Here is a 241,368-nt window from a genome sequence, read left to right on the forward strand (position 1 = left end):
ATTTGAATAAGCTCCTGTACAGGACGCCCGTCACGCCAGCGCCCCCTTCCGAGGGATTCCTGGTGTCACAGACTCTTCGCGTATGTGCTGGCTGTAGATGGCGGCATCGGAACGGATACTGTTTAAGAAAAACTACTCAGTGACACTTGTGAAGGCACAGGAAGGAAGACTTTATTGAGGACCATCAAGATAGGTATGGGGGCCACCGCAATGGGATTTGCAGTAGGAGAGACTGGGCTCAACTTCAATTACAGCATGGGAAAGTGGGAATTTACAGCCAAGTCACAGGGTGGTGGGGGTCAGTGGATGGGAAATTATTAAGAGGAAACCTCCAGGGGGAGGGGGTTCTGGCTAAACGGATCTAATAGGATTCTCGGATCTAATAGGATTCTCTCTGAAACAGGCCAGGGTGACCGCCTGAGGGATGATGGGGGATAAGGAACCTGATCAGATGTCAAGGGGGTTCGTGCTAAACTGACCCAGCAAGGCTCTTGCGAGAACTAGATCTTGCAAGGAAGGGCACAGGTGGGCCTAGGAGGAGATTCAGGAGCTTGACTGAAGTTTGGTCAAGCAAAGCGTCTTTGTCAGCAGCTGGGTGTGGACTTCTACTTGCTTCACAATCTCCATTCTCAGCTTTTACTTTGAGGAAGACCCTCACTTCATATTAGCTGGGTGGCAATGGGCTCAGCTAAAGTAGAACAGTTCCCAACCTCCTTGCAGGTAAGTGTGGCCAAGTGACTATGTTCTGGCCAGCGAGATGTAAGTGGAATTCTTGTGTGGTGCTTCTGAGAAGCTGCTTCAAAAGAAAAGGGGTGGCCGGGTGCGGTGGCTCATGCCTGTAATCCTAGCACTCTGGGAGGCTGAGGCGGGAGGAGCGCTCAAAATCAGGAATTTGAAACCAGCCTGAGCAAAATCGAGACCCCGTCTCTACTAAAAATAGAAACAAATTAATTGGCCAACTAAAAATATGTAGAAAAAATTAGCTGGGCATGGTGGTACATGCCTGTAGTCCCAGCCATTCGGGAGGCTGAGGCAGGAGGATCGCTTGAGCCCAGGAGTTTGAGGTTGTTGTGAGCTAGGCTGACACCATGGCACTCTAGCCTGGGCAACAAAGTGAGACTCTCTGAAAAAAAAAAGAAAAAAGAGAAAGGGGTGTGTCTTTTGACATCCTGCCTCGGTGGTACCACTTACAGCGTGAGCAGGATTGCCAGGCTCCCTGCTAGCCTGGATTGCCCGTGCCCTCCACGCTTCCTTATCTGAAAGAGAAGGAAATGTCTATCCTGTTTAAGCCACTATTTGTCAAGTCTCCGTTATTTGCTGCAAAACCTGGTCTTACCTGGTCTGTCTCTGGACACGCAGGTAGCCAGAGGCCTGGGAGGCGTCTGACATAAGGGCTGCCACGGACAGCGCTCTTTCCTGAACAGTCAGTGCTCACCCAAAGAGGTCCTCTCTCCTGGAGAGTTTGGAAGACAGAGTCAGAGGTGGCAGGATGGGTAGGGAGGGACCTGAAGGGAAGTCACCAGGCAGCAGAAGTCACTAAGCTAAGGACCAGAGAAGGTTGGCTGGTAGCAACAGGAATACCGGAAGCAAAGCAGAAGAGCTGAGTCCCCATAAAGGCAGAGCCCTGAAACGCGGAGCAGCCCGGCCTGAGGAGAACCCTGGTAACCTGGTCACTGGAGTCAGCGGTATATCCTGGGGGACATTCCCGTTCTCAGGGTGGTCCTTGCTTTCAAGTGTGTTCTTATTACAATGAATCTCTGCACTCATGTGAGTGGGAGTCTGTCTTGCAGCATCTGAAAGAACCTCATCCGTGCATTTGTTGGACTTTGATCTGACGACAGGCACCACCCAACAGGAGTGAGCACCTTTGGAGGATATTGACTCAGGGGATTCAGGCCTGTCCCGGAAATGGCCTCCACACAGGGGCACACGGCCTGACCTAGCTCACTCTTGGTGCAGCTTCGTCCCTCCTGAGAAGCAGGGACATGTCTCTAGCCAAGGAGATCATAACACACTGCACCACCTCCGAGCTGAGCTGCTGCCTAGGGCAGGGATGGAGTGGCAGGAGGAACAGGCACCTTGGATGCACATGCACTTCGATTTTCATTCAGACGCCACCCGTTTCCCAGCTGTGTGAGCTTAGCGAAATTTCACTCAAGTTCAAGTGTCAAAATGGGAAGGAGTAACAGCATTGCACAAGTCTGTTGTGAGGATGGAAATTAAGAAGCAGCCCAGTGCCTGGCGCATAGTAGGTACTCAATAATAGCTTGCATAGTGTTCCTTCCTGCTGGGACAAGTAGGGGCTGGCTAGGAAGGGACATCTGTATCTCCATCTTTCCTGAGCTGGCGGGTGGGAGGGCTGGTCACACAGACTCCAAGATGAAACCTTCTGCAGCTTCTCAGAACAGCAACGGGGCACAACAGGGGATTACAATCAGCCTGTTTCTAAAACACCATCATCTGGATTTACTTTCACATTCTTTTAAATATATGTATATGATTTATAAACTTTCGCCGAGCAGTTTTACATAGATAACAGGCTCTGCATTCTATTACAGGGTTTCTTAAATATGGTTGTCAACTTACATTAGGATTTTAGGCTGTCATGACAAATGCAGCCCTCCTACGTAAAAACCCATTCTCCAACTGCTAGAATATTTGCTTAATGAAAAGACTCTTACAGGCTCTCCAGACACCCAACTGATCTTTATTCTGGTCCTTAATTTAGAGAAAAGGAGAGCAAATGTTTTACACGAAAACCTCCTCACTTTTTCCACAAGAACTCTGGTGTGGTCTGGCTGGAGTATATGAGCATTCGTACATGCACGTGTGCACACATGCACACACACACTCACACACACACACACACACACACACATGCCTGAAGCAGGCTTATGAGAAAAATCTGGAGTGTCTTGGAATTTTTTTCTTCAATTACAGCCCAATAAAAATGTCCTCATAAAAGTCCTAGGTAAGCAATTGCTTTGCCAACAGGATGGGGCTACCCACATCCCAGGGAAGCCTGCCTGGTGTGATTGGGGGAGGAAGGGCAGGAAGCCAAAGCTGATTCCTTCATCACCCACCCCTCCCCCCTTCACACACAACAGACACAATGGGCTCCTCTAAGGAACTGGGAGCAGCCCATGCTAGGGAGGAAGGGGGGCTGCCTCCTTCTTTCTAAGTCTGTCCAGCCAAGAAGCCAGAAGGGGGTAAGCCCTGTATCAAACATAATATTTTGAAAATACTAAATGGCTGTGTTTTTCATTCCTCTCCTCCACAATCAAGTTCCCTAGAAGTAGGGTTGCCAGATAAAATACAAGACACTCAGTTATTAAGTCATTAAATATGAAATGTCCGATTTCAAATCAGAAGTGTAGTTTGTTATATTTCAAACAAGAAGCAGCACAATTAATCGATGTATGCACCTAAGCTATCGACACAGTTTTGCCATCTTAACCATAGCTTGTTTATGCCAGCAGCGAAGAACCCTGGAGAGCAAGTGGCAATAAAATCGTAAAAGGCGTTCTCCACAGCTTGTTGAGAATTGAATATGTTTCCTTGCAAGAAGTCGTCCAAAGCCAGGCAGAAGTGGTAGTCAGTTGGTGCAAGGTCGGGTGAATAACAGTGGATGGCAGAGTTTCCAAGTCCAGCTTCAGTAGTTTGAGTAGCATTGTTTGTGCAACATGCGGTCGAGTGTTGTCTTGCAAGAGGATTGGTCTGTCTCTATTGCGACTATCTCCACTGCTTAATTGCAAGCATCCTCATCATTTCGTCCAGTAGGTTGCAGTAGATATCCACTGCAATTGAGTGACCAGGTTTCATGACGCTGTAGTGGATACAGCCAGTGATGGACCACCAGACATCATTAGCTTTTTTGGATGAATATTCAGTTTCAGTCTGTGTTTCAGCACTTCATCTTTATCTAACCATTGTGCCAAATGCTTGCAATTGTCAAAAAAGAATCCATTTCTCATCAAATGTAAACATATGGTATAGAAATGTTTCGCCTTTATGTCATGACAGCAAAGAAAGGCAAGCTTCGAGACGATTTCTCATCTGACACTTGTTTAATTCATGTGGAACCCATCTATCCAGCTTCTTTACCTTCCAGATTTGTTTCAAATGGTCCAATATTGTTGGAATAGTAATGTCAAACCTTGCTGCTAATTCACGCATAGGTTGAGATGGATTCGCTTCCACTACGGTAAGCTCATCATTATCCACCTTGGTCCAGGTCGCTCATGTGGCCCATTTTCAAGATGAAAATCACCAGAATGGAACTTCTCAAACCACCAATGTACTGTGCGATCATTAGCCACATCCTTCCCAAAGACTTTGTTGATATTTTGAGCTGTCTGCGCTGCACTAGTTCCATGACAGAACTCATATTTGAAAATAACACACATTTTTTTTCTTTTTTTGCTGTATAACACACATTTTTGACTTATCCATGGCTTCACAAGAATTGCTCTAAAAAAAATGTGAAGGATAATCACAAGCCAAAATATGTGTTTGAAAGACTGAGGATGTACCTTCACAATAAAAATAAAACACGAAGCATTAAAGTGAAATGTCAGAGATATCAACTTAGTACTTAAGGAAATCAGACATTTACTACTTAATAACCTAATTCATTTGAGTTTCAGATAAGGAACAAGTAATTTTTTAACACAAATATGTCCTAAATACTGCATGGGACATACTTATACTAAAAATTTATTTGTGAATCTTTCAACCCTACCTGCAAGTCATTTCGCCATATGGTCCCAGAGAAACAGGAAAGGGAGGCCAACTTCAGTAGGAGGAGGCCAGGAGGGTGTTCTGCTAAGAAAGGAAAAGAAAGTGGATGGTAGAAGAAGAAGAGATTGGAGGAGGGGCAGCTGGCAGAGAAGCTTGTGGGTGGTGACCTCTCTTCTCTAAGACAATGTCCCAGATACAAGTGGGGTGCCATGTAGACTGAGGGAAAACTGAAAGAGGGGGTGTTTTGCTATTTACCCATTTAGTCTTCTGGAAGGAGACCATTTCACACCAACATAGATGAGCAGCAGCCGGGCTCAAGGGGCCCATGGCATCAAGGCACCCTCCCACCTTGCCTCTTGCAGTAAACCATGATGTACATCCATGATCCATCTTGGGCAAGAGAAGGGAATTCTTAGAACTTGAACTTTTACCTGGGAAGAGACTATGGAATTATTAGTTGGCAATCAATTCCCAGCGGGGGGGGGGGGGCCGTGGAGTGAAGCATCTGGGAAGGGTTGGAAGAGCTAAAGAGAAATAAAGACGCCTCACTTTCTTTGCACATCCCAGTGCAAAGAAGAGCAGCAACAGGAGGGCAGTGGCATAGTATGTCTTATTGATACTTTTCCCTCAGTTTCTAGAACACTTCTTAGCTCATAGGTGCTTGGTGATTATTTGCTGTATAGAGGTGGGCAGAGCAGTGAATTTTTTTTACCAGTTCTAAGCCCAATTGACTACAGCAATGAAGATCTCTTGGTATCCTGGGATGTGCCCACTGACATTCCTCCCTTCTAAGACTGGTCTCAGGGACAGTCCAAGACCATGTCCACAGACACCAAAGTAGTGAGTTGCTTTCCTAATCCAAGCCATCAGTGTCTTGTGATGGTCAGAAAGCCTTTATTAAAACAATGATAGTTATGTGCTAGGGCCCATGTTAAGCATTTTGTATTATATCATTTATTCCTAAACATAAAAATTTGCCAAAGTCAAATTCATCAGATAATCCTTATAATCCACCATCAAAACATATCCAGAGGCCGGGTGCGGTGGCTCACGCCTGTAATCCTAGCTCTCTGGGAGGCCGAGGCGGGCGGATTGCTCGAGGTCGGGAGTTCAAAACCAGCCTGAGCAAGAGCGAGACCCCGTCTCTACTATAAATAGAAAGAAACTAATTGGCCAACTAATATATATAGAAAAAATTAGCCGGGCATGGTGGCGTATGCCTGTAGTCCCAGCTACTTGGGAGGCTGAGACAGAAGGATTGCTTGAGCCCAGGAGTCTGAGGTTGCTGTGAGCTAGGCTGACGCCACGGCACTCACTCTAGCCTAGGCAACAAAGTAAGACTCTGTCTCAAAAAAAAAAAAAAAAAAAAAACATATCCAGAATCTGACCCACTTCTTGCGACCTCTGCTGCTACCACCCTTGACCAAGGCAACCAGCATGTCTTGCCTGAATATAGAGAATAGCCTCCCCACTGCTCTCATAGCTTCTACTTTTGTTTGTTGTATTCCATTGTCCACACACTGGTCAGAGAGTTCTTTTTCAAATGCAAATCAGATTGAGCAACCATCCTCCCTAGAATAAAATCCAAACTCTTTACCTTGGCCTCACATCCACTATGCAGAGGTAAGTGGGCAGTCTAGACAGGCAAGGTGATTTGGCTCCACAAGGTCATGCAGGGATCCAGGTTCCTTCCACCTTGTTGCTCTGTTGTCCCTGAAAGTCTTCATCTGCTGCATTGAAGCTGGACCACAGCTACCTCTGTATCCCATGGCTTTCCACTGTTGCTACTTCCTGCAGGTTCCCTAACCCTGCTCACTCTCTATACGTAGTCCCTTCATTCACATCTTATCGTTTAAACTATCCCTGGTAAATTATGTTCCTTGCTGGTTCCTGACCAATATAGGATCCGCTGCACAATGCAGCAAAGCCAACCCCTTCCTAAAATTGAGCTCAGTCCAGCCTATATATTGCATTTTTCCCCTCTCAGACAAAGACCTGAAATTTAACTGAGATGGGGTAAAGTTACCTGTCATGACCAAACTATCATGGGTTGGCTAATGCCTATCCTTGAACTAAAATGTCCATGGCAGATTGGAATAATGACACTCTCTGTGCAACAAGTACTTGTTGAGTACCTACTGGGCTCACGGATGGCCATTATCACATGACACTCCCAGCTAGTGCCAAATTGACTTCTTCCAAGCAGTCTTTACTGAGCCTCCTAGCTTCTCCGCACAACATTTCTGCACCCCCAGCACAACCCCCACCCACTGGGCTGCCAGCTGTGCCCAGAGGTCCATTTCCTCACTGGACAGTGGGTCACCCAAGGCAGTCCCTGATTTCTGCCTCCTTTCCTGATGCCTGCTTTCAGAACAAGGCCTGGACACAGAATAAACCCTCACCTCGGTCAAGGTCTGCTGAACCCACAGGGAGATTTAAGCCCCCAATCATTTGTTGATTTAATACTCTTTAGGCATTTGTTATTCTGCCCAATGGGAGCTAAGACAATTAACCAGAGTTGTGGGAAAGTGAGGCAAAGAAGAGCAATGACTAGCATGTATTAGTTGCTTAGTACAAGCCAAGAGCTCTCCATCCGTTATTGTGAGGATTAAATACCCTTAGGTGGATCCTGTTACTATTCCTTTTATTTCCAACATACAGATGAGGAGACATACAGATGAGGAGATCAGAGATAAGTGGCAGAGGCAGGATTTGAACCCAATTCCTTATGTTTTAAAACCACATGTTTGTCATTTCTCTGCTCTCCTGCTTGCCCCATGCAAGCAATCGCCCTGTCAAGCCTAATCAATGTCACTTTGATGCACTAACAGGCCGTGAAGAGGAAACAGCCATCTATCTGTAAAATAAACAAGTCCTGGCGTGCAGACAGAGGTGCTAATAGAGACACAATTGACCGATTTGCTGAGATCAGTGACAGGCTTGAGCAGGGCTCAAAAGGTATTTGTCCCTTGGGAAAAGGGGGAGTTTGGGGAGGATCCTTGCCTGTAGCCCATGCCTTGGGTCTTCCGGGCTCCAGAGACCCCCAGCAGAAGGCTGGCAGCAGGAATCCCAGTGTTTTGACAGCCAGGGAGATAAACAGAGGTACAGACTTCAGAGAAACACCCTTGGCCCCTTAGGCGCTCTCTCCAAACACAATGTCCTGGCATAGCTCAGCCATCAGAGGCAAGAGTGACAGCTCTACAGGAGACATGACCCGGCCAGCCACTGAAACCTAGTGAGCCACTGAAACCTCTAGAGGCACCAACTAAAGCTCCTAAGCTTTAGAAGCTGGGGACAATCCAGGCTGGGGAGGAGGGAAATGAAAATAACAAAGAAACGAAAATTATTTCCATGTAGAGGCGCTCAGCTCTAGAAAGTGCGGAGAGAGACCATGCATGGTGAGAAAGGAAGGCTGAGACAGTCAGTCGTGTAGGGAGGAGACGCACAAACACAGCAGGGACAGGGAGAGAAGTCTCTGGAGGGAGAAATTCTCCAGGGATGGAGTCCAATCAATAATGTCCATAGAATAAGGCGGTTGGACAGTCATCCTACCTGTACCTCTCCCAGGGGGAAAACAATCCTCAGAGATGTTTATATATATTTTTTGTTTGTTTGTTGGGTTTTTTGAGACAGAGTCTCTCTCTGTTGCCCTGGCTAGAGTGCTGTGGTGTCAGCCTAGCTCACAGCAACCTCAAGCTCCTGGGCTCAGCCTCCCGAGCCTCCTACTGCCTCAGCCTCCCAAGTAGCCGGGACTACAGGCATGTGCCACCATGCCCGGCTAATTTTTTCTACATATTTTTAGCTGTCCAAGTAATTTCTTTCTATTTTTAGTAGAGACAGAGTCTCGCTCTTGCTCAGGCTGGTCTTGGACTCCTGAGCTCAAACGATCCACCCACCTCGGCCTCCTGGAGTGCTAGGATTACAGGCATGAGCCACCACGCCAGGCCCCTCCAAGATGTTGGAGAGGGCTCTGGGCTTCCTGCAGAGCATGGACCTCAGTTTCTTTTCCTTCACTTTGCTTTCTTAATACAAAGGAGGAGAGAGCTCTCTGGAAGAGCTGAGGGCTTACAGCCACTGGACTCTGGGCTTGGTGGGCACGGAGGTTCTCCCCTGGGCCCCACTTCCATGCATTTTCAGGTGTCCATAGGGCACTAGAAGCCTCTGGATTTTTTGGACCCAGGAAAGTCTGAGTTCAGGATGGCGAACTTCAACAACCTCCCACATTCTTCTCTTGGCTTTATTTACATCCTTCTAGATGGTGTGAAACATGCTCTTTCTCTCATCTATCCATCCATCATCTAGCTAGCTCAGATGTCTTTAGATATTTGATTTTTGCCCCCTGCTGAACCTACATCTTCAGTGGTCCCTCTTGCCTTCTCTGCCCTTGACTTGGGCTGAGGCTGGGGCTGTCCCCTCAGACTCCCAGCTAGGAGGAAATCTTTCTCTAGTCTTTGTCAATTCCGGCATCTCTGAGTCTCTTAGTTCTTGGGGTAATTGCAGAAGGGCTTGTTGACCCTGCTGCTTTGACTCCAGCGTTTGACAGAAGGGATGTTTGGACTCTGACATTTTGACCTCGTTGTATACTCTGATTCGGTGCTTTTGCCTTGTGAATATTCTTTGCACCAAGAAATCGATAAAAGCTAAGTCACTCAGCAGTTTTACAATGAATAGTACTATTAGAAATCATCACTATGAATAAAACTGACAGTACCTAGCCCTGCAAATTGTGAGGAAGATCTTTGGTTTGCTGAATAAAGTTGCAGAGGACAATATAATGACCCCAACGCAAGAAGACTGTGTTAAGTGAAGGATGTGGGGAGACTGGGACTCCTCTCCCCACTTCCCCCAATTCTTCACACACTAAAGTAAGCCCCAAAGGGGGTGACAACCTGAGTAGCAATGGAAAACCATGTCATTCATTATAAAAAAACTGTAGTGACCAGGCTTGGTGGCTCACACCTTTAATCCTAGCACTATGAGAGTCCAAGATGGGAGGATCGCTTGAGATCAGGAGTTCAAGACCAGCCTGGAGCAAGAGCAAGACCCTGTCTCAACTAAAAAAAAAAAATTGAAAAATTAGCTGGGCATGGTCGCATGAACCTGTAATCCCAGGGATGCAGGAGGCTGAGGCAGGAGGATGGCTTGAGCCCAGCTGCTTGAGGTTGCTGTGAGCTAGGCTGACACCACTGCACTCTAGCCTGAGTGACAGCAAGACCCTGTCTCAACAAAACAAAACTGTAGCAAGCCCTAGGAAGATATTCCTAAAAAATCAGAGGAGACTGGGTAGGACTGTGGCCCTCAGCATTAAAAAGGGGGCCTTGGTGGGGGACCCCAGAGCACAGAAGGCTGGAGCCAATAAGGTGAAGTTGAGAGAAAGGAAGAGCCAAAGAGAGAGACTGGAACTACTGAATTGGGGATATTTTGGGGGCACTAAATCCCATCCAGCATTTTTGGCCACGTGCCAGGCACTGTGCCAAGTGCTTCCCACCCTTTATCTCGGTCACAGCTCTTAGCAACACGAGAGGATGATGGTTTTATGATCATTATCCCCATTGAAGCCCAGAAGGGCTGGGTGCTTGCTGCAGGTCTCACAGGAAGTGGCACAATGCAAACTGTCCCCGAGCTTAGAGTCCTTCTCAGAGTCTCACTGATCACCCTGTGTGATGTGGCATCTACTCAATCTCCCAGAGATGGCTGCACAGACTCTCAGAAAAGACTGGAACAGAGAGCTCCCCTCCCTGCTGGCCGCCCCAGCCCTCCCCGGGCTCTGTGCCAGTGGGCAAACCTCCCCTCTTCTAGCCGTTCCGGGACACCTGGCCTCGTCCATCCCAAGAAAACAAAGCCGGACAATTCCCGTCTGTCCCTGCCCTGGTGGCCACATGTCCTGCCTCTGTGGCTGGGCCAGGGACAAGCACGTGGGCTCCAGGTACAGGACTTCCTATGTCAAGAGTTTCAGGTCACACTGGTGAATCATTTTGCAAGCAGATGCCTCGGGTCTCCTCTCAGACTGGACAGCATGCAAGGTCAGCGTCAGCAGATCTGACCCTAAAAATAGGCTCTCTGATGCCAGTCAGGGTGGCTGGGTGAGCGGCCACACATACCCCACGGACCAGCACCTCCTGACCCGGCCAGGCCCCGGCGTACCCAGGTAAGGCCCGTGTGTGGGGAGGATGGCCCCTCTTGGGTTCAGCCAAGTGTTCTTTGGGGGCCTGGGTGTGGGGGTAAACGTCCCCCTTTTCCCCGTTTCTGGAGCTGTGGAGAAGAGCCGACATCCTTTTAGTGTGAAGGCTTCTTGCTCTCCCGTCCTTTTCTAGAGACGCCATGGCATTTTCTCCACTTCCCTCCCTCTAAACCTGAGCTTCCAGCCCAGTGACCATTTCTACCGGGTAACAGGGCGGATTACAGTTCATCGGGCCCCTGTGAAGCATTGGATGTGCTGTATCATATTTCTCACTCCAACAAGGTTCTACATGTGTCCATTTAGCCAATAGAGAGGGAAAAATCTCGGGGGGCAGGACAGATAGAGGCCCGGAGTGGCTCGGGTCATGTCGTAGGGCAGCACGAACCACAATTATGTACTTACACCCCCAGGGGTGAGAATTCTCCCCATGTCCCGGGTAACGTGAGGCAACATTTGGACAGAGTGACTATTTTCGAAGCATTTCCCAGTCCTGGTGGGAGGGTAGGGTTGCGGATGGCGGTGCCCTGGCAGAGACGGGGAGGCCGGGTCGCGGGCGCCAGAGCCGCTCCACCAAGACAGCGCGGCGTGGAGGCTGGAAGCGGGAAGCCATCCTGCATCTCGGGCCGGGGCTCTCCCATTAGACCCTGGTGTCCTTGTGCTGTGGCCCCAGCGGTCCTCATGGGCCTGGAACCCAAGAGTGGTGGGGCCTGGGGAGCTCTGGCTGTTCGTGAAAGCTGAAGGCACCTCAAGGGAAACGCCCCCCCCAGTAAGAGAGGAGGGGGCACGAGGGGTATGTCGGTCCGGGGAGCACCCGGGGGCCTCTGGTACTTGCCCAACATTTTCCTCGGGGTCTCTCCTTGTTCTCTTCAAGAGAAAGTCATTTTGGTCCCACCAACAAATCTGAGGACTCTGACGTTTACAAACAGCACTCAAAAGGCTTCTGAGCTGAGTCCTGTACGAGGAAAGAGCCCTGGGTTTGGGAGCGGGGTAGGGCGTGGGAGGGGTCTGGGGACAGCTGGGGAGGTCGCCGGCCCTGGAGGCTCTGTGGGGGCGAAGGCAGATCTGGGCTGAGGGTGAGAGGGGAGGCGGTGTCCTCTGTCGTCTGATAAGCTGGAGCCCTCGCTGGTGACACCTGAGTGGGGTGGGAGTCTGGGTCCTGTCTGAGGGTGGTGCTCCCGTGACCGCTGTCAGTCCCCACCAGATGAGGGGCAGAGGGCAGGCACTGAGGCCAGAGGCTGAGCTGTTCGCATTTTCAGGCAACCCTACTGAGGCCCCGCTGAGCCCACCCGGGGAGGGGGCCGGCTGCCCTCACGGTCACAGAGCCAAGGTTGGCCTTTCCCCGGACACCGCTGCCTCGGGAATTGGGAGCGTTTCCTGGTGCTGTGTGCCCAGCGCTGCTGCCAGAGCTTTCCTGATAAGTGTTCACTCATTGACTCCTCACAACTGCAACGGCTCTGTGAGGCCATCATCAACTCAGCCCCATTTGCAGATGAGGAAACTGAGATACAAAGAACTGAGTGGGGGCGTGGGGGCTCACACCTGTAGTCCCAGCTACTCGGGAGGCTGAGGTGGGAGGATGGCTTGAGCCCAGCAGTTGGAGGCTGCAGTGAGCTGTGATCACATCACTGCATTCCAGCCTGGGCAACCCAGTGAGTGCCTGTCTCAAAAAAAAAGAAAGAAAGAAAGAAAGAACTAAGTGGTCACAGCCTGGACAGCAAGAGAGGCTGGACCCCAGTGTGCCTCAGGGTCTGCCAGCGTAGCCATCTGCCCTGGTGCCCCTCAGTGGGGTGGGGGCCCCTCCCCCAGGGTGCTTGGGAACAGCCAAGGCAGGCACTGGGGCCAGGGGTCATAGCTCTGCTTGTCCGCTTCAGCCTGACTCCAGGCAGGTGGTATTTTTCTGCCTTCGGCGACCCCTGAAGGTTCTGGGCCCACCACTTCCACAGTAAAGAGGGAGTCACGTCTCACAGCAGCCACCAGACACCATCTAGCTGGAGACGGTCCTTTCCCCTACTCCTAAGAGCCTTGCTTGACTTCACACAGCAGAAAGTGGTCTCCTTTCTGTTCAGGCTCCTTTATGTCCCGTCTCCTCCACCACGGCTTCCCTACAGAGACCCCCTGCCCCGGCCCACCTGCTCCACTCACTCTTTCCTATTCTTGGGGCAGCTGGGAATTCTCTACCCCTTCCCTGCTGCCTCGTCCCTGCTCCTGGAAACACTCTGTGAGCCCACGCTGATGTGCCCAGGGCTCAGCCCACCTCATTTAATCCAACAAGCAGTGGGGTGGACAGTATCCCCATTTGACAGACGAGGGAGCTGAAGTCCAGGCACGTGAGGCTCCACGGCCAGTAGGAGCTCTCGCTGCGACTTCACGCAACTCAGTGCCGCGCTCCGGGGAGGAGGGCACACAAGACTGAAAGGCCCAGCCTGCCCTCCGGAGCTGAGCCCTTGTGACCAAGAATCTAGCCCAGTATCCGTCCACATGGGTTGGGCTGCTGGGGCCAAGTCCCAGTTGCTCCACGTACTAGCTTGGTGTCGAGTTTCTTAACGGGCCTTCATTTGTCCATCTGTGAAATGGAGGCAGTTATTCTCTATCTAGGAGGTCTGGGACTAGACGACCACTGGGCACACAGTAAATGTAACCAAGTGTATGATTGTTTTCCCGGGTCCGACCAGGGCCTCGATTTCTCGAAGGGCTTTTGTGGCAGCTTTAAGAGGTGGCTGCCCCTCACCCCCTTTCCCAAGGCCCAGAGCACCCCCTGTGCAGCGTCAGAGAGACAGGCCTCGTGAGAACAGTGGCCCAGACTGGGATGTGGAGGGGCGGCAGGCCCACGATGAGGGCTGCACCCCACGCAGGCTGAGACCCCCTTTGCCCTTCCCCGAACAAAGAAGGCATGTCCTGCGGTGATGCACAGTGGGCAATGGTTCTCGAAAGAATGCCTGGGCTGCCAAACTGCCTGCAGGGTTTCCACACGTCTTCAGAGAAGGCAAAGGCCCAGCCACTTAGGAGTCGGGAACCACAACTGGCCTGGCCGGACGTCCCCCCTGCCCCTCTCCGCCCGGGGAAGCCCATCCCGCTGGCTCCCTGTGTGAGAGGGGAGCCGAGTGTGGGCCTCCAGCCTCCTCCGGGTTTCCGGGAGGCCCGCCTCTGCCAAACCAAGATTGGGGAAATCAATTAGAAGTTCATAAATTACCACCCCGGAGCGCTTTGAAACCATTTGAAGAGTTAATCAAACAAGTTCATGACATCAACACCATCGTAGAAGGAATATTAAATTACTTTTTAAATGAAGGCTTTTCTGTTTTTTTAATAAAAGGATTTTATATTAATTCACATAATTGCCTCCTGTTAACATACTTGCCAGAATCCAAAAGGGGAAAAAAAAAATCTGTTAAACTTGGAATATGTCTGATACATTAGGAATTAAATTAGAGGCGACAAAAAATTCCTGGGTTTTCTCGTCCAAGTTTTAATTTTTTAAAAATCCACAACTTTTATTTCTTAGTTGGGATCATTTTTGTAGATTTAAAATGCATAAAGACAAGCACTGACTTGTAGTAAATTAAAAATGTGTATGTATTTATATATAGACACTGCTGCCCAATTCCACCCCTTCCCACATACCTCAGCAGTAGGTATTGCTCTCCTAACAGAGCAATATACACAGCCGCAACCATGTTTTTACTCTACCCCCTCTTTCAAAGCACATTCCAGGCCCATCTTGGGTGGTGTCATGCAGTAAATGTGCTACGTGTGCACTTAAACACAGAGTAACTTTCCGCGTGATTCTCGCGCGTTAGGAACATAAATATGCAATGTGTGTACAGGGATGCATAGATACAGAATGCCTTCAAAGGGAGAGGAGAATTTTTAAAGGATTAGACTATGAACGGTTCTACTGGACCAAAAACCTCAAGAAGGCAGAAAACCCTCTCTGGCCCAGCCCCAGCCTATACAGGACACCATAGTACAGCTCTGTAGGCAGGGCCAGGCCTAACTTCTGAGGTAAAGTCAGGGAGGAAATAAAGCCCCTCACTTCCTATTCCCACCTGTGACCCCACTGATATCAGCTGACTTAGACTAAACTGAGACCAGCGTAAGCAAAGTCAAGGACACTGGCTCTGACACTGTGGGAGTGTGGGGTTGGGGTGAGGGAAGGGGTGCTGCCCTCTTCATCTGAAGTCAGAGGGGGAGGAAGTTTCCCTCAGAGATCATTTTTTTTTTTTTTTTTTGGTTTTTGATTTTTAGTTTTTTAGAGACTAGAGTCTTGCTGTGTCACCCAGGCTGGAGTGCAGTGGCATCATAGCTCACTACAGCCTCGAACTCCTGGAATCAAGCAATCCTCCTGGCTCAGCACCCACCCATCCCCCTCCCCCCGCCGAGTAGCTGGGACTACAAGCACAAGCCACCATGCCTGGCTGATTTTTCTATTAATAATTTTTGTAGAGACTGGGGATCTCACTATGTTGCTCAGGTTGGTCTTGAACTCCTGGCCTCAAGCCATCCTCCCTTTTCAGCCTCCCAGAGTGCTGGGATTACAGGCGTGAGCCACCAGTGGTGCCCAGCCTTCGGGGGTGAATTTACCCAAAAGCTTCAGAACCCCACATTTGCACGGACCTCTTCCAAGGCTCTGTGTCTATTTGGTTTTCTTTTTTTTAAAGAAATTGTAACCCTGGGAGGCCAAGACAGGAGGATCGCTTGAGCCCGGGAGTTTGAGGTTGCAGTGAGCTAGGATGATGCCACTGGTTTCCCAGGAATCACAGGGGACTAGAATGACCTTCTGACACAACCTAGGCCTGGCTGCTGGGAGACCCCAGGGAGGACGCACCTGCCTTTGGGGGACTCTTCCTTAACAGGAGGGTGCTCAGTGTCCTGGAGAGGATGTGAGGAACATGGGCGGACCGTGTCCTCGGGGTGTGTCAGCCCACAGTGTAGCGTGAGCGCCTGCCATGGCGAGCGTCCCCTAACACTGGACTTCCCCCGGGTTTGGGCTTTTCCCCCTCGTATGCTCAAGTAATACACGTCTGTCACAGAAAATTTTAAAAAGCTAGCTACTTCTAAAAAAAAGAAGACAAAAGTCACGTATAATTTCATCACCCTACAACGAGCATACAGCCGGTGTTAATACTTTGGTGACATGCGTGTTTGTAAAAGGACGGGATCATTCTGTATACGCTATTTCGTAAACTTCTGGTCTCTTCTCTCCAGTGGTGGAAGCTTCTCTTCCTTTGATTTCTTGAAATCACCACAAACATGGCTGTTGTGTGTGACAGTTTCGCCGAAGGTTTAGGGTCACGCAAGGGCTGACGTGGCTGTGGGGCCCCGCGACACTGAACGCTGGGAACCCCTGTCTCAACGGTCCTGCGGCTGTTTCTCCCCTGGAAGCTCCCCATTCGGTGGTCTCGGGGCCCCAAGCCCTCCTCTCCCCCGTCCCACCACGGGGCCCCCTCCTGGAATGTTCTAGGAAACTCAAAACTCTCTTGCTTTATTGCACACAACAATTTAGCGCTCTTTGTTTCACTCCACCACTCTCAGGACCTATCTTTTCCCCATCAAAAGGATCCTCAAAGGGTGTTTGTTTTTTGTTAAGCAAGAGGCCTCTACCGTGGGGTCTTCGAAGAGACGGACTTCCCCGCCACGCTTTCATTACCAGCCTGGCTCCCCGGCCACGCTCTGCGGGCTCAAGGGCTCCACTTGGAGGTTTAATTTTTCCCTGAAATGAATTATGCATCTCTCCATGCCGGGTCCCCCATCTGCTGCCTTAGAAAGCGAAAGAGTTCAGCTTGGGGCTTTTTGTTTGTCTGTTTTAGAAAAGCATCTTTACCTCTCTAGTTATAGCTCCATTTTATCAAACAAGACACCGAAACTCAGGGGAGGATGAGAGGTGTAGGTCTGAGGGTCCCCAGTGGTTGCAAGTTAGACCAGGAATCGCAAATTTGAAGACACCAGCAGCTTCTTGCCCAGACTGTCCTGTGTGGCCAGCACAGTTAAAAAATATAGACATGGTTATTTATTATAAAATATGGTTATTTATTAAAAGAATCCCAAAATAGAAAACAGAAAAAAAAATCTCCTTGAGTCCTGTCACTCACCCATAGTAACTGACATTTTGATGTATTTTTTTCTAGTTTAAAAAACAAGAAAACTATCTGAAGTTTTTTGTTTAAATTTTTTTTTTTTTTTTTTGCATAAAGTAAATTCATGGGCCGGGCGCGGTGGCTCACGCCTGTAGTCCTAGCATTCTGGGAGGCTGAGGCGGGAGGATTGCTTGAGGTCAGGAGTTGGAAACCAGCCTGAGCGAGACCCCGTCTCTACTAAAAATAGAAAGAAATTAATTGACCAACTAAAAATATATATACAAAAAATTAGCCAGGCATGGTGGCACATGCCTGTAGTCCCAGCTACTCGGGAGGCTGAGGCAGGAGGAGGCTCGGGAGGCTGAGCCCAGGAGCTTGAGGCTGCTGTGAGCTAGGCTGACGCCATGGCACTCACTCTAGCCAGGGCAACAGAGTGAGACTCTTGTCTCAAAAAAAAAAGTAAATTCATGGAGTCAAAATTACAGTTTTGAACTCAGATGAAAATCATTCCTCCTTGGGGACAGGAAACCTTTAACCAAACGCAAGCTGTGCCATGGAGAAATCTGAAATGGAGTCTGAGTTGACAAGGGGTCCTGTGCCGACAGCTCTTCAAAGGCAAGGCCACTATTTCACTGGAGGAAGTGGCACTCCAGGCCTGAGGGTCAAGTGCTGCTTGGCCTCTTGTATCCTCTGTTTTCACAGTATCTTTGTTTTTTCTTTTTTTAATTTAAATTTTTGTTTTTAATTGACAAATAATAATTGTATATGTTTATGCAGTACAATGTGATGTTTTGACATATGTATGCCACAGTATCTTTAAATGTTGTAAAATTAGCAGTATCTTGGTTTGGTTTCCCTCAAAAGCCGGCCTTGTGACCAGGGTTTGGGTGCACGCGGTGTATTTTCCAGGTGCTCCGGGGAGTGTGGTGTGGGGTGCAGAGCGCCTGGGAGGGAGGGAGCCGGTGACGGGTGTGCTAGCGGGCCCGGCACACTGGGGAGACTGCGCAGGACATACTTTAAAATGGGCCCACTCAGGGTTGAAGAAGCTGGGGTGTTCATCCCCCAACCCCTGTCCCTCTTGGGGATAACTTCCGCAGGTGTTAACTCCCCACACTTCGGGCCCGGCCAGCACAAAGACCAGAAAATTCCCTCAAGCGGGGAAACCCAAGTGCCAGGGCTGGGAAGCCTTTTGTGTAGAAAGGAACCGTCCACTTCTGTGGCAGAGACTTGACCTGAGGAACAAGACAGGCAAGGATAGCATCTCCTACTGCCGCCTACCTTTTTTTTTTTTTCCATTTTTTTTTTATTTCGGCATATGATGGGGGTACAAATTTTAAGGTTTCAATAAATGCCCTTTCCCCCCTCCCCCCACAAGTCTGAGTCTCCAGCATGACCATCCCCCAGATGGTGCACATCTCACTCATTATGTATGTATATACCCGCCCCCCTCCCCCCTCCCACCTGCCCAATACCCTGTTACTGTAGTGCCTATGTGTCCACTTAGGTGCTGCTCAGTTAATACCAGTTTGCTGGTGAGCACATGTGGTGCTTGTTTTTCCATTCTTGGGATACTTCACTTAGTAGTATGGGTTCCAGTTCTAACCAGGAAAATATAAGATGTGCTATATCATCGTTGTTTCTTAGAGCTGAATACTACTCCATGGTATACATATACCACATTTTATTAATCCATTCTTGGATTGATGGGCACTTGGGCTGTTTCCACAGCCTTGCAATTATGAATTGTGCTGCTATAAACATTCGAGTGCAGGTGTCTTTTTTTATAGAGTGTCATCGGATCTTTTGGGTAGATGCCCAGCAATGGGATTGCTGGATCAAATGGGCATACCTTTAAAATTCAGTAGATTTCTCACAAAAATCTATATGAATCACAAAAACAATTAATATCAGAAAATCTGGGCTTAACATTCCCACGTGGAATGGCAAGCTGCTGGCCCCCTTCAGAGGAGGCATTTGCTCTCTGGTGTGCCACACTCTCCACCGCTCCCTAATGTCTCATGCCTCAGGTCAACAGGGTTTTGTTTGTTTGACTGATTTTTTTAATACCCAACACACTTGCTGCCTCTGTGTTACCAGCCTGCCCCTCCACCAAGGAGCCTGGGTTTGCCACCCTCTAAGGGGGAGGCAGGCTGATGCTACACACAGGCCAAGTCGCCTTCAGAGACAACATTTGATTTCCCAGGACCAAATCTTTAAATATGAAGCTGTAACAGGAACCTGGAGGCCTCTCTTGACAGCCTGCCCAGCTCTCATTATGACATTTAGCCCGTGATTGATATTGTGTGTGTCATTGAGACCTTGGCAGTTAATCTCTGGGTCGAATCTATGGAAACCAAACACAGCAGATTTGTCTTCCCCTTCCACTTTGGCTGTGATCTGGGAAACAGACGCTCCCGGCCTCTCGGAGAACTGGAGAAGTGGGAGCCGTGCGGAGAGCGATGCACACAGGCCGCCTTCAGGATTTGGAAAGATTACAGGTCTGTGGTTTCTGGACGGCTCCGCGCTTTGTTCTCTTTCCCCATCAAATCTGCACGCCGGAGGATAATAGATCCCAGAGCTCCCTCTGCGTGCCAAGCTGCTCTGGGCAGACCGCACCACTTCCTCTTCTGTCTGGAAATCCAGCCGGGCTTTCGGCAGCGGCAGCGCAGAGATGAGGACGGGGATGGTTCCCTCCGCCGCCGTGTAATGAGGGAGGGGCGGCCCCACCGAGGGTGAGGTCAGTCTCAGTGATCAAAGGAGGCAGATGGGGGTTTCAGAAATGGAATTTGCTCCAGCGTCTCCCTAAAATCACCTCTTCTGAAGCCCCCGCTAGTAGCAGGCAGGGTTCGAGATGGCCTGAACTACACGTTTAGGTACACGGTGCCCACACATTTAGGTGTATGGTGCCCCCAGCTTCTACTCACTTCGAGCAAGAAGAGTGGGTGCCATGGATGGGCAGAGCTTCGGACCTCTCAAAGTCAAGGGCCCCTGTGGGCCGGAAGCCAGGAGAGCGAGCGCCATGCTCTTAGGAGAGGAGGGGGCTGTGCTGGTTCCTGCAAGAGAGGAGTTTGGCTGCTCCTTGAAATAATTTCTCCGCCTGGCCTGGACTCACCGAGAGGCAGGCCCCGGAGTGCAGTGTGGCCCTGACAACCACCCCATACTCTGCGCCTTCCTCCCCTGCACCCTCCTCCAAAGCAGCCCAGAGGCGCGGCCATGCCTCACGGCCCTCAATGGTTCATTCACCCCTCAGTCATTCCCTGCCTCCTTCCACTCCTTCACGAGTGCCTTTACCACCTTTCTCTCAACTCCACAGCTCCGCGGCCACCTCCCGGGCAATCGTCGTCAAACCTCAGTGAGCATCTCACGCACTTGGGAGCTAGGTAGAATACCGATGGGTAGGCCCCCCGCCCTGGTCCAGCGGACAGCCCAGGAATCTGTATTTGCAGCCAATGCCAGGGACTGCCAGAGGTGGTCCTCAGACTACCCTTTGAGAGCCTCCAAAGAAGGGCCCCTCGGAGCCCCTTGTTTCCACCTCCGTCGCAGGAAGTGGGGTGTTGCAGGAGGAAGTCACAAGTCCCGGCTGCCCACCACCCCACAGGCGCACACTCTAGCCGGGGATCCTTCAAGTCATCTACTATGGACTTGGGAGAATCAAATTCCCCAAAGCAGTGGTTTCAGCCCTTTCCTTTTCTTTTTAAATTTTTGTCATGGAGAATTCCAAACACACCCCAAACCAGTCACTACCTTGTAACCATCACCTGACCCCAACCATCCTCACTCCCATCCAACCCTGCCTCACTCTCCGTCAACACCCCTCCCCCCAGCACTGGAGTATCATGTTCTCCCAATGATATTATTTTGGAAGCAAATCCCAGACATTATATCATTTCATCTGCAAATATTTCAGTATATAGTTCTAAAACATAAGGCCCTGTGGTATAATTTAACTGTCCTCTGAGTCTTCTGCAAAGACTGCTAGATCTAGACTCTGAGGACTCTGATAAGACTCAGGTTTTTCTGGGTGAGACTTGCCTGGCCATGGTGGCGTGTTCTCCTGTCAGAGGGTGCCAATCGGCAATTCTTACTTTACGTTTTGAGCACTCAGTACTCAGTCCCTGCCGCAGCAGCTCCTTGGGTGGTGTAAAATGGTGCTTCCTTATTTCTTTTCTGGAATATTTCTCTAAAAGAGAAAATTTCCCTCACGTACCCAGTAGTAGTTTGTACAATAAAGGAACAGTAAATGCTAGCTTCTTTCCCTTTATTTATCCATCTTCAATATAAGGAGCTGCTTCCCTAAAATCCTCCAACAGCAAATAATTGTTTTAAGTATCATTATGATTTAAGTGTTTGATGTGTTTCAATCCACTGAAGTTATTTTTATTATTTACATCCAAATTGTCCCATTTTTCTCCAAGTTATGTTCTGAGTCCCTTGGAAATGATCCCAGTGGCCTTTGAGGCTACCAACCCTTGTTTATGTTCTTCGTGCCCCTGTCCTTTCCCTTCTCACACTGTCCCCCCCCAGCCCCTCCAAATCGGAAGGATAAGACCTTATGCTACAAACATCCTCCATTTACAGTTTTCCTCAGCTGTAAAATGGGGATGATAATAGGGCATTATGATAATCCTACCTCACAGAGTTGTTAACGAGTTTATAACTGTAAAGCACTCAGAACAGTGTCTGCCACAAAGTAAGCGCTCTGTAAGTATTCATCAAATAAATAACATCCCCTACCTGCCACTCACCTCCACGTTTCTCAGTCATCCCACCCTTGTCTCCCTTCCTCCAGTCTCCAAGCACGATTACAGTTTCTCTTCCCAAATTGTTTGACCATCGATGTATCATTTACTCAGTTCAGGGAACAAGCATTGCCCAATTCCACAGTGGATTCATTTCTTGGGGAAAATGGAAACTCTTCTCTTGCAATCCACTTGCAGAGCTGGGCAAGCTCCAATACACGTTTCAGCCTGCAGGCACAGCTTTCTAGCTGGGAACATCTCTCTCTTCTGACCCCCTGGTAAGTTAGCGCAGTGACCGCTGGCCTCCTCGCGTGAGAGCTGTACACACTGACTTCAACTGTCCTAACGAGTTGGCTGAACCCTCCTGCGGCCAAGTTTTCTCCCCACCTCCAGGCTTCTGAAGTTCTGCTTAGGCACGTAGCTGCCGAGACCCAAGACCAAGCAGGCTCTGGACTCCGTGCTCTTCCCTCTGGCCAGCTGCTCCCTGCATAGGTCGAGAGTGCTGCAGGCCTGGAATGTCACGGACCTTCTGGGACTTTCTGTTAGGGTCCAAAATGACTTAAACTAGCAGTTTCCCGTCAGATAGAGAAAAAGTAGGTGCCAAAGAAGGGGTAAATTCTAAAAGAAAGGTAGGAAGGGACCGGCTGTCTGCAGGATTTCTTAGGCCCAAAGCCGGCCTTGGCCTGCACCGGAGCCCCCAGCACCCTGGCCCTGGCAAGGCTGGAATGCTGGGGAGGTGTCGTTTAACTGCCATCATGGCCTTCCTTGTGGACCTGCATGGCCTCAGAGTAGGGAGCGGGTGCATAGCAGGCCAGGGAAGCGCCTGCCAAATTTTAAGATGGGCTTATCCCACCGCTATTTGTAGAGCTCAGTCCCTACCTCGGTGTGCCCTGGTGACCCCCATTCTCGCCCTCTCTCCTGACCAGCTGCAGAAAGGAAAGAAAATCCCTTGGCTCCAAAATGAAATCCGGAGAACCGAAGACAAGCCTAAAGAAAGCCTACCCGTCATCTGCCAAGAGGCTGTCGCTGAAGGCAGAGGAGGAGGAGGAGGAGGAGGAGGACTACTGTACCCCCGGGGCCTTCGAGCTGGAGCGGCTCTTCTGGAAGGGCAGTCCCCAGTACACCCACGTCAACGAGGTCTGGCCCAAGCTCTATGTCGGTGACGAGTAAGTGCCCAGGCCTGGCCTCCCTGTGGCCTCTCCCAAGCCCCCACCCTGAGCCACCTCCTAGCCATGAGCTTAGGATCTTTAGGTTAGCTGTTCTGCGAGAACTCAGTTAGGGCTGGGCTTATCTTCCTATTACAGAAAACCCAGACAAAGCACTTAAGCAAGACAGAGGTTTATTTCTCTCTCGCTGTATGTCTGGAGGAAGACGGGCTGGTGCTGGCATGGCGATCGCAGGGCCATGAGGGACTCAGGCGCCTGTGTTTCTGCTCCACCGTCCTGGGGACATGGCTTCCTGCCTCAAGGGTCCCAGATTGCTGGTGGGGCTCCAGGCATTAGCTGTAGGATCCAGATGGCAGGAAGGTGGAGGGAAAGGAAGAGCAAAGGGGGATCTTTCCAAAGGGATGTCCTACCTAAGACTTCCCTTGCTCCTAGCTGCAAGGGAGGCTGGGAAATGTAGTTTTTTATTTAAGATGGGTATAAATAACACCATCAAGAATAAAATCAATTCTCAGGTTGATGGCACAGGAGTACATCAACCTATGTGTCCGAAAGGATGGTACGCCTAAATTGAGGTTGCTGTCACCTCCTTTAGATTTTTATAGCCACCATTTCCCACTCCCTTAAACAATTGAGTTGTGCCTACTGTAAATAATGTTAATAATGATAATGCCTATCATTTATGGAACACTATATGTCACGCACTGTGCTAAGCATCTTGCACGCATGATCTCACTTTATTCTCCTGATAACTCAATGAAAGAGTTTATCTAATTACTTTCATTTTAAGATTCAGGAAACCAAAGCATTGAGCAGTTAAGTAACCGGCCCAAGGTCCCACAGCTCAGTAGGTAGCAGACAGCTGAGATTCAAATGTAGCTCTGCCTGACACAGAAGGCTTGTTTTTAACTTCCACGGCTGTTCCTCCCTCCATCCTCCGGGAACCAGCTCAAGTGCCATCTCTCCAAGGAGCAGGTGGTGCAGGACCTCTGCAGGGGTGATTTTAATACCCATCTTGCTGCTTAACCTGGAGGTAGCTGTCCAGCCACGGGAAGATCAGGGGCATCATCCTTTGTCTTTTTATTTTTCTTAATTTTTTCAAATTTAAAAAGTTACAAGCATTACATATCTTTTTATACTAGATTAAACTAAATAGAGGTTATAAAAACAAACCGCATAATCTCCCTTTGTGCCCTCTTAATCCTCCCACTGACTAACCAGTATTGAGTTTACTTGCATATTTCTACCACTTTATATAGGCTATTGCAAACATAAGGAAACATATACACACATATAAAGAGTTTCCATTTCTTTTAAACAATAAAAAAAATGAATCATACCATATATACTGTCATGTACTTTTACTATGCCACAGTGCCACAATTTAGCCAATCATTTCCCAGTTTTGAGCATTAGAAGAATGTAGGAGAAGGGTACACACTACTTTCTGAACCATTTTCATTTTTAAATTCATCTTTATTGAGATATAATTCACATATCATAAGATTCACCCTTTCAAAGTATTCAATTCAGTGTTTTTGTTGTGTTTACGTAGTTGTGCAACCATCACCCCTATCTAATTTCAGAACATTTTTGTCACCTCAAAAGGAAATCCTGACCCATTAAACAGTCATTCCGATTTCCTGTCTTTCCCACAGGGCCTCACAACTGCCAAGCTACTTTCTGTTTTTATAGACTTACCTATGCCAGATATTTTATCTAACTGGAATCATATAATATGTGGCCTTTTGTGACTAGATTTGTTTTACTTTGCATAATGTTTTCAAGGCTCATCCAAGTTGTAGAATGTATCAGTATTTTGTGCCTTTTTACTGACAATATTTGTACTATTTTTGCAACTTTCCTGTGAATCTAAAACTAGTTCAAAATAAAAAAGGTACACACACATACATTTTGACCCAAAATACCACTTCGAGAAGTGTAAGTCACAGAAATAAGAGTATCAATACATAAGAAATATGTAAAACCATGCTTATTATAATGCTGTTTGAAGCAGCAAAAAGGGGGGGAGAGGATCTGCATCTCTTATCTTTTGATAATAAAATATCAAATAAATGTAATATATATTTCCTTTATAAAAGTAATACATGCCCACTGTATAAATAGAGAAATCTTAGTTTCCCTATTTGTGATAGGATAATAAGAAAACCTCCTAGGGTTATATGGGTTAAGTGAGATAAAGTATGTGAAATAGTGCAGGGCCTAGCACGCAGTCAGCACTCAGTAAAGGTTAGCTATGATAATAAAATAGTGACTAATGGCCGGGCATGGTGGCTCATGCCTGTAATCCTAGCACTCTGGGAGGCTAAGGCAGTCAGATTGCTCAAGGTCAGGAGTTCGAGGCCAGCCTGAGCAAGAGTGAGACCTTGTCTCTACTATAAATAGAAAGAATTAATTGGCCAACTAAAGATATATATATTAGCCGGACATGGTGGTGCATGCCTGTAGTCCCAGCTACTCTGGAGGCTGAGGCAGGAGGATTGCTTGAACCCAGGAGTTTGAAGTTGCTGTGAGCTAGCACTCTAGCCCGGGCACCAGAGTGAGACTGTCTCAAAAAAAAAAAATAGTGATTAATGTCAGAAAGAAAAATTTTCAGTCTCCCAAAGCAATCACCAAAGCCCATCTTCACTCCAAAGACACTACTATTAATATTTAAGTACATTTCCTCCCAGCCTTTCTGTGTATTATTTTTGATTTTGAAATTTGTTTTTATATAGTTGTACTAATATTAATAATTCATTTAATCTTATTTTTTCACATAGCATCATCTGTAAACATTTCCCCTTATTAAACGTATATCTCTTATACATTTAATTATAACAGATATATTATAATTAATGTTCTTACTTTTATAAACAATGTTGCAGTGGACATCTTTATGCAGAATTTTATTTTTCTATATTTAGGATTATTTCCTTGGGTCTGAACCTGGGAATGTACACCTGGGGGAAGAGGAATTAAGATTTTAAGATTTACACTGTCTCTGTGTCATTATCCATGCTGTTCCCTTTGCCTAACATGTCTTTCCCAGCCTGAGCAAGAGCAAGACCTTGTCTCTACCAAAAACAGAAAGAATTAGCCGGGCATGGTGGCACATGCCTGTAGTCCCAGCTACTGGGGAGGCTGAGGCAGGAGGATCGCTTGAGCCCAGGAGTTTGAGGTTGCAGTGAGCTATGCTGACGCCACGGCACTCTAGCCAGGGCAACAGAGTGAAACTCTGTCTCAAAAAAGAAAAAAAAAGTCTTTCCCTTTACCCCATCTCTGTGTCCAGGTCCTATGCATGCTTCAAAGTCCACTCAAGGTACTTCTGCCATGAGGCTACTTTCCTCCTATCCCTATATCGAGAAGCAAGTTTTTTCTCTCTGTATGTTACATACTATATTTGACTTTCCTCTAATAATACTACCTAAGTTGTATTGAATTCTTTTTTTTTTTTTTTTTTTTTTTGACACAGAGTCTCACTCTGTTTCTCCAGCTAGAGTGAGAGCTGTGGCATCAGCCTAGCTCACACCAACCTCAAACTCCTGGGCTCAAGTGATCCTCCTGCCTCAGCCTCCCGAGTAGCTGGGACTACAGGCACGTGCCATGAATTCTTATGTCTTGCGCCTTTGCTCGGCATCCTTTAAACTCCAACCCTACGAAGGAGAAACTATTATCGCTCCCATTTTACAGATGGGAAAGCCAAGGCTCAGAGAGTTCATTCATTCAGTCAGTAAGCATTCACTGGGCACCTTGCGAGGAGCTGTGGCAGACACAAAGAAGAAACTTAGGCTCTAAGAAATTAAGAGACCAGCCCAAAGTCCCATCACTAGTAAGTGGAAGAATTTACACTCAAACCCAGATCAAAATAAATAAATAAATAAACCATGTCAGTTAGGTAAAGACAGAGTTGAGGAGAAGAGATGTGTAGGAGTCTAACAGGGAACAGAAAGAGAAGTAGGTGGCGGCACCCCTACTCGAGCCTGGGGTATGCGTCTTGGCTCTGCCAATTACCAGTTGTGTGACCTTGGACAAGTTATTTCTACCTCCCTTCACCTTATAGGCAACAATAACAGAGCATATCTCAGGGGGTGAAGATTAAATACAAGAACGAGTGCTAGACTTGTATCTGGCACACAGTAAACGCTTGGTAAGTGCCTGGTGTGGTCGCGGATCTGAGAAAGGTCACAGAAGAGGTGGATCCCAAGCTTGACTTTGGAAGATGGGCAGGATTTCAAAGAAATTCCAGGCAGAGGGAGCAGGGCGAGAAAAGCTGTGGAGGTGAGACCAAACAGGGCGATTTATCTGGAATTAACAGGCTGGATGCGGTGCACTTTCAGAAGGTCTGAGATTAAGCCGAATTCGACCACTGGGTGGTCAGTTTAGGTTAGCTGCACTAATCTAACGGGTCACCCCGACATCTCGGTAGCCTGCCACAGCGATGGTTTGTTTCTCACTCATGCTGCAGATGACGATGGGCTGGCTCTGGCAGGGTGCCACGGCCACTTTACTCCGGGACTCGGGCTGATGGAGCAGCCCCTATTTGAGATCTTGCCGGGCTTGTAGCAGAGAGAATAGAGAGACTTGGCAAACATAAACTGGCTTAGAGGTGACACATGCCATTTTTGTCCATATGTCACTGGCCAAAGCAAGTCCATGTCAAAGCCTCCCATCAACGGGGCAGGAGAGTATAACCTACACCCAAGGAGGGGCAGGAAATATTCTAAACAGTCACACAATCAATCTGCCATAGCCACTTGGTAGTGCAGTGGGTTTGGGCAGGTCCTTTTTTACCTTTCGAGGCCTAACTCTAAAAATGGTTACTGAGAATCTTCAAAGAAATAAGGAATGTAAAAGCATTTCATAAATTATAAAGTAATAGACAGATACAAATGTTATTCTTATTATTGTCACTTAGTGGAAAAGAAGTCTGGAAAGGTAGGTCAGGGCCACCTTGTGGGAGGCTGAATGCCAGCCAAGGGACTTAATGCAGGAAGCCATTGAGAGTGAGCAGAACTGAAGTGTTCTGATAAGACATGCTTGCCTCCTTGACGTGCGACCATGACCTTGCTTCTCTCAACCAGAAAATGTCACTGCCCTTTCAATTGGATCCAACTCTGCCTAATCGAGCCCCAAAACAAGCACACACATGCACAGTCCCAGCAGGCTCCAGGGTCAAGTGCGTGAGACCCTGCACGCCCAGCCGGGGGAGGGAGCGTAAAGTCAGCACTGCATGGGGCTTGTGGCTGATCTCAGCCCTGAGCTTAGGGCTCCCTTCTGTGACACTCACTTAACAAGGTCAACAAGACTCACAGGCGCTTATTGAAAGAGCGATTTATTCCATGCCAGTGCAACCACGCAAAGGTTGCAAACTGGGCTGTGAACAGGCAAGGCCGCCTGTGTTCCTTGGTCTCTTTTTAGGTGTTGCCCAAAGCAAGGGGGGCTCAGAGCTGGTTCTTCTGGCACAAAGTCTCAGTTTTAATATTTGTATTTCAGTTGAGTTTTTCCTAAGCACCTGAGTTTTTTTTTTTTTTTTTTTTTTTTTTTTTGAGACAGAGTCTTGCTGTCACCCTGGCTAGAGTGCAGTAGCGTCATCATAGCTCACTGCAACCTCAGACTTCTGGGCTCAAGCGATCCTCTTGCCTCAGCCTCCTGAGTAACTGGGACTACAGGTGTGTACCACCACACCTGGCTAATTTTTTCTATTTTTTGTAGAGATGGTCAGGCTGGTCTTGAACTCCTGACCTCAAGTGATCTGCCCACCTCAGCCTCCCAAAGTGCTAGGATTACAGGCATGAGCCACCACGCCCAGCCCACCTAAGATTTTTGAGAGATGAGTACCAAGGCTCTGGAAGTGAGGGAGGTCAGGACCCAGGAGTGAGGATGGCTGTCCCAGGGCAGCCTAAGCCACCATCTGTTCCTAAAGCCTAGCCCACTGGGGCCACACTTACCCCTAAGAGGAAGCTCACTCTCCCTGACCCTACCCCTCCAACCTCCCCACTGCCACCCACTGCCAAGCACCTCCTCCAGAGCCACAAAGTCTGGGCCAAACACTGTTTCTGTGTGGCCCTGGGCAAGTCACTCAGGCTTTCTGAGCTTCAATTTCTTCACCTGTAAAATGTGGATTCGATGAGTGAACAGGCAGAAACATAAAACACAGTGTGCAAGGAAAATCAAGCACGGTCACTATGCTTTGCTGGTGAGAGTCCCTCTGTGCTAAGGGCAGCCTAGGGACAGAAAACAGCCCTGGGTCAAACTTCTCCTGTGACATCAGGAACCCAAAGTCGAGTTGGGAGGGAGGCCCTTCCTCCTAGGCCTGCTCCAACTCCTTTTCCGCCTCCCCCCACAGACGCTGTCCTGGCCTTCCAGGGACCTGGGTGACCTAAGGCCTAAGAAGGCAGTGGCACATCAAAGCCCCAGGGACCTGTGGGTTTCGAAATTTCTAAAGCATTTTCTCATTCCCAGGCTACCCCAGAGGGATTCACCGGGTGGGTGCCCCGGTGACTCCAAGCCCCCAGAGCTCACCAGCCCAGGAGACAGGAGAGGTGGCCCTGCCACTGCAGCCTGGTGGGATAGGCCACACACAAACAGGAGGGGGAACGTGAGGGGTCGGGCCTGCCCTCCTGTAGATGTTACTGTGGGGAAGTCTTCTTCCCTCAAGGTGGAGCCACCCCTTGCCACTTAGAGCCATCCCCTCTACACTTGCTTCCTACGACATGGTAGGGGGTCTGCATCTGCCACCAGTGGGAACTGTGGGCTCAGCATGGAATGCAGCTCTCAGGCCTGACTCAAGGCACAGAGTTCAAGTCCCCATCGCTTGTGGCCACTAACTGCGTGTGGCCTTTGGCAAAACATTTTATTGTTCTGGGACCGCAGTTTCTTTATTTGTAAAACAAAGGATGATTTCAAAGGTCCCTTCCAGCTCTAAAATTCTTTCAAAAATGTCCTATTAAATAAATTAGGCTTTATTAGGTTCAAGCACATACTTGTTTTATTACTTTTAAGTCATTCAAATTAGATTCAAATTAGGTTAACCAAGTGTTGCCCTCCAGAGAGCCAGGGACTGGCAGTCAATGATGAGATAAGAATAATTCATCGCCTCTTATCAATCAGCAGTCCCTAAATGGGTGCTTCAAAAATGCTTGAGTATGCTTGAAAGCACTAAGTTTCTGTAATTTAAATATTCTCACTTTAATCTCGTTCACATCTTTCATTTGCTTAGCAAAATCTTTTTTCAGTCCTTTTTTTCCCCTATAGTCAGCAGGAGGGAAATATCCCGGCTACTGTCAAAGTGATTGCAAATTCCTAGGCAGGGCAGCCTCCAGTGATAAGGCCTGCCTGAAACAGGGTAATTGAGAAATAATCGCTCTTCTTTCCACAACTGGGCCTCCCGGTGAGTCAGCGCCAGGGCGCCGTTAAGCTCTTCCGCTGCTTGCATGGCGGGGGGCCCTCAGCAGCTCCCCATTTCTTGTTAAATCTACAGTTGCCCCCAAGATCTGGCTTTTGGGGTCTGATTCCTCCCAAGGCCTGTGGCCAGCCCCGCCCAGCCTGAGCTGGCTTTCCAGAGACTCTCTGTCTTATTCTTTCTGCCTTTCGGCTCCCAATAGGTCCAAAATGCTTATCGGACGTGGGACCAGGGCAGGGAAGAAAAAGAGCAAAAGAAAAAAAAAAAAAAGGCCCCAAATTCTCAGAAACCAAGGCCTCTCCAGGGCTGGCCTGCATGCAGCTGGGAGGCTGGGAAGTGAGGTGAAGCTGGATCAATCAGCTGAGATGGCTCCTTCTCCCCCAAAATGAAGAAACCAATTCAGCCTTCAGGCACCAGGCAGAGCTCAGGCTGACCTGCTCCTCCAGGGTGCGGCATGGGCAGGTTAGGATGCAGTAAAAGCACAGCCAAGGTTGCCAATGGAATGTGCTGGTTGTTCCCTTTAAGAACTAGAAAACCTGGACTCTGAACCTCCTACTGCTGAAGCCAACTGAGGCACAACTGGGCAGCGGTCATGGGCAAGGTGGCTGCAGAGAGAGATGCCCGAGGCCCTGGCCTGGCCAGGCCTTCTCGTTGCTGGAAGGCGGCTTCGCAGTCAAGGCCTCAAGCAACGTCATCCATCTCCTTGCACGGTTAGCCAGGTGGCAGGTCCGGTCACTAATACTTCTCCAAACCAGGCCTCCTGTGTGTTCTCTTTCCTTGGAGGACTAGAGTTTGGGGGAGTGGGGCATCAAGAAAAAATCATGGTATACATTTACATAGTAAATGAATATATGACATGGTCATTACTGGAAATTTACAAAACACAGACAAAAAGGAGAAAATTAAAATTCTCTATAATCCCATTACTACATTTTGTAATGGGATAGCCACATTTTGACATACATTTTTCTCCTGCTTTTTTCCCCTGAAGTTATTTTTTAATCTTTCAAAGAAGCTTGACTGTTGCATCATTCAACTTCACAAGAATCTGTAAGAAAAATACTGCCAGAGTAATTGGTTCTATTCAGCAAGTAAAGAAAGCGAGACTCCCAGAGGCTCCATTGTTTTAGTTCATGCCGCAGTTTAAGCTGTTAGCCCTGTGTTTTCCGAGGGGCCTCAACACAGAAGAGCTTCAGCAGCAGCAGCAGCAGCAAGTGACAAGGACACCCAAGAAACTAGAAGGCCAGTGAGTTTCACTTTCACATCAGGTGAATTAACCAAGATCAGAAGCTAGAAATGCACCCGCTGTTTTAAAGTCCACCTGCAAAGAGTGGCCACAATCAAGACTCCGCTGGAGAAGGGCACCATCAGAGCCACACCCATGAAGTGACATATGACCACCAGTGTCACACCCAGCAGAATAAATAAGGTGGCAGATTGCAGGAGACAGCCCCTCATGAACAGGAGTGCACGATCAGGTGTGGGAAACGAATGGATCCTCCGCAGACGTGAGGGTGCGGAGATCCACCCCATCACGATGGCATGTTCCTCAAGGCCCAGCGTGTAGAATCCTGGCAACGTGGAAGCAGCCCCGCTTGAAGGAAGCTGTTGGAGGGTTTGTACAGATGTATTTATTCAGGGCCTGTGCCTCCTCCCCTGTGTGCAAGGGCATACATACATCTAGGAAAATGGGCTTGCAGGCAGAGGCTGAAGTGTTGCGGCTGAGATTGGGAAGGCGCTGAAGGTCTTAGCAAGGGGAGGGGCAGGAGAACTGCCCAGGCCCGCCTTGTGGAGAGTGCGCGCCTCTGCCATCCCTCCAGGAAGGGGCTTGAAGCCAGCTCTGGAGAGCAACTCCAGAGGGGCTGGCAGGGGGCTGGAGAAGGAGGAAGGGAGGGAAGGGCTCTGCTGAGGGAATGGGGCCATTGAGAAGGAAGCCGCTTCCTCAGCCCCCCAGTCTGGAGTCAGGCTCCAGAGCGAGGCTGGAGGTTCACGGGAACAGAGAAGAGCTGAGGAGAATTGGGCCAAAAACCAGAGATACGATGTTCTTCAAAAGCAAACTGCATGAGTCCCACAAACGTATGACAAAATGTCCAATCTCGTTGCTTAATACAAATCAGTGAAAATGAAACACCATTTTTTTATGCTTATGAAATTCACAAAGAATAAAAATCACAATCAAATGTGAGCAAGTTTTCTATAAGGCAATTTAGTAAAAAGTATCAAGTGTATTAAAAAATGTCCACATCTTTTGACCCAGCAATTTCACTTTAGAAAAATCTCTCCTAAAGACATAATCAGAGATGTGCCCAAAGAAATACAGTGAAGTTCTTTGGTAAGGCAAAATTGAGATTTACCTATATAATGAAATAACATGCAGCTATTGAAGTATTATATGTTGCCATAGGAAGATGTTTATAATATATCAGCATGTTAAAGTTTTGTTTTTTTTTTGAGACAGAGTCTCACTTTGTTGCCCAGGCTAGAGTGAGTGCCGTGGCGTCAGCCTAGCTCACAGCAACCTCAATCTCTGGGGCTCGAGTGATCCTACTGCCTCAGCCTCCCGAGTAGCTGGGACTACAGGCATGCGCCACCATGCCCGGCTAATTTTTTTTTTTTTTTGTATATATATTTTTAGTTGGTCAATTAATTTATTTCTATTTTTGGTAGAGACGGGGTCTCGCTCAGGCTGGTTTCGAACTCCTGACCTTGAGCAATCCGCCCGCCTCGGCCTCCCAAAGTGCTAGGATTACAGACGTGAGCCACCACGCCCAGCCTAAAGTTTTTGAAACTGTATATATAGTATTGCACCAAAAAAACTTTTCAAAAATATACAAATCTATGCATAGAAACCCAAGTGGCAGATTCTTCCATCAAATAGCTAATAATAGTCTTTATCTTTGGTAGAAATACAGGTGATTTTTTTTTTTTTTTGGTCGGGGGAGTATGTTTTCCACATTTTGCATTTGAGCATGTTATTTTTATCATGAGATGACATATTATTTAAAAAAATGAACAGATTGATTACATCTAGGATTTTTCTTAAACAACCAGAAACTAAGGCATCATCTAGGTTCTGGAAGTTAATTCCTAAATCTGTTTTTCTTTCTAAAGTCTTTTCTCCAGCTGGTCTCGGTGGCTCACACCTGTAATCCTAGCACTCTGGGAGGCCGAGGAGGGTGGATTGCTCAAGGTCAGGAGTTCAAAACCAGCCTGAGCAAGAGCGAGACCCGTCTCTACTATAAATAGAAAGAAATTAATTGGCCAACTAATATATATAGAAAAAATTAGCCGAGCATGGTGGCGCATGCCTGTAGTCCCAGCTACTCGGGAGGCTGAGGCAGCAGGATTGCTTGAGCCCAGGAGTTTGAGGTTGCTGTGAGCTAGGCTGACGCCATGGTACTCACTCTAGCCTGGGCAACAAAGTGAGACTCTGTCTCAAAATAAATAAATAAAGTCTTTTCTCCTTTGGCAGAGGCACTCACGTGGGTCTAGGAGAGGGGCACATGGCCTTTCCTCTCTGCCATCAAAATGCCCCTGTATTTCTTAGTCTCTTTCCAACAGAACACATGAGCAGAGAATGTATCTGGCCCTTGAAATTTAAGAAACCAAATCACTGTAGTGCCAGACACCACCTTCCGACCCCACCCACTCCCAATAACTGCCAAGCTGGGTGTCTGGCCTGGCTGGGGACCGGACGATGGGTGTCTGTGACGATGGCACTGCCTCCATCATGGCGCCTGTGCACGAGGCACTCGGTTTATTTGCAGATTCCCGTTCTGCTGTGGATGCTCTTTCCAGCCCTCAACTGAACTCTGAGTAAAACAAGCTGGGGACACTCCTCAGAGTGACATATGAGGTCACCACCTCCCTTTCCTGGCCCAGGTAGCCAAAGAGCTCTGAAAACCTGCAGCAGACCTCAGATACCCACCGGGGCTAATCGTCCTCAGAGCCCTTTTCTCTCCCTTACACACAGCCAAAGCCAGCCCTAGGATGTGGAGGTGTCATGCAACGAGCCGCGTTGCACATCTACCCAGATCCCTGATCCCAAAGGCAGGAAAGTGCAAACTGTTATTTATTCAAACTGCCATTTGATTACACTGAAACCCAGTGACTAAACCCAAAGAGAACAGTCTTTATGGTGGGTAGGAGCTTCCGGTCAAGGAGAGTTAATTTTAATTTTTCCACTGAGCTCAACCTCAAAGCAAGGTTGATTGCCACTCAGCAAGATGGACTGCATTAGTGGAGGCTTTAATTGAGCGCAGACATGAGTCCCGAAAGCATAATGTTTGTTGTATACATACTTTGGGGCAAGAAGAAAAATGAAAAACAGACCTTTCTGAGGAAAACTTGAAGCAGAATGTGTTCCATAGTTGGGATGGCCGCACCAAGAGCCAGCTGGGGCGAGGGGTGGGAGGAGGAGGGTGTCAGTGGGACTCCCCACCTCCCCATGCCAAGGTTTCAATGGCTGTTTGCAAATGTTTCTAAATGCTCAGTGCCTGCCCAAACACTGGACACCGCTGTGGTTCTTCTTAGGGCAAACAGAAAGCTCCAGGGAACCGTCAGTAGACGAGGGTGCCCTTGCCCGAGGGGCCCAGGTATGTGTTTCTGGCGCAGGGCTCCTCTTGGCCAAGGGTGTCAGTCCATGCTGGCATCCAGCATGGTCACTTCTGTCCACATCCTTTTACCTTTATTCCTTTGGCCATGAGATGAGCCCTCAGCTGGAGCATAGTGGCACTTTTATCCTCTTACTGTTATAGTTCCTGACCCTTGTCACCTCTTCCTTGAACCAAAGTACTGGTCTTTGTGCTGTTGAGGGATATGTCTTCTTAAAGCCCAGACTGGATCACCCTTCCTCAAACACTGTCTAATGCTCTCTTTGACCTTGGCATCCAAACACTCCCATGATCCAATCCCACAATCTTTGTGTGGATTCAATCCCCAATCTTTTTCTACAGACCGTTCTCTCCTCTTCACTCACATCCTATGCTTTGGCCAAACCAGTCCTTCCCCTTATGCCTGTTCCCAATCTATCAGCAAGTCCTGCTGTGACATCACCTAGTCTAAGCACCTTCCTCTCTTGGCTATACAACTGCAACAGCCTCCAACAGACCTCCCTGTTTATATCATTTTGCCCTCTCCAATCCATCTCCACACATAAGCCAGAATGATCTTCAAAAGCAAAGTGCTTGCCTGTTCCTTAAAACCCTCTAGCGGCACTCCACACTTTCAATAAAATCCAAACGCTTCCCTGTGGCCTACAGGGCCCACCATGATCCAGCCCCTGCCTACCTTTCCAAACTCCTACACCATTGTCCTCCCTGCTGCTTCAGCCATATTGGTTTCCTTTCTGTTCTTAGTATCTGCTGTTCCCTCCACCTCGATGAAACACTTTTCTTCCAACTCTTGCTCAGCCTCACTCCTTTTCATCCCTGTGTCTTAGCTTAAATGCCACTTCCCTGCAGAGGCCTTTCTTGACCACCTTGCCTAAAGCAGGACACAGTCATTCTGTATCACATCATGTGGTCTCAGTTCCCTTGCAGCTCTTACTGCCATCTGAAATCATCTTTATTCATTTGTTGTTTATTTGCTATCCCCGCTAGAATCTGAGCTTCCTAAGGGACCGTGACTAACCTGCTCACTTCTTTGCCATCAGCACCCAGGACAGTGCCTGGCACACAACAGATTCTAAAGCACCATTTGGGGACACATGATTGATTATGGGAAATAATGAATGTTTCCTGAAAGGCCTTTGTTACTAATATCTCCAGCTTGCACACATTAGGTCGTATATTTCCTTGGCCTGGCCTGTCCTTGCCTTGCTGTTCCCCTCCATCACCGACTGTTGACAGGTAGTGCCCCTGTCCCATAAAGAACCCCTCCCCCCAGGCAGAAAGAGTTCCTGCTTTCTGGCAGCCCGCCTCTGTCCCGGCCCTCGCCATGCTGCTTTTTACTCCAGTCATGTTCCAAGGCCACCTACCTCAACACGAGGCAGGTGTTCCTGGACATTCTTGCCTAGAAAGATAAGGCTGTAACCCATTAATAACTTCATTGCTGGCTTCAGGAACTCCCCAGAAATCAACTCAAACAAACATCAGACTGCTCAAAAAGCTCTCCTTTTCAGAAAAATGTTTTGCTCAACTAGGCAAACAACTCACTCACCAAAGCAACGGTTTCACATTCATGTCGTGCCCGCCAATCCTGCCAACATCAATTCAAGAACTTTGCCCAATCCCAATCCTCTCGTGGAAAGTCTGGCCTTAAGCCATTCATACAAGCCTCTACCTCCAAACCCCATCAACACTGAGAAGGTTCGGAGAAGAGGCCCACCTTAAAGGTCCTCTGAGGCTCCATGAAGGGCCACCCTGATGAACAGGTTATTCTGGCCATCTTTGGGGGGATTTGGCAGGTCCGGTTCTGTGACCACTATGGTGTCCAGCTTCAGGCTCCCCTGTATTTGGAGAATGATGACAGAACGAATGCACGAATGAATAGCTCCCCTCCTCTCCCCTCCCCTTTTCCCAACCCTCTCCCTTTTTCCAACAGCCGAGCTAGGAACAGGAAATGGTGCCAGCGGCGTAGGGGACCAGGGAGGAGCAGAGCTTTGGGACTTCATTTGTGACGGCTGGTGCTTATTCTGGGAACCCGAATCCTTGGCAGAAAGCCGCGGGCGCCCGCCGTAGCGCAGGCGCGGGCCCGGCCGACCTCTGTCGCTTGCTCGCAGGGCGACGGCGCTGGACCGCTACGGGCTGCAGAAGGCGGGCTTCACGCACGTGCTGAACGCGGCGCACGGCCGCTGGAACGTGGACACCGGCCCCGACTACTACCGCGATATGGACATCGAGTACCACGGCGTCGAGGCCGAAGATCTGCCCACCTTCGACCTCAGCGTCTTCTTCTACTCGGCGGCCGCCTTCATCCACACGGCGCTGCGCGACGACCGCAGTAAGAGCCCTGCGGCCAACCCGAGGCCCCGCCCCGCCCTGCACAGGCCCCGCCCCGCCCTGCAAGGCCCCGCCCCGGCCCTGCATAGGCCCCGCCCCGGCCCTGCACAGGCCCCGCCCTCCACCCCGGCCGGAAGCGCAGTCTGTGCCCGGCTCAAAGCCAGACCGTAGGGGGTTGCTTGTGGTTTAGCCAGAAAAGTCTGGATCCCTGGAGGTTGTGAAGGTTTGAGCACCTGCCCCACCGAGCGTGCTGCTGCTGGGGTTCAGGCTTAGATGGCCGCCCGGGAATTTACAGGAAGGGCCTTTCGGTCTGAGTCTCTCTACCCTAAGGAACATTCAAAAGGCAGGGCTGGCTGGGTGCCCTCAAAGCTGGAGTTGCGACATTAATCGTGCCTGGGCCTAAACCCAAGTAGTAGTCAAGGGCTTCTGTGCCAGAAAATCCTCAGGGAGCTGACTTGAGTGGAAATCCTTGGGGAGACTTTAATTCTCCGCCAACCAATCAAGTCCACAGGCAGACCCCCGCTCCCATCCCCCAGTCACACGCACTAGTGAGGCCTCCCATACAAGGCCGACCACCTGGGCTTTACTATGGCAAACTATGTTTGAGAATCTGGGTTTTGCACCTGCCAAGTCCAAGTTTCCCAACGTTAATTATCCATCTTTTCAATCACAGTGCTAGTCCTTGTGCTTAAAATGCACTTTTAGCTGCCCTAATCCAGCAGAGGCTACAAGGCTATTTTGGAGAGAAGGGCATGGCTTAGGTATGCATCAGGGGTAAGACAATATGCAGTTATTGCTGCAGGGTGTACTTTGCTGGCATTCCATAAAGTCCAAAGGGACTTCAGCTCCCTAATCTGTTTTCTGACTTCAGCCTACTGTGTCACACGCCCTTTGTGGGGCCATGATAAATGGTATGCTACACATTCAGGGTATCTAGTTACTGAAAGCCTTTCTTGCTACGAGAGGTAGTGATTGTAAGACTCACTGACCGAATGGCCTGCTTCAGGAATCTGGAGCCTGGGGCTGGGCCTAGGCTAGATCTGCTGGACAGTCTCACATCTTAATGGCCATCCCAAGATGGCCTTGGCATCAACAGCCTGCCATAGCCACCAACAATTTGTCATCATTTTGCTTCAGAAAGCAATGTCACAAGGAAAAAACCCACAAAGCTAATGTGCTTGTATTAGAAAATGCCTCGTTTCTAAATTGTCCTTTTATGAGTCTATTTATGAACCATCTTTTGTGCTCTGTTACATTCTGGGATCCAAGCAGGATCAAAAAGCAACTGGAGGCTGGTGCGGTGGCTCACGGCTATAATTCTGGTACTCTGGGAGGCTGAGGCAGGAGGATGGCTTGAGCTCAGGAGTTTGAGACCAGCCTGAGCAAAAGCAAGACCCCATCTCTACAAAAAATAGAAAAATAAGCCTGGTGTGGTGGTGTGTGCCTGTAGTCCCAGCTATTTGGGAGGCTGAGGCCAGAGGATTGCTTGAGCCCAGGAGTTTGAGGTTGCTGTGAGCTATGATGGTGCCACTGCACTCTAGCCTGGTGACAGACCAAGATCCTTTCTTAAGAAAAAATAAAAGCAACTGGACTGAGTCATCACCATGAGGTAAAATTAGCCTCATAGTATTTGAAGTTAACTGAAAACATATTTGACATGAAGAAACAAAAGACTGCAACAACCCAATCCTTCAGTTTCTGTTTAATGCACTCTCTTGCCATTACTGTATCTTAGACCTGAGCCTTAATGGAAGGGGACTGGCAGGCTGGAGAAGACAGGGATGGGTTCAACTTCCTGTCACACAGCTTACTAACGACGTGATGTCTCTGGGCCTTGGTTTCTCCATCTGGTGATGAAAATGTTTACCTTGAAAGGTCATAATGAGAATCAGCAGTGACACACTTAAGGCACTGAGCACAGAACCTGGTGCACAGCAGGCTCTCGGATGTGTTTGATAAAGAGAGGTCGTGTACTGTGAAGCATATGACCACACTAGCACGTGCACATCATCATCATAAAGTTTCCAGACTCAAAAGAAAAAAAAGAAAGACATTCCAACTTTGAACTGGTAAGATATACTCACATGAAAGCTTGTTTTAGGTTGCTGGCACGTCATTTTAGAGTCTGCCCCCACTGCTAAATCAGGAAAGAATCAGGCTCTCAAGTCAGATGTTTAGGCCTGGGCAGATCACAGAGCAGCTCCAGGGGGTGTCAGGCTGATGTGGATCGTGACCAGTTGGTCAAAAGCACCTAGCGAAGAAAGGGTTGAGGGGGAAGAGCGTAGACACAGTGCCAGGGCTAGAGTGGATGGGCAGGGATGTGGGGACTAGGCCAGTGGGCTGGGGACAGGGAGCAGCGTGTGACCCCACTGCCAGGTGGGAGGCTGGGCTCTATTCTCAGTGACCTTCACACTTGCATATCTGAAGACTTCTTCAAATCAGGGGCTCACACACCAACCCTTCAGAACCCAGGAGAAACTTTGAATCTGCCGTGGGTGTGGGGTACTGTAGGTAAGCAAAGAACCCTGTACCCGGTTCCAAGGGGCAGCTGTCACTCAGCCCCAGCCAAAAGTTTGTCTTATGAGAATCAGTGCAAATGTGGTAAATTTCTGACTTTTCAGGGAAAGTCTCCAATCTGGATTTTATTATAAAATCACTCAATTTTTAAGTGTTGGCAACAAATTAAAATTTCTTAAAATGCTGCAAAGGGCAAGCTAAACAACCCGAGGGTCATCAGTTTGTAGCCTGTGCCCTGAGTGGTCAGAGTGACAAAATGCTCGTCAGCGCAGCAACAGCATCACCATACTCCACACAAAGCAGATGGCGGGTACTCGGCCACCTGCCACAGGCAGTGGGTGGTCAGGTTTTATCTAACCACGTACTGGAACCCCAAGGGACACTGCTGTGGCATTTTAGTGCCAGACCCCTAGTACATTTCTTTCTTTCTTTTTTTTTATTGAGACAGAGTCTCACTCTGTTGCCTGGGCTAGCGTGCTGTGGTGTCATCATAGCTCACAGCAACCTCAAACTCCTGGGCTCAAGCCATCCTTCTGCCTCAGCCTCCCAAGTAGTTGGGACTATAGACATGTGCCACCATGCCTGGCTAATTTTTTATATATATTTTTAGTTGTCCAGCTAATATCTTTCTACTGTCTTAGTAGAGATGGGGTCTCGCTCTTGCTCAGGCTGGTCTCGAACTCCTGAGCTCAAACAATCCGCCCACCTCAGCCTCCCAGAGTGCTAGGATTACAGGCGTGAGCGTTGGTACATTATTGTGCTCTTGATGTAAGAGGTGTTGATGGACAGTCTGGCCAAGAAGCGAGGCGTATCTCTCTCTTGCTTGCCCTTGTCTTTCACGTTCTTTGTTGGCTAGTTTCAGCCAAGTGTACCGTTTCCCCACTGCCTGGCCCTCACAGCCTCATTCTTTTTGAAAAGCATTCCTTGTGGGGCTGCGGGGCTGTAATGGTGGCCCGCAATCAGCCCCTGGGGCCCACTCCTCCTCTCCCCTCCCTTGATTTGACCTTTCTGAAAGAACTCCCCAGGCAGCCTCAGTCACTCTGGAAAAATCTCAGAGATAATCCAGTCCACGGTCCTGCCCTGACAGCTGGAAAAACAGAGGCCCAGGGAAGCCAAGTGACATGCCTAGGGTCACAGAGCTAATCAGAGGTGGCACCGTCAGGACACCTGCTTGCCAGCGAGGACTCCTCCTGTCACTGAGGCCTCACAGAAGAGACCTTTCCCCTTATTTTGAGCACCTGGTGACATTACTGTACAAGAGGTCACCGAATATCATGGAAGGCGAGGCGTGCCAGCTGGTTATAGGATCTGACACAACTGAACTTGTCATTCTTCATCAGAAAAAGAAGTATTCATGGAATACTGCCACACGAACCCCATCTGGACTGCCCTAGCTGCTCTCGACACAGCGCCCTCAGAGGAGAATTAGTGTGGTTTTAATTTAATGAGACTTTCTAAGAAACTCCAGGGCAGATGTCATGAGGCTCTAAAGATCAGATTTTTAGTATCACCACTCTCCTTTCGTTTGTTCTTTCTTTTTCTTAAATAGTCCAAAGCCCGCTTTTGAAGCCATCTTAAAATCTATTATGGATAAGGTAGGTATGAATAAATAAATGAAGTCTGCTTCCGAGCAGGAGCTGATTTCCCTGGTGCTTCTAAGCTGTAACCGGCTTGTCCCCGAGTGTTTGAAGGGTCTCCTGCCCTAATATCGCACACATGCCCATCTCCCCTCAACCCTGGCAGTTCATAACACACCGTGCACCCTTTTCTCAGGACTTCCACACACCCAGAACTGTTGGGGAAGAAGGAGGAACTCTACCAGGGTTTCTCTGCATGTTGTTGAGAAAGGCAGGTTCCAAGATAGTGAGTGGGGGACAAGGAAAGGGCACTCCTAAAACCAAGGCAGGGGGTTGCATGTGAGGTGCACACCTGGCTGGGACAGGGGCCGGGGCTGGGGCAGGGGCTGGGGCAGGGGCAAGGGCTGGGGCAGGGGCCAGGGCTGGGGCAGGGGCAGAGGGAGGGGCTGGGGCTGGGGCAGGGGCCAGGGCTGGGGCAGGGGCCAGGGCTGGGGCAGGGGCTGGGGCAGGGGTAGGGGCTGGGGCTGAGGCAGGGGCAAGGGCTGGGCCAGGGGCCAGGGCTGGGGCAGGGGCTGGGGCAGGGGTAGGAGCTGGGGCTGGGGCTGGGGCAGGGGTAGGGGCTGGAGCTGGGGCAGGGGCAAGGGCTGGGCCAGGGGCCAGGGCTGGGGCAGGGGCTGGGGCAGGGGTAGGGGCTGTGGCTGGGGCAGGGGTAGGGGCTGGGGCTGGGGCTAGGGCTGGGACAGGGGCAGGGGCTGGGGCAGGGGCTGGGGCTGGGGCAGGGGCAAGGGCTGGGGCAGGGGCAGAGGCAGGGGCTGGGGCTGGGGCAGGGGAGGGGCTGGGGCAGGGGCGGGGGCAGGGGGTAACAGCCTCGGCCTGGAGGTCTGATTTGAGTGACAGAGGCCTCCTTTTCACTCATGCAGTTGAGGAGCAGTTCAGATCCTATGGGGTATCCCAAAAGTCTCCATACAAAGGAAAAGTTTTGTAAAAATTTGTGATAACTATTTTGTAAATAAAGGTAGGTTAGCTACAGTTTCCCATTTTTCCCTATGTGTGGTGACTTTTGGGACACCCTGCAGATTTGGGTTTTCTTTGTAAGATTGTGGAAATTCACCTTTTGGTAAAGGCCAAAGGGGAGCTAGTTAATTGAAACCAGCATTTCTCAAACATATAGACTGAGACCTATTGTAGCGGTCCCCAAACTTTTTGGCACCAGGGACCGTTTTCATGGAAGACAGTTTACACATGAGCCAGGGGCTGGGGCAGGGGAGGATGGTTTCGGGATGAGTCAAGTGCATTACATTTATTGTGCGCTTTATATTATTATTACATTGTAATATATAACGAAATAATTATACAACTCACCATAGGTTGGGGACCCCTGTATGAGAGGGTCACAAAATTAAATTGGTGGGTGTGACTAGCATTTCTTTTAAAAAACTGAATGGATTAGAAAAGAATGGAAAACACCAGCATGCACTGCACGTAGTAAGGGTGCATATTATCTGTGAAACTTCTGTCTGATAGACACACACCTGCAGCACTGCATAGTATTTAGAAGCACCGAGCCTGGTGTCAGGCTGCCTGGGTTCAAATCATCAGCTACTTCCTAGCTGTGCGACTTGCACTTCTCTGCACTTCAGCTAGCTCATCTGTAAAATGGGGATAATAATTTTACTTATTTCATTGAGTTGTTGTAAGAATTGACTATGGGGCCAGGGGCGGTGGTTCATGCCTGTAATCCTAGCACACTGGGAGGCCCAGGCAGGAGGATCACTCAAGGTCAGGAGTTCGAAACCAGCCTGAGCAAAAGTGAGACCCCGTTTCTATCAAAATTAGTAAGAAGTTAATTGGACAGCTAAAAATATATAGAAAAAATCAGCTGGGCATGGTGGCCCATGCCTGCAGTCCCAGCTACTCGGGAGGCTGAGGCATGAGGATTGCTTGAGCCCAGGAGTTTGAGGTTGCTGTGAGCTAGGCTGACACCATGGCACTCACTCTAGCCAGGGCAACAAAGTGAGACTCTGCCTCAGAAAAAAAAAAAAAAAAGAATTGACTATGAGAAAATACATGAAGCGCTTGGAAGAGTATGCAGGTGGAGTGAGGCATAAATGTGTCACCTGTGAATTTTGTCCTGCTCTGTTCACTGGGCTCACACAGAAAAGTTTGAAAGTCACTGCTAGAAAATTCCAGCACTGACAGTGTCACCCTTGCTCAGGGCCCTCGCCCTGGCTGCTGTCCAGCTCAGCCTCCTGGTTCTCTGGCGTGGCCCGTGCTGGGAATAGGCTACGTGCAGCTGCCCCGCCTGTCTCCTCCCAACTCAGTCCTAAGAGCAGTTTCCCACCTCCATGCTGGGCCCTAAAGGGTGGTGCTTGGCAAAGCCACAGAGCAGAGAGGGAGCAGTGCCCTGAGGGTTGGGGACAGGCCCCAGAAGAAAGCAGTTGGGCCCAATCAGAAGCTAAGGCCTCCAGAGAAGAGCAGGCCCTTTACCCCAGGGAGACCTACCTACCGAGTTTGGGTGGCCCGATGGCATTCGCCCCACGGTCTTGAAAACAAAGCTCAGCTCCAGGATCTCCTGCCACAGCTGTGTCCTCTCTCTCCTCTCCCCCTTCCCTCCCACCCCTGCGTCCCCCCTCCCCTCCTCCCGCCTAACAAACTTCAGGCCCCCAAAAGGCTTAATGAACTGCAGCTTTCGACTGTTTCAAGTATTTAGTCACGACAGAAAGAATTACCCTTTTTGCCAGGAGAGGAAGAAACGCTTTAGTTATCAGCAGAGCTGGCCAGGGGCCAGGCAGCCTCTGGAACAGTCTGTGGGGATTAGAACAGCCTGGAACGGAGGTAGACGCTCCCCGGCCGGACACGTCCACACTGGAGCGCAGCGCTGCCTGCCGGGTGGGAAGCTGGGGCCGGCCCCAGCCGCGACACTGCGACCAGGAAGCGGGCCCTGCCTCCTGCCCTCCTTTCTGGCCACGGTGAACAGGGGAGCTCGGCGACATGGAGGCTGGGACTCGAGGGCTGCCTGATGGGCTTGTGGAGAACTGTGATAAAATAGTTATTCAGAGAGTTATTTAGCGCCACAGCAGCCCCGTGAAGAAGATGCTGATGGCGCCCCCATTCTACAGATGGGGAAGCTGCGGCGCACAGCCACCGGGTGACCCGCCGGGCCGTGGGCCGGAGAGCGAGAGAGCCAGGGTGTGAGAGGGCGTCGCCTGAGTCCCACGCGGGTGCCCGCCGCGCCCCCCGCCCCTCACGTGGCTCTTCTCCCCGCCCGCCTGCAGGTAAGATCCTGGTCCACTGCGCCATGGGCCGCAGCCGGTCGGCGACCCTGGTCCTGGCCTACCTGATGATCCACAGGCACATGACCCTGGTGGACGCCATCCAACAAGTGGCCAAGAACCGCTGCGTCCTGCCCAACCGGGGCTTTCTGAAGCAGCTCCGGGAACTGGACAAGCAGCTGGTGCAGCAGCGGCGACAGGCGCAGCGCGGGGGCGGAGAGGAGGACCCCGAGAAGGAGCCCTAGGGCCCCGCGCCCGGCGGCGGCGACGCTTGGGGACGCAGAGGAACGGGCCGAAAATAGCGCTGGCCTGTGGCTCCGTTTGCCACGGAGGAGGGACAGTGAATCCAAAGCTTGACTTCTTCCAAACAATCTTACTGACCTTCCCCGGGGCTGCGCTGGGAACCGGGAGGACCGAGAGCCACCTCCCCGCAGGTCCCGGCTTCACAGCAACGCGGGGCAGAGTGTGCACACACAATTCTGCACAAAGTCTCCTGCGCTATTTTTTTGTTTTGTTTTTTGTTGTTTTTTGGTATAAGATGAAAGCGGAAAAGGATTTAAAAATGTGTAGGCATTGTGCTGTGATTAAACGTTTGGCTTTGTCTGAAAGTCATATTCTTATAAAAAATAATTTAAAAATATAAGTTGATTTTCTAACCCCGGAGAAGAACCGGGTGAGCTGCGTTGCGCAGGGCCGTCGCCTGCTTCCGGTTTTGTCTTTACAGTAAAATGTCCCGGCTCGAGACACCATCGACACTGGCAGGGGTGGGGACTGGGGTCCTGAGCCCTTGCACGACGCCCGGCTTCAGGTGTCCCTGCCGTCCTCAGGGAACGAGGGCTCCTCAGAATCGCAGCCAGAGCTGCCACTCCTCAGAACAATTCAGTGAACTGTGGTACATTTGGACAAGTAACAGTTTGACTGTATAATTTTGGAAAAAAAGAGCAAGGAGACAACTCTTTAGGGAACCAGAGCTCCGGGAAGCTCCTAGTCAAAGCTGATGCTAGTCAAAGCGACATGGGCTGGCTTGCGGTGACCCCGGAGTGCCTGCCAGGTGTGGTTAGCCGTGGAGGAATGGGAGGACAGGGCCGCCTGGTGCGCTCAGGGGTGGTTTGTCTCCCTGAGAGCTAGGCCGGTCGCTGTGACTCTGTGATTTTCATTCTTGAGGAGAAAACAGCGGCGGGTACCAAGCAGGCAGTGAGAGCTTCTGGAACCAGGAGCCCTAACCAGACAGAGCCCAAGAGAGAGGCAGCGGATGGAGACGCCAGCCACCAGGGCCCAGAAAGGGAAACTGCCTAGAGAAAGGGACAAGAGTGTGATCAGGGCCTGCGGGGGTATAGGAACAGGGGCCCAGGTCTCCAGTTTGGTTGTGGTTTTCCGCAGAGCGAGAGGAAGTGCTTGATGGAGAAGAGTCCAGGGGGCTTGGCAGGTGTGTAAAGCCAACTGAGAGTCATGCTGTGGCCTTTGGGGAGCTGTTCTTTTGTGTCACAGGGGAGGACTTGTGCTCAGCCTGGACCCTCGTGGCTGGGCCTGGCTTCCTGGGACTGCCCAGAGCTTGCTCTGAGAGTCACCTTGGCCCAGGAGGAATCTGGGCCCTCGTATTGACACACACACAGCGGACATTCCCGACACTCCCTCCCAGCAGAATATTGGTCTTCCAATAAATTTTACAACCAGAGCATTGCAAAGGGATTGCAAAGCAAAAAGGCACAGATGAAATGGAAATATGAATGTGGTACGTCTTGGTGCCAAGATTGAAAAGGTGGATATTTTCATTCAGTCAACAAGTATTCATTGAGAACCTAACCACATGCCAACAACTAGGCTAGGAGGCCAAAAGTCAAACTAAAAATGCAGGTTGTGATAAAGTGAGATGAGGGAAATGGGTACTGAGGGGGAGAAAAGTGGGGAAGAAACCCACTTTACACCAGGTGGAAGAGGAACAGGGTCAGCTTCAAGTTGAAGGAGTGTACCTTCCAAATGGGGAGGGAATATTCTAGGCTGAGGAACTCTGCCCAGTCAGTGAGGCTGGAGCCCGTGGGTGGGAGGGGAGTGGAGGGAGAAGGGCAGAGAGACTAGATTTGATTTCAAGTGCAAACAGAAGCCACCGAAGGGTTTTGAGCAGGGGAATGGTATGATCTGTTTGAAGACCACTCTGGAAAGAAAAAATCAGGAGGCTGCTGGAATGGTTGACAGGAAACGGGGAGGTAGCCTGGACTAACAGCGCCAGGTGATCAGTATTCAAGATTATTCTGCAATTATCCTGGGAAAATGGACAGGCCTCGCCAAGAGGGGAGGGAGAAATGAAGAACACGGACTTGGCTCCTTGGCGGTGCCTTCATACTGAGATGGGGATGGCCAGGGCCGGAAGTGGGAGGGGCCGGAAATCATCAGTTGAGTCGTGTCATGTTCACAGGACGTGCAAAATGTGTCCCAGGTCATTTGACCTGGAGCTCAGCGGAATGTTCGTGACTGGAGATATAATTCTTGGTGTTATCTGTAGAGAGGTGGAATTTGAAATCATAGTAAATGAGAATGCGAGAGAAAAGAGGACGCCCCAGGGCTGAGTGTCCTCAATGCATAGAGTTAGGCCTTGATGGAGGAGGAAGATGCAGGAAAGGGAACAGGAAGGTAGGAGGAATTATGGGAGCCTGGGTATAAAGAACTGAAGGTACGGCTTCATAATAACAGTACTCGACTTTGAGTATCTAAGACTGATTGCAGACCAAGGCTTGCTTGCAACAACAAAGAAACCTGTATTTATGTAGCACTTAACAGTTTTTACAGCATCACGTATTCATTAGCTAAGCCTTTAAGTCAGAGAGGTGCCAAGTTAGGGCTTTTCACAGAGTAACAGTGTTCTAGGAAAAAAGCTGGGATTTGGAGAGGCCCAGGTTTGTTTCAGCTTACAAATTTTGGCTGGGTGTAATGGAGCAATTAAGTGAGCTTCCCTGAGCCTCAAGCTCCTGATCTGTAAATTGGAAACAACTGCCCTCCTGTACTGGGTGGGTGTGTGGATCACGTGGGAAGACTGTGAAAACTCTTTGTGACAATATTGTGAGTCCTTAGTTCTAGAACAGAATGTTGGTGAGGAAGACTGAAGGCTTCATACCTCGGTAGGTACCACTTGAGCTATTAAAAAGAGGGGATGGGATTGGTGTGGTGGCTCATGTCTATAATCCTAGCACTTTGGGAGGCCTAGGAGGGAGGGATCACTTGAGGCCAGGAGTTTGAGACCAGCCTCCCATCTCTAAAATAAATAAATGAATTAGCTGGGTGTGGTGGTGTGCTTCTATAGTCCCAGCTACTTAGGAGGCTGAAGTGAGAGGATCACTTGAGCCCAGGAGTTTGAGGTTGCAGTGACTTATGATCACGCCACTGCACTCCAGCCTGGGCAACAGAGTGAGACCCCGTCTCTAAAAAAAAAAAAAAGTGAGGCTGACAACTGACAACCACTTGTTACAACTCTTATAAAGTAAACAAAAGAACACATTAATGGTTTTAAAAGATGTGGTCTGTTAGTGAATCCCGACCTAATGTTGACTACATTTCAGTTCTGATGATTCCAAGTTCGTCCTTGGTGTCACATGCAGGGCTGCACTGGTTTCCCCAGGGAGAGTGGGTAATGAGGAGTGCCAGTGTTCTGAGGCCGTATCAGACCAGCAGTGTCTCTCCTATGCTGAGCCTTTCTGTTCCATCAAGCAACGCTGCCACTTGGGGCCGGCAGAAGGGCTCCCAAACCTAGTTTTGCTGCAGTCCTCAGGGAGCCTGTGATGCACAGGGTGTCCCCAGCAATGTTCTTATATTCTGGCCTGCCAGGTCTGGGGCATTCACTGGGACTTAGGGTGTGGGGCCAATGGGATCCAGATATGACACAAATCAGAGGGGGTGACTGGCAAGCTACTGCCAGAGAGACACAGAGGGAAATCTCAGCTCCCAAGGAATCTTAACACAAGAGGAAAGAGACTAAATGAGAGACAGTTTCAAGGTGGGGCCTGTGGGAGGCGCTGTGCTGTGTGTGGCTTCCCCATCGGATCATTACCAGGCCCAGCCCGGGCAGCCTCCTGCCTGATGTGTGGCCCACTGAGCTGCCCAGTCCTTGGCCAGTCCTGAGCTGACGCGCTGGATCCGTGCAAGCAGCACTTCACGCTCTGCGGCCGACGACAGGGATGACAGGCCCCCTTTCCTACCTGCTCAGCACCTTAAAGGTTCCCTTCTCCCTTTGTGCCAACAGCCCTTGCATCCCCTTGGAAGCCCTTCCTCAGCTACTACAGATGTTACCCCATGGACTTTGCAGTCATGCAAGGAAGGGACTAAAAGATAAAATCTTGATACTACACCCAATATTATTTTGTAACTCAGAGAGCAAATAATGAGAGTATGAGGCAAAAAACTCCACTGGGCTCCTCCGTCTACACAGGGCCTTTCACCTGGTGTGTGCATGTTATCCTGCCTTTTCAGTCTGAGCCCACTTTAAGGTTTGTGTCTGTGATCTGTACAGCACCTGCCTACTTCACATCAAACCAGAAGCGCAAAAGCAACTTTTTTTCTTCCAAGGGGTGTGAAAGTAGTGGCTTGCCTGACAAGAGAGCTGTGAGCACCCAAGTTCAGACACTGGAGAGTTTATCGGGCCAGTTTCACATGGGCACCAAGTCAAGCACTCAGAATCAAATGTTTTCACACTCAGAACTTTCTCCAAACACCATAAAATAGTGTTCGTGAATAATTCCCATTTTGGGGAGGGGTCGCAACTTTAGATTCTTAAAAAAAAAAAACAAACCATACAATCAATCATTCGTAACAAAGCAAAACTTTCACACTTTTTAAAAGAAAATGATCTTTCAAACATACAATCCCAAATTGGGTGTTTTCTGTGCATTAATCTTTATAAAAATGAAGTTTGCTACCACACTGCTGGGCTCTAAGGGGTGTTTACACAGAGTGTGCAAATGAGGCAACTGGATCTCTTTGCAAATGAAGATCAAAGTCAAAAAGAAAAAAACAATTTCACTTTATTTTAAAGACAATGATTGGCATACAGAAGGTATGCACTAGCATAAAATAAACTTTCATGAAAAGCATTAAAATCCATTATAAATTAATTTATTAAATAGGTATTTGGTATATGTGATGGTTTTATTAGATATTACTCTTATTTATTGCCAACCCCTCCCCCAAAGTCAAAACAAATCAGAAAATCTCATAACTCCAATTTACACTAAATAATTTATTTTCCCAAAATGTGTATGTGTTCTGAGATGTGACACATGATACAGTTCAATTGGTCATTCTCTATCAATCATAATATGACAGGACACAAGAGGCTAAAAATGGCTCATCATAATTTATTTTATGTTAAAATGTACAGCTTTTTTTTGTTTTTTTTTTTTTTGTTTGTTTTGTTTTTTTGAAGTGACTGACTAAAAAGTGAACAGATAAATACAAGAGTGTCGCTGGCTCCTATTTTATACAAGGATTACGCCTCTCCTGCTTGGCCCTTACTGTCACCCTGTACAGGTACAAAGGCTACAAAAAAGGAAGCAATATAAACAGACACAAATAACTTTTTTGCTTTTTTACATGCGATTTGTAAGCTTAGTTTGAGCTATTCACAAGCTACTTTTCTATTTTTCCTTAAAAAATAACTCCAATATTTTATAAAGATAGAAAAATCTACAGATGGAATGAAAATGTAAAGTTAGAGGCATTTCCATAAAATAGCAACTTTACACCAAATTCACTATTTTTTTTTAAATCCTGCCAAGTATTTGGACATATATGAAATGTTTCAAAACCTGACAGATAAACACTGAGATATGCTTCATTCAATAAACAGAAGTCTGCATTTATAAAACAGAAAGCTGCCTTTTTTCCCCAAAGAAATCTGTCACCAAAATGGAAAAGGGTCTCAACTTTACACCAAACATTTAGCAATAAAACCCTTTTGACTAACCAAATGGGAATAGCTTTTATAGCTCTTTACAGTTTTATAATTAACAAAAATATAGTATTTTTTTTAAACCCTCAAATTAGGGCACCCTAATCAAGGCAAAAAACTTAAGAAATGGCTTACTGTTAGCACAACACTTGTACAGTACTACAAAATGCACTGTCACTAACAAAGACATTAGCGGCATGCTGAAGTGTCACCTTAAACAAAATATACAATAACTGAAATGCTAAAGGCATTTACATGGAGTGGACAAGGAAGGAAAAAAAAAGCTAGGTTCAATATTATAACAGATAATTTGGGGGGGGGCTTGATATCCACATTGTTTAATGGAAGCAGGCACCATAAGTGGCTGCCTCCAAAGTGTAGTCCAAAGAGAGGCCTTCCTTTGCAGAGAATTTTATATAAAAGTAACAGAAACAAAGGTACCAAAAAAGAAAAAGGAAAAAAGAAAAACAACTTGTATAAGGCTTTCTGCTGCATACAGCTTTTTTTTTTTTTTTTTTTTTTTTTAAATAAATGGTGCCAACAAATGTTTTTGCATTCACACCAATTGCTGGTTTTGAAATCGTACTCTTCAAAGGTATTTGTGCAGATCAATCCAATAGTGATGCCCGGTAGGTTTTGTGGACTGCCCACACTGTCTACCTTCTCATGTAGGACCCATTGAGAGACTGTTTGGACATGCCTGTGTTCATGTAGCCGTGATGTCCGGGGGCCGTGTACATCATGTTACCATGGGGCGGGGTCTGCATTGGCTGCTGGGCATATGGCTGGGTTCCCATCATGCCCATCTGCATCTGCATAGGGTATTGGGCTGTTTGATTCATGTAGCCATGATTGCTGTGGTAGCCACTGTTCATCATCGGCTGGGACATGCTGTACCCATTCATGGCATTGAGAGTGTTCATGTTCATGTTCACGGAGTTGACGTTGTAGGCTGGGGCTGGCATCAGGTTCACACTCATGTTCATGCCTCTTTGCATTGTTAAAGTCCGTGCGGGACCCTGCATGGCTACAGTCTGGGAGCGCCCATAGATTTGTGACTGATGGGTGGCAGCGGCTGGTGACAAGGAAGCCGACTTGGTTCTCATGGAGACGTGCCCCTTGCTGGCAATCTGGGTTTGCAGTCTTTGGCTGTGGGAGATGCCAATATTTGATGCAGCCATGTTCCGTTGCAAAAGAGGCGGTGGCAGATTCATCGGAGGAGGAGTCAGGTTGGGGGGTGGGGTCATTGTAGCTTGTGCTTGGGGTCCCCCAGGGACGGAGTGTGGAGACTGAGAAAGCTGAACAAGCCCTGTGTTACTTAGTGGTGTGGACAAAGAGGCACTGTTTGCATAGGAAGTCACAGCAGCGGAATGGCTGTAAGGCAATGAATGATCAATAAGTGTATTAGTTAACTGCTGTAGTTTGGCAAGGCTGAAGGTGGCTGACGGCTGTGGGTAATGCCCAGCCCCAAAATCACTCTGACCCATCCGCTCGTATAAGCCAATGTTGGCATTGCCCGCCTCGGGGATCTCGGCCAGCTGCATGGGCGGGGTGAAGTTAGCAGCCATGCTGCACGGGGCCAGCTGCTGGCTGCTGCTCGGCGGCCGCTCCACCACGCAGCCTTGAGGAGACTTGACGCTGCAGGTCGGGGGAGAACTGATGCTGGTTTGCTGCAGCATGCTGCAGCTCCCGCTGATGTTGGACATCTGCTGGGTGACAGCGCAGCTGCTCTGTGTCAGATTGCTGGAGGTGAGGTTGCTATAGGAGCAGCTGTTCTGTGAAGAGCCATTTCCACAAATGCTGCCACCCATAGTAGAATCATAGCTGCTTGGGTTTTCGTAGTTCTCAGTTGTGCTCTCGATACTGCCCAGGTCACTAAATCCGCTGTCTACGACTTGCTGTGAATGGTCGGAAACTGATGGAACATCCATCATTGGACTGGTTTCCATGTTCTGCAAAGATGGCACTGAGATGGCACTTTGATCTGGGCTGATTTGGGCATAGCTGTTTTCCAGGGCAGGGACACTCGGGCTGTTGACAGAACGTACTGACTGGCCAGGATGGGAATGGACGGACGAAACTGGGCTGCTGTGGTCTGACTGTTGGCAATCGTCCAGCGTGGCGGCAATCTGTGGACTTTGGTCTGCATGGGTGTAGTTCTGGAGGCTTCTACAGGCCTCTTGAGTCTCAGCACAATCCTGAAAGGTGTCGTCCTGCTCACTGTTCTCCTGGGTCAAAGACTGAACTGCCTGGACGGTCTCAGAGTCGATTTCCATGTTTGCCGTGTTTCCCTCTTTGAACTCGGAGTCCACTTCTTTGCTGCTCTTTTGGTCCCGCTTCTGTGCCTGTTCTTCTGGGGGCTCCTCATCAGATTCAGGAGCAGCTTCGGCATCCCCAGCAAGCTCCTTAGGCTCACGGTTACAAGAAGCTGCGAGGTCTACACCACAGTCCATCAAGACCTCTGGGTTCGAACGACTAGGCTGAACACTAACGTCTAAAAAAGCCTCCTGGTTTTCCAGTACTTCTTTGAAGGCTTCTCTTGGGAGTTCTTCCTTTTCCGTCTCGGCAGACTCCATGTGACTGTCGTCTTCATCGTCCGCATCGTGATCCTCATTGTGAGATGGCTCTTCGTCCTCTTCCTCCTCCTCCTCGTGATCATCCAAATGCACGGGGTCTTCTTTCTCCATGGAGATTTCTGGTTCCTCTTTTTCCTGACGTTTAGCAACATCTGGGTCTTTTTCTACATTTCCTTCTTCTTCTTCCTCCTCTTCCTCTTCCTCCTCCTCTTCTTCCTCCTCCTCTTCCTCCTCAGGTTTGATTAGATCGTCTTCTGGCTTTTCACCTGGTGATGTGTTTGGACTCACAGGTGCACACGCTTCCTCCCTTCTGTTTTCATCCCGGGGCAGCAGGGCTTCCACGGTTTCCTTGACCTCCTCCTCAATCCCGATGGGAGTGGGGCTGGTTTTGCCTTCTGAAGTCTCCTTCTGTTCTTCCACTGTTACCTGCTCATCAGGTTCCATGGGCGTTTCTGGTGGGGTGTACAGATTCAGTTTAAATCCAGTCTTCCTCTCTTTGTTTTGCCTCCACTTAGACAGACCACGCTTTGTTCCTTTTGGCCACGCTTGTTTGCACTTTAGAGGTTCAGGATTGTCTTTACTGCCTTCTTTCAAGTTATTTGCATCATCATCCATATTGTCTTAGTGAAGAGACAGGGGAAGGAAGAAAAACAAAGTCTTAGAAAGCATAACTATAACTTGAATTCACTCCTTTAAATTAATTAGCAAACACTGCTTTCAATTTAGCATTTTAAGAGCCGATGGTAAAGACATAATCAAGACTAATGTAGAATAATATTGTGGTATAAACCCAGTAAATAACTTAGGCCTGGGAAAAGAACATATTGGGAACACATGGGTACAGGCAACTATAATAAACTTATTTGAGTTTCACAAACAAGACACTCTCAGATGCAAAACCTGGAGTTTCACAGTGTAAAAAAATCAATTTGAACATTTACAAATTAGGAAATACAGAGGAAAATGATTAATGTTAGCTTATATCCAAATCATCATTATATTGGAAAAATGACTAGAAGCCTAACTCGCATATCCTACCCTGAGAAAGTAAACTTCTGTTTGTGGACATTTACTGGATTTAAATGATCTCAGATGGCACTATTTACTTTGATTTGAATGTTCTCACTGGGATAAAAATCAACTATGTATCTCTGAAACAAATAACTAAATATCCAAAACAAATGCATCTGTAATCATCATCATTTTTAGGATCATTATTTTTGCACGACACAAACTGCAATGTAATTACTATCAAATTATTCAACATTTAAAATACAGGTATTCTTTTTTATCACTAATTCTGTCCACACTGAATTTTGGACCAGTATGCTGCTCAAATGTAAGGTTTGAATATTAAAGACAATTAGAAACAAACCATAATCATGAAGTTCATTTCAGTTCAGCTTACTTTATTTTTCCTGTACCTATATGAACATGTGAATATAAATATGTATACATTTACATAAATATAAGCAAATAAGTGTGCACATAAATATACGTATAAAACACCCAAGTATTCTTAAGACCTCTAGAAAATTAAAGGGCATGCTAACCTCCTAGAATCAGTGGTCAATTTAAGAGAAAAGCTTTATAAAGAACAATAGCCTTATTAGAAATACTATTTGGGAAAATAAAAATAAGATCTAACAGTCAACATGGAACAGATATCCTTTTTGCCAGAATGCAGTGATCTCTAATTCCATCAGCACACAGCAGGGTAAGCTGTAGCTCCTTTAGGTAATGAAAGGATTACAGGTAAACTTACCTGCAAGCACCACATTCAAACTGACTAGCTGAAACGCATATGCAACGTAGAATGGTTCCTGCAGGAGTTACAAGAACTATGCCTGAGTTAACAGTCATCTTAGGACATTTCTATTCACAATGGCAGGTAAGAGCCATGCCAATGCCCCTAAATACCACATTCTCATTCCACATGTTACTGGACCTACCAGCTTTCACAGGAACACCTCCCTAAATCACAAGATGGGTTTTCTGATAATTATTTTTAAGAAAGAAGACCCTGAAAGGAATCAGGTACAATATGGCCATCTAGAATTTTTAAAGGTAAATATAAGGTAAATGACACAAAGTGGAGAATGAAGGCGGTGATAATTCACTGATAGGCTCCTTAGAAGACAGCCAAACAGTGGAAATTAGGCTCAATTTCCACCAAAACCAAAAAAACCTCTCACTGCACTGTAGTTCATTATATGCTCATTTGTTGAAAAAAAAAAAACCAAAGAATAAGCAAGGCTTGGTGTCTCTATACCTAGGGTAAGATGTCATTCCCTCAGCAAAATTATGCATGCAGCAAGAGTGTTCTTGCTAATTAAGAAAGTTAAGAAGATGCTTACTTATGTTCTGAAAACTGTGGCTTTTCAAAAGCTAAGTGATACCTGTGGTTGCCAGGAAAATGAGATGGCCTGTTCACCAGACTGGAATTAAGTTTTGAATAGTCTTTTCAGCTGTAGAGTGACCGTCCCATAAATCCTCATGATACAGCTGGGGACACAAGTTCCCAACCTGACAGGCGTGGGATGGTTGCTTCTAAATGCAGTATTTTTTTAGAGGAGGAGGTAGGGATGTCCTTGCCAACTTAAAAGGAAGGATGGTTTCCTGACTTCAGTGTTATTCTGTATCACCAAAGCTAATACTGATGGTGTGGGTAAGTTCAGACGACTCTTGATAGCAGTAAATACTAAGATACTACTGATTATAAGGTAGATCATTAATTTACTAATATTTGTTTTCCAGGAAAAAAGAAATCATCACATTCAATGCTCACATTGATAATAATATATATCTTGATTTCAGGAATACTAAATGTGGAATAAAATACATATCAGAATCAAGGAAATGCAATGTGTCTCTCACTGACAGACTGCAAATTTTGGGGATGAGCTAATTTCTGGAAAGTAAGATGGACCCATCTAGAGGAGCGCTCTGGCCTTAGAAGTTGTTTAACATAAAATACAATTGCAGGAAGAAGGGCTAGGCGCTTTTATGGATGAGAAAGGACAGAGGAGCACTGACTCCGGTGCATGAGTGCCACCTCACAGGAGCCTGCTCGTCGGCAGCAGGTCACACACAGACATTCACAGGGGTAAGGTTTTTATAATCGCTCTACTTACTTCTACAAGGGTCAGCATTCTTAAAGCAATGATTGTCTCTTCCTTCCTCTTCGTCTGTTTGTCTTTTCTTCCCAGGTTGATGTTGGAATGCTTTTCTCAGGACTGGCTTCCTGCCATCTTCCTCCACTTCAATCTCACAGGTAGGCTCCAGCTGTGGCATTGGCCTCTCTTCATCTGAGTTGTCGAAGGGCTCATTCAGTACTTCTGTCGTCTCAGAAATGGTCTCTGTTGTTACACTGCTGTTGATCCGCCTGCGTTTACGACCCCTTTTCTTCTTTAGTACAAAAGGCCTCTGAAATTAATTCCAAACATAATACATAAGAGCTCATGAGAAATTAAATGGTTGAGTTGATATGCAGCAAACATGTACTTGAACGCGTGTCTGAGAATCTTACACGTAGAGACTTCTGTAATGCCTTTGTACTTAACCTTCCATTTGATGTTTAACATCCCTCTCGGGCTCCAACTACACAGGCAAGTGTTTTCCAAATAAAACAGTTGTTTACTCAAGCAGATGCTTTGAGAGGGAACATCCTAGCAGCTTGACTGGAGATTTTAAAAGCTCAGCTTTGCTTTCCTAGCATATATTTTCCAAGTGGTACTTGCTGGCTTCAATATCCTGCACGTCATAGACATCATGGTCATCACAGATTCCACTGTTTCTATAAATGGTGCCGTATTAACCAGCCATCAGCTTATTCATTTAATATTTAGTAACTGTTCAAAGAGTGCCCACTACATGCACAGCATTATGGGAAATATGATACAAGACTAGCCTCCTTGTTCCCAGTTCACAGGACTTCAGGAACTACAAAAAGGAAAGGGTACTTGAAGAAAGCATCACTCTACTGCTAAAATGTCAACAGAGTTATGTGTTGGTAGCTGCTCAGATGTGAGCAACTGATAATTTTGCAAAATATTTTAACCTAGAAGGCATCTAAAAAACTTAAAAGACGCGCAAGATGTCTTATTTATAGAAGAAATATCTTTCTTTTTTTTTTTTTTTTTTTTTGAGACAGAGTCTCGCTTTCTGGCCTAGGCTAGAGTCAGTGCCGTGGCATCAGCCTAGCTCACAGCAACCTCAAACTCCTGGGCTCAAGCGATCCTCCTGCCTCAGCCTCCCGAGTAGCTGGGACTACAGGCACGAGCCACCATGCCCGGCTGATTTTTATATTATATATATATTAGTTGGCCAATTAATTTCTTTCTATTTTTTTTATGGTAGAGACGGGGTCTCGCTCAGGCTGGTTTTGAACTCCTGACCTTGAGCAATCCGCCCGCCTCGGCCTCCCAGAGTGCTAGGATTACAGGCGTGAGCCACCGCGCCCGGCCTCATTTTTTAAATTAAATTAAATTTTTTTTTTGGAGACAGGGTCCAGCTCTGTCACCCAGGCTAGAGTGTGGTGTTGCAATCATAGCTCACTGTAGTCTCAAACTCCTGGGCTAAGAAATATTTTTGTACATTTTGCACTTAAGGTTGCTAACAAATGACTCTCCATAATTGCAGTTAGAAAATATTTTCCCAAGCAAAACAGTATCTAACGATATAAAATCCAAATAGAGGAATAACAGGTAGATTTGCTGCTAAAATGTAATCTGTCAATAATTGTTGCCCGCCCCCCCAAATGTTGAAAGTACACTGCAAAGAAGGTTCCATATGCTCGGTCAAATGCCAACCTCCAGGTAAACTGTATCTAAGAATTAATTATTGTGTCTTTTTTAACACCCTGAATGTTCACTGAAAAACACATATAAGCCTGGTAATCATATTCTGTAATTTAACATTTATAATTATTAATCCTTCCAGCCTACCTGCCCTCCCCAATCCACTAGAATCTTCCCAAATATGAGTGTAGCCAATGTAAAGAACTGATTTTCTTTAGGTCGAGTCCATTTATGTGGCAGTAGCCCACATCGTGCCTTGGATGATTCTGGTTTTTGATGTTTTTAGAACAAGTTTCTTTCGTTATATGCATAATACATGAATATATTCTCCTTGTAAGGAATTAAAACAGTATTCATAAGCCTGCAGTCCATTTTATGGGATGTTCTTTCCTGCTACCTCCCCACAGATAGCCTCCACGAGGAGACTGCCAAGCTTAGAAGAAAGAACAGTGAGCGGGAAGTTAGAACAGCAAGTTCCCTGCCCAGACGCTGTGCTGGATGGCCTTAGGCTCAGCCTTAACTCTTACAGTGCTATCTATCGATCTTGGCTATATTAATAGTATTTAGCCCCTCTCTATGTCCCAGATACTGAGGACAAAGAGATCATATCTGGGTGAGCAATTACCTAAAGACAAAGTCGATTCTTCTCTTTCTGTGCCACGGGAGATGATAAGGTAGGTCTAGAGAAACCACCACGCTACTATGACATGAGAAATTTCAATAATGGGTAGTTGGCCACCAATGCAAACCATCACTGCCAAAATCAAGGGTCTAAAACACGTTGTAGCCATTCTATGCCAAAAACAAGACAAAGAAATGGCATCAGGAGCAGTGGACTTGGCATCCTGAGTGCTCACGTGGTTCTGGTTCGGTCTTTAATGAGTCAGGTTACCTTGGACAAGTCTCCTGGCCTCTCTAGGTCTTGAAGGGTGGTTTTAAATGCTCTCTGGGGCCCCTTTCTGTTCCTGTAACCTGACTTACTCTACTCCTGCAGGCCAGCAGGTGGCAGTGACTACTAGACTAGGAAGCTGGCCTGTCCCTGGTTTCCTGTCATAGCACTAACAAACCTCAAAAAGTAAACACAATCATGACGGTAAGATAAACGATTATGATATACGATCAGTGGGACTGGGTACACATAAACTACATCCAAAGAACAGAGAGTGAAACAGATACTAATAGATAGAATGTTTGCAATGACAAATAGGATTTGATTGAAAGAGAGACTGAAAATCTAAACAGACACATACCTTTCTCTTTATGGCAACTGACTGTGGTTTAGTCAATCGTGGGGGAGAGCTCTGAATATTTTCTTCTTCCTCTTCCTCTTCTTCCTCCTCTTCATCCTCTTCTTCTTCTTCCTCCTCCTCCTCCTCCTCCTCCTCTTCATCTTCTTCCTCCTCTTCCTCTTCTTCACTGCTCTCTTTAGACAGCTCCATCAGCTGTCCTCGCTCCCCTGCCACTGGCCGGCTCTCCGGGGAATGCAAATATTTATTTTTCGATTGTACTTTTGCAGGTGATTGCCTACTGTTAGCTCTAGATGACAGGATCTCTTGTTCCTCCTTTTCCCAGCAGCTAGCTTGTTCCATCAGCCGCTCAGCCTACAGGGGAGGGTAAAAATGGAGGCTGGTGAGAGGGTAGTTATGCAGCCAGAGCCTCTAGAGATCAATGGCAAAGGGGCCCTGAGTTAGTTCTGATCAGGACAGTCAGCCAGCCACGCAAATTCCAGCTGCATCATCTCAGGACCCTTTCGTATCAGTTAGGATAACAAATCAAAGAAGATTGGGTTTCATGGGATATTTAGCAGTATTAATGATGCAGCGAATTGATTTGAGTCCTTTATCACTACATTACATGCTCACTGGCATGGAGCACTTTAAGCAAGTTCATAAACACAAAGAATCGATTGACATTGCAGCCTTGGAGCTCAACATCAAATCTGATCTGATTACATGCTCTCAGTAGTGAAAAATGCTGCTTTGTGATCAATGATAAATGTTTCATTTTTCATACTCAATTCAATAAAATTATCATGTCTTACCATGCAACCTCAGTTAGAATAAATTAGTGCCATATCATTTCACAAGCTAGCTCTACATAACCAAGCTTTTGACAATGATGTTAATGACTTTCTTAGCTTAAGAATGCTACAAGATTGAAGTTACACAACTTAGAATAATAAAGACAATCAATACCTCTTTCTCAGCTTCTCGCTCTTCTTCAGAAACTGCAGCATTAGAAATTAAAATTGGGGTCCACCTCAGACTTTCTGGATCAAGTTCATTGGCTCGGGAACAGGTTTTCAGCTTTTCCATGTGGCCCAATATCAACTTTTCCCTTCTAATGATGACAAATCTGTAATGTGATGAGGCAGAATAAAGTGCAATTAAAAGCTGAAATTTCATTTCACCTTCACGTACTGACTTATGCTCACACTAATATTACCTGTGTTTGGAAAAATCAGAAAGCACATTAAGGAATGGGTACAGCAAATTGAAATACAACCTGCAAAAGGTGTCATTTCATGTTTTCTTTTAAGGAGAAAAGTTTTAATAATACTGTTAGGGGACCTCTTATCTTTAACTAGAATGAATGGTCCCTAACCTCCAGGGACCCTGTCTGGTGTAGGATGCTTGAAAGGTAGCCCAGGGTCCCAGTGCTCACCTGCCATCTCTCTTATCAATCATGTGGAGGTGCTGCAGAGTGGTGGCAATGTCGTGTGGGCACATGCCCGTAGCTCTGCTAATCGCCTTGATGCTGATGTGCCGCTCATGGTGGTGGTAGAGATATTCTAAGATGACACTCTTCCAATAGGCCAGGTAGGAGAGACGACCCAGATCAGAGAGTGGCTTTTCAGGAGACCCTGCTTGGCCTTCTCTTCTAGAAAGCAAATAGCCTAAGGCAGAAAAAAAGTAAAAGTCCACCTCACTGTGGTGTTCCCAGAGTGTGGACCAGGAGCCACTAGAAATAATATGAGTAGCAACAAGGTAAAAACATCACACCAGAGAAGCACATTCATTTTATGTCTGCAGACTCTGCCCAGTTACGGCGATTTGATCTCCATGAAGTTTATGCTTCTGATTCTTTTACAGTGACACTGTAAGACAATTCACAAAGCGAGCGGCAGCATTCCAAACAAACATGGTGGCATATTTAACAAAGACTAAAAGCTAAGGTTGAAGACATTACTTCTGGTAAGTCTCAACATCCAAGTCTCCCACCAGCTTCAGATTCTTTCAAAAACGAAACATCAGGCACTTGCTCAGAAATCCTGTTGAGGGACCACCCCAAACATTAATGGGCAAGTTGTTTTCCACAGGAAGGACCTAATGACCCTTTGACAGCTGGGTCTTAATAAAAGAGAAGGGCCTCTGTTGACTCAGAGTCTATATTGCTTGTTACATTTAACTAGCGGGTTGATCTGAAGCTTTGTTTTAGGACTAATAAAAGAATGTCTTTCAAGTCAACTGCTGCAACTCACACATCAGTTCCACTAGCGTTATTTTCACCTCTTTCATGGAAATTAATTTATAATCCAACCCCACAATGTTGCTCCTACAAATTAAAACAAAACAAAACAAAAACTCCTTAGAACAACCTATGTCATGTATGCTCAGAAAAGTCCTCAAGCATGTTAAGCTTTGAACGCATTCTACAGCATTACTGTGAAGGTTCCTTGGCAAAGGAACTTTAAAATGGAAAAAAAAAAACCTTTAAATCCACTTGAAGGTAATGAATGAAAGCTGGCGGCTGTCTCGGTAATTAAGAGCCACTTATGGGGTAGAGAAGAAATGCTATAAACTAATGATGTCTACCTTGCTCTAATTATCTATTTCAACAGCCTCACCTTCACGAACTTCCTAAATTTAAACAAACATCAACCACATACAGTAGGTGGCAGCAATTACAAAATCATGCTGCTCTGTAAACCACCCAAATCTCCAGCATTTTTCTTCTTTATCTACATTTCCAAAATGGCTGCATTCTTAAGAATTTTCTCAATTTTAGTTTTTTTGTGAAAGAAGAAATCAATGCCTCTGATGCGTTTTCCTGCCTTTCAGAATCACTGCAAATACAGTGATGTAGAAATATAGAACAAGAAATCCAACCTGAACCCTAGAGGGGTATAATCACAGCATTTTGCATTTTGATGGCCTTAATCTGAATGCCATTATAAACAATAGGCATAAATTTAACTTTAGGTTTTGCTGAAGTCTTTTGACTTATTTGTCTCTTTAACTCATGTTTAAGTGCAAAGTATTTGACTGAATGCAAACAAGCACCACAACATTTTACAGTCTAACCATTGTCGACACGTAATTCGGCTGCAGGCTGAGGCTTTCAATAGCAGTGTGTCAGGAATGCTAACATCGATGGCCACCGTGCCAAAGCCAGCCCATATTGTGTCCTGTCAACATAGAGAAGAGCTCTCTCTGTTGCTAGAGTACGAAGCGAGCCCAGACCTCAGAATACAGATAATTGGCACATCCGTCACCTGCCTCCTAAGTGCTTGGCACATGCTGAGAAATGTGCTCAGTCAGCTGGGGGTCCCAGCCCTGTATTCCTGGGGGGACAGAACCATAGAACCATCGATATGGAACTATCCCCTTTTGTCCATGAGATCCCACAATTAAAAGTCCCCTGCAGTGACTGCTGAAGTCCCCAGGCCCTCACTGGTACTTCCTTGAACACCACAGCTGGGGACAGACCCCCCACCCTCAGTCTAGCAGAAAGATTTCTGTACAGGCAAAGTGTCGGAAGGTGGAAAGGGCCTTCGCTACCTCACGTCCCCCACTACAGTGGGCTACCTTACCCGGGAAGCACGTGTGTTTCTTTGTTCTGTCTTCCCTTCCCACAATCCCTACTATGGAAAGAGGAAGCAGCCAGAATCTCGAAAAACCGTACTTTACACAGCTGTTCAAGTTTTCATGCCCTGAAGTAGTACGGATACACCTTATCAGGAGCCTTAATGGGTTAGGCCACTCAAACCAGCAGGCAGTTTGTGGTCTGTGGAGAGCACCTGCTACTCCTCCCACATTAAGTGGCCTCTCCTGGGACACAGGCTGCAGTCTGTGACTGATAACTGCCTGGAAGAGTCCTGAGGCCCAAGGAGAACAGGAGAGGGGGCAGCAGGGTGAGGAGCCCTGACGAGCTTGGGTCCACTGAGCCCACTGTTCTGTCCCAGCAAACGCTCTTGGACTGCGCTAGGAAAGGCTGGAAGCAGGGATGTTGCAATACCTGCCAGGAGGTGAGGTTTTCCTGGGTGCTAGGGAGGAAGCAGGGAGGACGGAATGCAAAGCCAGGCTCCCACCAGAACACAGCAGGCGGGCTTTCAGGAATGGCATGCACCAACACTGCAGGCCACACAAGGCCACCACCTGGCAGGGAGTTCTTCCTTCTCCTCTCCAGAGAGTTGCCTTTGTAGACAGATGATCCATTAGGATAAAGAAGGAACGTACAACGTGGAAGGAACTAACATTTACACCAAGAGCCATTTTTAAGTCCACAAAGTCTGCTCCTGAAGGAGAAAGTTTGGAGTCTAAACAGAATCCATCAGAACAATCAAAATGAGCAAGATGTCTGGTTCCTTACCAGTTAAGTGAAATCACTCGTAATATGTTAAACCATACAACTTAGGAGAAAAGTGTTCATCATGTCTACTCTATTTGTGCACTAGGTTGATTGAGGACTGAATTCCAATTTTACCTGTAGTAGGTACTTCCCCTCAAAGAAACTGCAGCTGGTGGCACTTCACTACTCTGACCTTCATAGCATGGGATGTTTTGTTTCTGCCTACTTTTTCCAGGCTCTTCAAAGCATAATTATGATATAGCCCATTAAAAGAATAATTTTGGTAAGAACATTTTACTTATTAGCAAGTAATTATAGAGATGTGGTGGTTTAAGTTACAGCTCTTAAATTTAACTTACCAAAAAGATTCCAAATAATTGATCTAAGATGCAGGGAAATAAAAAGCACTTATCTTGGAAGCCGGTGTATTATCCTGAAGCATCTGAAACAAGTACAACACACCCCTGGTGAATAGATTCCCATGATGCTCTAACACTTCTCCTTAACTCAGGATACTTTCAATCAGAAAAATCTCAACTATCCCTGGGGAAACCTGGCTGTTTCAGATGGAAAACAAAGTGATGTTTGGAGGACAAATCCCAGTAGCTGCAGTATAATTAATCGCTGGTGAAATTATTCCCTTGAACTTGTCTGTGAGCCAGGTGCTGGCGCACAGCACTTACTGTGAGTGGGAGCCTTGTAATTGAAAACTGAGAGGCCCATAAACCCCTTACCCACATCAACTATCCTGATCCTAGCGAGAGCAGGCTTCCTCTTCTGCTTCACTGGAACTATTTATCCTGGGGACAGGGAGCTTGGAGTTGCAGTGTGTGGGCCACAGACTTAATTCAAAAGATTACCAAGGTGTTTGCTTAAAAGGACAGGAAGAATAACGTGATGTCTACAAAAAGTAAGCATTTCTAAGCTGTACTGCATGGAGCCCAAATGTACCTCATCTCTGTGAAAGCTGACCTACTTGTAGTAAGAGAATTCCCTGGAGTTCAAAGCGGTTAACTCCCTCCCAGGGGGAGGAAAAAAAGTGGTAGAGATTTGCCTTCATGTAGACAGATCCATTAGGATAAGGAACTATCCAGACAAGGTCAAGATTTGTTTTTGCAGGCCCAAATTCCCAAATTAAATTTAACTCCCAGCATAATAACTGCAAGGTTAACCCTCATTTAATATGAAAATTGCTTCCTTTTAAACTAGTGGTATTCAAGAGAATAGATGGACCGGAAGTGGAATAATGTTCCCAGGCAACGGTGTATGTGGATAAGGACATCCCCCGACAAGGGCAGCCACCCTCACCCTTGCACACCTCCATCTTCTACACCTGGAACCAAACCATACGAACCTCCTCAATACAAAAGTGTAAACTTTGGCAAGCTACTCACTCCCAACTCCCATCTGTCTGGATTATGTGAGTTCAGGGTCACCGGCTGCTTTTAGGGGACGATAATCTTTGAGGATTACACACTTTTCATCAGACACCTGTTTAGCTCAGCAAATCCTGCTGAAAGGTCTGTATCAGTCGACAGCACTGGTTTTGCAAGCCTGGGAACAGACACCAGGCCAGGGATTTATGGCAGTTTTTGAGCAGAGGAAATCTGATGACTCTAACCACATTATCTTGTGCTTGGAGATGGCAATTCACTGGTCTAGGCTCATCTGTTACTGGTTTCTGGGTGGAGGCAGCACTGTGACCAAGTGGATGAATGGCAGGTTATCAGTTTAAATAGTGATAAATGAACATGACAAGCTATTTAGGTCTTCTCGTTTAAATTTTGTGGTGATTTTGCAATTAGTGCAGAAGGACAGCCTTAGCATCATTTTAAGAGAACAACAATGTCCCAAATGACCTGTGACCTGCCTGAAATCTTACTGTTTTCCATTTATTAAAAGATACAGATATCTCCCTGGCAAAAGTAGAAATTTTTAACTTTTCAGATATTTTTGTTTTAAGAGATTCAGTTAGAAACTGTGGAAGTTTAAGGCATCTCTTCCATAGGTTCCATGGGCCTGACATGATTATATAACAATTTGAATAAATATTGCCTGGCAATATCCCAAAGTGTGGTTCCCCAGAGCTGCAGCATCAACATCACCCGGGAACTTGCTAGAACTATAAATTCTCAGACCCTACAAGCCCCCAGGTGACTCTGATGGACACAGGTTTGAGGACCACTGCTATAAACCCTGCTCTGGGGCTGTTGGCTTTGATGAGGATGTGAAAATCTCTTTGTGAAGAAGGGAGAGCCACTTAAGAGACAGGACTGAAGAATCTAAAATAGGTGAGCCCTCACCCAGCTTCTTGGTGGTGAACTGGAGAATGGAATCTCCAAAGACCCACCAGACTGAAATTTAGCTAGAGGTCGTTGACTTGCCAAATTACTTTGTTCCATATGTTCTATGCCTGTGCTTCTCAACTTTCATTGTGCAAACAAACCACCTCTTACTAACAATATGATGTAGTATGTCGAGTGGGGCCTGAGAGTCTTCATTCTATAATAACAACTTCCAGTGCCACACTTGAATAGCAATGGTTTATACATTAAATTGGTGGTTCTCAAACATTTTGGTCTCAGGACCTGAAGAGCTTTTGCTTATAAGGGCTTATTTATTGATTTGACTGTCAAATTTTTATTAATTCATTTAAAAAACAATAAGCCCATTATATATTTACGTAATTTTTAAGGAAAAAACCCCTACATTTTCTGAAATATAAACAAGATAGTGAAAAGAGTGGCATTGTTTTACATGCTTGCAAATCTCTTCAACTTCTGGCTTAAGAGAAGACAACTAGATTTTCATATCTACTTTGGCATTATTCAATGTGTTGTGATATTATAGGTCACAAAATTTCTGGAAAACTCCACTGTACACTCATGAGAGAATGAAAGTAAAAAGAAAAAATAGTACCTTAGTATTATTTTGAAAATAGTTATGAGAACTCACGGGACCATACTTTGAGACCATGTGCATTAAATAAGAGAGAAGAATATTTAAAAGTTGGGCAAAGAGGCCACAGGTATTCTAAAACAATGTCATATATTGAATACAGGATGACAGATCAAAAGAGGCGCTAGAGATTGGTTAATACTCTGGAGCCAGACTGCCTGGAATGGAATCTGGGATCCACCATGTAACCAGCTGTGTGACTTCATTTAACCTCTCTGTGCCTCAGATCTCTCATCCATAAAATATGAATAATAATCATACTTATCTCTTACAGTTGTTGTAAGAACGAATACAAAGCACGTAGAACAGTGCTTGGCATATTACAGTAACTCAATATAAGTGTTAGCTATTATTATTTAACATAATGAATAAAATCTCAAAGTGATCATTCAAGTGACTAAATATCCTTAATGTAGGGAAAAGAAATAAAATTTGGGCAGAAGGAAGGAGACAGACTGATCTACAGAGTGGGACTGAGAAGAACTAACTTCCTTTTCCTACTTTGCCTGAGGCACCTGAAAACCATTCCATTGACTCAGACAGAAGTTTGAGTCATCCAGCCTCCCTTCCTCCCCCACCACAGCTTACCACCCAAATATAAATTTAATTAAAGAAAAGCTATGAAAAAAACTGGCGACTGAAAATTCCCAGCAAGCACAGTTATGTGCCCGCAAATTCCCTTTGGTCCTTAAGTCAACTTCAAAGACTACCCTTAGGAAACAGCAAGCCCACCAAACCACGAAAACAATGACTGCTTAGGGCTGCAGCAGATGAAAGAAAGACCCAAATGTTCGAGAAGACTCAACTGTGTGTCTCTGGGAAAATGGCCTGAGCCACTGAGTGGAGACAGCAGGTCTTCAGGGAAGGAAGCCTGGCCACCCTGGGTCACATAACAGTCTGATTTTCTAAGCCTCTCTCTTGGATCTCTCTTCTCAAAGATCCCACAAGTTCCTAGCAGACTACTCCAGTGCCAAGCTCTTCCTCCATTATATGGAGTAGGCCACTGGTCTTTCTTACTGAATTTCCCCCCAGCCACCTAGCCCAGTCCAGACAGGAAGGGTCATCCTTCAACAACTTGCAGTGGAAGGAGTATGGCATGATTCCCTGGTGCTGTGTGGTACGTGAGTGTGCTGGGATTTATCAGATGGTTTCCATGGTTCTGTGGGTAGGTGTGGACTCCCTTGAAGGGGGTGGTCGTTCTGTGTGTCAGTCACCCCAGGAAAAGGTAGAAGCTTAGATAGGAAATGAATTCACAAGTAGGGCATCAGGCTGCAGGAAAGGGGACTCTCCCCGCCCCCACCACGATGCCCTTGCATTGAGGAACGTGAACATCCATGAATGTGCTCCTGAGTTGGCAGGGGTGGCCAGGGTGGCACCTGCTGCATGGAGGCGGGCTGAGGGCCAGAGACGAAGCCCTGTGAGACAGCCACAGTTCAGAGATGAGTCAGCGGTATCTTTATAACTGACAATGGAATTTGGTGAAAATGCCTCTCTTCATTGTTCCCTTTCCTATGCTCTAGTTCTCAGCCCTGGCTGTGCAGTAGAATCTCTTGGGGGCTTTCAAAAACTACAGATGTCTGTGTCCCACCCAACCTCAGCTCTTGCCTATCTCAGGCCAGTCTGGTTTCAGATATATTATGGGTTACATTAAGGAAAGGGCTACACTTGGGCCAGAACATGAAAGGGGGCGCAGCACCAATCCCATTTCTCCATTTTCGCCACCCCAAAGTACTGTGGTGGTAGCAGTGGTGCCTCATGAGAGATCCGAGCAGAAGGTAAATACTGGAGGAATGGACACACTACAAAGTGAGGCTAGGGAGAAGGATGGCACTTGGAAAGAGAACTCTGTGATATAATTCACAGAGGGTTCATTTAGTTAAACACTCAACTGAGGCATATTTGTTAGTGTAGGGTGTGTCACCACAAGGAAGGTCCTGGTCTAGTGTATTCGAATAATAAAATTTTTCTAAGAAGATGACTAACTACGAAATAGATTCAGTCTATCAATTTCTTTTTTAGGAAAACGAGGCACCAGTGACACACCAGAAAATGATCAGATCATGGAATAAGAGATGTTCTACCCTGGCAATATCCCTTATGCCCAAACCAAAATCATTTGGGGAAGGCAAGAATTTTTAAAAATATGTTTGCTTAAATATATTGGGAAGTAACCAAACTGCTCATGAATTCCATTATCTATTACAAATCTAAGTAAACCTCTGATTCATCATGCAGAGGCATTTTCATTAGGTAATGGTAAAATACCAGCACCATGGCCTTGACACGACAGAAATTAGAAAGAGATGCAGAGTGAGGCCTTCCTCTTTGACCTTTTAAAATTTTTCACAGTTCAAATCACTTTTAAATTCTGGGATATTTTAGGAAAAACAAATTTGTTTTAAAAAATTTTAAGATGAAGTAATTTGGCATTTTAAAATTACTTCCTCTTATAAACAAGCAAAAGTCCACATTAGAGATTCAATCTGAAAAACTATTTCAGAAAATAATTTAATTCTTCAGTTCACACCTGCAAAAAAGCATCTTAAATATCTGCCCCTCGGGTTTGCTCCCCGAGTTGAAACCTGGATTAAAATGTTCACACTTAAGTTACAAAATCCAAGTAATAAGAATTTACCATTGAAAAGTCGTAAGATTTCAAACTCTCTATTAAGCACATACACACTTCAAATAAAGCATCTGTTCCAAGCTAATGACTGCATGTACTTCAAATGCTTTACCCGTAAGACCATTCTCTTGTTGCTAAAACATTGCAATTGAATATTTCCTTAAATAAACTACTATAAGCAAAACCTGAGGTTTTTTCCACTCACTTTTATAGGGCTGAGGTTCTACTGGGGCAGCTGAGATAGTTCATTCTAGTACCCAGTCATCTGGTCTAATTCTACCCCACAGAATGATGGTGCAAGGCGGGAGGGGCACATTTACATCATCATAGACACCACCACTGATTTCAGAACCAGGCTTGGGAGACAGGACCGTTGGAAGAGCAACCTGCCTTTCCATTTGCTCTCCCACAAGCCTCCTAAAATACTGTGTGTGTGTGTGTGTGTGTGTGTGTGTGTGTGTGTGTGTGTACCAGCTGTAATTTTCAAAAATAGGACAAAGTATGTTGTAATTCCAATTCTGGATGATGAGCTTTCACACAGCAAACACAAATATACAGCAAGACTGAAGAAAAGAAAAAGTGGGAATACAAATCTCTTTAAAATTTTTCTTTGTTTTCAAACAAAGTACATTTCAAAAGGGACTCTGTCAGTCTTTGAGATAAGTTTCTAAAATCAAAGCACAGCCCATCACCTAATCTGACTGATCAACTGCTGTTGGAAATGTAAGATAGAGAAACTCTCTCTAGTTGTCCTGGGGTTATCTAGACAAACAATCCCACTCCACTGGGCTATTTTTCTTTTCACCTAATTTTTATTTATCTCCTAAATGCTTTCACACTGGATTTGAGTTAAAAAGCCTCTGGCAATAAATGGTTGTGTCCCCCCAGGGTTACTGCGAGCCCACTCTGAAGGTGTGCGGCCTGCGGGGTGTCTGAGAGGGATTTGGTATCATGTAACCTTTAATCTTACAGGAATCTTAAAGTCCAACTTGGCTATGGTAGATGTTAGTTATCAGAAAAACAAAACCATATGCAATATCATCACTAGCAGTATTAAAGACATCAATTGCTACCCAATTACTACTCCTTCAATTAGTAGGTGACCCATTTCTCTAAGCCCCTGGAATGAATTGCTATCCACTGTTAAGCTTGACTCGCTAATACTAGCAATAGCTACAGCTGAGACTTAAGTAACAATATATTAATATTAGCAGAGCTTTACCACTATATTACTAATGTTATCCCCATGATCCCCTATATTGTATAGCCATTATTAATCAAAGAATCTCTATTCATCTTTCAAAAGGATTGGAAGGGTTCAGTAGTGTGTTCAACAGTCAAATGCCTACTATGTGCTAGGGCAGCTAGGCATTTTTCTAGTTAAGTTGTATAGAGACATCGCATTTTCCAAATTTAATGAGAAAAAATGCTCTGGGAGTTTAATTTGTTATCTGGTATGCAACTGCTGCACACAAGAACCACAAACGACGTAAATAACAGGAACTCAAATAGACATGTTAACAGCTAAAGTTCATTTTAAAAAAATCAATTCAATATGCTACATTGCAAAGAATCAATCACACTGCAATCATCATTTACAAATCAAAGTACAACACACATACTCACGGGGGTATATACAACTAGGTGGAAGTGTGTGATTATGGACAAGTAGATTGACACTGTAAATTATGTAACTGTCTCTTGTAATTACCCTGCTTGAGAACTGAAACAAACTTCCTGTATAATTTTGCAGGAGAATGGAGATCGCGATACAAAATCGCATTTTAGTTGGTTTTAACCCTTCAACAGCTATTTAATTATGTGTGATGAGGTCAAAGAAAGTTTATGCTTAATTTATGAAAAGTTGGCGGGGAGGTATTTCAAAGTAAATCCTCTGAAAAGCTCCGGATTATTAATGAAATCTGGTGATTTCTCTAACTTTAAGAAAGATTTATCTAGATTATTTGGTAAAATAAACAATGTTTAAAACAAAGTCACAGGCATCATTCATTTTAGTTCCTTCAAAAACATTTATTATGGTCTGCAAGTTTGTAACTGGATGCAACTGAAAAGCTGCTGGGGTGAAAGGCTGTCGGAATCCTCAGGCACACCTTCCGCTTTGGTGGTGAAAAATCTATGAAAGTCCTCAAGTTCATGGAGAAAAAGCTCTCACACTGGGCAAACCACAGGGCAGGACTTCTAATCTACAAACAGAGAATCATCTTCTCCTTGAGAAGGAAGCCCGTTTTTGCAATAAATAATCAGTAAAGCCTCATTTCGGGAATTTTAAGACATTGTAGCCTTTTTCTTCCCTTTCTCAAGACCTAACTTTTAACATCTTTTCTCTTCTCTGAGCCCTGTGTCTAGTGCCTAAAGATCTGCCCCAAATTTTAGAACTTTTCAGCATTCTAGTAGGGGGGAAGGGCAATTTCCTACACATAGTTACAGTGGTGCTTTTCCTTCACAAAAAAAAAAAAAAAAAAAGAAAAAGAAAAGAAAAGAGAAGAAAAGAAAAGAAATGTAAATCGGAAAAACAGAAAATGAACAAAAACTTTCTCATTCTATTATGTCTCTTCTTTATCTCTTTGGCCTCACGGTTATTTATTTTCCCTTCACTCCACCCTTATTCTGCACTGCTATTTCTTGTCTGAATCCTCCATTTCATCACTGTTCATACAACCCTTCAATTATGTTTCTCTAAGTTTAAGGGTAGAAGCAAAATTTATAAGAATGCTGTTCTCTAATGGACTAGACTCAACGCTGGGAGGATATGATTCTAGTAAATTTCAGTACATTTCCTCCACCTAAAAAGGACTCTGCAAAGGCTGAACGGAGTTGATGCTCATATACTGAAGACTTGTGTACTCACATTTTTGTCTTAAAGCAGTAAAGGTGAAAAACTGTACCGCTCTTTAAAATATCACTAATATGATGCCACCAATAAATCAAAAAAGTTGCTTAGTTTTAAGAGTTACAAAAACCCAAGCTTTAAGATACCATAGGGTGTGACCTCTCATTTTAAGAGGATCACTTTCTGTAAGAAACAACAACAAAAAAGGAAATAAAACAGACACAGAAAACCGCACTAAACAAATACATACCTTAATGGATTATTGTAAGGCCCTTATAACTATCATCCAGCATCAAGAAATCGAAGCTTGCCAGCTATCCCAGAAAACGTTCCATATGTCCCAGCCAGTCCCCTCTTCTTACTTCCTTATAAGTAAACACTATTCTGACTTACACTATAATCCCTTGCATTTCTTTATACTTTTATCACGAAAACATCCCAGGCACTAGTAGAGGCTTGTCTATTAAAGAAAACCAGAAAAATGTCTTTTAAGTTTCTCTTAATCCATGGGTTTCCCCTCCACCCCTTTTCCTTACAATTTATCTGTGGATGAACTGGGGCCATTTGACATAAAGAGTCTCTACAGTCTGGGTTTTGCTGATCACATACTTGTACTTCAACTCAGTATGTTTCTCTTTACTCTGTATTTCCTGTGGCACCACAGGGCTGGGATGAATCCTCTGTGCGTCTGATCCCCAACTACCCTGTGGGCATGCACTAAAATCACTTATCCTTATGTCCTCATCACCTAGGCCATGCCAGGCACAATCTATGTAAAGTATGTTTGTTGAAGGAGGGCACAAAGGGATAAATAAGTGAAGAAAACAACGACTGTATGGCAGCTAGTTCTAGTGGCTTAATCAGACTTAGGTAATATCCTTTGAGAAGACTACAAATCTCCTTGATCAGGAGGTAGATAATTTCTGATTGTCCTTCTTTTTGCAATGTTTGCAGATGTTGATGTTCAATGTCTAGATCCACTACTTCAATAGGACAGGGACTGAAAAACGGTTATATTTTAATTCTATCATTCTAATTTCATTTGTTAATTGGAATATATTTACAAAAAGATGTTCCCCCTCATTTAATACTTGGTTACCCAGTAGCACAGTTTATATAGGAAAGGCAGGACAAATGCTTTATTAACCAATTTTCAAGATAATGAACTGGTTTCTATCATCCTCTAAATCAGTTTGTTTTTTAATATCACTATGAACTTATAAATTTAAGCATTTGCTATGTTTCAATCAATTGCAATTGCTATCTTTATTATTATATTTATTGCTCATTGGGAGCTTCTTCAAGTTGACTCCTGAGTCCTTTTGACATGACCCTAATAATTTTTGCTTCCTTGCTATTCAGTATGACAAGAAGGAACACTCGTTTTACATAAAGAACTCCTCTTCATTTAAAATAATGACTGGATTTGCCCCCAAAAGGACCTATCAAATTTATTATATAGCGTGAGGTCCACCTGTACTACATTTTCTCATGATTTCAACACTTTTTTCATACCTTCTGCTATGTCATTGTACTGCATATTATTTTCAATGTGGACAAATGGTTACATGCATAACTGCTTTTAATCCACTCAACCATTTTTATGCACTTTAGAAACATTAATTTAAAACAATTTTGTTGAAAAAAAGAGTTCCTCTATGATGTTAGCCCAAAGCAGGACTCAATATAAATAATTACAAAACAGAGGTTTTTATATTGGTAAACATGAAAACGTAGCATGAATATTAAGAGTAAAAATGTTAAGCAGACCATAAATCTATTGGGGAGAAATAAAAGTCAGATTCCTAACACAATTCTAAACAAGTTAAGGAAAACCTTTGTTTTACGCAAAACGATATTAAGGAAAAAAAAAAAAAACACCACAACATTAAAAAGCCAATCAACCAAGCAAGGAAACAAAAAACTACCTTTCAACTAGCTGAAGTTATAAATGTGTTGTTTAGAAATACCGTCATGAGGGTGGTTAGCAAAGTCTTCATCTTAGAATATTCTATCGCAAACATAACATCTCTACTACAAGTTGGAAAACATGTTCAAGGGGAAGAGTTCCCTTTAACCCAAACCAGGTATAGCACTAATTTCATACAAATAGAACAAAACCTTTCTTAATCTTGTTTTAATAACAGAAAAATGCTTCCCTTGCACATATCTTAACTGGGAAAATGGAAAAGAGAGTTGGAAGCATTTTCTCCTTTGCACTGCCAGCGCCAATATGTCCCTCTCACATTCGGCACCACAGGGCCGGGATGAATCCTCTGTGAGTCTGACCCTCAACTACCCTGTGGGCACACACTAAATCATTCATCATTATGTCCTCATCACCCAGGCCACCCCTGGCACAGTCTATGTAAAGCATGTTTGCTGAAGGAAGGGACAAAGGGATAAATAAGTGAAAAAAACAAAGAATGAGAGGAGATCTGAGTTCAAGCATAAATTCTTTTTCTATTTTTTTTTTTTTTTTAGTAGAGAGGGGCTCTTGCTCTTGCTCAGGCTGGTGTCGAACTCCTGACCTCAAGCGATCCTACCATCACAGCCTCCCAGAGTGTTAGGATTACAGGCGTGAGCTACTGCGCCCAGCCTCAAGCACAAATTCTGTTAGAAGCTAGCTAGGTGCATTTGGTAGGTGTTGACATTGATACAAAGAGGATTAACTAGATTCAGGAATTTTTTTATTCATTTATTCCCTCAAGAATCCTTTTTTGTGCACCCACTATGTGCTAGGCACTGTTCTTGTGGCCCTCTGGATAGTGTTGCTAAGGTTCCATTTACTTTACAAGATTAGGTTATTTTCATACTAATTATCTGAATGGAATCTGTCCAGTAGTGGGTTTCAAAATGACTCACTGCAAATGCCAGTCAATGTTAGAAATCCAAACAGACAAAAAGATTTTGGGGAAAAAAATCCACCTGCATGCCAAAACTTGAAAAAAATTCTGAGCTATGTAAGGCAAAACAGTAGCTTTCAGAAAAAATGAGAGAGACTGCAGACCGTATGTTTCATATTTACAATGTTTTCATTGAAGCAATGAATACAAACTATTCTATAAGAGCTATTTATTTGCTCTTATTTATGACAAGCTTAGCTTAAAAAAAGATACACAAATAAATCGTTAGCTGTACTGTCTCATGCAACTCATTTCAATGCATTCAGTAACAGTCAACCTCTGAATAAATCACAGAGAGCTCAATTTTCAACCTTGATGTTATCTTTAGCATATTAAAATATATTGTACTTCAGCCCAATGCAATAAAATAGTAATGGCAAAGGCTTTTAGTGTAACATATTATAATGAGAAAATAAGGAAAAATAGCCATTTTCCTTATTATATTGCAGACTAGAATCCTATTAAAATATATGTCATCATTATACTTGATTACACAGGTCAAAACATGTCTTCCAAAACCCAGCAAAAGCCCGAGGATACAATTGCTGGTCCAGGATTTTCCAACAAGTGTCATGGGGGTGGCAGTGGGGAAACTCCCTACATTAAAAAAGGCTATGAAGGACTTGAATGCCATTTCAAAGGCATAACTTATCATTATTCTTTAATGATTGCCTTGAGTGCGCTCGCATAGGGAGCACAGCTGCTGGAAAGGCTAAGCAAAGAGATTTCTTGACAGCTTCTTATGACTAAAGTTGGAATTTTCCTTCCCAAGTAAATGCGTCAAGAAATGAATTCTCTGATAAGAGAAAAGTAAGGAAAAGATAAGTGTCACTTCAAGCAGCTGAGTATAAAATGTGAATTATGTCACAGCTCCCCTTTCTCTGCCCAAGGTTCAGAGTAGATATCGACAATCTTCTTTCTGATGCAACTAAAATGATCTTAAGATAGAGACTGTACTTCAACAAAAATACCAGACCTCCAAAGGTTGCAGGGCACACCTGGTATCATTTGGAAGTAAGTAAACCACTGCGGACTGATTATGGTCTAATAAAATAAAGTTCTTTCTAAGAATCACACATGAGAAGAGAAAACACATTAACAAAGTTCTTCCTGGGGTAATTTATTTAACATTTGTTCAACAAATAATAAGGACCTACAAAGTGCCAGGTTCTTCCAGGAGATGAGAAAGCAGCAGAAAACGATGTCCACACTCACGAACCTTACTTTTGGTGAAGGACATGGGTAATCAACAATAAATACAGTCATGCACCACATAATGACGTTTTGGTCAAAGACGGACGACATATATGACAGTCGTTCCGTAAGATTACGAGATGCTGTATTTTTACTGTACCTTTTCTATGTTTAGATGCACAAATACTTACCACTGTGTTACAACCGCCCCCAGTACACAGCACAGTAACAAGCCGTACAGGTTTGTAGCGTAGGAGCAAGAGGCTACGCCCACGTCCTAGGTGTGCAGTAGGCTGTACCATCTAGGTCTGTGTACATGCACTCTATGATGTTCACACAATGACGAAATTGCCTAAGGACACATTTCTCAGAACCTGTCTCCGTAGTTAAGTGATACATGACTCTATATAGAAAGACCTACGCAACTTTCTAAATGACTTTGCACTCACTTAGCCTAGAGTGTTTTTTTTTTAATGGTTCGTTAAAAAAAAAAGAGATAGAAAACTATCAAATAAAAATCGCATGAATAGGTAAATACCATATATCAAATTTATAGTTCATTCATTCAATTTGCTTAACTCCTCACAGACAGCGTGTTTCCAGTCATAACACACGTTCCTAAGAGACGCTGTTTTGAAACATACCTTTGATGCTTGGTTTGTGAGGCCCATAAATGGGGGGAAGTGAACTATTCACCCTGTGGCCTATCCAAGACAGATATTATGTCCCAAGTGAGTGCTACGTGACCTCTCCTCCCTCACGGATATGACAGAATTCACATGTCTTCTCAGGGTGAACAGATGAGGCTGCCTGGGATGAGGTTACAGGCACTGGAGTCCTGGCCCCTCTGGGGCTGCAGAGAGCAGTAGCTCTGCCTACCTGTCCCAGTGCTGGGGTGGCCTGTTGGGAAGTGCAGCCCTCGGTTGGCCACGCAGTGCAGAGGTGCCCAGAGACTCACCAGGACCTATCAGGGCCACAGTGCAGCGCCCGAGGAGCATTTGCTTGCCCTGATGTCGTGCTCTCCTTGCCCTCTGTGCAGCCCTGGTTCCATCGGGCTCACCAACAGTCAGGTAAAATGGCTTCCTGGAACCCAACCAGATCCATTCCTAAATGGAAACTCCTACTTTCCAGGAGAGAGAGGCCGGTCAGTACCAAAAATGTATTCTAAAAAAGCAATTTTCAGGTAGATGAAACCACTCTAAGTCTCTGCTTAAAAGCACTCTAAAGTTTTACTAAAATTATGTTTCAGAAAGTCTGTTACGTAGAAGCTCTTTTAAACAAATTAGTCTAACTGAAGCAGACTGTTAAAACCGGAAGTTAATAGCTGGCAACCTGAACTACTATGAAATGCATTGCTGTATTTAGATAGCAGATCATATCTTTAAGCCAGTAGCTAGCATCTAAGATTCTGGGGAAGAAGCTGTTTTCCCTTTCAGAGAGTGGACATGATTAGCCTCCTGACATCATACCCTTCTAGGTAGAGATGAAGTATGTGGCTTTATTTCTAATTCTGCTTTACAGATTTAGGACAGAGAAGCAGGGAGCAGTAAACAAGAGACAAGATGCTTTTCTTCTCTTCAAAAGTGCTTCCTCAAGACATCAGCCAAGAACTACTAGGAAGGTAAAGGAAATATAAGCCCAGAAGTTTCCATGGTTGCGGTACCTAAGCAAGAAATCTTTGTCATTAGAACCAGAGGGGGAAAGAAGGGAGGGGTGTAGAAAATGACATCAGACAACAATCAAGTGTGAAAGGAACTAAAGTACCAAACTGCACCCCAAAGACTCTTTCCTTAAAAGTTCACTGTATTTTCTATTTTTCTTAAATCGGGTTGGGTGTGTATATGCGTGTAGCAGGTATCATTTTTAAGAAAAGAGAACAAGTGGAAAGACACTGCAAACCACCCTTAAGACATTAGCCAAGTTCATATCTCGGAGGAACAAAACTGTGTCATCTACACCCATCTTCTAGCAGCACAAACTAAATACAGACTCAGTTTTTAAATAGCACACAGACCTCACAAAAGCCCGGGTGAAATCCTCAACATATAGGATTCACAGACAATGCCAGCAAAGGGCATTTCCTAAAGTGAATGCCGAATGCATTCACTCAGTCTTACTTCCTGTGGCTACAGTCTTGTTCCATGAAGGACAACCCTGCATGGTATTTTGATATTGAATAAAGAAAGCCAAGAATTGAACCTGTGGATGAGCTTTTATGATTATTCTACAAATAAACAGATACTAATTTTAAAAACACCTGAATGTACAGTTAACTGATATTTTACTTAACTGAAAAATCTGCCATTAATTGACACTTAATTGATAAACGAGTAAAAGACAAAGTTGTTAGTCTCAAAAAACTACAGAAAGAAGTTTGTAGACTTTTGGACCCAATTGTCATTTACTCTGTATAGCTTTAGTTACATATCTCTCAGCCCCTAAGATTAAGCCAAGGTGGAAACAAAGAAGAAAAAGTTAACATAAGATTTAGAATCCTGATAATCCTTTCTCCATCAGCAATGCCCTCCCTCTCTCCTTCCCATCAATATATGCACAATACAAATGCGCCAAGCTCTCTAGCTTACAGACAAAACCAGCCAGGTTCTTGTGACTTCAGCCTTTGACGGTCGAGCTTATTGAATCCACTTCTTTTAATTCCACTTAAAACATAGTCCTCTAAAGAATAATTTTTACACCTTTTTGTTTAGGGCACCAAACACTGGCTGGGGGATGACCTTAGACAAGTTTCTTAGTGTATCTGTGCCCCCAAAGACTACAGGATAGGTTATAGTAACCTATCTCATAGGGCCTTTGTGAGGATTGACTTTGTGTAATTCAGGTGACAGTGCCTGACACATAGCAAGTGCTCTAGAAATGTCAGCTAGGATTATGATTACTATTATGGTTGTGTTGACATGCTGATCTCTAACACCCTTCTCTCCTGATTTTCTTCCATTTCCTCGAGGAGCTCCTCATTCTCATTAGCCCCTTAGATGGTGGACTCCAAGCACGCTGTACTCAGCCCTGTTTCCCTACACACTTTCCCCTCAGTGTCCCACATCTATGGTTTCAGCTGCCACCGCATGCCTGCGACTCCTAGTCACTCCCTCCAACACGGACCCCCTGCTGAGCTCTGAACTCCATGGAGAGCTGCATGTGGACGTCCAGATCCACAGCGAAGGCAAGGAGAACAAAGCTGTGCTCACTGCCTTTCTGAGCTCAGTGGATGCATTAACCTCTATGTACTGAGCACCGATCTGTGCCAGGCGTGTTCTAACTGCTGCAGAGCAACAGGAAAATGCCTGCCTTGTCTCCATGCATCCTCATTGTCACTCCCTGAGGTCAGGCCTTCACTGCCTCTGGCTTCTTAATTTTCTTTTTAGTTACAGCAAAAAGTATAAGTAAGAAAATAAAGATAGTCTGTAATTCTAATTCCAGAGATAATCTAGAAATATATTCCATTCTGTTCTTTGCATACATTTTCTACAAAATTGAGAACACATTATGTATATATAATTTTGAAAGCCACTTAAATATTATAAGTACTTTTCTATTTTATTAAAAATTCTTTAGGATATGATTCTTAATGGCTAATAATATTCCATTTTATGAATATCCCATAATTTTCTCACAGGAATGGTGGTTCTCTCTTATCTCTGAATATCAAGGCTGTTTCAGTTTTTTTCTTGTTGTAAATAATGACACTATGAAGGACAAATGTACTGAAAAACATTAACTCTTTGAGTGACAGGATTGTGAGGGATTTCGTTTTCTTCTGGTATTATAACTATATTTTTCTAACTTTCTACTATGAGTTCATATTGCTATAATGGGGGAGCAAAAGATGAAGCCCCCATTTACAATATAATAATGTAAAATAATGTTGCTACCTTAAGTATGAAATTAATATATGTTGATTAAAATGTTTATTTCCTTAGAATAAATTCCTTTAAAAAATAACTGTCAGATGTTTTTGATACATATTGTCAAAGTTCCAGAAAAATGTCTACAAATATATACTTTCTTTTTTTTTTTTGAGACAGAGTCTCACTTTGTTGTCCAGGCTAGAGTGAGTGCCGTGGCGTCAGCCTAGCTCACAGCAACCTCAAACTCCTGGGCTTGAGTGATCCTTCTGCCTCAGCCTCCCGAGTAGCTGGGACTACAGGCATGCGCCACCATGCCCGGCTAATTTTTTTATATATATATCAGTTGGCCAATTAATTTCTTTCTATTTATAGTAGAGACGGGGTCTCACTCTTGCTCAGGCTGGTTTTGAACTCCTGACCTTGAGCAATCCGCCCGCCTCGGCCTCCCAAGAGCTAGGATTACAGGCGTGAGCCACAGCGCCCGGCCAATATATACTTTCTTTAGTGTAAATATAACAGTGTCCATTTTACACCGGCTTAGTTAGATCTGCAAGGTCTTTGCTAACTTGGTGGGCAAAAAATGGCAGTTATTTGAATTTGCATTTTAAAATCACCAACATTTTTTGTTTTCATATTTGAATTAATTGTTTGTACTTAAAAGACTTTGGAGTGTAGTGGCTAAGAGTTAAAGTGCTTGGGTTCAAATTACAGTTGTGCTACTTATTATTTGTGTAACTGTATCTCAGTTTCATCATCCATAGAATGGAGTTAAAGCATGCTGTTACTTACAATCCTCACACTGTTGTGAGGATTGAATGAGTCAATATTGCAGGACTCTTAGGCAAGTGGCTGGCACATATTAGTCACTCAGTAAATGTCAGCAATGTTGTTACTACCTATTATTTTCCTTTTCTGCACATTTTGTGTTCGTGCCCTCTGCCCATTTTTCTATTAGGGTTTATGTTTTTTTTCTTTTTTTTTTTTTGAGACAGAGTCTCGCTTTCTTGCCTAGGCTAGCGTGAGTGCCGTGGCGTCAGCCTAGCTCACAGCAACCTCAAACTCCTGGGCTCAAGCGATCCTCCTGCCTCAGCCTCCCGAGTAGCTGGGACTACAGGCACGAGCCACCATCCCCGGCTAATTTATATATATATATATATATTAGTTGGTCAATTAATTTCTTTCTATTTTTTTATAGTAGAGACGGGGTCTTGCTCAGGCTGGTTTTGAACTCCTGACCTTGAGCAATCCTCCCACCTCGGCCTCCCAGAGTGCTAGGATTACAAGCGTGAGCCACTGCGCCTGGCCAGGGTTTATGTTTTAATTGCCATCAAATCTTCCTTTTATAATTGTTTAAACACTACAGCTCTATCAAACCTTTGCCTGGCATATATGTTGCAAACATCTTTCCTGTTATGTTTGCTTATTTTTTTTTCCTTTTTAGAGACAGGGTCTTGCTGTGTTGCCCAGGCTGGAATGCAGGCTAGTCACAGGTGCAATCCCACTACTGATCAGCACGGAGGAGTTCTGACCTGCTCCATTTCTGACCTGGGCCAGTTCCCCCCTCCTTAGGCATCCTGCTGGTTCCCCTGCACGCAGGAGGTCACCATATTGATATCAAACAGTGCAGACACCTGATCAGCATGCTGCACTACAACCCAGAACTCTAGGACTCAAGTGATCCTCCCACCCCAGCCTCCCTAGTAACTGAGACTATGAGTGCATGCCACTGCACCCACCCATGACATTTACTTCTAAATATTAATACTTTTTACTAGCTAGAAGTTTTACATTCTTATATAGTCAAGACCATCTGCATATTTTTCATGATTTCTTTCAATGATTTAATGCTTAAGGTGTCCCTGACAATTCCAAAGATCAGAGAGATAATTATACATTCTTTCTTCTAGCTTTTTAATCTTTTTGCATGTTTGTTTTTTATTGATCATTGAAGTCTTTAATGTACCTGGAATTTCTTTTGTAGTTACCTGACCATCTAACATGCTTCCTCATGTGGTCATGCTTGTAAATATGTGGTTCCCTCAGCCTGGGATGTTTCCACTTCAACTTCTTGTGAGCTCTCAAAGCATATTGAACAAAATACTGCAAAGCAACTTTTGACTCGTCAGTGAACTTGACCACCCAGCAAGAGCTATGACTTCTTCATTACTTTTGTCACTAGTGTTTAGCAGAGTGTAGACTGGGGGAACCCAATCAACAGAGGTTGAATGAAAGAGGTAAAAAATGATAGAAGTGACTCTTCTCATCCTTCTCCCTCCTCCAGTTTGGAGTCAGATAAATTCGTACACACAAACACACAAGTGAGTGATGACGCCAACCTCTAACCACCATCTGGCATTCTGTTCTCCCACCTCCTGCCGAATCAGCTGGTTTTCCCTGGGTCTCCTGAGTCAGAGCTGAGGAGGACAGGTTTTGTATCGTGCTCGTCAGCCAGGGTTCTGGCTCTGCAGGCCTCAATTCATTATCTGCTCACCCATCACCCAGCTATGCACAGTCTTAAACAACTGAAAGAATATATAACATCCTATATATAAGTCAAAATATGCCCAAGATTGCTTACTACAGTACTTTTAAAATTGCAAGAGTATTTAGAAACAACCCATACATCCATCAGAGCACAGTAGGTGAATAAATTTATGTATATCCACACAATGGAGCACAATGCAGGCATGAAACAGAATAAGAAATCTCTATGGAGTGATTTCCAGGATGTATTGGAAAAGACAGAATGCAAAAGGCTATAGTATGCTATCTTTTGTGTAAGAAAGAAGGAAAAATTAGAAAATACACACCTATCTGCTCATTTGCATAACAAGAGTCACAGGAAGGACAAACTGGAAACGAACGGGATAGTTACATACAGGAATGGATCGGGGTATGGGTGGAGAGGACAAGGCGGGAAGTGACACTTCTCTGAGGATACCCTTTATTATAGTTGCAACTTTCAACATCATGTATTTTGTTTTGAAATGGGGGTCTTATTCTGTTGCCCAGGCTAGAGTGCAGTGGCGTTGTCATAGCTCACTGCAACCTCAAACTCCTGGGCTCAAGCCATCCTCCTGTCTCAGCCAACTGAGAAGCTGGAACTACAGGTGTGCACTAATTTATCTATTTTTTGTAGAGATGGGGGTCTCGCTCTTGCTCATCTCAAACTCCTGGCCTCAAGCAGTCCTCCCACCTCAGCCTCTCAAAGTGCTAGGAATACAGCTTTGAGCCACCGTACCCAGCCTTAAAAATCATGTTAATATTTTACATTCTAATTTTTAAAAAGTTAATAATGATGGAGAAAAACTAAAATGGAAAACAAAAGAAACAAATAAGTGTAAATGTATTTCAATGAATAATATAACCACGCTGAAGGGAAAAAAGATGAAAAAGAACTAACTCAACATTTAAACACAGTATTTTGACTAAATACACTCAGGGTTAAAGCCAAAAAGAAGTGTATATAAATATTGACCTCTAGTTAGGAGGTTTGTTTTTCATAGTGGCATGAGTCAGCAATTCAGAAACTACTTAATGTGTATTCTAGGGCATAGTACATGAGTAAATATATAGTGGTTAATGGAAGTCAGGGGTTCTCACTGTCAAAGAGAATCGCAAACATGGAAAGGGAGAAGACAGAATAAAACCTGTGCTAGTATTTATCTGGAATGGTATGAACTTATGGTAGAGGTGTATGTGTGTGTATGCATTACACACCTGTGTGTACATGTATGTGTATACATACATACCTATACACACACACACAAATATTCCTTCTTTTCTAGCTCTGTCATAAGAGACAGCCTAGAAGCAGTGACACCCCAGTAGCAATACGCACACCTAAGTGCCCAGATCATGGTTTCTAAATATTGTTCTCCACTATAAGGAACCAAGGCTCTTAGAAGAAATGATGATTCCAGGGCTAGGTTAGGAAAAGAATAAATCTGGAACATCATGTTGTACCAGAAAGTAAGAAAGTGTTCAAAGGATGGGAACCGGTCAAAGGGCACAACAGCTAGCTTGAAGCAGTTGGTACTAAATAAATCTGGGACAATTTGATGTTTTGGGAATGTCAAAATCAATAATGGTGGCAACAAGTTATAATCTATACAATAAAAACCCATGACTCCATAATTATATAAATAAATAATTAAATGTGGAAGAAGAGAAAGCTCTTCCTTATAGAATGCCAACTAATAAGGAGACAAAACAATGGAATTAGAAAATTACTATTTGGTAACTACCATAGTAATAATTATTTTAGACAAGAATCATAAATGCATGCTAAAACTAGTAGGTGAAAACTAGATGAGAAACAAGATATTTACATACTCCCAAAGTATCTTCTCACCAGAGACTCATTGATACAAAGGCAAAAGCGGTAAATTCACAGTGAAGAAACTCAGCAGGTACCACCTTAACCCAGTCATGGGACAAATACATTAATCATGTGACCCTGATAAGATGCACCGAGGCGGACATATGATCACTTCTATAGTTCCTGCCCAAAAATGTATTACCTGAATTTAACCACGAGGAAGCATCCAATCAGCCTGAATTGAGGGACACAGTGTAAAATAAGTGGCCTGCACACCTCAAAAACGTCAAAGTCATGAAAAATAAAGCCAAACAAAACAATGACTAGGTACTATCCAGATTAAAGGAGGTTCAAGAGACATAATAACTAAATACAATACGTGATCCTGGACTAGGAGGATTCCCCCCGCTTGGAAAGGACGTTGGTGTAAACGGGCAAAACTTGAAATTTGAACAAGGTGCATGCATAGATTAGATAATAATGCTGAATCAACACTAATTTCTTGATTTTGATAATTTATATTGTGGCTATGTATGACAGAATCTTTGTAGAAAACACAGGGCAGTATTTAGGGGTAAAGGTGCAACATGTCTATAATTTACTCTCAAATGATTCAGAAAAAAATGAGAGTGAGAAAGGAGTAAGAGAGAGAGAGAGAAAGGGAGAGAGGAGGAGAGAGAGGGAGGGAAAATGGGAGAGAGCAAGACAGAGCAATAAAGCAGAAAGCTGAGTGATAAAATGTTAAACACCTGGAGAAGCTGGGTGGAGACTGTATTGGAATTCCTGCCACTATTTCTTTTAACTTTTCTCTAAGTCTGAAATTATTTCAAAATTAAAGGAGAAAAATGTAGTGACGTGGATAAGGCACTTCTGGGCATGGAGAGGGTGTGGGTGGGTGGGTGGGTGGGTGTGTGGGTGTGTGTGGGTGTGTGTGGTGTGGTGTGGTGTGTGTCTACAGAGACAGAAATGAGGAAGACTAAGATTTTCTCTCTGAGGAAGAGAGGAATCTCAGAATTTAGGAGAAAGAAATGTGACATCAACCAACCAATGACAGTTACTCCATTCTCCACCCTCTTAAGTTTTGGGCGAAGAGTCACAAAATTCACGAGGTGGTTTATGAGCAGGATGGGAGTTGGTGCGCTTTAGTCATGTTGGCCAAACTCTGCAAATGACCTCCCCGGGAACCTCGCTCTGACAAATCCCAGACAAGCTGTCCTAGGAAGCCACAGACAAGCTTCTTAATCCCAGGGCAGCCCCTGGTCCTGTGGGTGACCACCCCGCCTCTCCCAACTGTCCTGGAGAACAGGGTTTGAAGCCCTATATTTGCAGTTCTTTTGACAGGCAATCCCCGACTTATAATGGTTTCAACTTTATAATGGTGTAAAAAAAAGCAATAACAGTCAGTAGAAATTGTACTTTGGATTTTGAAATTTGATCTTTTCCTGGGCTAGTGGTACGATACCCTTACATGAGATATTCAACACTTAATTATAAAATAGGCTTTGTGTTAGATGATTTTGTCCAACTCTAGGCTAATGTAAGTGTTCTGAGCATGTTTAAGGTAGGGTAGGCCAAGCCACGATGTTCAGTAGGTTGTATATTAAATGCATTTTTGACTTACAGTATTTTCAATTTATGATGGGTTTATCAGGAAGTAACCCCACCATAAGTCGAGGAGCACCTGTATACACACAATGTATTATATTTCACTCATATCTGTGATCGAGTGAGCAAATGGGAGCTATAGCTTTCTCCCTGCTGGTATCTTGTTTCAGTTTGCTAAATTAGGAATTTTTATAGATAACATAAAGATTTTTCTTGCTTCACAACTTTGACTTACTGAAAATGCATCCCTGACCAAAAGACCACAGGCTCATGTAGAAAATAGAAATACTATAAATCTAACCAGTAAAAGTTTTCTTAAAAAAAACAGATTTTAGAAAACCTGCAACCTGAGTTAGTTTTCTTGCCCTAAGCTCTGAATTATGAAGTAAAAAATGATCTTGACAAGTCATGTGACTCACACCCTCTCTCTGCAAAAGACTGGATTGCTGTTATTTTGGAAGGATATTTATGTTATTTTTTATTTTTTTGAGACAGAGTCTCACTCTGTTGCCTGGGCTAGAGTCCTGTGGTGTCAGCCTAGCTCACAGCAACCTCAAACTCCTGGGCTGAAGTAATCCTTCTGCCTCAGCCTCCTGAGTAGCTGGGACTACAGGCATGCACCACAATAACCGACTAATTTTTTTTTATATATATATTTTTAGTTGGCCAATCAATTTCTTTCTATTTTATTAGTGGAGACGGGGTCTTGCTTTTGCTTAGGCTGGTTTCAAACTCTTGACCTTGAGCTATCCACCTGCCTCGGCCTCCCAGAGTGCTGGGATTACAGGCGTGAGCCACCACACCCGGCCTATATTATTTTAAGTAACTTCCAAGAAGGAGATGCTACCCATTTTTTTCAGCAGGCTATTATATCTTCTTTAAAATTTTGTAGTCAAGAAATTCTTTTGGTTTTAGGTTGCATTTGTACTAGTTCCCATTTTCTTTGAGTTATAAATTTCTTCCCCTACTCTCCTCTTCTCTGAAGGAATAACACCAATCCCATTTCAACTTTATTCAAAACCTCCTCCACACTCCTAAACTTCCTCCAGTGTAAGGGCAATGCCAAGGTACAGGAAAGAGAAAATCTAAAACCCTCAAACACCACACTGTCTGGTCATATCCTAATGGGCAGCACTCATCATGATGGCCCTGAGCCATCCAGAAAACGTTTCAATGTGTTTTGTACTTCATGTTTAAAAGTACAAAATAGACTCTAACACAGTTTTCACCTAAATGATTAAAATAAAGACAGCATTTGAAAAGAATGTCTTTGTTACCTGGGTTGTTATCTTATATAGAAGGCCTTAGTGCCAGACCATGCTGTACAAGTGAGATGCGACTGAATTTAGAGCTTGAGTTTTTACATAGTAAGTACCAGTCCTTTTTAAATTTTAGGTAGAAAATTATCGTGGGCAGTAACCACGTCACTTTCAGGATCCAATTCACGTCAACAAAAATACATCTAATACAGATTATTATATAGGGATAATACCAGATACAAAGAAGAAAGTATCCAAAGAGGTTAGGGTAAGTTGGTAGTATGAACTTACATCAATAATTACCACAAAAGGGTGAATAGAGTCTAAGTGTAATATTATAGAACACAGAACCAAAAGAGTACAAGATAAAACTCCAGGAGGTGGGATCAAAAAGCAGAGGCTCCTGGCTGGCTCTTAGCAATGGGTAGGATTTTGAACAGACAGAAGCTGGAAAATGAGGAAGTGGTCATTTTAAGGAAGGGAGTGCAAAGACAAAAAAAAAAAATGGAAGTATGCTCAGAATATTTGAGGAAAAGGAGATTAGTAGATGAAAAAGCATAAAAGATAAGTTGGAACTAGGTATTGGAAGATCTTCAATATTGAGCAAAGGAGTTGAGCAAATAAGTTTACAGCCTTATTCTGTAGCATATAGATACAATCATAATTTAAGACTTGCACGGCTGCTACACATACCAGAAACTGTAATATTTATGAACAACCCATGAATGGTGGCCACAAAAAAACTCCAGAACAAGACAAATGGTTTTGCCCTTGAACTGATTACAGCTGGGACTCTATAAAATAAAAACGGTAAATTCCTTGTAAGATGGCCCTCCTTGGGATAACTTGTTTCCTGGATAACTAGGTCAGGAAAGAATATATAAGACTGGGGTAATGAATTAATAACTGAAAATGTTATCTAAAAATAGAAAAATAATAAATTAAAATACTTCTTTAAAAAGAATTATATCCTTCAATGTCAATAAATTAAATATATCTGTCTAAAATTGCTATGCAGTTATTTTATAATCAGAATTCAATCTTTCAGTACCTTACAATATAGATTTAGATTCAAAATATTTCTTCATAGTTTTCTGTGAGCAAATTTACATTGTGTTTTTTGCATTTGATATACTTTGTGAAGATTATGCAATGTCCTAAATTTTCCTTCTTTCAGTTAATAATCTGACAAACTGCAACCTGGTAATCAAGAAGCACCCAGTTCCTAGAGACAGATTTCTATAAGACCAGAAATGACTACTATCATGGGACATCTGGTTGTCATGTTATCTGGATATTTTGAATCAATTCTCCAAATGTAGCCTTAACACTACATTTACACATCCAATATAATATAAATGAGGAAAAAAACCACTGATTTTTTAAAAAAACATTATCCTGTGTATCCTTTTATATATTATTCTGGTTTTAACTGAGGAGGCACAGAAGATACAAGTTCACATAAAACACATATTTCTTGGGAAATCCCTAGATACGAACAATAATTTCCATAATAGAAAAGGGAAATTAACAAAACAAGAGTAATTTCTACTAGAGGCTCAGGATAGGCTACCTAAAGAATTGTTTTTCTAAATGGAAATATACCTTTTCTGCTCTGTACTGTACAGATTAGAGGCAGAATTTTAGAAAGCTGAAAATCTTTTTAAATAACACTTCCTTTAGCTTTAATCGCAAATAATTGCCTCTTTTGGTGCTAATGAGCATGAGCACCATGAAATGGAATGTAATTCTGCCGGTTCATTCAGGGTAATGGCTTTGCAAGCTAGTGACACTGCCGAGAGATCTAGTCTCAATTTCCTAGAGTACAATAACTGAGCAGCAGTAAATTTTTCACTTGAGGAAGATTTTCTAACCTATGTAAATATAAATAGAAAACCCATTATCTATTGATAAAAACAATAAAGAAGGTTAAATAAAGTTTTATGTGTTACTGTTTCCTGTAACAGCCATCAGCTCCCTGGATCACGAAAGTAAATAAAGCACTTCACTTACTGAAATCAATGAGAAACCGTCCAAATCCTTGCCTTTGGTGCTGGGGCATGATCATTATGCAGGAGACATTATACTTCTGCTGGCAAAGCTTTTCCTGAGGGAAGGAGAAACAGATCAAGTATGTCAGAGCTCTGCTGAAGTGGGCAATTCCCTGCACCTGCCACTGTCCTTGTAAAACAGTCCACTAAGGTGAGCCGATGGGTGAGGTCAGGCTCAAGCAGAAAAATCCTACTGTGTTAATCAATCAAACTATCAACTAACAACAAACCATCAACTCTGGGCATATCTCTCAATTGCATCTTTATTGTGAAAGTCAGTATCATAGAATACAAATAAAGAATCCAAAGAAATAATGAACCAAATGAAGCAAAATACAGACAGGATGGAAGAAATGCTTTCCTTGCTCAAATAACTTGAGAGATGGAGAAAATAACATCACCCAGCACAGTAAGTTAGGATTTAGCCAGCTACCTTGTCAAATAATAATCTACAACTCTGCAACAGCAATCTGTCTTCTGCCTTTGAGCAAATGCCCCAGTGAAACTAAAATAGTATACACGTGGGTAGATGTGCAAATATATTTCTCCTATGAATAAAAAGTCAAAGTAAAAAGCTAGAGAAATAACTAATATGCATTTCAAACCAGTCAAACAAAACAAAACAAAAAAGGCAACAACAAGAAACCCCAAGGCCTCAAAACAAAAGTGAGACCAAAATATTACCAACAGTCTGAAACCAGAAGGAAGATTGGGTAGAATATGGTAAGAAACAGATCTTACACTTAAAGAAGAATTTGCAATTTTCATGGGATGTGGCATCAGAGCAGCAATATTTTATTCAGAGAACACAGAAGCTGCCAAAACCTACACAGAGACGATCTGGAAAAGGCTTTTGAGGTTGTGAATGCTCTAGCCAAATATAAACCACAAATAAGACTGACCACAAATGGTACCGACCACATCCAAGAATTACTTCAGAACACCCAGATCTTTAATGAACCTATTTGAAAGAACATAGGAAATGGTTGTGGAAAAAACCCTACAGGGCAGAATTAAAGATTTCTTTGTGAAAAAGATGCGCTCCCAACTTTTGCACATTTGTCTATGGAGCCTCTGAAAAATGAAGAGGAAGCAACAGTGTGTTTTCCTAAGAAGATGGACTGTCCATCACTGGATGTGCACGTCAATGGCAAATGTTCAAATAATTAGTCTACTGTGAAAGTTAGACAAATGGGTCACTCTATCTAAAAAGAGATGTACTCTGGGTTAAAAGAATTCATCCTTGATACAATGCCTTTCTTTGTGCAGAACTATTCTCACCTTTAGGAGTTTTTTTTTAAATCCAATACAGCAGTGATACTTTTCACCCCCTTAACACATGTTACTACAGCTAAATTCTAATCTATGGATAAAATAACTGCTCCTTCGTTTAGAGCCATCTCTTTACGTGCCTGGAAAGTCATATGCATGTAACAATTTGCACTGAACCTTTCTAGGTCAGCTTGGCCCTTCTCTGACTATCCTTGAGTTGCTGTTCTAATAACCTCTAGGATTTACTTTAAGAATAACCCCAAAGGACCAGAATCTTCCACATTCTAATTGACACATTAGAATACGGTTTAATTTCATCTAGTTTTTTAACATGGTTATTTTTAAGACTTTGCTTCACTATACTGCCAAACGATATTAGTATTCTGAAATAGTAAGAAATGACAGCAGCTGCTGCCATACTATAGAAGATAATGTGACAAAATGAGCAAAGTTGAGCTTGTTCTGGGTAAAACGTTGGGCATCCTGGGAGGAAGAAAGGCAGAGATTCAAACTGCAAGAGTCACCACCAGCTGTATACATGGCACTACACAGAGGCCAGTACGAGACTCAGGGACAGGACAGGACAGCATAAGCAGGCAGGCACCACTAAGCCCTATGTTTAAACTCACAGACATTTCAAGAAACACCATTTTCTAACAGGAAGGACGATCGTAACCACTATTATTTTTGATTTTTTGCAGAAAAAGATCTTTACAAATCTACAAAAAAGGTAAGGTGTTTTATAAATTATATAAGTATACTGATTGTTTTATTCTGTGCTAATGCTGTCATCTTTTGAATCTATAATGTACAAATTAGTTTTCTTTTTCATTTTAAAGCTTTACCAAATATGTGGCTTAAAACATTAAGGCAGGTTCCCATGAATGCAGTTATTTATTCTTATTAATATTTTTCTTTATGATCTTTGGGTTGATTCTTAAGTTTATAAGTTTGGGCTGATTCTACAGTTTACAAGTACTTTCATATATAGTCTATTTTTTGATCCTCCATAAAAATGGCACTTCTCTCAAGTATTCCATTTATATTGCTCAAGAGCAGATTCAATAAATTTATTTATTCCCTAATATGAAAAAATATACCATAAAATAAATAAAATACAGAGTTTGGATAATTTACTTTCTGCTGAGAAGTCTCATGATTATTGTCTCAATTTATATACAATCCTGGTACATTTAACTATTTCCTAGGTACCTAAGAAAAGTTAAAGTCATTATAGAACAGACAGCTCCAAATCTAGTTTTCCTTTACTGCATATGAGTTACTGTTTCTCAGAAGCCTTTGAGCAGAAGAATGCAAGAGAATTGCTCTGAACCAGTGAAAAAGACAAGCTATTTCCCCTCAATATGTCAAAGTTTCCCTATGCTAACAGCTGGAGATACTTAGGCTTTCTAAAGGTGAGATTGTTTTAGAACTTAAAACAATAGCACAGAGAGTAAGAGATGAAAGTGTAAAATCAGTCATTATATCAGCTTGACAGCCCAAATGCCAATGTTCCAACTCAATGAGATATTGTTGATCACAGAGGGAAGGCAATGAGGAGAAAGAAGAAGTACCTCTTAAATGCTACATTACACTGAAAGCTGCATGTTGACACCACTTACAGGGAAAAGGCAAATAAGCTTAACACTGAGAAAATCAAAGATGCTAAGTGGCCTGCAAGGCAGCAATTATAACGTCATGTGGATGGTGACAGTCAACACAGCACACAGTGCTGAGGTCCTTTACACACTTCCTAGGCACAATGTTTTTGTTTTTGTCTTTTAAAATGAGCTCTGAACCTGAGCTTTTCAAAAACATGTGTCACTTATTCAAATTATAATCATAAAAAAGCCCTATTCAAAGAATTGAGCTCTACCAAAAACATTTTGGAAAAGAAAATGAAGGTCATGCTGGCTCTTGTTTTACCTTAGAGAAGTATCCAACCAGATGACAGCCCTTTTCATCATTTTTTGTAAGGACATAAAAAAGGAATGGCTCGACATCATAATACAACGTTTTGTGGTCCAGGAAGAGCTTGGCTAACAAGCAAAGGTTTTGGCAATAAATTTTGCTCATATTCCCATCAACCTAGCAAAAAGAAACAGACAACATTATTTAACACAAAAATACTGCTCAATATAAAATTGTCTCTTCTATATGATATTTTAGAAAGTATATAGTTTTATTTCCAAATCCTAAATTGAGAGATTAAAACACTTCATTCAATAAATATAGTTAACCAGAAAATAGCTGTCACTGCCAAATCAGAATTCCACCTTTTCTCTTAAATTAGGATAAATTTAAGGTAGATTAAGTTTCTCTTTATGCTACCCAGAGAAGGGCCAAACCACTAGCAAAGGAATAATTTTTACTTGTAATTTATGATGAGTTAAAAATGATCAGTCATGTTCTCTCTTTATTTGAACCAACTAAATCCGTATTAAAGAAATATAAACAGATCAAAATATTTCTCAAATAAGTTAAACTTTATGTTGTTCTCAAAAGGGCTTCACATAAAAATGAAATAAATGAACTGTATTATTCTGATTCCCCAGAAGTGTGGATTAGCAAAGAGGCTTCTATTTTGGTTTTATCCCAAGCATCATTTTAAATATAATTGGAAAAGATAAAATTTCTATGTTGGGAATACTTACAGAGAAAGTGATATGAATTTCAACCTACAATAAGTACCATGATTACAGTTTACTTCTCTTCAAAATAAAAGAATCAAGCTGTGATACTGATGACTATAGACAGGAGGCTAGGCACAGATGCCAATTTCTTTGATCCAATGTAGTTACTTGTCGAAAACAGAAAACACAGCATATTCAAGAAGAATGTCCCTAGCACTTTTCTTAGGGGAAACGGATATTTGCTAACCAGAGCTCTTTAACAACGAACTTGACCATTCTCAGGTCTCCTGTGGACCATATGGGTTCTCATATTGCACAAATTATTTTTAGACTTCATATAACTATTTCCCTTGGATGTAACCTAGGTCCCACACATAGCAACATAATCAAATATGGGCAATGGACACAGAGGATACAATTCTCTCTTTAATTAAAGGAAGTTTTTATGTATTTGGGAGTATGGTCCTTTTGGAAATGGTAGTATTTTACAAAAAGGAAAGATGGAGATGTATATATATCTGTGAACCAGAAAAAAAAAGAGAGACGACAATGCCAAAGCAAAATTCTCGATCAGTTGTGAAAAGTCTAATATAAGAGGAATAAAGAGAAGATAGGAAAATAGTAATCTATGACTATTCTTTATTTATTTCTAAAGTTACTTAGGAAACTGCTAATGAAGAGTTCCCCACATGCTGTACTCTTAAATATTAACCCAGATTCTAGTATAGGGACCTTGATACTTATCAAATTCAAGTCCTTCTTTGTATAAATAAATTTTATAAACCTCCTTCTGATGTTTCCCCTCTCATCTCTGGAGAGTCCCAAAGCACCTGCCTTGCAAGAGCAGACCGTTTTTTACCAGCCTAACAAGACGGATTCTCTTGGCTCTGAGAAGATTTTCCATGGATTTGTGAGAGTTTCAACCTCAATGCTGACTCATGCTGACTTATTTAATAATTACTTAAGGCCAATAACGTGTTTTATTTCCTTTGGGAAACAATGAAACAGTGATTTCTATTTTATTTTGGTTAGAAGAAAAGATCCAAGGCATCAAGGAAGGAGCTAATAGGAAGGTTGAACTTGTGACATTAGTGAAGCCTCAACAGAGAGCAGCTCTGTCATCTCAACTGGTTGGGGCTGGCTGGGCAGCATCCCAACACTAACAACAACAGGAAGGTCAGGCAACAAGTATTCAGCTTTCCTTCTAGCCAGTAGTTCTCGCTGGGGGGTGATTCTGCCCCCTCAGGGGACATTTGGCTAGGTCTAGAGACATTTTTGGTTGTCACAATTCAAGGAGGTGGTTGTGCTACTGGTTGTCCTACTGGCATCTAATAGGCAGAGGCCAAGGATGTTGCCAAACATCCCACAATGTACAGCACAGCCCCTACAACAAGAAGTGATCCAGCTTGAAATATCAATGGGGCCCAGGTTGAGAAACCCCACGCCCAGCCTTTAGTAAGAACTACCATATCACCTAAGCTTCCCACTAAGAATTGCCTTCCTCCTTCAAGCTTGCCAAAACAGCCTGGTACAACCAGGAGGAGGGGCTTTAAAAAATCATAAGACACAGCTGGAGTTTCCTGTGTTCTCTGATCAGTCTTGGGGAAAAACTAGTAGGCCCCGTCTGAGAGAGGGAGCCTGGTCTATGTGAGAAATCTATAACCTTCCCTTTATTAAACATGATGGCAAGACATTGCAGGCCACAAATAAAGATAGCTGTGGGGCAGAATAATAAATTTCAGTCTGAACAATTCAGAAAAGGAGAGAATCCTAAAGTAAAATATTGCAGAGAAAGAAGATATCATGTCTGCTCTACAAGGAAGGTTTGTTCTGAGCAGCCAGGAATGAAAAACAATGCACACCAAGATGGTCACAGTGTAGAATACGAAGCAGGGTGACAGAAGTGTGCAACTACAGGGAAGAGCGTAAAAGGAGAGAATTAAGAAGCCCTGTAAATAGACAGTAATGTGAAGAAAGGCATGGTCTCCTCAAGGTACAATTGACTCAGCTAAACTGGATCCTTGAAACTGACAACAGAAACATAATTAAACAATGAAACTATATAGAGGCAAAGACCTTCCGCTACTAAATCAATTCTGGAAATACAAAATGTCTTCAAGAAACCCACAATGACAGACATATGGCCACAAGGGGTTCCTGTGAACAGCAGAGTTCTCCAGGGGTGGCCATCCACCCAGATGGGTGGGTGGTGGGGGAGTCCCAACATCTGCTGGGGTCTCACCGAAAGGATTATCCACCCTGCCAAGAACTGGATGGAAACACAGGTGGTTGTGTATTGAGGAGATATGTACAGCTGCTCAATTCCCTGGAAGAGTGAGCACCTGCCAGACATTGGCTGGAGCTGCTGAACAAAGCTAATTTCTCCTGCCAAAGAAAGTTGAATTTAAAAAGAGCTGCGGAGATCATAAATTCACTGGTGAATATATCTGGTGTAGACAGGGATTTGGGGGAAGACAAAAATGTTAATGTGATGAAGTAGGGATTCTTCATCAATCTAAATGGTTGCTTATTATGGTTAGATAAACATTCCAAAAACATGGAGATATTTTAAAGGGCAGTTGAATTTCAATGCCAGAATTAAATATACCTTGTACCTTCTGGTCACAAATCAGAACATGGTCAACAATTAGGAGTACTAGGTTTCAAAAAGCTGAATTTTTTATTTACACATCCTTACCTCAAATACTGAAAGGTCTTTCCTTCGGTAAATCTCATTTGCTGGAGGATGAAACCATCCACACTTCTTTGAGTGTCTTAGCAAAATATTTTTACTTTTCATATATTTAAGACAGAATTCACACAGGTAAAGCTTTGGTAATCTGTTGAAGTTTAAAAATCAAAGAATCTATCAGATTGATTATACTGTTTAGGGGGAGAAATTAAATACTGTTCAATTTTCTCTAAGTCATAAAGGGCTGTATAATAAGATTTGAAATAGTTTCAGAAAGAAAGAAAAAGAAAAGAAAAAGGAAAAGAAAGCCAACAGTAAAGAGAATAAGAACAACCTTACACTACTTTTCAATATAATCCATAATATGTGCTGCCTTTACTTTGTGAACAAATCGTATCTTTCCTTAAAAACATTCTACGGAAACAAAGGTCAGACTTGGAAACACCACCCTAAAATTTGACAATAAGGATGCCATCCCATCAGGTGACCATGCAAATTTTTCAAACTTGAAACTGAATTTATTATTTTTAAAACTATCTGCATATTTATGAGGCAGAGAGAAGTCCCAGAACTTAGTTGTTTCTACTTCTGGATGAGGTAATTTTAAGTGGTTATCATAGACTTATATATGGTCTAAAGCAGTAAATGCAGGGCAGACAGTGTCAAAGGTCTAATTTGTTTTCTACCAAATCCACTGTCTCTTTTAGAAACAAATAGCTTTCTCTCCCCTGCTGACTTTTCCCCCACCTTATAAATAGGAAAACTTTTTTTTTTTTTTTTGAGACAGAGTCTCGCTTTGTTGCCCAGGCTAGAGTGAGTGCCGTGGCGTCAGCCTAGCTCACAGCAACCTCAAACTCCTGGGCTCGAGTGATCCTTCTGCCTCAGCCTCCCGGGTAGCTGGGACTACAGGCATGCGCCACCATGCCCGGCTAATTTTATATATATATATCAGTTGGCCAATTAATTTCTTTCTATTTATAGTAGAGATGGGGTCTCGCTCTTGCTCGGGCTGGTTTTGAACTCCTGACCTTGAGCAATCCGCCCGCCTCGGCCTCCCAAGAGCTAGGATTACAGGCGTGAGCCACAGCGCCCGGCCATAGGAAAACTTTTTATTTGTACCCTTTCCATGTTTAAATAAGCACTGCTAGTACAATGAATAAGAAAATGTTTAGAAGCACTTGCAAGGTCTTTGGGGTACAAGAAAGGGGAAAAGGTTTTGGAGAGAGGTAACAGAAACAGTTAATTTCAAATCTTGCACTTATGTGCCTATTTTATTCAAAGTTCTCAGAGCACATGACTTACAATTAGCTATACAAATTAAAGATTACCCATTTAAAAAATTGTTCAAGAACACATAGCCCAGGGGTATAAGCTGGGGAGAGAAATCAAAACTCTTGACTTTTAGTTTGCCACTTCTAGAATTTTTAGAACACCCTTCTCATTTTTTTCCAGTTACATGATTGGCCAGACCACGTGGTAAAGAAAAAGATCTATTCTAGAAGAAAATCAAATTTATATTTACTGAGAACTTTGCAGACTAAAATATTTGAGAAGTTAACTAATAAAATGTACCCGATGTAGCTGATAGAAGTAATCTATTCTTAATATACCCATCTGGGGATATATTAGTTCAAGACAATCTCACAGCAATCTTAGTTCAAGACAAATGAAAACACTGATACCATTATGTTTTCTCTTCATTGTTAATAGGTTTGTCACAAATGGCTCTAAAATCAAAGCTTTCAGGAAGGCTATGCACTACCACCTACTTTATCCTGTTTTTCCTTCTTTTGCTAAATTTCTGTAAAAACCTTAGAAATAAAATGCCAGAAATCAGAGATAAAACAGGTCAAATTAAGAAAACGAAAAAGGCTATGGGAGAAGAAACTTTACCAAATATTTTATAATAGCTACACTTTTTGTTCCTGATTTGGTTTCATATGAAACCAACATTCAGCCAATTAATCAAGGAGAGGAAGCTAAATGGCAAAATTTACAATGCCTGTGTGACTAAGGAGCATAAGAATTTACATAGAGCAAGAAATAAAAGGTGCTGGCAAAAGCAATAGTTTTAGAAGCACTTAGGTTGGCTACCAAAATGTATTTCCTAAAATCATTGAATTTCTGCTTTAGAACAAAGAATCTTCCTCTCTCATGTATATGATGTTAAAGTTATATACCTGCCAGGCTTATTCCATTACCTTGCATATTCCTGTGGGTAAGGCGAGGAATACCAGGTTTGGATTTCATATTTCCCAAATTCTATCACGGAAGGGTACCGGCCACAGTCTTCCACCCCACTTTCACACTCTATTTTCTGTCAGAGAGAAAGAAAAAAAATAAAATATAAGTATGAGAAGAGGCCATAAGTCACTTACATTTTGGTTCTTTCACCAGTGATTGTCAAAACTCATTAAGACCAGAACACTAATGATAAAGAAAATGGATTTTCATGTTGTTAAAAAAACACTATAAGCCCTTGTGAAATTATAATCACCTTTGTAAAAGAGTCATAGATAACAAACTAATACCCTAAGAAACAATATATCAAAGATGGGAAATAAGTGTGATACAAATAAATACATATAAATATCTACTGAACTGGATTTAACAATCTGTTGCGATGTATTAAAACCAAGGCTGGGTGCGGTGGCTCATGCCTGTAATTTTAGCACTTTGGGAGGCCAATGTAGGAGGACTACTTGAGGCTAGGAGTTCGAGACCAGCCCAAATGACATGGTGAGCCTGTCTCTACAAAAAAAAGAGAAAAATTAGCTGGGCGTGGTGGTGCACGCCTGTAGTCTAAGCTACTTGGGAGGCTGAGGTAGGAGGATTCCTTGAGCCCAGGAATTTGGGGTTACAGTGAGCTATGGTCAGGCCCATGCTTTTTAACATGGGCAGTATAGCAAGACCCTGTCTCAAAAGAAACCCAAAAACTGAGATTATAAAATGATGAGGCTATTATATACTTTTATATTTCCCTGTTCCTAAGTAATATCTATCCCAACTGTAACTAACTAATTGTGAACTTTGCAGTTTACTATCTATCTCCTCTTATTTCTTTTACTCCCATGAAGTAAGCTACATGAGGTTAAGAATTCTGCCTGCCTGTTCACTGTACCAATTTCTAGTAAAGCACCTGACATGGAAAAAGAAATATTTCTTGAATAAAAAAGGCAGTGTTACCATTTGGAATAAAAGAGCTTTAGATTTAAGCATTATCTTTCAGATGATGTGGCCTGTTGTCTGTTATGTTTATACATGAATGCCAGAAATAGGCAAAAAAAAAAAAAAAAAAAAAAGATACTATTTAAGGACTTGAAGTCTTAATGACTGGGGGAAATTTGACATTTATCTTAGCCAAAGGAAAACTAATACAAAGCATCTTGATAGGGACAGAATGAGAAATAGAAATATCCAATAACTCCTAAGGCAGAAACCATCAGAAGTATTTATTTAGCCCAACTGGCTGCTACTAAAAATAAAGCTTAAGAGCCTATGGACAAGCCCTCCTCACAAAAAAGGAAATGGGATGTGGATGAGATTCTGATTCTACCTGACAATACTGGCCATAAAAACTGAATGTACTCTATTGACACAAAAAATTCTCAATTCATAAAATTTATCTTTGAGAAGTCCAATAGCCTCACTTTTCAATGTTTGGATGGCAATAACTTAAGTAGAGTTAATATTTTCAGTGGAACCACTTAAAGAAATTACTGGACAAGAAAATCAAAAGTGACTACAACTGATCATGAAACACAATATTGCTTTCAGCAATGCCAAAGAGTTAAAAATAGGAGACATTTTTCATATGGTTGGCCATCTGTGTTGGAAGCAGCATTGGTAAATTTAAAAGTGATGTTCTTCTTCTTGTTAATGATTTTAAATTATTATTTTCTAAATTTAGGGAAGAACAATCAGAAATCTATTCCTTCACCCTTAGAAGCATTTTTTGAAAACTAGTGCTACTCTGGTCTATTTTATGAGACCAACTGATCCCTTACCTACATTTAAGAGTGGAGACAATTCTACAAAGTCATTGCTTTTACTGTACAGTCAACAAAAATGACATCATAACAAAGAATCACAATGGATTCTGAGGGGCGTCCACTATAAAAATCAACACAGAAATTTCATATTAATAGTTAGAAGTCATATATTAGACTTGTTACTATAATGTAGTATCCTGGTCTTACCTCCCAAGAAAGTTCCTGGGCCTGCTTAAAAACATCCAAATCCTCTTCAGTAACGACATCCTTGTTTCCAATCACATTTACATCTGTACTTTCTTGTTTGATGCTTATTTTTATTTCAGTATCTGTCATTTAAAACCAGCAGAAAGTGTATTCACTGACTTGAATCATGAGTAACCACCATATATTACCAAAATGGCACCAAATTAGCATAGTGGGCAAATAGGGATCTTTTTGTTTGAGCTTTATAAGCTTTTACGTCTAAGCACTGCTCATAGATCCAGCAGTACCCTTTCCCTGTTATACCCAAATTTTTATTTGAATTTATCACTGTTGTCTTTTTACAGCTTTAAAAATACATGAGGGAAAGTAAGAGCAATACAAAGCAAAATCATAGCTTTCACCAAGATTAGAAGTTACATCAACGTCTAGTCATAGCATTCCCATTCTTAGTTTGGAGACAGTAAATACTACCACTTTGTCCAAATGACACATTTTTGTTTTTTGTTTTATAAAGGGTTTCCAATGTAACGGGCCAATTTGTTCAATGAAATTATGAGATCAGTTTTCTCCCTAAGGTGGATACACACACAGACACACCCACATCCAAAAGCACACTTCACAGAGTCACAGATCAGGCTTTGTTGAGAAGACGAAAGCAGGATGAACTTTGTCATGAGAAAGCAATGGAGCAGAGGGCAATGAGGAGCTGGAATACCCCTGCTGGAAGCACTGCCAGCGCACGACCAGATAGCGCTGTGGCTGCAGAGGCGGCATGGGAGAGAACATGGCAGAAGCATGACAGTGGCTACTCATGCGGGACTACAAAGCCATAAGCAACGCTATGAAGGCATCTGGGGGTCCTAAGTGTTACTACGAATGGAAATAAATAATAAAAGGTGGGAGAGTATTAGTTGGAAAAACAACATTTTGGAGGTTTAGTCAGCATTAGAAAAAGGTCAAAGTTTTACTGCTTCTGTATGAAAGTGAAGTGAGAACAAGAGAAATAGCTAAGACCTATGTGACAAATAGGAATTGACTGGTTTATTTTTTGGGGGGTTGGGGAGAAAGGGACGGGACGCAGGTTTGGTTGGAGCTTTGACCTTTTGCTTACCATCATCCTGATCAGGTTTAATCCTTCCGTCTGTCAAGCTCCCCTTCCCTGGTGAGGGGGTTCCCATCTGAGGGGTCACTTTATATTTTAATCTGCCTAGCATCCTGTGCTTTTTAAGGAAAGTTGTTCGCTTGAAGTGAGCAATTGCTTTAAAAATACGTCCTCTAGCCATCCCCCAGCTAGAGGAGGAGGAGTGAGAAATAAACCTACTTCTAATATCTCTCTTGCCAAAGAAATGGGCTCTAGATTTTGCCGTGGAAGATAATTCAGTTTTACGACGCATACGTTTGGGTGGTGCATAACTTGGGTGTCCCTTTTTGCGAGACTGGCCCTGAGTGGTATAGATATGAGAAAGCCCATCAAAGAGTGCCTTCAGCTGGCTGTTAGTGGTAAGGCTGCTCAGGGAGGGCACACTGCACTGGCTGGAAGAGCTCTGGGGCGAGGGAGAAGAAGTGGACGTGCTGGACTTTTGTGAACTGGGGCTCTGACCAGAGATGGGGGTTGGGGGTGGAAGTGAAGAAGGTGGAGGTTTTAGCTTTTGTGTGGTACCTGTAGCCAACACATGAGAAGTGCATGACTGTTTCTGAGAGACCTTTTTCCTTGGACGATAGTGCTTTGAAAAGTCTATTATTTCACCTCGTGATCTGCGACCATCAGGTGATGGTGTAAAAAACTTAGTAAGGCCATCAATGAGCCCTTTGGTTTTCTTGTTAACTTTAAGTGTAGAGGCAGAGATGTAGGTGGGGGTGGTGGTGACTTTGGTGGTGGCACCAGGCCGGGTGGGGTCTGTGACAGCCAATCTGCTGCTTGAGTCCTTCCCAGATGCAGCATGACCAGATGAAGGTGTGGTACAGACTTTAGTCTTTTGACCCCTACCAGGTGACCCCCTTCCTGTGAATGCATTCATGGATCCTTCATCACTGGTTACAGACCTAGGCAGAAATTTAGAGAATAGTATCAGCATTTAATAGTAGAATTATAAAGGTATCTAAAACAGATTTATAGCAACCAGATGCATTCAATGTGCTTAAACTTAAGAACTGGCTTTTTCTGTGTGTGTGCCACCACCTAGGTGTTTCTCTGTTGAAAAGGTAGCAGCAAGTACATTTGCATGTCATGGTTCTCCCAGGCCTGAAGGCAATATAAACAAGACAAATTTTGAAGAGACTAAAAGAACACCCAATGCTTTAACTATAATTAAATGAAAGTAAGTTGTCCCTTGTGTGGTCACAAGTAGTTATGATTTCCTGAAATGTCTTTTGTAAAGTATTAGAGGATATAAGTTATATGTGTTATCCAGAAGCAAAAGAATAAGCTTATCTAATCTCTAGTTAAGAGCCATTTTTAACTCAATTTGAAAATTTATATAAATAGAATTTGGGTATGTCTATAAATTTGTACTTTTTCTTAGAAAACAATAAAACATACCCTCTTCCTCTCAGCAGTTTATGCTTAGGATGATAAGATAACCAATAATACTCTCTTAGGAGAGAAGACAATTAACTACAGCATAAAATATTGCTGAAAAAAGGACAACAATAGCAAAAAACTGAAGAAATGATTAAAGGAAAGCTACAGCGGGTCAGACATGACATGGAAAGTCTGGTGAAGAAGCAGCACATTTACCATGGTCATTATCAGACACTGGGCGTCAGGATCTTTGTACCCTGGTTCTGACTGGTATTTCATGTCATCTGATGCTGGGTTCTGCCCATACTACCGTGTGGTCAACGGGGACTAGAGGTCACTCCACTAACACAGCTGGTTACATGAAAAGCAGCTGAGTGCCTTCGCCGTAGCTAGGGCTGGGGAGGCTGGCCATTTTGTAGCAGGATTTTACACAATAGAGAAGCATATGCATGTGAATTATGAAAATGCTTGGGCCCAAGAATGGACTTTCAAAATCATCAATTTAGCTCAAAGTTAATAATGAAGAAATGGAAGCCTAAAAATGATATGATGTTGGAGTATAAAAACATCTTAATTACAGATAGAAGAGTACATTTTAGTGGTTATCTTGTTACACAAAGATTTCACGAACAAATTTGAGCAGTCAGCTGAAGGGGAGGTTGGTGCAGCTACTAGGCTCATCTGAGGTGGCTCAACTGCCAGGAGCTTTGCCTGACGCCACCAATTCAGCCAAATCAGGTTAACGCTGGAGATCTCCAGTGTCCCTAGAAGACGCAGCGAGGGTTACCAGCAAACCAACTCATCCAGGCTAGAATGTTTTACATCAGAACGCTGCATTTGGACTGTATCTGGAATCGATTGCCCAGAAAGGATAATATGCTTATAAAGCATGTAAAAGGAAAACTCCCTAGACTGTCTTAAAAATTCCTAAGCTCAAAGGACAATTTTGGACAAACAAAAAGTTAGGATTGGTGCCAGATGCAATTTTCAGCTGTGTCCTTTGTTTAGAAAGTTTATATCCTAATTTGGTTTTTTTAATTGGGCCCTGAGGACACAGTCCCATTTCGAGAACAATGCTTACACAGGATGAATGCAAAAACATAATTTCTACTTCAAATGATACTAATAGGAAAGATTTTATTCATAAATATGTTTCATGTTTGCCTCTGGAAATTAAGAAAAAAATCCATTTTAAAATGTCTATGGTTAAAGGGTTTTCACAAAGTTTCACAGAAAACTCTAGAAAGGGGTCTGCATTCTCTATTTCTCCTTACGGAGGTAAAGATACAGACAGACAGATACTGTTCTTCTGAGAGCAGGTAGTATGGTGAACTGCTTCAGATAAAAGTTGGGGGAAAAAAGAGTAAGCAAGTGAGTAAGGTTCTTGGTGTTTGTTCAAGGTGTGTGCGGAGCACATATTCATTTCTAAATGACAACGACCCTTTCACTAACCCTACAGAGATGCAGCAGTCTACTGGTAGAACTGCTATAGATACGCAAGTCTATTGATTTCATTTGTAAACACCTTAACACTGATAGTCAAATCTATACTCTATACAGGTTAAAATATATTCATCTCACCTCGTATCTTTTCTATACTTTTCCAACTAACTCCTCCTAAATGCTCTACTGGGCTTTATTGGCAATTACATGGCAATAGGACAGTGGAAATGGTTATCACAGTATATCTGCAGGCCACTGTAAATATATTATTTAAAGGTATGTCTACACATGCATGCAACTTGCCAAATGGTCCTGTCTAACTCTTTTAGGGCAAATAGTAATCTGCAGGTTTCTCAGAAGCTCCCATTTTGTAAAAAGGGATCTTAAAAAGCAGTAATACTACATTACCATCAGAAGATAGAGGTATTTTCTCTAAAATGTTATCTGGACTGACAAAAGATTCACCACAGACGTGTACAAATCCATATCTTGTTTTAAAATTCCTATGAAAATATTTACATAATTAAGCTCTTCTAATGCTCAGCCAGCAATAAAGTAGGCTGAACAATTATTTTCAATTCTTATGTTCTGCTTCCATCCTGCTGCTTGAAAAATGTCACTTAGTATCATAGCTACTGCCAACAGAAGACCCCAAAACGCCAATAGTAATTAAAAATGTTATTTCCAAAAAATTTCCACAGCTTATGGGAAAATAAATATTTTTTATCCCTTGAATATGAAAAAGATGATGCTTAGAAAGTCTAACAGATCTAAGGGTGTTACAATCACCTATATTTTAAAGCACAACATGAAAAATTTCTTTTGATAAGATCTCAACCTACAACAATCGTTGCTTTAATTTATTTTTCGGTCGTCCAATGGGTTTTGCATATCGTCGTTTTATTTGTGCAGCTTTCTCATGAAGTAGTTTTCTTCCCTTTTTCTTTGGTCTGCAGACTTGGCAAATCCACATCCCTGAATTAATATATATATGAGAAAAATGTTTTAATGTTTCATTTTAGGAGAAGTTATTAAATATAAATTGCTGCTGTAATAAGCTGCCCAAGGATGCTTGTATGCAGAACTCTATTCCAAAAGTGGGTCATTCCCTTTTGTCATTCTCCTCAGGAAGCCATGACTAAAGGTCAATTTCCCCAGAGTCAAGATGGTGAGAGCAGGGGCTGCCCCTATCTCAGAAGCCTTCCATAAAGCTGTTCCCAACGTGTCACTAAGCCTCTCACCACCACATAAACACACCTGAAAACTCGCCCCTGTCAGATACTATACATCTTTTGATTTGAGAGAGACATTTTCAAGTCAGTCGGTTTTTGGAACTTCTAGGAAAAAAAAGTATTTGTTTTATCATTTCTTTCTGCAAATTTCCAAAGCTAAAAAAATTACCAGTATAAAATATCATTTTAAAATTAAATCTTAAAAATTTTAAGTACTGTGGAGCTACAATAATTAAAACTACATATCCAGCATAGGTAATAGGTCAATGGAAAAGCACTGAAAGACCAAAACAACCGAAGCCTATAGAAAAGTTTTAGCACATCAAAAAGGCCATATTTCAAATCAGTGGGGAAAGGATGAAACAACTCAATAAGTGGTGATGGAACAAATAGCTATCTGTCTGGAAGGAAAAGAATTATTTCATATCCTTTACAAAAATAAACTCTAGACAGATGAATATTATAATATGAAAAATAAAATGTTACAAGTACTAGGAAAAATATGTGGATATTTATACAATCTAAGCATGACTGACATTTAAAACTGAAGCCATAAATAAAGATACACGAATTTGACTACCAAAGAGAGAGAGAGAGAGAGAATGCTTCTGTAAATCAGGAAGAAAAAAGGTAAAAACCCCAACAGAAAAATGACTAGTGGATAAAAACAGGTACTTTACAAATGATGATATACAAATAGCCAAGAATCAAACACAAAAAATGTTCAATTTCACTACTTAAAGAAAAAATTATCAGACATCCTTTTTCTGTTATCAGATTGGTAAAAATTTTTTAATAACACTATATTTCATCAAATCTAAGATACTCTGGACATAGACTATAAGATGCACCTGATTTCAAAGATGTTGACATGTTAAAAAAAAAAGTGTCTTAGACTCAGTGAAGTATAGTAATGGGGAGTGTTGGTCCTAATACAGACAAACAGGTATCCTAAAATGCTGGTGGTTGGTCAGAAAACTATCTGATATAGTCTTTCATGTAGATAGTTTTTAATCTAGAAATTCTTCCCCTAGGAATTTATTTTAAGAAAATAATTGTGGATGGAAAAAATTGGAAACATTTATAATATCCACCATAGATTGGCTAAATAAATTATGGCTCTTTTACACAAGGGGTTGGAAAATCAAATACCTTCAGGAAGCACCTAGATTTTATAATATATGTGAAGTTGGAAAATAAGACAACACAGAGTAGTGAGATTGTGGCAAACTGGAGCATGCATGCCCTACCTAGAGATTTGCCCTACCTTAAAATTTGAAATTTTAAAAATAATGTGCCAACAAAGCTTATCTAAGGCCCACAGTCACCAGGTTTATAACCCCTGCTCTACTCTATGGAGTTCTACACACTCATTAAAAACTATGTTTTAGAGAACATTTCATGATGTAGGAATGCTTACAATTTGTTATTAAGGGGGTGGGGGAGTAAGGTTACAAAAACATGTACAGAATGTTCCATTTCTCTTTAAAGTGTATGTGGAGGAAGGGAAGGAAGTTCCAATTGATTTTTCTTTTTATTTCTTTTTTGTCTACCTGTATTTTCTAAATCTCCCACAATGTAAATGTATCAATTTTATAATATAAAGGCAAAGTTGTTTTTAGATGTTTCACATAATACACTGCAAAATGAGGGGGGAAAGGCTGAACTAGGCTGACTAACACAATAAACACAGAAGAAAATCCACACTCCATCAGACACAGTCAGCTCGAGGATAGGTCAGATGATCATATTCAAAATATCAAGTATTGGCCGAGAAAATGGCGATGGCTTCCTATCATAGGACTTTGGAGTCATCGTTATCACTGAAAATACAAAATTTCTTAACTCTAAACACTGTACTGAATAATATAGAGAGTGTTGTAAACTTCTGACCTACAAAATCCAAAGTTATTCTAATAAGGGAGTAGGGTTTGGGGAGAGGGACAGTCTTTTTTCATCCCTGGGTCTGAATCAGAGTCTTTATTGTATAAATAAAACCCCCAAACTAAATGCTTTTATATTCCCCTCTTCATAACCTGTGCCAAATCCATAGTATAGGGAAGGTAGAAAGGATGAAAAAAATGCTTAAGGAACCCTGTATATCAGACATCAGGACAAGGCTAACCAGTATGTAATAAAACATGTTTTTAATATGGTTTGAAAGTTCACCTTTTGGCATTCTGGAAAGTGGTGGGTCACAGCACTCCATATGGAATCCTCTATCACAGGAGTCACAAAAAAGCATATTATCCTGTAATATAACATATTAGAGACTAATTGAGACTGAAACCAACTGCAAAAGGCCAAAAATTCTTATGTTACTAGATTAACAATAATACAATATAATGAAGGTGCACCAAGATCCCAGTTGCAGCCTGACATCACATGTATCTGAAACTTTAAAAAGAAAATAGCAACATTCTATAAAAAAGAAAAATCTTAGCACTGAAAAATTAACAATTTACCTGGAGATGGACTATTAAAAGCCATACTTACTGCATTTTTGCCTTGGATTCTACATGCACTGCATGTCTTGCATTCGATGCACTGCCACCTTAAGGCCTTTACATTTGTTGTTAATTCAGGACAAAATTTCAAACAGGATGGGTGTCCTATGAGAATAAAAAGCAAATTGCTTGATGGGAAGGGTGCCTTAGATATTTTTAAAACTCCCATTCCCTAATATTTAATAGATAGCTGATGGCGTTAGCCAATGAACATTAGGAACTTGACAATATAAGATCAGAGAATATGAATTATGGATTTTCCTTTCTGTGTTTTTTTCCCCTGACTTCTTTCCCTGTTTGTAACAGAATGACTGTATAAACAAATGTTCTACCTAAGAGAACTTTGGAAATTTATACCTACTCCAATTGCAAGCCTCTGAGAATCTGACGATTACCCATGGTTGGATGGTGTTCTCACTCCCATACCTTCTGTTAAAACTCTTGTACTTGCCACCTTCATCAATCACCATCTACCCAGAGTGTCCTGGTTTGCTAGACTGTGAGGGGGCCACTGAAGTTCAAACAATTCCTACTCTGTGTGTGATGAAATCATAATACTTAAAATGGGCTGCTTAACAGAATACAACTACAAATGCTCCACCCCCTAATCCAATAGTATACAAAGAACACTCGATTGCTGAGATAGACAAGAAATACCCCATTGCCATCTGGCCTCTGGTCCCTGAATTTAAATTCTGGAAGTAGGAGAAGACTGAATTTGAGAGAGAGTTAAGAAGTTGAAAGATCCAGGTCAAATGGAATACGCCAAGAAGCTCACTCTCAGCAGATTTCCCCCATTTTCCCAAGTGTTGAGCTTTTCCTACACCATTTTGGACACACTTTTTACCTAGCAGCGCTCCACACACCATGTCTTACTGCTTACTTCACAGAGGAAAACTGGAGACCCTGAGGGGCAATGCCATTCAAAGGAGCCAGCCAGGAGCCAATGAGTAATAGATTCCCCCACAAGGTGTGGGGAGAGTGAGCCTAGACTCTTTGGAGGGCAGTGCAGTTTAAAATCTAATGGTCTTTTATCACATAAACCCAGAGATCTCCAAACTTGATTTTATTTTTCTAAATCTGGTCTTTAAATAGTAAGAACATTAGTAAATCCCATGCGAAAGAACTTATAACCAAACTGCAAAAGAAACCTGAGGGGTAATAAAAAAAGCAGATTCTGCAATTTCAAAACTGTTTTATAATTTCCTGACTTTGGCAGGCTCATTGTTTAAATATGTATTTTGGGTTGCTGCCAAAAAGGTCCTCCTCCCTAAAGCTTAACAGGTGCTTCATAAAATTCCACCCACCAGGAGATTTGGCTTTTTGAAGTAAAAACATTCAAAATCAATCATCAATACCGTTAATAAAAGCACACTATTCCTGAGTTTAAAAAAAAACAAAAACTTAAACATCTGTATTTAAGATGTCCTGAAAATAAAGTGTTGTCACAAGATTACGACCTCAGGCAGGAGAGACATCAAGGTAGATGCATTTAACCTAGACACCATTATTTTACAAGGGCTTCTCTCATCCAAATGAATGCAAGGAATAAGTTTAAATATATAAAAATGGTATCAATCACCTCTTTCTGCTCAGGAACAGCAAACAAAGACAGCTTGCTTGTCGACTTTAAGAAGTAAACTCTGAAGGGGGAGGGGAGAGGTCTACTTTGATCAGAGTACCCCTACCTTCGCCCCCTTATATATGAGGGGGTTAAAAATTCAACTTTTAAAGAACAGCAATTTAAATTCCACCCTTAAAATGGGTCCCATCAGCTTAAAAGTATACCATTTACTTTTTTCCCCCCTTTTTTATTGCTTCCTGTAAGTCATACATCACTGGCACATATGACCTCAATTTAATGCACTGAATTTTTCTCTCCATTAAAATCTGCTTTTGTAACCTTGTAGCTTAATATTCAGTAACGAAGGTAATTCACATATTATAGCTTAATATTTATTCTCACAGATATTAAAGATAGACTTTTTAATAATTATACATTTTGAAAATTAATGGATTTCAGTCATTTTCAATCAAGAGCAAGGGATATTCTTCCTCTTAATGCTTTCTCTCACTTTAAGTAATATTATATCTCAACTACTACTATTTAAGCTACCCTAACAAATTCCAAAATCTTCAGCCTATCTTTCCTTTAGGCAGTAATCTTACCTTTATTTAGCTCAAGAGAATTGGCCATAGATCCCTTCCAGCTCTAAATTTCTATGATTCTGTAAAGGATGCTGAGGGATGAAGAAACATTTCCATTTTATTTTCTTACGGCCAACTTTAAAATAACACAAAAGACTGTGACTGAGTCTTGATATACTACTACATAAGCTATAGTAATTAGATAAAGAAACAATGCTACCGATAATGTAATTCCTTACCTCTCATTTAGTCATTCCATAAACTCAACAATTTCCTCTAAAAATTCTTGTTCTCTCTGCTGACACCATTCATGGTGGTTTGTCTTTCTGGTGTTTGTTTTACTACTGTGGTTTGTAATTTATCAGATTTGAGAGCCATAATATGTATTCATTCACTCATTCATCCTTACATAAACACATATTAAGTACTTGTAGCTTATAATAGTCTTATCTAGTAAAACCCAAGGAATACTATTTAAAATTAAACAAGTTCCAATGGAACCACATACAGTAGAAATTATTTTTGGAAAAAGTACTGTGGAAAGAAAAAAAAAGGTGGGTGGAGGGCTATAGTAGACAGAATAATAGCTCCAAGATGTCTGTGCCCTCATTCCCATAATCATAACCTCTGAATATATTACTTGACATGGCAAAAGGAACTTTGCAGATGTGACTAAGGGTACAGACCCTGAGATGGGGAGATTATCCCAGGCCACCTGAGTGGGCTTGATCTAATCACACAAGTCCTTAAAAGCAGCCAAACCTTTTCCGGTTTGGTTAGAGAGTGAGATGGGAAGAGGAGAGGTTCACATAAAGGGAAGGATTCCACCTACTGCTGCAGGTGCTGAAGATGGAGGAAGGGGGCTGCAAGCCAAGGTTGGTGGCCTCTAGAAGCTGAGAGGACCTTCAAGTGACAGCAAGACAATGGGGAGCTCAGTCCTACAAACACAAGGAACTGAATTCTGTCAACAACCCCAATGAGCAAGGACATGGATCCTCTCTGCCCAGGGTCTCTAGAGAGGAGCCCAGCCCTGTTAGTGCCTTGAAAATCTGATGAGACCCCCCCATGTTGGACTTTTGACCTACAACTATAAGATAACAAATGTGTTGTTTTAAAACACTAAATCTGTGGTAATTTACTCCAGCAGCAATGGAAAACTAATAAAGACTCAGACACTGAGCCCCTAGACTGGCTATGTAACTATCCATCTGCCCTTCCTTCACAAGCACTAGAGTTACAGTGAGCAAAATAATAGACATGTTTCCCACCCTTTCAGAGCATACAGGCTAGCAGGAATGACAAACATTAAACAAGAATTAGTGTTAATGCCTGACAATGGGTGGCTTAGTGAGAAACCTAGCAGGAGGTTAGAGAAAGGCCTCCCTAAAGAATAGACCTAAAAGATGAGTGGGAGTAGATGGCATCAGGCGAGGGGCAGAGCAGGGGAAGATGGCATGTGCAGAGGAGAGAAGAACATGATATGTCCAAGAAGAGAGAAGCTGTTCAAGGTAACTAACGTGCAGACTATGAAGGGAACAGTGATATAGGATAGGGTTGACATTGAACAAACCAGAAGAGTTTGGGGGCTATAGTAAAGAATTTGGATTTTTCCTAAGAGCAAGTGGTAACCACTGAAAAATTCTGTGATCAGATTTATAATTTAAAAAGCTAACTCAGGCCACAGTACGGAAAATGGATTGGGAGAAAGAGTCAAGCTTAGCAGATCTGGATGGGGTGTGCATATATTTAAGATGTTGGATATATATTAGGATTTAAAATCAATGTATTTTTGGTGACTCCTTGTGTGAAAGAATAGGAAAAAGGATGGCTCCAAATTTCCAGTTTGTGTAACTGAATGAGTAGCCATGGTGTACCATTTGCTAAAACGGGAAATCCTCAAGGCGAAGCAGGATGTTGCGTGTTTGCTGGAATTTCTGTTGTGATTACTGTTGTGGCTGTTTGTGGGTGGAGGGAGCAGTGCAAGGTTGATGAGATGTTCTGGGTATTAACTTCAAGGTGCCTATGGAGTGGACAAGTGGGAAAGTTCTATAGGTGTTTGTTCCTAAGGGCTTGGAGAAGCTGAGGCAAAGTAAGGGCCAACGACAGAAGGCTTAAGAAACATTTAACGGATGGAGAGAGGATGAGGAGCTAACAAAAGAAGTGAAGTGACAGAGAGAAAACACAGAGAATATGGTGTCACAGAAGCCAAAGGAAGAGAACATTTCAAGAAAAAAGATTCTCAACAAGGTCAAATGTGGCTGAGAGGAGTACTCGGAGTGGGTTGAAAGATGTTGATTAGATTTTGATAAAGACTGAAAAGTCTGCCGTGCGCCGTGGCTCAAGCCTATAATCCCAGCACTCTGGGAGGCTGAGGAGGGTGGATTGATCAAGGTCAGGAGTTCGAAACCAGCCTGAGCAAGAGCGAGACCCCATCTCTACTAAAAATAGAAACAAATTAATTGGCAAACTAATATATATATATAGAAAAAAAACATTAGCCAGGCATGATGGCACATGCCTGTAGTCCCAGCTACTCGGGAGGCTGAAGTAGGATTGCTTGAACCCAGGAGTTTGAGGTTGCTGTGAGCGAGGCTGACACCACGGCACTCTAGCTGGGGCAACAAAGTGAGATTTTGTCTCCAAAAAAAAAAAAAAGAAGAAGAAGACTGAAAAGTGATCATTAGATTTTGCTACATGGAGGTCATTTAACCTTGATAAGCACAATTTTAGTGAAATAACATCCCTGCTTTGGCCTTTTTAGGAGATGTGGCTCACCTTCCTCCTCCTCTTCCTACCTATTCCTCTTTGGATTCTATCTTTAGATTTCTTTCTATTAAATAGTTAAAGGTCTCCTTTCCAAACTAATGATTCAATCTGTGTTTAGTCAGTGTGAAACAGGATGACGAACCAACCAATCCCCGGGGTAACCTTATGGAAATAGTGATCTTTTTTTATATACTCATATACCCATATACTGTCCTTATTGGTCCCCTCTAGGAGCAGATGGCATGCAAGCTTTGTTCAGGGCTAATACACAAATAAATACAAACCCAAGGAAGACTTCAGGTCTCCTGAGGGCATACTGATAACTCTACCCCATAGCTCTTGCTCCTTTTACTGTACAAAAGGGATTTTTCCCACTCTCCCAGCTGGATCACAGAAGCCTTTCGTCTGTCTCCCGTTTCAATGAGCTTCCACTTAGAATGATGCTGTAATTTTGAACTGTACACTTATCTTAGATTTGCTAATTTGAAAACACACATGCACACAACTCATCTGTAAGTAAGATTTAACCACCCAGCAATCTGAGCAGCAGACACAAAATTTCATTTGGTATAATATCTAATACTTATGTGAAGCTAATTAAAGATAATTTGGTCTTAATGAGGCAAAGAGAATATAACAGTGTTAATTTCAAAGTAGGCTGATCCATGAAAGTCAAGGAAAATCACTTCCTAGTCCCAACATTTCCACAGACCTGAAGACTATGTGATGATTCCCACATTCATATTAGTGGTTAGAGTAATCCTTCACATTTGTCTAATGTTTTATAGTTCATCTTCATATCATTAGCTCATTGTATCCTCACAATAGCCATGTGGATGCAGGATGCAGACAGCATCCTCCACATGCACAGCTCAGGAAAACTGCAGTTGCACAGCCAGCAAGCAGCAGGAAAGAACTGGAACACTGGGCTGGGGACACCACATTTGCAGTTTCTTTCTTGCACCATGCACCTCACTTCACATTTGTACTACATATAAACTTGAATATTGTATAATTTTTTTAAAAAAAGAACTTTTAGCAGGGAAAATACAGTTAAAGAAAGCACTGCCCATTTGAAGCACTGAACCATCTCAATAACTGAGAAATTTCTAATTGGCTTTACTTTATGATGTAAGCAGAAGGAAACATTTATTACTCATGTCTATGAAATCTAAGCACAGTCTAAATGTGACATCATACAAATGGTACTTCCGATAGAAACGGCTAAAAAGCATCAGGCACATCTGGGAAACACATTTAAGACTGATCCTCCTTATAGGCTGCCATCTATATTTCCTTTTTCTGGTTTTATCCTGCTATGGCTTTTTTTTCACATAAACATCTTATGTTAGGGATCCCTTTGATCATTATGAACAGTCTCAATTCAATCCTAGAATCAATGGACTCTTCTGAGTGTGAGAAAGCAGCCATTTCCATAGGTCAACTAGGGGTACCAACCAATCTGTAATTCCCACTTGAGATGCTACATTGGACTGTAACAACGGGCTTCCCAGCATTTCCGAGGGCAGTGTTGAGGCATGCTGGTCTTTTTCCCTTATCATTACCAAGGTGTCACAACAGAGCATTAAAACTACAAGAACCCCCAAACTCCCTAAAATGAACATTTTATTTTGACCCTTAAATTTAAAAAGGAACAATCAACAAAGCCCACTCTTCTGATGTACCACATGAAGTAAATGTTTACAAAGCATTTCCCTGAGTTAGAGACAATAGTTTTTTTGACTAAAGTAGACAAATCCAGGCTGGCACAGCACACGCAAAGGAAGATTAAGTGAACCTCCCCACTAGAGCCGGATCCCGTTGCAGAGTCCAGAGAAGCACTCTGAGGCATCCTCTATCCTGAACAAAGAGACATGATGACCCCGGGGCTTGAATTTCTGCCATGACCCATACCTTGGCTCCAAAGCCTCTGGCTCTCTCTACTTGAAGACTGGCACGCAAAATGACCCCAGCTACATAAACCCTCTAGACAGTATCCTTAAGCCATTCTTCTCTGTTCATTAAAAGAGAAAACAAGAGGGTATGTTTGAAACAAGAAAACACAGCACTATACCTACACATCCCTAGCTTGACTCTGAAAAAGTACGAACAAAAAAAGTAAGAGACTTTCAGGGAAAGAAATTTTCAGTGACCTCAAATATAAAGCAGATCAACCTCCTCTTTGGCAGGTCTTCAATCTGGGAAAGACAAAGGGAGATTGATTACATCAGAAAATCTAAGATCTACCTGTTTAGAATTACGCCTTTATACTCTATGAAGGAGGCCTTGAAGTTATGATCTAGAAGATAATGATCTCCAACTCTTTATCAACTCAAGTGTATCACCAGAGGTAAGGAAATATATGAAGGGAACTTTTCTTCCCGCATTTAAGTACGTCTTTAATCTGTCTAGGCGCCCAGACAAATGGATACTAAAGAAATAAAACAGTGAAGGGTGTTTTTAAAGTACCACCTTAAAAACCACAAAGGGTAAACCATAGACAAGTGAACACCACTAAATTGATCAGGCAGTTACACAAAAGAATAATTCATTCAGAATGAGCCTCGTGAGAAAACCCAAAGATAACGACAGAGTCAGAACTGGTGAGTGAGGCACTACCTCACCAGCATAAAACAGGGATATTGTAAGGTTGAAATGTATTAAACTGAACATACAGATAATGTTTCCATGCCCTTTTGTAACTATCCATGATACCATGGCCAGGTAAAAGAATTTTAAAGAATCTGTAAAGCCCATCAAAAAGACTGTCAGAATACATTTTTCAAGCAGGGTTTGAAATATCTTATTTCCAAGGCTTTCCCTCATAGTCAGGGCCTGAAAGGTGCGGAACCACAGAGGGCCTATCAAGCTAAACCTTCATATGAGGAGTAAACATCACTGCACGACACTGTCATTCCTCACTATGAAACATTTCCTCTATCCAACCATCAAGCAGCCATCATAAGTGGTGAGATTTTAAATTACTTGCAGCAATCAAGGACAACGATATCAAACATGACAAACCATAACAATGGCTGACGTTGATAGCATACTCACCATTGTTCTTGTAGACCCTTTGCTAGGGCTATTCACTGGTGCCCTCATGTTTAATTTCCATAAAATCCAAGAGGTACGTGCTACCATTATTCTAATTTTGTAATGGGGAAACAGGCTTGGAATGGCTAAGTAACTAAGTCAAGGTAGAGGAGTTAGGCTGGAGTTGGTTCTTGAGTTTGCTCTAAACCACTATATTTTATAACTTTCTAAATGAGAGTAAGCTATGGTGTTTTGCAGGTTTGTTGTTTTTTTAAGATTACTATAACTAGAGAAATATTTATTCCGTCATGAATTTCAAAATAAGACTTTTGGGGGAAAAGTTTCAGTAGTCTGAGAGAAAAAAATTTAAAGACTAATTTTAAAAAAATCTAATAACTACCACTCAATCTGTTGATAAGTATATATGTATGTATCTGTGTGTGTGTGTGTGTGTGTGTGTGTGTGTGTGTGTGTGTGTGTGTGTCACCTAGGCAAACATAACCTGCTTAACAAGGAGGAGGACTGGCTAGTAAAACAAATTAATGTAAGCACAGTTTATGTTTCCATTATAGAACTGGAGGTAAAAATGATCTTAAAATCTCATGCTGAGAAAAAGGCAGAGGTGATAGCTACCTTGAAAGCATTTTGGATATTGCAATTTGCTGACAGTCCCTACACCCAACAATTCCCTGATTTCAAGGAATCACCTTTTCCACAGAACACTCTTTTCCTGTCTTAATCCACGCAATTTGAATTTCTTCCATGCCTAATGATTTCCTGGTTCTGTCATTACAGTTTCTAGAATATTGTTCCTTTTATTCAGCATCATGCAGAGCTGGGTTGTAATATTACATTTCACCAGTAGGTGTCAGGAGCTGAAACACTATAAGCTCCAACCCAAATCTCTCCAGACTTCAGGTTATAGAAAACGAGTAATTCTGATTATATTCAGCCTGAAAGCATAGAATTCTATACACTGAATTTACCTACAATGTAGAAGTCTCCATACTGAATTACAAATGCCAGTATAAAATGAAAGCATAACCATAAATATTTACAGTACTATATAAACATATAATATCTATATGTCTATGCTAATATACTTTCCCTTCTTCCTTTTTTTCTCTTAAAATTTAAAATCTATCTTATTACCACATAATTGCCTTAAAATAACAAATGTAGTTTTCATAGAAAGATAAATAGCATGAAGTTATGATAATGGGATGTCGCTGTACAGCACAAAAAATACAACTTACCACTACTGCCACAATCTGCACAGGAGAGGAGTTCTTCTGGTTTCTTTTCACGATTTGATTCTTTAGTCCCCAAACAGAAGCTACATATTGGAATGGGATCAGCACGGGGCTATGACAAAATTAAAATAAAAAATGTTATTACTTTTCCATTTCAAAATTAAAAACATTAAAATTAATAGCTTTTTCCATATTTCTTTAACAAAGAAAAACTGCCAAGTAAGGTATTTGAATCAACATTTTCTGCTAATAAAAAAAATCTCTTACATTATTTGATATTAAAGTATTACCTGTTATATTTAAGTGTAGTACATAAGACTCCGAAGTAATTTCTACTAAATAATGAAATCTAAGACTTTATGTATTATATAGCTTTTCTGAAATGAACATTACTAAGGATTCATTTGAAATGTCAATTGTTCCCATAATCTGTATGCCTATAATAAATTGACTTATCTATTCAGCATTCTAGTTCATGAATATCATCTAGTTAAGTCAGACTGTTTAAACTTTATCAAACATTGTAATGCAGGTTACTCTTATTCACCTTTTAAGTACTTGACATAAAACATTAATATATTTTTAGGTGACATAATAACAGAATTAGAATAAGCAAGAACTAAAATTCTGTGAGATCATTTGAGAAGATCAAAAGATCACTAATAAGGCTTTTCTGGCACCAAGGTCTTCAAAAGTAAGCCACATCATACCAAACAAAGAAGATAAACCTTCAATCTCTGACATTCTCACTTTATAAAAGAAACAACAAAACATTTGTCTAGCCCCATAGCACCCTTTAACTCTCACTATGGAAATTGCTTTCAACAATGTATAAATCTACATATATTTTAGCGTCCCCATTGTTATTTACTACTATCAGCGATGCTCGTATTCCCATCCATATGAATAGTTGACTGTGCCTACAGATCTGGTCACATTATTTTGAACAGCAAAACTGTATGAAAACTAAAATTTTATTGCATATTCCAAGCCTTCACACATGTTGTCTGCTAGCCATCTGAATGTTACTATGATGTCTTTATATTTGAATCTCATGAATCAAAAATTCAGGGCAAGAAAACCCAACGTAATCACAAATGTTTTTAAATGCAAATTAAAAACAAGATTTTTGCTAGGTCTAGCTCTCTAAATATACATCGGTGTAGGATAAACTTCATTTGTTCAGCCACTCTTTCACAAATGCCTAATACATTGCCTGGTGCACAGTAGGCGCTCAAAATATATTTGCTAACTGAATAAATGAAGGAAACATACGCTAGTTTAAAAAAAATCAACTTCATCTCTAAGATAATATTTCAAATGGTTATAATGATCTAACAAATGTCTTAGTTCCCTGTGACAACATGTCATAAAAAACAAAAACTCATCTCATGACCCAGCACTCGCAAAATTGTTTAATATGACTATTAATTTCATTTTACAACATGAGCATTCATTATCTTGCCCTTACTTTAAGCTTAATTTGTTCTTTTAATATGCATAGGCTTTACTTTCTGAGGTAGCTATGCAAATGTGTTTTTGTAGCCCCAGTTAAAAAGCAGAGTATAAAATATTCTGTACTAGAAAAACCGAAAAAGACAAGCTACTACAAATTGGTCACTGACTCCAGCCACAGTTTTTTAAATGCCAGATAATCAGCACTGCATAATTATGGATCCATAGTTATTACTTGCAACTGCTCAACTGCAGTACCTTGGGAACACTTTTGTTCCTTTAAATAGCAATTAAAAGAACAATCTGGTTTTAAAGTGACAACATTCCCCTGATAGATTCTAGCTAAAACCCAGTCCTCATACTAATGGGATTCCTGCTTTCATTTGATATAATAATGTTCAAGCCATTGCTGCCATCCTTGCAGTGATAAATAATTTACAGAATGTCACATATCATTCATGCAATGAAACAAATCCAAATCTCCAATCCCATTTTTCTTTCCCAGATGAATTTTTAGCAGTGAGAGACATGGCCATCAGCCAGCATTCATGCTCATTTTTCGTTTTTAACTAAAGGTAACACAAAGGACAAAGGTTGCTAGTAGTTCATGGCCAGAAAGAATGATGTCCCACACTCTGCCCAATAATAGAAAGCATAGATGCTATCACTTCACGCTACATTCAAGTGAACCCCACTATGCTGATGTATGCTCACAACCATTTATTTTAAGGATAACTATCTCACAATACTCTATAAAAGCAATGCATTATACAGAAATGTCTGCCCTGCTGAATTATTGATAATTCAAAGCACTTTTTGCTAACCTCAGTGTAGGCGAGTCTAATTAACTTTAAAAAATTGTCATTTGTACAAAATGAAACTTTTACAGTAACAAATGTAAATGGATCACAGAATTATTATGACTCACTATTTTCAATCAGACTACATTATAATCTGTTTTAAAAAATAATTCCTTGTAATAAAGTAAAATGGATTGCAGTCAGAAAGAGGTCTGAGTAAATGGCAAGTTGATTCTACATAAGTCTATTACAGACAAGTCATATTTAAGAGGTTTGAAAATGGAACCCGAAATCCCCAAATTCTTAATTCCTTTCTTTGAATTTTTACACAAGCACCTAACCTGTTGATCACATTTTCTCATCAATATGCCTGGAGTATTTTAAACTTATGCTCAAAATAAACACTCATGGATCGGTCTAAATATGAAAATATCCAGCAAGCTCTGCTGTGGAAGTACTTCCTCACCATCTCCCATGCAGTGGTCCTACAGCTGCTGCTAAGCTAGAGACCATTCCTATACTATCTCATTTAATCATCTTAACAACCTCACCAGGTATGAGTATAATCCCCATTTTAGGGAAGAAATTGAGGGATTTGAAAAGTTTGGTAACTTTTCTAAAGTTGCATAAGTTTAGAGTTGGACTCAAACACAAGTCTGTCTTCACTAGAGCCCGTTTCTCACCTTTGCTATCTCCCCTCTATTCCTCAGAACAACAAATGTTTAAAAATTATCTTTCCATTAGTGGCAATAACTCTTTACTAATGTGCTCATTATCTCTTCCATTCATTATCTCTTCTCCCATGACCAATGGCATGTTTTACAAAACTATTAGGAAGGGAACCACTAACGTGTAATAGGTTATTTATCAATTATAATGGGGGGAAGGTACCTTTACCAGTATGTGACCAACTGACACCATGTATCTCCCAAGTGCTATTCTGAAGGACTCAGCACTGCCTCTACAGTATTCTGGCTAGAAGTATTTACCCTGAGTCCAATCATAAGGGAACAATCAAGCAAATCCAAATTGAGGGACATTCTTTTAAAAAAAACTTGCCTGGACTCTTCAAAAAATGTCAATGTCGTATAAGACCCAAAAAAGGGCAGAATCAATTTAGGTGCCTAAAGTGGCATGAAAACTAAATATAATTTGTGACCCCTGGTTGGATTCTAGATTTTTAAAAAATACCTACTGCTATAAAGGGGATTAATGAGATAATTAGGGGAATATGCACTCAACACTAGACAACAGATAAACTAGATATTAAGTTTCTTGAGTGAATATAATTGTGACTATGTAGGAGAATGTCTTTGTTCTTAGAGGATATGTGCTGAAATATTTAGGAATAAAGTGCCATGATGTTTGTACCTTACTCTCAAATAATTCAGAAAAAACAAAAAACAAAACCCAAGTGTGCTTGTATGTGAGTGTGCAGAGAGGGAGATAGAAAGCAAATGTGGCAAAATGTTAACAATTGGTGAATCTATATAAAGGGCATATGGGTATTCATTAGATTATTCTTTCCATTTTTCCGCACAATCACAACTTTTCCTAACAAAAAATTAAGGAAAAGAAGATCTGGACTGAATTATTATACATAGTCAGCCCTCCATATCTGTGGGTTCCACATCTGTGGATTCAACCAACTGTGAATGGAAAATATTCAAGGGAAAAAATGGATAGTTGCATCTATTTTGAACATATACGGGCTTCTTTTTTTCCTTGTCATCATTCCCTAAAGAAGACAGTCTAACAATTATTTACATAGCATTTACATTGTATAAGTTATTACAAGTAATCTAGAGATTATTTAAAGTATACAGTATGCATGGGTTATATGCAAATACTGCACTATTTTATATAAGGGACTTTAGCATCTGTGGATTTTGATGTCCATGGTGGGTCCAGGAACCAGTCCCCTATAGATACCAAGGGATGACTGTAGTTGGATTATAAGCATTTGTAAAACAAAGAATCTCGATCCAATTACCAACTCAGAGGAAATACAGCGGACAGAGGAACATGTTAATCTGTAGAGCAGGGAGATGCTTGTGCCAAAACTCTAGAGAACAAATGGCCCAGTTTCTTCAACAAATAAATTAAAAGGGAGACAGAGTAAGAGAGAGAGCAAAAAATAGATATAGAAAAACCAATAGATTAAGAGACATTTAAAAGGCATATCAGCCAATCACCATGTATGCACCGCATCTTGATCATGATTCAAAGTAGAAAGCAAAACAAAACAAAATATAATGACCTAGTGAAGGAACTGGGGCTATTTAGCCTTCAAGGGACTGTGTGGAGGGGAACAAGCTGGGTGTCTTCATCCAGGTGAAAGGGTTAGATTTGTTCTTGTGCCTCCAGAGTACAAAACTTAGACTAATAGGAGTTATAGTAGAGAGATTTTCCAACAGAACTATCCAGCAATAGAATGGATTTATCTTCTCTTTCCTACTTCAATTGTTTATTTTTCATTTTTTTAAACTGTGGTAAAAAATACGTAAAATAAAATTTACCATTTTAATAAATTTTAAGTAGACAGTTCAGTGGCGTTAAATACACCCATAATATTGTACAACCATCACCACCATCCATCTTTAGAACTCTTTTCAATTTGCAAAACTGAAACTCTGTATCCATGAAACAACAATGCAGCATTCCTCCTTCCACAGCCCCTGGCAACCACCATTCTACTTTCTGTCTCTCCATTTGACTACTGCCACTACCTTAAATAAGTGGAGTCATACAGTATTTGTGGAATGGATTATACTCAAGGCAATGAGAGGCCCCTGTAATCCAAAGAGACCATGGAAAGCCTGGCTGGGCCCCATCCAGATGGTGAAGACACAAAGTTAGGGATTGTACAAGTTAGGGATCTGGGACTCTTCAAAGGTTCTTTCAAATCAAATATTTTAATGGTTCTATGGTTGGATAATCTCTAAGGCCTTTCCCAGTTTTGATTTTTTATTGATTCTAACACACTTAAAAAGACTTTTAAAAATCTTCAGGACCGGCCGGGCGCGGTGGCTCACGCTTGTAATCCTAGCACTCTGGGAGGCCGAGGCGGGCGGATTGCTCAAGGTCAGGAGTTCAAAACCAGCCTGAGCGAGACCCCGTCTCTACTATAAAAATAGAAAGAAATCAATTGGCCAACTAATATATATATATATATAAAAAATTAGCCGGGCATGGTGGCTCGTGCCTGTAGTCCCAGCAACTTGGGAGGCTGAGGCAGAAGGATTGCTTGAGCCCAGGAGTTTGAGGTTGCTGTGAGCTAGGCTGACGCCACGGCACTCACACTAGCCTAGGCAAGAAAGCGAGACTCTGTCTCAAAAAAAAAAAAAAATCTTCAGGACCTTCAATCTCAAAATAAAATAGCCTTTTCTAAGGAAACATTCTTTAAATCTAGGATAATGTACTTTTGAGAAGCTTTATTTCAGTTTATGATTACTTCTGTTTCTGCCCAGAAGGAAACAACGTATTTGTCTGCCTTGTTAGTCTAAGTAACTGGACAAAAAGAAATGAAAGCTCATGCACTAGATCAGAGCCAAGAGTATCCAGGCTCACACCCTCTTTCTGACAATGACACAAAAAGGGGCTTTATAGGCCATTTCCCTGGTCTCCCTTCACCATGATCAGGGATATAGCCCTCTCTTTCCATAATCCCCTATAGATCTAACCTCTTGAGTCATCTATGCTTTTCATGAAATTGCTTTTAAAACATACCATTTTAATAACCTCCAATGTTAAAAACTAAACAATTCAGCATTTTTCGAATGAAAAATATGTTCATACTTGCATCATGGAAAAGACCTGGATTTAAATTCTGCTCTCTGAGCCTCAGGTTTCCTCATCTGTAAAAGAGCACGATAGCATCTGTATTGTCTAAATCTAGGGTTGCTAAAGTTTAAATGTGATTGAGTGTGGAAAGTACTTTGTAAACTATAAAGTATTACTCAAATACTGTTAGATTATTGCAAAATTCACTTTGGCTAAAAAACCAAAAGCAAATAAATAACTTCAAGTCCTTGATAAACATCATTGCAAATGAATTGTTCTGGAGTTTAGTTACTCTATAAAAGACTTTGATTTTCTGAGTCCCCATGATGAATATTAATCTTAGAGGATTAATTTTAAAGAATGAATTAGGGAGTATAGGAATCGGGTAGAAAATACCTCAAGAGGCCTGTAATAATTTATTAATAACAAAAGGAAAACTCAAAGAAAAAAAGATGTCAGAGGAAGAAAAGCATAAGCAAATATAAAATCTTAATGAATAATACCACAAAAGCGAACAAACATAAATCCTCAACCCTCAAGTATCAAACAGTTCATCATTGGGGAACATCTATATACTTCAGCTCAGACAACTCAATTCAGTAACTCCAAAACAAGCTGTGTGAAAGGGCTGTTTTAAAACTCTTCTGTATCTCTTTAACTTGTACCCTTTTGTCATACTGTACTGAAATTTGAAGTTTAGGTAATGCTTTACTGTTGACCAAAATGCTTTTCCCACGTGCCTCACTTGTGCCAAATATAAACCCTGTGAGTTAAACTCTGGAGCTCGGCCAGGTGTGGTGGCTCACGCTTGTAATCCTAGCACTCTGGGAGGCTGAGGTGGGTGGATCATTTGAGCTCAGGAGTTTGAGACCTGCCTAAGCAAAAGCGAGACCCCATTTCTACTAAAAATAGAAAGAAATTAATTGGCCAACTAAAAATATATATAACAAAAAAATTAGCCGGGCATGGTGGCACATGCCTGTAGTCCCAGCTACTCAGGAGGCTGAGGCAGGAGGATCCCTTGAGCCCAGGAGTTTGAGGTTGCTGTGAGCGAGGCTGATGCCATGGCACTCTAGCCCGGGCAACAGAGTGAGACTGTGTCTCAAAAAACAAAACAAAATAAAAACAAAAAACCCTGGAGCTCCTTCTGTCTCCTTTGTCCAGGTGAGTTGAATGTCTCCCTACAGTCGCATGGTTAAGAAGATGGAGGAACCCCAGTATGCTAATGCCAAGCCCTTCACTCTTTTTGCTTTCCTCATGGTTTGCCCCTCGTTTCGTCTGGGGCTTGATTTAGACATCACCTAATTAGAAGGGCTGTCCCTGACTACCCTCTCGTAAGCTGTATTCCACCAGCACCCCTGTAGATCCTCCATGCCTTTATTTTTCTAGCACTCATATCACTCATCACCCATCTGAAATACTATGTAACATTTCTTTGTCTATTTTGTGTCCTTTATTAAACCACAAGCTCAATCATGAGGCCAGAGACTTTGTTCATTGCTGCAATCCCAGCCTCAGAGTACACTGATTGAATAAATGAGTGAACAAATGAACAAACTGGTTTCTCCAGTTCACAAGTCCCAAAATACTGACTACTGTCCTCTATTTTCCTGTATATCCTTAATGACTACAAACGTGACACACAAAGCAACCATCAAAGACAAGGAGGGCTCCATCACTGTCTAATCTGAAGGCTTCTTCTTTTTTATTTTTTACTCTGACACATGTAATAAATGACATTTATATTTGCTATATATGTCCCTGGACATAATTTGACAAGACTAGACCAAAATTTAAAAATCATCTGGGAGGAAAATTATCTCCCCAGTATTAACTATTAGGGACTGCATGGTAATAGTCACTATAGGTCATATATAAGACAGGCTTGGGGCCATGACCAGGTGCCAGCATCTAGTTGTGGTGACATCCACCCCTTTCAAGAAAGACTATGAGTAAAGAAAAAGAAAAAGAAAGAAGCCAAGTAAGATGAACACACTGTAATGGGAGTACATTATAATAAGAACATAGATCTGTTCAGTCTGTTTTAAAAAGAAAATATTTTACAAACTTTGGTGTTTTATTGCTGGTAATGAATTATTATCCACAACTTCACACCTGACAACAGAGGTTGAAAACTGCTCCTTCTTGTTTTTAGAGTAATATACTAATGTTTTTTGTTTCTGTTTTTGTCAGTTCAGCACTCTCTTTGACACTTATCTAATAAAGAACTAGACTTTATTTCTTGCCACTTAACCCACTTATTCAACTGATGTCTGTCGGAACAGATCAAGCACTCTCCTAATTAGGATATAGACCATGCAAGCTCAGGATTTTCCCTTAGGGCAATCTGCTAAAGATATGGTCTTCGGAAACACACTAACTCTAAAAGTAGGGATTTCCTCTGATGATCTAAATCGTTTTATTTTTTCAGAGCGTTTGTTCTCTTGCTCCAGTCGGCATCTGCAGCAACTGTGGTCAGTGCAGCCATTCCTCAGCAGGGAGGGTTGGTGCCCTCCACTTGCTCAGAACAGCCCCAGGTCTACTTCAGATCCTTCAGGGCAGAACAGAACTCTGTTTACGACATGCCTATCGCCATTTTCTTTATACTCATGTACCCTTTTGTTTTATTCCAAGGCTAGTCTTGCAATTCCATAGTGAATTTGAACCTGAGTAGATGCTAAATAATTTTTTTCAGAAGATAATTGGAGATATATTTACTATAAGACTTTACACAGGCAACAATTTTACCATAATTTTTTTACTCTCACTATATAGATTTTTATTGTATCACCTCCCCTGCTCATTATACTTCTCTGTGGGTAATTGGTTCTGTGAGGGAGCATTATATCATCCCTACCGGCTCTGTGGATTGAGTTTCTGTATTACTCTGGGCACAAGGATTTATTATTGTTAATGTATGGAGATCCTGAATGTGACTGCTGTATTTTACCTCCTTGTCACAGTGATGAGAGTTCTTTGTATTTTAAGAGTGACAATAAGTAAAATCTAATAAAAATATTTAAAAGCATCCCTACATCTATCCATAAAATACATTCTTTCTTCACTTAAAGAAATCATTTAGAAACAAACAAACAAAAAATCAATGACCACATACTGAAAATTCTCACCATCAAAGGCTGACTCAGAAGTAAAAAATAATAAAAGCTTAGGCACAAATGAGTAAGAAGAGAGGAGGAAAGACTTTCTAAGAACATCAGCCACAACAGTTATCAATTGTGTGGAGTTAATTGAAATGCTCACACTGTATCCTTAGTCTAGAACTTGTTCTAATTAGGCAGGTGTGCCATTTATAAGAGTGCTGATTAAGGAAAGTGATTCTATTGGAAGGAAACAAATCTAATCCTGCACACTGCCGTTAACAATGGCATCTCATTTGTGGGGTGGTGGTTTGTTTTTTAGATAAAGCCTACAAATTTTGGGGAAAAAAGGGACAATGAAACAATTACTTGCCCCAGGGCCTTCAATTTCTTATCTGGACAGGGACTTGGCTTTTAAAATTTCATGTGAAATTCTCTCCTCCACTCCTGCCATTAGAAACTGCAGATATTGCATTTATCTTCTTAAGAGGGATCAAAGTCTGATTCAACACAGCTGGAAATTTAACACATGGTTACAGGAAGTCTGTTTAGGATTTACAAACTATTCTCTTTGGCAAGCATGTCATGATATTAGCAATATAAACCCTACTCTACATTTAGAAAAATGGAATTTTAAAATCAACTCACATCCAAGAGTCACAAATCTTTAGTGGTTCCTTTTTTAAAAGAAAATTAACAAAGTGCCTCTCAAGTGATTCCCAGCCTCAGTGCTGCAAGAACTTTGACTAAGGCAGGTCTAAACTTCAAGACCATTGTTTCTTTAAGGATAAGAAAACTGATTGGGATGTACATAGAAATTCTACCTTAAAGATGGCAAGGAAAACAAAACAAATAGGAAAACTCTGGCACTAAATTTTGAGAAAAATGTGATGGGTGCTGTTGGTAGAAATTCTGTACTGTGATTCATCTACATAATTTGGGAATTTTTTCCAAGTAAGACTATAAGCACAAGGTATGCACAGATTAAAGGACAGGCATAACAACAACTCATAAGAAAGGCAAGCAATGGCTGGTACTCAGTAGAGCTGTATATCAACTAGAGGCAGCTGGCTTCTGCGGCTGCCCCAAGGCATTCATTTTAATCTTGATATGGTGCCTACAACCCTGCCTAGGCCCAATGTGAACATAGACATTCTCATTACCAATCCTGCCAAGAGAAACCTGAACTAACTGCTCAGAGGAGACAAGGCAACTCAATTGAATGTAATTAGATCTAAACAGGAAAGGAGAATGAAGAGATGAGACAAGCTAGAAAAGTCACATTAGTCACTTTCTCAATAATATTATCACCACCACCGCCACGGTGCTCCGCATTCACAGATTTACATGGCAGTTAAGACGCATATGCTATTCAATAAGTTACTAATATTTACTCAGCACCCACAGTATGCCAAGCAGGATATAAATGGTACTACAAGTGCTTGCCCTCACAGAACCAATAAAAGTGGCGTAATTCCATTACCACATTTAATTCTCAATTACCCTGTGGGCATACAAACCATCTGGTGTGCAGAATTTCCATGCCCCTGACTTTTTGCTTTTGTTTTCCTTACTTTAAGACTACCTCTGACCCTTTCAATGACAGCATTCACAAGCAGTAGGAGAAGAGGATCGCTCGGGTAATTACTACCGAGAGTGTCAAGAACTCTGACCTTGTTTTTTGGAATTAGTTCTGTGTAGCAGAAGTCTCATCCCTAGACCTCTTTTGTGGTGGAGGTTCCAGACCTACTAATTCTTTAAGCCAGGCACCACCCTGGACACTTACACGAACACTGTCTCAGGCAGACTCTGCTCCCTGGTGCTGCAGCCTCACTGCATACTGGGAACTGCACAAGACATAAGCCCCTCCTCCTTATGAACGCAAGCTACAGCAAGGCCAGGAAGAGAAACACCAGATGTGATAGGCTTTCCCCGCAGGGTGAGGATTTTTAAGCTCAATTTCCTAGAACTTTACAAGTCTACAGAAGCCAACTAAGGGTAAACAGCAGGAAAAAGAAAGCTCATTATTTTTGTGAAATTGGTAAAATTTTGCATATTTTAAGTCAAAGGTTAATACACTGTGAGCTCTCTGAAGCAGATCCTAGTTTGGTTTATCTTAATTACACATAATATAGAACTATACACATTATAGACATTTGATAAATAGTTGTTGAATATATGAATGTAACATTATTTCTCATACTTGGTACTTTCTCATAGTTTTCTAAGTTATATTCTTTAGCATATAAACAGTAAATAAAGAAATGAGTAAAAAGTACACGCTTATGAGGCTAAATATATACATTAAAATGTCTGCCCATTTAGAACTTTCACATCTAACCGTTTACAATTTTTTCAATTGTGATAAAATATAAATAACAATAAAATTTGCCATTTTAACTATTTTTAGGCATATAGTTCAGTGGCACTAATTACATTAACATTGTTATACAACTAAGTAAGTTAAGGTATATTTTAAATATACTGAAATGTATAGTTCAATGAGTTTTGAATAAATGCATACACTAATGTAATCCATACCCTTATCAAGATATAGGCTCCATAAGCCCAAAAAGTTCTTTCCTGTCTGTTCCCAGTCAATCCCTTTCCAATTTCCTTTCCAAGCAACCAAAATCTGATTTCTACCAACATAGTTTGATTAAGTCTGTTCTACAACTTCATATATTCATGGTCTGGGTGTGGCAGTCATAACATGTAATCAAAATGTTTGTACCCCAATAATATCCTGAAATTAAAAAAAAAAATTTTTAAATGAAAAAATAAAAAAAAGAACTTCACATAAATGGAATAAGACACTGTGGATTCTTTTGTGTAGGGCTTCTTTCACTCTCCCATGTTTTCAAGATACATGCATATTGTTGTATACAACATAATTCATTTATTTTTATTACTGAGTAGTATTCTTTTGAAAACATATAAAAATGTATTTATTCTCTCCATAGTTGACTAGCATTGGTTTTCAGTTTAGGGCTAAAATGAAAATACTGCTATGAACATTCCTACACAGTATTTTTAAGGATTTGTATGTTCATTTCTCTTGATTAAATACCTAGGGGTGGAACTGCTGGGTCTTAAGGTAGGTATATGTTTATTAGAGAACCCTGCTAGACTAAGAAAAGAAAAATGCAAATTACCAACATCAGGAAGGAGGAGATATAAATACAGTTCATGAAGACATTAAAATAATGGGAAATATGATGAACTTTATGCCAATAAATTAGACAACTTAGATGAAATGGACAACCTCATTGGCAGACTAAAATAAAAAAACTACACAAGAAAAAACAGGACATCTAAATAGGCCTAAAGAAAATGATTCATAATTTAAAACCTTCCTGCAAAGAACTCCATGTCCAGATGACTTTACTGGTGAATCTTTTCAGAGATTTAAGAAGAATATCATGCCAATTTTTCATGATTATTTCAGAAAACAGAGGAGGAGGAAATATTTCTCAATTAATTTTGAGGCCAGCATAATTCAAAGTCAGATCAAGACATTACAAAGGAAAATTAAAAGATCAACCAATATCCCTCATGAACATATCCCCATTTTAAAGAGTTTCACTAAAAAACAAACCCCCTTTACTAAGGTATAATTATACTGAAGTCAGTGTCATTTACGTACAACAAAATATACCCTCTTAAAGTTTAAACGAATGCATACATCCATGTAATCATCACAACAATTTAGAGAGCCCTCTCATCACCCCAAAACGTTCCCCCAAAGCCCCTCTGCTCTCTCATCCCTTTGCACACAGGCAACCACTCATTTGCTTCCAGTAACTACAGGAATTTTGCCTGTTATAGAATTTCATATATGAAATCATACAGTATGTATTCTGTTATGACTTCCTTATGTGTGCATGCTTTTGAGATTCAGCCATGTTGTTGCATGTGTGAATAGTTTATTCCTTTTAATGCTACATAGTATCTCATTATAGTAATATACCCGTTGATAGACATTTGAGCTCTTGATAGTTTTGGGGTGTATCAATACATCTAATATGAACATTCACGCAAAAGTCTTTTTGTATACATGTTTTCACTTGTCTTGGGTAAACATCTAGGAGTGGAATTGCTAAGGATAGGGTTAAATGTATGTTTACTTTATAAGAAATAATCAAAATGTTTTCCAAAGTGCTTGCACCATTCTACACTCTCAGTTGCACTTGATTTGTCAGTCTTTTTAATTTTAGCTATTCTAGAAAGTTTATAGGAGTGCCTCGTTGCAATTTTAGTTTGCATGTGCTTAATGACCATTCATATACCTTCTTTTTGCCCATCACAATAGTCACTGAGATATATTGATAGACCCTCTTTCAGTGATAAATCTGTTACATCCCACCTACTGAGAATACTATGGGAAGTCAGTTTTCAGCTGTCACTCCCTTTAGGGATTGCCTCAGCTGCAAAGAATCACACCACCCAAGGACACATCCAAGTGGTATAGGCCCACATTACTGAGTGATGCAGAAATATAAAGACGTGGTCATCTTGGCCCAACTCAGGACAATTCTGATGGCCCAATCTAGCTCCAGAGGTACCTCTGAAGTGTTGTTGAGCTATATCCCCGGCTCAACATCTCCACTGCCTAATGCTGCATTGCTGCCCTCCCTCTCCCAAGAGCTGATACCAAAGGCATCCCTTAATACATATCCCATACAGGAAACTTTATCTCAGTGTCTGCTTCCTGGGGAACACAACCTGTAACACTCATTTTTTAATTGGGTTGTTTTACTGAGTTGTAAGAATTTCTTATATATACTGGATAAAAGTCTTCTGTATGTATATAATACAAAAGACATATATATTATGAATATTTTCTACCAGTCTGTGGGTTATCTTTTCATTTTCCTAACAATTTCTTTTGAAAAACATCATTTTTAATTTTGATGAAGTCTCATCTATCAATTTTTCTACTTTTTGTGTCCTAAGAAGTCTTTGCCTATTCCAAAGTTGCAAAGGTTTTATACCATATTTTCTTCTAATTTTACATTTTTTGTTATTTATATTAAGTCTATGAATGATGTTGATTTTTATATACAAGGCGAGGTAAGGGTCAAGGTTCACTTCCCCCCCCCATATGTATAACCAGTTAGTCCAGGACTACCTGCTGAGAAGATTTTCTTCTTCCCATTTAATTAGTCCTGCAATTTTGTTCTTCCTTTGCTTTTTTCTTTTTTCTTTTTTTTTTTTTTTATAGCTACTGCAGGTCTTTTACATTGCCATAAATTTTCAGGGTACATGCTTTGCCCATATTTTTTCCAAATTTATCACTGTATTTTCATATTGTTTGATGCAATTATAAATGGTGTTTCAGTTTCTGTATGTTCATTGCTACTGTGGAGAAATACAATTATTGGGGATTTTTATATTGACCTTGTAGCCTGTGAACTTGCTAAATTCTGTCTAGTTTTAGTATCTTTCTTAAAGATTACTTAGGATTTTCAACATAGATGATCATGTGGTCTGAAACTAGAGACAGTATTAGCTAATCCTCTCAATCTGTAGGAGACAGTATAAATACTATAATTAATATTAATACTCTAAGAGACAGTATTAGTTCTTCCTCTCAACTCCTTTAATTCTTTTTCCTGATTTATTGTACGGGCTAGGAACTCTAGTACAATGCCCGAATGGAAATGATGAAAAGAGGACATTCTTGTCTTTTTTCTTTTTGGAGAAATAGTCTTGCTCTGTCTCCCAGCTCGAGTGTAGTGGCATGATCATAGCTCAATGCAACCTCAAACTCCTGGGCTCAAGTGATCCTCCTGCCTCAGCCTCCTAAAGAGCTGGGACTATAGGCATGCACCACCTCACCCAGCTAATTTTTTCTATTTTTAGTAGAGACAGGGTCTCACTCTTATTCAAGCTAGTCTTGAACTCCTGACCTCAAGTGATCCTCCCGCCTCAGCCTCCCAAAGTGCTAGGATTACAGACGTGAACCATATCTGACCTGAGGAAGAAAGTATTCAGTCTTTCATAGAATAGCTATGTTTTTTTTTTAAGATGCCTTTTATCAAGTTGATGAAAGCTCCTTTTATTGCTAGTTTGTTGAGAGTTTTTGTCATGAATGGATTTTTAGTTTTGTTGACTGCTTTTCTTATATCTCACTGAGATGATCATGTATCTTCATCTCATAATATTAAACCAACTTTGTATTTCTAGATAAACCCCTTCCTAGATAAAACTCAAAGCACATTATCCTTTTTATATATTTCTGGATTTGATTTGTTAATTTTTTTGAAAAATTTTTACATTTATGTTCATGAGGAATGTTCCATAGTTTTCTTTTCTTGCAAGGTCTCTGATTAGAGTAATGCTGGTCTCGTAAAATGAATTGGGATGTATTGCCTCGTCTATTTTCTGAAAGAACTTATCTAACATTTGTATTACTAAATGTTTTACAAATTTCACCATTAAAGTTGTCTGTTGTCTGAGCCTGGAGTTCTTTTTGTAGCAAAGTTTTAAATGATGAACTAAATTTCTTTAATAGATAAAGGACTATTCAGATTTTTGTGTATGTGGGTGTGTGCACCCACAGTTGTAGCAATTTGGGCATCAAAAAATTTTCCTATTTCATCTCAGTTGCCCAATGTGTTAGTGTAAACCTTCATAATATCCCCTTATTATCCTTAGTATGTCTTCAATGATATTCCCTTTCCCATTCCTGGTATTGGTAGTATCTCCCCCCCCCCCTTTTTTGGATCAGTCTAGAGATTTCTGAATTTTATTGCTGTTTTCAAAGGACCAGCTTTTGATTTCTCCTCTTTACTTTTAATGTTCTTTATTTGCAGAAAATGCTGATTCTAATCCAGAAACCTGATCTGCTATCATATATATCATTACCATTATTATTCTAATTCAATAGAGAGAACCCTGTGCCCTTTCAGAGTGACTTTCCCTTTTCCTTGGATATAGACGGTCTGCTCATTTAACCTTGGTATCACATGGACACCACTCCTGGGAGCTCGGGGGTAGGGGTGCACAAGTAACAGCTGGTGTTTTAGTAGAAGAATTCCATCAAGAATTGCTCTCTTGGCTGGGCGTGGTGGCTCACACCTGTAATCCTAGCACTCTGGGAGGCCGAGGTGGGAGGATCGCTCAAGTTCAAGAGTTCGAAACCAGCCTGAGCAAGAGCAAGACTCGGTCTCCACTAAAAATAGAAATTAATTGGCCAACTAATATATATAGAAAAAAATTAGCCGGGCATGGTGGCGCATGCCTGTAGTCCCAGCTACTCAGGAGGCTGAGGCAGAAGGATTTTTTGAGCCCAGGAGATTGAGGTTGCTGTGAGCTAGGCTGACATCACGGCACTCTAGCCTGGGCAACAAAGTGAGACTCTGTCTCAAAAAAAAAAAAAAAATCTCTCTCTAGATAGTAGTTCTTAACCAGGTAAGAACATCAGAATCCCCCATGGAGCTTTAAAAACAAATGTATGTGCCTAAGCCGCACCCAGAGATTTTGATTCAATAGGTCTGGCATTGACTTAGGCATGTTAATTTTTTAAAAGCCTCAAGGAGAATTCTGATGGTACCCCAACTTGAGAAATCACAGCTCTGAATGGTTAGGGCACTGGGCAGTTTATGTTAACGAGAATCTAAGGAATGGGAGAGTAAATACAGAGCAACAAGGCTACCAAGAATTTGTTTTTAGTAACAGTGGGTCTGAGGGTCCCAGAGACATAAATTAGTTTATGTTGTAAAAATGAGGGACAAATATATAAGTATACTTGTATTATTGTATAATACATGGCTTAAATCTCAACGTGAGGGCTATTTTGATTTTAAAGTAATACATATACATGTTTTTTTAAAAAAATTCAAACAGCACAAAGACACTGAGAATGGAAAGTAAGTCTCCCTCCCATGTCTAACCCCAGGACCCTCAAATCCCCTCTCCAAAGGTAGTTATTGTAACCAGGTTTGTTGAGACACTTACATTGCTAGTCCTAGCACCCACAAACAACACCTTAAAAAAAAAAGTTGAGGCATATTATACCAGTCTTGCTCTAATAGATATTAAGGTTGTTACTACTCTTTTGCTTCTATAAAAAATGCACATATATGCAACTGTATATGCAAATACACCTGTAGGATAAATCCTTGGAAGTGAAATTACTCTGGGTCAGAGGGCGTGAACATTTTTTAACTGCAAGAGGCTATACCACTGTATACTTCTAACATATTTTATTAAAATTGTACCATATTTTCGAACTCCTGACCTCGAGCAATCCTCCCGCCTCGGCCTCCCAGAGTGCTAGGATTACAGGCGTGAGCCACCACGCCCAGCCAATTGTACCATATTTTAACTTAAAACTTTTTTTTTCAAATCAACTTTTTACAAACAGACTCAAGGTCATATTTTAAGTCAGGGGTCCTCAAACTTTTTAAACAGGGGGCCAGTTCACTGTCCCTCAGACCATTGTAGAGTGCGCACTGTGGGCCTGGGGCGAGTCGGCTGCTAAACAGGGCAGGCAGCCCTCGGGCTGTAGTTTGAGGACACCTGTTTTAAGTCAAAAAGGAGGAATTTTCCTTATCCCCTATTATGTGATAATACAAATAAACCTGTACCTCCACAACCATCCATAATTCAAGGCTAATCAAAGACCAGTGTTCTCATACAAATCCTCACAACCTTTACACTGGAGGTGACAAATCAAACAGAGGTCCAAGAAGCACTAGCCAAAGGACAGAGAGTAGTAAACAAAACTCTGCTCTTATTCAATGATCTTTCAGGATCAGCACATTATGTGCAACATCTTCACACTAAAAAGATAATTAAAGCATGATTACAGGGGATTGCAGTACGTCTACATGTGTGTCTGTGTGCCGTGTATGTGTTTTAAGAAAATAAAGGGTGTATAATAATTTTATTTGAGACCATGAGTTAAAAAGAAACTTTCCATGTAAGTTTGACAGATCACTGTAACTTACAAGGTCATGGAAATTTTTTATCAGCCCATAACATTTCAGTTTTCCTTTCCATATTCAGTGTCACAACAAAGAATAATCTAAAGACTCAAAGAATAATCAAGGAGCATAGACCCATATACAGAAGTATAATGCCAGTATTATCAAGCACAGTTTTTCTTCCTTCTGCCTCACTCCCTCCCCTAGTCCCTTCCTTTTTCCGGTTTCCCTTCTTTCCAATTACCTGCCTTATCTCTGTTTGGAGGGTCTGGCTCACATGGTACTCCTGGTAGTTTCTTGCTGGCAGTCATCTCTAAATCATTAAGATGATTCTGGGGATAGCTGGCAGTAGGGGGATGATGTAGATCAGCACTTTTCAAACTTTAATGTGTAAACTACACACTTGGAGATCTTGTTAAAATGCAGATTCTGACTCTGTGGTTTGAGGACAGGGCCTGAAAATTTTCATTTCTAACAAGCTCCCAGGTTACACTGATGGTTTGGGGTCCACACTTTTGAATGGTACGAATATAAATAGTGTAAAAAATTACCCCCAAATAGTTCATATTCAACTCTGGGGCCTGTTTTACCTTTTCAGTATAAGGATTCACCAAAGAGTAAAACCCTGGAGCTAAGACCCTGCAAGAGGAGCTGGAATAATAATAATTGCAGTAGTCGATGGTGATAGCAGTTGCAGTAGTTAATAGTTATCATAGTAGGAGGAGGAGAAGCAGTAGTAACAGGAATTACCAGCAGGAGACATTTAAAGAGCACTTGCTATGAATAGATTTTCAGGTAATCATTTAGTTAATCATTAAAATGCCAGAAGATGAGTACTATTATCTCCATTGTACAGATGAGAAAACTAAAGTTAACTTTCCCAAGTCAGGCAGGCTGCAGAACCACTGTATTACCCTGTCTCTGGTTATCTATCAAGGTCACCATCACTGTATCGTTAGTAATGGAGGTCGCCATTTCTCAAGTTTACACGCAGGAGGAAGCAATTGTTTAAAGGCCTTCTTTTCTAGCTCCTGTAAGGTCCAGCTTAGATAAATAAATACATCATTGTAACTTATCAGTTTAGGTCAAGGTCAAGAAGAATTTTAAACCAATGTTTGACGAAACAGTTCAGACAATCTACTTTTAGGTAATCAAGACTGGCTGTGCTTTCAGAGCCTGTTGAGATGATGATGTTGTTTTAAACCTCTTGGCTTTATTTGTTAAGTAAGGTGTGATAGAGTAGAACAGTTTGCTTTTAAAGTTATTTTAAGACTAACTTTGGTTACAATATGAATTCTAACATATTTGGCTTCGAAGCTACATTTTACGCTTTTTAGAGATTAAGCTAAACATACATTTCTCAGTCAAAAAGCCCTGTAGGGTAACCCGATCTGAGCAGGGGCGCTTTAAGTCACTGCCAAATAAAAAGCATGATCGCCTTATTCCACACACACAAATACCATTCTAGGATAGGCCAATTAATCATGAATATAACTTTTCAGACATTACATAATTTCTCATAGACTTGCTTCTAATGCCTGCCAAAGAAAACATCAATTTGTATCACTATGAATAAATCTACACTTGAAAAGGAATGAAAGTTACAAACATGAAACAGTGAAACTCTGGTCACCTCTCTCATGCCACCCTCCCTCATAATTTCTCTAATAATTTTATTTTATAAAGCTGGAATTAATAAAACAACCTAAAATGACATAAGCTGAAAAATTACTTAAATAAAATAAAAATGGGGAAATCCAAGTTAGTTTCATACCTCCAGAAGTGGCAACCTGTAAGATATGACTAATGGTACTAGAAAAACACATAATAAAGTCATCTGCACACTGCATACTCCTGGGTCCTCCAATATTCTACACACAACAATACACTGGTATATTAAATCACTTGTTACTATTTTTTAAATATTCCATTTTCCTATCTAAAATTATTTGTTTTCTAAACAAATCTTTCACCCATACCTCCCTGGTTAATCAGGCATAAGTGATTAATTTGAAAGTAATCCACCAATATTTACAGTCAACATTTTCAAATATAAATAATCAGCATAAGCCTGGTTAGTATATTATTTTAAAAATATACTCATTGGCCCAGGATTACCGTCACCATGTTTATGAAATTTCTTAACAGAGTATTTACAAGGAAAAAGAACTAGTAAAACAAAAGCAATAAATTATTCTCATGCTAACTAATGGCTGTACTAAAGATATATTAGATTTTAAAGGGGTATGCATAAATTCACAACAGAATTATCTGAATAGTCCCCTTCCACAAACATTTTCAGGGTGTTCTCCTTCACACTACCCTTTTAAAAACAAAATTAATTGTTTTCCATTTACTTAAAATTGGGTGGAAGAGTGCCTGCTTTTGAAACTTTCCTGAGGAAAATCTATCGCCCTAATCATCATTACTCAAAAGCATGCAAGTACCCAAACATACATATGGTGCTCTGTGTTTTTAAATAAAGACCAAACCACGAATGTCAGATCTTTTGTAGGTGTGGAGAAACAATCAGAACAGTGCTTCCCCGCCTTAGTTTTAAACTCTGGCCTCACCAGCCAGGATTTTGTTCAAACTTTACTTTGTATGTTTTGCTTTTAAAAAGATGCGTTTTTTCATGGTCTAAAAAAGATATTATATTACAATTCTAAATGTTTTTCCAAACTATGTAACTATGTATGTGTATGTAGATCTGTATATACATATAATATGTACCTACGTATATGTATGTACCTATGTATAATATAAGGGCATGCTCCTCACTCTCTCCCCCAATTAATAATAATCAATAATAATAATAACAGCTCATGTTTACTGCATGCTTAATATGTGCCAGGTACTGTGTTAAGTGCTTAAATTATTTCAACACCCCTATGAGGTAGGTGTTATTCCTGTCCCAGTCTTACTGAGGAGAAAATTGCAGCACAGAAAGGTTAAATGATGGGCCCGAAGAGAGTGCTCTAAAATGGCAGAGCTCAGATTCCAACTCAGACAGGTGATCTCAGAGCCTGCAGGTTCACACCTCTGTGAATCTCCAAATTAGGAACAGTAACCAGAACAGGATGGGATACTGTCATTACACACCAGTCAGGGACAAAGGTCATTCTGGAAATGGGAAACAGGCGAGTTTATAGTTGGAGTGAATATTAGAGGAAGAAGCTCTGGAAGGTCTATTATTGTCAGAGCAGATAAAGAGGAGCCCACCAACAATTCTCTACTTAATTCAAAAAGACTTTTAGGGAAGACGGGATTTCTGAAGTTATTTAGAACAGAAGGAAAAAAAGAATTTACAGACAAGAGAGTCTAAGAAAATGATAGCACTTGGGAAGAGGCTCCAAAAAATAACGTAGTGAGTCAACAAAGAAGGTACCACCTAGAGGAAGTGAAAGCGAATGAATGGAGGGGGGCAGGCTGGGGATCTAAGCAGCAGATGAGGGAAATGAGATAATTCAGGCCCTGCTGGTGACTGACTTTGATGCAGGGAGTGAACAGTTAAGAGTAGATGCAAAAGGAAATGAGAAGCCACAGCAAAGATTTAAGGAAAGGGTTGGCATGGTCAGGAAGTTGACATTCTAGGAATTTAGAAGAGAAGGCAAGAAAAAGAGAAAGACTAGCCTTAAAGCTACTGAGTTTAGTGGATTTCAGAAAGACTGGTATTAGTCTGGACAAAGAAAAAAGTTGGGAGGGAAAAAAGCCAGCCAGAAATCGTTCTAAATTCAATAAAGTCTTCAGAAAAAACTGCCAAGGCAGAACTTCTAATGATTCACTCTGCCAGTACAGCTAATTGCTTAGCAATTACTGGACATTATGATAACAGAGACCGTAGACATTCTTAAACTCTTACAACTATGAGGATCTATGTCTCAAACCCTTGAAATTTTTATTAGTATTTAGGTGTACACTAGATAAAGTTCTCTATCCATGTCACCAGAATAAAGATGATAGTTTTTCAAAGAAAACTGTTATGTTATCTCCTCCATTAAGCCAGAGTTATCCTCAGCTAAGATGTATATATGAATAATTTATAGTCACCTGGAATGGTTAACATATGAGCATATTATTCCAAAGATACAGCTAGTTTTCTTAACAGGCCAGATCATAGAAATTCCTAAAAGCCTCTCTCTTAGTTAAAGGGATAAAATATAAACATTTATGGGGGAAAAACAACTTTAGTAGCTTATTGATTTAGCTTTAGGAGTATTTCACAACTGAGTCCTTTTTAACAGCATACAACCAGGGGCATGTGTCTAATCAATACTGAACATCTACCTTGCAGTTGGGGCTCATGAATTAATCAACATCTACTCAAACTCAAAACCATCAGGCAAAAATCAACAGTGGCCTACATCCCTTTGAACACTGTAGAACCACCCAAACAATGTTCTCGTTTATAATGACAAGAGCGAACTCAAACACCAACCGCAAGCACCAAATGGGTAGTCTCTACTCATGATTTATTTATTTCTACGTTGTCTCCTTTTCCCAAGGAACTAATAGCAAGCACTAAGGTTCTCATATGCAACACTTCCTATATGGCTATACTAGCCTCATCATATAATGCTACAAACCAAAAGCTTGGAAGAGGCAGGGATTATCCCAAGGCCACAAAGCAAACTTGGGGAGGGTGGGGGATCTGGCTGTCCCCACTCTATTCAATGGTCAATGATTAGGCTGAGCAACCTGTTTCCTGATCAGCATGTGAAACAACACAGGAAAAAATGGTGTGTAAGCAGAAAGTTTTTCCTTGTGAGCTGCAAATTGTATAAAGAAGGTTTTATTTCTAATTATGGTCATATAATTACAGACACTTTAAGGAGAAGAGGCTGTTTGTTCTCCCTGGTGTGAGCAACTCACTGATTCAGGCTCTTTTGAAGCCAGCAGCCAAGTGGCAGTGGCTCCGATCCAGGAGTTCCTGGAGGAGAACAGATGGACAGCTATCCTAAAAAAGAGCTCCCTGATGTCACCCACCAATGAGATGTGAGAGCTCAATAAATATACTGTCCTCATTCAGGTGTTGCATGTATAAAATAAAAGGGTTCACAGCATAAGTAGATATTTTTCTCACTGGGTAGCAGACAATACCCTGCTTGCCCCCCCACCCCATTCTCTCCCTCACTTTATAATAAAGGCTTCCCAAGACTTCCCTTTTAGCATAAATCTACTCCCTCTAAGGATTATTTTTTTAGTTTTCTATTTAGTGTGGTTAAGGGAAAATTCACATTTTAAGTTTTCAGAACTTGTTACAGACAGTTTCTAAAAGGTAATTGACCCACCAAGTATGTAGTAAAGGAATTTAGGGCACAGAATCTGGAATCACACTCACTGGGTATGATTCCTATCCTGACTTTCCTAGCTCTACCATTTTCTAGTTCTGTGGTCTTGGCCAAGTATTTGGCTCCTCTAGGTTTTAGTTTCTACATCTGTAAAATTGGAATAATAATAGTTGTGGAAATTACATGAGATGATATATATAATATGCTTAAGACAGTGCATAGTATGTCTTAAGCATCTCAAAAGATGTTAGCATGTATGAGTCATTACTATATTTCATGCAGATATTTTGGCCAATCAACATTTTTTGAGCACCTGCTACATACTTCAACTGTACAAGAGCACAGACTCCCTATTCATTATGCCATAGTAGATTCAAAGATTGAGAATGTATGACCCACACCTTGGAGAATTTACAAATTACATGGGGAGAGAGCATAAACATACAATTTAAGAATGTGCTTTCAGACAACATAATCCCGCAAACATACAGTGTTTCTTGCTTTCTTTAACAGTATGCTCTGTGCAAAGTTGGCAAGTCATGTTCTAAGAGGCAAGTTCCTTTACCCCTTTTAAAAGAAAGATATGGTAAATGTTTTAACAATTAAGTTTTTCAAGAATTATTCTATTTTCTACTGTAAGTTCATATGGCTAAACAAATACTTGAGCATTTGTCACATATGGGACACTATACTTAATGCTAAAATTAGTATTTTTGAGGTTTTACTTCATTAAGTCCATAGAGATGGAACATAAATTATCAACAGAAGTCTAAAAGTTGAGTAGAGTCCATACACACAGGGCTTCTATAAGGAGGTGAGTTTTGACACAAACTTTAAAATGGAGGGTGAGAGAGATTTCAGGCAGGAACAAACCACAGAGGTAAAGGCAGTACACATGGTGGCTGTGATGATGAAAACATAGGACTTGAGCAAGGATTCATGCAGGGACAGGGGAAAAAAAGGAGGTCCTTTAGATGGAGAGCCAAGTTGGCAAGAGCCTCAAATAAAGAAAACAAAGCCCTCTTAACTGACCACCACGTAACAGCCTCACCAGGCCACAGCTCTTTATTTCTCCACAAAATCCTCAACATTAGTGGCTAATAAGCTATTGACTAGGACACCCATGCACTTCTGCTTCCACCTGTTGAGCTCTGTGCTTGCATTTGTTCTTAAACCTGTTAAGGGCACTTTTTCCTGTTACTGTAATTAAGTACCTTAATTAAATATTGTTATACAACATCCAATAAACTATGTGCACATAAAGAGTTGCAGTCACTACGGACACTTAGTTTAGTGTTTTTAGACATATCTGATTAATAGTGAAAAAAAACTGTACAAGATTAAGGGAGAATTACAATCTAGAAGAACTCCACATTTGGATTGCTTTACAAGTGCCTTTTAAGAAACTGAGACTGAAAATCATTTAGGAAAAAGATGGGAAACTCTAAATCATGCTCAAAGAAAAGCCTGGAACCTTCATCAAACAATTGGCAAATATACATACATGATGTATTTTAAAAGCTAAAATATTGGGCTGGGCGTGGTGGCTCACGCCTGAAATCCTAGCACTCTGGGAGGCTGAGGCGGGTCGGATTGCTCCAAGGTCAGGAGTTTGAAACCAGCCTGAGCAATAGTGAGACTCCGTCTCTACTATAAATAGAAAGAAATTAATTGGCCAACTAAAAATATATAGAAAAAATTAGCCAGGCATGGTGGCACATGCCTATAGTCCCAGCTACTCGGGAGGCTGAGGCAGTAGGATTGCTTGAGCCCAGGAGTTTGAGGTTGCTGTGAGCCAGGCTGACACCATAGCACTCTACCCCAGGCAAACAGTGAGACTCTCTCTCAAAAATAAAATAAAATATTAACAAATGTTTAAGAGATATAGAAAGAGTGTGCACATTTTTTTTGCCCTAACTTTTAGTCAGCTTTTTTGATTGACCAACTCATTCTTATCACATCAAATAAAAGAGCTTCTACTTGCTGGGTGCAGTGGCTTATGCCTATAATCAATCCTAGCACTCTGGGAGGCTGAGGAGGGAGGATTGCTTGAGGTCAGGAGTTCAAAACCAGCCTAAGCAAGAGCGAGACCCCATCTCTACTAAAAATAGAAACAAATCAATTGGCCAACTAAAAATATATAGAAAAAATTAGCCAGGCATGGTGGTGTATGCCTGTAGTCCCAGCTACCTGGGAGGCTAAGGCAGGAGGATTGCTTGAGCCCAGGAGTTTGGGGTTGCTGTGAGCTAGTCTGACGGCACGGCACTCTAGCTGGGGCAACAAAGGCGACTCAGTCTCAAAAATAAGCTTCTATTAAAATGAAACCAACTTCTTTCATTCTTGAAAATTATCCCCAAAAAAACTACACCTGTAATAGAGGTAGAAATTTTTCTATTCAAACATATACATTTCTATGTCTATACTTACTATGTCTCTTTCAGCTAAGTCCATGTGAGTGAAAATAGCAGGTAAATTAATTATAATCCTTTTTAAATATTTTCCCCACAAAACACCAATCTGAATACTGAATTTAAACAGATGTCTGCAATGTGTAGACCCAGCCTTAATAAATTGTTTTCATTTTACCTAGCACAAAATAAATATATCTGGCACAAAAGAGGTCTAAATAGGCAGTAAGTATGTCCAAAGCATCTTAAAATTATCAAAAAGGATAGATATTATAAGGATAATTCAGTCTGTGAAAAGCAATCATTTTTCAAATAATATAATTTGTCACTGATCGATTTTAAGACCTAAATAATATTACCATAAAGAATGGTGGATTATCACCTACTTGTGCTCATGTTTTTCTTGAATGGGTTAAAACACGGGGAAGAATTAAACCTAGAATGTAGTAAGAAGAATTATTATTTTATTTCATGTGAATTCTTTTGAATACACACAGACTGCTTATAGATCTGAAACTAGCAGCCCATTAGGAGCCATATCTATTTTCCCATTAATTATCCATAGCAGGTTATTAATCATAATTGCAAACAATTTGCCCAACTGATGGTTCCTTAGATTACTTGACATCACCATTTCACAGATAATTAGACTATGAAACCACTAAATAGGGATTGTGTCTTGGACTATGTCCTGTATATGATGATGAATACACTGGTGGCACTCAGTCAATGTATGACTAATGATAACGCTGCCATTCGTTTATTTTTTAAATACTTTATGTTCACAGAAAAAAAAATATTTATCACAGGATTTCACTGTATGCAAGAGCATCTGCAACACAGGGTAGAAACGGAGTGTTTTCAAAACAGAACGCCTGGAAACATTAGCCAGAACTCAGGCGGCCAGTATTTTGAGATTTTTTGGCAGGTACATAAAATAGATTTATCAGACATTCTGGTCAGAAAACTAAACTCCCAGCTCTAGGCAGAAGAAACTAATTTCATTCAAGATAAATCGTTACTTTCAAATTCACTAAGAATCCCTGGTAGAGACAAGCATAAAATCATGAGAGATGTGTCAGATACAACCGATGAGGCGTAAGCCACTACCACCTAGTCTTACGTAGCATTTGCCAGTATGGAGCACAAAAAGCTTTACACATTTTTATATAATTAATTATAAATCATCAAACAAATCCTGACTATGGTGAGAATGCTACTTTAAAACAGTCTGAACATTTTCAGCTCCAAGTTCTACCACATAACAAAAGTGAAAAATATTCAGCAAGGGAAAACAAAGGTTCTTGGCTAAAAGCTCAACTCACCATCTTGTACTTATCAAAGTCGTCTTAAGAGGCATTATTCTCATATTACTTTACTGTTGTCTAAAAACTAAACAATGTACATGCATTGGCTCAATAAATATTTGCTGATTTGATGTCTTAATTTTTCAAGAAAGGGGCTATAAAAACCTCTAAAGTTTTAACAACTATGTATGAAAACTTAAGATTTTTTTCTCCAAAATGTTAAGTTCATATGACAAATGACATAAATGAACTAAGAATTTTAAGGTACAGACTGAAATCCCAGCCCTTTATCATCAACTGAACCAGTGATTCAAAATTGTTTTTCCTGACAGGAGAACAACAAATATTATGAACATCTATTTCTCCTGTAGTAGTGGATTTTACTAAACAATATCTTTCATCTCTCTTCCTTTCCGCACTCATCACACTTAAAACTGAAATCACATACCATTACACTTGATTATCAACCAAAATATCTAGTATTCTCCTCTGTTTCACATGCAAAAATCTTACCCATTCAATCATACCACAAGTTTCTTAAGAGAGGAAGACTGTCTCTTAGACTTTTTATATTCTCTTCAGGGCCTTAACATATCATCAGGATATAACAGACTTTTAAAAAAAATACTTATGTATCAAGTAAATGAGGGAGAGGGGGCCTGTAAAAAAAAAAAAAAAAGTAAATGATAATTTAACCAAAGAAAGAGAAAATAAACTCTTGTATCTGGCACAAATAATGGATACTTGCTTTATTCAAATATCCTGGTTTATAGAGTAGGATTAACAATTTCAAAAATTTTAAGTGAGTAAAAATGTTGATATTACAGTTACATAAAATGCAATTTCCTTTTCCTTGAGTTTTGCACTGTACACTGATTATTATTACCACAGATGAAATAGAGGATTTTCAGTTAAAAGAAATTTTCAAATAATAAAATGCCAGGTAGATCACTTCTTTTTCCTGGGGCACTTGTTGATGAGCTCAGATGTCTGACTCATGAGTTGAGTTAGTTTACATAAGCCTGCGGAGTACTCTGTCTTGAGTTTTAGGGCGGCTCAGAGGGTCTCCTCTACCTAGATGCATCGGAAAGAAGCACATGACCACTTAGTCTGAATAATTCCTAGGCTAGCCAGCATAGTATCCAAGGGCAAAGATCACTGTGGAAGCTACCAGTCTCCTGACAGCACTGCAGTGGTAGTAGATGCTTATAAACAAAGGCAACAGGGTAAGAAAAACAGAATCCCTTCCAAGCCAGCAAGAGAAAGAAACCTGAGGAAGGGCCAGCGGTGAGGGGCTGGGGAGATGGGGCACTGAGGTGACCCAGAGCCCCTGGAGGCCCCTCAGATCCCCTCAGTCAATAACCCAGTCCGTCACTACTTGCTGAGATTCTGACTCAGAAAGGATTTTAAATGATCTGGTTTTTAAAAAGGAGATTTTCAATTTCCCCAACAAGTCTGTCAGAGCCAAAAAAGGTTTCTTACAGCAGGCTCTAGTTGGCCAAGCAGAGGCACCTCCTGCTGAGCCGCTGGCTCCCCAGTTCAGATTTCCTGAATCACTCAGGCTCTCCTGAGAGGTTTCTTTATACCCACAGAAACAGTGAGGTCTCACTCCACAGGGATCTGCTCTAGGCGGTCCCTTGCCAGTTGACAGATATGACTCCTAATTCATTAGCAGTCTGCACTATGGGCAGTGGGGGGAGGGGTTTGAAGTAATGTACAGAAGCCTGAAAGGGGCCTTTGTCAAGCACCTGACTGGGCCAACACACTAATTGGTAGAGAACTGTTCATTACATCAACATCTAGGTCAAACCTGGAACAATGACGTCCTCAGTAAGATTTTATAATTGTATTTCCGGACTGTGTAATGTAAGAAGAAATAGTAGCGCAGCAATATTAATGTTGATTATGATGACTCCACTGCCTTCCATTATTGAATATGCTTAACTCTTACTTCATTACTACATTTGATCCCCAGAACCCTGTGAGAAGAGAAAGAATAAATCTCCCAAAATGATGGAATGGGACACAGAGCTGACTTGACTAGGTCACTCCTTTACCTGTTTCCTGGGAGAGCCAGAATAAAAGTCTCAGGGGTACACTGAGGAAGGAACCTAAATGGATACATTCATTCATTAAACAAGCCTCTGTATCAAACCTTCATGTGACGTGGTGGGCCGAGCTCTGGGATTTCACAGATGTAACATGGTCCTTGCCCAAAAAGAGTTCTGAGATTACATGGAGCGAAAATATAGCATTTAGGCTGGGTCTCAAAGGATGGGTATGCACTGCCAGACGAAGATGGCTGGGACGTGTGCAACATGTGCAGAGGCACAGACCCAAGAAAGGACCTGGGTCAGGTTATTAAAAGCCATTCAAGGCCCGGTGCGGTGGCTCACGCCTGTAATCCTAGCTCTCTGGGAGGCCGAGGCGGGCGGATTGCTCAAGGTCAGGAGTTCAAAACCAGCCTGAGCAAGACCGAGACCCCGTCTCTACTATAAATAGAAAGAAATTAATTGGCCAACTGATATATATATATAAAAAAATTAGCCGGGCATGGTGGCGCATTCCTGTAGTCCCAGCTACTCGGGAGGCTGAGGCAGAAGGATCGCTCGAGCCCAGGAGTTTGAGGTTGCTGTGAGCTAGGCTGACGCCACGGCACTCACTCTAGCCTGGGCAACAAAGCGAGACTCTGTCTCAAAAAAAAAAAAAAAAAAAAAAAGCCATTCAACAAACACATAAAATAAGTACTTTGTATTCTCTCCTGTAAGTAGTACAAGTACAATGGTGTTTTCTTTTAAATATTAATAATAACACATCCTATTCTTGACTAGTCTAAAACTCAAGTGTCTGTCTAATATCAAAGCCAAATTCAATAATTATTGAGTATTCACAATTTACATGTTAATATACATATTAGGTGTATGTGTGTGTGTATAAAAATACATATGGTACACACTCACTGTGCCCTGCATGAATTGCCCTTGGAACTGTGTGGTTATCTGTGCTTTATTTATTTGCCCTCCACCCTGTCGTGGGCTACAAGCACAGGCAATACAAGCTTCATCTGTTCTGCCTACCTCTCTGGCTCCTATACATACTCTATTTCAAGCACATAATGAGCACTCAATACATTCTTTCGAGGAATGTATATTGGGCACTGTATTATAAAAGAATCCTAGTCTAGTAGAATAGAACAATGCCTAAAAATTAGTGATAATATGTTATAAGAGTTATTATTAAAGAGCTTTGAAAACACAAAAGAGCAAATAATCCAGTTCAGATATCCTCCTATACATCAACCTGTGTACACAATTTCCACCCCTTAATAATTTGCTTTTACAGTAAATACTCATCCAACAGAACCTATGTTTTTCTGTGAAGGAAATTTAAGCAATAAAAGTGACTCAATTTCCAGGTATAGGTTTCAGAAAATGCTTTATTCCCTGCCAATCACTGTGATTACTGGTGCCTTTGTGATGATTATAGAAAAGAAATGGTATTATCAAGAAAGACTGTAACAAAACTAACCTCAGATCGGCTTAGGAAATCCTCTTCTTAAAATCTGGGGGGAGAGGGACTAGTGAGGAGGGGAAGTGTGGAATGATTTTCCCACAATAAAAGAGATTTACATTTTGGTTTGGATATAGAGGCTAAAAGGTCTCCTGTAACAATCCTCAAATTCCAATATTAGATATTTAAGCTTTCAGATGTTAAGAAATAGTTTATGCCCCAAAGGCTCAATTAGAACCAAGTTAGAATAAAAATAATTCAAGAGGAAACTGACCAATTCCATCATTTGATTTCGTCACAGGGCAGTAGGAAGCATTTAACCTGCCTACAGAGACAGAAGTGTGGTTCTCTAGGCCAAAAGGCACAAAATTCAACTTTCTATTTTTCTGAAAAAAGAAGGAATGTCCAACCACCATAGCAGGAAGTCACAGAATGTCTAATTTTAAAAAGTTACTCAATTTCATGGTTAAGTGGGGGGAGGGGCATTTAAAAAAGAACAATTTCATGGTTAAGAAGTAATATTTTGATGGTAACGTTTTCATTTTTAAAACCCGACCACAAGTATTAAGTAGGGAATATCAGACTAAGATAGTTATTTCCAAGTAATGTCCCTTCATCTCAAAGTTAAAACTCTTAATATTGACTTGGCTTGTAACATGGTTTTTAGTCATTCCCATTCTTTGAATCTTTGCCTAATACAAGCTTTCATTTGATTACACCACTCCCATTGATGTTTATAAGAATGTCTTGCTATTAACCTCTAACCCACTTAGTCACCAAACTGGCAGCATACATTGCTATTTGGAAGCCAACTGCTTATGAAGTAAGTTTTTTTAAAAATCTGAATAAAATGAGTTGTATTATGACCACTTTATTTATAGTTTTTAAAGAAGTATTCCAGGAAATCTGCAGTAACAAATTCAGAGTAAAAGTAAGCGTCAGTCCACGGAATAGGGGCCATTTTGAATAAAAATAAGTTTAAAAATATAATAGTATAATCCACCTTCTACCCTGTGTCATCTCTTCCCTTTATTCTCCTACTAATACCTCTGTTCATCTCAGTAAATAACTCCATCCTTCCAGTTATTCAGGCCAATAACCTTGAAGCCTTCTATTTTTCTAACACTCTGCATCAAGTTCATCAAGAAATTCTGTTGGCTGTTCTTCAAAATATATACTGAATCTGTCCACTTCTCACACTCTGTCCACCATCACCTCCGGTCTGAGCCATCATATCTCTTGCTTGTTTTATAGCAATATCCTCCCAGCAGCCTCCTTGGTGCCGACTATAGCTTATTCTCAACACAATAACTGGAAACATCTTGTTAAAACACTGAGTCAAATCATGTGCCCCCCCTGCAAAGGCATCCCGTCACTCTCAGCAAAGCAAGCGTCCTTACAACGGCTCAGGAAGCCTGGCATGTGCTGGGGCCTTCTTTCCAGTCTCTGCCGTCACCTCTCACTACTCTCCCCTCTCACTCCACCCAAGCCACACTGGCCTCCTATCTGTTTCTCAAACACATCAGAGCATATTCTCATCAGGCCCTTTGCACTTGATGTTCCTTCCTTCTGGAATACTCCTCCAGGCATAGCATGCTCCCTCACTTCCTTTAGAAGTTGAATTAAGGCCAGGCATGGTGGCTCGTGCGTGCCTGTAATCCTAGCACTCTGGAAGGCCGAGGAAGGAGGATTGCTTAAGGTCAGGAGTTTGAGACCAGCCTCAGCAAAAGAGAGAGCCCATCTCTACTAGAAATAGAAAAAATTAGCTGGGCAACTAAAAAAAAATAGAAACAAAAAGTTAGCCAGGCATGGTGGTGAGGGTTTGTAGCCCCAGCTACTTGGGAGGCTGAGGCAGGAGGATACCAGGAGATTGAGGTTGCTGTGAGCTAAGCTGACACCACGGCACTGTAGCCCAGGCAACACAGCGAGACTTTGTCTGACATACATACATATATACATACATACATACATACATACATACATACATACATACATACATACATAAAAAAGAAGTTGAATTAAATGTCACTTTCTCAGGGGGCTTTTCCTAATCAAGCTATTTAAAATAGCAATCTTGCCTCACCATAGTGTCACTCCCTAACTCCCGTACTTTGCTTTATATTTCTCCATAGCAGGTATCACCAGCTGACAAGATATGTATTTACTTATTACCTATCTCTTCCCATTAGAAAGAGAAATTCATCAAAAATGAATTTCATGAGGACAGAAGCTTGTCTGTTTTGCTCCTTACTGTATCCTCAATTCCTAGAACAGTGCCTGACACTACACAGGAAATAATGGTTGAATTAATGAATAAATAAATGAATAAATGCCAGACTTCCTCCTTTCTACTCCCACTCCTTTTCCAGACTGCTTCCACTAAAAGAATTGTCTGTTCATGATTCATTGATAAGGTTGCCTTGTATTTATGTGTCAAAGATCTGTTGTAAACATAATTCTTATTATCCTACCTAAGCCTACACCCAATAAATAAATAAGAACTTAAGAAATCAACTTACCTTCCCACTAAACATTAGGTGCTTGAATTTTTCCAATAACCTCTGCCTGTTTCTAAGAGCCAACAGTTTCTTATGCCACAGTGTACAATTCAACCAGTGTTTCCCAAACCTCAGTCATTCCCAGACCGTCCCCTGTAATTTTGCTTCATCAGTATATCACCTGTGCTATTATTTTCTTAATAATTTTTTAAACTTGTTTCACCTTTATTCTTTAAAAAAGAAAGTATGTAAAAATAAACTCATCTTAAGTAACAATGTCCATGTAATCACAAGTTTAAAGCAGTAAGGTTCCCCCCCCCCCCAGTACACATCAAAATATAAGAATGACTACAGGAATGAGGTGTTTGTCCATGGTCCACCACTGATGCTACATATACCACACTCTGGGATTCACTATAAGCCAAAAAAATTTACCATGGGGCCTGCAACACCGTTAGGATATAAAACACACACACTCTTCCCGTCCCCACTTTGCTTTATACTATGTAAGTTAAGAACTGAAGTCACAATAGAATGAGATTATTTACTGACTCGAAATATATAATGAAGAAATGTCTAAATTCCTGGTCAGAGTAACTTATGCCATCAAAACTAAGCCCCCTGAGTGAAAATCTGTTCATTTATCTGTTGGGTCCTTTGTAAAATATTACCTGCTAAAATGCTCTGGTAAAGGCTGGGCGCAGTGGCTCACACCTGTAATCCTAGCACTCTGGGAGGCTGAGGCAGACGGATTGCTCGAGGTCAGGAGTTCGAAACCAGCCTGAGCAAGAGTGAGACCCCGTCTCTACTAAAAATAGAAAGAAATTAATTGGCCAACTAATATATATAGAAAAAAAATTAGCGGGGCATGGTGGCGCATGCCTGTAGTCCCAGCTACTTGGGAGGCTGAGGCAGAAGGATTGCTTGAGCCCAGGAGTTTGAGGTTTCTGTGAGCTAGGCTAATGCCACGGCACTCACTCTAGCCTGGGCAATAAAGCGAGACTCTGTCTCAAAAAAAAAAAAAATGCTCTGGTAAAGAGCACACATGTACTTTTCTAGAAAAGTTCTTTTTCTGAGCACTATTACATCTGTCTATCTATCTATCTATCTTATCTTCTTCTTTCTTTTAGGAGAGGGTTGGTTGGGATGAAGGGGCCCCAGGAGGCATTTCCTAAAATTGACAGGTTTCTTTATAATAGCACTTTTGCAGGTTTTTTTCCAGTGCTTTATCAAATTTGACTTCTAAAGCTCACTCTTCTACTTTAGAGAATGATATTAAGAATCCCTAATTGAGAACAATACTCTTTTACAAACTAAAAAGCCATTCTTATACTCAAACATGCTTTAAAATGTGAAAATTCCAAACTTGCTTCAGACAACCCATACAATCACATGAGTTATTTTAAGAAAAAGACTCAGTTAGACATGTCTACAGAAGCTAATACTAATGTGCTGTTCTTCCAATGAAAAGGTTACCGACCTATCAGTAGGAGTTGTCTTTTCTGGCAGCGATGATAGATTTGCCTTGTCTTATCTACACCCCCTGCTCTGTCCTATAATGAGCCATAGCTACATGTGCAAGACAGCTGGCAAGGGGGAGCCAGGGTCTGTGGCCATGGGCCAGCGCAAAGCTTACCAATCTACTCAGAGCCTGGACCTATGACCCGCGTCTCATTAGCACCTTGCTCTAAGCAACTGAGCTGCCACAAAAATCAACAGTGGCTTAAGCATTTTGTTTACAAGTGAAACAAATCAGGTCAGTCTGACAACCAATAGTTCAAGCAGCCACTAGAGAATTGCCAAAAGTACACAAGAACCAGTGGTGAAGGAGAGTTATGAGTCTTATAGTCCTAGTTGGGGAGGGTATGGGGTGCCCACCCATAGCAAGCATGAGTTTGGAAGGGGAATGAGAATGTAAGAGGCAAGTCCATTTCTAATATATCAGGTATTTGGTGCATGTTAATTAAAGACAAAAAGAAAAAAAAAGGCACAGCTACAACTCACTAAATGATACCCTTCTTAGTGGTTAGAACATACTTGACAGAGGCATAAGAAAGAGGAAAGGACAGTTTATACCAAGAATTGCAAGCTTAAAAAAATCTATAGTTTAAAAATATTTATATTATAGTGACCCATATATACGTTAGGAAACCATTTGATCTTAAGGCATATTGAAAGAAATAAAAATAAATCCACAGCAAATCAAGCTAAAAAGAAGTGACTACATGACTGTTTTCATTATAAGAATTTTGAGTTTCCAAGAATTCCAAATAATCTTTCCTTTTAAAATACATACAAATTAATATTATTAATACAAAAAGCTCCTTGGGTAACATTTTATGCCCAGGATTTCAGTAGGTAGTTTAACTGAAGTCATCCTACTTTCAGGTTAAGTATAAAAGCAGCCTTATGAATACAGCAGAGAAATCACCAGAGTTTGGAGAATTGCCCCTGGATCAGTCAGTTGACCAAGAGATACTTGTAGTAAACCAATTATCCACTTACCATTATATTAAATGCAAGAAAGAGTCACACCAGGACCTTACCCACAAAGTTTATGATCTGGTTGAAAGCATAAGATTAGCAAATGTTAAAAATAAACAATCTAACTAAAATATTCAACTAGTTTAGGCAGTAAATACTGGAGGCATTCTTCTGGTAATGGCAGAATAGGTAATTCATACCAATCTTCCTGCTAAAAACAATTTTTAGAGCTGGACAATATATTCAAAATATGTCTTCATAAAAACACCAAAGCTAATACAATAGAGTTGAATTATCAGTCAAAAATTGGTGAAGACAGGAGGCCAGAGAGATAAGCCCAACACTCTGAGCCACATTTGTCATGAGGTTATTCAACAATCCAGGAAGTAAAACCAATGTGAAATTCTGGCATCCTCTGGGTGGGTCTCTAGGAAGACAATCCCTACTGTAAACTGGGCTGCACACAGTGGAGAGTGATCTATAAGTAAGAAGTCTGTCTATAAATGGATTTGGAACCCAACTCACAATACCTCAATCATGAACCTGGCTTGAGAAGGCCTTACACTGCTCAACCACGTGGCAGTTTGAAGGCAGAAGGCAGAGGCACGTGAAAATTCTGGTTCTCAGATTATTTCTACAAATACTTTTCCAGAAACAACATCCAGCATATTTAATCAGGCAAAGGAAGAGACAAACAACATGAATCAGAACCAGCAGAAACAATAAGCTACAAAATCAAACCCACAGAAACTCTAGATATTGAAAATATACCCAAAGATTAAGATCAATTATATTTACTATATTCAAAGAGATAAAAACCAAGCTTAAAGCTTTTGGCAGGGAACTATAAACCACAAAATATGACAAATTTGAGAAATAACTAAATAAAATTCTATAACTGAAATATTCAATAACTAAAATGAGGAACTTAATTAATGAGTTTAATGGCAGATTAGATAATAGTTGAAGAGAGAATGAGTAAGCCATAATTGAGAAGAAACTATTCTGAGTACAGCCCAGAGAGAGAAAGAGATAAAAACTATAGATGAGAGGGTAAGAGGCATAGGGCATATGGTGAGAAATTCTAACATAGGTTTGGAAACCCAAAAGGAGAGTAGAAAGAGGATGAAGCAGAAACAATATGTAAAGAAATGGCTGAAAATTTTCCTGAGCTCATGAAAAATATCAATCCCCAGATCCATATAAAAATAAATAAAAATAAATCTATATCCAGACATGTGGCAGAAAAACTTCAAAGACAAAAACCAAAGAAAATACTTTTTTTTTTTTTTGAGACAGAGTCTCGCTTTGTTGCCCAGGCTAGAGTGAGTGCCATGGCGTCAGCCTAGCTCACAGCAACCTCAAACTCCTGGACTCAAGCGATCCTTCTGCCTCAGCCTCCCGAGTAGCTGGGACTACAGGCATGCGCCACCATGCCCGGCTAATTTTTTCTATTTATATTAGTTGGCCAATAATTTCTTTCTATTTATAGTAGAGACGGGGTCTCGCTCTTGCTCAGGCTGGTTTCGAACTCCTGACCTCGAGCAATCCGCCCGCCTCGGCCTCCCAGAGTGCTAGGATTACAGGCGTGAGCCACCATGCCTGGCCTAAAGAAAATACTTTTAAAAGCAGCCAGAGAAAAGGCAATTACCTTAGATTGACAACTGAAGTCAGAGACAATGGAATAATGTCTTCAATGTGTTCAAATAAAATAACCACCTAGAATTCTATACCTTGTAAAAATAATCTTCAAGAAGGATGCTACAGTGTAGATGTGTGATTCTGGATTGAATCCTGAGACACTAAAAGCAATGTGTGATTCTGGATTGGATCCTGAGACAGAAAAAATACAGTAGGTAAAAAATTGGTGAAAGTCAAAGAAGAGCTGTAGTTTATAGTACTATACCAATGAATTTCCTAATAATTTTTTGATAACTGTTCTATGATTACATTAACATACATGATTAACACTAAGGAAGGCTAGATAAAGGGATATATATATATATATAAACTCTATACTAGTTTTTACAACTTCTTTGTAAATCTAAAATTATTTCAAAATAATTACTGAAGTGTTTGCTGGTTTGAATTAGTCTATCAAATTGTAGAAATGTAACAAAGAAAATGTTCCATTTTTATACAAAGTTGCCAGATACATAACGTAAATAAATAATGGAAGGGGTCAAAGGAAACATTCCCATAATCTATACTGTCTGAATTTTTGCCAAGAATGAATTTAGGTACATACCCATCAAGTATAACTAGGAACAAAGCCAACCAAATAAACTATGTGAGAAATACAATGCAAATTAAATATACCTGCAACACGGTCTATAGCCAGGGCAGCCAATTAATTCATATGTCTCCTAGCCACCACTATAAGCATTCTCTGGATAATATGGAACTTGCTGATATACAGAAGAATATATAAGTCATAATACATGAAATTCAATATTACTGGGCAGGTATTTCATTCTGACACATCACTGCACATGAGACTAAGCTCTATACAAAGCATTGTGCTATGCTATAGAATAGAAAAATACATCCTTGAAAAAAGTAGTTGAGATTGTAAAAATACACATATGGGAGGTCAGTTTAAAAATATGAATTGTCAAGTAAAACACCATACACAAAACATTTAGAACTACAGATATAAGTAAAAATACAAAACTGATCTACAAGACAAGTTATCATTAAGGCATTATGATGTCTTACAGGGTCACTACAACAGCACATTGAGTATAAAAATTATAGATTTTAAGTTCCACCATCAAAAGCAATATAAGTGAATTTTAAATCATCTTCAGGACATTAATAACTCTGGCAATGGGTAGCAATACTGGAGCTATGGATTCTACCAGCACATGCAACCTTTGCAAACTGTTTCGATTTAAGACAAAGTTAACTAAGTAATTCTGAAGGAGGGAAACACTCTTTCATTCCACAGACACTCATTGCAACTTAAGATTCATCAGGCACTGTCTTAGTGTCGCGGATACAGAAAGATACAGAAAGATTCGGCTCCTGCCTTATTGGGGTTTAAAGTGAGACAATACTAATAAATGTTATGTTATATTAGTAAAAAAAAACAAGAGACAATAGAAGCTCAGCACTTAGTGAGGAAGGCCTCCCAGATTCAAGTTACATTTCACTGGGATCTAAAGACAAGAGAGCATTAGCTAGACAAAGGTAGTGGAGGTATGGCACGGGGTTCTTGACAAATGAGGCACCTTCTGTGATGGAAGATCTGCAAGGACATGACATGACATGACATTTTCAAGGAGGTGGGGAAAATTCAGAATGCTAAATGTACAGTGGGAGGGGGAAGAGTATGCATTTATTGGCCTGTAGCATGGTTCTGTAAAACATATAGAAACTGACATGGATGCTTTAAACAACTGATTCTTGTAAGCTACACATAGTTATAGCTTATCATTATGATTATCACTGTGAATAAACATGTACTTTTACCAAAGTGAGAGCATGCTTTAATGAAAAGCTGTTTTTAAAGAAATTTTGTTTTTAAGGAAACATTATAAACTAGTCTTTGAAAACAAAGTAGACTATGTCAACAGAAAAAAAACTACCAATTTGCACTGAGTGCACACGGGACTCATATCCTAACTATGCAGGCCTTTCAAATTACTGAATTCAAAAAAAGATGCCTCATTATTACAGAAATTCCTAATTTCTTGAGCCAGCTGCTTGAAAAAGTTGCCAATCTTGGCTCAAGTCCCTTACTCATAAGATCCTAAAATTTTCCAGAAGAAATAAATTGCTTTAACCTTTGCAGTAAATAAAAATTAAATGTGATAAGCACTGAATTAACTAAATCCCAATTAGTTCTAAGCATCTAATATTGAAAAAATTATGTTAACAGCTACCAGCATAACAATCCTTCAATTTAAAAAGAATTCATTTAAATAATAAGATTGAATTTCATTTCTCATATTTTGTGAGAACAGCATCTGTTTTCTGTCACAGAACTTTTAATTTCTGGATTAACTAATTATACTTTGAAATAGTAGTAAAGCACAGGGATACACTGTGTGAACAAAATGCTATAGACTTGCTGCATAGATAACACTTAAGGCTCATGCTAGGCCTGAGGACAGCTCTGATGTACCAGCCACGAGAGTCAAATAAGCAGGAGGCACAGGCACTAGGCATAACTCTGCTGGGGAAGCCCTGGGTAGTGGTTCCCCTGCAGGTCAGGTTACTTCATATCTCCAGAACCATATCTGCTAGCTGGCCTTGGGCTTACAAGTTTTCTTGGAACTTTGTGGATTCTCCCTCAAAAGGGCAAATTCCTAAACTACAAGTTGTTGCTAGACTAATGTCAGGTAATACGTCTAATTCAATCCTTGTGAATTCTAGAAGCAATTAACATGATGAGAGTACAGTAGCCCCTACTTATCAGTGGTTTCACTTTTCTGTAGTCAACTTCGGCCTGAAAAGAGGAGAGTACGGTTCAGTAAGATATTCTGAGAGAGAGGGAGACCACATTCATATAACTTTTACTAAAGTATGCTATTATGATTGTTTTATTTTATTATTAGTTATTGTTGTTAATCTCTTACTGTGCCTACTTTATAGATTAAACTTTATCAGGGGTATAATAAAATATGTATAGGAAAAAGCAGTGTATATAGGGTTCGGTACTATCTGTATTTTCAGGAATCACTGGGGGTCTTGGAGGTGGATAAGAAGGGACGACAATATTTAAAAATCTTGTTTAAGTTTACTGAGGGATGCTTAATTTCATATTTCTCAGCAAAATATATCTGCAGAGTTACCAAAGACATGAAGTAGCTATGCTGAACAGCTTATTACACCAAACCTCCCCCTCTGACTACTCATATCCTTTTCTCTCTCTTCAAGCCCTAAACTCAAGTAATATTTCACTTGACATTTATTTATCTCCAGGATTATCATATAACTACCATTTATGTTTAGATACTTTTTTTTTTTTTACAATTGACTGAACAACTCAATCAATAGCTACAAGGACACTCTGCTTTCAGAGCCACCAGCTGCTCCAGCTGCTGGCTCCCCTCGGGCTGGTTTTGGAGAACCAGGCCAGCACAATGCAACACAATCACTGGGACACAGACATCAGGAATAACACTAAATCTTATGGATCATTAACTGAACTTGACTGTAATTAGGCAAAATAAAAAATGAAGAAGAGTATCCCAATATGTGTTGAAAATACAGGCCAACTATGTATCATATCCTCCTTTGTATTTGTGATTTTAAAAGCCTAAAATCTGGATATGGCTAAAAACTGGATATGGCTACTGATATAAACTGCATCACAGCTGCTATAACTGATGTTAAAGCAAGAAGGAGAAATAGGAGAAAGCAGAATGCTCACATAATAAATGACCTTTCTGCAACACAGGCAGAGAGCCAAATAAAAGAGACACAGATTAACTTTTGCATAAGCAGGCTTGCAATATAGGAAGTTACATATCAGAATGACTACTTATTAGAACACCTACTGCGAAGCTGGAATTCCTTCTCCAATCCTACCCTTCAACCTTCAACTATCAAAAAAGAAAAAAAAAATACACACACACACACACACACACACACACAAAAGACCAGGCGTCCTCAAACTACGGCCCACGGGCCACATACGGCCCACCGAGGACATTTATCTGGCTCGCTGGGGGTTTTTGCCACCACTGCCTGCCCTGCTTAACAGCCAACTAGTCTCCGGCCCACAGTGCGCATGTGTGGAATGTGCGCCGCACTCTCCAACGGCCCTCCAACGGTCTGAGGGACAGTGAACTGGCCCCCTGTTTAAAAAGTTTGAGGACCCCTGCACTAGACAGTCAATTAATACTCCTAAATAACCTAGAAATTAGAATATTTGCTGACTGAAGTTGACAGCTATTGAAAAAATGCTTAGAAAGAAATCAGTCTAAAAGTCCTTTGTAATATAAAAGGGAATATAATTTTTGAAAAGTATAGAATCTGCTTTTAAAACATTAATCATAAGCACTTATTGCATTTTTACCTAGATTATAAATATAATACATGCTCACTTTGAAAATGTAGCAAAATATTTTTAAAGAAAATATAACTTGAAATGGACATAAGAATCTCAAATATTACAAAATTATAATTTAAAAAATCATGATGAGGGGAAAGACAGGGAAGGCATCAAGAGAAACCAGCAATATGTTTTCTATAAAAATGTCAAGGAATTGTAAAAACGGCAGGTAAACTAAGGTCTAAAGTGAATGCAGACAGGTAAAAACTATGTTCAATAATTTTTTTTTAAGTATGTTCGCACGCACACATGCTGTCATTTAAGAGCATGAATCCCAGAAGAATGCAAACAGTGTTTATCAAATATCCTCATACATATCGTACTCTGCTCATCTCCCCACAGAAATCAAAGAGAGATAAAGTTACTCTGAGGATTTTAGAGGAAAGATGTTTCACAAAATAAAGTACTCAATCTCAAAATGTATTTTTAAAAATATACTCTTTCAAAAAGGAAGAAAAATACACAAGATAGTATCCTCTATCAAGAGTCAAAGAAAAGGATCTTGAAAAAAGCAAGGGTAGACTAGACTAGATGAACACCTCAAGCCTAAGATTGGGGAATTTACTGCATGCCTTCTTCCATAAGAGATGAGTGGTGATATCTGTTTTATACAAGTTTAAGTTTCCAGGCCTAGACAAACTTCTCCTCAAAGCAAAAGGATTTACCAGGGAGGCTGCAGATCTCTAGTCCCTTATGTTTGAAAAATCAGGGAAAGTGAGAGAGATGCCAGACGACTCAATATGGACAAATGCCACCAAAAAAAGAAGAAAAGTAAAGGAACAAAATTCAGAAACTTAATTAAAAGCAAGAAACTGCTGCACTTGCCCTCAGCAAAAACTTTGGAAAAAATTAAACAGATTGTTTCTGGGTACCCACAAGTGAAGAGATCGCTGGAAGACAAGATGGACTCACTAAGCGCTAAATCTCAAAAACTAAGCTCATTTCTCCTCTTGATAAGGCTGCTGATCATTTAAACACAGAAAATGCCACAAGGGGTATTGAGATTTCAAAAAGGCATGTAACGGATTCTTTTCATGCCATAATTATGGAGAAGGGAGAAAAAAATGTTTAAAGACAGTGAGGGGAGGTCTTTCCTTTGTCCCATCCTATCCAATAGACACATGACCTCAATAAAGCAAAGGCGGTGAAACAGTGAGAATGTTAGGGGAAAGATGAGGCAGTGGACAACATGGCTGGGATCTAAGTGGTTTGAGGTGGGGCCTGGAAGCTGGGCATTTGCTTATCCTATAAATCGTACAACTGCTCCACAAAATTTCCTTTGAAACAACGAACAGGTAAAGAGTGCTGACTACTCCACTTAAAATACACAAAGAACTTGGGGGAAGAAATTTAGGTCTGCTTTAGAACCCAAGCACATCCTAGCTTAAGTCAAAACTACCTGTGGTCATAGAAGCCCCTCAGAAAGCCAGTATCCATGCAGAACCCCAGAGGGCTAAGTGCAAGAAGCACATAGCCATGAGGCAGACGAGGTGAGCTGGGAGCTTATGCACAAAACAGGATGACTAACCAGGAAGATGTGGGAGTCCAATTAGTGCAATGCTAACCCAAATCTGAGTAATTCTGCCTGTTGTCTAGACAATAAAGAGGTGGACAGGGAACAATTCTTCTGCATAACCAAGGGAGTAAATTCTAAAATTGATTATAGGGAAAAGGTCTGGCCTTACTTATATTTTATTAATGTAAGGCCAAGATCACCATCTCTCACTGTTACTTTTCAGATCTCTTCTGTCCCCATTGCTCACTTCCCCCAGAACCTCTTCACATACAGACTTCCAGTTGTGAAGTTATATTGTGATTAAGAAACCTTGGTTCAGAGACCAAAGAAGGAGAAAAGTCCGGGAACAATTCATAGTTGATTTGCGGAAAAGGAGCCAAGGCAGAATTTGAGCTGCAGTAGGTAAGACCCTGGGGCCTACCAGAGCAAAGGTAAACATAAAATAATAAGAAATATATAAAGAAGAAAAAGGAACAAAGAACTCACATTAGGATTTAACTGATAGGAGGTTCTTTAAACCACAAGAGTATATAAACTGTAAACGCAGAGAATCAGGAGGAATATATCCAGTTGACCTATATAAAATTGACATTTTTATAGGTCGAAAACAGTTCAATGTCAGTGTCATATCTGTTTTCTGTTGCTTTTAACAGAATACTTGAAACTGGGTAATTTATAAAGAAAAGGAATTTATTTCTCATAGTCACGGTGGCTGAGAATTGCAAGGCTGAGGGAACACATCTGGTGAGGCCCTTCTTGCTGGTACAGACTCTCTGCAGAGTCCCATGGCAGCAAAAAGCATCACATGGCTGAGTGTGCTAGCTCAGGTCTCTCTTCCGCTTCTCATAAAAGCCACCAGACCACTGCCACAATAACCCATTAATTCATTAATGGATTAATTCATTCATAAGGGCAGAGCCCTCATGACTCAATCATCTCTTAGATCCCATCTCTCAATACTGCCACATTAGGGATTAAATTTCAATAATGAGTTCCAGAGGGGACAAATATTCAAACCATAGCAATCAGGAATTTTATAAAGTTTAAAGGAATAACCACTGCAATGTTATACACTGGAAACGCCATCGTGAAGCAAACGACTGACTGAATTTATTCAGAGTAACCGTCTCACTGCACTGGAGAGCACCAGAATGGATAGAAGTTTCAGGCTCAATATTAAGGATGCACCTTCCGACAAACAGGACGCCCAAATCAGGAACTGGGGCATGCAAGAATGGAATAGCCCCCTCTCAAGAGATTTCTGAACTGAGTGGTCTCTGAGACCCCTTCTAAAATGTTCTCAAAGTTCTTGCCCATTAAGCCTAAGCAAATTCTGGTGGATTTGTTTGGTTCTGCCTGTAGTGAGAGAAAACAGGTAGAGAAGAGGAGTATAAAGGGGTCTGGAAAGGAAGCCTTCACTGAGCTAAAGGGATTTAAACTGTGAAGCTGTGACCAGGTAGATGTGGGATGGGCAGTTTGGCACAGCCTCTGGAGGGCATTCCAGAGGCTGAAGGTCTAGAACAGGCTCAGCAGGAATGAGAGACCATAAATTCAGCTGAAATCCTGTGGGGCGGTAAGTCAGGAAAAGTGGGCTGGAGCCAAGACAGTAATGCATCATGGTTCCCAAGCTCAGGTTTACACCAAGAAGTTGTTTCACTCTTGTCTTTTAAGTATAATTTATAGATAAAATGGAAGACTGGAGTAAGAAAAGGGATAATTTCAATGTAAGTAAAAGGATAGAAATGGTTGTTTCCTTGTCTTCTTGGATTTCTCGTGCCCTGTTCTCTTTTCAGGATGCATTCCTTTCATATCTACCTGTCTTCTCTACTCTTACCACAGAGTAGACCAACCAAATCTATCAGAATTTGCTTAGACTAAATGAACACATGTTGAAATGTCACAATATTTAGGACTCAGACCAAAAAATAGAATACTACAGCAGGGGTGAGGCACCTTCAGCCTTAAGGCCACATGTGACCTTCTAGGTCTCTGAGTGTGGCTTTTTGACTACATCCAAATTTTACAGAACAAATCCTTTTATTTTTATTAATACATTTTTGTTCGTCTGGTTGTTGTTTTTTTTGAGACAGAGTCTCACTTTGTTGTCCAGGCTAGAGTGAGTGCCGTGGCATCAGCCTAGCTCACAGCAACCTCAAACTCTTGGGCTCAAGCAATCCTACTGTCTCAGCCTCCTGAGTAGCTGGGACTACAGGCATGCGCCACCATGCCCGGCTAATTTTTTCTATATATATTAGTTGGCCAATTAATTTGTTTCTATTTTTAGTAGAGACGGGGTCTCGCTCTTGCTCAGGCTGGTTTCGAACTCCTGACCTCGAGCAATCCATCCACCTCGGCCTCCCAGAGTGCAAGGATTACAGGCTGAGCCACCTCGCCCAGCTGGTTATATTTTTATTTTTAAAGTGAACATATTTAAAATACCAAAGAATAAAATAAGCTTCAACTAAATAATCCTCATAGATTGACCAGCACAATTAAAACATTAGTAAGCCATAAGGATTTAATTGACAAATGCTCATGATTTAGTTCTTAACTTCTCCCACCTAACTGGCATCACTACTGCATGAGGTTGGCTAGTGGTGAGAGTTTATTAGGGTCGAATACACCAGTCTGTTATCAGCTTTTGACAATGGTGCACTCTTGTTTCTGTTTGGAGTGAATTTGTGAATAGCTACAAAGCTCAACAGTATTTTTTAATTCTGTCTGCTTAGCAGCCCATCATGTCAAAGAAGACCAAGAGAATACCGAAGGAAGAAAACAGATTTTTTAATGAGGATTGGGAAATGCAGTAATATCTTGTTTCTGCTAAAGATAAGATGATTTGCTTGTGATACTACAATATAAAGACCACAGATATTTTAAATGAGAGAGGTGTGAAAGATTGTATTACAGAAATTAAAAAAATGAAAAGCAAAAGGAAAGGCAATTCTTCCATGCAGAGCTATAAGACCTGGAAATAATGCCACTGAAGCAACTTATACAGTAGTTTATATACTCAGAAAAAAAGGGAAGCCGGTCAATGATGTAGAAATTGTGAAAGAATGCATTGTCAAAGTTTTAGTGTGCTTAGATCTTGATAACATTTCAAAGTACAAACAACTGCCTCTTTCAAGGAGAACCTTAATTGATCAGCAGGAGCCTTCAACTTGATAGAACAGCTTCATGCAATATCTCAAAAGGAAAATATATATTATTCAATAGCTTTGGATGAATCAATTAATACTACTGACTCAGCACAGGTTTTATACTTCATTCAGGTCATAACAGAAGATTTTCTTTGCTACAAAGAGTTACTTGCGTTGGGTACTCTTGCAAACAGAACATAGGCAGCAGATATCTTCAACAAGTTTCAAGATAAATGTTATAAAGTTGAACTGAATTTGGTAAATTTAGTGAGTGTATGTACAGATTGTGCACCTTCCATGACAGGAAAACATGAAGGGCTTATTGGATAAAAAAGTATTAACAGATGTACATGCTCTTATTTCTTTTCATTGCATCACCAAAGTTTCTGTGCTAAATCTACTATTTTAAGTGACACTTCGCAACAAGTTATAAGTATTGTTCACTGTATTAGTGCAAATGCAACATGGCATTGTCAGTTTCATAACATGCTAAAATTGAACCACAAGGCATTCAGTGTGGATTTGCCATATCATTCTAAAGTGGATTAGCTATCACAGGGAGAGGTTGTAGCCAAAATTTTATCTCTGCAAGAACAAATAGTTAAATTTTACGAAAAACAGAATCAACAATGTAAATTATTGAAAGAAGATTTCTATAGGAATGCAGCATTTCTGTGTGATATCATGCCAAATCAAAATGACCTGAATATTTCTTTGCAAGGTAAAACTAAGTCTATATACGAAATGTGGCAAAAAAAATCCAAGCATTTTGAAAAACGTTAACTTTTTTCAAAACACTTCTTCTTCAAAAGGAAATTTCAGATGAACATTTTCCCCACTTAGAAAAAGGTCACTGATGAGCAGGATAATATATGTAAATCATCTATATAATACACAGCTGTTATAGGCCTATTAATTGCAGAATACAATGAAAGGTTCACTGACTTTGAGAATCATGACATCACACTCAAATTAGCATTTCAGCCTCACCTAACTCATATCACCAAGGCATGTTAAGAACTACAGATGGAATTGTTTGATTTCTCAGTAGATGACATTTTAAAGTCATTGTTTGATGCTAAGAAAATTCTAATGGAAATATAGAAAAATGCAGAATGCCCATGCCTTTGACTACATGCCCCCAAAATGCTTTCTTGCTTTTCAACCACTTAATTGCTGCAAATCTACATTCTCCTACCTAACCCAAATCAAGATGCCCTTAAGGTCACCAATGACTAACACCCAGCAGTGGGGACACAGCAGAGGTCCCCAGCCTTTTTGGAACCAGAGATCAGTTTCATGGAAGACAATTTTTTCCACGGACCAAGAGATGGAGTAGAGGTGCTAGGGGAGGGAAGGTTCAGGATGATTCAAGCGCATTACATTTATGGTGCAGCCAAACCTCTCTGTTAATGATAATCTGTATCTGCAGCCACTCCCCAGTCTAGCATCACAGCTTCCACTCCACCTCAGATCATCAGGCACTAGATTCTCATGAGGAGCACACAAACTTGACCTCTCCCATGTGCAGTTTACAGTAGGGTTTGTGCTCCAATGAGAATCTAATGCCTCTGCTGATCTGACAGGAGGCGGGGCTTATGCAGTGATGCAAGCGATCAGGAGCAGCTGTAAATTACAGTGAAGCTTTGCTCACCTCCTGCTGTGTGGCCCAGATCCTAACAGCCATGGACCAGTACCTGTCCACAGCCCACAGGTTGGGGACTGCAGATCTAGAGGATCAACTGAAACTGTGGCTCTCCATGCTGCAACCAAATATTCAACTGCTTTCCAACAAAAAGCAGACACAATAAAGCCATTGAAAGGTTAGCTTTAAAATTAACAAATAGTTTTCATTTTTGAAATATTAAGTATACACAGTAGTCAGATTTTTATAAAATAATGTACATTTTAAAATATATCTAATTGAAGTTTCTTGAATGTGGGCTTATTTGATTACAGCTAAATTAATGCAGCCCTCCAACACGAAAAGATTCCCCACCCCTGTCCTATAGTTTTTGATTAATCAGTTGTTGCTTCATTTTTTTCTATTTTTCAGACCAGATTTTGCTATATTTCACTCTTAATGATTTACAAACCATACTAAAAATATTTCATTATTCTTATTAAACCAATTTTTCTACATAATCCCTATCACAATGCTAATTAGACCATGTCCACCTAGCATTTCCTCTGTAATGAGAATATACACCTCAGCTGAAATGTGAGAACAGCAATACACAGCATACATTTTTCTGCACTACGTGCAAGACAGCGGCATTTCAAGGAGTGGATGGAAGAAGTGGCCCACCCAGAGTGCAGGCAATATGGAAGTTCCTTGTCAGTGGAGAATTTAAAAATAGTAATAAACCAACTAAGAGTCAGTTTGCTTTTTTTTTTTTTTTATCACCCTACACCAGCAATTCTAATCAATCCTAACTCCTGCCTGCTGAGGCTGACAGCTCCCATCTCAGCCTCCTTCTTGGTTCACCATTACTGCTCAGCATCATACTAAATGCTTTACAGAGACTCTCTTTTAACCCTCGTTTTGCAGGCAAGAAAACAGAGCTGAGCTAAATGGGGAAAGGAGGATTTACCCTAGGCGGCTGATTCCCAAGCCTGCATATACCTACAAGCTACCACCACTCAAAGAAAATGAGCAAATGGCAGCAGAAATCCTCAATTTGGCTCAGGTGAGAGAGTCAACAACTGAGTTTGAATGTCGTCTTTCATTAGCCTACCTCCTACCTTTTCCATCAGTCAATCAACAACTGACTGCCTATAGCCCAGGGAACACCTTCTACTTATTAATTTATTGCCCATTTCTTGACGGTTTCCCAAGAGAGCAGACAGGTTAACTCTGCCACATACCTAGTCACTGTAGCCTGAGGCAATGATCTTTCACAACGGACAGGTAACTGTAAAAATCTGCCTCATGAAAACATTTTGGACTCCTTGGTGTTCATTTTCATGGGCAAGGACACATATGTTTTTATGTACTGTTAAAATTCCCATAATAGAAAATTTTTTTCTTAGTTGCTTTAATTTTAGACTATGCTTTTTACTGTAAGTCACTGTATTGAGAGCACGCAGGATATAAGTAATTAAGAAACAAAAATACATTTCTTCATTAGCTAATAATTTAACTATGCAAACAACTCATTTCCTCTCCCCAATTTCTTTATCCAGCGAGTAGAATTTTAAGTTACAATCTTCAAAATTCCAGTCAATGTAGAATTTCTCTAATAATCTAAAATCCTTAAACCATAAAACTACAACAGGCCAGTCCTATGAGGAACTTGGAAACTATGGTGATGAAATTCCCCCTCACCCCATCCCCAACTACTTACTACAGGGGAAAGATTAGAGAAATAAAATTGCTTTCACAAATTCATAAATTTTAAAATCAACACATACTGATTGTGAGTAGAACTATGTAGTCACTTTAGAGATGTGAAATAACGTGCAAGCCTGGACTTCCAAAGACTGGATGTATTAACACAGCCGAAGAAAGAAGGTGTCAGACAGCAGGGTGGTCATTCAGCAATTGATGCTATAGGTAAGGAATGTGTAGTAGCAGAATTCTAGGTGGTCCCCCAAATTCTGGTCTCTAGTATATACATCCTGTATAGTTCTCTCCCCTTGAGTGTGCACAGAGCCACGATTATAAAGGGGTCAGAGATTGGAAAGACTGGAAGTACGTGAAAGATTCTCCAGCTGACCTTGAAGAAGCAAAATGCTATGCTGTGGAGAGGGTCACATGGCAGGTTACCCTCTGGGAGCAGAGGACCTCAGTCTTACAACCACAAGGCACTGAATCTGCCAACAACCAGTGTGCCTGGAAGAGGACCCTGAGCCTCAAATGAGACCACAGCTCCAGCTGACACTTTGGTTTCAGCCTAGAGAGTCTCTGAGCAGAGGACCCAACCCAGCTAACCTGGGAAGGCTCCTAGAAGAGAAGGGCCAACCAACTTCCTGCAGGAGACACCTCATACACCACACACACTGTCAAACCTCCTATTCCTTTTAAAGCTATTAGGATATTTCCCTACTCCTTTCTGATATCATTAGTACTATGCATCATTACTTTTTATTTCTCCTGAGCTATAACCTTATCAATGTATTTTGTACACTCACAGAAATTGAGTTTCATAAAAATAAAGCAAAAAGCATAGACCAAATACTTACTGAACATCTACTTAGTATGAGACACTACGTTAAATATTATGAAAGGTAAAAATGACATTACATTAGCTCTTCTCAAAGGAGTTGACAAATAATGCAAGCCAAAGAGAAGATAAAATGATTAATGATGCCACACTTAGTACTAGTCAAGAGGCCAAGAATAAAATATTTAAGCCAAAATTTACAGTTTTTAATACAGATCTCATAGCCAGAGTATTCCTAAAGATGCCACTAGTAACAAGTAGACATGAAGACATTTAAAATATTACTGCTATGATTCTAAATGTTGGGGAGTATTTAATGTGAATATAATTTTTATGTGTAAACAAGCAAAAAAATACATTAGGAGAAATATATCAAAGTGGTTAGCTATTTGAATAGTGAGATTACAGGAGATTTTAATTGCACTTTCATTAATTTTTTCTCATTTTTTCCCAAAAAGCATGTAGTACTTTTATAACCAGATAGTACACATACAAGCATTTATATTGGGCAAGTCATGGTATCTGCTCCCAACCAATCTTTCCTTCAGGCCAAAAAATGGCCCGTCCATAACTCCCTGCTCTGAAAAGCACAGGTAGTTTTGAGATGGCACAAAAAAGATTCGTATAGCCACTCAGACTCATCTATCTGGAACCAGAAGAAGGAAATAAACTTCTTAACAGCAGGAACTAGAGCTGAAAAGATACAAGAGAGCTAAAACTAACAAGGGCCTCAGCAAACCAATGGCATGAGAGAACGGAAAGGAGGAGTAAATAGAAGCTATGGGGTAGAGAAAAAGACATGGAATAAAGATTGAGGAAACCACACAAGAAAGAAGAGAGCAGGCTATTTGCAGAGGAAGGCAAAGACAGGGGAGAAGAGCAGGGGATGGATGGATGGATGGATGGGAAGACAGAGCTAGAGGGAAGTCTAGTCCTCCTGGTGCTGCTTTGATTTCTGAAAAGTTTCCAGACCCCTTTTTAACAAATGATTTTCCATTCCTTTCAACCAAAATGAGTCTAACCAAAATGACATTAAAAACATTACTTTCATATAGCTAAAAATTAAAACAAAAGACAAGTTTAAAAAATCTTCTAAAAGACAATTTCTGAATTTAGGGGTTTTTTTTAACTTCTTCAAATCCCAGTTCCTCCCTAAAACTGGCAGGAATCTTTGAATCTCCTTACTCCCCAGCACTCACAAACAGAACAATCCCAGCCAGAAAAGGATTTGCCTATTAGCTACGCTATCTCCACCAAGACAGCAGCCTTATTAAATTACAACTGTTTGAACAAGGTCAAGCACTCAGAGTTTAATTCAAAGTGTTTCCAGGTATAATGCTGTCAGGTCAACTTAAACAAGCCAACAGAGGCTTGGAGCCTGATTAAATATTAAAACAGAATCTTTCACATCTGTTTTTACCCAAGGATGAAATTACTGTACATCACTTCAACCAGCTCATTAATACACTACACACACATCTTGCCTCAAAGGTTACAGGAATATCAATGCTTCAGAGGCCTGCAGTGAAACCTGCTCACACAGCCAGAAGTGAGGTCACTGCATACTTTACAGGACGTCAATATTTCTTTATAAAATGTGAAAGATAATCAGTTAGACATAGACACATTTTAAATTAAAGGATGAAAACCTCCATGAAGATAAGCCAGTTGCTTTTGATCTGAACCTTTTAATCATTCATTCAGTTGGCTTTGATAGGTAACTCGATAGCACACACTGAGCAAAAATTTTGATTCAACGGTAATTAGTTTATAAAATGGAGGGTTGTCATATCCAAATAGATGGCCATGGTGATTACATTTTTTAACCTGCAAAAGCACAAATATTAAATATAAAAGGTACATGCAAACATTTTAAAGCAAAAACACTTGAGACACTCAAGAGTATATATTTTCATTGTGTATTATGGGAAAGAGCAGTTGAAGATTTGCTGCTTTAGAAACTCCTGTAACAGGGAATGACACTAGACAGTCTAGAATTACTTAGACTACTTCTCTGTGTTTAACTCCCCCTCCCCTATCTATACCCAATAAAATTGTTTTGTAATGCTGTCTATGTCAGAGACTGTGACAGCTATTATTTGGGGCTGCTGTGCACACTTACCAGCCACTCCTCTTCTTCTGGTACATCACCCCATTCCCCTTCCATCTGGGGAACCTCACTGGTCCTTGACAGCTGTCAACACAGTGCCCTTACCCGCTAGCCACATGGGTGGGCAATAGCCTTCAAACCACAGTCTATATGACCCTGGTGACAGTGGCTGGTCTAAGGTGTGGGCCTGTGCCTCAAGCAGGCTGTTCCTATGAGTGTGTTTGGAGGCTGGAATTGCTCACCTGGCAGCAGGTGTGGGCAGCCATTTTTCCTTCCCAAAGCAGAGAGCCAATATGCAAAACATGCCTGCAGACAGAGCAGAGCTCGAGATGTACAGACACAGTCCTGACCAAATCCTCTGATCAACCTCGAGCCAATTGAGCCTAATCCACCTTTACTTTCTGTTTTGAACATTAGATGTCTCTAGATAAGTCTGGTATTAATTAATGTTAACATCTATGTTTAGATATCAGCAATAAGAAAATCAGAAAAAATTATTCTGATCCAAGGTGCAGTTAAACTCACATTTCCTCTAATACTACCTATCTCTCTCTTTTCTGAAGTTCTACATAACTTCTGCACTATAAACACTACCTAGACATTTTATTTTGCACTGCTTTCTTTCTTTTTTACTTCTGTAATGTGTGATTGATTTAAAGTTGTAATAATATTGTTGCTGTATATTAAAAATGATAGGCCAGGCATGGTGGCTCACGCCTGTAATCCTAGCACTCTGGGAGGCCAAGGCGGGAGGATCGTTTGAGCTCAGGAGTTCTAGACCAGCCTGAGCAAGAGAGAGACCCCGTCTCTATTAAAAATATAGAAAGAAATTAGCTGGACAACTAAAAATATATAGAAAAAATTAGCCAGGCATGGTGGCACATGCCTGTAGTCCCTGCTACTCAGGAGGCTGAGGCAGTAGGATTGCTTGAACCCCAGAGTTTTTGAGGTTGCTGTGAGCTAGGCTGACACCACAGCACTCTAGCCAGGGCAACACAGTGAGACTCTGTTTCAAAATAAATAAATAAATAAAAAATAAAGGCTGCTTAAATTTAAGATATCTTAAATTAGTTCAATATGGACTAGAACAAGGATAGCAAATTCTAGCTATATGACATCTGACCAAAAATAATGATGCTGATATTGATGTTACTTGTGGAATCAGTTTCATTATGACATTGCTATACCTCACACATTCAGGTCTCTTTTCAAGAAAAGAGATGGCTATAGTAGGTCACGTACTTAGGAAGGAATAGTGACCAAACTCTATAACCAAAGGATGATTACCAAGTGATAAAACCTTCATAATCCAATTTGAACACTTCAGGCTAGGGCAAAATTATTCAAGAACCATTCTTAGGCCGGGCGCTGTGGCTCACGCCTGTAATCCTAGCTCTTGGGAGGCCGAGGCGGGCGGATTGCTCAAGGTCAGGAGTTCAAAACCAGCCTGAGCAAGAGCGAGACCCCGTCTCTACTATAAATAGAAAGAAATTAATTGGCCAACTGATATATATATAAAAAAAAATTAGCCGGGCATGGTGGCGCATGCCTGTAGTCCCAGCTACCCTGGAGGCTGAGGCAGAAGGATCACTTGAGCCCAGGAGTTTGAGGTTGCTGTGAGCTAGGCTAACGCCACGGCACTCACTCTAGCCTGGGCAACAAAGCCAGACTCTGTCTCAAAAAAAAAAAAAAAAAAAAAAAAAAAAAAAGAACCATTCTTAGATAATTGAGTTTTAAAAATTCATTTAGAATTTTAGAAATAGCAGTTGCTTCCATAAATATATGAAAACCATTTTCTTTATTTGGATTTATTGATTTTAAATAAAGGAATGATTTGGGAGGTGAAAATCAAAGGTTCATTTTTTCAGGCCAGGAGGTGAACACCAGCCTGGGCAACATAGCAAGAGCCTGTCTCTAAAAAAAAAAAATTTTTTTTTAATTAGCCAGGCATGGCAGCATACACCTGTAGTCCCAGCTACTTGGAAGGCTGAGGTGGGAGGATTGCTTGAGGCCAGGAGGTCGAAGTTGCAATGAGCTATGATTACACCATTGCATTCTAGCCTGGGTGACAGAGTAAGACCCTGTCTCTTAAAAAAATAAAAATAAATAAAAGTTCTATAATAAGCATTTTGTTGTTGTTCTTTTTTACTAAAGAAACGTAAAGGTTGTTCTCACCTATAATCAAAAAAATGCAAATTAAACCAAAACGCCACTATTTACTTATCAGATTACGAAAGCTTTTTCAAGCAATGTTTAATTGCTGGTGAGAGCGTGGTGAGCTATGAGGACTTTCCTATTTCTGGGTGTACGAATGTGGAGGGGGTCTGTGTATAAATAGATATTTCCTATCTTAAAATTGATTAATATGTAATAAAATGTTTAAACATATGAAAAAAAGAAACATAGATTTATTGTGAATAAAGAAAATGTCCAACAAATATACATAAAGGATTAAGGCCTATAGTTTTGTTGAACAAAATAACTTAAAAGCATCTGTCTGTTATGCTTGGTATGGCTAAAAATTATAATTTAACACATCAAAAATACCTGCAGCTGAATTATAGTTAATTTCCCATGGAGTTTTCAAGTTCTAAGAAACAAAACAGCTCCCAAATTTTTAATTTCTAGAACCAAAAAAGTGACATAGATTCCTGTTTATAGGTTCCTAGTGTTCGTTTACTGAATATAAACTATAATAAAGACATTTAAATGTTTGATAGGATGGGTTATTTTTTTTAAAAAAAAAAAGCTGAAAATTCCTGTCTAGTGATTTAAATCATGGTACAAGTCGAAAGCATTTAAAAAATCAAGTCCATGCTGGATGAAGTTCACTGCGAAGACACAAAATAGATGCCAGCTTCATCTTTTGTATTCTGTGGGATGCAAGCAACATGTCTTGCTAGAAGGTAACAGTAAAAAGAAAGTCTCCTGGTCCTGGTGACTTACCAGATTTTCTCTGCCCACAAGGCTTAATGCAGGTAAAAGGATCTAATCAATCCAATGGGACTGAGGGATAAGGGTTGTGCCTGCCGCTGTGGCCAGAGTGGAGAGGGGGAGTTGCAACAGTGCCCACGAGCCTTGCGCCACCACTCCAGGTGCACCAGTGCATGCTTCCCCATGCAGAAAATAGCACTACACTAGGTACACAATCAGATTACTTCTGGGACAGATATTTCTTGTCATGTTAGGGTGGGGGGTGGGGGGAAGAGGAAGAGCTCACGGGAGTACATGCCAGAGTTTGTGTCTGTGCCTGTGCTTGTTTCAAGGGTAGAAGGATGCAGTGAAACCAGAAGGTTAGGCTCGGGATTATAATAAAAGCTTTTGCATACTTACCACATAGCCTCTCTGAAATCTTAAACCATTAAATTTAAACACCAGTAGTTAATAAAACACAAAGCAATTTGTTTAACAGACAATAGAATTCCAATACAGCGCAACCTTACACCATACACAAATAAATTCACACTTGAACAACATAATCAAGTAGAGTAAACCATACTAAATGTAAAGTCAATAAATTCTTTTTTGATTGTTAACCCTACACATACACCAAAGAACAGACTATAAGGAATTTAACATAAGGAAATTAATCATCATAATACTTCGGTTCAATACTGATCTACAGTGAGATAATTGGGTATTAATACAGTTTACTTGAAATAAGATTTAAAGCAGCATGTTCAAAAGAAGCAGAATTCATTAAACAACCTCTCAAAAGGATCATTTCCTCTAATTATTGCTTTTATAAGTGAAGACAAAGGCAATCCAATGTAAGTTCATAAAATCTACAATTAGCTGCCAAAATCTTCCTAGATAAAATTAGAAGAAAAAGGATATTTGGAAGTTCAACTGGTAAAAAGTTCTTTTATTTAAAAAGGCATTTGCTCTTTCTTTCTACCCATAATCATTTAAAGTATACAAATATCATGGGCTAGATATTGTGGTAGGTCCATGAGAATAAAGGAATAAAAAGACAAAACAAAGCTGGGTGTCCCAGGAGCTTACATTGCTGGGGTGGAGGAGAGAAGGGTCATAAGATACCTCCAAACCAGTGTCCTAACCTGAGCTGTATGTAAGAAGCCATGGGAGAATAAAGCAGCTGACTAGTCCAATGGAAACTGTTCACATTTGGGCTTAGTCTTAAGGAGGAAGAGGAGAAGCCTAAAAAAATAAGGTCAAGCAAGAGAGAAAGGATGGCATTCCATATTCCAAGCAACAAACAAACAAACAAAACAGTGTCTGAAAGGGTACAAAAGGATGAGCTAGAATACTTTTAGGGAATCTTGGGACAGAGAAGGAGAGGACTGAGTGGGGACGATGGTAGGGGACATAAAGCTGGAAAGGTTAATGGGAACGAGATTAACGAAGAAGATTGGTCAAACTATGGAATTAATTCAAGACTTATGCCTTACTCAATAGGGCCTACTGGGAATATATTTAAGATCTGATCAAAATCAGTCATATTATTACCTAAATCTTTCAGTATTTCATACTTAATGTTCTAATCACACACACACACACACACACACACACAAAATGTGCTTCAAGGACAGGGTGAAAAGGCAACCTATGGAAATGGGGGAAAATATTTTCAAACCCTGTATCTGATAAGGGGTTAAATATCTAAAATATATAAAGAACTCCCACAAATCAACAGCAACAAAAAAACCCCAAAATAATCCAATTTAAAAATGGACAAAGGACTTTGATAGACATTTCCCCAAAGAAGATATACGAATGGCCAAAAAACATATAAAAAGATGTTCAACATCACTAATCATTAGGGAAATGCAATCAAAACCACAACAAAGGCCGGGCGCGGTGGCTCACGCCTGTAATCCTAGCTCTCTGGGAGGCCGAGGCGGACGGATCGCTCGAGGTCGGGAGTTCGAAACCAGCCTGAGCAAGAGCGAGACCCCGTCTCTACTATAAATAGAAAGAAACTAATTGGCCAACTAATATATATATAAAAAATTAGCCGGGCATGGTGGCTCATGCCTGTAGTCTCAGCTACTTGGGAGGCTGAGACAGAAGGATCGCTTGAGCCCAGGAGTTTGAGGTTGCTGTGAGCTAGGCTGACGCCACGGCACTCACTCTAGCCTAGGCAACAAAGCAAGACTCTGTCTCAAAAAAAAAAAAAAAAAAAAACCACAACAAAGCTGGATGCAGTGGTGTGCACCTATACACTTAAAAATGATTATGATGGGAAATTTTATGTTAGGTGATTTTTTACCACAATAAATAAAAAATCAACATAAGAAAAATATGATTAAAGGTTGCAAAGTTTCAGGCTAATTCATAAGGGGTCCCTACTGCCAATAATGTGGATGCGGCCCTTATTTACACAGCTGTATACTAAGTTTGGAATTTTACAGTGATCAGGTTGTAATGAAATTTCAAATTTCTCAGCCAACACAGTTACTACTGGCAAGTGGTATGCTTGAAATCTGCAGGGTATAAAATAAATGAAAATGCACTAAATTCTAAAACCCACTCTAGTCCTCTGTGCTGAGATTGTTGACTGTGCCATCATGGAAGGCTATTTTGGGTTTTAGTAATTTATCAGAATTACTAATTTCTAGCCAGAGTTTATAATTCTTAAATAAATAAAGCCAAACTTTCAGGTGTTAAAAAGTCCAATCTAGTCTAAATCAAAACTAACTTTATCTAAAGTGAAGCTTTTCCCGAGACCAGCAGTGTGGAAAGAGTAGGGGCCAAGGAGTGAAAAGGGGCCAGTGTGGGGCCCAGTCCTCTTGGCTGTAAAGTATCTTCTGCTACCTGCAGGAGTCCAAATGCCAGCTCTCTGGCGAGACCCCTTTGCTGGGACCTCCATGCTGCCTGGTGCAGGCAACAAGTGCCCTATGGCTCCTCTCAGCTCCTGCCCCTGTGGTTCGCCGACCCACAGCCCCTCTCTGCTGGGGGCCCAGACCTGGCAGGCAGCCTTCAGAGGCAGGGAAGGTTTTTCAGGATGACTCGAGGCCAGCTGTCCTCCATGCAGACCACTGGCCCACAGGAAATGTCAAGCATTTTTGCTGCCCTCTCTCTCTCCACACAGTGCCCCCAAGGGCAACTCCAGCTACACAGCTGCTTTCAGATGAGAGGAAGATACCACTGTCTGTATTCACAATTCACACACACCCCCCAAACTCCAGAGAGCCACACCACACTCTCCAGAATGCTTTCTCAGGATTCCATTCTAATCCCACAGTGGCAACTCTGTGGCAGCTCAATAAAGCGCCAATCTATCCTCTTGCATTCAACTCCAATCCCTGAGTAGTTCCCTTGAGGCCTCTCTCAAATGCTGAGGGAGGATGGGGGGGGGAGGGAGACCCTCACATCCACCAGGGAAGAGCACTCTCTACTCCCCGGAGCTCCTTGTATGGAATTCATTTCTAGTCTTCTTTCTCACACAGGCCAGTTATGGGGTGGAAGGTATAACAGCTGCTAGACCCATTTGGCCATCTCTTGGCAAGTCTTGCAATGGATGCTTCTAGAATCTCTCTTAAGACTGTATGAGTAATTACCACCTATTGGCTATGGCTTTGGGACCTTGGTCAAAATTTTAGACAATAGGAAAACTCCCATTTAACATCCTGTCACATATATTTGTATAGTCATAGGATAGAAAAATGATAAGGACTGTATCACAGTAAGGTCCAAACTGAGATGCTCTGTTATCATATGGCCAAGGAATCTCTACAAAGTTCTAGGATTCCTCAGAGAACAGTTTGCAATTCAGCCCTATTAAATATTCAAATAATTGCACAAATAAGCACTGTTGCACAGAAAAAAAGATGTCAACACTGCTGATCTCAACTGCCGATTGGCAGGCCGTGTCACTATGCAATAGCTTCAAGTGTCTGTCAATCAATGCTTAAAAGTTCTCATTATATGTACAAAAGGTGGTTAGAGGTATCAGAGCAAAATGTACAAAAGTGAAGGCTAAGCCCACCTATACTAACACTGATGTGTGCTAGCAGGAAGGAAATCTTGGTAATTTTAGTAACTCTACTGCCACTACTAACTACTCGTGCATTTTCTAACACTGTCCAAATTCCAGGGTGGAAGTAGTCAACAGGCTAAGCCTAAGAAGTCCACCCCCGTAGCTCCTAGGAGACAAGAACAGGAAATGCCCGCTGGAGCTGCGCCGACTTCCACAGCAGGAGGTAGGCCCTAGCACTGCTCACAGTGGGCAACCTATAGTGGACAGCAAATGTCCATTACAGACATTCCCTATCTTCTTCCTTAGAGAACTCAGAATACATGTCAAAACAACACTGGCAATGATAAACAATGTTATTTCTGCCAGTCCACAGTACATGCCAATATTGTTCCAATGAAAAAATAATTTATAAAAGCATAGCTCTGATCACTACCACAATCTGCCATCATCAGTCAGAGTCAACAAAAAATGAAAGCTCCCAGAAGGGCTAAAATCATTAATGCAAGGCTGATGACAAAGATGACAGGAGATTATTTAATTTTTTAATGTCAGATCATGTTAATTGTCATGTTTAAATTTGCAAATTGTTCCTTGTTAAAATATCCATTTACTAAAATGATAAATAATACATGTTGTGACACATTAGTGAAACTGTTATTTTTTAAGCATCACAGACACAGATGAATAACCATTTCAGTACAATCCCTTGTACCATTTAGAAAAAAACAAGATCTGATAAGTTAGACAGTGGCAGAAAAAGCAAGAGTTGCCACCACATTTCCCTACCCCAAACTGACCTCCACATTTCAGATTCCTAAGGTAAGGTCAGCTCAGCTCAGCAAGGCACATGCAGAGCCAAAACCAGAATCCAGAAAGTTGACCAGAGGCTTCCTGCCAAAGGCAGCACTTGCAACAGCAACACCAGCTAACATCAAGGTTGAGCTGGCAGCGGAAAGATGGCCAGATTTAAAAGAAAGGCTGTAAGGAACTGCCAGAAAAAAAGAAGCTGTTCCAAATTGCACTATAGCAAAGGTAACAAGGATCACAGTTTTTCCTAAATAATGTTCACCCGTTTTCATCCCCCACTAATCTTGCTCAGTAAACCTTTCATGTTCAATTTCACCTCTTCATACACAGCTTAGCTCTTTGCTTTTGTTGAATGGGGATAAATACTAGGGATCTCCTTTGAAAGAGAAGTACTTATTTGCACATGGTGGAAGGCAGAGAGCAAAAACAAAGTTTGTACACAAATAAAATTTTGAAATTCAAACATGTATATGCAAAAAAAAACAAAAAAAAACACCTCAACCTGTGCTCTATATGCCTTTAACACAAGATTTAAACATATATATCATAAAATCCTTAGAAAATATAAACTTGTAGTGACTGTATTTTAAATATTGAACCAATGATGGTACAAAAAGATCCTTGGCAACCAAAAGATTAAATGAAAAACATGAGTCAACTGAATTAAACTCAAACTCTTAGGTTTAGACCTAGCTCCCTCAGCTCTTCATGGTCTGGCCCTGACCTACCTTTTTCAATTTTACTTCCTACTGCTTCCCTTGATAAACTGTAGTACTCATAGTTCCTCATGTCTGCCTTTGTGCACAGTAGCGAGCCTGCCTTCTTTTCTTTCTGAAATACCTCCCTAAAAATCACATGTCCAAATTCTGCCTTTCCTCCAGTGATCAGCCCAAATGACATCTTGGCCAAGAAGTCTCCACCTTCCCCGGGTGTGCTCTGTCCTTCCTCTTCCTCCCACATTCCTAGCAATAAGCTACACTCTATATACTGCATACCCTTTTTAGAGAGTCATCTTTGTTTCTAGAGTCACTACTAAGCTCTCCATGTGTTTATCTCCACCAGTTATGGGGAGACACCCACAGTACACCTTGTTTAGGTGCAAGCATCCAAGCCCAGCCTGCCTCCAACCTATGGCAGGTCATCCCCCATGCCTTGTTAAACTCCTCAGATTTAAAAAGCCCATTTTCACCTTTGGCTCTTCTTCCCACTAGGGTTTAGCTCTTTACCCAAATATGCATTTTCCTTTCAACGGCACTGGATAATGTTCCTCTGTTTGACCTATTTTCTGCCTCACCATACAATTCCCATCCACGGAGCCTTGCCCCAGGGAACTCACAATCAGGGATGGGTCACCCCACGGTAATTATCCATGGCTAATCTGGAACCACCTTGCAGGGTGAGAATTTCAGCCTCTTCACACAGATGTAAAGGTTCCCATGGAGCAACTGGCCCTGGGCTCTAGAGTTCTGCTCCTCCCTCTTCTTGGATCTCAGCTCTCAGTTCTCTCCCATTGAATCTTTACAGCTACTTAACTTCTTAATGGAGCTGAACAATCTCTCAGCCACACAGACCTTAAGGTTCTCAGACAAGTTTCAAGACAGAGTTTCAAGCATACTTACATAAGTAGAGAAATGGCTCAGATAACACAGACATCCAACTCTATCTTCTCTAACATAAACATATATTTTAAGATTTTTTCATTATACAATAATTGAATACATTTTCACTGTAAAAAAATTCAAATAACATAGGTAATAGAGATGAAATCAAGTCTCCACTGATACCTCCTCAATCCCATCCCATGTCTTCCTTAGACTCTTTTATGAATTATTAGTGCATTTATATATTATCTTTAATCAAATCTAAGCTATTATCACTTATAATGTGCATTATGCTTCACCAAGAAAGAAAAGGTGCTTAAACTATTAAACTATGCCACCAATTGTTAAATACATTGATTTCAGAAATGTTAAAATCTGAAAAGCGTGTTTCAGAATCTATAAAATACAATACATATAAAATCTAAATGAATTTATTTTATATATAGATTTCATATGCAAAATACATATAGAATCTATAAAATGCAATACATATAGACGTAAGTCCAGAGTTTATGTAAGTGTGATAATTTTGTATCTTTTTTTCACTAAAAATACATCTGAAAGAGCTTTCCGTATCAGTTGCATAAGGATCTATATCACACTCTTCTTAGGTGTTGCTTAAAATTTTGGACGCTGGCTGTATGGCTGTGCGTTTAATCATTCCAGTATTTCACCATTAATAACAATGCTGGAATGAGCACGTGTTCATGTGTATTTCACTTCATGCAAACTTACCAAATCAAAGGTATGTGATTTTATTTTCACAGATATAGCCAGACTGCCTTCTCCAAAAAGGTCTGAACAATTTACGTGCTCACTACATGGTTACCGATACCCATTTTTCCTCATTGTTGCCAACACAGAATATTATTCTCTTTAATTTCTGTAAATCTGATGGGAGAAAATCATCTGATTACTTTAATGTGTAATTCCCTAATTATTATGAAGTTAAGCATCTCTTCATATTTACTGTCCATTTGTTTCCTTCCTGTCAATGCCTTTTTATATCTCTTGTCCATTTTTTCTATAGTTTTTCTTATTAATTTGCCAGCGGTTCCTTATATTCTCTATATTTGTCCTTTGTCTATTATACACGGACTATTTTCTCCTAGTCTGTTATTTATCTTTTAATTATATTTGTAGTTTTGCCTTTGGTGATACAGATATTTCAAATCTTTGAGCAGTCAAATTTACTCATCATTTCCCATCTGTACTCCAGATTACTTACACACAGGTAATATTTTCTTCTAATATGAAACCCATTCTTTGCAAACTTCACTGGGTTCTGGCCAGGCAGTGCGGGAAGGGATATGGGAAACTATCCCACAACCCACACGCCAGAGAATTTACACACAGCTATCCTAACCTCATCTCTGAAAGGGGCAGGTGCCAGTCGGTGCTCTGCCAGCCTGTGGGCACTATTTCAGGAATGACTAGCCAGTTCCCCTTCTTAATGTCAGAGGCAGAAGCCTAACCCATTCCAGACTACACACCTGTGCCAACCTATTCAGCCTAACATCATGGCTCAAGACCAGAGACCGAAGACCTGCCGCATGGAGAGGCAAGCATCCCACTATCTATGGCTCATTTCCTGGGCCAGGAGTGTCTGGACACCTTGTGAAAAGATTGCCACCCCATCCCCCTTTCCCTTAGACTCAGATATAACATACCACCTGTGGAACTGTGCCCTGACCTGGCACAAACAAACCCCAAGGCATTGGGTAACTCTGATGACTAGATCCTGGTCTGACAGGCCCAGCTGCCAAGACACAGTCCATGTGAGACAGTCCCCTGTTCCTAGGGAGGCAAGGGGGAAAGGCTGGCTCTTCTCCCTCCACATCTGCACCATGAGATCAGGTCATTAATTCCTCTGCGTCCAGCTGGCCACTGCTTCCATGGTCTCCCTTACAAGGTACACCATAATCTACTGCTCCCTGCCTGTCTGAGCTTCACGAGTCAGGCCCTCAGGACTCACCCAACTGCCAGAAAGAGGACCGAGGACAGTTAGGTTCCGAGTTACCTGACTCCAAGCAGTGCCAAGTGAGCTCTGGTTCCTGGATCAGTGGAATACACCAGGCTGTGGATGAGTCAGAGGATGGTGGGAACACACACTTGTCTACTATAAATTCATGATTTATTTAGCCAAGAACACAGCATTTAATGGGCAAGTAAGGTGGCAGCACAGAATACGAGCAGATGCAGCCTATTTTTCTGTGGCTTTTCCTTCGCCCCTGGGTTTCCAACTAAGAGTGCAGCCAACTATAATATTGAGTTCAGGTGGGGTCCTGCCAGATTTAAGGGAGAAAAAAAGCTGAATTCTTTCTGTGACTTTAATACTCTGTCTTACCTAATAATCTCTATAGTTCTGTTTAAGGGACTATCTATATACATTAGATACTCCCTAGTTGGTGAGTCAAACTCAGCACTTTCAAGAATTCCTCCTTACCTGGGGTGGGGGTAGGAGTGGAGATGGTACCAGGTCCAGGTGTCTCCCCTTCCAGCTTCCCAGAGTCTTGGGAAACGTCATCTTCTGGGAACAGTGGTGACCCGAGAGGCCTGCTCAAACAGGGGAACTCAGTAGAGCTTCTCCCAGGGCACACCTAAGAAAACCCCAATCCCATCTTAACCCTCTCTCACCCAATGAATCTTGTATGTCAGAGCTGATATGCAACTTAACAACCCACTTGGCATTCTGTGCTCTAGAAGCTACACCCTTAGAAAGAGGTTCCCTCTTGCCCTACCAAGGCTTCCCCTGCACGACTCAAAACACAAGTCAACTCCTAAGTTCCACTCGCCTCTGGGTTCCCCCCAGCACTTACTACACTTCTTCATACTAGAAAATATTTTCTAAATATTTGTTCAATTAATTATATTGGAATTATTTTTGAAATTAATTCTTGTCTTCTCAAAGAAATTCATTTCTAACACATTTAAGTTTGATTAATTTGTATCTTTCTTAAAGAAGTCTCTCCTCTAGGCCGGGCGAGGTGGCTCACGCCTGTAATCCTAGGTCTCTGGGAGGCCGAGGCGGGCGGATTGCTCAAGGTCAGGAGTTCAAAACCAGCCTGAGCAAGAGTGAGACCCCGTCTCTACTATAAATAGAAAGAAATTAATTGGCCAACTAATATATATACAGAAAAAATTAGCCGGGCATGGTGGCGCATGCCTGTACTCCCAGCTACGCAGGATTGCTTGAGCCCAGGAGTTTGAGGTTGCTGTGAGCTAGGCTGACACCACGGCACTCACTCTAGCCTGGGCAACAGAATGAGACTCTGTCTCAAAAAAAAAAAAAAAAAAGTATCTCCTCAGAGATAAAAGCAATATTATCCACTATCAACTTCAGATTTTACTAACTTCAACTTCGCAACCTAAAACAGGAAACTTGAGAGCCTAAAGATGGTATTATACTAAATGGAGATTTTCTATATCTTCTAGATCTGTGCTGTCTGATACAGTAACCACTAACCACATGTGACTATTTAAATTTACATTTAAAAAGAAATTTAAAATGTAGTTTCTCAGTCTCACTAGCCACATGTGGCTGGCGGATACCATATTGGACTGTGCACATAGAGAATCTTTCCACCATCATAGAAAGTTCTTTTGGACGGTGCCATTCTAGATGTACTATAAATCTTGAAAACCTGAAGAATTCTTAGCTTGTAGCTAGTAAGTATCATATCATGAAAGTGCCATAATTAAAGGTAAAAATACACTGCCTTTTTAATTAAAACAACAGAAGGAAATACTCTTACCAATGAGTAGAGCTTTTATAATAATAGATTTGTCTCATCACAATGAAAAATTTAAATGCAGCATGAGTCTCATCTATCTCTGGTTGTCAAAAGTAATGTGCTATGCAGAGGGCAATGCATTCTTAGATTGCATGAATCCTCTCTCCTGACAGATAAAATTTCTGGTTAATGGTCACTTAGGAAACTATTCTTTATATAACTCTTAATGGCCTGGGCTGAGTAGAGTGTGCAAAAACCTAGAAAATTTTCAACCCAGTGATTTCCAAATGTATACATACAAAACTAAAATACCTAAGTCTTCTAAGAGTTCAGAATCTAATGTTAGGCAGAAGGTGTCCATGAATATGTTAAGTATGTAAATTGGAACAAAGGAACCATCCCTTTCTCTCTCCTATCTACATTAAATGCCAAGGTTCCTTAAAAGATAAAATACATACATAAAGGAGTTAGAGAAAAGGGATCTTCTATTTCTTTTATAGACTTCTAGGAACATTGAGATTCATTCAGTGGCACGTTGGTAAAAGTCCTGGGCAGCAAAGTTCCAGTACCTTAATAGAAAAGCTCTTCCCCTCACAGTGAAACAATGAAAGGGCTAACAAGTGCATAATTTTTAAAAATCAAAACAGAAGTAGATAATGATGGCCAGAAGTGTAGGCCTGGGGGCAGAAGACAAGATAACAAGTCATTCAACAGTATCAAACTACATTGGAATCTCAATTCTACACATTTAGAGTAGGTATTTCTGATGTTCCCACTGGGCTGGCCATCATACTGTATAATAAATTGAGCTTTAATTACCGAAGACCATTCACTAATTCTTATGATATGTGCTCTATCTGAAGAATTATTCAAGCGGATCACAAATGGCGCACAACTTTTTCTGCTGGATTTTAAAGCCTATGACTAAAGCCTAATACCAAAGAAAAGGTCAAAGGAAATATATCCCTAAAATACTGCCAGGAGGGCAGCCGGAAATGTATGGGAAGCCAACAATAGGGACCTCAGTAATGTCAACTTTAGCACTTCACACACTTTCCCCCTTCAAACCACCGCACAGTCCTAAACCAGAGATAATCCTTTTACAACTTGACACTGTTGTCCTCGAGGAGCTGTTTGCCATTCTGAAATCAAACGGTATTTTCTCCTTTGGGAGCATGCATGTTCTATATCAAGACAGGTAATCCTCAGACAATGGCAGGTAGAACCATACTGGGCTCAGATATTGATCTTGATTTTACGGAAAAATTTTAAGTAGTAAAAATTTCATCAAGGTGAGAGGAACAAAGGAGGAACATGTTATGTTTTCTCTTCCCTTTCACACATGCAGTATTTCAATTCCACTGCCAACTGTTTGTAATCTCTTTATAAACTCTCAGGAACTCAAGAGAAAGCAGTATATGAGTCACTCTCCCAGTAGCATATAAATAATGAGAAATACATTCCCAAATGCATACTATCATTCCCTGAAATTTTTATTTAGCTGTTTTTAATAAAGAAAACCCATATAGTCATCAAAAGTATATTATGGGCAGGTTACTGATTCTGACACAGATTTCTTAAAATTCAGAAGAAAGTATGTGGACAAAAGCAGCATGAATGTAACCACCTTTGGAAAACACGTTTTAAAGGCAAAACAAAATGTTTTAACTAGAATTTATCAGGTCTCTAAAAAATGTCTCTACTCAGACATTAGGGAAGAAATTAACTTTTAAACAAAAACAATTTTCAAAAGTAAGCAATCTCACAAAATGTTTATCTAACAGAATCCAGGCATGTTGGCTACAGCATCTCTATTGACATACCTTAAAAAACCACAAATTATTATGAAATAGGTCTGGAAACATGTGGCCCATGTAAAAAAAAAGTCTTTAACAAAGAAAGGCTTCTTTCTAAATTACATTAGTATTCAGAAAGCGGAACAACTTGTTACAGATGCACAGCACTAGCCTCATATACAGTAATACCTTTACTAATAAGGGAATATGTCCGAATGTCACACTTCTTTTTTACAAAACTTAATTACTAGAGGTTAGAACTGATAGGCACAGGGATGAGTTCCAGGGTATCAGATAAGAGAATGGCTTCAGAATGAAATTACTGTTAAATATTAACTAGAAGTCAAACGTGCAAGAAAATATAAAATATGCACCAGTTTTAGGATGAGGTTGAAGAAAGGAGGCAATGAGCCAGATTAATAGTAACAGTAAGAAGAAAAATAAGAAGAATCTCTGTTCAAGCAGGCAGCAGGGGACAGTGGGGGAAATCTTGAAGAAGGGGCAGAGCTCTGAGCTCTAAGTGAAGGTGAAGAGGAAGATCATGACTCCTGCAGCCCCGCAGACACATCGCTTCAGGCAGAGAAGCAGGGGGAGAACAGGTTCCTTCTGACCCCACTCCCCCATCCCATGTCACTCAAGGAACTACCTTACGGCTCCTTTCAAGGTCAACCTCAGAAGGAAGCCTGGCATAATAAGAGAGCTTCTGGTGTCTAAAACTCCACCCTCATCTGCGTGTGGCCACTGGCATGCTTGCAACATAGATAGGGTTTAACATGTCAGTTCTGCATGAGATAACACACAATTGTTTTTGGTATAAAAAAGTCAAAAAGTATCAGTCAATGATATCAGATCTCGTGTACTGACAGAAGGAAAGAAGGCAGAGCACAGAAGTTATGGGATGTTTCAGGCTGGTCACAAGGCAAGGTCAGGAGGCTAAGGGCAGTGCAATTGCCGCTGCTGAGTGATGTGCAGGCTACGGGCCGGGACCGCACTATACAGATTAGCTCAGTTAAGCCTCAAATACCCTCTTGGCTAAGGTGAAGGGAGTCATCTGTAGGCAACTCTGATCCATATAACCCCCGAATCTTGGAAAAATAACCCTGTCGAGTGAGAGTCAAATTATATTACCGTGTTTACCCGAAAATAAGACTGACCCATAAAATAAGTCCTAGCAGGATTTCTAAGCATTTGCGCAATGTAAGCCCTACCCTGAAAATAAAACCTAGTGATGGGTGTGGCTATGCAGCATATCTGCACAACCCACGCATTTCATTGCCAAAAGCGGTAAAGACAAGCAGCCCTTCTCATCTGCCCCATGAGAGCTCTATTGCTCGACATGAGAGAGTGGGGCCAATGGTTCTAAAGGAAACAGAGTCACAAGAAATTCAGGATGGAATTTGGGGTTTGAAGAGTTATGATGATAACTTCTTCCAGAAGAAGACGACTTAATTATATTTGAATAAATGTAGATTGTTATACCGTACTTAAAAAAAGAATATGGCCAGGCGTGGTGGCTCATGCCTGTAATCCTAGCACTCTGGGAGGCCGAGGTGGGAGGATTGCTCCAGGTCAGGAGTTCAAAACCAGCCTGAGCAAGAGCGAGACCCTGTCTCTACTATAAATAGAAAGAAATTAATTGGCCAAATAATATATAGAGAAAAAATTAGCTGAGCATGGTGGCGCACGCCTGTAGTCCCAGCTACTCGGGAGACTGAGGCAGGAGGATCACTTGAGCCCAGGAGTTTGAGGTTGCTGTGAGCTAGGCTGACGCCATGGCACTCAATCTAGCCTGGGCAACAAAGCGAGACTCTGTATCAAAAAAAATAAAAAATAAAATAAATAACACATCCCCTGAAAATAAGCCCTAGGGTGTCTTCTTGAGGAAAAATAAATATAAGACCCTGTCTTATTTTCAGGGAAACATGGTATTAATAGTGAGTATTAGAAATACACAACCTCCTTACAGAACCTAGCAAGATTTACCTGAAGACCCAGGAATTCCACTCCTGGGTATATACCCAAGAGAAGTGAAAACGTGTGCCCACACAAAAACTTGTACGCAAAATGTTCCTATTCATAATAGACAGAAATAACCCAAATGTCTGATAATGAATAAACAAAATGTGGTATATACAATGAAATATTATTCAGCAAGTAAAAGGAATGAAGTACTGACACATGCTACAACTCAGAAGAACTTGAAAACATGCTCAGTGAAAGAAGCCAGTCACAAAAAGGCTACATACTATATGATTCCATTTATAAGAAATGCCTACCTAAAACAGGTAAATCCACAGAGACAGAAAGTAGATTAGTGGTTGTCAAGGGCTGGGGGAAGCAGGGAATGGGCAGTGACTGCCAGTGGGTACAAGATTTCACTTTGGGGTGAGAAAAATGTGCTGGAATTAAATAGTGGTGTTCACTGCATGAATTTGTGAATGCACTAAAAACCACTGAATTACATACTTTAAAAGGGTAAATTTTATGGTTTATGAATTATACTTCAATTTTAAAAAATACTTCCCTGAAGACAATAACATATCCAAAGATGTCCATTAGAAGGGGAGACACGTCAGCAATAAAAGCTTAGAAAGAGGGAAAAAACAAAAATGACACTGTCTAGGAAGAAGCTTCGTTAGCAGAGGGACTAGGAATCCTGAGCTTAGTCCCACTGGAAAGGCATCTCTGAGCAGTATTAGCACTACAGAATTAACCCCAGGCTGCTGGCAATGTCAACAGAGCCCCCAAAAGTTGGGTAACACAGCGACAGCCCTAAGAAAGATCTCTCGTCAAATTCTCATGTGCACCTAGCAGTTCCCCGGAGTCCTGCTTCTAGTATGCTCCCCTGCCCCAATATCGCCAATTTCTCATTGTAAATTATTAAGTTGGCTTTCAGTCTTTTTAAAGCCTAATCAAAGTGGTGCCAGTCTCAAGAGATAACTCACTTCCATATTTCTGGACCACAGAGGATAAAGGAAAAGATTAAGATAACCAACCATCCCATTTTTCCTAGAGCTGTCCAGGTTATAACACTGATAGTCTTGCATCCCAGGAAACTTCTCAGTCTCAGGCAAACCAGGGTGGTTAGTCACCCTAGATAAGACCTTGAGCTTAGTAACAACACAAAGATAAAGTTGCCCCAACTAGGCAGGTACTGTATAGATTCACTGATGCAAAACCCATTCCCACCGTCTTCTCCTTTGCCTTCTGACCAAAGAGACTGGGAAGCTAAATTCTGGACCTCCCAGACTACTTGCTGCTGGTGACAGCCACGGGACTCAGCTTAAGCCAATGGAATACAAGCAGAAGCCCCTGGGGAGTGAGTCAGCTCCTGAATTAAAAGGAAGAAGCTTTTGCTGTTACCCTTGGTCCTTTCCTCCCACCCGTACAGAAGCAAAGAGGTGGTGCCTAGACATGAAGAAGCTATTTTGTGAGAATGAGTCAAGCATGAGGAAGGCCTCTATGGTAAGGATAGTGACTTGGGAAGATGCAAAGACCCTGCGCCATACACAGTTTGGCCAGATACTACTTACTGCTGCCCAAACATGCATCCTGGTTCACACCTACCATCCTCTGAGCTTGCTAGTCCCTCTGCCTAGAATGCCTTCCCTACTTTTTGGGTGGACTCTGACTCCAAATCTCAACCTAACAGCTACCTCTCTCTGCAAAGCCTTCCCTAGCAAAACAAATTTCTCCTTCTGTGCTCCCAAGGTAATTTGTTCACCCCAAGCCCAGACACTCAGCCCCCAACATTAATTGTATGGTTGGTTACGGATGCACTCACTAGCGTCTCCTTGGTTTACCACTCTGTACTATACCCGTGATAGGCACTCAGCAAATGAATGACTATGAAATATTTGCTGACTCACTGACTGGACCAGTGACACCCATTCCTCTGAATTTCTCAAGGGAACAAATAATGTCTCATTCATTGCTGTATCCCTAACACAGGTAAATCTGAGCTACCCAATAAAAGTTTGCTAAACTCACTATCATCACAGCTCCTCACAAAAATGTCTCCATTGAGCTGTGACTCTGTCATCCCGTTTTGTGAGCTGAGATATGTCTTTTCGGATAGGGATTTAGTATCATTCAGGGAGGCTTCATTTCAAACATGTATTTCTGATTTGTTTGAAATTTTTCTTTTTGTACAACTAGCATGCATTATTTTTACAATTAGGCATTTCCCCTTAACAGAGGAGGAAACAGAGTGGGAGGAAAGGCTGCCAACATTATTACTCATTGATGATAACAGGATTAGAATCCAAAATAAGTTACTTTGATTATCAATTTTTTTTCCCTAAATTCAGAGGGAAAAAATGGGAAAAAAATTCTCTCCCCTCAAACTTCTATGTTTTATTATCTGACAATGAAAATTTCATAAACCAACATCTTACTCTTTTCTCCTTGGATTCCAGGATGTTTAGAACTAAATTATTCATTCTAGACATAAGGCTTTCTGTTCTTTCATCTTAATTATTTTTGATGCTTTGAAAAAAGATTAGCCTATTAAACATGTTTTAATAACCTAAGCAACATAAAATTTGTTGCAAGCATAGTGTAACCAACATCCACCACAACCGAAATCAGGCAGAGCCACTTTTTGCAGCATAAAAGCTGCATTAAAGTTTTGAAGACAATTGTATGGCTCCCAACTTTTGGCAAAATAAGCCCCCCCCCCATTCTTCTAAATTATTTCAATAAATTTTAACAAGCTTTTTAGCTTCAATTGGAATTTTTAAATTGTTACATCTTTAAAAGTTTTCTTGTGTTAAAAATTAGAATGCCCACATTGACACACAAATCCTCAGCTCTTTTTTTTTTTGAGACAGAGTCTCACTTTGTTGCCCAGGCTAGAGTGAGTGCCGTGGCGGCAGCCTAGCTCACAGCAACCTCAAACTCCTGGGCTCAAGTGATCCTCCTGCCTCAGCCTCCCGAGCAGCTGGGACTACAGGCATGTGCCACCATGCCCGGCTAATTTTTTCTATATATATTAGTTGGCCAATTAATTTCTTTCTATTTTTTTAGTAGAGACGGGGTCTCGCTCTTGCTCAGGCTGGTTTTGAACTCCTGACCTGGAGCAATCCACCCGCCTCGGCCTCCCAGAGTGCTAAGATTACAGGCGTGAGCCACCGGGCCCAGCCAAAACCTCAGCTCTTCATTATTTATTTTGTTCCCAGAAAATCTGGTAGTTGGCTTAATTTTGCCTTGGAATAAAAGGTCTACTTAAATTGAGAAATAGGCCAGGCATGATGGCTCACTCCTGTAATTCCAGCAATTTAGGAGGCAAAGACAGGAGGACTGCCTGAGGCCAGGAGTTTGAGGTTACAGTGAGCTATGATTCCACTACTACACTCCAACCTGGACTACAGATTTGAGACTCTATCTCAAAATCAATAAATAAATAAAATAAATAAGTATGTAAGTAAGCAAATAAATAGGTAAATATGAAGGTTACCTTTAAACAAATCTTTGTATGAAAAAAAAGTAATACCAGTCACAAAGAAAGAACATTTATATGTATGTTCCATGGCAAAATTTTAAAAAAGGGATACATTTATATCGCTGGAGCTCTTCAAATAGTGGGTGATGTTGACGTGAAGTTGTAAATGTAAATATTTGTTATCATCTTGGTTTATAAATTTGATGATAAAATTCTGTATATAGAGCCACTAATTAAAAAGGAATCTATTTGTCTTATAGAATGCTTCAGGTTGTATGTTTATTCAAGACAAATAAAATTGTGCACACTAAAAAGGAATAGGAATTAGAATTTTGAACTTCATTGAGTAACAAATTCCTCCTGTTAATGAAAAGAGATTTCACTTGTCAAATCTAAGAATGGGCCAGGCGCAATGGCTCACACCTGCAACCCTAGCAGTGTGGGAGGCCGAGATGGGGAATCACTTGATGCCAGGAGTTCAAGACTAGCCTAGGCAACATAGTGAGATCCTGTCTCTACAAAAAATAAAAAAATTAACTGAGCATGGTGGCATAAGCCTATAGTCCCAGCTACTTGGGAGGCTGAGGCAGGAGGATCACTTGAGTCCAGGAGTTTGAGGTTGCAGTGAGCTATGACTAGGCCATTGCACTCTAGCCAGGGTGACAGAGCAAGCAAGTCCCTGTCTACACACACACACACACACAATCTACAAAGGCCTTTCAGATGATAATTTGTAAAAAGGTGCAGCAGTAGGTATAGTAAAAATTATCTCCCCCAACTTGAAAGGAAGGATGGATGATATCTGATCAACAAACAGCAAATTGGCTGGGTGTGGTGGCTTATGCCTGTAATCCTAGCACTCTGGGAGGCCAAGGCGGGCGGATCATTTGAGCTCAGGAGTTCGAGACCAGCCTGAGCAAGAGTGAGACCCCATTTCTCCTAAAAATATATAGAAAAAATTAGCCGGGCATAGTGGTGCATGCCTGTAGTCCCAGCTACTCAGGAGGCTGAAGCAGAAGGATCGCTTGAGCCCAGGAGTTTTAGGTTGCTATGAGCCAGGCTGATGCCACGGCACTCTAGCCCGAGTGCCCAGCCAACAGAGTGAGATTCTTTGTCTCAAAAAAAAAAAAAAAAAGAAAAGAAAGAAACAGCAAATTAAGCCAGGCGCGGTGGCTCACGCCTGTAATCCTAGCACTCTGGGAGGCTGAGGCGGGCGGATTGCTCGAGGTCAGGAGTTCGAAACCAGCCTGAGCAAGAGCAAGACCCCGTCTCTACTATAAATACAAAGAAATTAATTGGCCAACTAATATATATATATATATATATATAATTAGCCGGGCATGGTGGCCCATGCCTGTAGTCCCAGCTACGTGGGAGGCTGAGGCAGAAGGATTGCTTGAGCCAAGGAGTTTGAGGTTGCTGTGAGCTAGGCTGACGCCACGGCACTCACTCTAGCCTGGGCAACAAGCAAGACTCTGTCTCAAAAAAAAAAAAAAAAGAAAGAAAGAAAGAAACAGCAAATTAAATGTTTGAAGAAAAAGAAGACAACTTTTCATTACCTTTGGTTTTAGGGTTACTTGACATCACCATGTAATGGTGATATAGTAATGAGGCCCCCTCACTATTCAAGATTGCTTTAATTTGCTACTCCAGAAGTAACTAAACAAAAGTACTACTATTATATTTATTTATATACTAATCTGGAATCTAGACTTTAAGCCTGAATTGATTTCTTATAATAGCCACCACTGCCACAAACCAAGATCTTATTTTGCACCAAGAATGTTCAAAGCACTCTGTTTATTAACTAATTTAATTTATCCATTTAGCCCTATGAAATGAGTACTATTATCCCCAATTTACCAAATAAAAAATTTTTAAAATGTTTAAAAACACATATTTCAAACCTATAGAACATATAACACTATGTGTGAGGCCTAATGTAAAACTATGGGCTTTGAGTGATAATGCTGTGTCGATTACAATATATCATCAACTGTAACCAATGTACCACTCTGGTGAGGGATATTGATAATGGGGAAGGTTGTGTATGTGTAGAGGGGAGGAGGTATATGGGAAATCTCTGCCCCTTCGGCTCAATTGTGCTGTGAACCTAAAACTCCTCTAAAAAAATTAAGTCTATTCTTTAAATACACACCACACACACACACACACACACACACACATACATCTCACACAAAGAAGTAATTTCTCAACATAAGTCATTTCCCTAACCTTACACACAGCATTCGATATCTGTTGACTGCAAGACTGGAAGTGCAGGATGACTCTGAAGTCAACTAAGAAAACACTGGCGTATAGCCCATCAATCGCTGAAGAAATAAACAACATGTGACAGCTAACAGTAGCCACCCAAGTGACTTTGTCTTTTGCTTTTTATTCCCATGGGGACTATAGGACCTCTGTGATAACATAAATTTCTTCTACGATAATCCTGTTCATGGCTTTCCAATTTTTGATGGCAACTTAAAGTAAAAAATGCATTTTATATCATGACATAGTATATACATATGTATATGTTAAACTAAAACAGAAGCTTCCACGAAATATTACTTACCCTTTACTTACACAAGGCCTGCTATGGTACTTTTTTTCTATTTCTCTCTTTTTTTTTCCCTTTAATGCTGATAGAAACCCCACTATGTTGATTTCATAATCAATTAATGGGAGACAACTCAGTTTGAAGAACAGTGATTTTTATGCCTGTATTTTGCTTTTCTGAGTAGAGTAAAATTTCAGCCGACACTTGATAGCTTTGAATGAGTCACTTCATCACCCTGAGTGTCACTTCATCGGTAAAATAAATATTCGCATTAACTATTCATAGAGTGGCTGAATTGAGTAAGAGAGGAGACAAGAATACCTTGAGAGAAGATTCTATTGGAATTCAGTTTGCAACCATCAGGGTGTGCCAAAGGAGCAACATGTGCCTCATTCTCTGCCCTGGCACTTCATCCAATCCATTAGCAAGTTCCCTTAGTCCTACCTTCAAAATGTATTTCAGGTCTGTCTTCTTCTCTGCCCTCCCTCTGTCACATCCCAGTCCACGCCTCCATCATCCCAAAAGCCTACCCTTCTCTCCTCCTCCCTCTCTATACGTCCTCCCCCAAACAGCAGCTTCGGTGACCTTTAAAAAGTTTTATTTTGAGGTTGGGTGGGCGTAGTGGCTCACACCTATAATTCCAGCACTTTGTGAGGCTGACACAGGAGGATCACCTAAGGCCGAGAGTTTGAGACCTGCCTGGGCAACATAGCAAGACCCCATTTCTTAAAAAAAAATGTTGCTTTGAAAAAATGTCAAACCTACGGAAAAGCTGCAAGAATACTACAATGAACACCATATGCCCTTAGCAATTTACCACTTGCATGCACGTTCTCTCTCACTCTCTCTTTTTGTCAACCATTTGAGAATAAGTTGCAAAGACCATGACTCTTCACTCCTCTTAAAAATAAGGTCATTCTCTTCATATCTGTGATGGGTCATTAAACTTAGCACATTTAACACTGATGTAACACTATCATCTAATAGTCTGTACATGTTTCAAATCTGCCAGTTATCCCAATACTATCCTTTATAGCAACTATTTTTTTCCCAATCCAGGATCACATGTTTTATTTAGCTGTCATGCTTCTCGGTGACTTTAAAAACACAAATTAGATCCAATTGTTCACCAACTTTAAACCTTCTGCTGCTCTGCCCTGGTTCTCTCTGCTATAGCCACATTAGCTACTTTCTCTTCCTCAAACACAAGTACTGGACCCTTCTGGCCTGGACCCTTCGAAGCCTCCTTGAGCCCTGCAGCTCTCCTCAGGGACCTCTCTCCTCAGGGACCTCTCTCCTCAGGGACTCTCTAAAGCACCACTTCTATAGCCACACACTTGGGCCTTTCTCTTGCTTTACTCTTGATTTCCTTCAAGTCACTACCACAGTCTGTGATGAGCTCATTGGTTTACTTGTGTATCATACGTTCCCCCAGGAATGTAAATTCCATGAAAGCAGGGGTGTCCCTGACAACAGCGCTTCGCTCAGAGTAGACACTCAATAAATATTTTTGAATGAATAAAAGAATTAATAAACAAACATACAAACAATTAAGGAAAAAAAGTGGCCATCCCAATGACATCACTATGTAAGGCTCCGCACTAAGAGGTACAAGTTGGTAAGACCTTTATCTCTGCCATGGGACAGGACAGTGTGCGGTCACAGCCAAGGAGCATTCGCATTAAGACACTAAGGAAGCACTATGAGGGGTGCCAAGATGAGTAAGAACAACATGGTGTGGCGTGCTAGAACAAGGAGTGAGAATGCTAGAAACACACACACGCTCAACTCAAAAGAGAAAGCCCACAGCGTTATACAAAAATGGCTGGCCCTGGAATCAGAAGACAGAGTTTGACTACCCTTCGTAGCCCTAACTATCCCTGGGCCTAAATTTCTTCAAATGTTTAATAAGGATAATGCCTACTTTAGCCTACCTGAGAAGAAAGGATACTCCAAGAAAAAGAGTGGCAAGTCCTTTAAAAAATGAAAGGCCGGGTGCGGTGGCTCACACCTGTAATCCTAGCACTCTGGGAGGCTGAGGCAGGAGGATTGCTCAAGGTCAGGGGTTCAAAACCAGCCTGAGCAAGAGTGAGACCCTGTCTCTACTAAAAATAGCAAGAAATTAACTGACCAACTAAAAATATATATGCAAAAAATTAGCTGGGCATGGTGGTGCACACCTTTAGTCACAGCTACTCAGGAGGCTGAGGTACAAGGATCGCCTGAGTCCAGGAGTTTGAGGTTGCTGTGAGCTAGGTTAACGCCACAGCACTCTAGTCTAGGCAACAGAGTGAGACTCTGACTCAAAAAAAAAAAAAAAAAAAAAAGAAAAAAAGAAAAGAAAAGAAAAAAGAAAGGAAACAGGCTCCTGAATAGATGAGGGGGAAGTAAACTATGGCACACACATGGGCAATAGTAAGTTACCCTTCGCTAACAATAACCTAAGAGAAATGTCTGGCACGGACATAGTTCCCTTCTCACTCTTGCTCAGCCCTGTTTGGACCCACACAGAGAGCAGCTCAAAATATGCAAGTACACATTAACAGATCCTCAAGACAACAGAAGTGGCTTCTGGACACAGGGGCTCCCACCCCTGCTGCAGTTGCTGCAGAGGCTACGTGACCACTTGTGGACATTCTGCAGACACTTGGGCTCAGCTACATGGCCTATAAGGTCCCTTTCAACACTGAGATTCTATAATTATATAAAAATTGAATTAAGCATGTCCCTAGTACCCATAAACAACAGTGGCAAACAGTATGGATGATAAAAATAAGTTTAAAACATAGTCTCTACCTCCAAAGAGCTTACAAACAGCTTAGAACATCTAGGCCCGCAGAATTGGAAGAGTTACAAATAGTACAAACAGGCAAGACAGTCAGTAAAGGACATAACGCTACAGCATTCAGAGGAGGAGAAATTACTAGAGGCTGGGAGACTTTCAAAGAAGAGGTAAAAAGTTTTGCTGGGATGTGAGGCCGTGTAGCATGCGGCTACTTGAGGAGTATATCCTCCACTAAGTAACATCAGCGGAGTTTTCTTTTTTAATGCGGGTTCTGGCATCAGCTGGACATCACAGCCATGTACTAACATCTCCAGGACAGGAGGCACGTCTAATTGTTGTTTTAACATCCAGCACAGGTTCCAGAGCATGTGGTGACTTGGCAGACATTCTACTACACAGAGCAAGATGACGTGGTATAGCACGAGGGAAGGAAGAAAGAATGTGGAAGAACCCTCTTCCACAATCTGGAGGAGAGAGGCGTGCCCATAGGGGGGCTGACAAGGCGCCAAGAGCAGCATGGGCACAGAACAACGTGTGCAGGAAGTGAAGTTTAACAAACAAAATGAGAAGATCAATTGGATCTTTTTGAAATTAGTTGGTATCTGGTTGGGAGACTCACTGGTCATCATTAAATAAAGAAGTCCTTATTTGTTGCTGCTTATCCTAGATCAAGACATGGAGCAGCCCAAGTGAGAAGCTACTCAACTCTAAAATGCAAACCAAGGTCTGCAATCCTGATAATCTGTCCTTAGGACTGGCAATGTAGAGCTCATGTTTGAAATCTCTGTAAGTGACCTTAGAGTATCAGAAAACATATGACATGTGTCTCCTGATCATCACAAACACACCCTCCAAAAATCCTCCAAGTCTAGCGAAAATTTGTCCAACTGTTTCCATATGATGTAATAAATTGAAACTTAATTTTAGTTAATAAATAACTACTTGCATTCATTCAACAGAGGTGAGCAAAGAGATGCAGTCCCTGTCTTCGAGTAGCTTTGCCATCTAAAGGGGACATTTAAGTTACAAAATAACCAGACAAATAAATATAGTTACAGGCTGGAATAAGGGATAATAAGAAAAAAGTACAGGGTAGTTTGCTGGAATTACTAAAGGGACCTCATTTAGACTGGGAAATTCAAAGAGATAGGAAAGTCTTTTTAAAGAGTGACATTTAAAATTGAAAATATTTATGAAATAACACTATGTTTTTTAAAAAACAATACATAGTTTCATATATGCTTTGTTTATTTATGTAAAAAGGATATGCACATAGACAAGTCTGGAAGGAAATGAGCAAAAACAAAATAGTCATGTTAAGGGTGAGATTCTAGATAGTGTCTCACCCCTCAAAAATTTTCCTTAACATTGTTATGTATTAACATTTTTACCATTAATAAGACAAGCACAGACATAGAATCTGAAGCCCTAAAGGAGAACTTGGGCATTTTCGGTTCACTCTTAAGTTTGATTGTAAAACTATGGTTCAGTAACAAGGCTGATCTTCATTAAAACAGCAGCAGGGCAGAATGGAACATGAGCCTGGGAGTCTGAGAGCCCTGGACTCCAATAAGGCCCAGCCACTAATTAGCTGTGTGATACTAGAAGGTTACTGAACCTCCCTGGGAGGCTGTTTTATCATCTCTAAGATGGAGCTAATAAGACCTGCCTCATAAAGTTGTTGTGAGGATAAAATAAAAGAACATACATAAAGGGCCAAGTCCAGTGCCTAGCACAGAATATGTGCTTAATAAATGTTGGTAGACATTATGATCATTACTAGTATATAAATCCAAATGAAAAAGTGAGCTTTGAATCAAAAGTCTCCAGGGCCCAACAGATGACCAAACTAGAGAAGTTAAATGGTTCCTCATCAATCACTGTTTAATGATTTCTCTCTGACAATAAGCAAATCAATTAGTGGCTATAGTCACTTTCTCTGAGGCCACCTATACTGTACCCTGAGTTAAACCAAAAGGATCAGTCTAAGAAAAATTCTCCTAGAGAAGAAATAAGCCATACAATTCCAACAACTTACTAAAAACAATTAAGAACCTCTTTATTAAAAATGAAGCCTCCTGAAACAGTTTCCAGAAATTCAGATGGTATTCATAATATGACAGATTAAAAACAAAATAACCCTATAAAAGTAATATAGCTAGAATTTGCCAAAATGACATTATTAAGGCATGGTTTTAGTTTCTAGAATATTTATGAAAATAAACTAAAAACAAGTTCATTAGACTTTCACATATCTTCAAACATAGACTCTGCTATAAAATTAGAATGCTCTGACATCAAATATTATGAAACTATATTTTCTTCTTAAAACATTAGTTAAAAAAATTCTCAAGCATTCAGCCAAGCACTCAATAAACCATTGTTTCAATCATTTAGCTAGTCGAGCAAAAAGTAACAACATTTTTGTCCATTCACTTCCATCAGAACACAAAACAGTGTCAAAAGAGGAAGAAGGCTTTCAATATTGCTTTGCTGAATACCTGGATTAGACTGACCACCCTTTAAGATAGCCTTTGTGTACTTCAAAACCCAAACCAAGCCACATGGAGCAGCTGCTCACTGACCAACTGGTCTGCAGAATTCAATGAACGACAAAAGGTTACCTTAATTCAATAAGATAATCAGCACACATTTACCCACCACCCAGAGTCTAACCATCTGCAAGGCGGCAGAGCCAAATGCCTATAAAACAACTGGCAGTGTGCAGACATGTCCTCGTGTCCCTCATGTCAATGAAATTTCTCTCTTAGCAACAGCTAAAAAGAAGCTGAACTTTCAGAAAATCTCAAGATATCATGATCCAACAACTTGTTAGTAAGTTATTTTGAGTGCCACTGAGATTTCCAGGCCAGATGGGTAATATGTTTTATTCAATTGAGTCTTGTACTGGGATAACAAAATGAGAGACAGACACGATCTGGATCCTTTCATTGTTCAAGAGGCAAAGCGTCCTAGTGCCTTCCAAATAAGAGGAACAATGCAGAAGAAAGAAATGAAAGAAAGCAAGCACATACCAAAAACCCAACTACAAGAGCAACTTCACAGCAAGAAACCAATAATTTTTTTAAAGATCTCGATTGGCTTTATTGAGCTTCTATTAATAGAATTGGGCAACATTTCATTCCATAAAATAGAATAAGTGTTCCCCAGTAATAATTTAGACTGCAATATCTGACATCTACCCTAAGCCAGGACACCACTCAGCTAAACACGCATCTATAGTTACCAAGACTACCAAATAATAATGATAATTCAACACAGAAGGTTAAAAAAAGATATTAATAGGCACTATAAACAGAATTCAATATAGAATCAAGTATTCAGTATAGAAGTTTATTTTCTTTCTAACACATTATACTTAAATCACCTGATGCAGTATTTCCCAAAGTGGGGATTCTATCACTAGTGGTACTCAAGACGCTTTGAGGTGAGACTTGAGATGATATGAGATGAGCTGAATCACACAGAGTGAGAAAGTTGTTCCCTTTTCAATTTTCTTTCATACCCTCCCCTTAAGTCAAGGAGAAAGTCTCAGTTTGGTGCTAATATATCTTTAACACCTCTCTAATGCTTGCTAATCTTTTGAAAACGTGGGCCTCACGCTCAGAGCCTTGGCAGACAACAGTATCCAGCTACATTTTAATAAAACTTTTAAAATAATAACTTTCACAGTTACCTTCTATTTATGGCAAGGAATGCTTGTTTTCCACTTAAAATAATGACACAGACTCCTTTTTCAGTAAATCTATTAAGGTAAAGAAAGGAAGGCAATTTGATTTTTTTCTTTTGCTTTTTTTCAATAGTGGTATTCCTTGACAGGCAATATAATTTTTAATGAATATCCTAATTACATTTACTTTTACAACTTTACATTTTGAAAAAATTTCAATCCTACAGAAAAGTAGAGTTGAAATAGTGTAATGAATACCTATACATCCTTCACCTAGATTCACCAGTTGTTCATATTTTTGCATCCTATGTTCATCTATACCTGTATCTATCTATATTCACACGCATATATATTTATACACACACTTTTGTTATGGTTTTAGCTGAACCATTTAAAAGTAAGCTGCAGACATCAGGATATTTCACCATTAAATACTTAAGAAGGAATCTCCTAACACATAAAGATATAATCCTTGATAACCAAAATGCCATTATTATAGTGAAGAACATTAACATTATTGCCATTTAATCTCCCTTAATATCTAGTCCAAATTCAAATGTACCCAATCATCTCCCCAAATACTTCTTTTAAACAGTCAAGCCTCAGTATAAGTGGGGGACTGGTTCCAGGACCCCCAGTGAACCAAAATTCACACATACTCAAGTCCTGCAGTCAGCCCTGCATAACCTGCCTATACAAAAACTCAGCCCTCTGTATAGGTGGGTTTCACATTCAGTGAATACTGTATTTTTAATCTGCATTTGGTTAAAAAAAAAAATCTGGCCGGGCGCGGTGGCTCACGCCTGTAATCCTAGCACTCTGGGAGGCCGAGGCAGGCGGATTGCTCAAGGTCAGGAGTTCAAAACCAGCCTGAGCGAGACCCCGTCTCTACCATAAAAAAATAGAAAGAAATTAATTGGCCAACTAATATATAATATAAAAATCAGCCGGGCATGGTGGCTCGTGCCTGTAGTCCCAGCTACTCGGGAGGCTGAGCCAGCAGGATCGCTTGAGCCCAGGAGTTTGAGGTTGCTGTGAGCTAGGCTGACGCCACGGCACTCACTCTAGCCTAGGCAAGAAAGCGAGACTCTGTCTCAAAAAAAAAAAAAAAAAAAAAATCTGTGTATAAGTGGACCAACACAGTTCAAATCTGCGTCATTCAAGGGTCAACTGTACTTTTCTCTATGCATGCCATTTGGTTGTCATGCTTCCTTAGTGAGGCAATATGAAAGAAAATATTAAGAAAATAATTAATACAGACAGTATATGAAACTAGCAAAAATTGTGAAGGAGGCAAACTTTGGTTTGGGATATACTGAACTAACTAATGGCTTGAAGGAGTGTGGAGAAAGCAGTCTAAATCTGCCTTCCCCAATCCCCACCTCCAGAGGTGCAGTGCCCACAGGGCAGGAGACACCGCAGGGAGCCAGAGAAACCAGCATCACCACATAAGCTCCGCCTCCTGTCTGATCAGCCGTGGCAGTGGATTCTCACAGGAGCAAGAACTCTGCTGTAAACTGCGCATACGAGGGATCTAATGCCTGATGAGCTGAGGTGGAGCTGAGGCGGTGATGCTAGCGCTGAGGAGCAGCGACAAATACAGATTATCATCAGCAGTGAGGTTTGACTGCATAATAAATGCAATGCACTTGAATCATCCCGAAACCGTTGGTCTAAATAATTAATAAAAAAAATTCTGCTGTTAAACTAAATTCATATATATAACATACAAATCTATGAAGAAAAACATTTAAGGCCTTCCTTTTTTATACAGGGCCTTGAACAAGGACCAAGGAAATCAGAAAATCACTGTTAGGCCATACAGTTATAATACCAAAATGTTCATTAAAAATTCCAAAGCTGATACATGGTCAAAATAACTAGCTCATTTCTCTTATTGAATAGGCACTGTTTTAGGTCACCTAAAATACATAATCTCATTAAATTCTAATTAACAGTTCTATGAAGAATATATTATCATTCCCATTTAATAGATAACTGAGACTCAGGGAGTTTATGTGAGACTTTCTTTTCTGTTTGCTATTCGAACTTTTTCAAGAATGTATTCATACATTTCTTATATACCTGAAAAAAATTTCAAAATAAAAAAAATACCTAAAGTATGATCCCAGTTTTGTTAGAAAATATATAAATGTGTATATAGTATTTATTTACAAGTGCTTTAAAAAGGCCTGAAAGAATACATACAAACCACTATCTGTGCCTCCCTTTTTTTTTTTTTTTGAGAAAGAGTCTCACTCTGTCGCCCAGGCTAGAGTGCCGTGGCATCAGCCTAGCGCACAGCAACCTCAAACTCTTGGGCTCAAGCAATCCTCCTGCCTTAGCCTCCCGAGTAGCTGGGACTACAGGCATGTGCCATCATGCCCAGCTAATTTTTTCCATATATTTTTAGTTGGTCAATTAATTTCTTTCTCTTTGTAGTAGAGATGGGATTTCACTTTTGCTTAGGCTGGTTTCGAACTCCTCACCTCGAGTGATCCACTTCCCTCGGCTTCCCAGAGTGCTAGGATTGCAGGTGTGAGCCACCGTGCCCTGCCTGTGCCTCCCTTTTGAAAGGTCTTTTGGGAGACCATGCAGGGCTAATGAGGTACAACTTTTACCCTTTACTTTATATATAGTCAGCCCTCCGTGTCCATAGGCTCTGTGCATCCATGGATTCAACCAATCTCAGATTTAAAATATTCAGGAAAAACAAAACAGAATGGTACCAATCATGTACAGACTTTTTTCCATGTAATTATCCCTAAACAATACAGTATAAAAACTACTTACATAGCAATTATATTGTATTAGGTATTATAAATAATTCTAGAGGTGATTTAAAGTACATAGGAGGATGTACATAGGCAATATGCAAAACTAAGTCATTTTATATAAGGGACTTGAGCATTCGTGGATTCTGGCATCTGAGAGAGGGTCCTAGAACCAATCTCCCATGGATACTGAGGGACAAATGTACTTCTACTTACTACTCAAATATTTTGCATTAGGGACTGGGCATGGTGGCTTACTTCTGTAATCCCAGCACCTTGGGAGGCCATAGCAGGAAGATTGTTTGAGACCAGGAGGTCAAGACCAGCCTGAACAGCACAGTGAGACCCAGTCTCTACAAAACAGTTTAAAAATTAGCAGGGTATGATGCCCCACACCTGTAGCCCTAGATACTCAGGAGGCTAAGGCAGGAGGATCACTTACACCCAGGAGTTCAAAGTTATAGTGAGCTATGATCATGCCACTGCACTCCAGCCTGAACGACAGAGTAGACCTCATCCTCCCCAAAAAACAGAAAACAAAAATAAATTTTTTTGTATTAGATATGTATTACTTTTATAACTTCTTAAAGTCAAAAACTACAAATTTTAAATTTAAAATGCCCATATTCTTTCAATCATACTATGCTGCCACCAGTGTGTTTCCAGTACTGTCACCCATTAGACACATTTAGCTTCAACTTAATGGTAAAAAAATTTCAATTATTTTAGTAAAAATTTACTATGGTTTTTTACAACACAGATTTATACCATGCATTATAACATATTATATCATAACTTCTAAAACTCAATATTGTGTTTTATCTCTCTTACACAAGGCCACATTCTTACTTTCTCTCTTTCTGTCTCACACATACAAACACAGACACATACATGCACAATCTCGTTCTCTAATAAGAACATAACAAAAGGACGGACAAGAGAGAATGAACTTACTAATAAGAACACTACTAAATAGACATATTTCTAAAATGTGGGTGAATTTATTAAGAATCAAATTTTTAAATATATCAGGAACATTTATTGTTCAAAAAAAGTCATTCATTAGACAAACATATGGAATTCAATATCCAGGAAGCAAGAATGATTAAATACTAGGAAATCAGTTATTATAATTAATCATATTAAAGATCAAAGGAAAAAAATCATATTATCTCCATAAATGTTAAAAAGACACTTGAAAAAATTCAAAATCCGTATCTGATGAAACTTCTTTAACATAATAAATATATAAGCCAGAACCATGTTTCCTAGAGTGCAGTGGCTCATAGGCATGATTATAGTGCAATACAGGCTTGAACTCCTGGCCTCAAAGTGATCCTCCTGCCTCAGCCTCCCAAGTTGCCAGAACTATAGGTGTGTACTAGCATGCCCGGCTCAAGCCAACATCATGTTTAATGGGAAATATATAGGCATTCCCCAAAAATAAATCTACTATCACCAGTATTCTTTAACATCATCAAAGAGAGATTAGCTAGAAGGAAGTCTTAAAAAAAACTTAAAATTAAAAAAAAAAAAAGTACTAGCAGACAAAATCAGACAAGATATAATTATCATTATTTGCAGATCATAGCATTATATACCTGGAAGATCCAAGACAATAAACTAAAAATTATTATAAACAAAGAATTCAATAAGGTGGCTGGACATAAAACAAATACATAAAAACCAGGCCGGGCGCTGTGGCTCACGCCTGTAATCCTAGCTCTTGGGAGGCCGAGGCGGGCGGATTGCTCAAGGTCAGGAGTTCAAAACCAGCCTGAGCAAGAGCGAGACCCCGTCTCTACTATAAATAGAAAGAAATTAATTGGCCAACTGATATATATATAAAAAAAAATTAGCCGGGCATGGTGGCGCATGCCTGTAGTCCCAGCTACTCGGGAGGCTGAGGCAGGAGGATCGCTTGAGCCCAGGAGTTTGAGGTTGCTGTGAGCTAGGCTGACGCCATGGCACTCACTCTAGCCTGGACAACAAAGTGAGACTCTGTCTCAAAAAAAAAAAAAAAAAAAAAACCAATAATTTTCCAGTACGCCAATTAGAAAATAGAAGATCCCACTTACAATAGCAAGAAAAAAGATACCTAGGAATTAATTTAACATGATGTTAAAATCCATCAGTACACATAACCCACACACTATACCCCACACAACTACACTCACATATAAAGGACTTAAAATTAATTAATAATAATAGTAATATTACTAAAATATATGGATAAAGTGATACATTGTATGTGATTTCCTTCAAAATACAAGCTAGGGGAGTGAGTAGGTATATAACTGAAACAAGAATGGTCATGGGGCTGGGCGTGGTGGCTCACGCCTATAATCCTAGCACTCTGGGAGGCCGAGGTGGGCGGATTGCTCAAAGTCAGGAGTTGGAAACCAGCATGAGCAAGAGCGAGACCCCATCTCTACTATAAATAGAGAGAAATTAATTGGCCAACTAATATATATATAAAAAAAATTAGCCGGGCATGGTGGCGCATGCCTGTAGTCCCAGCTATTCGGGAGGCTGAGGCAGTAGGATTGCTTGCCCAGGAGTTTGAGGTTGCTGTGAGCTAGGCTGACGCCACAGCACTCGCTCTAGCCTGAGCAACAAAGCCAGACTCTGTCTCAAAAAAAAAAAAAAGAATGTCACGGCTAGACCTACATATTTTACTACATTGTATAAAAAGGTAGAATAAAAGATTTATATCATGTAACTCTGAGAAATCCAGTGATATTAATGATGATGAATTTAAATAGTTCCCCACCTTTTTGCAAATAAATCAATAGTTTCTATAAGTACTACTACTAATATATTTTACCATTGTCCTTAAAATTTAAGCTTAAGAAAAAAACATTCTGGCCAGGCATGGTGGCTCACGCCTATAATCCCAGCACTCTGGGAGGCCAAGGAGGGAGGACTGCTTAAGCTCAGGAGTTTGAGACCAGCCTGAGCAAGAGCAAGACACCGTCTCTACTATAAATAGAAAGAAATTAGCCAAACAATTAAAAATAGAAAAAATTAGCCGGGCACGATGGCTCATGCCTTTAGTCCCAGCTATCTGGGAGGCTGAGGCAGAAGGATTGCTTGAACCCTGGAGTTTGAGGTTGGTGTGAGCTAGGCTAATGCCACAGTACTCTATCCCAGGCAACAGAGCAAGACTCTGTCTTAAAAAAAAAAAAAAAGAATGTACAAAAATATATATATAAGTCATAAGAGATTTTAAATTTAAAGGAAGATAGGAAATGACATACCTAACATAGTCTACTCTTTATTTAAATATAACATATACCTGCAGAAAATACAAACTTTCAACAGTAGTTATCTTTGTAGTGAACTGTGCCATGATAGCATATCATCTCCAAGCCTTTCTGTATTTTTCAAAAATCTGTACAATGAGCATGTATTACTCTAAAAATAATAGACTCTTTTCCTGATTATTTAAATAAGAAGAGGTGGCAGGAAAAAAAACAAAACACAAAAAGACACAGATTCTAGCCATTCAAGGCCTATTTGACCAAAGCAAGAAGAGGGGAGGTCTTCATTAGAAGGTGATGAGGACATCAGCTTACCACTTTTCCTTCAAGAGCAGGATGGCTAGAAGGGGGTGCTAGGGGCTGTGTCCCTTCCATAGCCCTGGATTCTGCTCAGCTGCCATTTCTGCCATGGCTGAGGACAAGCTCACCACCTTAGTAGCTCAGGGCCACGAATCTGTGGCACACTAACCCTGTGGGGTTGGTGCTGTCATCACCTCCACTAGTCAGTGGAGGGAAAGTTGGGATTAGAACATAAGCATCCTGGCTCTAGAGCTACTTCTCCTGCAAAACTCCTTTAAAACAATCTCTAAAATCTCTTTAGGCAAGAAGGAAGGTCCTGCCCAATTAACGCCTCTATCGGTTCCTCAACCACGTAAGAAGTCCCTACTTGCTCATCTACAACAGAGGAAAGTTAGCCTCAGACAGTGATTCCCAACTTTTGCTGCACGCTGGCATCACCAGGGATCTTCAAAAAGTTCTGATGCCTGGCTCCCACTCCCAATATTCTGATTTAACCAGCATAGGCTGTGATCTGGGCATCTAATTTTTAAAAGGTCCCCAGGTGATTCTAATGTGTAGCAAAGTTTGGGAACCACCAGCATAAGTCAAACAACCTGTGGAAAGAGGGCAGGGGCAAGAGGCTCCAGAAAAATTCTCATTTTGCATACAATTCCAAGGGTCCACAAACGCCATAAGAGGGTCCTTAGAATTTAGCTTAAAAACCCTGGTGATCTCAAAGATCTTCTGCAACTCTAAAATTGTATTCTATTAATACATTTAAAGAATTATACAGGCCGGGCGCTGTGGCTCACGCCTGTAACCCTAGCTCTTGGGAGGCCGAGGCGGGCGGATTGCTCAAGGTCAGGAGTTCAAAACCAGCCTGAGCAAGAGCGAGACCCCGTCTCTACTATAAATAGAAAGAAATTAATTGGTCAACTAAAAATAGACAAAATTAGCTGGGCATGGTGGTGCATGCCTGTAATCCCAGCTACTTGGGAGGCTGAGGCAGAAGGATTGCTTGAGCCCAGGAGTTTGAGGTTGCTGTGAGCTAGGCTGACGCCACAGCACTCACTCTAGCCTGGACAACAAAGCGAGACTCTGTCTCAAAAAAAAAAAAAAAAAAAAAAGAATTATACAACAGTTTCAGTAATAGAGACAAGGGGCGAATTTGATGATTTTTGGTTTTCTATTCTGAAACACAAACTTCAAGTTTAATTAATCAGTGATTTCCTCTGGGATGTATATTTAGGAGAAATGATGAAAGAGATTAGCAGTATAACCTTACATCAGCACTATACAAACTGTTTAACCAAATGCAAAGATTTCCAGACAAGTGAATGGCTGTTATGAAGAGAAAGGGAGAGAGAGGGGCCCACCATCAAATCCTCTAGGGTTAAGCAAGGTAAATTTCAGAACTTCTCAGGGACTTTAAGTCTCAGAATATTATTAGCATCATTATCATCTTGAAGAGTACTTCCTTTTCCCTTAGAACATCATTTGGGAAAAGCTACTTTAAATGATATCACACTGTAAATTTTAACAATCTTTTCAGTGATTTTTATTACAAATACTAAAAAGGTGCTTAGAGGCCCATGTTTATAAGAACCTGATGTGAAACTCTTTTCAATACCTTCTCTTTAAAAGAAGTTTTTCTTCAAGAGGCAAATAAGAGGCAGTGTAGTATAATGATTAAGTGTACAGACCACGGGGCCTGAATACCTGGGTTTGAATCCTGACTCTACCTTATAATAGCTATGTGACCTTGGGCAAGTCCTTTCACCTCATGCACTCAGTTTCCTCCTTTGTAAAGTAAGAATGAAAAGCAGTTCTATCTTATAGACAAGTTATTATATATAAACCACTCAAAGTAGTGCCTACCTTATATAAAAGCATTTTATAAATATCAGCTGTTATTATTCATTCTTAAGAGAATTTCAATTGTTTTTAAAAAAGGCTACCCCACTGATCATTTGAGAAAGAATAACACAGCTGTATGAATGGGCACATTTTAACTGGTATTTTAATTACCATTTAAATATGATTTATTTTTTAAATTCCATAGTGCCTAGTATAGTGTTTTATATACTACAAGAATTCACTAAATATGTATTGATTTCATCCAAATTTTGGCATAGGGGTTGATACTATCACAGTCTGTGAAACAGGACTGAAACACCAGCTCCAACACTTTCTGTGTACTCATAAGCAAGTCACCTTCTTTGGTCTGTTTCTTCATTTGTAAAACTGAGTTAATAACAGTACTTATCTCTCAGAGTTCATGAGAAATTATTTTGTATATATTAAGTGCTTAGAACATTACCTGGTATACAGTAAGCACTAAGTGTTTAATATTAATATCTTCTTGCATATTTTCTGTAGAGCCTTCAAATCTAACGTGAATTGCTTATAATGCACACTTAACAAGGCACAAGAACACCTGTTAACTATGTTCATCTGCTTTCACTTTCTGTCAAAGATAAAATGGGGAACTTAAATGGCCACAGATACAAATCATGGATTTTAGGAGAGTGAAGGCACTTTCCATAATCTTTATGTCACAGCAAAAAACAACCTAGAAAGTGGTGTTCTCAATGATAGCTATTTATTTCATTTTGCTATGAAATTTTCAGAAGCTAGAAAAATACATACAATTTATATCTGATCAATGTTCTCCAAACTGCCTGCAGGCTTGTGTTCACATACCAGCAAGATTTATTGCTAACCAACATGCCATGCTAAATTGAAATCAAGATATTACACAATTTTCCAATAAAAAGGTGATTTTATAAGTTGGTATAAATACTTTGTGCAAATGTAATTGTTGGCATCTTGTTCAGTAGCTGGTAGAAAATGGGAAGGTTAGAAGGTTTACAGAGGGGTCAGAGCTCATCAGATGAAAAGATCATCTTTTTTGATCAGCTCTAGAAAGCACATTTTTATAGGCTAACTAAAGAGTTATTCTTTAACAATTGGAACAGTCATTTCCAAAGCATCCCAACTGCAGTTACTGTGGAAGATTCTGCTGAAACACTATAAAATGAAATTAAGAATTCTAGAGACTCAATGCCTTAATTTGATGTTTATTTTTCTGAATTTTTACTAAGAACTTAAGACTACAGGCTGTATGCGGTGGCTCACACCTGTAATCCTAGCACTCTGGGAGGCTGAGGCAGGCAGATTGCTCGAGGTCAGGAGTTCGGAAAAAAAAAAGAATATAATCTATATCCACCTGCATGATATTTTTATTTTTTAAATAAGTCAGTTTCTTTTTCAGCCTATTTAGAGTTCTCTAGTCGAGGGCTCTAATTTAAATAACAGACATAAAATTCTTCAGATGTAACTTAGTCTTTAAAGTGTCATCAAAGAGCCTACTTGATTAAAGTGCCTTATATGTTTCACACTCTATGGGCATTTAAATGAAAGATGCTTCTCTACAATTTGCACTTCTCAAAAAACATTTTGAACATCTAAACTCCTATGTTTAAAATCTCTGAAGTTATTACTGCCAGATCCATTCTTCAGCTCTTCACCTTGTGAGTAAAGGGACATGAAGAGGAGGCAGGAGACAGCTCCTGTTCCTGCCCTCCTGAAAATGAGTCAGGATGTAAAACTAGAACTCAGGTCTCTTGACTCCCAGCCTTCAGCTAGCATGACTTCCATAAACTGTGATTCATTCCATTCTAAGCAGACTTAGGCCATGGTACACGATAGCCCAAAACTCTTCAAAGATATGCAACCCCCAGTGCAAAATTTGAGGACGATAAAACCACTGTGTGGCAGGTAATTAGTGACCCTCCCAAAATGTCTACTTCCTAATGCTCAGACCCTACGAATATGTTACAAGGCAAAATGGACTTGCAGATGTGATTAAATTAAGGGCATTGAGATAGGGAGGCTATCCCGGATTATCCAAGTGAGCCTAATCTAATCATATGAATCCTTTAAAAGCCAAGAACCTGTCCAGGGTTGTGGTCAAAGAAAGATGTAACTGGAATAATGGTCAGAGAGATGCAATGTTGCTAGCTTTGAAGATGGAGGAAGGATACCACAAGTCAAAGAATGTGGGCAGCTTCTAGAAGCTGGAAAAAGTAAGGAAACAAATTCTCTCCAAGACCCTCCAGAAAAGAATACTACCTGCGAAACACCTTACTTTTAATCCAATGAGACCCATCTTGGACTTTTGACCTATAGAACTGTAAGACAATATATTTGTGTTACTTTAAACCACTAAGTTGTTGCATTTGTTACAGCACCAACAAAAAAAAGTATAATATATATTGGCTAAAAGGTTACTCACATGGTTTCAAAGTATCACTTGCACAGATTACTTATTCCAAAAGGGAAAAGGTACCTATAGAAAGAAAGATCTGGTGGATGCCACCTTAACCAACTGATCAAATAAGTACCAGTAGTGAGACAACCTGAAAATATTTATCTCCTGATATGACACAAGACGAAATACACATCACCTATGCCAAAAATGTTTATTCTGAATCTAATCATGAGGACACAATCAGACAAATACTAATTGTGGGACATCCTATAAGACAATTGGCATAGACTCTTCAAAAATGTCAATGTCTTCAGAAGCAAAAAAGAGGGAAAACTGTTCTTTCTTAAAGGAGACACAACAACCAAATGCAATACACACTCCTTATTTGGATCCGGGATCAAGAGTCAAAAGTTGGCAGGGCGTGCTGGCTCACGCCAGTAATCCTAGCTCTCTGGGAGGCCGAGGCGGGTGGATTGTTTGAGCTCAGGAGTTCGAAACCAGCCTGAGCAAGAGCGAGACCCTGTGTCTACTATAAATAGAAAGAAATTAATTGGCCAACTAATATATATATAGAAAAATTAGCTGGGCATGGTGGCACATGCCTGTAGTCCCAGCTACTCGGGAGGCTGAGGCAGCAGGATTTTTTGAGCCCGGAGTGTGAGGTTGCTGTGAGCAAGGCTGATGCCATGGCACTCACTCGAGCCTGGGCAACAAAGCGAGACTCTGGATTAAAAAAAAAAAAAAAAAAAAGAGTCAAAAGTTATAAGTGAGATTTTGGGGGCTGTTCATTTTCCCATGTATTTGGGAAAATACAGACTATCAAATAACACTCCTGTTTCACTGCTGAATGTTTTGCATGAGATAATAGTATTGTGGTATATAAGAGAATATTTTATACATAATTATTTAGGAATGAAATATCATAATATCTTCCATTTATTTTCTAATAGCTCAGCCAAAAATTATGAATACATGTTGTGTATATGCACACATACAAAAACACATATATACACACATACAGGGAGAGAAAGAATAAATGCGACAAAATGTTAACAATCGGTGAATCTATGTGAAAGAAATATAGTGTTTATTGTATTACTCTTTCAACATTTCTGAAATATTACAATTTTGTAAATTACAAAGTTAGGGGGCAAATATCTTTCTGGCTTCCTCCATGCCTACCTCTCCCAGGTCTCCTCACACACAGCCAGGAATCCACCTGGAATGGCTGATGTTCTTCAAACAGCCCACATTCTTCCACCAGCATGTCCTGTTTTCTTCTGCTTTACTCACAATTTAAGGCTTGATAGCTGGAGTTGGGTTTTATTATAAGATGGAAACAATCTACATGATATTAAAATACCAGTTTTGGAAACAGATTGGTGAAATATCAAATAGGAATCATCTTTTGATGTCCTTATTACTGGATTTTAGTTTGTACGTTCTTTTTTTTTCTCCTCTCACTATTGTTTCTCTTACACCATATAATCTTTATGCTCTGGTTTCTTGAACCTCATCATTCCCTGTATGGTAAGAGAGGTCACAAGCATGGCAGGAAACCATGAACAAAAAGCAGGACCAGTCACATCAGAAACTACTACAGAAAACAGTCAGGAGCTGCCTCTGGCTCCCAGCCCACATCACTCTGAGCATCCCAGGCAGCCCAGACCAAGGCTCACCTCCTTCCTGCAGGCCTCACTGCTCTCCATATGGCAGCTCACTGACATCAAAGAAGACGGAAGAAATTATCTAAATTCACCAGACTAGTCCGTTTCTTCGGCAGAGTCACTGATATCTCAATTACCTCTTCTACAACAAGAGTACCTTTTCCCTTGCATGCTAAGATTTTGCAGTACTTTAAAAAAAGGGGGTTGGGGGTATGTGCACTGGACTAACAGATGGGAGATTAACAACAAAAGACCTCCCTGATGAGGGAAATCAAAGCTAAAATGTTTGTATATGTACAACAATAATATAGAGGATCAAAAATTGAACTTGTAAATAAAATTTAAGTTGCTCTTCTGAAAAGCCTGTCTAGCTACAGACAGGAAAAGGCCCAGCATGACTTCTATGTACGCCTATGCTGTTTCTAATAGAAAGGACACAATCAAGCCAAAGCAAACATCTGTTAACCAGTTAAGTTTGTTAATGAAACAAAATTGCAGCTGGTTTATCAAAGATCAAAAGTGAAGCAAATTAGAGAAAGGATGTATGAAAAAAGCTGGTTTCTAAAAAATAGTGGCTAAAGAATTCTAAACTCACTTGTCAAATTAACACAAATCCATCTTGGATTTTGCTTAGACTACTGATTAGTATTTATTTTGTATCTTTGTAGAGATCAGGCTCACAGTTAAAATCTAGTGTCATTCATTCTAGAACTCTGTCTATATTGTTCATTTGCAGATTTTTCAAAATATTATCTTTCACAAAACAAAATTTAAAAAGTATACTCTACATTATATTCTGCTAATTAAAAGGCACTCAGTTATATAAAGACAAACAATAATATGCAGTTTGCAACTCCTAGAGACCTCTGGGAAAGTGGTCCAGTTCCAAGCAAAAGCACAGTAAGTGCATTTAGCGTTTCGTAATATGCATTGCCATACCTCCTTCTCTTACATACACAAACTTCCCACCACCACCTGAAGGCAGAGAGATAAGTGTACCCACTCACCAAAACGTACTTCCCTCATGGCTCTGTTAACTCAAAATGTCACCAGCAAACTACAAGGCTGACTCATTTGCTAACTTTAATTTGGTGAGCTAATTGATGTTTATGTACTTAGAAACATTAATATACTGGAGAGATGAAAGTACCTGAGAAGATTCAGATGCACATTGTAAATGTTGGTCTGATTAGATAAGAACAGTTTCATGAAATCTGTAGTTTAATGCACAGAGCCAAGAAAAGGAAGCTTTATAAACAAAACAAAAAACCATTAATTTTACAATCAAAATACATTGCTATTACAATGATAAAACAATCATAAATCTCATATATTAGAAATAATATACATGTGGAATCAACTCCAAGTACCTATCAATTCATGAGTGAATTAACAAAATGTGATACACACACACACCATGGAGTACTACTCAGCCATAAAAAGGAATGAATTAATGTCTTTTGCAGCAATTTGGATGGAATTGGAGACCATTGTCCCAACTGAAGCATCTCAAGAATGGAATAACGAACACCACATGTACTCTCTAATAATTTGGAACTAATTGATGGGCACACATGGGCACAGAAAGAAGTAAAAATCATTGGAAATCAAGGAGGGAAGGGGGTGGAGTAGAGTAAAAACCTACCGAACAGGTGCAATGAACACGATTTGGGTAAGGGTCACACTAATAACCCTGACTGAAGCATTATAAAAGCTATCCATGTAATAAAAACATTTGTACCACCTTAATATTTTGAAATTTTTTTAAAAAGAAATAATATCACACCTATAAGCCTAGCACTCTGGGAGGCCGAAGCGAGCGACTTGCTCGAGGTCAGGAGTTCAAAACCAGCCTGAGCAAGAGCAAGACCCCATCTCTACTATAAATACAAAGAAATTAATTGGCCAACTAATATATATAGAAAAAATTAGCTGGGCATGGTGGTGCATGCCTGTAGTCCCAGCTACTTGGGAGGCTGAGGCAGTAGGATTGTTTGAGCCCAAGCGTTTGAGGTTGCTGTGAGCTAAGCTGACGCCACAGCACTCACTCTAGCCTGGGCAACAAAGTGAAACTGTCTCAAAAAAAAAAAAAAAAAAAAAAGAAATAATATACAAAGATAAATTATATGAAAAGAATACAGATCTTCATTCTAAGAAACATCAAACTATACCATTTATTAAATAAAGTTTGAAGGGAAAGGATGAGTAAAATCTTTGCCATTTCAGATACAATCAGCAAATAGCACTTAACTGTTAAAATAACTTCAAAGCTATAAAATACAGGTTTTTCTTAGCACTGTAAATATCACAAATATAGCTGTTATAAGCCTATAAATAGGCAACATGGAATACAATAGTAAACACCTAAAAGTTGACCATTCAGGACAGGATCAAGTGTTACAGAAAAGGTATCAAAAGTATCAAATACATCTAAGATCCAAAGAGTTAAAGAGAATGTTTAACATTCATTTTAACAAACTCAAATCCTCTGACATAATGTTTCTACTTTACCTAAAGCCTATTTCCTTAGAAGTCTAGACAAGTCCCATCTTGATAAAAGCTCAAAGGTGGAACAAGCTGTCATGCCTTGGAGTGCAACAGAAAGACGCATTCACTCTTCATTTTATCTTTCCATTGACTCAACAAACTTGTTCGAGACAATACATGTGCTCTCTCAACAATCCCTCCACAACTGGTACTACCTGCTCACGAAAGCAATCCTCAGACACTCTTCTATTCTGATAAACGTCTAACGCTTTATTATAAGAACAGCATGAACTACACTTTTTTTTCCTTCCCTGACCCGGGAACAGCAAGTTTTTGGTCTACCTAGTCTTTCACATTACAATAGGTTCTGTCTGACTTTAGTGATTCTAATACTGACTTTTATCCATACTAGTTCTGAAATCAGGTTATTTTGAAGAGTAAATTTTACAATATTTAGGGCTTTATTCAACTTTCAGTTAAATACACATAATCAAACACTCTTTGAGAAATATGACACCTGCGATACAATGGACACCAATTCAAAGGAAAACTTACAAGGTCAACAGAGAGGAAGAGATTTGGATTCTCTATAATTTGCAGATAGAAAATACACACATTTCTGACAAAAAGATCCAGAATCATCCAAGACTATGAATGATCACCCTAAGGCTGAGAGACTTCTGGAAACCACATCACAGAACAATATGGACTAGTGAATGGTCCTTCACAAAGTTCAGGGGTTTGGAAAAGTCCCAGAACAGATGAGGAGGGTCTGCACTAAAGCAGGGATAATTGGACTGGAGAGGAAAGAACAGAGTGGAGAAAATCAAAGAAAGGAAAATCTAAAAATAAAGTTCTCTAACTTATGGCATTTACACAAGAAACTAATGTAGGATGTATATTTATCTTCTACTTATGGAAATATTTCATATTGATAACATTGCCAAAAACCCTAGTAAGGCATCTCATTAAAAGGTGGTGGTAGACAAATAGAATAAACAACTGAACAAGCCAAGACCACGCATGACGAGTGATTTTTATCACAATTTTGTCTCTCAGCCCCATTTCTGACTATCCGTGCTCCTTTTTAAAACCATTTTATCTTATCCTTATTGACAGTATTTGTAATTACAGTTTTTATAATTATGTTTTAAGGTTTTTGTAAGATTCTAATACAACTATTTCATTTCTTCAAAAGAAAAACATCAAAAGTCCTACCTGGGACACTGGAAGTGTCCCACCTTCCAGCTACTATACTAGCCTAGAATGAGAGTTCCTGTATTATGTACTACATTGGAAACAGACCAAGACTTGACACTTAATAAATTTTATAAAGATTTTCTCAATGAAGTGAAATACCAAGGAATCTGTTTAAAATTGAACTAAACTGATTTTATAAAAATGCTAAAGCCAGAATGTTCAAATGGAATCTTAATGTTACAAAGTACGCAGTGATAACTGAAGTCTCTCTTAGAATATTTGACTTTCCAAAGTCCTCATAATCTGACCTAATTGAGCTTTACCACTTTTAATGAGAAACACTAATACTATCCTTTAGGAGTTCCCTCACCAAGTCAAAGATAAAGTTTTATCTTCAGTGGTTTAATTCATTTCCATATCACCTCACCAAAGAGAGCTTTCTTAAATAAATACAAAGAATTTATGCTAAGGAGCCAGTGTGGTAATACCCAATTTGAATTCTAGACTATCAGAAGATGTGCAATTACATTTCAGAAAGGAAGGAGCCCTTCTATTTTAACTTGCATTGTATTCCTCCTAGCAGTCATGCATAGGAATGATGATGATGTTAAATCTAATTAGACACAGATTTACTACTTTCTCTAGTGCATTTCCATATTGTTAATATTATAAATAATGTCTGCTTTAAAAACTGTAAGAAGCTCATTGCAACTACCAAATTTAAAATAATGGAAATCTCTTTGTTGGGGGAAAACTGCTTCTAATCATTTGAAGAACTGGAAGAGAGACTTTTACTGTTAATAAAAAGACACCAGTGTTGACCAGTATACTGCGCAGTGGTAAAGAGCTCTGGAATCAGACTGTCTCATTGGAATCTTGGCTTCACCACTCACCAGTTCTATAAGTGACCTTGGGAAAACCACTTTGAGCCTCAGTTTTTCACCTGTAAAATAAGTTTTTCATCTGTCTACCTCCCTCCCAGTTATTGTGATGAGTCAAGGAGATAATAAATGTAAAGCACCTGGAATAGTGCCAGCATTTAACACTTACAAAATATTATTTTTACTATTCTTATTTTCTTTTTTACAATTAAATGCAATTTCTCAACAAAAGTAATCAGAAATAACAACTTCTATGAAAGACATCAATTGACTAAACTGTGACTGAAATCACTCCATCTATATCATAAATTTCCTCCCACAATGCAAATTCTGACTTCCAGCACATCAAAAACAATGATAATCTTTTTCAAATACATTATAAAAAGTCTTATATACAAGAATCTATAGTACATCATATATATATATCTATATATATATATATGGTTCAGCAACCAAAGCAAGAACAATCAAAGATCACAAATTAACATATCACAGTTTTAGTATAAGAAACTCAAACTATTTACTACAGTACAAAAAAATATTCACATTGGCTATTTGATATTTTGGATCCCTTTGAAAATCTGATAAAAGCTATAAACTCTGACCCCAGAAAAACATGTGGATACACACATGACTTTACATTTGATTTCAGAGGAGTTGTGGGCTACCTACCCAAGCTCATTCTTGGATCCCAGGTTAAGAAGTTCTATTAAATTTACTTAGTGAGTTTACATGGTTTTACACTACTACTACTACTACTACTACTACTTTTCATTTCAAAGGGCAATATATTAATGATGTAGTTTTATTTCATTTTTCATGGAAAAACAATATCATAATATATAATACAAACACATTGAAAAATTGGTTTGATTTTTATTTATATTTGCTTTTTTCTAAGAATCAGAATGTGATTATTTGATAGAACTAATCTATAAATTTCATCAGGTAAAAAACTGTAGAAAACATTCTCAGCTTTCCTTGTTATATGATGATGCTAACCAGACAATTTAAAGATCAGCATCATAAAAATAGCAATAACAATTGCATGCTAAGCAATAAATTACTCTGTTCTCAATCCTAGACACTTTCAGACATGAATTTTCCTTTAGACTAAAAATACTTCCATACAGATGCTGCCTGGAAAAAAAAAACGATAAGGTTAGCAAGAAATGATGGGCAAGGTTAAAGAGAAGGATAGGAAAGGAACTGTGGAAAATTTGTAGTGACTCTTGTATCACAAGTAAAATTATCCCCTGATCACAAAATTATTGTAACTTACTATTAAATTGCCTAAAGCTGCCTGAATTAGTCCATGTACCTAATAATTATAAAACCTTAACATATCTTACGGTAGTGTATATATTTTAAAAACAAAGATATCCAAATCCATCAAGAAATGGCTCTCAAGCTGGGCGTGGAGGCTCACGCCTGTAATCCTAGCACTCTGGGAGGCCAAGGCGAGAGGATCGCTCAAGGTCAGGAGTTCAAGACCAGCCTGAGCAAGAAAGAGTGAGAACCTGTCTCTACTAAAAATAGAAAGAAATTAGCTGGAAAACTAAAAATATATAGAAAAAATGAGCCAGGCATAGTGGCGCATGCCTATAGTCCCAGCTACTCGGGAGACTGAGGCAGAAGGATTGCTTGAGCACAGGAGATTGAGGTTGCTCTGAGCTAGCCTGATACCATGGCACTCCAGCCCAGGCAACAAAGCAAGACACTGTCTCAAAAAAAAAAGAAAAAAAAAAGGCTCTATACTCCCTTCAGGAATTTCTTCACGGCATAAGCTTTTATAAAAATATTTAATGAGAAACAGAGGTGCTTAATATGACTGTGTCAGACACAGGAATTAGGATTTGAGTCACTTTCTATATTTTAAACAAATGTTATTAAGAAGAAAATTTCACAGGTTTCTTACTCTTTTCTTTGTGCCCACATTCTCTCACAGAGAATTGGGGGTTGGTTATACAAACACAACTACTATCAAAGGATAAAATAAATGTAGCAGAAGACTAATAAAATTAAAATCCAGTTAAGTAATAAATGCTAGGCTTTAGATCAGCCTGTGGAAAGGCAAACCACCTGGTCCTATGCAGTTTCTAAAGCTGGGCTCCCACCAGCTAAAGCACTGAGGGAAACAGGGACCATTTCAAGACTTCACGGTATCCAAGAGAAGAAGCAAGCCATTAGGAGCACAATTTTTCCTAACACTTGTTCTTCAATCATTTCTAATACTGTAGTTAACAGATACAACCATCTTTTCTGTTGACAACAACGATCAAAGGTTTACAAGATGTAAAATTAACTGATATCAGTGTATCTGTTCACCCAAAGGACAGACACGCCCCAAAACTGGAGGGCCTGAATTATAAAGAACTTGCTATTGCTTTACTTTGACTTTAGTTTGGGTGGTAATTTCAGTAGCTTTGAAACAAAAAAAAGAAAAAGTCTACTCAACCAAAGACTAAATATCATAGCAGTAATGTAAAGAGAATTCTGTCATTTATTTATAAATACTATAGAAATAACATAAGGCCCAGAGAAATCAAAGAGTATAAAAAAGATTCTATATGAGACATTCATCTATACCTAATTAGACTTAGACAACAATAAATGACTTTAAATTGAAACAAGATGGATTTAGGTTGCATGTTAAAATAATTTCACAAATGCAGATTATCAGTATTAAAATAAGAAGTCTATAGATTCCTCTGTGAAAATAATAATAAAGAAAAAAATATACAATGACCTTTCTTAGATTTTTGAAATATATATGACCCTGCCTTGAAGAAGGAGGATTATCCATCTTTGGTCCCTTCAAGCACCAACTGATTAGCAATTAGAGTTTAAAAAATAAATTACATGAGGCCGGGCGTGGTGGCTCACGCCTGTAATCCTAGCACTCTGGGAGGCTGAAGTGGGCGGATTGCTCAAGGTCAGGAGTTCGAAACCAGCCTGAGCAAGACCCCATCTCTACTAAAAATAGAAAGAAATTAATTGACCAACTAAAAAATATATATACAAAAAATTAGCCGGGCATGGTGGCGCATGCCTGTAGTCCCAGCTACTTGGGAGGCTGAGACAGAAGGATCGCTTGAGCCCAGGAGTCTGAGGTTGCTGTGAGCTAGGCTGACGCCACGGCACTCACTCTAGCCTAGGCAACAAAGTGAGACTCTGTCTCAAAAAAAAAAAAAAATAAAAAAAATAAAAAATAAAAAATAAATAAATTACATGCTTACTGCATTAAATTCTTAGCCAATCAATGAAGAAGCCTTCAATACGTTGTAAAACAATATAAAACAATGTATATTGTAAAACAATGTATGCATCTTAAAAGCATATAAAAGCCTCCTCCAAGGCAAAACATTTGATCTATCAAACTTGACTCGGAACTTTTGTTCACATAAAACATCTTAACTGAAATCGTAAGAGTCAAAAGAGCAATATCTAGAATGTATTAACATTCCTCCTTCACTTACCTGGTCTTTCTCATGGGGTAGAAGGCTGACAGGTGGGAGCGAGGATGGGAAAGCACTGGGATACTGGGGTGCCCCTTTGCCATCTAGGCTCCCATAATTGACCCTGTACTGCGGCCCATCTTTCAGTAACCTCCCATTGTTCACGGCACGTTTGGCCCCCAGTCTCAGCCGCTGCTGAAAGGCTGGGTGATTGGTGGTGCTTGTGAGATCACTTTGACTTCTGAGATACTTCTCTATGTTCTTCAGGGAGGAGCCATTTTGCTCCTCAAGTCCTTCAATTGCTCTCCTCAAAAGTTTATTCCAATCCACATTGTGGAGATCATTACATGATCCTCTAGACACCTTGGTTGACTTAGGAAAAGTGCCTGGTTTAACTGATGAAAAGCGCCCAGGGTTATCTGGGTCCTTATAGGAGGCAAGGCCTTTGTTGGTGACTTTGAGAACTGAGCCATCCTGAACACTGAGTTCCAGCTGCTCAGAGACTGTCTTCTTATCCAACCCATGGGAAGTACTGACTGCATGGCAGATTCTCTCTTCAGAGGGCCTTTGCTTTTGTTTTTTTATTTTCTGTATAGCTTCAAGAATCCACTCTGTATAAAGTGGGTTTGCAAGTTTTACCATGGTTGACAAATGACTTCTTCAACACAAAAGTTACCCATAGAGGTTCTCTTTGTATTTAACAGAACTTGTACATTTGAAAGTCATTTACAATTCAACAAACGGACAGAGTATTCCAGACCATAGTAAGCAACATCTCGCAAACATCCTTCCTTAAGAGATTGAAAAGAGAACAAACAGGCAATGTTGATAGTTGTCTTATTTTACCAACAGGAAAGACTGCATTCGGACGAAGAACATCTTTAACTGCGAAATCAAGACCTTAAAAGATAAAAAGGGGGAAAAGGTTCTTAATAATGGAACTTATAAAAAATAAAATAAATAAATAATGGAACTTATAAAAATAAATTAAAATATTCTTTAGCATGACTTTTTCAGATACAAAGTGACCACAGAAGTAATGACAGGCAGGTATTATGTAATACAGCCCTAGTGACAATATTTTCCAACCAGAAATTGGGTCATAGTCTGAGAAGAAATTTTTTTTAGGATTTTTTCACTTATTTATATGAAGTCACTTATGAGGCATGTAAGAAATAACATCTTAAATTATATATTTAATGGATTACATTTATTGAAATTAATAACATTATATTAAAGTGTTTCAAGGTATATGTCTACCACAAACATAAAATCAACATCAAAGAATAAGTCTATGATATAAAAAATCTGATGCAAGTACATTAAACTTATTTTGAGAAATCTTAAAACTTTAAAAAAGAGTAATAATCCTGCTTTCAGCTAGGTATTGTATTTCCCAAGTCTCACAGATTAAAAAAAAAAAAATGCCAATCCACCATGCGTGGTGGCTCACGCCTATAATCCTAGCACTCTGGGAGTGCCCAAGCAGGAAGATTGTTTGAGATCAGGAGTTCAAGACCAGCCTGAGCAAGAGCAAGACCCTGTTTCTACTAAAAATATATAGAAAAAATTGGCCAGGCATAGTGGTGCATGCCTGTAGTCCCAGCTACTCGGGAGGCTAAAGCAGTAGGATCGCTTGAGCCCAGGAGTTTGAGGTTGCTGTGAGCTAGGTAGGCTGACGCCACAGCACTCACTCTAGCCTGGGCAACAAAGCGAGACTCTGTCTCAAAAGTAATAATAATTATCCACATCTTCATTCTTTATAGTTCAAAGTTTACAGAGTGTGCTCACATATAACTTTTCACTTGATCTGCAAGACAACTCTGTGCATAAAATGAGGCTTAGGGGAAGATGGAACTCACCCAAGGTAACAGTCAATAGGAGACTTAAGGCTCAAACACTGTTACTCTAAAATCCAAGTCCAGAGCTGTTCTCACCTGAGTCATAACAGCCTGTTCTAGCTAGTTCTGCCCCTGCAAAGAGACTAACAGTGGGTCTGAATCTCAGCTCTATCAATGTCCAGTGGAGAAACCCTGGGTAACTGACTTAAGCTTCATCACTTTACCTGTAGGTAATACTAGAATATCCCTTACAGGACTGTTGAGAGAATTAAATGAACACAGTAGCCAATATTCAATATATAGTGGCTATCATCACTTCCATCAAATGCAATGTCCATATACTTTGAAAAATGTCTCATAAAATACAAAATTAAAGTTATCTCTAGTTATGTATTTAAATAGAATATACCCAAAAGGAAAAAATAATCTTTCCTCAAAAACTTTAGCCAGGGCCGGGCGCGGTGGCTCACGCCTGTAATCCTAGCACTCTGGGAGGCCGAGGCGGGCAGATTGCTCGAGGTCAGGAGTTCAAAACCAGCCTAAGCAAGAGCGAGACCCTGTCTCTACTAAAAAAATAGAAAGAAATTAATTGGCCAACTAATATATATAGAAAAAATTAGCCGGGCATGGTGGCACATGCCTGTAGTCCCAGCTGCTCGGGAGGCTGAGGCAGGAGGATCACTTGAGCCCAGGAGTTTGAGGTTGCTGTGAGCTAGGCTGACGCCACGGCACTCACTCTAGCCTGGGCAACAAAGCAAAACTCTGTCTAAAAAAAAAAAAAACTTTAGCCAGATACACTGAAGAATATAACATTTGCTCTCAAAGATTCCTGAATGTTGCTGAAAAACAAATGGGCCATTGAACTATTCTTTTTCAAACAGTCAGCTTGAAACAGGCAGTTTAAACAGATTATCCTCTTTGTGATCAATAAATTGTAGGTTCATTCCACTTTTTTCCCCCTCAGATTAAGAAACTTTGAGCTGAAAGGACCTTAGGAGTCATCTAGTCTAACCTCTAGTTATCCAGTAAAAGATCCCTGTTCAATATCCCCAACAGATGGGCCATTGAGTTTTTATTTAAAATACTTCCAGTGACTGATAATGTGTCACTTTTCAAAGCAGCTCGCACCACTGTTGGACAGCTCTCGCTATAATATATTTCTTGCTCAGAGAAGCAAAAATCTGCTTCTGCATAGCTTCTACCCACTAATTCTAGTTTCCCTGGAACAATCTCAAGACATTCTTAATATTTTTCTTCAATATGACAGGCTTTCAAATATTTGAAAACAAGTATGTTTTGAAAACTACTAACAACCAAACCCCACTCTACCTCTGGCCCTACCTTAGACCACTCATGTCCTGGCTCCCTAACCCTTTCATATATCACATGGTTTCCAAACACCGCCTTTTCTTGGTTGCTCACTAGTTTGGCTAATGCCCATCTTAAAATCTGGCAGTTCATGGCCGGGCGCGGTGGCTCACGCTTGTAATCCTAGCACTCTGGGAGGCCGAGGTGGGCGGATTGCTCAAGGTCAGGAGTTCAAAACCAGCCTGAGTGAGACCCCATCTCTACTATAAAAATAGAAAGAAATTAATTGGCCAACTAATATATATATATAAAAAAAAAAAATTAGCCGGGCATGGTGGCTCGTGCCTGTAGTCCCAGCGACTCAGGAGGCTGAGGCAGTAGGATTGCTTGAGCCCAGGAGTTTGAGGTTGCTGTGAGCTAGGCTGACATCATGGCACTCACTCTAGCCTAGGCAAGAAAGCGAGACTCTGTCTCAAAAAAAAAAAAAAACTGGCAGTTCAGGCATTATCCAACTATAAATGCAACCCAAGATTACAGGATCTTCCTTAGCAGCCCTGCCACACAACTGGCCATGCTGAGCATGCAGTCTAACTAAAAATCTCAGATTTTTTTTTTTTTAGTTTATTAATTTGCCAGCAAATGAGGAGGTTGGCAGGCTCCTGTCTCAAAGCCAAGGTCCTCAAAATCTCAGGTCTTTTTTCAAAACTACTGTTAAGCTGAAGGTCTTTCTACTCCTTTCTTTGTGCAAATTTAAATACTGGGATTTAAAGTTGATTACAGTTCATTTTCCTCTAGTGAGTTTGAGTCTATCTTCCAACCTGTTAAAGATTGTTTTGAATCTTGATTCTGTCATCTATGTCATTATGTAAATCTCTGACAAAAATGTGAGACTTGGAACACAGTGTGTTAAGGAATGAAATCATTGGCTTTTATAGTGCAACCACTTTCAGGATAGAACACAGGAATCATTCTGTGTCAGTAAGTTTAGAACAGGAAACTGATCTTTCCAAAGTAAAATGGTTTGGGGCAAAATTTCATTAGAAGACATTTCACTGTATCCAAGTAATTATTTCATCTTTCATCATTTATTCACGATGAATCACAACTAATTCAATTTGACTGCATAAAATACAACTGCAGGAAGCAGAAGAGGTCATAGGAAAGTGTCCAATATTACAAAGTTGCTTTTAGGCATTTTGGTTACAAACAAATAAACATACATTAAAACAAAATGTATTTCATAACTAATACCCAAAATATACTTTCATGACAAGGTTTTACCACAATCTTTATCCACAATCAAAATAATCATTCATATCAATTACTAACACATTTCAATAAGACTGACATTTTATACCTTAAAAATACAACAAGGGAAAATACCAGAATTGGAACTCCAAACGTTTTAACAGTCCATGACAAAAATGAAGATTGTCCAGGTCTTCAGGCAAATCTGCCAAAAAAAAAAAAAATGAATGTTCATTTGGGCATAAGGAGATCTCTTAAAACCAGCAACCATCTATGGGTCTCCATAACTATTCAAGACAAATAGCTACAACAGTTTATAGTAAACTACATTTGATGATATATCAACTCTTTCAGACTACCAAAAGGCATTTATAAACATGGAACTCAGGACAGAAAATGAAGCCCCAGAGTCCCAAGGAAAGCACCTAAAGAAGTAAATTTCATTCTTCTTTAAGGCCAGATCTATTCTTCAAATATTAAAAATCAGGTTTGGAACAGGAATGGTGGCTCACACCTGTAATTCCAGCACTCTGGGAGGCCAAGGCAGGAGGATCGCTTGAGCTCAGGAGTTCGAGACCAGCCTGAGCAAGAGCAAGACCCCATCTTTACTAAAAATAGAAAAATTAGCCGGATGCCATTCTGTGCACCTGTAGTCCCAGCTACTCAGGAGGCTGTGGCAGGAGGATCCCTTCAGCCCAGGTGTTTGAGGTTGCTGTGAGCTAGGCTGACACCACTGCACTCTACCTAGAGTAACAGAGTGAGACTCTGTCTCAAAAAAAATAAAAATCAGGTTTGTGATAGACTTGTAAGAAAGAATCACATCATGAAAAAAGTCTATTACTCAAATAGCCAGGCAGATATAACATTTTACCCAGCGGGGGAATAAGAGGCTAAAGTTGTTTTAAGATCAGGATTAATAGGCAGCATTTTCTGTTGTCCCAAAGGCTACCTAGCACTGAATGGATTACCAACATATGACCAATAACCTCACCTAAAAGAAAGATGTACCAGTTTCCGCAATAGTAAATATGTGTTGACACAAGTTACATTTTAGGACAGTAGTGATCATTTTTACTTGAAAGGCAAAAAATAAATTTAAAACCACAGCTATAAATAACTACATTTTGATCTTACATAAAACCAAGCAACCTTAGATCCTCCTTCTCCCCTCCCCCAGCCACCAACACACACCCCACTCCTCAATTTAATCTCAAAATTAGCTCTCATCTGACACCAACCAACAGAGCTAATTAGGCAGAAGCAGATGTAACTCAGCAGCTCTTTGCTACAAGCAGAATCACAGTGTTTAAAAAAAAAATACACAGCTAGGAGAGGAACAAAATCAGAAGTCTCTTATCTGTAGCCAATTCTCAACTAAACACATGTATATTATCCACTTTGTGTATTATCCACTGCAAATTTTTTAATCTTAGGCTGATTTGTTTCCAACATCCCACTGGCCCCACTGTAAATTGGTATAAGCTAAGAGAATAGATTGAAAACCAATTTCATTTTAGCCTAAGCAGTATCTAACTAGAGACAAATCTAGGGGAAAAATGCATAATTCATTCAAAAGCCAAATAGAAATGATTTTTTTCCCTGATTCGGAATTATCCACACCACTTCTCTTTTTCAGAGCACTGGGATTTGTTTCATATGTAGATAGGACATTCTATCACAAGCTAAAACCCTAAAATCATTATTCTCTTTTCATTTTTTTCTATAAAAATGTGAAAGTTAGACAAAAAGGCTATCAAAAAGGTAGTAAATCGTTCCAAATTAATTCTGGGGATTCATGCTACATCAAATTAAATTATTCTGTTTTCTAAGGTTATGAATCATTTTATTTTTAAATACAAAATATCAGTAAATTATATGGTTATATCATACAGTCTTATAACACTACTTAAATCATTCATTACAAACTATTCTAAACATATCTAGAGAAACGCTTAGGCCAGCACTGAGCTTTTAGCTTCACCAGTCTTATATAAACATCAACATTATTCAGAAGTATTCATGTCAGCATAAGAAGAGTCAAAATATCCTGGCTCATAAGTATTATGTGAGGACTCCTCTAAGCTTTTACTCAAGCTGTGTGCTGTTTCAAAATCAATGTCATAACAACCAAGTCATGAGATTATAGGATGAGCCAAAAACAGTGGTAGGAAAAAAATAAAGATTAATAATAGAGTTTACTCTTCTGTCGTCCTGAGTTTTACTTGCTAACAGTTATTTTTAGCTCTCTTACTTTCATAAGCTCCTGGATTCTTTCAAAGCCCATTGTGTAACTGAATGAGCATCCACAAATCTTAACAGTATCTTCCGAAACAATATCACTGCTTAAGGGAAGGGACTTTGACTCCTTTTCCCTCTATCACCACCCAGCTCAGGTTATTGGCATAGTTGTGCAAAATAGGTGACACATCAAACATCATCCCTATGGTGATATTTGTTAACTTCAAGTCCTGGATGCATCTATTTCCCCTAAAATTAATGCTTGAGGCCCAAAACATGTGAATTGGGAGGTAAGGTTATAAATACTAATCAAAGAACAACAAACAAATATTTAGCGAGATTATGTTCACTGCATGCAGCCCTGTGGTAGATGCTATGAGGAAAACAAAGCAAAGCTGGAGACAGAACATACAAGAAGCAATTAAGACATAACAAAGCACTGTTCGGGGGCTCCTCAAAAAGTTAAACAGAGAATTACCATATGGCCCTATAATTCCACTTCTAGGTATATACCCAAAAGAACTGAAAACAGATACTCAAATAAGCACATGTACACCCATATTCATAACAATACTATTCACAATAGTCAAAAAGGTGGAAACAGCCCATATGTCCATTGACAGATGCACAGATAAACAAAATGTGGTATAGCCATACACTGGAATATTATTCACCCATAGAAAGGAATGCAGTACGAATACATGCTACTACAACATGGACAGACCTCAAAAACATTATGTTGTGAAAGAAACCAGACACAAAAGGCCACATATCATATAATTCCATTCATATTAAACATCCAGAATAGATAAATACACAGGTAAGACATAAAATGGTGGGACTTCAGGGAGAAGAAATGGGGAGAAACTGCTTAGTGGGTAAGGGATTTTATTTTGGATTGATGGAAATGTTTTCCAACTAGATAGAGATGGTAGTCATACAACACTGTGAATATACTAAATGACACTGAATTGTTGTTCACTTTTTATGTTTTGTTCATTTTATGAATTTCACCTTAATAAATTATGGGATTTTTAAAAAATAACAAAGCACTGAACTATAATAATGCCAACCATTTTCTGACACCTACTGTGGGCCAGGTATTTTACATCAATTACCAGTAAACCTTAAAACAACCCTGTCAGGTAACATTGTTGCCCTATTTTACAAAAGGAAAACTGAGGCTTGATTTGGCCAAGACCTCAGAGCCATTAAATCATGAAGGATTCCAATGCCAAAGCCCACACTCTTTCCTGTCTCTCCACTGGTTTTCAAACTAGATTCCTTGATCTCTAGTGAAGTACCTCGGCTATCACCTGCAGGTACCCTTTATGGATTAAGCACTAGGGGTACCATAACACCTGTACCTAACAGTGCAGCTCCACTGTAACTATTTTATATACTGGGCTTCCCCATAAGATTCACTTCAAAAAAAGGGTTATTCTAATTACAGAAGGAAAAAGTCTAGAAACAATTGTGGCTATACCTGCTGAAACCACATGGAATATGGATGGCTAGAACACCCTTTGGATGGATGGACTTAAACTAGACCTCAAAAGACAATGATGAACTTAGATAACTTCCTAGTCCCTCTGTCCAAATTCAAATCCTTTATAGCCCAGCCCACCATCTCAGAAGCCCTACATCTGTCTTTGTCTCACAAGAAGCTTTTAGCCTTCTTAATATTTTGGCATTCATTTCCTACTTTATAGTATGCTTATTTGTGTACTGACCTTATCTCCCTTACTAGACTGTAAAATTCTTAAGAACAGGATTAATGTTTGATCCACCTTTACATTGCATGCCCAAAGATTTCCCAGGATTGCAACTTGAACAGAAGAGGGATTCAATGCCTATTTGTTAAATGAATGCATCAGTGAATGAAGGAAGGAAATCAAAATGAAAGAACAGAAGCTAAGAATGAACTATTAAACAGAAGGGACACCAAGTCCATGTGCCAAAGACAGGTATGTGTTTAAAAGGAATAAAGAAATAAAGTTGGCTGTAGCAAAAGCAAGACTGTGTCATGTGAACATGACAGATGAAGTAATATGAAGCCACTGCAGGCACAGGTGACACAATAATGCATAGAGAAGTACATATACACACAAGAAGTTTGTTGAATGTTTAAATTACTCTGGCAATAGTATCCATCGGCTATGAGGTTGGAAGAAAGGGTGATTAAAAGAAGAAACAAAAGCAACCAGTATTTCATCTCTCCAAACATCAATCTTGTTCAACTTATATTTATGAGTCTAACTTAGCAGCCAGCCCAGTGCGGGCACTCAATAAAATGTTAGCTGAATTGAATATTTAATTCCCCATCTTTTTAGAGTAATACTAAGTTCTTTCCCACTACTCATTAACACAGAGAGTTTTCAATTCATAAGCTAATAGTGTTTTCCAAGGATTTCTAAGAGGCTAAATCACCATGAAAATTATCATTTCAACTAATACATATTATATTAATTGGAAGTTTAATTTTTCATGTCATGCTCTCCTAGTTGACAATATCCTTGTTATATCATTAAACTATAATTGTGTAAATGTGCTTCAACAAACAATAACTGAACCATCAATAAACTATTATGGCTTCCATAATCCCTAGTAAAGATTAGTTTCAACATCATCATCATAAATTAGTAGAGACATGTCCCAAATCTCCTGGTGAAACCCATGAATTAAGTTTGCATAGTCATCCCTGCATTTAAGTGCTCAATAGTTTCAGTCTCTAAAATGTAATCACACTGTTAGGAACCTCACCAGAAATTTGATCCCTTGTAAAACAGAGGATTTTAGAGACAAGATGAAAAGTCATTTGAAGTCATCAGACTGTTGGAGCCAGAGTACACTGATTAGTAATGATGATATTATAACTAAGCACTTTCACTTAAGAAATAATCAACTAAATTTAGAGTGTCTTTTTTTGGCATTTAAAAATTCCTATTCAAGCCTAGATTTCTCTCTAATTACAAATTACCTTTAGTCAGTTTTTAATGACAAAGACAGAGAACAATATATTAAGAAAAAAATCTAACATCTAAATCGTTTAAAGACTATTTTGAAGAAACAGATCATTTCAGGATTCTGTGTTAACTTTATTACAGGTGTGTGCAGAACGAACATCCAGTAAATTCTGAAAAAAATTAGGGCTCCCTTTTGAGAGTCTCAAGAATATTGTAGACCTACTTTTTAAAATGAACACGTGTACATACAAACATTGGCATGTATTTTCAGGGGTTAACAGCTCTTCTGTCACCCATACATGGACTACTTACAGTCCACTGGCTACACAGAGAGAGGTATTTCATATAGTTTCACACTAGTTATCTTTACATCGTTTAATTAAGGCATGTTATGTTAAAACTAAGAAAGTTATTCTCTTTGGTTTTGAGTATTATCAAAAAATACGCTTCTGAAATCTTATTCAACAAACAAGTGTGCAGTGATTAGAAGTATCTAGAGAGTCAGGGATCCAGTCCCCACTCTGCTAGCTACCTAAGCTATGGGATATAGGACATGTTACTAAATCAATCTTAAGTCTCAGTTTTTTCATCTGTAAAAATGAGACTACAACCCTTGTTTTACAGAATCCTGTTAAGAGGAATCATTGAGATAACAAATATGAACAAAGAATAGTGGCAGACACATAGCAGAACACAATAAAATGCTAGCTCATAAAAGAAAAAAGGGCAATACAGTCAGCTGGAGACCTGTAAAATCTAATCTGGCTGAACTTCTGTCTATATGACCACTTTCTCCTAAGGGACATGGGAAGTCAGCACCTGGCTCTTAGCTATAGTTGCAGACAAGTAAAAATTCAAGACAGAGAATAAAAGGAAGTGAAGGAAAGCAAAAATAGATTTGTAATGGTGAGGTTGAGGTCAAGAAGAGTGTATTTTACTCATAGTTATACATCTTTTAAGGTCAATAAAGCTTTTAGAAGATAATACTGTGTAGGAGAATATATTCTTGACCTCAGAGTAGGAAAAGAGTCTTAAAACAAGACACAAAAAGCACTAACCATAAAGTAAAGACTAATAAATTTGACTCCATTAAAATTAAGAACTTCTGTTCATTAAAAGACACCATAAAGAGTAAAAAGGCAAACCACAGAATAGAAGACAGTATTTGCAACTTACAGGATAAAAAACTTGTATTCTATAAAAGCAATAAAACGCAGAAAGCCATACTTAAAAAGGGGGTAGAACTTGAAAAGGAACTTTACAAATGAGAAAAATCCAAACGGCTAATAAATATATGAAAAGCTGTTCAACCTGATTACTAATCAAGTGAATGCAAAATTTATCTTATCAGTTAAAATTCAAAACACTAACAGGACTGAGAATTGGAGACCAAGTAATGGGAATTCTCACATATCGCAGGAAAGGGAGGAACCTAGTACAACTCTTTGAAAAACAGTTTTGTACCTAGTAAAGATGAAGACAAGCAAACCCTATGACTAGGGTCACCATACAACTCATTATGCACACCCAGATACTTGTGCGAATTAAAGGTGTTATAGTTGCACTGAAACAACAAGCATAAACCAGAAATAAATAGTCACCCTGGCTGTGAACCAGCAATTTCAACACTAGGTGTACACCTTAGAGGAGTTTGTGCACATGAGCACCAGATAACATGTATGGGAATGCTCACAGCAGCTTTGTTCATAATTTCCCCAAACTGCAAACAATTCAAATATCCAGCAACAGTGGAATGGATGATACAAAAATTGTGGTATATTATCTTTCTCAGGTCTACCAGAAGAAAGCTACAGAAGGCAGATTAAAGCATCATATGGGCCGGGTGCGGTGGCTCACGCCTGTAATCCTAGCACTCTGGGAGGCCGAGGCAGGCAGATTGCTCAAGGTCAGGAGTTCGAAACCACCCTGAGCAAGAGCGAGACCCCGTCTCTACTATAAATAGAAACAAATTAATTGGCCAACTAATATATATAGAAAAAATTAGCCAGGCATGGTGGCGCATGCCTGTAGTCCCAGCTACTCGGAAGGCTGAGGCAGGAGGATTGCTTGAGCCCAGGAGTTTGAGGTTGCTGTGAGCTAGGCTGATGCCATGGCACTCACTCTAGCCTGGGCAACAAAGTGAGACTCTGTCTCAAAAAAAAAAAAAAAAAAAAAAAAGCATCATATGGAAGAAAGATCCCTTCATCCCACTTCTCCTAACCATGCATCATTTACCATCCTGAAAGCAAAGACTGATCACTATAGCTCACATATCCCTATTTTCATAAAACAATTTCCTTGTCCCTCAATACCAATGTAGGCATGTATAGGCACATGGAAAACTGAAGGTATATTGTACAGAACTATCTGAGAGACTGAAAGCCAGATCATTTAGTTAAGTCTTTTTCTACTTGGTATATGAATGCCCATAAAAGTTTCTGAAGCACATTAAATTTATCAAACTTCCTCAACTACCTTCTAATACTCACCCTATTTACCTTTCATTCACATTATGCCTCGTGTCTGACAGTTTCCACCCTATCTTCACAAGCAGTGTGTGAAATAAACATATAACAGCAATGACATAACATCCACTCTACTCAGAGGCCTAAGTACAATTGGTAGGCAAGACTTTTCATCTGCTGACCATGTCATTACCATCAGCCAGTCATACCCTAAATTCTTCCTTTAATGTTAAAACTTTCCTCTGTCTCTATCTTCTTTTTTATTTAAACCATCACTTCACCTCCCCAACCTTTAACCCCCAGCAGATGATCTCAGGTAAGAAAAATCTTATTCTTTCTGAAACATATAATGTTACTCTTTCCTTCTTTAAAACATAAAAAAGTACCTGAACTCATTTTGATGTATGTGTGATGAATTTATGAATAAGAAAAGAGCAGTGGTTTATTCCAGGGCTATGCCAGAAAATCTAGAGTAGACAGGGAGAATGTACTTTAAAAAACAAAACTTTTTTGGAGCACCACAGAACTAACACTATCCCAACACAACTAATTCCCATTTACTACTTCTACCTCCTGTGCATATACAAAAGGTCTGCATATACTCTTTACTCTGAATTCCTGGTACCTCCACCCTAAACATACTTGGTTCACTGGTCATCTTTTCTTATTTCCCACATCTGTAATTCTTTAACACGACCCCTTCACAACCTCTGTCTAATAGTGTTTAAAACATCCCAACACTCTCTCCCAAGTGCACAGCTTAAAATCTTTCCTGATGCATTTGTAATTCAGCACCTCCTCTGCCTCTGCCTGGTCACTTCCCACCACTCCCTGCACTCGGCCCATACCAAAGCACTAGCAAATCCAGAAATACACAATGTCCTTTTCCAAGTTATGGTACATGCCTCTTCCTGGGGCACCCTCCTGGCCCACCTTCAAGATCCCAGCTCCAGTTTCATGCAAGAAATCCAGCCTTATCAAACAACTCTTGTCTCCCAAACTAACACCTTTCTTTGCCCCATCCTCAGTCCTGGCACAGTCCACCAAATCACATTCACCCAGACCTACTAGCCAGCCCCACCCACGTTCTTCACGCCTGCTGCCTTTTCCAACCCCCTGCCGCCCCCAATCCCCTGTCCCCATGACATTCTCTGCTACAGATATAGATTGCAAGTTCCAAGCAGCCTCCCTCCCTCCTTTCACATTTAAGTCTGTTTTGATGTCTTAAGATCATCTTTCAGAAACTCTCCCATGCATAACCATCCCATCTTTTCATGTTGTTTTTTAAAATGCTTCATATACCCTAAAGCTAGCAAATTTCCTTCCTATCCCAACATGCCGGTTCACCCAGATATCGCTTTCCTATCACAGCGACTGTACCTGCCCCTCACATAGGTCAATACTTCCCCCAATCCAACACCTACTCTGCACTGTTTTCTCAACTCTACTGCACACCCACCACACCCAAACCCATCCTTACTCTGCACCCAGATAACTGCAATCTTGTCGTTCTGCATCATTTCGCCTACCCTCACATACCCCTCGATCTCCCTTCCACATGTCTAAACTTACATCCCTCCCTAACTCTCCCTTCTGCACCTGCTTCTTCACCTCCAGTCTCCCCTCCCACCTGCCTAACCAGTCCCCCCCACACCCTCCCTGGCCCCCCACCGCTCCTACCAGTTCACTCCCACTCAGGAATTCCCTCCCAGCCCCCGCCTTCCGACTCCCCAACCCCGCCCCACCCGAGCTCGCCCCGCCCCTCCACCCTCGAGCCCCGCCCCTTGCCCTGGAGGCCCGGCCGAGGGGCGGGGCTTGTCCCTCCTCCCCCTTCCCCCGCCCCCTACCGTCACGCTCAGGGGCAGCCTGACCCCGAGCGGCCCCGCGGTGACCCTCGCGCAGAGGCCTGTGGGAGGGGCGTCGCAAGTTCCCGATTTCTCCCCCGTCTGTCCCCCTCCCGCCCAGTCTCCTCCCCCTGGGAACGCGCGGGGTGGGTGACAGACCTGGCCGCGCGCCACCGCCACCGCGCCTGCCGGGGGCGCTGCCGCTGCCTGAGAAAGAAGCCGCGGCTGCCGCCTGGAGGAAGTGCCGTCGCCTCCGCCACCGCTGCCGCCGCCGCCAGGGGTAGGAGCTAAGCCGCCGCCATTTTGTGTCCCCCTGTTGTTGTCGTTGACATGAATCCGACATGACACTGATTACAGCCCAATGGAGTCTCATTAAACCCGAGCCGCGGCCCCGCCCCGGCGCTGCTCCATTGGACGAGACCACAGACACTTAAGGCCACCCGTTGGTCTATGGGCCTGTCCGTCACCCACTCACTAACCACTCCGCAGCCCATTGGGGCAGGTTTCTGCCGGTCATCTCGCTTCCACTTAGACACACCCCTCGACCCATCATCCCCCCTCCGGCACCACCCCGGGGGAGGGTCCACTGCCAGTACCAATCAACAGACCGCTGGGTCCACCTCTTCCGGGCACCTATTGGTCCAGCCCTTTTTCTCTCTCCCAGACACCGCGCCACCTCTACTTCCACCTACCCGCCCCCTCTACCTCTAGAAAAGGATTGGTCTACTCGCAGCAGAGGCGTTTGGCCTTATTGGCTGCATTCGACGCCAATCAGAAGGCCTTTTCCCTCTCCCCTCCCCCACTCAACCCCAAACCCCCTAGCCCGCAGCTAAAGTTTGTGTGAGAGCTGATCGCTGGCGGCGGCCGCAGGATTTAGGGGTGGGCGCGGGCGGGCGCGCGCGGGCGGGCACGCGAAGTTAAAATTCGAGGTTCTCAGTCGCCAGCTACCTCGGTGGAGCGCGCGGACGGGCGCGCCGCCCGGAGCGTTCCATCCCGCCCCCTCCTCCACCCTCTCTCCCGTCCCGTCCCGGGCGACTACTCGCCCGCCCCCTGGCTCCCAGCCTTCCCCCCCACAGCACACCCCTACCCTGCAAGCCCCAGGACGGGTGCAGGCAGAACGATGTCGCTGCAGCCTCCTTGCCATCCCATGCCGAGGGGGAGCAAGCCCCTACCCGCCGGGCGTGCACCCCCCTGGCTCCACACTCGCCCGTGTCTGCAAGCACGTGCACCGTTCGCCGCTGCCTCCGGCCACCCCGGTCCCCGGCTAACCTCGCCTGCAGCCCGGCCAATCGCTCGCTGCCCTTTGTTGCTGCAGCCTGGGTCTCCCCGCTGCCTGCCTCAGCCTCCGCCTCGTCCTTTGCCAGCCGCCCGGGTCCGCAGCGCCGCGCTCCCCCCGCCCGGGACCCACCGCCGCCGCCTCCTTCTCCTCCTCCGCCTCCTCCTCCTCGGCTCCGGGCTGCAGCGCACAGAGCCCGAGGCAGCGCCGCCCAGCCCCGCTCCCCCCGCGCCGCCCGCTAGCCCGCCCGGCCCGGCCGGGGGCGCAGCCCGGACCCCGCCCGCCCCAGTCTCCGCCCCGGGGGTACCTGCCTCCGCCCCGGGGGGCTCCGCTCGCCGCCCTCGGGGGAGGGCGGGGATGCTGGTGTCCGCGGGAGGATGGGGACGCCTGGGCCGTTTGGGGCGGGGAGTGTGCCCGCCAGGGCTGGGACCGAGGTGCGGTCCTCGCCAACGCGCCCCCCTTCCCGGCGCCGAGGGCCCCAAACTTCGTCCTTCGCCCAGGCCTTGCGCCCTCGGGCGATCGCGACAGTTTTGGGGTGGGGGACGCGTCAGGAGCTGTGTCTACCCTGATCAGGAGGAAGAGGGAGCAGTGACATTCAGCTACTGCGGACAGGGCACGGCGGCGGCATCCTTGGGTGGGAGTGGGGATGTCAGACGTGGGCTGGAGGGGGAAGCTGCCCCTCAGGATGCCCTCTCCCGGCTTGCGAGGAGCTAGCGGGCCCTGCCTGAGCTGCGTTCGGGGTGCTTTCTTGGGCGTGCAGCTGGATGGCAGAGGTGCTGAGGCTGGGGGAGGGAGGGGAGAAAAACTGCTGCTGGGGGGCCCTTCCCCCCTCTCCTCTAGCCAGCGCTCTAAGGAAAGCTAATGGCGAAGTTCGGGTTTCCAGCTTCCCCTTGGCCCCCCGAGTTCCTGAGGCCCATATGAGGAAAGCTGGGGGCTCTGGCCGCCCAGGCGAGGCCACTCTGTCGCTGCCCACCTGCCCCGAAGAGAGCGCCCCTGGTTCTTCCGGGAGATGGGTGGGATGCTGGCAGGGGAGACTTCAGAAAATAGGAAAGGTAGGCTCAAGGAATGGCCCCTACAGAGTTTGAGCACGAAGTTTCTCCTCCCAGGCGCCATTACTTCCAGGGTAGGGGGAGAACTATGGCTTTGAAAAAGAACCAAGTTTCAGACATTGGTGGCTAAGGTGGCTAAAACCACCTGTTGCCTGAAGTCTGTTCCTGGAGTCAGGGCTATCTTGGGCCCTGGCAGGATGATGCACGGTGCCAGGGAGAGAATGCCCAGGCTTGTTGCCCTGGTTGACTCCTGCATCTTCATGCCACTGACACTACAGCAGCAGCATCTTCAACGCCCCACTAGAAACCACTGTACAACTAGGTAGGTACTTTGTTAGGGCAACTTATCTCAGTTCTTATCTCAGGCAAACAAACAGCTCAAGGCCCTGTCTTCAAATGCAGACCACAATACACACTTCACTTTTTAAAGACAGTCTGCTACGTGGGGTGTGAGCTCCCCCTACTTATGTGCTTCTTGGCAGCAAGGTGAGAAAGGAGCTAAGACAAAGGGCACAGAGTTGGATGAAAGGATAGAAAAAGGGAGAGGGGGAGCAGTAGAGTTGTAATACTACACTCAAAACTGTCACTGGTTCCATTATAAACCCCTTTTATAGGTGTTTTATTACTTGGTTGTTAGTTTTTAAAACATAAACCTCTTTAGATTAAATCTTGGCATTCACAGGCTCAGCCCAGGAAACAAAACAGGGAAAACTCCACCATCCGCTTGTCCACTTTTGAGTTGCATTACTGATAAACAAACAGCAGGTTGGGTTTCCTCAGAGTCTCTCCCTACCTCTTTTATTTAGTATCTTCAAGTAGCTTGCTCAAGGTGAATTTTTACAAGCCATTAGTTCATAATTCAGTCTAGTTCATTTAGGTATTTCAAAGAGAAGGACATTTATAAGGTGTGCTTTTTTATAATGCAGGTGCTGGCGTTTTTATTCTCCAAGAAGTTACTAAGTAAATTTAAGAATCCTGGCTGACTCTTTAGCCTTTCTGTTCTTTTTTTTTTTTTTTCTTATAGTCTGCCCAGATGCACTTTATTTTGTAAATTACATTTGAGTCCCTCAGACTGCATTTTATCTCAAGCAATAAAAATAAACCATGCCTTAATTAAAAACAAGTTTTAAAACCTCAAATCTGTACACTCAAACTAAAGTATGTTAAAGAAGCAACTAAAGACAATAAAAGCCAAGAAGTCCACATTTACGATGTCTTCAGCCAATGAATTGCAGGGAATTTATGAGCATCTAACACTCATTATCACTAATGAGTTATCCGCCAGGATTTCCAGTGCATCAAGAAGTAAAGAGACACCTTAGAGAGAAATGGGTCGTGTTTACCTAAACTTGTGCTCCTGTAACCCCAGGAGCTGACAAACACAGGAGAGAAATTTCTTTATCCAACATCTTCGTGTATTTTTTGAGGTTATGTTCTTATTAACATAGTTCTCTAACAGGGGTGTGGCAAGGAATCTATAGCTTTCCCATTGATACTCCCCTCTAGGGTTACTTGTCCTTTGAGGAATCTAGCTCTTCAGATAAGTGGGACTGGAAAGGATAACACAGACACAGCCAGAGATACTTAATGCTTACTCCTAAACCTCTTTCTTATCTGTGGTATCTCAGGTCCTCTGCTGAGCTAAATAGCTCAATTAAGAAGTTAACCTAGAAATAGCTTGCATTGAAAACCAAGCATGCTGCAAATTTTGCAAGTCCACTGGGCTGGAGGTTTATGAATTGAGAAGCTTCTCTGACCTGTTCCCTACAACCCCAAAATAGCTGCCAATGACCACCACTGACAATTGGTTACACTGCTCAGTGTGGTCTACAAATCACTGAAATTAGAATGATCTGGATGATCTGGGAATGAATTTAAATGACAGGTTCCTTGGCCTGACCTCTGAAATTCTGATTGGGTAGGTCTGGAGTGGGCTCCCCAAAATACAGTTTTAGGCCGGGCATGGTGGCTCATACCTGTAATCCTAGCACTCTGGAAGGCCAAGGCGAGGGGAGGAGGGGATCACTTGAGGGCAGGAGTTCGAGACCAGCCTGAGCAAGAGTGAGACCCCCCCCCAATCTCTACTAATAATAGAAATACATTAGCTAGACAACTAAAAATAGAAACAAAAAATAAGCCAGGCCTGGCACTTGCCTGTAGTCCCAGCTACTCGGGAGTCTAAGGCAGGAGGATTGCTTTAGCCCAGGAGTTTGAGGTTGTAGTGAGCTACAGTGACACCACTGCACTCTAGCTGGGAAATAGAGCAAGAGCCTGTCTCCAAAAAAAAAAAAAACTGGTCTACATTTCATTCCAACTGCCACATGGAACCTCTACCTTCATTTACTTGAAACTGTATCCCCACAAGGTCACAATATCTGGTTACTTCAGTCAAGGGTAGAAGGGATGGGGGATGATCAGTCAAACCATTGAGTCGGCTAGCAAATTCAAACTACAGCTCCTGTATGAACAACCTGAATTCTCTCAAATGTCAGTATTCTGCACTCACCCCTCATTTATGCATTCCTGCTTAAAAACCTCTAATGTTCTTTAAATGCATTATGGATCAAGTCTAAACTCCTTAGTCTAAGGCTATGCATATCTCATCTCTAGCTTCTCCCAGTCTGCCACTCTCCTCCATGCCCAGCAATTGCTGTCCCCTCTGCCAGGCACTCCCTACTTTATCTGATGAAGACCTTGACCAAGGGTTCCTCCAAATTACTACTTGTCTGCTGGCTCCTCTGTGAAGTTTTCCTGGTCTTTGCAGGTGACCCATAGGACTCTGAGCATGCCTTTACTTTAGCACTGGTGCTTGTTTAGCACTGGTGCTTTACTTTAGCACTGGTGCTTAGTTAATACTTGTTGAATTACAGAATAAATAAAAGCACTTACCCCACTCAGTTGTCATGTTTTGCCTATTTTCCTATTTAGTTTTTATACTGCACAGAACAGCTTGTTCATATGTGTCACTTCCCTAGTGCCATAAAATGTACTTAATAAAGAAACACCATCCATGCTTGTGGTTCTCTTCCCTGGCCACACATTAGAATCACCTGAGGAGCTTTCGAAGCAGCCTAGAACTTAAGTCCCACTTGAAGCCAATTAAACTAGAATATCAGGCCGGGCGCGGTGGCTCACGCCTGTAATCCTAGCTCTTGGGAGGCCGAGGCGGGAGGATTGCTCAAGGTCAGGAGTTCAAAACCAGCCTGAGTAAGAGCGAGACCCCGTCTCTACTATAAATAGAAAGAAATTAATTGGCCAACTGATATATATATAAAAAAAAAAATTAGCCGGGCATGGTGGCTCATGCCTGTAGTCCCAGCTACTCGGGAGGCTGAGGCAGAAGGATCGCTCGAGCCCAGGAGTTTGAGGTTGCTGTGAGCTAGGCTGACGCCACGGCACTCACTCTAGCCTGGACAACAAAGCGAGACTCTGTCTCAAAAAAAAAAAAAAAAACTAGAATATCTGGGGATGGGACCCATTCATTGGTATTTCTCAAAGCAACCTGTACGGTCAGGATGGAAAACCATTGATTTCTATAAACCTAGATACATCAAGTGGGAGATTCTGAAGATGCCAGGACGGTGGTAAGGCATTATAGAATTAACTAAATGCTGCTGAGAGGATCGAGTTCTCAGGGATCTTTGTGTTTTGTTTTGAGACTCAAATACGAGTTGGCCTGTCATCATAAAATCGTCTTAGTAAAGACTCTTTTTATTAGCACCAGGCTATACCAAAGAAAATGTGAATTACCTGAATGTTTAACTTAGTGATACACAGTCTTTTGGATTTTTAGGATAGTAAAACATCAAAAAGAATTTTAGGAAGCTGACAGAGTTACCAGCTTCTAATTTTGCTAATAAGGATATTTAAAAAAAGAACTAGCATGGCCGGGCACGGTGGCTCACACCTGTAATCCTAGCACTCTGGGAGGACAAGGCAGGCAGATTGTTTGAGCTGAGGAGTTCCTAGACCAGCCAGAGCAAGAGTGAGAGCCAGTCTCTACTAAAAATAGAAAAAATTAGCCGGCCATTGTGGCACATGCCTGTAGTCCCAGCTACTCAGGAGGCTGAGGCAGAAGGATTGCTTGAGCCCAGGAGTATGAGGTTGCTATGAGCTAGGCTGACACCACGGTACTATAGCCTGGGCAACAGAGTGAGACTCTGTCTCAAAAAAAAAAAAAAAGAAAAGAAAAAAGAACTAGCAGCTATCTGCTATCTGCATCATTTCATAGAATAAAGGACATTTTAACCCCCAAAATAGAAAGAACACGGTGGCTCATGGCTGTAATCCTAGTTCTCTGGGAGGCCAAAGCGGGAGGATCCCTTGAGCTCAGGAGTTCCAGACCAACCTGAGCAACAGTGAGACACTGCCCCCTGCATCTTTACTAAATATAGAAAAAATTAGCCAGGCATGGTGGCGAGCACCTATAGTCACAGCTACTCTGGAGGCTGAGGCAGGAGGATCATGTGAGCCCAGAAGTGGTTTTTTTTTTTGAGACAGAGTCTCTGTTGCCCAGGGTAGAGTGCCATGGTGTCAGCCTAGCTCACAGCAACCTCAAACTCCCGGGCTCAAGCAATCCTACTGCCTCAGCCTCCCAAGAAGCTGGGACTACAGGCATGCGCCACCATGCCTGGCTAATTTTTTCCATATATATTAGTTGGCCAATTAATTTCTCTCTATTTTTAGTAGAGATGGGGTCTCGCTCTTGCTCAGGCTGGTTTCTAACTCCACCCACCTTGGCCTCCCAGAGTGCTAGGATTACAGGAATGAGCCACCACGCCCCGCCAACAAAGTGACTTTAATCAACAAAAAGTCAGGGTATACTTTAAAATAACTCAAAGAATGGAATTGGAATGTTCCTAACACAAAGAAATGTTAAATACCTGAGGTGATGGATACCTCAATTATCCTGATTTGATTAGTTCACAGTGTATGTCTGATCAAAACAGCCCATGTACCCTATAAAGATGTGCAACAATTATGTATCCATAATAATTTTTTTAAATCACCAAAATATACACAAACAAAGTAACTTACTAGAATGTCAAGCCTCCTCAGATGGTTTGCATGTATCGTAATCATTCCAGGTCTGGAAATATTCCAATTTTTCAACAGAATTGCAGACAGGGACCTGAATTTGTCTTTCCAGCTATAAGGTGCCCAATGCAATCAGCATCACATCATTAAAGTTATCAAGTTCTTTGCTGAACTTCAAGTTGAAGTTCATCTTTCAAGTGCCATCCCAAGGAAGGCCAAGGGGATCAGGCTGGTAAGCCATTTTATCAGCTTGATACCTGTCTCGGGTATTAGTAACAACAGACTGCTTGTGGCAGGTCGTAGTTCAGCTTCACATAATAACCTAGTCTACAAACTCCTTCAGGGATGGGATTGGGTTTGGTTCACCTTTATGTTCCCCAAAATATCTTGCACATGGTGGTAATAAATGATGTTGAGTAAAATAAAAGGTTAAGGATCTGTTATCTATCTGCTTATCTAAAATCTGTCTTTTTTTTTTTTTTTTGAGACAGAGTCTCACTCTGTTGCCTGGGCTGGAGTGTTGTAGTGTCAGCCTAGCTCACAGCAACCTCAAACTCCTGGGCTGAAGTGATCCTCCTGCCTCAGCCTCCCAGTAACTGGGACTACAGGCATGTGCAACCATGCCCGGCTAATGATAGGTAGGTAGGTAGGTAGATAGATAGATAGATAGATAGATAGATAGATAGATAGATAGATAGATAGATAGATAGATAGATAGATAGATAGTCCAGTTAATTTCCTTCTATTTTTTTAGTAGAGACGGGTTTCACTGTTGCTCAAGCTGGTCTCGAACTCCTGACCGTGAGCGATCCTCCCGCCTCCGCCTCCCAGCGTACTAGGATTGCAGGCTTAAGCCACCACATCCAGCCTAAAATCTGTCTTTTTAAATTCACAGCTTAGACTGTAAACCTCATAAGCCTGAAGATTTCTTGTACAATATCTAACACATCATAGGCATTCATTAAATATATGAAGATTAGTGAATACATTTCCCAACCACTGTAAAGTAGTACTTCCTGTACTCAACCTAAAACCACTTTTTCTAAGCTGTGTGTG

At 41.2% G+C, this 241,368-nt stretch overlaps 2 protein-coding genes across 14 annotated transcripts; one reads left to right on the plus strand and one right to left on the minus strand.

The window, feature by feature from the left end:
• The first annotated feature begins 10,681 nt into the window (after positions 1 to 10,681).
• DUSP29 (dual specificity phosphatase 29) lies at positions 10,682 to 51,067 on the plus strand. Its single transcript, XM_012759950.3, has 4 exons — positions 10,682 to 10,888; positions 22,661 to 22,900; positions 37,024 to 37,244; positions 44,613 to 51,067. Exons 2-4 carry the CDS (start codon positions 22,695 to 22,697, stop codon positions 44,852 to 44,854), a joined length of 669 nt encoding a protein of 222 aa, XP_012615404.1. The 5' UTR covers positions 10,682 to 10,888; positions 22,661 to 22,694; the 3' UTR covers positions 44,855 to 51,067.
• On the minus strand, positions 49,932 to 234,415 carry KAT6B (lysine acetyltransferase 6B). Of its 13 annotated transcripts, none has more exons than XM_076010125.1 (18): positions 234,220 to 234,415; positions 223,573 to 223,642; positions 219,062 to 219,940; positions 116,833 to 116,941; positions 107,616 to 107,731; positions 107,289 to 107,370; positions 104,730 to 104,862; positions 101,911 to 101,966; positions 99,924 to 100,045; positions 97,926 to 98,041; positions 95,731 to 95,872; positions 92,326 to 92,487; positions 89,090 to 89,183; positions 60,584 to 60,815; positions 60,115 to 60,274; positions 59,170 to 59,520; positions 56,255 to 56,546; positions 49,932 to 53,740 (listed from the first exon to the last, which is right to left on the minus strand). In XM_076010125.1, the coding sequence occupies exons 3-18, from the start codon at positions 219,680 to 219,682 to the stop codon at positions 51,201 to 51,203; spliced, it is 5,328 nt and encodes a 1,775-aa protein (XP_075866240.1). In that variant the 5' UTR covers positions 219,683 to 219,940; positions 223,573 to 223,642; positions 234,220 to 234,415; the 3' UTR covers positions 49,932 to 51,200. The 13 variants fall into 13 exon arrangements, with proteins under 13 accessions (XP_075866240.1, XP_075866239.1, XP_012615388.2 ...); XM_076010124.1 differs by having other exon boundaries at positions 101,584 to 101,966; XM_012759934.2 differs by having other exon boundaries at positions 101,035 to 101,966.
• Between the last annotated feature and the right edge of the window lie 6,953 nt (positions 234,416 to 241,368).

The sequence above is a fragment of the Microcebus murinus genome, chromosome 14 (genome assembly GCF_040939455.1).
Source record: "Microcebus murinus isolate Inina chromosome 14, M.murinus_Inina_mat1.0, whole genome shotgun sequence".
In the NCBI taxonomy this organism is placed as follows: domain Eukaryota; kingdom Metazoa; phylum Chordata; class Mammalia; order Primates; family Cheirogaleidae; genus Microcebus; species Microcebus murinus.

Excerpts from the sequence above, each read along its gene's own strand:
- DUSP29 (XM_012759950.3), top strand. The coding sequence starts at position 22,695 with ATGAAATCCGGAGAACCGAAGACAAGCCTAAAGAAAGCCTACCCGTCA. Across the intron at positions 22,901-37,023 it reads AAGCTCTATGTCGGTGACGA|GGCGACGGCGCTGGACCGCT; the intron begins GTAAGTGCCCAG and ends GCTTGCTCGCAG. Across the intron at positions 37,245-44,612 it reads GGCGCTGCGCGACGACCGCA|GTAAGATCCTGGTCCACTGC; the intron begins GTAAGAGCCCTG and ends GCCCGCCTGCAG.
- KAT6B (XM_012759934.2), bottom strand. The coding sequence starts at position 219,682 with ATGGTAAAACTTGCAAACCCACTTTATACAGAGTGGATTCTTGAAGCT. Across the intron at positions 104,863-107,288 it reads ACTTTCCAGAATGCCAAAAG|GGATGTGGATTTGCCAAGTC; the intron begins GTGAACTTTCAA and ends ATATTAATTCAG. Across the intron at positions 53,741-56,254 it reads GAATGCTGACCCTTGTAGAA|ACAATATGGATGATGATGCA; the intron begins GTAAGTAGAGCG and ends CTCTTCACTAAG.